This window comes from Schistocerca piceifrons, chromosome 4, assembly GCF_021461385.2.
Source record: "Schistocerca piceifrons isolate TAMUIC-IGC-003096 chromosome 4, iqSchPice1.1, whole genome shotgun sequence".
Classification (NCBI taxonomy): Eukaryota; Metazoa; Arthropoda; class Insecta; order Orthoptera; family Acrididae; genus Schistocerca; species Schistocerca piceifrons.
In genome coordinates, this window is record NC_060141.1 from 734,971,785 (window position 1) to 735,249,106 (window position 277,322).

Below are 277,322 nucleotides of genomic sequence, written 5' to 3' on the forward strand. Positions count from 1 at the left end.
CGAGATATCTTTCATTTGTTGCACATGATGTGAGAAATACTTATGTTTTGTCTGCTACTATAATACGTAAAACCCCACTGATAGTAAGAACGCGTGTATTTTTGTACTATGTACCACTATGAAAATAACTGTCAATACGTTATATACACTTTTTTGATTATTAATAATGTATCCCACTGTTTTACTTTTAAAAAAGGCAAAGAAAAGCATTCCCACTGTCAAAATATTATGATACACCGAAAAAATATAGAATGAAAAAAATGCCTGTAAAAGAATCGAACACGGGCAAGCAGTTTCGGAGGTTATCGCTTTGACAGCTTGACTTCCGATTACGCTCTGCTGGGCGCATTGAATGGCGGATACCCAAGATACAGCATGAAAACGCAAAACCGTTAATAAATCGAACATAATTAACTCTGAGACCCGTATTATATTAATAAAAATATTTGATTATAGACGATGTTTCGATGTATAACATTGAATACAACTTCGACCACGACTTTTTCAAAAACCAGGGAGTGTCTAACAAAAGACCTAAACACCTGTTTCTTCACTTTCGGTACAGAACGTCCTTCCAAAACTTGATAAATATCGGTGAACCACATGCCGTGAGAATTGTGAACGCGAAAAGCGACGATAGCATAGAGGAGAGACAAGGATCAAATAAAGCCCCCAATCTGCAGCTCAGCGACGACACGGTCCGACCTGACGTCCCTCACGACAGCACGACGAATGAATAAGCTCGTAATGAATTTAATCACTCTGACAATCCTAGTATACATCAACGGGACAACGAGTCGTGGAACATCACATCCGTTGAAGATACAGCTGTGAAAAAGGCAAAAGAGAAGACGACATAATATTAAAGGACGGTGAAACCAAACTCAGTGTCACTATCACAGATGACAGGCAATTAGAAGAAAAGGAAGACGAAAGTAAAGAATAGTAGAAAAAAGATGAGGAACTTGGATGTACACTAATAAGGGAAGAAGAAGTACTGGTAGAAATAAATACAATTTTATATGTGTAGTATCCAAACTGCAATGCATGTGGCCAGAGTAATGGAAAAGAATAGCGAAGTTGAAGTAGGAGAGGAGAAGAGTGGAGGAACGTGTCAAGAAAAGAGAAAAAAGTATAGTTGTATAGGGCGAAAGGACAGAAGATAGTGATAATGATGATCATCTTGAATGTGAACGAACAAGGAGCCACAACTGAAAGTGGTCGAAGTGTGTTGCAAGGAACCACGACATAAATGGAGGTTAGGACGAGATCCAAAAGAAGAGACAAATATTCATTACAGATGTCAAATAGGAGAATGAAGGGAATCAAGATGTAAGCAAAGAGAAAGAACCTGCGGAACAAGAATGGAGGTATAAAGATAAAGGAAAGATGAAGATGAGAAGGATGGAAACAAAAGACTCTGCATTGGAGAAACCAGTAAGCAGGGTGTTTGTTTATCGAAACTGCACTCTTGAAGGAACAAGATCTGGTAGAAATGCTATACGATGGAAGGCAGTGTGAACATAGACAACATAGAATGAAAAGCAGAAGAAAATGTAGTCAGTGAGCATGGACATACGAAGAAACAAGGCTTTGTGCAAACGGAGTGTGCTGGGTGGCAGAGCGACGCAAATGAAGTTATAGCGAAGAGACTGATCCCAGTGTAAATATGTAACAAAAATTATTTACAATGAAAGAAAAGACTAGACATCGCTGTTGTAGATTTCGAATAAACCTATGTGTTTTCAAGGATGGAATGTCAGTAGCAAGTACCGGGATTCTTTTGTTATCTAATCTGGAAGAAGTAGGGAAGGAAGGAGCCGTAGACAGTATCCACAGACAAAGCAAATATCATTAGATGTGCTGAAACCAACAATTAAGTGACAACCATATAAACGGGTCGAAATACCAAGCATAAGTTGTCTATTAAGAAGGCCTATTCCTGACGAAAATAAGATTTATTAAAGGAATTTGTCTCAGACGAAGAGTTCTACAACGTTACTTTATCATTACGTTCTGTGTGTGCCGCAGTGAGGCAGTGCAGAAAGATTTCCGCGAGACAGTAAATGAAATCCAGTGAGATTTTTTCGTTACCCATGTGTTCATGAATGGAGGCGACTATCTCCTCTTCACGTTGAAAACTTAGGTGAAGGACAATCGTTGAGCTATTTAATCTCTGTCTGCCCATAAAGACGTGACAGAGGTAGGTCAGCGCAGCGTCTGTAGACGTGGAAACACAGTTCCCAGGTTGTAAAACTGCCTTCACATTGTGCTCCATCTCACTCGTTTCGCCACATTTGCCTGATTAATTTCTCATTCATTTACCGTGGGTGTTTCGCGCTGTGTCAACGTGGACATTGGCGCATCAGACTCCCGCCACTTTAGAGAATAGCGTGCTCTGGCCTCCACTATCTTGAAATCAGACTCACAAAGTCAAGCTTGTCGTTAGCTCCGTCGCCTTAGGAGGATATGCAACGGCAGATATCTGAGTAGAGGCTACAACTTGCAGTCCACCCAAGTGACGACAAAAGGTTTGTAATCACTACGATCTACGTTGCCCCTTGAAATGAATCTCTAGGACTCTCATGGCCAATCAACAACTAATAACTCCCAATCTCTCTCTGTATACTTCTCTTCCGAGTACACTTGAACCGTCTTTTTTTTAATTTCTTGTCCAAGCCTGATAGTTACAGCCACACTGTCATTCCGTTTGGTGCTGGAGTAAGCGAAACTGTCTAGCTCTTTAATCCTTTTTCCAGTTCACATAGTTTCAACTGTGTAAGAGGGGTACTTCCACTAATAATCCTGCAGTGTTTATCAGTGGCTCCTATAATGGAAAGACTGCCCCTACTCTCATTTGTGTGGAACAATATATCTCATTTACGTTAAATTTGCACTGACTGTTTCTTGTATGTAACAGCCCCAACTGTCCCAGCATATTCATACAGCAACATTCCGCAAAAATATGTACAGTACGACTAGAAATCTGACGCTGCCATGGTCAACGTGACGAGAGAATTTCGCTGAAAAAAAAAAAGCTTCACACATCCAGTCCATAACATTACGGAAAAGTTTTAAAGTCGCAGATTGAGTATTAATAAATAATTCGCAAACCTTTACTCACAAGGCAACAAACCCTACATTAATTAAGCGTAACTCTCACCCGATTCTATCAGCCTCGACCTACAGCTTCCGTACAGCTCCCATAGGGACAGGACAGTCGCTATTAGGTGGTGGTAAGTTCTATGGGACCAAATTGCTAAGGTCATCTGTCCCTATGCTTACATACAATATAATATAACTTAAAATAGCTTACGATAACAACACACACATCCGTGCCCGAGGGAGGACAAGAAACTCCTACGGGGGGAGCCGCGTAAACCGTGGCAAGGCGCTAAAGACCGCTCGGCTACCCCACGCGGCCCACTATTAGGTCTTCTGTCTTTTCACACTACACAAGTAAGTACCTTGCATTATATCATTTAACCGATACAATCTACTTTATACCTACACACATCAAACAGGTTGCGCTGAAGTGTCATCCAAAACTTTACTAACAAAATAGTACTTATTACAGTGTGATTATCTAGGCGCTCTCACTTCAAGTGATTTTTGAACCGTGAAAAACCTCACTTAAAATAAACAATAGACTTGCATGCAATATAACATTCGGGCTATTGTTCTATAGTCTTTCTTCTGCTGCGCTCAGAATTTACAGACGTGAAACGTTTGCCCGAAATTAAAATTATTTTAATTAGGAGACAGCAATTACATCCAAAACATGTCAATTTGTAAACATATAACAAAATACTATATTGACGTTACTATAAATTAGTTACTATAAATTAGGTCCTAGAACTATAGATCTCTTCACACAATTCGATTACAGCTGACAAACGTCATTCATTGATGCACAAATTTTTGTTTGGATGATGTTAATTCTGTAGTGCGTTTTCTTACTACACATTTTAAAACAGGAAGGGCTTCTAAAGTGTTCATTAGTTCGATAAAATTTTCTCCGCGTGAAACTACCTTTCCATTGTTCCAGTTGATTTCATCGTTGTTCAATTGGTACTCATCGTAATTATTCGTATAACTTCAGGAAGTTTCCGATTTTCTGCCAGTCTCTGTGTTCAAAATAAACCTCGATCAGTATGCCCATGCCTATTATTCGGCTCAGACATTTTTGTGGTTGACGACGTGGTCACTTTTTTTTACCTGTTCAGTCAAGAACATTTCCTGATTCCTGTAGATCCTATAGTTCCTGTTCGAACGACAAGTGACACGTTTACACACAGAAGTTAGCTTACAAATGATGGCCAGAGCACTTACATGCTCGTCACGAAGTATCATGTCACGACTCATTACAACCCCTATTTAAGCGACTTCCGTCTTTAGATATTTTACAACGGTGGAGGTCGACATCTACTTTTATGCATCATATTTACGGAGTATTTTTCTCACATACTTGTAACCTGTAGCACTGAGTACCATTTGACCTCCATATTTCATTCTCCCCTCTTCTTACCTCCCTTCTGTATCAAAATAAGTATATCTGGCAGTTGTTTCTTTCCTTATAAAAGTCCAAAACAGAACGAGATCAAAAAAAATTTTTAACACCTTGTTATCTACGCTATGTTGATGTCCACGTTATTTTAACGTATTCCTTCTGAGTTTTGAGCAGAACTAGACACAGTCACCGTTCGTTAAAATAGCCTACAGCAACAGTGGAAACAGAATATCGAAAATAATTTTACAGAACCGCTAAATGTAAGGGCTGGACCTCTCACCGTATGAGATAAAATCATGAAAAACCTTTTCTTTATTAAAATAGGGGGGCGAACTTACGAATCTTGTATGCTACCTGTTATGGTAACTCTGCTGATGAATTTAGTGCTAAGAAATTTACGAGCAGCAATCAAGCCTTGCGTTTAAAGTCCCGCCAATTTACGTATTGAATCACGGTTCTGCAGAAGCCAACATTCCTTACTTGTGAATACCGTTCCTCACTTTTCCATGGAGATGAATGAGTACACCCGTAAACGCATTACACCAGGGATCACAATGGAAAAATTTGTATGTGTGTTGTTGTCCAATACGGAAGTTATGTTGTTTCACAGTGAACGTGGAAAACCGAAAATAGTAAAACTAAATATTTCAAAGGTAATGAACAAGGCAGAAGTATTGTTGATGTGTTTCATGTATGCCTATTAAAAATAATTTTAATGCATACAGCAATAAACTTGCAGCCACATTGGTAAATGTGTTAAAGTGAACCTTATGCTGAAAACGTTTTGATAAATCTGTATACTTACTGTGATGAAGTTATAGACAGATATGTGCTCGCTTTTATGTAACTGATGATCGAAATAATATATAACGTTTTAAATCGTTGCCAAGGCACACAACCTTCTGTCAGTGAAAGAAACTCAAGCTGTTGTGTCAGAAGCGTGCACAGAAAGTGCTGTATACAGGCCTCACAACAGTCTCAAATGGTCTCCATTTTTCATTACTATAATTCACGTGGTCGATAACTGTTTTTTCCATTGGTGAACTGACCTCATATCTGATCAAGATCCGCAAACGCTGAGTAATGGAATAACAAATTCACTGTTCCTATCAAATTTCTGTGTGTAAATGTAAAAGTTTTGCGTTCGACCATGGTCGTTTCTTGAAGCTATCTGACATTTCAAACGCCCTTCATGTGTGACAACGCTTTGTGTATATTTAAACAGATATGTCCATATTGATGGTGGTGGAGTCTTGCTGCCATATATGACTGGATGATGTAGGCATTGATGCCACTTGAAATAAGATCATAAGTGTTAACTCTTTGTGTATGCGTATGTTCACTGCATTTATCCAAAATTTCATAGTGGTAAATAACATAGTTCGTAATTCCATTATCTTATTTTGTTCTGAGACGACCTTTGTTTCCTGGTTTCTGTTAAAGTTGTACAGAAACTTGGCTATGTGTTTCCTGTAACCACTTACACTTAAAATCCGCTGTTGCAATATACCAGCTGGTGTAATTGTTTTTGATACGCTATTGATTACGATGGTTTAAAGCACGCAGAATTCCGAGATTCTTTGTCATACATATTGTCAAAACTCTTGACAGATCATTTAATAAGCATACGAGAGAATGACTTATAATCTGTGCAACAACTGGAATTTGCTTTCTGTGCAGATGTGCTAGCCATTACACCAACCTCGCATTGTTACTATCGCAGCTGAACAAAGTACCTAAGCCCATTGCCCCCCATCTATCTTTGTTGTCTTCTCTTAATTAAAGTCATGAATATTAATGTTCTCGTTATTCACATCTTAGAGAAGTAGGTTTTCGGTGTTCTTCCCGCAGTGCGGCGATTACGTGTGCAGTTCAGCTACAGAGCAGCGTGCAGAAGCCTGCATCCAGTAACAGGCGTCTTGATCATAAACCATACTATCCTTCAGCAAGGCGTCCGTATACTTTAGTTCCATACGTGAACACAGAATGCGATTCTACTGGCATACCAAATTATATTTCATGCAAACAATCTTCTTAAAAACAAATATTCACTCGTTTGTAACTTGGAAGTCTTGGTACCTTAATGGGTACCCGCTGATCCAAAGGCCTCAAGTCAACATTCAGTCGTCTAATGACTTTTCTATCATTTACCATTGCTTTCTCCTTTCAATACCATTTTATATGTGAAAAATGCCGCAGATTATCACGATTCTGAGTCTATCATAAATTGTAGGATGAAGATAAGTGTGTACCATCTACGAATGGATCAGATCCAAATTGCACTACTGTTCAAGACAACCTTCAGATTGAAGCCAGCTTTACTTTTAAGTGATCATCAGGTGCTGTGTAACTGTCATTGTTCATAAAACTTGCTTGATGGCAATTTCTGTGGTAATGTTATAAGGATTTTTAGTTGAAATAATGACGTACTTATAAAAACATTCTTGAAAAATTTGATCGGTATGCTACTGCCATGTCTTACACTCCACTTGTGCTGATAGTATAGTTTATTTTGATGAACGACCACAATACTAATTAATGTTTCTTGTTTTACAGATACGTGAGATGACTGTAATGCTATGCCGCTGAAAAGGGGTGTATTAGCACACATGTGTGAAAAAAAAGACAAAAATCTTAAACCTCCAGAATCTAAACCACTAAAAATCCGTGTGAAAACTCAGTCACTTACTGCCAATTTACTCTACCCAAATGAAAACGACCTTTCCCTTGTTCACAAAACATAAAACTGTGTATGAAAACATATGACTCTCTGTGCTAGACTTACGTTTACCTATCAGTTCCAAGGATTTGTTATTTAACAGTACATTTGAAATTGAATTTCTGTTCAATGAAATTCATGTATTTCTTGTTCTTATTTAACACTGCTGTATACAATTTCTCTATGGTTTATGGAATCATAAAACTTCCTAATAACAAATGGGTTACTATTTCTACAAAAACAACTTTGGGAAGAAATTAGGTAACTACATATGGCTGAACACACATGTAGCGTCAAAATTTTATGGTGTCTGAAGTATGGAATGAAAACTGTGTTTTGTAAAATTTTTATATATATCAATATAATTATTAATCGAATTCACACAAATATTGGTGTGACATTGAAAATTTCTTACTTTACTTGCTTCACTTAACTTTACGCGATCACGCTCAGAGGATCGCGCGCTGCTATAAGGTTCCTCCTCGACTGGGTTCTGTTTTGTGCCTCCTGGCTCCAATCATTCTCTATTCCAGTCGGCAGTAAGTCCTCATGGATTCCATCCCTTCATCTCTTCTATGGTCTTCCTACTGGGCGTCTTCCGTAAGGAGTATAATCCATTGCTTTCAGAGGCCATCGGATTTATCCATCCGACTGAAATGTCCTGCCCGTACAAGGCGCTTGGTTCTCATCAACCCTACAGTGTTTCATCTATTGTACTTTTCGTCTAGTTCACAATTATGTCTGATCCTCCATTCTCCAATGATCCCATCTTGTACCGGATCAAAGATCTTCCTTAGGACTTTTCGCTCAAAAACAAGAAGATTGTTAAAGTCTCTTTTGCGGAAACTCCAAGTTTTACGATCATACAGTACTACGGTTTGAATCATTGTTTATACAGCTGGGGTTTGAAATTCCTGGACAGACCACGCGATGCAAGAAGTTGACGGGGACCAAAGTAGCATCGGATGGCGGCTGGGATCCTCGCTTTGATTTCTGCTTCACATGCTGCGTCTTCTGTAAAGATTACCCCCAGATATTTAAATTCACGAACCCTTTTATATCATCGGTTTCCGACTATCCAAGGGGTCTCTTGAATAAGCATGGGTCCTGCTCATCACCAGATGTTCTGTCTTTGGATCATTCACGAGGAGTCCAATTTTGCTAGCTTCGGTCTCCACGCTTTCACTCATCCACATTAGTTCCTCCTTAGATCTGGATAACAGGGCCACATCATCAGCAAATGTGAGATGTGTGATTTTCTCGCCCTCTACCTCTATACCCTCGAAGCTTCTACGAGAGACTTCTCTCACTATCTTTTCGAGTGTCAGGTTGAACAATACTGGTGACAGACCATCTCCTAGTCTCAACCCTGTTAAAGCTCTCCGTCAGTTGGTTCCCGAGTTTCACTTTGGTTTTTGAATCAGTGAGACAAATTCCAACTAGGCTGACGAGTTTCTTAGGTATTCCAAACTCTGTTAGGCAGTTCCTCAGTCTCTCCTGGTGGATGCAGTCATACGTATTCTTAAAATCTATGAAGAAAACATGAAGTTCTTCGCCATACTCCCACAACTTTTGGGTGAGTTATCGCAGCACAAAGATGTTGTCGACAGTTGAATGGCCCTTTCTGAATCCCCCCCTGATATTCATCAATCACTTCTTCTGTAAATGGCTGTATTTTCTCCACTATACAGCTGGACAAGATCCCATAGCAGACATTCAGTAGGGCGATTCCTCTGTAGTTAGTGCAGTTGATTTAGTCACCTTTCTTGTGCATATGGCATATGACAGCTGTCTTTCAGTCTTCTTTCTAAGTCTTTAAATCGAAAGTACTTTTTCGTCAGTTTCCAGACGCAGTTCGCCAGGAATTTCAGTCCTGTGCCGACCTTCTCATGTCAGAGTAGCATCTGCAACCTGTGTCCTCAATTATTTGCTGTATGTATTCCAGTCTCTGTCTTCCTCTACAGTTTTTACCTCTACAGCTCCCTCTGGCACCATGAAAATTATTCTCTGATGTCTGAACGCATTTCCTGTCATCCTATCACTTCCGTTCGTCAATGTTTTCCAAATATTCCTTTCCTTTGCCGATTTCTGCACCGAACTTCCTCATTTCTTACTTTATTAGACCACCTTCTTTTCATCATTCTCCCGCGGCACTGCAAGTAAAATTCTTCGATTCATATCTTTTCCTGCTTTCCCGCAGTCAATTTCTCCATCCGTCTAACGCCTATGTCTGATGTTACAAGATTTTTATTCACCACGAATGACCTTCCTGCCTGTGGTAGTCTACTTTTTTATGTCTTCCTTGCTCCGTTCTACGTGATTTATTTAATTATCCCGTTGCCAGAGTTCCTTAACTCCCCCTACGTCGTCATCCCTAGTTCTGATGTTACGTCTCTTACTGTTCTCATTTCTGCTGCTTCTAATTACTTCCATCTTTTTTGGATCCCCTCTCAGTCCATATTCTGTACTTATTTCACTGTTAATTTCATTCAGAAGGTCCTGTAAGTCTTTTTCACTTTAACTGAGCATCGTCACGAGTGAATCTTTTCGTTTACATCCCTCACCTTGAATTTTAATCTCACGCTTGAATCTTTCTTTTACTTCCGTCATTGCCTTTGCGATGTACAGATTGAACTGTAAGGGTGAGTGATAACGTCCTTGTCTTACACATTTTTTTCCGACGTCTTCGTTCTTGCTCTTCTACTCGTATTGCTCCCAACTTGGTTCATGTGGATACTTTATACTAAGCGTATTTCTCTATAGCTTACCACTATTTCTTCTCGGAATTTCGAATATCTTCCACCATTTTACGTATTCGAACGTTTCTTCCACGTCGACAAATCCTATGAACGTCTGTCGATTTATCTTAAGTTTTGCTTTTGTTATCAACCGCACAGCCAGAACTGTCTCTCTAGTGCCTCTACTTCCCCAAAATCAAACTGGTCGTTATTTAACACATCCTATATTTTCTTTTCCATTTTTGTGTTTATCGTAAATCTTCGAAATTGTATGGATGATGTTTTTCCGATGGGCTGGTGATACATCGCCAGTCTCATACATTCTACACAACGAGGTGAATAATTGTTTTGTTGCCACTTCCTCATGATTTTGGAAATTCTGATGGAATGTTTTATCTATTCTTCCTGCCTTATTTGATCTTAAGTTTCCCAAAGCTCATTTCAATTAATATTCTAATACTGAATCCCCTTTCTCCTCGCCGGCCGGAGTGGCCGAGCGGTTCTAGGCCCTACAGTCTGGAGCCGCGATCGCTACGGTCGCAGGTTCGAATCCTGCCTCGGGCATGGATGTGTGTGATGTCCTTAGGTTAGGTAGGTTTCCGTAGTTCTAAGTTCTAGGGACTGATGACCTCAGAAGTTAAGTCCCATAGTGCTCAGAGCCATTTGAACCATTTTTGAACCCTTTCTCCTCGCTTTCGACTGAAGTTTCTTCTTCTATCACGTCGTCAGATAACTACTCTAAGTCCTTCAATGAACTCTTTCCGCGGTCTCCTTGCATTTAATGGTGGTATTCCGATTCCACTCTTAATGTTACCGCCCTTGCTTTTACTTTCACCGAAAGTTGGTTTGACATTTTTATATGCTGAATCTGTCGTTCCGACAATATATTCGGTTTAGAATTCTTCACAATGTTCATGCATCATTTTCTCCTTAGCTTCTTCACATCTTCAGTTTATTTCTGTCCTAACTAATTTATATTTATGTATACCTGAACTGCATTGAACACATTTGTATTTCCTCCTTCGTCGATCAACTGAAGTACAGTGATCAGCCAGAACATAATGACCACCGACCTACTATCGATATCAATCCGTCCAGCGGTAGCATCGTCACCTGGCGAGGAATTAGTGCCAGACACATGCACAGTGCATGTTAGTATAGCTGAGCGTGCTGGCCATGTATAGAATGGAGAAGGCACGCGATAAATCTGAATTTGACCTAGGGTAGATTGTGATGGGCCACAGACTCGGCACGAGCATTTCGAAAACTGCACTTCTTGACAGGTGTTCGAGGAGTGCTGTGGTGAGCGTCTTACACACGTGGTAAAAGCTGGGTGGAACCACTTCCAGACGTCATGGGGCTGTTGAGCATCGTAGGCTAGGCAGACTGGTGAAACAGGACATCCGTCGAACTGTTGCGGTGCTAATATCGGACTCCAGTGTTGGGCAGAGAACAAGTACGTCTGAATACACAGCGCACCAAATACCCCTAGCGATGGCCCTCCGCAGCCAACGACCCGTGTATATGTCAACGTTAACCGCACGACATCGACAACTACGACTTAAATGGGCACGTGATCCCCGGCACTGTATGTTGGTGCAGTGGCAGATCGTCGCATGGTCTGATGAATCGTGATACCTTCTTCATCAAAGTGATTGGAGCGAGTGAATCTGTCGTCTTCCAGGGGAACAGCTCCTTGTAACCTGTACTGGCGGTGGCTCCGTTATGCTCTGGTAAATACTCACGTGAGCATCCATGGGTCCAGTGGAGCTGTTGCAAGGCACCACGACGGCCAAGGAATATCACACACTGTTTGCAGACCACATAAGTTCCTTCATGACGATCGTGTTTCCGGAGGGTGAAGGCATTTTTCAACAAGATATTGCGCAATGTCACAAGGCCAGCAGTGTGATGCAGTGGTTCGAGGAACATAGTGATGAGTTACAATTGATGCGCTGGCCCCCAACTCCTCAGACCTGAATACATCTGGGATGCAATTGAAGCGTCAGCGCTCATCGTCCCCTTCCCTTGAATTTATTGGCAATTAGGTGACTTGTGAGTGCAGATGTGGTGCAAACTCCCTCCAGCGGTCGGTACTGTTATCCCTGCCGAAGGTGGACATAGTGACCCTCGCGTAGATGGTCGTAATGTTCTGGCCGTTCAGTATACTTCTTCTGTTATCCCAGAGTTCTTCACAATTATCTTCCTTGTATCTACGGTTTTCTTTGTAACTTGCGTGATAGTCCATTTTAAAGACGTGTATTCCTCTTCAACTAAACTGCCTACGTAACTATCCTTTATCGCAGCATCTATAGTCTCAGAATTCTTCAAGCGTGTTTCTTCAAAGCTTACTACTTGCGTATTCCACTTCTTTGATCCTTCCGGAATAGTTTCTTATACTATTTCTTACTCTTCATAATTACGAAATTGTGATAAGAGTCTGTATGTGCTCCTGGGTACGCATTATAATCCAGTATCTGATCTAGGAATCTCCACCTGACTAAAATGTAGTCTAACGAAAATCTTCCAACATCCGCTGGGCTTTTCCGAGTATACCTCGTCCTCTTGTGATTCAGCAGATATAATCACCATTACTAGATGGAATGCATTGCTGAATTCAATTAGCCTTATTCCTGTCTCATTCCTACTTCCAAACCCATATTCGTCCCCTACAACGGCATCAAATCCCTTTACAGTCTGAATTGCACTTCTTCCTGCCATAATATGGTCCAAACAGCGATCTTTCATTATCACAAAACGACACTTTTCCAAACTATGTATTAGTCAGGGCACTTACAACGCACTAAAGACGTCATGTAACTGTAGAACATTTTCTTAGTTGTCTTTAGAAAAGACTATAATGTCATCCTGATGTATCAGCCATTCTTTTTAATTCAAACCATGCAGCATCCTGCTCATTAGTCACTGAAATATCGCCGGCTTCTTTCTCAATCCGAATGTCAATGCTGGTACTGAAGAAATCGTAAACCGTGTTTGGATCATTACTCCCATGCTACCTCAAAATGATGGTATCCACTTTGCCAATTCATGGTCATAATGTGACGGCTTAGTTACCAATTATCTAAGGCCTGTGGGGTGTTAGGCACTGGCTAACATTTATGACTTCATTTGATTTAAACACATGTAGTCACAATGAAATCAAAAGGCGATATTTCATTACGGTCCTTTTTGGTACTGTTACTATCTGTGAGCCAGAAGGGTTGATACTCTCCTCTTCAATCACAGATCGGCTGGTTAAGAAATCTATTCACAACTGGTTGTAGATGAAGCGAAATTCGATACTGTTTTTCTGTACTAGTGGGAGTCCTATACTGCATTAGCTGGCAATGGGGTTCAGGGGCTGAAAAATTCCGCTTATTGTTCTAATAAGCTTTCCAACTCTTACCCGTCACTTGCAAATGGTATACCATTCCCCAAAGTGCAGTTAAATCAGTAGACTGCTCCAGATTTGAATATTCATACCTGAAGTTACTATTCAGGACTTCCTACTTTTAAGTTATCTGTCTGTGCTCCTTTTGATAGGTCTACTTTTTCTGAAATAGAACTACCAGTGCTAACAGGCAATACTTGGTTTCCATAAAACTCTCCTACACAGGATAAACTGTGGTGAATAAAATATTGTGCCTTACCAAGTTTTTCGATTTCCATCAAGGTTTCAGCCACACATAAAGTTTTAACTGGCATATCTGCCCCTAAGTCCACACAGAATACCTTCCCTGTGCGTTTCGGTATTATATCCCATGAGTCGAGTCTAAAATACCTAGACGCAACTTAGTCGGTTTCCCTCACTTCTGCACTGATTCTTCTGTCAATTAGTTTCTGTCAGCAGCGAATTAAGGTGGATTAATGTTACATCCAGCTCCACTATGCGCTGATCCTGCAAAGGCGTGTCTCACGCTGACATTGATTGGGAGAGCTGCAAAGTGACTGCAACTTTCCCTGCTTTGTTTAAAATCGGGTTACGAACTCCATGCTACAACCCTTTGCCGGCATTTCCATTTGGAGTGTCCAGCCTCTTTACACTTTTAACACTGTCACTTTCCACAATATCGTGGGATGTATTCCAGCTGACCACATCTCTAACGCATAATGTCAGTACTAACTACTACTCTGTAGGCTTGGTCACTATGTCGCTTTCAACCAAAGTTGTCGTGACTGTTACAATTGCTTTTAAACGTTCTGAAAACTGTGAAAATACTTTGAGATCTCAGCTGGCAAATCCCACAAAAATGCATCTGACACTCTATGCTCTGCCTGCTGAAAACTGACGATATTGGTGCTATCGTCATGTACTGATGTTTATATGATAATACTTATCTTTGATATGTGTACACAAAGCATTCTACCGATCCTCCTTTCTTTGAGTTATCAAATCGAGGCGTTCCTTTTAGTAACTAGACAGGTTCTTTCTTGTATATCGCTCCAATAACCTTTCCTGCAAGTACTGGAAAGTTTGAACACTTCACAGCTTCTTGTCACGTATTAAAAATGCGCTAGCATCATCTACGAACAATTTCTCGCCATTTCAGTTCTCTAATTTTGCCGATGTATGTTAAATAACCTCCAAAGGCTAACTCGAAAATGGAAAGTTTGTTGAGGTTGGCACCTGTCTAGGACTGACAAGTTGGAGATCGACTGTTACCTTCTTTCTACCATTAGCCATATGCAAACCACATTATCAACCTGTATTTATGCTAGATTATCCAGCAAGTGCTGAATTGCCTCCTGAGTAACAGCTGTGTCACTTATAGCTATTTTGTTCATACCTTACTACTATAAACATACAGCGTATCACAGAAAAGAAATAAAAGACAAACGGTAAAAATGACGCACACATAGAAAAACATCTTAAATTGGACACTTACCTGGACATTTCAGTTGAACACCACTGCTGAACTGCCACAGTCATCGCCAACATTGCAGCCTCCAACAGTTCTTCTGACATCACTTGTAACACTGTAGAAGATATTACGGTCATTTATCGCAAAAACTTTATCAACTTTCTAGTTAGACACTGCCTTAACGCAGCTCTGTCCACACAGGCGAGAGGGTTTGAGTGATTCGAACAAGTAGAGGACTGTAGCGGAGGTAGTGCTGTTGTTTGCAGGATCCCCGATACTGGGCAAGCCTTTTGCAGAGGAGCCAGACAAAGAGTCTCACAATGTTTTATCTTTTCCTTCATCTGATCCCGAGTTTTCCTTTCTTGAGATGTCAACGTCCCTTAGGGGTCTCCCATATAGGAACTTTGTGGAAGGCAACCACAAAGGTTCTTAGCTAGGGCTGTCGTTACTTCCATTTAGCCGGCCGGAGTGGCCGAGCGGTTCTAGGAGCTACAGTCTGGAACCGTGCGACCGTACGGACGCAGGTTCGAATCCTGCCTCGGGCATGGATATGTGTGCTGTCCTTAGGTTAGATAGGTTTAAGTAGTTCTAAGTCCCATAGTGCTGAGAGCCATTTGAACCATTTGCACTTCCATTTACTTGTGTTAGGCTTCTGCTGCATATTCTCCCGTCGGCCTCCCTTGGCTAAGTATAAGGTTTCGTGGTCTCAAGATGCCTTACCTTCCTTTTCTCTACTCTAAAGAGACAGTGAAAGATCGATAGCTCAGTTGAGGCAACTACTCTAGGGACGAAACTTCAATTAAAAGTGTGGAGGCGGAAAGGTGGGATCCCCATCATCAGACTGTGATTACATGCTGCCTGTTACTATATCAAGCAAGGGTTTCTTATTAAGTAAGCTGGTTGAACAACCACTACAAAGAGTAGGCATGAAAAAGAATGAAGACTTTGGAATATGAGACAAACTACTCTTCAGAACATGGAATGTTCGCTGTTTAGATAACGAGGAAACAGAACTTATTAAAGAGTTGGAACAAAGAAAATGTAATATAGGGCTTTCAACAGAAACGAAAAAGAAACCCACAGGATATCAATACTTAGGAGGCTACACCTTAATTTATAGTGAAATATGGATAAATTTAAATGTTAGAGATCACGAAAGTCTTTCTTTATCATAAATAATAAATTTCCAATATAAAAATATTATTAACTGCCAAATTTTGAAAATCGGTGAAATGGGAAATACGTGGCTCATGAACCTAACTAGATTAGTATTTTCATGTGAACCAAGCACTTTTAGAGCTAAATTTTTAATTCTGTAACGATTTTATCTGGATGGTAATTCTGATTTATATATTTAACGAATCAGTAGCACATATTAAACGAATGAGTAGCAAAAGACATTTATTCTCCTGACAATGAAGAACATGAAATGCCACCTAGAAGTTTTAAAAATAACATTTGAAGGTGAGCTATACAAAACACACACACCAATGATTTTTGCAGTTTATGAAGTTTTCTGAAACATATACATACCAATACATAAGACCTATGTAGAAACGAGATTTACTGAGGAGCGTAGTGATGTTTCTAATCGACGTCTATGCTGTATAACAGAACACAATTAACTACTTTAGACATTGTTGGAAAGGAGAATGTGGTGATTTGATGGGGTTTTCGCGAAACAGACACATTATAAATACATGCCGCCCATTTGATCACTCACAGGCTTCTATATATCCACCCCATGGTCAGTAGTAATGTTCTCCAAGTTCCGAAAGCATGGCGCTATATGCTAGCATTACACAGATATGAGATACAGGTGCCCCAACGCCCAAAACTGCGTGTTACTTTAGTGGTACAGACGTATCCCATCAACTAGAAAGGTTTAAACAGCAATGAGGAGGTAATCAGTTGCATTAATTTTATCGATAAGAAGTGAATTAATCCAAACATAAAATTTCCATTGGAAATGGAGTTGGACGGAAAGTTGTTTGTCTTAGATGTATTCGTGGAACGGAAAGCATATCGCAATTCGGCCATTCTATGTATCGAAAACAGATGCATACAGACGTCTGTCTCAACAGACGGGGCTTACTTCACCCACCTAACAACAGTGCTTCACAGAACACCATAACTCACAGAGCCAGGACAATTTTGGACACAGAGCATCTCGGCTCTGAGATGAATCGTCTGAGAATGGTACTCAGAAGCAACGGATATTCGGGCCATGATATTAGGTGAACGCTGTCGAGAAGCCAAGACGCTATTTCCCTTCAACAAAACAATGGGGTCCAACACATAGCGCTGTTTCTATTCTGCGGTGCAACAACTAGTAATATAGGTAGAGCCCAAGACAGGCAAGGAATCAGACCAGTGTTTCACCCACCCACGAAGACTAAGGACACGCAGCAACCTGTTAACGATGTGCCAGATATTCATAATATCCGTTGCAGGTATAGCAGCAGTTACGTGGTACAGTTTACACAGACTGTTGCTGATCGCTGTTTTGATCATCAGTGGCATCTGAAGTACAGGAATTTTGAAAATTCAGCAAAGGCTCAACACGGCCTATTAATGTTGTCTTTGAGCAAGAGAATTCCCGCTCGCACTTTGAGCCACTGCGACTCTGTGATTAGGAAAGCAATGGAAATTAGACTCTGTGACAAAACTCCAATAGAGAAGCCGGTTATGCATTTAACAATGCTTCCAATTGTGCACTTGTTAAAGAGAGAGCATAGAAGAAGACTTCTCGTAGTTTACCGCCCGATACGAGTGACTGCACAATTGACAATAGTGTAGAAAGTGCAAAAACAGTATTAATGAGCAGAGAGGGCACTACCTAAGTATGCGCTATTTCTGTGATGATGTAATCCAACCTACCACATGCTGTATCTTGGATATAAATGTGTCAGACCCGCCAGTTTTGCGAGATCTGAGGTTCAGAATCCCTCATCCTCAACATTGTTGGAGCAAACCGGCTAGGGCACTCCCGAGTGCTACTGTGCATGGGCAGGGAAGGGGGAGAAGTTGTTGGATTCTGCTTAGGCGAAAATATACAGAAGGTTGACTGGTCAGGACCTGCAAGTGGACATCCAGGGCTGCCGTTAAATGACATATCAGGTAAAATCAGATAAAATAAGCTAATATTTTTCATTGTACGGTATACAAGCGGCGTGCCTTGGGTCGGAAGGCAACAGGTTTAGGCCAGTCTAGGAGGTCGAATAACTAATTGAAGTTATCAGACAATGTTAAAAATTTATAATTGAAGTGGGCAACGGAAGGTGATGCAGTACATGTTGACTTATGTCGGTGGCCGATCCTGGAATGCAGAGCCAGAGGCTCTGCCTCCCACGAGGTCTGTTCTGCTCGAGTCTGGATCACAAGAGAGCGAGGCAACTGCGTTCTGCACTGCAGAATCCTCCAGCGCCCACACACGTGACCTGCATCCCACGCACGCTATTGGGTAAAGACGATGACGTGAATTCACTAGCAGTTTCAGCAGGGAACTCGTCTCTTGTCAGCAGCTTTAACAAGACAGAACAGCCTCTGTTCCGAAAGGCAGGCAACTTGTGTGTGTGTTCGGGGAGAAACCTGTAATGATTTGGCTGTGCCTTTTTTAACAAATTTTTTAAACAAATTCCCCAAAATTTTCATTGACTGCCTGACCCTGTACAGTACATTAATAGTCGGTCTTCGCCACCTTCCTGTTTCTTATAGAGTGTTACTAGAACTCACCTATGTAATATATCAGTACCTATCTCTCTCTCGGTCTCTCTCTCTCTTTCTTTCTTTCTATGTCTCTCTCTCTCTCTCTCTCTCTCTCTCTCTCTCTCTCTCTCTCTCTCTCTCTGTAAGTGTGTGTGTGTGTGTGTGTGTGTGTGTGTGTGTGTGTGTGTGTGTGCGTGCGCGCGCACGCGGGTACCTATGCACTCATCATCCTCCTTATGTCGCAGTTTGCATCGTCGTCAATGTCCATCACAGCCCTTCCGTCACCTCCATCTTGACATTGCCGAACTAGTCTCACCACCTCCATCTTCGCTTCCGCCGCTGCAGTCAACTCATTGCCGCCATCTTCATCGCTGTTGTAATCATCTTCTTCTGTCATCGTGATCATATCCCCCTGGATGTCACCAGTAATCACCATTGATTAATCTCGTATTTTAAGCTGTAATGAACGCTTCTGCTACTTCCACCATTTATAACATCACCTCACTCACTCCAGCTAAGTGGGTAACTTCCTCATCACTCTAGATCTGACCTCCACTTCTCACTTTCATGTCCCCATCTGCAGTCACATCTTTTACTTACCTCACCCTTCTCACGACCTGTTCTCCCCCTTCTAGCACTTACTTTGCCTATCCACCATGCCCAACAACGGCCAGTTCTGCAAAACCAACAAAAGCTCTGTGCTACGCCAGAAGACACACCTCTTGAAATCAAATCAAGAAAAAACCGCACAAAATCAGTCCAGAAAGAAGGACCTTCTACAATTCCCCAAATCCCACTCCATCCTATTACTCTGAAGAAACGGCAGAAGCCCCTAATGGAGATCTCACTGCCAGCACTATGACCAGAACACCCAAATTCACCACAGTCCCTCACCTGTACCTTCTTCTACGGCCTTTCACACCTTCATCCTATCCCACACTGACCGCATACACTTAATGCCAAATCTGTCACATTAGATTGCACATTTCTTGCAGCTGAGCAGTGTAGCTACACAGCCTCAGGTGCCTTGCCACAGTTCGGGTGGCTCCCCCCATCGGAGGTTCGAGTCCTCCCTCAGGCATGGGTGTGTGATGTTGTCCTCAGCGTAAGTGAGTTTCAATTAGATTACGTTGTGTGTAAGCCTAGGGACCGATGGCCTCAGAACTCTGGCCCCGTAGGAATTTATCACCACCTACCATCCTTCCTACGCCACAAGAATTTGGTCCTTATTAAATCCACAAATCCCATCTTCTACTCAGATATATTCCTCAAAAACCCATGCATCACCTTTGGCCGCAGAAAGAGTCCTGATACGCAGCTGCCATCATAAAATCAAACCCCCCAAATCCCTCTCCCTCTCAAGTTCTTACTGTTGACAAAGTACCCCCTTTATAGTGACCATCGCACAACCAGTTGTAAAAATCGACCCATCTTTCCTCACTGTATGACCATCCCACATCCTTAAACAATATCGAAGCCTCACCTGCGCTCCAGCTTGCAACACCTGCGATGATATCCTCATGACATACTCTGCCAAATGCAAAGCCATGTCCCCACACGCAAAAACCGAAAATAATTGTAGCCATCCATTATTGGCATTAGTAGACTTAGAGAAAGCTTTTGACAATGTTGACTGGAAAACTCTCTTTCAAATTCTGAAGGTGGCAGGAGTAAAATACAGGGAGCGAAAGGCTATTTACAATTTATACAGAATCCATATGGCAGTTATAAGAGTCGAGGGACATGAAAGGGAAGCAGTGGTTGGGAAGGGAGTGAGACAGGGTTGTAGCCTCTCCCAGATGCTTTTCAATCTGTATATTGAGCAAGCAGTAAAGGAAACAAAAGAAAAGTTCGGAGTAGGTACTAAATCCATGGAGAAAAAATAAAAACTCTGATGTTTGCCGATGACATTGTAATTCTGTCAGAGACAGCAAAGGACTTGCAAGAGCAGTTGAATGGAATGGACAGTGTCTTTAAAGGAGAGTATAAGATGAATATCAACAAAAGCAAAACGAGGATAATGGAATGTAGTCGAATTAAATCAGGTGATGCTGAGGGAATTAAATTAGGAAATGAGACATTTAAAGTAGTATAGGCGTTTTGCTATTTGGGGAGCAAAATAATTGATGATGGTCGAAGTAGAGAGGATATAAAATGTACACTGGCAATGGCAAGGAAAGTGTTTCTGAAGAAGAGAAATTTGTTAACATCGGGTACAGATTTAAGCGCCAGGAAGTCTTTTCTGAAAGTATTTGTATGGAGTGTAGCCATGTATGGAAGTGAAACATGGACGATAAATAGTTTAGAGAAGAAGAGAATAGAAGCTTTCGAAATGTGGTGCTACAGAAGAATGCTGAAGATTAGGTGGGTAGATCACATAACTAATGAGGAGGTATTGAATAGGATTGGGGAGAAGAGAAGTTTGTGGCACAGCTTGACTAGAAGAAGGGATTGGTTGGTACGACATGTGCTGAGGCATCAAGGGATCACAAATTTAGCATTGGAGGGCAGCGTGGAGGGTAAAAATCGTAGAGGGAGACCAAGAGATGAAGACACTAAGCAGATTCAGAAGGATGTAGATTGCAATAAGTACTGGGAGATGAAGAAGCTTGCACAGGATAGATTAGCATGGAGAGCTGCATCAAACCAGTCTCAGGACTGAAGACAACAACAACATGTGCTAAGTGACCTTTCACTGGATCTCAGTGAGGATAATTGAAGAAAAAGATGGCATAAAAAAGTTTTAAAGACTCTAATATATTATCCTGAATAAGGCATTATTTTGCACTTCCGTCGTGCGTCTTGACATAGAATCTATAAAACCACTCCGTCTTCAGGCCACAAGTGGCCCATCGGGATCATCCGACCGCCGTGTCATCCTGAGTTGTGGATGCAGTTAGGAGAGGCGTGTGGTCAGCACGCCGCTCTTCCGGTCGTTACGATGGTTTTCTTTGACCGGAGCCGCTACTATTCGCTCGAGTAACTCCTCAATTGGCGTCACGAGTCTGAGTGCACCCAGAAATATGGCAACAGCACATGGCGGCCTGGATGGTCACCCATCCCAGTGCCGTCCACACCCGACAGCGCTTAACTTCGATGATCTCACGGCTAACCGGTGTATCCACTGCGGCAAGGCCGTTACCCATAGAATTTATAAGCTGTTCGACATAACACACTGAAGCAACAACTTCCTCCCAGGGTTCAAGAAAGCAGCCCCAAAGAGTGTTAACTGTAGCTGGTTGATGTCGTGGACAGTTCTCTGTTAACGCACCCGCGATCTAAGCGCACATATTTTCCACAGGGTACATGTGGCGGCCAGTCTATGACGTTATACCAATGTACTCTTTCTACCTATGCGCTCCCTCCTTTGCACTTAGCAGTGGCATTCCCGTTGCACTAATAATGCTACCACCCTTGCTTTTAATTTCACCGGAGGTTGTTTTCACTTTCCTATAAGCAGAGTCAGTCCTATCGACAATCACTTCATTTCCAATTTCTTCAGACATTTTGTGCAGCTATTCTGTCTTAGACATGCACTTCCTAATTATTTCGTTCCTCAGCGACTTCTATTTCTGTATTCCTGAATTAACCTCAATATTTTTGTTCTTCCTTCTTTCATCAAATAACTGAAATATATCTTACGTTACCCGTGGGATTTCTGTAGTTACCTTCTTTGAAAGTATGTTTTACTTCCAACTTCTGTGTTGACCCTATTTAGAGATGTACATTCCTTTTCAACTGTACTGCTATTTCTTATAGCTGTATCTATAGCCTCAGATAACTTGAAGCATGTCTCGTCATTCCTTACTACTTCCGTATCACACTTCATTACGTATTGATTCTTCCTGACTAGTCTCTTAAACGTCACCCTTCGTTTAATCACTACCATATTGTGACCTGAGTCTATATCTGCTTCTGGGTACGCCTTACAATGCAACATCTGATTTCGGAACCTCTGTCTAACCATCCTGTAACTGAAATCTTACCGTACCTTCCGGTCTTTCAAAATATACCTCCTTCTCTTCTGATTCTTGATTAGAGTATTAGCTGTTGCTAGTTGAAATTTATTACAGAATACACTTAGTCTTTCTCCTCTCTCATTCCTTGTACTAAGCCCATATTCTCCAGTATCCTATTCTTCTCTTCCTTTCCCTATAACTGTATTCCAGTTCCCGATGACTAATTTTCATCTCATTTTACGTACTCGATTAATCTTTCAGTATCCTTACGTACTTTCTCTACCTCTTCATCTTCAGCTTGCGCCCTCGGCATGTAGTACACTTGAACCATCGTTGTCGGTGTTGGTTTGCTATCGATTCTGATAAGAACAACCTTATCACTGAACTGTTCACATTAACACACTCTCTACCCCACATTCTAATTCAAAACATATCCTACTTCCGTTATACCATTTTCTGCTGCTGTTGATATTATCTTATACTCACCAGATCAGAAATTTTTGTCTTATTTCCATTCCGCTTCACCAAACCCTCCTATATCTAGATTGAGTCTTTGCATTTCCATTTTCAGGTTTTCAATCTTGACTACCACGTACAACCTTATGACATTCCACACCCCAATTCCTAGAACGTGCCGGCCGAAGTGGCCGTGCGGTTAAAGGCGCTGCAGTCTGGAACCGCGAGACCGCTACGGTCGCAGGTTCGAATCCTGCCTCGGGCATGGCTGTTTGTGATGTCCTTAGGTTAGTTAGGTTTAACTAGTTCTAAGTTCTAGGGGACTAATGACCTCAGCAGTTGAGTCCCATAGTGCTCAGAGCCATTTGAACCATTCCTAGAACGTTATCTTTTCGCCGAGTATTCTGTATTTTTCTCGTGGTCACCTCCCTCTTGGCAGCCCCTCACGGAGATACGAATGGGGGACTATTCCTGAATCTTTTGTGAATGGAAAGATCATCAAGACACTTTTTCAGTTACAGGCCACATGTCCTGTGGATGCACGTTATGTTTCTCTAATGCAGTAATTTCTATTGCCTTTTCCATCTTCATGCCGTTAATCATTGCTGATTCTTTCGCCTTTGACTTCCGTTCAGCATCATGAGCGTTATAATGAAATATTAATGTATGTTATCCCCTGGAATCATTGAAAGTAGTAGTTTGTTATTTTTTGTAATGACGAAACTCCTTGTTCATTTCACAAGTCCAAGGATATTTCTGAACTTATCACTCCTTAAATGGTGACTTTTGCATCAATATTACGATGCTACGTTAGTTTACAAAATGTTACATACTTGAGTGCAATGACCATAGAGTGAAAACTCTGCAAGATAATGTAAACAGAAGGAAAGCTAGATATAATGGATGCACTCCTTCTTGTGCAAAAGGGACATTTCATGTAGTGATGTGTAGCGTGTGGCAGAACTTTAGTTCTAAGAATACTGGAGTGTATTGTATTTTTAACTTTCCATCCTCCTTTTTAGGCATAAAAGTCGATGGTGCTGCCATCTTTGCCAGAGTTTCAGCTACCTGGTAATATATACGAAACGCTAACTAATTTCTAGCAACAGAGTGTCACGATCACTGTACCTGAGGGCCAGAAGGTGAGGAACAGGGTGCTGTAGGTGGTCACGATGGAGATGAAAGCAGCGACGAGGCTCAGCCGCACGGTGAGCACGCCCAGTATGTTGGCCACAGGACCTGCCGCGCCAGCAGCCGCAACTCACGGTGGGCGGCGCCGCCATCACGCCGCCCTTTCAGCAGCAGCTGCGAGCACAGCCTCTGCGTGTGCCTCGCTTCTGTCTCCACACAGTGGGCAGACACGACAAGTAGAGTTAACTGATCTTGGCTGAGGAACACACTCAATTTCCCTTGCCAACTATTCATATCACTCGAACCGAGGAACGAAAATTTCGTAGCAAGGAAGTAAATCTGAAGTGTTGCAAGCATTGAAATTCCAATGAAGTATAACACTAGAAACGCCTCACGAGCAGATGTGACCAACCGCGACAATTCACAGAGCTTCGCATGCATTCGTGTGGGAGATCGCACACTGGCAGACGTGCGCCAAAGCAGTCTATGGTGTGGCTGTAGACTCCCTCTGTGCAAACAGCGCTTCTCTGCGAGTACTTTGCCATAGCCACTAAATACATCGTTCCTCCAGTCATGAAGACAAACATTTAGAAGTGAAACTCTGTACCTTATTACTACTTGTAAATTAGAAAATCTCAAAAGGGATAGAGAGAGTACAAGAAAGCTGCCCAGACTGAATGCTAGACTCAGCGTGTGGTCTCGCACTGTACTAATCGTAAAAATCGATGCGTACAATGAAAACACATAACAAAATAGTAAAACCAGTTGTAGGTGTACTAACTTCCCCTCACACGTATTCACAGGACCGATACTGGTCAAGAGAACACTGTCACATGAAACTACCAGCTTAAGCATTTTCTCATACTCCTTTGTATTATAGAACACATCTGATGCCATTGAAACGGAGGCCAAAGCTGTTATACTGAACAGGCTGAAAATTGAGATGATGTTTATTACAGAGGATCTTTGCAACACTTTGTAATATAATGCTGCCGAACTGCTTGCAGAAATAAGATGTGTGATGATGGCAAGGGTTACGATAACCAAATCCGAACTTAGCCTCTTCACTGCTCCAGTTTTTGTATCGTAAATGGCATGAGGCCCACTAACTTGCATATGAAGTGAAATGACTTGATGGCAAAGAAAAGTTTTTTGGTGTTTTCTGGTATGAAGGGTGTAGCTTCGTTGGCTGACATCACCTACAAAATGGAAAACTAGTTTAAACTTTCAGTCGTGGTTGGTATCAAAGTGCAAGCTGCACACTTCAGCAACTAATTTATAATTCACTATAATTCGGAATGGAACACATGTAGCAAATATCTTGCTAACACTTTTTCATGGTTACTTTCCCCACCATGAGTAAGGATAAATTCATTTTGAGAAGCAGTCTATACTTCACAACATTATTAATTTATCAAAACAAAACAACTGTTAATATTTTTTTTTTACTTTCACCCCAAAGTGTAAAGATAAATTCTTACGCAGGTGTGTATTCATTGTATAAAATCGAATGTGTACCTGGTTTTTACCAAGGCTTTGTATCAAAATGTTGACAAGTGATCCTGAGGCTAACCACATATCAACATCAGTTAGTATATTTCCTCAAATAGTCAATCAATTGTTCTAGAGTGTATTTAAATTGCATTAGGACTTCCCACCAACCCCCTCAACCCCCGACTGACGCCGTATAATCCTCTGTGGTGTCTGACACTCATAGAAGAGCAAGCTGAATTGTAAGGGAATTTATAGTAAAAATCAACACACAAGGAAGTGACACAATGAAATACCTACGAATGATGACGTATGTTTATGATGTTGTTTGAAACTGTAGGTACTGTGATGCTTATAGGGATAATCGTATAAAGGGAACAGACAAATAATTGTACATGGCACATGAAAGCGATGAAAAAGTGGGTAAGAGAAGAAATACTATTGTTGATCAACGAAAGAAAATTAAAATATTTTATGCAGAGGCATGAATAAATCATTGTTACTCACTTCGATTTGTAAACAATAGGCAAAATTAAATGTCGACGAAGCATAATTAAATGTTGTCTAGTCAAAATGAAATATAATCGAAACTGATGAACTCTCATCACAATAGGTTGCTTTTACAACTGAAATTTCAGAATTGAAAACTGAATACCAGGGCATTCCTGATGCAATAAGAGAACTAAGAAGCAAACAAACATACATAAGAAACTTTTCACAAGCTAATAACAAAAGTAGATCATTTTATTGCTCAACAAGAGCTTAAGATAATGGGGTAGTTTCACATACAGAAGGAAAATTTCTCACAAGATTTTTCTAAGTGGATATCCCACAAGGATTAATTAAAAACTAGATTTAGAAGTACCACTTGCAGTTCCAGGTGTTCATATTGTCTTGTTCATAATTTTTTTCAAGGGAGTGTTACCCAGTTCCTCTTCAGATCAACAAAAGATAAATTTCACAGCAATGTTTAGCTAAAGCTGTCAAACATATGAAAAATTCGAGAAAGAATTCTTTAAGAAGTACTGGTCATATTGTATGTGGGAAAGACTCGGCAAAGATCTCTTTAACCCAGGGAAACTCCACAGTAAGCAAGGCAGTCTTCTAAAATATTTCGGAAAGTATTTTAATAGATATTGGGATGAACTTATTTCGCCCAGAGAGTGCTACGATTACTAATAGTGAAGTTGCATCTCGACATAAGAGAAATGTTACTCCATGTTCTGGAGACAAATTTAGAACAGGTCATGTTCTTACTAGACACTGTTTATTTAATACATGAAGGTTGTAAGGTAAATGATAACAATAATAATAACAGTTGTATGGGTGAGTGCACTCTACTGCAACTTTTTTTTTTTTTTTTTTTTTTTTTTTTTTAGGAAGAAACCGTAACAGGACAACCATATCTTGCAATCCTACGGAACTGGTTATTTACGACAACAATCGAACGCCCCCTGTAGCTGAATGATCAGCGTGACGGAATGTCAGTTCTCTGGTCCTGGGTTCGATTCCCAGCTGGGTCGCGGAATTTTCTCCGTCCAGGGACTGGGTGTTGTGCTGTCCTCATCATCATCCTATCATCCTCATCGACTGCAGGTCACAGAAGTGGCGTCGAATTTAAAGACAGGCACCCGGCGAATGGTCTACCCAACGGGCCGGCCCTAGCCATAGGATTAAATAAATAAAACTCTGACAATTTCATCTATCAGCAACATGGAGTACCACCGCACTGGCACAACAACGTGCGCAGTTTCCTCAGTGCCAACATGCCTCAACGTGGGACTGGACGTACAGGACCGTGAGACCAGGCTTTACACTCTTGGCCTCCTAGGTCCCCTGACTTAACACCATGTGATTTCTTCTTGTGGCGATACGTTGAAAAACGTGTTTGCGTTCCTCCCTTACCTCGTGACATTGATGAACTAAAAACAAGATATCAGTTGCTGTAACTTCTGTGACAGAAGACACCTTACGCTCAGTTTGGGATGAATTCGGCTGTCGGCTAGATGTCGTCCGTGCAGCCAATGGGGGACATATTGAACATTTAAGATGGATTTTTTTTAAACTTGTGCCTTTTCTGCGTAATTTAGTATGCAATTGGTTGGTGTTAAGCACTTCTTCCTAATAAATAATTCTATTTAAAATCAAGTCATTCATTTTGGGACTCCCTGTATATTACATGTATGATATACTAAAAAAATATATTTATTGGAAGAAAAGTATAACTTGTGTCCATCTAAATATATATTGGAGCAGTGGGGAAAAATATGAAGTAAATCGGTCAAGAACTTTTTGAAATTTTTGCTAACAAAATTTCCCATTTCCATATTACGTCTGTAATACAACTGATCAGCCAGAACACTATGACCACATACCTAATAGCCAGTATGTTCACTTTTAGTACGGATAACAGTTACGACGTTTTGTGTCACGAAAGCAATGAAGCGTTGGCAGATCGCTAGAGGGAGTTGACACCACATCTGTGCACACAAACCATCTAATTCCCGTAAATTCTGGGGAGGAGGGCGAAGAGCTCTGACGCCACATTCAACCACATCCCAGATGTGTCAAGTCTGGTTCAAGTTTGGAGATATGAGGGCCCAACACATCAACTGAAACCCGCCACTGCGTTCCTCGAACATTCCATCACATTCCTGGCCTTGTGACGTAGCATATATTGAAAAATGCCACTGAAGTCGGGAAACATGGTCGTCATGAAGAGGTGTATGTAGTCTGCAATCAGTGTACGATACTCCTTGACCGTCACGGTGCGTTGCACAAGCTCCACTGGATCCACATATGTTCACGTGTGTGGTCCCCAACCCGCAATGGATCCGTCGCTAGTTTGTCTCCGAAACGTAGTATTGGTGTTCCCCTGCAAGACGACGGATTCGGCCATCCCATCGGCATAGTGAAGAAGGTATCGGGGTTTATCAGATCTTGCGACGCACTCGCACTGTGTAAACGTCTACTGCTGATGTTCGCTTACCAATTTCTGTCGTAGTTGCCGATGTCGGGTGTTACCATCGTCATATGAATGTGTCGTCGGCTGCGGAAGCCCATCTTTGGGGCTGTTCGGTGGACTGTGCGCTCAGACACACTTGTACTCTGGCCAACACGGAAGGCTGATGCTAGTTTCGCCACAGTTTGCTCCCCACTCTACAACATCCGATATCTGTAGTGAGGGTTGGCTACCCAACACCACGAACAACATGGTTGTGGAGATGAAGCAGCGATTAGTATGATAAATCAGTTATTCAGAAACAGTCTTAATCGCATTTATTATTATTATACAGCCAACCGGTTTCAACCCGATGTAAGGGTCATCTTCTGGACGTTTACACCATTGGGCGATTGCTGGAGGCTGCCGTTATTTAGACAGGAGTGTCACCACCAGCAGTCGACCAATGGTGTAAACGCATAGAAGATGACCCTACGTCGGGATGAAACCGGTTGGCCGTATAATACGATTAAGACTGTTTTTGAATAATTGATCAACACCAAGAACTCTGATATTGGTTTTACCTTGGGTTTGCCACGTGTTGAAACCACTCATCAGAGCACACATCGAACACTCGACGAGTCGTGCAGTTTCCAAAGTGCACGTGCCGAGCCTCTGGGCCGTCACGACCTGCCCTCGGTCGGACTCAGATCGCACCGCTTCTCCATTCTACACGCGGATAGCAGGCAAATAGATACTACACGCACCGTGCGTGTGGTTGACTAACAGTAATTCCTCACAAGGTGACGCTGCTATCGCCCGCACGGGTTATGTTAGGTTAGGTTAGTGGTTTTTGACGTCCCGTCGACAACGAGGTCATTAGGGACAGAGCGCAAGCTCGGGTTAGGGAAGGACGGGGAAGGAAATCGGCCGTGCCCTTTCAAAGGAACGGGTTATGTCGATAGAAGGACGCTGTTCATTATGTTCTCGCTGATGAGTCTGTGTATTCTTTATATACTAAAAAATATGTCCGAACATTTATTATAGTATCGTCAAAGTTTGAAGTAAATCGGTCAAGAACTTTTCGAGATTTTTACTAACAACATTTACCACTATACAGGGTGGTCCAGTGATCGTGACGGGGCCAAATATCTCATGAAATAAGCATCAAACGAAAAAACTACAAAGAACTAAACTTGTCAGCTTAAAAGGGGAATCCAGATGGCGCTATGATTGGACCGCTAGATGGCGTTGCCACAGGTCAAACGGATATCAACTGCGTTTTTCATAAATAGGAACCCCCCATTTTCTATTACATATTCGTGTAGCACGTAAAGAAATGCGATTGCTTTATTTGGACCATTTTTTTCGCTGTGTGATAGATGGCGCTGTAATAGTCACAAACGTATAAGTACGTGGTATCACGCAACATTCCGCCAGTGCGGACGGTATTTGCTTCGTGATACATTACCCGTGTTAAAATGGACCGTTTACCAATTGCGGATAAGGTCAATATCGTGTTGATATATGGCTATTGTGATCAAAACGCCCAACGGGCGTGTGCTATGTATGCTGCTCGGTATCTTGGACGACATCATCCAAGTGTCCGGACCGTTCGCCGGATAGTTACGTTATTTAAGGAAACAGGAAGTGTTCAGCCACATGTGAAACGTCATCCACGACCTGCAACAAGTGATAATGCCCAAGTAGGTGTTTTAGCTGTTGTCGCGGCTAATCCGCACATCAGTAGCAGACAAATTGCGCGAGAGTCGGGAATCTCAAAAACGTCGGTGTTGAGAATGCTACATCAACATCGATTGCACCCGTACTATATTTCTATGCACCAGGAATTGCACGGTGACTACTTTGAACGTCGTGTACAGTTCTGCCACTGGGCACAAGAGAAATTACGGGACGATGACAGATTTTTTGCACGCATTCTATTTAGCGACGAAGCGTCATTCACCAACAGCGGTAACGTAAACCTGAATAATATGCACTACTGGGCAACGGAAAATCGATGGCTGCGACAAGTGGAACATCAGCAACCTTGGCGGGTTAATCTATGGTACGCCATTATGGGAGGAAGGATAATTGACACCCATTTTATCGATGGCAGTCTAAATGGTACCATGTATGCTGATCTCCTATATATTGTTCTACCGTTGTTACTACAAGATGTTTCCCTGCATGACAGAATGGCGATATACTTCCAACATGATGGATGTCCGGTACATAGCTCGCGTGCGGTTGAAGCGGTATTGAATAGCATATTTCATGACAGGTGGATCGATCGTCGAAGCACTATACGATGGCCCGCACGTTCACCGGATGTCACCTCCCTGGATTTCTTTCTGTGGGGTAAGTTGAAGGATATATGCTATCGAGATCCACCGACAACGCCTGACAACATGCGTCAGCGCATTGTCAATGCATGGGCAAACATTACGGAAGGCAGGCTACTCGCTGTTGAGAGGAATGTCGTCACACGTATTGTCAAATGCATTGAGATTGACGGACATCATTTTGAGCATTTACTGCATTAATGTGGTATTTACAGGTAATCACGCTGTATTAGCATGCGTTCTCAGAAATGATAAGTTCACAAACGTGCGTGTATCACATTGGAACAACCGAAATAAATCGACTGTGCGGCTGATCCCGGCGGAGGTTCGAGTCTTCTCTCTGGCATGGGTGTGTGTGTTTGTCCTTAGGATAATTAAGGTTAATTAGTGTGTAAGTTTAGGGACTGATGACCTTAGCAGTTAAGAACCATAAGATTACGCACACATTTGAACAGTTTTTTAAAATAAAACGTTCCAACGTACATACGTTCTGTATTTTAATTTAAAAAACCTACCTGTTACAAACTGTTCGTCTACTATTGTGAGACACATGTTTGTGACTATTACAGCGCCATCTATCACAAAGCGAAAGAAGTGGTCCAACTAAAACATCCTTATTTCTTTGCGTACCACACGAATATATAATAAAAATGGGGGGTTCCTATTAAAAAAAAAAAACGCAGTTGATATCCGTTTGACCTATGGCAGCGCCATGTGTCGGGCCAACCATAGCGACATCTGGTTTCCCCCTTCAGGCTATACAAGTTTCGTTCTTTGTAGTTTTTTCGTTTGACGCTTATTTCGTGAGATATTAGGCCCAGTCACGATCAATGGACCACCCTGTGTATTAAAAAAATATGTCCGAACATTTATTAGAGTATCGTGCAAGTTTGAGGTAAATCGGTCAGTAATTTTTCGAAATTCTTGCTAACAACATTTCCCCCTATATAAGAACTCTTCGAGGTATTTGGTAAAAACATTAAATGACAACCTCATACAGCAGTATAGATAAATTACCGCAAAAGCCATGATTGCATCAGACAGGATTGTTACATCGTAACAGGAGGTCCTCTCTGCTTCCACCTTCAGGCAATGTAAATTTTAGCTTGGCACGTTATAACATAGATCAGTGTTTTTTGAAGTGTCTACATTATAGTGATTTATATGAAGTTGTTGTGTCACGACCCTTTATTTAACCTAATCCACTGACCTTCATAGGGTCCAGTTTATTTCCCAAAAGGATTAAGAGTTTTGGACACAAAGTCAGAGTGACATGCTAAATATTTGCAATAACTGAAAAAAGTTTGAATTTTAGTAGAGCAGAAGTTTTAGATTTAGCAAGTATTCTTATATGTCTACCCTTCCCCGTGATGGTTAAAGATGACAGTTTCAATACATGGTAGAAAATTGTTCAGTTAAACTTTCAAGAAGAATTAAAAAACTATTTCTTAGGATACCACATTACTTAAGAATTTGTAATTACAAAATCAATATTCGGTCATATAGCTTAAAATGCTACAGCGTTTCTACTTGTACGAAAGTTTGTGGTAGTGATTTTGTGTATTTATACCGACGCGTGTTGGTTGCTGTTGTTTTATGTTGAAAGCATTGTTCAAAAGGCAAGTTAAGAAGCAGAATAGTTTTGGATCCACATAAGCTGTAGTCAGTCTATCAGTAAAATAACAGATGAAGTTTACGTAAAGTTCAGTATACATTTCTGAAAAATTTGTACTTTTTACAGTTATTAATTGCAGTAACTTGTTTGAACTGCCAAAATTTCGAACCCTATTTAATACTCATATCTTGTGCATGACAAATAATTATCAGTAAGTAGTGATTAAGTTCTGTGTTCAAGTTACTGTAAATAACAGCTTTATAAGTAATTCAAAATAACTGTTTATCAGCAGTGAAGGTTCAGGTCCATCACATGTCAAATAGTGTTCTTTACAAACTAAAGGAACCAGTCTATATTAGTGTGAAGTATTTTGTTGCCCCAATACTCATACTAAAAGCAACATAGTACAGCCTCTTTAATAGATGTTTCAAACTGAAAGTGAAGTTAAGTCCAGCATTTGGTTTTCTTTATTTGCTATTTATTTGCATGAAATACACTTTGCCTAATTAGGTTGGTGGTGGTATTTATTTTGCATAACCACACCTTCTACTCTCCAGTTACAATATATTTGGTTCGATTCCCATTGGAACAACTTTACTTCCTCTCAATACACAACCTTTGAAATGACGATTTACACAATCGCGATAGTTTAAAATCCAGGGAAAGTGGTAGCACTGCAGGATGGTTTTACTTGTGTAGTAATCCTATAGAATGTTATAAAGTGCTCTCCTTGCGGTTGGCGAAATCTGTTACAGTGCTGATCTCAGCCTTTCGCTCTCTCGTTCTTTCTTTCGCTTACGCCATAGTCACGCAGCGATCGCAGGGTCGGCGTGGTTACAACCGATTTGGCAGTGTTAGTTTTACGGATGGCCGGATGCCCTTTCTGCTACCACCCCGTACCCCCCAAGACGGAATCAGTGGACCCCAACTGTTTGCGTCTAGTGTAAATCGTGAAATAGTGCGGACGTGTTTCAAATGTCTGCGAAGCGTGGAACTGAGGCGGAACGTGGGGACCAGCCCGGTATTCGGTATTCACCTAGAGGGATGTGGAAAACCGGCACACCGGCCCCCATCGTTAGTCCGCCGGGCAGATTCGCAGCAGTCCAGGAAGCAGCGCGTTAGCGCTCTCGGCTAACTTGGCGGGTCTATCGCTCTCTCGTTAGAAAGACAGAAATGATAAGACAGGTTATATTCTGAAATAATTTAGAAAGGCGACTACGCGAAAAGCATATCCTTTGTGATGTGCATTTTAGAAAATTTAGTTTTGCCCTCATTGGCTAAGTTCATCAGATGCTATCGAAGCTTTATTGTTCTGCCCCGTTTGTTTCTTAAACACTGCTTTACGATAATAAGAATAAACACGAACGTAACTGCACGTATTCGCATGTTTACGAATAGGGGCTATGGCTAAAATCAACAGTGCCCTTGTTCTGTAACGGGTGAACGCTCTCGATATGCAGGTCAGCCGCCTCCGGCACAGATCTGCTGTGATAAAATGTGTACAACACAAACAATATGAAAAGTAATGGTCCTGACCAGTCAGTCGTTACTAGGTTCTTTGTGAAATTAATCATGACGGATGGAATAAAGAGATTCACCTATATATCGAAATTGAGGGTAGTTCTACTTTGATTATAGTTTATAATAAAAATATTCCACAGGGAACACGGCACTTAGTTAAAAAATGTAGTGGTTAACTCTCACAGCAAATGGAGATTAGTGGAAGTCGGAATAAAAAATCTGTATAGTTAAAAGAATTGATCAAAACTGAGCTTGCAAAGTCCGTGAAGAAGGGAAGATAATAATTTGCTGACTGGAAAAATAATTCAAATAAATCATGTAAACAGTTACACATGAGGCACGATTACTGCGTCGATCTTACGAGATGTAGGAATATACATGCAAGAAGCGCAGGAATCTGAGTGTCTGCGCTTTTATCTGCTTGGTGGTCATGATTCTCAACTTCGTACGTGACGTCGAACAAGTGATGAAGACTCCGTCATGGCCAGAAATAGTCGCACTTGGTGCACAGCCGTCAATATCCATAGCAAGTATCCTAGGCTGTATCTCAGTGCCGATGCATCGCATTATTGTCCTATCCATTCTTACACTGTCCGTCCTGAGTCCATATGCGAACCATCTGCCTCGCTTGGTCGGACCTGACGATCAGCTCTTTCACGTAATACTAAGGGAAGTCCAGCTTCAGAAGTATAGCTGATGAAGGAAACGGTGCACCCTATTACTCATCAGTTCCTGTTTTTCATTTTCGGGATCCTTCCAAAGAGATAGATTCATGTTCCTTTGAATGGGGGTACTGTTGGTGGGATTGTTACAAAATGCCCCAGTGCCCCAGATGTATTCGTGGCATGTGCTTCCGTCGTTGGAATTCCTTACAGTGGATCACATTGCTGGAAACCTGTCCGTGATACCAGCATCTAATTCTGTCCAGTCTTCACGAACCTCAGAGGACGAAAAATTGGAGCGCAATGGAAATACTTGAGGATAGGTGATTCTAGATGAATTAGGATAACGAGTAACCATTTCTGCCCCATTCGATTATAGCTCCTCTGTTGGATCTTACCTCTCTTCAGAAGTAACGCCATATATGACGACGACTAAGATGTTATTCACACTACTCTGTTATACCAGTGGAGTCCTTAAAAGGGAGGCAGCAGTCTTATCCTTGCGTCAGCTGTTGTGTACTTTTGTGGCCTTATACGCGTGAACCCTCAGTGCCCATCTCACCAGTGGACTCCACAAATCCTTGTTGCGTGAATAGCCAAGCGCCAGTAGCCGCAAGTAGTGGATCTTTACGTTATACACTGAGTTGATGAAAGTGATGGATACCTCCTAATATCGTTTCAGACCTCCTTTTGCCAGGAGTAGTACAGCAACTCGACGTCGTATGAACTCAACAAGTCATCAGACGCCCCTGGCAAAAATTTTGAGCCATGGTGTCTGTACAGCCGTCCATAACTGCGAAAATGTTGAAAATGTTGTCGGTGCAGGCTTGTGTGCACGAACTGACTCCTCGAAAATATAAGATGGGATTCATGTTGGCTGATCTGGGTGGACGAATCGTTCACTCGAATTGTCCAGAATGTTCTTCAAATCAATCGCGAACAACTATGAACTGGCACACTTACATCCATAAAAATTCCGTAGTTTTTTGCGAAAATGAAGTCCGTGAATGGTTGAAAATTATTTCCAAGTAGCCACACATAACGATTTCCAGTCAGTGATTGGTTCACATAGACCGACGAGCCGGTTTATTCCATGTATGCACAGCCCACATCATAATATCGTTGACAACTTGGGTCCATTTCTTCGTGAGGTCTGCATCTCATTCGAACCCTATCATCCGCTGTTACCAACTGAAATCGGGACTCATCAGTTGCGCCTTGCAGCAGTGACAGCAGCAGCTACTACCACCTGATGATGTCGAGAAGTTGCATCGATGAAATATTGTGCGAGTTACACAATACGATCCGGCGCCAAACCCGAGAAGCGTGTTTTCAAGTGTGACTGTTTAGCAATTTCTTTAGCCAATAATTTAAAGACTATTAGAGATTGACTGCAAGCATAAGATATGGTCACCAGTATACTAAATTTTCATGAACTACGTATTATTAACTAAAATTTTTACAAAGGAGCAATTAACTTATCAAGAAATACTTACGGCTCCTGGGCTACTGGGACGTTTAAGAACTTTTTGAAAATATTTTGTTTCTTAGTTGGCATTCTCACGGCGAACCAACTATGCAGCGAAGGGATCCAAACACTTGACGCTTGCACAGCCGTACTTACGACACATCGTCGATAAACGCTTTCTCCTGTCCCTTATTAATTACATCAGTAAGCACTTTATCCATTACTTAATAGAGTTCGGCTCAGAAGATAAGAACCACGGAACATCATGCAGTATGATAAGACGACTACCAATGCATTCTGACGTCCTTGGGAAGGGACAATACGATCGGTCGTGCATTAAGGTAGGGTAGAGGTCAGAACGAGGGTGATGGCTGACCACCTAAGAGACGCGTGGACAGGTAGATGCCTGTCTGACGCACAGAGACGTAATTGAAAGAGTATTACAATATCAAACATTTACTGTCTACAAAATAGAGCAGTTGTTGCTTCGACGATCAGGCAGCATTGTGGATAAGGTTGGCAGTAGTGTACCGTCGTGGAGTGTTTTGGTCAGCACTTGGTCTGCAGTTGGTGGTGTGTCGACTGAGTAGAAGTGAAGTCAACCTCTCTTCCGTTGTACGTGAAGATGTGCAGAGAAATACTGTGGCCTTCCGTCGGAAAGAGAGAGAGAGAGAGAGAGAGAGAATTGCGCCATGGAAGTCTGACACAGGAACAGACGGGAGCGGCAGCAGTGGCATGGCCAAACGATGACGGAATACGATCTGCTCCCAGGCCCTACTGGTTTGGCCTCCAGAAGGCTTTCCAGACGTTGACGGCCACAAATCCCCATCGGTCTCTACTCGGTAGCTGACGTCACAGCTCAAAGTGACGAAGTCCTTCTGGACCAGACTCTCTGCTCCAACTTTCTACTCCACAGAAGACAGAAAGAAATGAGACGAGTTGAGCGTCGACCGTCAGAGGCATCCCTTCTGAAAAAGATTAAATTAGATTAGATTTACTTCCATTCCAATTGATCCGTAGTGAGGAGGTCCTCCAGGATGTAGAACATGTCAGAAAAACACTAATACATGACAAAAATTTACAATGTACCAGTCCACAGGTCCCAAGAGGAATGATTGTAATTTTTTTTAATGAACACTATATGAAAGAATCATTTTACAAACACTAATGCACTGAATTTAAAATAAAGAAAGTTTTTTATTTATAAGGTAAAAAACATGTAATACAACTACTATAATACTTATTTACTGAACACATTGCTGCACTGAAATAGTGCAGAAGTTAGATTGTACTTAGACACACATACACACACACACACACACACACACACACACACACACACTTATTTGCAATGAACACATATCTGCACTGAAATTGTGCAGAAGTTATACAGTTGGTTCCACTGAGAAATTTATCAATGGAGTAGTAGGAATTGGCCACCAATAAATCCTTTAATCTTCTCTTAAACTGAATTTCATTGGTTGTTAAGTTTTTTATGGCTGCTGGAAAGTTATAGAAAATGTGTGTTCCTGAGCAATGCACACCTTTTTATACAAGATTAAGTGACTTTAAATCTTTGTGAAGATTATTCTTACTTCTGGTAGTGATTTCATTAACTGTGTTGTTGGTTTGAAAAAGTCATATATTTTTAATGACAAACGTAATTAAGGAATAAATATACTGGGAAGTAGTAGTTAGTATCCCTAGTTCCCTAAACAGGCTTCTGCAGGATGTTCCTGAGTTTACACAACATATAACTCTTGCTGCACGTTTTTGTGCCCATAAAACTTTAGCTTGGCTTGATGAATTACCCCAACAAATAATCCCGTATGACATTATGGAATGAAAGTAAGCATAGTATGTCAGCTTTTTCATTTTTATATCCCCTATGTCTGACACAATTGGCATTGCAAATAGAGATTGATTAAGATGCTTCAGCAGTCCTATGGTGTGTTCCTCCCAGCTGAATTTATTATCAAGCTGTAACCTCAAGAATTTACCACTGTCCACTTCTTCTATCTGCTTCTCATTGTATGTTAGGCATATTCTCGCGAGACACCCCGTACAAGTTCCGAACTGGATGTAGTGTGATTTTCGAAATTTCAGTGACAAAGAATTGGCTAGGAACCAGTGACTAATGCCAACAAATATTTTACTAGGCGATCTTTCTAAGACTACACTTGATTTGCTATTTATTGCAATGATTGTATCATCGTCATACAAAACGAACTTGGCATCTGGTAATGTTATTGATAAAAAGTCATTGATATACACAAGAAAAAGTAAGGGCCCTAAAATGGAGCCTTGGGGGACCCAACATGTAATTAGTTCCCTGTTGGATGATGCCTGATAGCTTAATACAAGTCTCTCTACTAACAACACCCTTTGTTTCCTGCCAGAGATATTAGATTTGTACCATTTTACAGCATCTCCACCATAATATTTTAATTTACTTAAAAGGGTATTGTGATTTATACAGTCAGATGCTTTTAACAGATCACTAAATATACCAGTTGCCTGCAATTTTTTGTCTAATGAAATAAGCACACTTTCAATGTAAGAGTAAGTAGCCCTCTCAATATCAGAAACCCCTAGAAATACGAACTGCGACTTTGAGATAAGATGGTTATAAAGCCAATTGTAATTTTTGAGAATGCTGGCAAAAGTGAAACTATACGAAACTTAGATGCTATTTCTTTATCTCCCTTCTGAAACAGTGGCTTAACTTGAGTGTATTTCAACCATTCTGGAAATATTCCACTGATAAACGACTGTTTACACAAATAGCTTAATATGTTACTTAACTGAGAATCACATTCTTTAATTAACTTTGTTGATAATTCATCATACCCACAAGATGTTTTTGATTTTAAAGATTTTATGATGGACATTATTTCTGCTGTGGTAGTGAGGGTCAAATTCGTATTATGGAATTTACTTGAAATGTCTTGTTTCAGATATTCCATAGCAACAAACCCATCTTTTCAGTAATGGTTATAAAATGTTTGTTAAAAAGTTCTGCAACACTATACACATCTGTCACCAATGGATCATTTCCTCTTAATGATATTTGTCCCTCTTCACATCTGGTTCTACCAACCTCCTCTTTCACTACATCCCATTGTTGTTGTTATGGTCTTCACTTCTGAGACTGGTTTCATGCAGCTCTCCATGCTACTCCATCCTGTGCAACCTCCTTCATCTCCCAGTACCTACTGCTGCCTCCATCCTTCTGAAACTGCTTAGTTTATTCATCTCTTGGTCTACCTCTACGATTTTTACCCTCCACGCTGCCCTCCAGTACTAAATTGGTGATCCCTTGATGCTTCAGAACACGTCCTATCAACCGTTCCCTTCTTCTGGTCAAGTTGTGCCACAAACTCCTCTTCTCCCCAATTCTGTTCAGTACCTCCTCATTAGTTATGTGATCTACACATCTAATCTTCAGCATTCTTCTGTAGCACCACATTTAGAAAGCTTCTATTCTCTTCCTGTCTAACCTATTTATCGTCCACGTTTCACTTTCATACATGGCTACACTCCATACAAATACTTTCAGAAACAACTTCCTGAGACTTTTCTTTACTGCTTGCTCAGTATACAGATTGAATAGCATCGGGGAGAGGCTACAACCCTGACTCACTCCCTTCCCAACCACTGCTTCCCTTTCATGCCCCTCGACTCTTATAACTCGATGTTAAGAAATTTCTCTTCTTTAGAAACGCTTTCCCTGCCATTGCCAGTCTACATTTCATATCCTCTCTACTTCGACCATCATTAGTTATTTTGATCCCCAAATAGCAAAACTCCTTTACTACTTTAAGCATCTCATTTCCTAATCTAATCCACTCAGCATCACCCAACTTCATTCGACTACATTCCATTATCCTTGTTTTGCTTTTGTTGATGTTCATCTTATATCCTCCTTTAAAGACACTGTCCATTCCGTTCAACTGCTTATCCAAGTCCTTTGCTGTCTCTGACAGATTTGCAATGTCATTGGCGAACCTCAAAATTTTTATTTCTTCTCCATGGATTATAATACCTACTCCGAACTTTTCTTTTGTTTCCTTTACTGATTGCTCAAAATACAAATTGAATAACATCAGGGAGAGGCTACACCCTGTCTCACTCCCTAACCAACGACTGCTTCCCTTTCATGCACCTCGACTCTTATAACTGCAATCTGCTTTCTGTACAAATTGAAAATAGCCTTTCGCTCCTTGTATTTTACCCCTGCCACCTTCAGAATTTGAAAGAGAGTATTCCAGTCAACATCGTCAAAAGCTTTCTCCAAGTCTACAAATGCTAGAAACGTAGGTTTGCTTTTCCTTAATCTTTCTTCTAAAATAAGTCGTAAGGTCAGTGTTGCCTGATGTGTTCCAACATTTCTACGGAATCCAAACTGATCTTCCCCGAGGTTGGCTCCTACCAGTTTATTCATTCCCCTGTAAGGAATTTGCGTTAGTATTGTGCAGCTGTGACTTATTAAACTGATAGTTCGTAATTTTCACATCTGTCACCACCTGCTCTCTTTGGGATTGGAATTATTTTCTTCTTCTAGAAGTCTGAAGGAATTTCGCCTATCTCATACATCTTGCTTACCAGATGTAGAGTTTTGTCTGGACATGCTCTCCCAAGGCTGTCAGTAGTTCTAATGGAACGTCGTCTACTCCCGGGGCCTTGTTTCGACTTAGGTCCTTCAGTGCTCTGTCAAACTCTTCACGCAGTATCATACCTCCCATTTCATCTTCATCTACCTCATTTCCATAATATTGTCCTCATGAACATCGCCCTTGTATAGACGCTCTATATACTGCTTCCACCTTTCTGCTTTCCCATCTTTGCTTAAAACTGGGTTCCATCTGAGCTCTTGATATTCATGCAAGTGGTTCTCTTTTCTCTCCTATTTTTTTATTAAGTATTAAACTGACTCCTGTATTACCCCTATTTGACTTTGTATTTATAACCCTGTATCCACCTGACCAAAAGTTCAAAAATTTTCCTGTAGGCAGTATTTACCTTACCCCTCGTGAGATCAGCCTCTACATCCTTACATTTGCCCTCTAGCCATCCCTGCTTAGCCATTTTGCACTTCCATCCGATCTCATTTTTGAGACGTTTGTACTCCATTTTGCCTGCTTCACTTGCTGCATTTTTGTATTTTCTCCTTTCATCAGTTAAATTCAGTATCTCTTCGGTTACCCAAGGATTTCTACTAGCCCTCGTCTTTTTACCTACTTGATCCTCTGCTGCCTTCACTATTTCATTCCTCAAAGCTACCCATTCGTCTTCTACTGTATTTGTTTCCCCCAATCCTGTCAATTTTTCCCTTATGCTCTACCACAAACTCTGTACAACTTCTGGTTCTTTCAGTATACCAGTTCCCATCTGCTTAAATTCCCACCTTTTTGCAATTTCTTCAGTTTTAACCTACAGTTCATGAACAATAGATTGTGGTCAGAGTCCACATCTGCCTCTGGAAATGTCTTATAATTTAAAATCTGGTTCCTAAATCTCTGTCTTATCATTATATAACCTATCTGAAACCTTCTAGTATCTCAAGTGTTCTTCCACATATACAACCTTCTTTAATGATTCTTGAACCAAGTGTTAGCTATGATTAAGTTACGCTCTGTGCAAAATTCTACCAGGCAGCCTGCTCTTGCATTGCGTACTGTCGAATTCCAGTTATCCATGACTATTAAATTTTCGTCTCCCTTTACTACCTGAATAATTTCTTTTATTTCATCACACATTTCATCAATTTATTCATCATCTGCAGAGCTAGTTGGCATATAATCTTGTACTATTGTAGTAGGTGTGTGCTTCGTGTCTATCTTGGTCTCAATAAAGCGTTCACTATGCTGTTTGTAGTAGCTTACCCACACTCCTATTTTTTTTATTAATTATTAAACTTGCTCCTGTATTACCCCTATTTGATTTTGTATTTATAACCTTGTATCCACCTGACCAAAAGTTCAAAAAATGGTATAAATGTTTCTGAGCACTATGAGAACAGCTGAGATCATTAGTCCCCTAGAACTTAGAACTAGTTAAACCTAACTAACCCAAAGACATCACACACATCCATGCCCGAGGCAGGATTTGACCCTGCGACCATAGCGGCCTCGCGGTTCCAGACTGCAGTGTCTAGAACCGCACGGCCACTTCGGCCGGCTGACCAAAAGTCTTGTTCCTCCTGCCACCGAACTTCACTAGTTCCCACTATATCTAACTTTAACCTACCCATTTCCCTTTTTAAATTTTCTAACCTACCTGCCCGATTAAGGGATCTGACATTCCATGCTCCGATCCGTAGAATGCGTTTTCTTTCTCCTGACAACGACGTCCTCCTGAGTAGTCCCCGCCTGGAGATCCGAATGGGGGACTGTTTTACCTCCGGAATGTTTTACCCAAGATGACGCCATCATCATTTAACCATACAGTAAAGCTGGATGCCCTCGGGAAAAATTATGGCTGTAGTTTCCCCTTGCTTTCAGCTGTTCGCAGTACCAGCACAGCAAGTCCGTTTGGCTACTGTTACAAGGACAGGTCAGTCAATCATCCAGACCGTTGCCCCTGCAACTACTGAAAAGGCTGCTGCCCCTCTTCAGGAAACACACGTTTGTCTTGCCTCTCGACAGATTCCCTTCTGTTGTGGCTGCACCTGCTGTACAGCTATCTGTATTGTTGAGGCACACAAGTCTCCTCAGCAACGGAAAGGTTCATGGTTCATGGGGGAGACTATATCCCATATTGTCTTTGTTTTGCTATCTGACATATCGTTTCCTTGTAATATATTTGCTTTGATGTCCGTATTACAGTCTTTAACATTTTGCAGTATTTCTTTTAATGTGCTACAGCATCAACATCAGAACTGTTTCGGACTGACAGATACAGTTTTCTTTTTGTTTTACGAGCTACCCCTATTCCTTGAGTAATCCATGGATTCTTTGTAGACTTTGCTCTAACCTTGGTTAGCTCTGGGAGAAAACAGTGTTCAAATAAGGTAAACAATTTATTAGCAAAAGTGTTATTTTTTTCATTCTTGCCATGGGGACTGTAAACATCAGTGCATTGACTGTTTCTGAGGAGTGTCCTAAAATAATCAATTTTTGTGTTGTTGAATACTATCTTGGGCTCAGATTTAACAGATTTTATATCCTGTTCAGTATTGACATTTAACAGAAGGAACTGCATGCCATGGGCTGAGAGGCCACTGACTATTGGTTTTGTAATGTAATTTTGTTCATTGGACTTTTGTATAAAGATATTATCAGTGGCTGTTTGTGAGCAATTGGCTAACGTAGTGGGGAAATTTATAGTGAGAATTAAGTTGAATGATAGTGTTACTAACTCAAATAAGTTCTTATTGGGAGAGTCATTAGGAAATCTACATTTAAATCAGCAGCAACCACTATTTCTTTGTTTTTATGGGCTAGTACAGCTTCAAGGAGGTTTATGAATAGATTAGAGTTACTTGCAGATGCTAGATATACGCTTAATATTATGAAGGATTTTTTGCACATGCTTCCATACGCTGTTCTAGGCAAAATTTATGAATGTATATGTTCTTAAATTTATGACAGTTCCTAATGAATGTGGCAACTCCTCCTTTTTCCATTTCTGCTCTACAAAAGTCGGATGCTGACCTAAACCCTGTAACACTTAAAAGTTCTATACCAGTGGTCACATGATGTTCAGAGAGTCAGATTGTGTCAGCTGGGTTTGAAGTCTCTGATTCATTTATGCAGATAATTAATTCATTAATTTTATATCTCAGTCCGCGAATATTTTGATGAAATAAAGATAGCTGATATTTCGCATTGACTGAGTTTAAATTGAGTAGAGTTGAATTATCTGCTGATCGTTGAGATTTCTTAACCAATAGCTCTTTATGCCGATGTAATAAGCTAGAATTGTTTTTTGGTTTCTTTCTCAAACTGAAGGTTTGTCTCAGTCCTAACTTCTCTTAAAATTTGATTTCTTTCTGTCCTCCCTACCCTTAAAAAATGGTCTTTCCCAAATCCCACAACCATTGATATATTATCATTCATGACAGTGTCTCCCCCCTTTAACTTTTCTGATATTTTACCAGCTAGTTCACCCTTCCCTTTCCTGTTGAGGTGAAGGCCATGCCTAGTATAATCACACCCATTGAGAGAATCAACAGGAGCCACACCTATGTGTGACCCTAAACCCGACATAAGCAGCCGTTCCAACTCCAAATTAACTCTCTTGACAGAAGAGTTCAAATGAGGTCGGTCATGGCGCCCAAGAATAGATACAAACTCAACCCTAGTGTGCTTCGATAATGATGCAATCTTTGCCAGGTCACTCTGTATACTGTACCCAGGACCTCTGTCAATACTGTTACCTGCCCCATCCACTATAACCACAGTGTCTTCCTTAGTGAAATCTTTGCGAAGTGATCCTAAATCATCTGTCACCTGCCCCAGACCAGCATTAGGTTTAAAAAAATTGGTGACCTTGTATTCTGATCCTAGTTCATCTTGCAAAAGTTGGACAACACCTCTTCCATGGGAACTACCTAACAACAACACTTTCTTTCTCTTACTGATTTCCCTACATTCTTACTTTCCAGTTTTCTGCTGAAAGTTTGTTGTGCCCTGTCTACACCTGCAACCGCTTGAGGCTGACCAGCTTCTAACCCAAGCAATAGGTCAAATCTATTTTCCACATTCACCACGAAGCTGTCAGACAAACTTCTAGGCCCGTTCCTCCTGTTGCCTGTTGCCACTTCCCATCTCTCTTTACCCTTCACCCTCTTATCTAACTCAGCCTGAAGGGCGGCAATTCCCCCCCCCCCCCCCTTGTTCAAGTATCTTCCTATCTTTACTAGATATCCTACAAAACCACTGTTGAGTCTCATTTACTTAGCCTATTCCCACGCCAGTACAGTCACCGACATGGAAAAACTACAGCACCCCTCACACAATTCTACTGCAAGTGAGGCACTTTTCACTCATGATAAACGTAATAGCATATTAAGAATAAGTCAGTTAAATTACAGATAAACACGAAAATATGGTTCCACCTGCCTACATGCAACTGTGTATAAACAAAAACAACAGTGTAAATCTTCTGAAACAACAACTTAAACTTTAAGCTACTCTCCGGAAATGTGACTTAAATAATGAACAGCTACGCTACAGTTAAATTGCTGGAGAGAGCAAAGAACAACTAAACGAAAGTCTACAGATTTGCTGCGGCAAAACGTAAACAGAAAATACGACTGTACGATCTTTCCGCGTTTTCTGCTATATTACGTAGAGAAAAATTAAACCTTGAATGGTGCGCTTAAAAGGCACACTAATACACCTATTTACCACGTAATCAGTACTAAACTACGTGTTTTTATAATCTAAAATGACTTATCTTTACGAGAACAGCAAAACTTGCGCTAGTCACCTGGCTGCAGGGCGGCCAACTATCGTCCAGGTTTTGTCCATTTGCCAGAGCTTTTGGTCCGTGCAATACGCTTTTTGCGTCATACATAGGTCGCGCAGAAATATTACGTTAGCAGTTTTCATGACTTGTTTTTAATTACGATACTATATTAGCAGAAAGTATAGCATGCTCTCCGTCTGGTTCCCTAATATCAGTGTGATATTGCTGGATTATTACCGAATGTTATTTCACTGTCTTTAAAAATTATGACATTTGAAGGTATATTGTTTATTTTCTCATCTCTTTCTACGTCTTAAATGTAACGCTTCACATTGAGCACTTTTCATACGCTGCGATCTGAGTTCAGACACATTTATTGCTCCAACATGACCGATTTCACCAGCCTTCTGCTGCCATCATCTGATCTAAGGGGCAATCGAAGATAATAAACGGGTATGCGTGGAATAGGGGGGAAGGGGCGGATGGTGAAGCGAGACTACATGCATACGACAGATGTATAAAATGTAAAATATTCCATGTACCTTCTTGTACTTGCTATAAAATTCCGGTGTTACGTTACACGAAATCAAAGCATAAAAATCATTCCACACGTAAATATGTCTCGATAAAAACCCAGTCGATGATTCTCACAAGCTTGCCGCACAACACGACGCTGCCAGCAGAGTGTTTACCGCCAGGCTGAATGGACGAACTGTGTGATTTTTACCATTTGTGCGCGTTTTGCCAACTTTCCGTATTTTTCGCTTGGATTTTTATCGTTACATGTCTACGTGCCGAGTGATTTTTATGCTTTGACTTCATGTATCATAACATTGCAGTTTTATAGCAAGTTAGAGAAGGCGCGTGGTATATTATGTATTCTATATATCCGTCGTATGAACTGTAATCTCCCTCCGCATCCCCCCCCCCCCCCCCCTGCTTTTCCATTAGATCAGATGATGACAGCATAAGAATGTTGAAACCGGTCATCTGGAGCAATAAATGTTTCTGCACCGCGACTGCGATCGCGGCTTATGAAGTGTGTTCATTGTCAACCATACCAACCGCACCGCGTCAAAACTTAGGTACCTTTCAAAATGTGACGCTTCACGTCACTGCAGGTTAGCTGGACCAGCTGCTTGGACAGTGCTGTTCCGTTATATGAGCCGCTACAGCTGTTGCCCCGTATTATCGCTGATTCTATGTGAGGGTAACGCATAGCCAAAACGTATTCGTAGTATAGTATTTACAGAATAAAAATCTGTTTCAGTTGCGAGTAATTTTCTTATTTCACGGCCGGATTTGAAGCGTAAAGCTTCTTCATCTCCAGATGACACCAACTGCGAAAAAGAGGAGGGGCTACTAACCTACAAGCGCTACGGGGCTGACACAGTCAAATGAAAGCCATAGTTGTGGAAAGTGGTGCACTCACATGAGAACATACATGTGTGACGGTCGGGCCAATCACAGAAAACGTATTGGGCCTGGAACAAAAACGGTGACTTTTGGGAGGATTCTGCACAAGAATAAATTCAATAATACCGTAAATAAAGAAGCAACTGGAAGCGTAGGACCGTCACGCACAGCCTCGTCCTGGACACCAAGACGCGAGGTCTACTGGTCCGTCCGCTTACCAAGTGTGGCTCACAAGACCGATACACACTGCAGCTATAAATGTAAGATCAGAAAGTTATACAAACGTTCTACAATTGGCAAAACCATCTAAAAGACAACGTGACAGTATATGAGAATGAAGACATATAAGACAATAACACAACTGAAAAGTAGGTACGGATGACATATGAAAATGCATCTAAAAATCTAGCAATGAGGCAATTATAGGTGAGGTGTGGTAGGAGAATGTTGCTGCTAGGATCCGATCCCATGTATAGACTCTTCCGTACAGAGCAAAACCTTTTAGTATAAAAACTTTAGTTAGACTTAAAGGACAAACGCAACAGGAATAAGAATGAAAACATATTAAGACAGCTTTCTGTACTCACTCTGTATCAGAGGTAATAAAAATAGGCGTGGAATAAAAGGGCTGTACACACGGTCAAGGGAAAGCAAGTAAAGATATTAATCCTATGTGAATTGTATGGCATCTCATTGGTCGTGGTACAATAGGATTAATGCAACGACAGAGCGTTTGAAACGAAATGACTAAACTAACTTAGATGCACGGCAGTGTCACCTTTAAGGCAAAAATGTGATAATATGTAACCATAGGTATACTGTGAAGTGCATGAAAGTCAACGTGATGGAAAGAATGATAATAAAAAGGTAAAATACAGAACATAAAACTGCAACAAAAACAGAGGTTACTCTTGGTATGCATAAAGTGTAACCAAAAATGAGCAATAAGTGGACGACGTCTTAAGAGAGCTCAGAAAAAGATGTTAACCGCTTACATCGGTAATCATGTATGACCTCGTCTAAGAGAGCCATAAAAAAGTATTTATATAAAAACTTTAGTCTCTATGAAATTGATATTAACAGCGGGAAGTTAAGTGTATTCACGCAAAACAGAACAGTACATCACATGGCACTAGCCGTTAGAAAAAAAAAAATAAGATAGAGGCTAAAGGTGCTCTAAATTAGAACTAAGGAAAATAGATAGTATCATGACAGTTACAGGGATTAGCGAGCACAAGGCAGTTGCTGCTAGGCTGAATACTGTAAAGTGTAACACCCTCAACCATCAAAAAGAAACGCAAAGTACATCTATTTAAAAGAGCACGTAAAATTCCTTTTAACGTCTTTTTAAGAGACAGTCTCCACTCCTTTTGTTCTGATCATATAAGCGTAGAATAAATGTGGAATGATTTCAAAGAGATAGTATCGTCGGCAGTTGAGAGATATACACCACATAAATTAATAAGTGATGGTACTGATCACCCATGGTACACAAAACTGGTCAGATCGATGTTGCAGAAGCAACGAAACAACATCCAAATTTAAAAGAACGCAAAACCCCTGAGATTGGCAAAGTTTTGCAGAAGTTCGAAAGATAGCGCGTAGTTCAGTGCGAGATGCTTATAATAATTTCCGCAACAAAACTCTGTCTCCGAATCTGGTACAAAACCCAAAGAGATTCTGGTCATACATAAAGCACACCAGTGGTAAGACGCAATTAATACCTTCACTTCGCGATAACAACTGTGAAGTCACAGATGGCAGTGCTACTGAAGCAGAGTTATTAAACACGATTTTCTGAAACTCCTTCAGCAAGACGAAGTAAATATTCCTGAATTCCAATCAAGAACAGCTGCCAAGATGAGAAACATGGAAGTAGATATCCTTGGTGAAGCAAAGCAGCTTAAATCACTTAATAAAGGCAAGGCCTCCGGTCCAGATTGCATACCAGTCAGGTTCCTCTCAGAGTATGCCGATACAATAGCTCCATAATTAGTAATTTTATACAACCGCTCGCTCGCAGAAAGATCCGTACCTAAAGACTGGAAAATTGCTCAGGTCACACCAATATCCAAAAAGGGAAGTAGGAGCAATCCGTTGAATTTCAGGCCCATATCATTAACGTCGATTTGATGTAGGGTTTTGGAACGTATACTGTGTTCGAACATTATGAAATACCGCGAAGAAAACGATTTATTGATACATAGTCAGCACGGATTCAGAAAACAACATTCTTGTGAAAAACAACTAGCTCTATATACTCATGAAGTAATGAGCGATATCGACAGGGGATGTCAAATTGGTTGCATATTTCTAGATTTTCAGAAGGTTTTCGACACCGTTCCTCACAAGCGTCTTCTAGCCAAACTACTTTCCTATGTAATATCGCCTCAGTTGTGCAAACTCGATTCGTGATTTCCTGTCAGAGAGGTCACAGTTCATAGTAATAGGTGGAAAGTCATCGAGTAAAACAGAAGTAATATCTGGAAGGAAGGATGAGTTATGAGCCCTCTATTGTTCCTGATCTATATTAACGACATATGAGACAATCTGAGTAGCCCTATTAGATTGCTTGCAGATGACGCTGTCGTTTACCGTCTTGTAAAGTCCTCAGATGCCCAAACGAATTGCAAAATGATTTAGATAAAATATCTGTATGGTGCGAAAAGTGGCAATTGACCCTGAATAAAGAGAAGTATGAAGCTATTCACATGAGTACTGAAAGGATTCTGCTAAATTTTTATTACGCGATAAGTCACACAAATATTAAGGCTGTAAATTCAGCTAAATACTCTTGGATTACAATTTCAAATAACCTAAATTGGAACGCTCAAAAATGTTGTGGGTAGAGCAAACCGAAGAACGTGATTCATTGGCAGAACACTTAAACGGTCCACCCTTGTCCGCCCTATTCTGGTGTACTGCTTTGCGGTGTGCGATCCGCGTCAGGTGGGACTGACGGATGATATCGAAAAAGTTCAAAGAAGGGCAGCTCGTCTTGCTTTATCGCGAAATATGGGAGATAGTGCCACAGACATGATACGTGAATAGGAGTGGCAATCATGAGAAGAAAGGCGTTTTATGTTAAGACGGGATTTCTCATGAAATTTGAGTTGGGAGTTTTCTCCTCCGATTGCGGAAACATTCTGTTGGCACCCACCTATATAGGAAGAAATGATCATCACGATAAAATAAGAGCCATCAGGGCTCCCACAGAAAAATTTAAGTGTTCGTTTTTTCGGCGTGCCTTTTGAGAGTAGAACGGTAGAGAGATCACTTGAAGGTGGTTCATTGAATCCTCTGTCAGGCACTTTATTGTGAATAGGCACACGGCAGGTGGTCAACGAAACTAGCTTTACACATCGTTCATAAAACATTAAACTTCAGTTTCAGGAGGCTCAATGTGACAAAAAACTTATTAAAATAAAGTAGCAGATACTATGGTTACATACATGGGAATTTAAAGGATAAAACAATTATCTTTCAATGTCCTTATCCATCGCATGTAGACATAGTTTCTTTACTCGCATACCTTAGTTCTAGTATAAGGCCTCCTTTGCCTCCGCCTTTTTTCTTCTTCTAATGGTTGGTCCCATGTGAGGCAAGGTTGTGTTTTATATATCTGTATTGATCTTCCTGTTGTCTGTATCAGTTTTATCCTCGCTAAGCTATTCACATGACGAGCTAGTTTATGGCTCCTACAGACGAGACCATACAAGATTACCGCTCCCAGTGGTTGTCATCCTTCTCTGGCCGCCCTTCAGCTGTCATCATTTTGGATATACTTTACGTAAAGAATCATTACGCACTGTTTTTGCTGCAGTTTAAGTTTTACATTTTTTTTATTATCATGCGTTCCGTCACGTTGACTTTTAAGCATTTCCCTCTACACTTACGGTCATGTACTACTACGTTTTGTTTCTCAAAAATGATGCTTCTATGAACCTAAGTTAGTATACGTTATTTCATCCAATTATACGGCAACTACTGGGATCCCATCCACTACACGTGGTGTTAATTTGTTTACTCTTTCTCCGTCGTCCTAGTGTAACTTCTTGTAGATTAACTACTCGCTTACTTGTACTAGGTCTGGTACTGAGTGGGTGCAAGGTTTTGCCTTATATGTGAACGTTGTTTTCCGTGTTGCGTCTATCGTTTTAAGCCTAACGAAGCCTTTTGTGCCAAGATGTTGTTGCTGTGTAGGTAGTAGTCTATACTTAGCTTCCGATTCTAACAGTCTCAATCATTGTTTTTTATCTTCTATTTGTTTCATTGTGATGTATTCTGTCATGTTAGTTTGTAAGCATTCTTATGTGTGTGTATGTGTGTGTGTGTGTGTGTGTGTGTGTGTATGTGTGTGTGTGTGTGTGTGTGTGTGTGTGTATGTGAGGGTGTGCCGGCCGCTATGGCTGAGTGGTTCAAGGCGCTTCAGTCTGGAACGGCGGTGCTGCTACGGTCTCAGTTTCGAATCCTGCTTCGGGCATGGATGTGTGTGAAGTCCTTAAGTTAGTTAGGTTTAAGTAGTTCTACGGTCTAGGGGACTGATGACCTCAGAAGTTATATCCCATAGTGCTCAGAGCCATTTGATCCATTTTTGTGTGTGTGTGTTTGTGTGTGTGTGTGTGTGTGTGTGTGTGTGTGTGATCCCCAATGAGTGACTGGCGCGACGGCCACACTTCTATGTTGTCATAATTGTGTGAGTACACCACTTTCCGCAACTGCAGCTTTCAGTTTAGTATGCAGTTTCTCCTCTTGTTCGTAGTTGATGCCTCCTGTACATGAACGTTTAAGCTTCGGAACTGTTCGTGGAATAAATTAAGAAAATTATTGGCATCTGAAGTGGATTTTTACTGTGTGAATTTGTTGGTCAGTTGCGGATGTTCACCTGATCAAATACCTTACTATCGTACTTTGTACTCGAGACAGCTTGGCGTCCACTCCACGTGAATCGAAGCCCAGTAAGATTCTAGAAGGTGCGGAAGGATACAGGTCGTAATGTTTATATTAGGTTTGTTCGTACGTCAAATACAGTATACCTGTATGAGATACTGAAACAGATTTCACAGTTTATTTACAGCTGTTTGGGTGTGTTTAGAAGGTAATGTGTTTCAGAACTATCACAGGTTTCTACAAAGGTAGTCCAGTCCGTTGAGGTTGAGCTCATTACGAAACTTAGATATGCACACCATGTAAGAATTAGCATTTAATCGGTTTCACAACGAATATATAATAAAAGTTCTTCACTTGTTTTTTATTCGACACAGTTGATCTGATGATTTGCTGCAATTTTTCAGTTACCGGGTGGCAGTTATTGAATTATATGAAATAAACTCGTCAAAACTTCTGAACGGTTTGCGTTAGAACGTTAAAACTGCTCGGTTTGCCGACGGGCTTGACTGGAGATAGTAAGCGCAGGTATGGTTTGGTTTAGCGACGAAGCCCACTTTCATTTGTATCGGTTCATCAGTAAGCAAAATTGGAGAATTTTGGGGTATGACAGTCCGAATTTCGCGATTGGCAAGTCTCTTCATCCTAACTGGGTGCGATATGCCTTGACGGCACGGTGACTACCGAAACTAAGGTGGAGGTTTTGGAAGATGATTTCATCCCCATCTTCCAAAATAACCCTTATTTCGAAAAGATATGGTTCACGCAAGACGAAGTGCGACTCCATCGCAGTAGGAGTGTGTTTGATGTCCTGGAGGAGCACTTTTGAGACCGTATCCTGGCTCTGGGGTACCCACTGGCATGGGTTTCGATTGGCCGACATCTTCTGCAGATATGAATACATACGACTCCTTTTTTGGGGCTATATTTAAGACAAGGTGTAGAGCAATAACCTCAAAATCATTGCTGAACTTAGAGGAGCCTTCAGGAGGTCCCGACAACATTGATGTTCCGATACCAGCGGTATTCGTTTGCGCAACATCATAGCCAACGACAAAAGGCATATGGAACAAGTCATAACCTAAATCCTAATATCTGTCGTGACGTTTTTATGTTGAATAAAGTATGTACACTCCGTAGTCTGTAAGAATTTACGTTTTTTTCATATAGTTCAATAATTATCACCATGTAGATGGCATGAGGATGCAAAACAAACAATACTGTTACTATTCTACTAATATTCGGTAGGTACGACTGGATTGCTATTTTGAACAAACTATCGTACTCCACATCATATCACACAATGAAACACCGTCATGCAACAAGTGGAGACGAAACTAATTTATTACACTGGCCGAATCGATATTTTCGCAGTATTCGGGTTAAAACGAGACGTGAAAACGTTTCGATCTGTTAGCTGATACAATCACACTGTCTTAATAGAAAATTAACTAATGAGGACGCTCACTGTCTTCAGCTGTTCTGTACTTAGGTCGTCACTGAACGTCGTTATAACTCTCCATGATGTACGTAAGACTTTCAGTACTATCTGCAGCCGGCATGTTGATGTAGCTGTATATATTTCTTTCGGTGCAACTGAAGGAAAATGTCTATTCCTAACTACAATCGTTAGTACCAGCCACAACTACAGCAAAGTACTTTAGTGGTAAAATAAATGTTGGTCGGATGTAGAGTCGCTAAATTATTTGCGTGACAATAGCACAAAAACAGTTAAGCACTTTATAACTGGCGCATTACGCTTTACACCAAACAGCGATGGTATCTAGCTTTACTTTTAAGGTTTCTTCCTCTCCGTCACAGTAGATACACCAGCGTTAGATTTCCGTAAACCAGTGCGGTAGTTGCCAGCATTATCCAGAGACTACGTCTTACTAAACTAGATGAAGTGATGACACAGCTTAGCGCCAGTCCACTCATACTAATATATTTCACCACTCCCCTTTTAGCTGTTTTCTTTATAGTGCCCAACATATATCCATATCCAGTAATAAACGAACTGATACGCTGCCGACACTGAACGTGAGTATTCTGCGTTCCTTGCTGAAATTTCGTTTTTGAATATTTATTACTAGGTTTGTACACATTTGTGTAACAAGTAATCATTGAAATGAAGTTGCATCATTAACATTTTTAAGTATTTTACTCCACACAGTTTTAAAGTTTCTGTTTATGTACAGAACACGTTTTCTATCTGTTCGCCTTTCATAATTTAATGCGTGCTGTAATACTTTGGTAACGTACACATATTGTACCACTGTAAGCATTGTTGTTGGAACGATCACATAGATAATGTTGTGGGTAGAGCAAACCAAAGACTGTGATTCATTAGCAGAACACATAGAAAGCGCAGCAGATATATTACACTTGTCCGCCCTGTTCTGGAGTATTTCTGTGCGGTGTGGGATCCGTATCAGGCGGGACTGACGGAAGGTATTGAAAATGATGAAAGAAGGGCGGCTCGTTTTATATTATCGCGAGATAGGGGAGATAGTACCACAGATATAATACGTGAATTGCAGTGACAATCATTAAAACAAAGGCGTTTTTCGTTGCGACGGGATCTTCTCATGAAATTTCAATCATCAGTTTTCTCCTCCAGTGCTGCTTCTGTTGCAGCTGTTCTAAGGGCAGCTGTCCCTCCACATCCATGGAAGATTTGCACCACTGGCCAAAATTCACTCACTTTCTAGCAGTGAGTGCACCTGAAATAACAGAATTAAAGTCCCTCTGAATATATGGCAACAGAGGGCCTCAGTGGGTCTTTAGACAGTTGAATCTTCTTCCAACAGGCTGCTACTTATCTATGGGTGGTGGATTTGCTGTTGACAACTCGACATTAAATCGATTCTTTACATTCCATTTTGTACTACCATTTATTACCGCAGCTATGGAAGCAATCCACTTATTCTTTCTACATCAAACAGGGCCTAAGATAAAGACGTGCACAGCAAACAACTACTGTATAAGTAGGTCTGATAATCTAATAACTGTATTGTTTTCCGGAATGAGACATTAATGCTAGTAATGCATTACCATAACATACATACTATGCCTAGGAAGGTTTCTCTTCCTTAAGGCACACTTTGTTCTAAACCTTATAAAAAGCATTAAACTTCTGTATAGCAATCATGTATCACATTCATGAATTTCCTTTCTAATCTACACTCTGCATACACAACAAGATCAAATGTAGCCAGACATCCATTAGCAAACATTAATATGAGGTTCATTTACCAACTGAACTGGCTGTCTCTCTTAAATTTAAAGATGTGCATTTTCTCTGGAGCTTTGGTAGATATATGATGTTTCGATTTTACAATTTGTAACTATAATCAGTACAAACAAATACTGCTCATTGCGTCTTTAATGCGATGCGCATTGGCAATGTACAGCTTTTATTTGTTTCATATTATAAAAGATATTGTGAAGCAGAATATTACGTGGTAACTCAATAGAATGATTCCAAATTAGTTTAGTGTGATATTCATTTAATCAATGTGTATTACTTCAGATATTAAATCGTAGAGAATGAATTGTACTCCAGCAGACTCGATTACATGCAGGAAAATTTGTGGTGTATGTTAAAGAATTAGCTTGATTGTCTTTTTGATGCCAGGTGTCACTCCCAAGAAGATAATACATGCCAAATAGGCAACTGCGTTCTGTGGTAAGGGGAAAGTCTTAACGTGTCTCATTCCAAAGTAAAATATTAACAGAGACATCAGAATGTGAAGAGCGGGCAGCACTACAGAAATCTAGATAGCGACAGCGACACAAGCTTAAATATTAACGCTACACGTGACTTATCCACCCCAGTCAACTAATGAGATCAGATGCATAACGTAGATTTATGTCATTCTGTGAACAGTTTATCCTCATGTCAGTGATGTATCATGTAGGATCTTACGATGGTTAGAATTATGCAGTGCTTAGTATTGTATCTGCATGGCCGGCCTAGGTGGGCGAGCCGTTCTACGCGCTTCAGTCTGAAACCGCGCGACCGCTACGGTCCCGGGTTCGAATCCTGCCTCGTGCATAGATGTGTGTGATGTCCTTAGGTTAGTTAGGTTTAAGTAGTTCTAAGTCCTGGGGGACTGATGATCTCAGATGTTAAGTCCCATAGGGCTCAGAGCCATTTGAACCATTTGAATTATCTTCATGATACCAGATTTCACCTAGGGTGGAGTATGCCTCATTTCTCATAGACACTGCACAAATGCGGACTTGTATCCCATTGCCTGCATGATAATACGCTTCGTGACCTGCATTATGCGTATGTTAGCTGATCAAAATTACGTAGAAACCTTTTAGTGAACGCTAGTATTGTCTGTGTCTTCCAGACGAAATGCAGACCATATTTTAAGAAGAAAACCGTAACTGATAATGTTGGCACACGTGCACAAGGTTTGTGACCATTCAGTTGGTACACACAGGTCGATCCGAAAGATGTTTTGACATCCACACTACAATTCCCATGTCTGGTTCCTCATATCTCTATTATAACTGCTATTATACACTTTTCCTAGCATACTTTGTGATTCTGATCCTGCTGCAGTAGTACCATTCCATCATTTATCCCAAATCCTCGGCCTCGTATCAGTGCTGCCGCTCCTAATCATCTCAGACGGCAACTCGCATGCTTGTGTTGGTAGGTCTATCTAGAATACACATCCATTGTGCAGTTGCTACACCTCAAAACAATGTGGAACGGGAGGGTTACGTATATAACTTAAGTGTAACTGATGACACAGCCATTTCAGAATTCTTGTAGCATGTAATTTGCAGCAAATAAGAGCTAAACAAACCTATACATCGTAGCAGTCTACACCAGGTCGAAGAGAAACAAAAAGAAAGAAAAAAAAACTATCGAATAAGGACTTCGTAACCATCTGGAAGGAATACGGATGTGTTGGAATACGGTTTGATAAGGTTACTTCAAAGGAATATGAGCCTGACTTACACGTTTCCTGTATACTTTTACTGTATGTAGTCATTCCACTTTATGCCGCTGCAGATGCTTAGCCCTAGGCGTTGTATTTGGTTGTTAATCCTTCCACAAATAGTGTAATCAAACAGCACAGGATTCCTTTTCCTCTGTATGTCCAATACGTTACATTTATTTGCTCGCAGTCCCTGTAGCAACAGTCGACCATCTGCAAATCAATACCGTGTTTTGGCACAGTTACCTTCTTATAGAAAACTTCACTCTCCACGAACAGCCTACATCTGCGTCTAAACACGTACTTGATAAGCTACTATACAGTGCCTGGCCGAGGGTACATCATAATCTGCTCAGCCTCCCACTAAAATCCTTAACCTGAGGGGTGATAACTACATAACAATTCCTGCAGCCCTCTCAAGCACACTTTTTAATGAGAATAATTCTTTTGCATTTGTCCCTTCTGGAATAAATTTAATGGAATTTCATATAGTCACCTGTCCTTCATTAGGAAGAATTTACTCTGAACATGTAGTCTGTGAAGGATGTGGTAAGGTGCTACATAGTAAAGAGGCATCAAACAGATAGTTTATAGTGCAAAACTCAGCAGGCGGCAGTCAGCTGGGATGACCACCCCATTGGGACTGAGGAATAAGGACAATAATGTGCTTCTGTGAAGGGCCAAGCTATTTAGCATGTGCCCTGCTGTCGAAGTTACTTTTAGATCTGACGATATCGATACTGGACGAGAGACGGGCTGAGTTCTACTTGTAAATGCCAGGAAGTCCCGATTCAGGAAAAAAAATTGCCCAGTACGCAATAAACTCGTATTATTTCAGCAGTGCATAAGTGTATCAGTTTCCTTATGGAGGTCAAACGATATTGAATCGTACTTGACAGTGTCATTTATTTCCCTCTGTTTACAAGAATGAACACAGTGTGGCTCAAATGCTCAAATGGCTCTGAGCACTATGGGACTTTACATCTGAGGTCAATAGTCCCCTAGAACTTAGAACTACTTAAACCTAACTAACCTAAGGACATCACACACATCCATGCCCGAGGCAGGATTCAAACCTGCGACCGCAGCGGTGGCGCGGTTACAGACTGAGTACACAGTGTGTTGAGTTTAATAATCTCTGCGTTCGGTAGACATACTGATTGTAAAATATGATATCCTAGTTCCCAAGAAGGTCATAAGACGTGGCCATAAGATGTCTTTCAGATATCGACAATAGTATTATATCTGACATATAGGCTCATAATGACATACATATGTCAGACGATCCCGCTTGGAAACTCGAAACATCTGCCCAATTTTCCAATAGTTTGGTACCCCTCGTTGTTCCTGTGACCTCTACTGTTCCTGTTCCTTTGTTCTTCCAGATGGAATAGCCTTTTCCCTTGGTGATGGGTTTTAGATGATTTTTTATTCTGTGATAATGTTTATAATTGTCTACCAATAATCTGTTTTTACTCAGATTGTTACTCATTTGTGCACTAAAATCGGTAACACAGGAATTGTAACTCTGGTTTCGAACATACGAATGATATTTAACTATTTTACAAACACAATTAGTAGTGGTAGAAATTCATATATAAAATAACTAGTGAAATGCTGGTCGTCGAGTGCAACGTTAAATAGAACGTATCACATACAAAACTATAAACTTTTCGCTGTTAGTGCAATGCTTGTTTTATAATGGTCACCTCACAGTGTATAAAATTATTTAAAAATGGTATTTTACTGAACAACAGAGCCCAATTAGCCCAACTGCCTACCATTAGAAACATAAATGAGTAACAATAATGCTGATCCAGGTCAGTACCATCTTCCTACATTAATCTGCTTTGGTTTCAGATGAAGCCAGTAACGGAAGTAACTGAGCAGCTCCTGTTGGCTGGGAAACCGTTCCATTTCGCATGCAAGTTATTTGGCATGATGCCGTTTACGGTTGACGCCCACACTGCAACCCTGAGGAGGTCGCAGTCCGATATTACCTGGGCTAACGTCGCCATTTCACTGCAGTTCCTTTGTGCCTGCGCTTCGTCGTATTTTGCGTTACACGTGAGTTTGACGTCTTCTACAATGGAAGTTCTTAAAATAATAGGAGTTCTTCAGTACTCATTCCTGTTCTTTGGTGTGATAATTGCTGACAGATTCTGCCACACAAGTAAATATGGGAAATTGCTTTCCTTGTTAGTGGAGTGTGATAAATGTCTGGTTCCGAACACAGGACGAGTAACAACATCACCTAAAAGATTTGTGAAGGTGCAGTTATCTATAGCAGTTTTTGTTTGTTGCTTGATTTTTAGTGAACTGTTGATTGCAAATGTTACTCTGGATGAGAAACTGAGTACAGTATTCGGTATGACCAATTTAATAACGGCTGTACTAACACTCGTACGATTCGCAAACCTACAGTTGGTTGTCAAGAACAGACTGTCATCACTTAACGATTGTCTGATGAACTTGACACACAGAGCAGCAGATAAGCAGAAGTACTCAGACATGTGTTCGGTAAGGAACAGGGGCGATCTGCGCACACCATTCTCTGTGCGAACACTTAGTCGGGTGTATGTGGTGCTGTGTGAGATGTCGGTTGTGGTGACGTCCGTTCACCAGACTTTTTTGGTACTTTACCTCGCAGCACTAGCGTCATTAGTTGTGGAAATAATTTACTACATTGGAACACAACCAGTGTTCCTCGGCATGAAAGATATTAACATCTTACAGCAGACGTGGTTCCTCTTGCTTTACAACACAAGCACAATGGCAGTATTCATAGTACCTGCTCAGTTTGTGTCTTCAGAGGCAGACCGCACAGTGAGGCTGTGCTCGCAGCTGCTGCTGGGAAGGAGGGGTGCAGCGGACGACACACAGAGGGAGCTGCGGCTGCTGGCGCTGCAGGTGTCCGCTGCTCGACCCACGACCAGGCTGCTGGGGGTGCTCACTCTCGATCTGAGAGTCGTCTCAGGCTTCATTTCTGTCGTGACGACTTACACCGCTCTGCTTCTCACATTTTTTCCTTCAGGTATGACGACAGTGTGCGTAATTTGTGTCTTGATTTTTTAAATTCCTTTCCACTAAAGTACGAACTCATTATGTTCGCGCGAAATTCGTTGTGGATCTGCGTTTGTCATTCACCTGACAGATTTATTTGCTCTGCTCGAGGCTACAACTATAACAACGTCATGACAGCGTGTAAAATTTGCACCAGAGCAATAAAATTTTTACGTCCGCACCTCGTATACGTCATCCTATTTTTACAGTTCTATATAAGTAATCGACCTGTTGAGACGGCATACAGATTAGATTAGATTAGTAAATGTTCCATAGATCATCAATACGACACTTCGTAATGATGTGGAACGTGTCAGGCTAATAAAAGGTGTATATACAAGATATTACATTACACAAAACATTACATAACACTTAATATTTTTAATTTTAATTTTTTTTGTGGGGGATGGGCAAATTACCCACTTACTATATCCAAAAAATCATCTAATGAGTAGAAGCAGTTGCTATGAAAAATTATTTTAATTTCATTTGAAATGTTATATGGCTATCTGTCAGACTTGTGATGCTATTAGGTAAGTACCAAAGACTTTTGTGGCAGCATAATTTACCCCTATCTGTGCCAAAGTTAGATTTAACCTTGGGTAGTGAAGATCATCCTCTCTCCTAGTGTTGTAGCCATGTATACTGCTATTACTTTTGAATTCGTTAATAACAAATTTCATAAGTGAATACATATACATATATATATATATATATATATATATATATATATTTTGTGAAGCTACAGTGAAGATCTCTAGCTCTTTAAATAAGTGTCTGCAGGATGATCTTGGATGAGCTTGCAAAGAACACTCTTTTACTCAATGATGAGTTCCCCAGAATATGATGCCATACGAAAGCAGAGAATGGAAATAGGCGTGGTATACTAATTTACTGAGATGTTTATCGCCAAAATTTGCAATGACCCCAATAGCATAAGTAGGTGACCTCAAACTTTTCAGCAAATCCTCAGTTTTTTTTTTTTTCTAGTTCAAACCCTCATCAATGCATACACCTAGAAATTTTGAATATTTTACCTTAGCTACTGATTTCTGATCGAAGTCTATATTTATTAATGATGTCATTCAATGTACTGTATGGAACTCTATATACTGTGTTTTCTCCAAGTTAAATAAGAGCCCATTTGCAGAGAACTACTTAATGATTTTCTGAAAAACATCATTACAGTATCACCAGTTAATTCTTGTCTGTTAGGTGTGATAGCTATACTTGTATCATCGGCAAAAAGTACCAGCTTTGCATCTTCGTGAATATAGAATGGCAAGTCATTAATATACATTAAGAACAGCTGAGGACCCAAGACCGAACCTTGCAGCAATCCATTCATGATTGTTCCCCAGTTTGAGAAATCACCAGTTTTTTGCATATTATGTGAACTGCTTATTTCAACTTTCTCTCTCTTCCAGTTAGGTATGATTTAAACCATTTGAGCATTGTCCCATTCATACCACAGTACTTGAGCTTATCTAGAAGTATTTCATGAGTTACACAGTCAAAAGCCTTTGGGAGATCACAAAAAATCGTAACTGGTGACTTCAGGTTACTCAGAGCATTTAATATTTCATTAGTGAAAGTATATATAGCATTTTCCGTTGAAAAACCCTTCTGGAAACCAAACTGACATTTTGTTAAAAGTTTATTTTTACAAAGGTGTGAAGCTACTCTACAATACATTAGTTTTTCAAGAATTTTAGATAAGGCAGTCAGAAGAGAGATTGGGCGGTAGTTGTTGACATGAGACATATCCCCTTTTCTATCCAGTAGTTCAACAGTAGCATACTTCAGTCTATCTGGGATAATACCCTGCCTCAGAGATCTATTACATATGTGGCTAAAAATCCCATTTATTTCTAGGGAACAAGCTTTTATTATCCTGCTGCATATGCCATCAATTCCATGTGAGCTTTTATTCTTGAAAGAGTTTATTATCTTCCTAATTTCAGAAGGAGAGTTGGGTGGAATTACAATTCTATCAAAGGGTGTGAGTAAGGCCTCTTCTATTAACTGCCTTGCTTCTTCTAATGAACATTTAGATCCTATTGTCTCTACAACATTTAAAAATTGATCGCTCAAAATGTTTTCGGCTTCTGGCTTGTTGTGTGTCAATTTCCAATTCGCTTTGATGGTAATGCCATCATCATCCTGTACTCTTGGTTGCCCTGTCTCCCTTGTAATAATATTCCAAATTGTTTTGATTTTGATATCAGAGGTATTAATCTCAGACATGATGCACATGTTTCTGGATTTTTTAATAACCTTTCTTAATGTAGCACAGTAGTTTTTATAATATTTGGCTGTTTGTGGGTCATTATACTTTCTTGTTGGTAGATTCGGTTCCCTTTTGTGGTTACAAGTTAATTTTATTCCTTTAGTAAGTCAAGGTTTTTTACATGGTTTCTTATAATTAGATTTAACTACTTTCTTGAGGAAACAGTTTTCAAATTCTCTTACAAGTGTATCATGAAATAAGTTATATTTTAAATTAGCATCGGGTTACTTGTACACCTTATCCCAGTCTAACTGCTGAAGATTTTCTCTGAAATTTCTAATTTTTGAGTCATTAATTCAATGCACAACTTTGGAGGGTAGTTTTGAATTACTGAATGGAGCTATGTCATATACTGTGACTAGCTGAGCACCATGATCAGAAAGGCCATTCTCAACAAGACAAGAATTTATGTTTTGAAACCTATCTTGGTCTGTGAAAGTGTTATCTATCAATGTGCTGCTGTCCTTTACTACCTGAGTAGGAAAATTAATGACAGATGTCAGATTGAAAGAACCGAGCAAGACTTCCAGGTCATTCTTCCTATTACACTCTTTCAGTGAATCAAAACTGAAGTCCCCACAAATAATAATTTACTTTCCCCTATCTTACAGATAGCACAACAAGTTTGCCAGTAATAAATGAAAGTTCCCTGAAGGGGGCCTATATACTGTTGCAATTATAAAAGAGCTGTCCTTCAGTTTAAGTTGACAGGCACATGCTTCTATATGTTGCTCTAGACAAAACATTTTTGTATCCAAGCTTTTTACACAGTGATAACATTTGACGTATATGGCAACTCCTACTCTCACCTTGTACTCTCTGCTCATATGTGCAGCAAGTTTATAACAGCTGAATTACCTTTTCCATATCACACACAATGTGATGCTCAGACAGGCATAGTATACCTATTACATTATCAGATTCAATGAGTTCCAAACATACCACAAGCTCATCTACATCCTGGAATATTTTGGTGATAAATGGTAACTTTACTTTTTACTTTCTTTTGTGAGAATCTACTTTTTTCTTTAATCCACAAATATTTTTTGTTAAATATGGTACCATTATTATTTACTTTCCTGTTGTGAGAATGTTGTGGGTTAAGGATCTCTTTAGCACCTGCCTGCCTGAACTTCTCATTGGACACTGATATTAGTCCAAAAACGAGTTACATCCATGAGTGTTAGTGTCCCTCCTTACGGATTTCGCTAACAACCCTGCCAGTTTACCCTTCCCTTTCCTATTGAGGAGTAGGCGATGCCTTGTGAAATTCCCCCAGTCAATAGCCTCGACAGGAACCAATCCAATGTCCGACAGAGTGGCCTCCCTATGCAACTGATCCAACACCATATTTACCCTTCTGACAGAGCGTTTCAACTGGTGCTGATCACGCCGCATGAAAGCAGGCACCAGCCCAACATTGGTATGGGTCGTTGCCGAGGTTATTTTCACCAGGTCACACTCAGTACTGTAACCCTGATCCCTATCAATACTGTTTCCCCCTCCACCCACTATAATCACATGATCCTGCTTTGTGAATATCTTGCACAAGGAACCAATATCCTCTATCACCTCGCTAAGTCATGCACTTGGCTTGAAAAGGTTTGTGACTTGGTACCAGTCACCTAATTTTTCCTGCCAAATCTGGCCCATACCTATTCCATGGCTGCTACATAGCAAACAGAACGTTTGTCTTACTTTCTACTTTTTTTTTTAAAGAGTTGGTTTCCTATTGAGATTCTGTTGCATGTTAACTACATCTACTTAACTGTAGTAGCAAGGCAAATCTATTGGTTGTGCCAATTGGGAAATTGTCAGATATTGTCCTCTTTCTGTGGCCCCTGTTCCCAACTACCATCTCCCACCGCTGTTTACCCACCTCCCCCCTTAACCTCTTCAGTTCCTCCCGCGCTCTGTCCAAATCAGCCTGAAGGGCCCTAATTTTCTCCTCCTGTTCACCTATAATCTTATCTCTTGAGCAAATCCTGCAAAAGAATGGAAGAGTCTCGTTTGCTACATCAATACCCACGCCGCTACAGTTTCCCCAGTGAAACCACCTGTCACAACAGCAGCACAGAACTCCTGAACTAACTTTCCTACTGCAGCTCACACACTTAGTATCCATGGTAGTTTGGAAAATAGTTAAGAGATATACTAAGTAATAACGATAATATATTAAATACAGATGCAAAAGGACACTAAATATATTTTCGAAAGTAATATGTGAGTAAACTATTGCCAAATCCACTTAAATTAGTCGTATAACGCTAAATATGTAAGATCAAAAAATAAGCTAAACAGCCGAATGCAACCAAAACGAACTTATTGCGATTAGTGGAAGAATACGTAAATAAAAGAAAAACCTTTAGTGGCAAGCTTGAAGAGCACACTAATGAACTTATTTAATTAGTTAATCTATACGAAATGCACTTAAGATTGCGGTATAACGCTAAGTATGCACACTCGGAAAGTAATGTAAAGCCGCGAAATATAAACAAAACGAACTTTTCACGATTACTGGAACAACACGCAAATAAAAGAAAAACCTTCAATGGTGAGCCTGAAAAGCACCCTAATTAACGTATTTAATCTGGTAAACTACAGCAAATGCACTTACAATTGCGGTATAACGCTAAATATGCACAATCAAAAAATTACTCCTAAGCCGCAATAAGTAAACAAACGAACTTTTCCCGATTACTAGAACACTACGCTAATAAAAGAAAAACGTTTAATGGTGAGCTTGAGAGTACACTAAAGAACGTATTTAATTAGTTAAACGTGTTCAACTACAATTAATTACACCCTAAGTCACTTATCTATCACGAGGGCTCTGTCTCCATACGTGCGGCCTTGTGCAGGGCTACCAACTGCTTCGTCAGTCGACATGCCGCGCCTACTCATACATAGCATCTACAGAGACTTTGAGACGGAGTATAACATAAACGTTGAAGCTGCTAAGCTTATTGACGTTTTGCAAGGTCTAACAGTTTTTCGTGGAGGAAGTTTTGACTTTGTTTTGACCGGTGTTCAAGTTGTCCTAGGACAAGCTTTGTTAACTAATGGTCTTGATTGTGTTGATTGAGCACTACAATCTAGTGCTACACGACAGGTGAGCTTCCTTTCTAGTGATTGCATGATCATCTGTACTACAAGCATGAATCAGCAAACGATCACCATTTCAGCACAATCACACAAAGAGCTAGGAAGACTGCCATGTACATTCTGCCTTTAATGGTGTTTGTGTTCAGAAATCGAATTCGAATTTTAGCTGTTTGTGAGAAGGCCGTGTTGTGGCTCACGTAATTAGGGGTAACAGTTACCGGCACTGTCAGGGACTCAGGATTATTTTTCTGTGATACTGCTGCTCACATTGTTTGAGCATCCCACGAATTCCATTTGAATATGGAATGTAAGGATTGAGCAGGATCGTACTTAATGGCATGTAGGGTATCAGCATCCTTGTACGACTGGCACTTAAGAGGAGAGGTTTGCAAAATAAATAATATAATTCCATGTTGTGGTAATGTAAATGGCAGAAACAACTCTATGGTAACACAAACAATGACATCGTTTGCAGAAAGACTTGATTAGATAAGGAAATCAAGACGCTTTATACCAAGAAATTCATGATTATCAAAATGTAATATCGTGCTCATCTTGAGATATATGCAATTGTTAAGTATCCAAGGATGATGATCAACATTATACAGAAAACAGAATACAGCAAGATCAATCCCATGTACATAGACCAAACAGAAACTAAAAATTAAAACCACAAAGAAAAACACAAAGTATACCACACGTATCATCAGAAATTCCATCCAAAACTAATAAACCCCACAGATAAGAATGAACACAGACAGAAAGACATATATTATAAAAAGACTTCAAACACAACATCGGTACATAGACAGACAACCTATAAACAAAAAATCACATTGTAGTAACACAAATAATGCTAACAGATAGAGAAAACAAGAAAATAACTCTGCAAATGCTGGACTAATATGAGAGCTAGTGAAGAAAGAAACAAACATTGTAATTGCCATATCAAGAATGAGCAAAGTGAGAAATTTCAAACTTAAAACAACAGCACTAAGAAATCAGAAAAACTGCACGCAAATAATATCTTATTCACAATAGCTGACAAAGTGATTGGTACAGTACTGATCGATAGCAAACTTTATACAAAAAAACCAAAGATTTGATCTCCTCTAGCAATATCATAAAACTGAAATCTGATTCAGCAGCACATTTCGAAAATCACATACTAAACAACCTGCAAGACACAAAACATAATCACAAATAGATAAAAACAACACATCACACTGAATATCCTACAAGCACCAGTAATCAAGAGCCAAGCCAAAGTTCACAAACCACTTATTCCAGTGAGGCCTGTAATTAATCTCAAGAATGCACCATTATACCATCTGGAAAAACAGATGAACAAAGTCATAATGCAACACTGTGAAATGAAAAACAGTGACAAAAGGAAAACACATATAAATATCAATTCACACATACACCACACAAGCAAGAGACGAAAGTTTAACTCACTGTTGCAGTTGCCACATTACCCACTCTGAACACACACACACGTTCAAAAGACAGTGAAAAATGCATGTAAGGTGATGTAATGAATGTGTAATAGGTCCTGTAGAGCGTGGTGAACCAATAAACCCATCTCCAGAACCACACAAATGAACACTGAAATCGTAAATAACACCAAATAATAAGTTAACCTCACAAAACGTGTGCTGCAAAAGTAGTTTCTTAGCTACAAGGAAGAGAATAATATAGGAAAAGGTATATATATATATATATATATATATATATATATATATATATATATATATATATATACTGGTATAGGCATTTGTATGCAAAGACAGAGATACGTGTGTAAATAGGCAAAATACTGCGCAACGGTCGGCAACGCCTATAAAAAAAGCATGCCAGACACATTACTTCATGATGAGACATATATTTCCAAAAAAGATACTACCGCTATAGCAGTAATGTACGCATTATTAAGTAACATTTTTTTCCGTTGTATATGGCACGTACCAAATCTGTATGAGCGGGTGAATGCATAAGATACAGTGAAGCACCTAACAAACTGGTGTAGGCGCGGATATTCAAATAAAGATATATGTAAACAGGCAGAGTACGGCGCTGTGGTGGGTAACGCCTAATAAGAAAACAAGTGTCTGGTGGATTTTTTATATTGGTTGCTGCTGCTACAGTGGCAGGTTATCAAGATTTAAGTGAGTTTGACCGTGTTGTTATGATCGGCGCACGAGCGATGGGATACAGCATCTCCGAGGTAGTGACCATTTGAAAGTGTGCCGTGAACATCAGGCATCCGGTAAAACATCAAATCTCCGACATCGCTTCAGGCGGAAGAAGATCCTGCAAGAGCGGGACCAACGACGGCTGAAGAGAATATGTTTAACTGCAGGGTATGGTTGAATACACGAAAAAAAAATAGGAGAGACGGAGACTTCGGCACTTCTGAGAGTTAATTGAATATCACTTGCTGGCGTACCGTGAGCGCACGTGTTTACCTTTCGTCGGCGGCTGCAGTGGCGGCTGTCGGCGCGAGCTGTGAACCTGAGAATCTATTCTAAATTTCTCTCGACTGTTAATCCCCAGGCCTGCGCAGTGGCTCTGACATCTCACTGTGTCAGCTAGATTTCCCGCTCTGTGGGTTTCGGCCTAACATTGAGACTGGCGTTACCATCATAAAATTTTCCTTCCCTCACAACTGCGTCTGAGAGCTGAGGTGTGGGAAATTACTTGTGTGGAATTACTAGTGTGGCTGTTAGTGGTTTATATTCATGAAGTGCTGGCATGTTTATTCACTTTATCTATGAATAATTTGTACATTTTTATGTAACTATGCCATGTGACATATCAATTTAATCAGAATTGTTACAGGAATTCAATGTAATGTGTATTATTTGTTTGACACCTTACACAGTATACAAATCTTACTAAACGTTTCAGAGTTTGCCCTTCAGCATAACGGTGTGCTATTTTCTAACCTACATAACATATCAAAACTTCAAAGTCTCACATTTACCCAAAGCCACTGACGAGAAGGAGGCAGAGCCCATAAATTATAGACAGATACCAGGAAGTGCCATTAGTGCCTGACTCCTATAAGTTTTCCATGTCACTGTCAACTAACACACTACGTTACTGTAAAGTAAAATCCGATTCCAGTGAAGATTAATTATAATGTGACCAGCACAGTTAATTCAACGATATTTATAAACCAACCTGCAGTACCCACATTAAAGTTTACCATAATTGACAACCTGGCATTTCCTCGGCTACAGTTAAGTTCGTCTGTACTAATCCAGTATAAGTACACACTAAAACAAAACTCCATCCGTATCAGCATCGAATACCTCAACTGCATCGACTGACCGCCATATCTTCATTATTGAACTACTGTCATGGGGTGGAAATTTGGAGAGGTGTCGGGTCTTCACACCGCAGTACTGTCCATTGTCAGTTTTATTTTTGTGTATACATCCTCTACTTCGGATGGAGAGTAGGACAATGGCAAATGTGCAAATTAGAGGTGTCATCTTCAGCCATGTGTTTAAATCTTTTTAATCAAATCCCAAAAGCGGTCACATGGTTAGAAGTGTTACCATTAATTACCAGGTGTCAGTTTGTGACCTGGAGCCATTGCTACTCGCTAATGTATCTCCTCAATTGGCATCACGAGGCTGAGTGCACTCTGGCAGACCAACAGTGAATGGAGGCCTGGATGGTCACCCATCCAAGTGCCTATCTTACCCAACGGTGCATAAATTCTATGATCTGACACATGTGTGTCTATGGCGGCATTGCCACTGACATCCACTGACATTAATATAACCTGTTGCACACTAAAATTGCAACTCCAGAAAAATAGCAAACAGCAAAATGTTTCTTACTGTAGATAGACAGTGTGGTATGAAGACTACATGATTACATACTTAGGTGACGTTAGAGTTTACAGGGTACGAAATTTAGTACACTGAGATGACACCACTGGCACAAATAGCGGCCATAACCCATTAGGCATCAAGCTGAACTAAGTTTTGAAGAAAGATATGGAAACTTCCATGCTGCTTCAGCTCTGTACCAGTGTTCATGCATCCAAGTGGCCTTTGAGGGTTTTCCGTGACAGTCGTTCAGCAACCCGTGACCAAGATCTGTTCAACGTGTTTCTGATAAACAGAACTTGCTGGGCAGAGCAACTTCGGAATATTTATTGTTTCAATATAGAACAACTCGAGCATCGTGCAGTCTTGTGTTATCTTATTTGAAGGTTAAGTGACATGTACCTTGAATTTATGTTACTGTTGACGGGCTTAATAAGTCGGAAAGTAATAGCTGCGCTTTCGAAATCTACTGCTGTGCAAACCAGAGTCGATCGTGTGTGTAGCCAATGGCACCCAATAGAATTACGCCGTTTACTGGGCCGGTATGACATTGGTGAATGGTACCTGGCAATGCTCGTCCTCCTCGGTTTTCGTACTCCTCGGTACCTTTACACAAATGTACGTCGATCTTGTGCTGCACTCAGAACCGGGGCACGTCTGAAAAGGCGGCATGGCGCCACTGCTGTTGGTAGGGTGACGTAGGCACACCATTACGTAATATCAAGGAAAAAGGCAAGAACTGTCAGTATGCAGACAGTCTGTGTAGCTCCACTCTTACTCGTACTGTACATGAGGATAATAGCCTGCAATCAAGCCCATTACCTGGCTGAGGATACGTAACGTGGCTGCGCAATCTTACTGAGCATAGTGAAGAGTACGTCAGTCCTCTCGTGCACTAATGATTTGGGGCTGTTGATATCTTCCATGGCGCTGATTATAGCTTTTCTAAACGCATCGATTCCAAATGCACATGAGAGTCATGAGGTACCAACAACTGTGAGCATGTACGTTGCCGAAATATAAACCACAATCTCGACAGGCCACCATCCTGTCATCTGTCAACACGTTGGTAGACCTTCCTCCATCTCGCAAGAGACATGAGACGATTTCCTACACTTCTCTGACTTTTGAATGAGAAACACATACTGTAATAATTCCATGTGCTGGATGTCTCAAACACTCTGGGTCAAATTTAAATACGTGATAGTGGGATAGGGAATCAATCATCGAAACCGGATGTTTATTGTCTTATAGACATACACAACGTCCACCACATTACAACAACGTAGCTCATAGTAATTGTGAAAGTGATGGCCGCCATTCTCAATACATGCATGGCAGCGGGGCATGAACGTCTGCTGCACTCTCTAAAGGATGCCTGGTGTCTGTTGTAGCAGGAGACAGGCAGCTTGGACCCTCGCAAGCAGGTCTTCGTCCGTTCCTTCGGGGGTTCCATGCATCAACGTCTTGACGTAACCCCAGGAGAAAAAGCCCAGAGATGTGAAGAACAGCGATCGGACAGGACCTCCCCTTCCAATCCAACGATGAGAGTATATGTCTATTAAGTGCTCGTGGACATTAACGTCGATGTGGGCTGGGGAATCTTCTTGTTGAAACCACGTCGTTTCGCAGTCAACAAGGGTTACAGTCTCCAAGGAATGTGGCAGCACACCTCGCAGAAACACCAAGTGACAAGGACCACTCGAAAGGGGAGGCAGCAGATAATGTCCTGTTAACTAATGTGGAACAATTCCCGACCATACTGACGTTGCCATCATAAAATTTTCCTTCCCTCTCAACTGCGTCTGAGAGCTGAGGCGTGGGAAATTACTTGTGTGGAATTACTAGTGTGAGTGTTAGTGGTTTATATTCATGAAGTTCTGGCTTGTTTATTCACTTTGTCTGTGAATTGCTGCTGGTGGTCACCAATGTGGGTGGGGCTGGAGATTCCAGACGTAGCCTTGTGGCTGTTAAACACAGCATCACAGGTGAATGAGGCATCCATCAATAATATTAACTGTACGAAGTTCAGCACCCCATCACCGTGGTAGACAATCAACTGACAGAAGGCATGGTTCAACATGCGTTGGCAATAGTGCGCCGGCCGTTCAAGCGGTGCTAGGCGCTACAGTCTGGAACCACGCGACCGCTACGGTCGCAGGTTCGAATCCTGCCTCGGGCATGGATGTGTGTGATGCCCTTAGGTTGGTTAGTTTTAAGTAGTTCTAAGTTCTAGGGGACTGATGACCTCAGAAGTTAAGTCCCATAGTGCTCAGAGCCATTTGAACCATTTGCAACAGTGCTTGCACACGTTCGTAATGGTAGTGGAGAAATACATGTTCTATCACCACTCTCTACACAGTATCCTTCGAAGTGTGCAAATTGATGAGTGCTTGTTGTTGGGCGGACTGCCACACGATCTAACACCATGTCCTCGAAGTCCGGTGTTCGAACACGTTTTTGGTGGGAACCTTATCCGGTTCTCTGTGGCATGAAGTGCTCCTTCTCAGGTAAGATGGTATTCACTAACGTCCAGTTAGGATGACGCACTTTGGGATCACGTGACTTGCGGTTGACGTGACATATGTTCGATGAGCCCAGTACGTCTGTGTTGTGTACAGTATGTCTGTTTGGTGGTCAAGGGTGTACACTGTTTGTCACCCGTCGCCTGTTCCAGTGTGCAACGGACATCCAGTATCTTTGCGAGAGTGGCAGAACTGCATGCGCAGTCGCAAGGCATGCATTGAGATTGGTGGCCGTCGCTTTGAACAATTACTAAGAGCTACATTGTCTGTGCAGTGTACGATATGTATGCCCATAACACAAAAAAATTTCTTTTCCGACGACTGGTCCCCTATCTCAGTTTAATCGGTTGTGGTCCCACTATCACCTATTTCTATATGACCCAAATTGTTTGAGACAATTTGTACGCCGAATGGAGATGACATTATTCATACTTACTTTCCTGGTTTTCCTGATAAGCAAACCTCTTGAATATCCAACCATGCAGTACATTTCTGTCAGTATGTGAGTTACGTGCCACTTTCATGCTGTTATAACTTTAGTGGAAAGCAGCGTGTTGCAGATAATTAACGCAGAAAATAAGTAAGGCCAAAGGGACGAATACTTGGCAGAGGAAATCTGTGAATCTGTAAAGGCACTTAAGCACAAGACACTAATGAAACGCCCACTAATTCGCGAAGAGCTAACAGGTGGCCGCATCTCGTGGTCGTGCGGTAGCGTTCTCGCTTCCCACGCCCGGGTTCCCGGGTTCGATTCCCGGCGGGGTCAGGGATTTTCTCTGCCTCGTGATGGCTGGGTGTTGTGTGCTGTCCTTAGGTTAGTTAGGTTTAATTAGTTCTAAGTTCTAGGCGACTGATGACCTCAGCAGTTGAGTCGCATAGTGCTCAGAGCCAGCTAACAGGTAATTAGGATTGTGGAAAGGGCCAAGGGAGTTGCGTTCGGATTCGTTTCACAACAGTAATTTATTATCATTTAGTTCACCAATACACTTTTCAAAGAATTACATTTGCTTCGCGGCTGAAGGCCTCCAAACAGATGCTTTAGAAGAAGTTCAATTTTGAAAAGACATAACACACAGTTATATTTACGAATAAGATAAATCGTATACATACATGAGAACAGCATGCAGAGCGGCTGAAGACCGCCGGGTTAAATCTTCGGAGTACTGAAGGCAGAAGGGCTCAATGTTTGAAGATGCAAACAGGGCTGATGGCTCACAAGGTGCACAGGAAGGGATAACAAACGCAATAAGATGGTTGAAGGGCGCAAAGTCGAATTCTGCGAATTAAGGAAATATATATTGCAACAATCGGTAAAACAATACATTAAGTTTAAAAATTTCCTTTTTGCAACACCAGCGGTGGAAGGTCCATAATAACTTGTGAAACCTTTCAGAGGAAATTACGATAGCCTTTCAAGACCAGAAGGCGATGATGTTTGGACTCGAAGGAAACTCTGAGAACATGTTTACAGGGCTGAAGGTCCACAGCTAAATTTGCCAAATTAAAAATATAAAATACAGTTAAATTACAACAACATTAAGACTGCCAAAAGGATGACTAAGAGAACGGCGCTCGGGAGTCTCCTGTGGATCGGTCTGCCCTCGTTCACTTAGGCGAGACACGTGGTGAGTCCAACTACACTTAATTCGTGCGAACCCAACCAAGGGACAGTCACGGACCGACCGACCAACCGCTTGCTTGCCACGACAATGAGAACTCAAACACAAAAGGTTACAAACGTGATAATCCGCAACGATGTATGTATTAGCTGTCAAAATTACACACAGCGACAACAGGTGAGGAAAGGACGCTGATTGAAATTACGTTAGTGGCCAGTAACCGGAACCCTAACGGCCACAAGGCAGAAAATTCCGCTGGTACACTTGAATTGTAGTCGACCAATATAGTTATCTGCACCGCATGGCGGCTAAATTTCATTAATAGAAACACTCGGTGTTGCTGACAGGAAAACTTCGCCAACAGCGTACCACCGAAAACGAACCACTACAACATGAATGAACGTGACTTGGATAGTTGAAACCACTACTCAACTTTAACGTCCTGGATCAGTGAACCACGAAGCTCGTAGCGATTGGACAGCTGTACACACGCTCCGACACTGCGCAGGGACCGGCAGACAGAGGACCCAGCCGACTGCACCACGCGGAGATAACTTCCCTGGTGCGCGGAAACCTACCAACCACCCCAGAATGCCGACATCATCTAAAATAGTCGTCAGTGGACATAACGCCAACTATACACACAACCTGACAAACACTGCACGAACATCTGAACGATACTCAACACTAACGAAGCACGCACGGAGACACATCGGGAGTCGACGCACACACACACACACACACACACACACACACACACACAACCGACTCATGAACGATCGGCGAGCCAAAACGGGTCGTCCGGTAGGACAACCGACCAACGTGTCCCGGCTCAAACTGATGTGTGGCGGCAATGGTCGGGCGAGCCATGTCGACCCAGACCTCACTGCTGCTCCAACCCGACTGCACCACTACCGCATTGCAACTCCCCTGCTGGCAGGTCCGGACTGCGCTCCAGACGCCCTTCCACTGACTGGCAGCCCAGAGTCGCGACATGAACTGGCTTACGACAGACCACGACCGGGAAGTAATAGCAGTCGAGCAAAGATACTACGAAAGTAGGTACATCGATACGCGCTGCTAACGCCCCTCACGGTCAGACAAAGCAGCAACTCAGTGAAACTAGTAATTTAAATTAACGTATTGAGGTGGAAGTAAAAAACGGGGTGTAAATACATGATGGCGGGAACACGAGCCACGCACGGCTCAACTAATGTGAACAGCCCTGGACTATTGCCCAATGTTTGGACTCCCAAGCAGACATAGCAGCAGACCTTGAAAGAGTTCAGAGACACGCGGCAAGGCTCGTAACTAACTGTACAGCTCACAGGAAAGTATGAGCGGAAAGCCTATGGAGCTTAGCAAGTCTAAGGTTTACGTTGTCCTTGCGAAATCCTTTTGGGTAAATTTAGAGATCCAGTGTTACTCGAAGTCTGTGTGAAGATTCTGCAGTGAGGAGCAACATAAATGGGTCGTCACTCATGTAATGATATTGAAGCTCTTCCTGTACGGGACATCATTGTATCCCTGTGAAACTGATTTTAAAACTACTGATGCCACTGAACTACAGAATTGTGCTTGCGTTAATAGAATGACTGCGAGGAAAGGCGAGAGATAAAGGTAGTATGGTCATGTTTGCCAAGAATGAAAGGAATTTCAAATCTCTCAGTTCATACGCCATTTTTGAAGTGGAGTGTGGAACACTCTCTGTTCATTTACCTGCCACGCACGAAGCTATGGACCACAGGGCTCATAACCCGCCATCTGATACGTCCCTATATTTTAAAGACTTTAATTCACACAACTTGCCACGGGTCTCTGTCATCACATGCTCCTGAGGTATACAGAAGAGTAGAATAATAATAACTGCTCCTAACTTCCGCATTTCTATAGGTGAGTTCTCCTCTGTTAATCTCGCGAGGTGATTCCCAGCGTCACTGATACTGGTCAGCGAACGTTCTACGACTTGGATACGTTTGGGTCGTTGAACAGTGCCTCAAAGGAAGCAGATGAAACAGGTCCTTATCGAGGTTAAGTGTGCGCAGTAAAGCCAAGTGACTGCTCGTACATCAAAGAGGAAACCATGAGTAGCTTGATATCATTACAAACTTGATTCACCTTTCCACTATTTTCAAGCCTTCAGGACAAGTCAAAGACCGTTTCCTGGAGTGAGTAATGTCATTTTTCAATCAGAGGCAGTCATGTGGCACCTTGCTGGTTCTAATGCCGATCTGTTCCTGAGAACCTCAAAGACACTGGGTAACGAGTACAAAGCGTTGACGAATTAGCGAGGAGATGATTAGCATTAAATTCCTAAACACGATTAACTGTTCCGCAAAGACACGTAAGTATGGAAGGCTTCCACGAAACTTTCTGGGGTAGGTGGACAGTGCATGAGTAGTGTTTTAGTGCGCAGCCAGGGAAGCATAGCGCAGCCACCGTTAGTAGGAACCATAATTAAGTGTTCTGTGAGCCCAGAGATATTCCTGAGAGGAGCAAAGAGGTATTTTGTTTGAGATGAGATGAAACATACAGCTGTTACATATTGATATGCTGTTAGATGAGGTGGGAGGTGGGAGGGGGGTTGTTTGGAGTCTGCGGCTTGTGACAACACCTTATCACAACAAAATGAATAATGGGATCCTACACCTCTTCCCATGCGGAGCTAAGTTAATCTACGTAAACATTTCCAAATACAATGGAGAGATAACTTATGCTAAGTTAACATTGTTGTGTTTCAAAGTATTGTCGAGAAAGTGCATGTTAGTATAACGATGAAAAGTAATATTAGAAATACCTAGTTCCTTAAAGTAGCTCTCGTACTTTTGTAATAATGTAATCTCTAAATTTGCAGATAATGTAGCAGCAGCCAGACAAAGGAATATGACTGAGCTCAACAGTCTTTCACAACTGTGACGCATCGTGTTATGAAATTTCATCTTAAAGATTATCCTGACGTCACACATCGTGATCCACGAGGCCAACATCGCTGGACTGACATGAGAACAACTCGTAGTAGGCTGAGTTATTGTTATGCTTGAATTTGTAATAACTTTGGTCATACATTATGACCTTGTCGAGTTTATACTCATATGATACTGCTTTGTGATAAACAGGCGAAATGTTTCACCCGATGAAAGAAAGAGAGAGAGAGAGAGAAATCAGACATCAATTTTGAGTTATGGAACATACAATCAATATGTGGAGTAGTTGTTGAAATTCTCTTGCAATAAAAGATAACAGTGCAAGGCAGCTAGCCTTGACGTTAACTCGAATAACAGAAAAATAATTATGTCTGCATGTTCTGTTTTCCACAGCCTTGCACCGCCTCTTCTCCCTCGTCCCCTCTCTGTTCCACAGACGCCTTTATCCAGAGCCCGAGCGCTTAGAAAGCCGACTTCCTGCAGACATCAGACATTTCATTTATTGTATCAAGTTCTGAATTCTGTTTGACTTCAGTAGGGGTATGAGAGCACCACAGGCTGCCAGAAACATTAGCGTCTTGTATGGGGGTAATGCCATTGGAGGAAAATGGTTTCTCATTTTAGGGAGGATCTTTTTGACATTAGTGAGTCTCCACTTTTAGGAAGACGTCGGCATATGATGAAATTCGTTTACTTGCGTTAATCCACTGTCATCCACTTCAGTGTGCTCGAGAAGCATATGTGAAGCAACTGTGGTCATTCCAACATCTTGCGACATTTACTTGCAACGGTGAAAGTTCAAATACCGGATGTATTCAGCACTACGTGCTCTAAGTCAAAATCACAAAAATTAACGGGTGACCAAATGTACTATCATGCGCAAAAGTATCCGAACGACTTGAATTGTGATACGCATGATTTGCATGCAACCAGTATAACGTAGCTGTCTAGCGGGTCCTCTAATCGCTTTTCGGTACAGTCGTTCGACTGTACAAAATGGATACCACGAGGGACCACTAGACAACACTGCTGTTTAAGGCAATCAGTGCGATGTAACATCACACCATGATACTACAAAAACTAGAAAAACACGTAATTAGAGATGAGTTAGACCCTGACGCTAGTACAGGTTACAATGATTTTCAAAATCGTTACCATCTCATTAGAGTCTGAAACAACTAACAATGGCACATAAACTATGTAGCAATCCTTAAACAAAGTAAATGTTTGCATGAACAAGATATTCTGAGACAATGTCTGGACTAATAAAGGTCTATGACATTTCAAAGTATTATTCCTCTGTATAAGGTTTTCCCTCACCTGCTAAATGTCCCAGTCACGATTGGTTTTTGCATAAACTGGTCGTTAAAGGAACTAGTCAAAGAAAACGCGATAAACAACGGTAAACGCTCTATAGAAACCGCAATATTAATGGAGTATAATCAGCAATGTCACTGTAGTAATTATTTATGAAAAATTCCTTGCCCACACGTTTGAACCGTAAATGACATGACGAAATCTTTTGTTCTGGATCTGAACAGAAACCGATCAGACGTAGCCACTACTAACTAAAATACACTTTGGCACCTGCTCTGGACGTGATCAAGGCAACGATCATCAATGCAGACTAGCAGTAAAGAGTCATGAAATATAAAGGTTTTCAACAGTATTAGTTGACATATCTGATACTGTCCTCTTCATCCTCAGACCTCTCACTACTCGTTTGTAAATCTTGTCGTTTAACAGACTTTTCCTTTCCCTTTTCCATTTTCTTGTGTTGTTTACATTTCCCTTTTTCTTTATTTTTTCTCACTTTTTCATTGTTGATGCTCACTTTCCTTTTATATCTTTGCTCTTCTGCTATGGTTTGTTTTACTGGAGTATAGGTTAAAATAGCGGTTTTTCTAAAATATCTCTTGTTTGCTCCAATCCTTGGTGGTGCCTTCGGAAAAGGACGCACTGCTTTTGGAGAGAAAAAGTCTTCATCTCCAAGTTGTTGTTCTACGACACCAGAAGATCCAAGCAGATTAGCAACCCCTGATGACCCTGGCAAATCAACGATTTGTAATTTATCTTTACTAATGTTCACAATTTCAGATGCATGAATTGGGGCATGTTGTTCCGAGGTCACAACGCGCCCCCGAAAAACGCAACATGTAGCCCCAATCACACATGTTGAAATAAAAGCAAGATATTGGTTGCGTCACGAAACATATGTAATTCACCCATTGTGTACCAATGCTGTACATAAATCCCTACAGTAAAACACTGAAACATTAAAGGCTACGCGTTAAAATTCGTGAGATACATGAAAAATACCTAATATCAAAATATTTACTTATGTGAAACAGCGGCGCACGCGCTGTCGTCGTTCCAGTGTTCCAGGGACCATTATACTGTTATGATGGCTACCGTCGGTGGGCTGTGGGGTTTCATTTCACGACGTGTTTACTTCATATTCATGCCTCTTTCCCTCGCGGAGTTATTTCAACTGGAACAATTTACCTCGGTAACTTCTATTCCACTCACCCCTACATTTAAACCCGAGTTTTATCCCATTTCTGTTGCTTTTAAGTCAGCTGTATTACAGACTGAGATAGGGCAGTCTTTACATGTGCTCATAGTACCGGTATACAATACTTGGATATGGATTGTAATAACAGACATTATACTACACACATTTGGACATTGCATTTCACTGTAATCTAGAAATAATAGGAAATTCCCATGAAGGACAATGTTTTAATTGACACGTAGTAATGATGAAAAGAATTTCAGAGGTCGCATACATGGTGTCAGCATCACTTAACTAACTACACGATAGGTTACACCAACGACGAATGTAATCGGTATTATTCTTAAAGTATGAGTGTCCTGATAATGTATAGTATATTTAATTTGTTAATATGTATTGCTGCCACGTTCACGCCAATGTTTTTCGACGTTACGAACTCTTCCACGCACAAAGCACACCTGGTTAGCTTCCACTTTCGTTTCGCGCAAGTTGTTCTCAGCTGCTGGCTGTGGATTGACCATCGTTTTGTGCGGTGGATCAATGGCTTCAGTTTCTCAATGCCCACATACCTCCTTGTAGCGGCTTTTGGAATAGAATTGTGGAACAGCGTCTCATTAAACAAGCAACTGGCTACTAGAGAGGTCAATAGGTACCGGAAAACCTTGTTCTCTCCGTTTGCAGTAACACAAGAGGATAAATTTCATGTTTATTTTCGTACTGGGATATCCTCTTTTCAGTATCTGTCGATGACTCTTAAAAATTACTGTACTGAATTGAAACAAATAAAATCAGTAACTTCTGCTATATCGCTGTAGACAAGAAAGTTCCTTGTGTTAACGATTTCTCAAGATACTTTCTTCTTTGTATGCTATTATTCTCCAAAATTTCTCTTCGCTATCTCGACCGGTTTATGCAACCTAGAGTTTACGTGCTACGTACGATCCATTTTCTCATGATCAAAGACAGATAAAGACCTCCGTCCAACTACAAAGAAAAATTTCGTATGCAGCAACAGATGCATCAAACGCAAAATGATTGTGACCCCTAATTTCCATTGCAAACTTTTCCAATTTTACACAGTGTCTTAAGTAACTGTATGTATCGCAATAAATACGACCATTAGTGAGATGGCGGTCACGTCACACGAAGTTACAAGTAACACAAAAATAAATAATTTTACTGAATTGTTCCTGTAAAATAGTTTGAGATAAGTTACAGGGTTTGTGCTTCGAGTCTGTCAGCGCTGCGCGTCGCCAACAGGTGCGGACACAGATGGCTTCCCGCCTCAATATCCGCAGGATCTGCCTGCATGTGAAGGTGAGAGGTGCCGGGGCTAGCAGTGTTTTCAACACTAAATTCGTCTAGAATCTTCGTATGGAAATGATGCTGTAAGCCCCCCCCCCCTTTTCTAACTCCGACTTTTGCTGTTGCACATGGATTAAGAAGAAACGCGAACTGACTGTAATCGACCCTGCAAGTGGAGTAGAAAAGAGTCTGGCACCTGCAATAATTTAATTGGATAAAGGAAAGTTTCATCAACGTGGTGAGAAATGAAAGGAGTGCTGTACCGATCTACGGAATGAAAGTTCTGTCCAAAATAACAATTTGATTTATTGTGGCTAAACTAAAAATGTTAAACAAAACACATGAAACATTTACAATACGTCAAATTGGATACTCAAATAAATGCTCTGAAGGTGAAATTGACCGTAAACTAGTTTGTGACATTTATGACCAAGTGGTATGTGGAGCCAATTCCTTGCAACTCAAATCTTAAGAGAAACACCCACCCAACCCAACATTAATTGCTGTTACGGTAGTGAACTCAGACAATGAACACCCAAGACAGAACCACGTTAGGAAAGACGGGAACAGGCGCACTCTGCTGAGCTCTGATTATCACATAGCAAAATTCCCTAATCTGCCGGTGCTGCGGACACACATTACCAAGTTGTCTTCTTAATTGCAAGCACACGATCTGGTGTACCGGAGGCACACACGATCTGGTGTGCCGGAGGCGATGGCTGGTTGCTTCGACGTCCCGTCGTGATGATGATAATGTCGCGAGTATAGCCCGAAACAAATTATCCTGGTGTGATTGTTCCAGACTAAAGACTTCCTAGCAATACAAACGTGCCTCTGAGGGAGACGTAGAAGGCTAGCCACACAATCACTGACGGTACAGTGATTGATTTTAGCAAGCGAAGTCACACAGTAACTCCGATATAGTAAACTTTAGCCAAAACTGCTCAAGACGGGCAACATAGGCCACTTGTACGCTGAACACTCAAATGCCATCTGTACTCGAAAAGTTAGGTTGAAGTCGAAACTTCAGCATCTTCGTCAAACAGTTACAATTAACATGAAATTATATTACACAGCCAACGAAAGGCAGGCTGTCCAGAGCAGCGAGTCAGTGTTGTAACCTACTCCGACCAAAAGGCGAGAGCCGACTCCCTCAAGAGTGTCCGTACAAGTCGAACACAGAACATTACCGCCCCCACAACAGAGGCCGTGGTTGAACGCGCCAATCAGCAACTCGAAAACCGGCGGAAAATTCCACTCTATTGCCGAAGCACTGCTATTAGACTAGTGGAGGTACTTGGCGACGATTCCTGCGCCGATTTTGCTACGTGACGAAGATATCCCCTGAGCAAGCCAATCACAATTATGGTTATGCAGAAAACGCGGGAATTTGTCCACCAAGACTGTTTGGGAACACAAGTTATTCCCATGCCTCGCTGGTAGTCCGTCAGAAAGTGTTGTCACTAAGCTTCTGCGAAGTAACGGACTCACTAACACCAGAGATTTCGGAATCAAGATTTCAATTGTAACACATTTCCAGGGGCAGATGTGGAATCTGACCACAATCTAGTGGTTATTAATTGTAGACTAAAACTGAAGAAACTGCAAAAAGGTGGGAATTTAAGGAAATGCGACCTGGATAAACTGACTAAACCAGAAGTTGTACAGAGTTACAGAGAGAGCATAAGGGAACAATTGACAGGAATGGGGGAAAGAAATACAGTAGAAGAAGAATGGGTAGCTTTGAGAGATGAAGTAGTGAAGGCAGCAGAGGATCAAGTAGGTAAAAAGACGAGGGCTAGTGGAAATCCTTGGTGTTGTGTTGGCAGAAGAGCCAACACCGTGTTACTAGTGGGGGCCGAAATAAACGCTTTCTAGCTCATGCAGGCTGGCGTGAGGAGGGAAGAACTATACTGACGTGAGGTCTGGAACATGACAAGGAATTATAATTCAGAAACCGGACATAATTAGTTTGATACTTAACTTTAATCCATTAGTGATGAACGTCGCTCTTGACGGTACATGATTCACAATATTATCGGTTCAGAATACATTCTTGAAGAATATGGCGCCTTGCTAGGTCGTAGCAAATGACGTAGCTGAAGGCTATGCTAAACTGTCGTCTCTGCAAATGAGAGCGTATGTAGACAGTGAACCATCGCTAGCAAAGTCGGCTGTCCAACTGGGGCGAGTGCTAGGGAGTCTCTCTAGACTAGACCTGCCATGTGGCGGCGCTCGGTTTGCAATCACTGATAGTGGCGATACGCGGGTCCGATGTATATACTAACGGACCGCGGCCGATTTAAAGGCTACCACCTAGCAAGTGTGGTGTCTGGCGGTGACACCACATTCCTCCCACGCAAATCGGCGGACAGTTGTGGTATAAAGCCTCCGCCCGCCGTGGGGAGGACCCCACGTTGACGTATGCGACGAGGTGGGGAGCCTAACAACAGGCGAGGCTGTGCCACCCGCGCCCTGCCATTCGGACCGCGGGAAGCTAGAGAACGCCTGAAACCTACTCCAGGGTGCACGCCAACATGTGGTGTTTGCGCCGTAGAGAGACAGGAGGGGCCAAAGGGTCGACCTCCATTAGGCCGGGGCACCCGACCGAAGACGACATATGATCCGGAGTGGGCAAAAGTCCCATTTCGGAGGACAGCTGGTCACAGGAAGCGATCGGCGGCGCGTGACCCAGGGAGGCGCCCGACGGCTGTAGCCACACGTCCACTGCGGGCGTCGCTTGCGGGAGAACAGGCGGCGGCGGCGGCGGCGGCGGCTGCGGCGGCGCGTCACCATGGGGCAAAATGGAAGGCAGCGTCGGTAACTCCTGGGGCTGAGGCGAGCCAGTAGATGGGCCCCGGGGCGCTGACCGGACGGCACCGTGCTGAAAGCAGGCGGCGAGCGGCAGATCCCGTGCGACGACAGAGGCGCAGCTGTTGGAGATGCCGGCGCACCTCACCAGAGACCCCAAAACCAGATACATAGCGCGTCCGAGGCAGCAATGAATGCTCCCTTCGAGCCAACGCCGTGAACCTCGACAGTGGCGGTAGTAGACAACGTCGCCTGGGGAAAAGCAGGTATCTGCCGCTGCACAGGAACCTGATGCGGCGGACGTAGCAGAGACATCAAGGTGTGATGATGGCGACCGTGGAGCAACTCAGCCGGCGAGCGACCATCTCGGGGCTGAGAGCGATACGAGGAGAAAAAGAGCAATAACGCGTCCTCCCGAGAATGCGACTCTTTCAACCTCAACATCTGTGACTTGAAAGTCCTGACCAATCGTTCAGCGGCACAGTTTGACTGTGGCGAAAACGGCGCGGACGTCAGATGTTGAGTACCACTGGCCTTGCAGAATGACAAATTCTGCGGACATGAATTGTAGGCCATTGTAGGAAACAATTGTCTCTGGAAGTCGTTCAATGCAAAAGATAGCAGATAACGCTTGGATGGTGGCAGATGATGTCGTGGAAGACATCCGGACAACAAAAGGAAAATTACTGAATGGATCTATCACAACCAAAAATCGAGCATTCCAGAATGGACCAGCAAAATCGATGTGTAAGCGTTGCCAAGGGAAAGTGGCATTTGGCCATGCAAAGAACTTCCGTGTTGGTGCTGACTGTTGTTCGGCACACACCATGCAAGAAGAGCACATATTCGTAATCGTGGCATCGATTCCGAACCAAGTACAGTGCTGACGAGCAAGTTGTTTCGTTCTCACTATACCCCAATGTCCTTGGTGGAGAAGCTTTAAGACAGACGACTGTAACGAACGTCGGAACACGACCCTGGACTGATCATTATCAGAACGCAAAAGCAAAACACAACTCGAACAAAAAGTCTCTCCCTGTGAGCAAAAAATCGGCCAAATAACGCGTCCCCGATCAGTGACTTTGACAAGAGCCATTGCGTAGCAACAAAATGCAGAACGGTAGCAAGGACAGGGTCGGCAGTTGTGGCTGCAGCTAGACGACGAAAATCAGTCGGAAACGATTCGACCACGTCATCAGTTTCCGAATCAATGAACATGCAAGCAAGTTCGGAGGAATCGAATGCCCTATCTTCAGTAACAGGCAAACGGGACAACGCATCGGCGTTTCCGTGCTTAGCAGTGCACCGATACAAGATATCGTAGCGGTGCTGTGAGAGGAAATTAGACCAGCGAATGAATTTCTGCGCTGTACGTGGAGGTACAGGTGATTATAGTAAAGTGACGACCATACAAGAAGTCATGAAATTTTGTAACACCGAATACGAGAGCCAATGCTTCTTTCTCGATCTGTGAATAATTACGTTGCGCAGACGAGAGCAATTTGGACGCAAAGGCAATAGGGCGATCGAGCGAGCCATCTTTGTGCGCAAGCACAGCATCGATCCCGAAATCCGATGCATCCACCATCAACAAAAGGGGCTTCTGGGGATCGAATGGCGCAAGGCAAATATTGGAAAGCAACGCCGATTTCAACTGGCGAAAGGCGCATTCGCATTCCGTCGTCCAGACGAACGGAACACCTTAATAGCGTAAGCGATGAAGCGGAGCTGATATGGAAGAGGCATGCGGCACATATCTGTGATAATAATTGATTTTTCCCAGCACACTCTGTAGCTGCTGCAAATTCTGCGGTGAAGGCAAGTCTCGTTTGGCACGGAGGTGCGTGGGACTGGGATGTATGCCTTGGGCATTGAGTACATGGCCCAGGTATGGCAAGTCACGAGCAAAAAACACACATTTGTCCTTCCGTAAGCGAAGACCATTTTGTCGTAAGACCTCCTTCCAGAGAACACAATATCCACCAGATAGTTTTCTGCAGTAGGGACCGACGCAAAAACAGTTTGTAGATATTGCTAAAACAATGCAGGGGCAGATGCACACCCGAATGGCAGTCGTTTGAATTAATACAAACCAAGATGCGTGTTAACCACAAAAACGCGCTGGGGTTCTTCTTCCACCGGTATTTGCAAGTACGCATCTGCTAGGTCCAACTTCGAAAAATACTTGCCCGGGCACAGTTTGTCAAAAACATCTTCCGGGAGGGGTAAAGGAAAAGTGGCAGTCACTAGTTGTGGATTCACTGATGCCTTGAAGTCCACACAAAGTCCCAATGTTCCTGAAGGTTTTTGCAAAATTACTAAGGGTGATACCCAGAGTGAAGCCTGCACATGTTCAATTACCCCCTGTGATTCCAAACCATGTATTGTTTTTGCAGCCTCATCACACAGTGCGTGGGGAACATTGCGCGCTCTGAAAAATTTTGGTCGTGCGTTTACTTTCAGTTCCAAATGTGCTTTATAGTTCTTAGCGCAACCGAGGTCTGGTGCAAAACTGTCTGCAAATTCTTCACATAGACGATATACACTGTCTGAAGGCACAGTGTGGTTCACTTATAGGACCTGATTTACTATAGACAAGTTAAACAACTGAAATAAATCGAAACCAAACAAGTTCACTGCAGAAGAAGAACGAAGGACGTAAAACGACACAAGTTTTGTTTGTCCTTTGTATGTTCCAAGAAGGCTCCACTGTCCTAACACAGGGATCCCTTGACCTGAATAGCTAGTTAACTTAACATTTGCAGCACACAACGGAGGTGTGCCCAGCAGTTTGTACGTGTCTTGATTTATCAGTAAAACTGGTGCTCCAGTATCGAGCCAGAATGGTATCACTTTGCCATTAATGTCCAAGTCTACAAAAAGTTTATTGACCTGCTGATGACAAGAGCGACTGTCTCGTGCAACGTGAACCGACGAAGGTACAAAATCACTTGCGACTTGATGGGAGTTCCGTCGATGTCGATGCACACTATTTGTGAGACAAACACAGTCACTGTTAGAGAGAGTGTCACTGGGCAGAGCGGAATGAACGACATGAATTTCCATGGGCGAAGTTTCGCGAGCCTGAGTATCCTAGGTTCCATTCTGATTCCGGCGTGAAGCAAAGGGCCTGGAATGGTTTTGGGTTTCCGATCTGAGCTTTTTCTAGCAAACACTCTGAACATGTCGTTTTTTATTACAGTAAAAGCAAATAGCTTGGCATGACAGGGAATTCTCACGCGAATGTTTAGTAGCACACCGCAGGCATGATTTAAGCACTGCATTTGCTTGCTGGCGTGGCACATGTGGCTGCGAGCCTGGTGGCAGCGGCGCGGCCGGGCGCGAGGGTTGTTTATTGCTCCTTGCAGCTCGCCTGGTGGGCTGGTTAGCCCGACACATGGCTGCCGAAGTTTCAAATGATTGCTGAACAAAGTCCAGTGTGTCCAGCAGATCCAATATGTCCATCACTTGTTGAAGGGAGGGACTAACTAGCTTCAGAATCTGTTCCCTTATACGAACATCAGAAACATTCTGTGCAATTGCATCACGAACCATAGTATCTGAACATGGAAGTCCACATTGACACTCAAAAGCACAATCCCTAGTAAGGCCTTGCAAGGTTGCAACCCACTCCCCATTAGTCTGACCTGCCGTACGTTTTGTACAAAAGAAGGTATACCATTTCGCAACTACATTGACATTGTTTGAAATATGCATCTAATGCAGACAAAATTTGCTTGTAGGACAGAGTTGCTACATCGTGTCTGGCAAATAACTTGACTATCACACGGAAGGTTTGCACACTGACGAACGACAAAAGAAAAGGCTGCTGCCTGTTACCTTGAACTCTTTAGGCGGCGAGATGGAATCCAAATTGGCGTGACCACTCAGTCCAGCTTTCCAGTGCAGCATCAAAAGTTCGGAAGGTCGGTGCAACTGCATGTTATGGCTGCATTAGTGGTGGAGCGACGGCTGCCGCATAGTTTTGCATTGCATGTTGACCCTGGACGAACTGTCCAAGGGCATCCAGTAATGCCTGTGTCTGCTGATTCTGTAAGCGATAAAATTCGGACAGTACATCTGAAGACTGTGGCGAAGCCATGACACAATGAAATCAGGGCAGTATAGATAAGAACACCGTTGTTACACTCGTCGCCAACGTTGTGTTGGCAGAAGAGCCAACACTGTGTTACTAGTGGGGGCCGAAATGCACGCGTTTTAGCTCACGAAGGCTGGCGTGAGGAGGGAAGAACTATACTGACGTGAGGTCTGGAACATGACAAGGAATTAGGACTTCAGAAAACGGACGTAATTAGTTTGATACTTAACTTTAATCCATTAGTGATGAACGTTGCTCTTGACGGTACACGATTCACAATATTATCGGTTCAGAATACATTCTTGAAGAATATGGCGCCTTGCTAGGTCGTAGCAAATGACGTAGCTGAAGGCTATGCTAAACTGTCGTCTCGGCAAATGAGAGCGTATGTAGACAGTGAACCATCGCTAGCAAAGTCGGCTGTCCAACTGGGGCGAGTGCTAGGGAGTCTCTCTAGACTAGACCTGCCGTGTGGCAGCGCTCGGTCTGCAATCACTGATAGTGGCGACACGCGAGTCCGACATATACTAACGGACCGCGGCCGATTTAAAGGCTACCACCTAGAAAGTGTGGTGTCTGGCGGTGACACCACACTTGGGTAACGGAGGAAATATTGAATTTAATTGATGAGATGAGGAAATATGGAAATGCAGTAAATGAAGCAGGCAAATAGGAATACAAACGTCTAAAAAATGAGATCGACAGGAAGTGCAAAATGGCTAAGCAGGGATGGCTAGAGGACAAATGTAAGGATGTAGAGGCTTACCTCACTAGGGGTAAGGTAGATGCTGCCTACAGGAAAATTAAAGAGACCTTTGGAGAAAAGAGAACCACTTGTATGAATATCAAGAGCTCAGATGGAAACCTAGTTCTAAGCAAAGAAGGGAAACCAGAAAGGTGGAAGGAAAATATAGAGGGTCTATACAGGGGCGATGTACTTGAAGACAATATTATGGAAATGGAAGAGGATGTAGGTGAAGATGAAATGGGAGATACAATACTGCGTGAAGAGTTTGACAGAGCACTGAAAGACCTGAATCGAAAGAAGGCCCTGGGAATAGACAACATTCCAATAGAACTACTGATGGGAGAGCCAGTCCTGACAAAACTCTACCATCAGGTGAGCAAGATGTATGAAACAGGCGAAATACCCTCAGAATTCAAGAAGAATATAATTATTCCAATTTCAAAGAAAGCGGGTGCTCACAGATGTGAAAATTACCGAACAATCAGTTTAATAAGTCACAGATGCAAAATGCTAACGCGAATTCTTTACAGACGAATGAAAAACCTGGTGGAAGCCGACCTCGGGAAAGATCAGTTTGGATTCTGTAGAAATATTGGAACAAGTGAGGCAATACTGACACTACGACTTATCTTAGAAGCTAGAGTAATGAAAGATAAACGTACATTTCTAACATTTGTAGACTCAGAGAAAGCTTTTGACAATGTTGACTGGAATACTTTCTTTCAAATTCTGAAGGTGGCAGGGGTAAAATACAGGGAGCGAAAGGCTATTTAGAATTTGTACAGAAAGCAGATGACAGTTACAAGAGTCGAGGGACATGAAAGGGAAGCAGTGGTTGGGAAGGGAGTGAGACAGAGTTGTAGCCTCTCCCCGATGCTATTTGTATATTGAGCAAGCAGTGAAGGAAACGAAACACAGATTCGGAGTAGGTATTAAAACCCATGGAGAAGAAATAAAAACTTTGAGGTTAGCCGATGACATTGTAATTCTGTCAGAGACAGCAAAGGACTAGAAAGAGCAGTTGAACGGAATGGACAGTGTCTTGAAAAGAGGATATAAGACGAACATCAGCAAAAGGAAAACAAGGATAATGGAATGTAGTCGAATTAAGTCGGGTGATGGTGAGGGAATTAGATTAGGAAATGAGACACTTAAAGTAGCAAAGGAGTTTTGCTATTTGGGGAGCAAATTAACTGATGATGGTCGAAGTAGAGAGGATATAAAATGTAAACAGGCAATGGCAAGGAAACCTTTTCTGAAGAAGAGAAATTTGTTAACATCGAGTATAGATGTAAGTGTCAGGAAGTCGTTTCTGAAAGTATTTGTATGGAGCGTAGCCATGTATGGAAGTGAAACATGGACGATAACTAGTTTGGACAAGAAGAGAATAGAAGCTTTCGAAATGTGGTGCTACAGAAGAATGCTGAAGATTAGATGGGTAGATCATATAACTAATGAGGAGATATTGAATTGGATTGGGGAGAAGTTTGTGGCACAACTTGACTAGAAGAAGGGATGGGTTGGCAGGACATGTTCTGAGGCATGAAGGGATCACCAATTTAGCATTGGAGGGAAGCGTAGAGGGTAAAAATCGTAGAGGGAGACCAAGAGATGAATACACTAAACAGATTCAGAAGGATGTAGGTTGCAATAGGTACTGGGAGATGAAGAAGCTTGCACAGGATGGAGTAGCATGGAGAGCTGCATCTAACCAGTGTCTGGACTGAAGACCACAGCAACAACAACACCAGCCGCTCCTTCAGGCCCCTGTGGGCGTGTCGACCCCGCTCTTATGACAACGTCAGCGTCTGGACAGCGTCCGCTCGACTCCCTCGCTCCCGTCGGCATAACCCTTTGAAGATCGGCTAAACCCGCCTGTCAGCGTACCACCAGGGGGACGAGAGACGCTGCGTTGGAAGTCCGCTTGTGAAGGAATAGCAACTTTCCGCCTCATGCAATTAGAGAGGAAAATATTCGTATCTTCTGTGTTCTCAATACAAGCCTTGTAATGATCATACTCAGCTATACTTCCCCAAATCGAATTACTCAGAGTAAGATATAAATATGAGAGGGGGCAAGTCACTGTGTGCATTGTAAAGGCATGCCAGTTCTCAAAGGAAAGTGCGCATCGCGCTGCAGAGTCGTGTCTTTTCACACGTGCTATACACGTCTCAGTCAGCGCTTAGCCTAAAGGTCGTTGTCTGAAGTCGAATACACGACTGGCGGAAGATTTAGGAGCGTGGCGCCTTGCTTCTGCATTGCGCGCTCCTCCTGATAGGGCCGACTATAAATACCGTCAACTGTCGCCAACAGCGCCAGAGAAACGTACAGCAGACTGCGATGCGCTGTTCCGGACTGCGCTTCCTGCCGCTGGCGGCGCTGCTGGCATCGGCCGGGGGTGAGTCTCGTGTTGTTACTAGACGCTTAAGTCGTCGGCATACGGACTGTGCATCCGAACGTTGAGCGTTGAGCTACCAAGTTTCTGACGTCATAGGGTGGAATAGCACGTTCGGGAATCTTTCTGAAGGTGCAGAGCAATATCTGGCATGTCAGATATTCTGAGCGTGCGTCTGAGCGTTGACTAATGAGATGGCACAATGCCACCGACGTACAGGCGCGCTGTCTCTCTTCAGTACAGAGTTCTGAGGCGTCATATTGGCATTCATTTCAAGCCTATATGTATGTATGCCGTTTCTGGACACCAGAAAATTGTGAATAACTGTTAGTTGAGTGATTCGTTCCAATAAAATAATGAGAAACATCGTATTCATGGCAAAATAATTATTGTAACTTGCGTATTATGGGAGTAGGCTATTTGAAGGCAGCGACACACTGAAGATCCACCCAAAACGCATTGTTTTTGGTACAATTTGTTATAATTTCAATTAGTAACATAATTATCTATGGTTAACGTTTTTATCAAGGAGTAAAACAATATGATTAAGTATAAGAAGCGTGTTGTTGGTTTAGCGTAATGAGTATTTGCTGGGGCGGTGGTTCGCGTCTCAACACTTCCAATTTTTTTTCCTTAACATTCGCGTTTTTTTTAGGTTCTGACACTTTATTAATAGTTTAATATAAGTATACGCTATAATATTTGATGTTATGTAAATATAAGTTCACCTTTCTTGAGGGGTGACTTTGTTCGATTGGCTTAATCTACAGGACAGCTTGCGCTACTTGTATAAAGATATTTTGCTCCTTTTTCTTTTACGCTTCGTAATTCACATATTGCAAAGATTCTGCTACTGGGTAGAAACAGTGATCAAGTAGGACTGACCGTGGGGTTTTACTAAAATGTGGGAGCCTCGCGGCATCAGCCGAGCGGTCTCAGGCGCTACAATCATGGACTGTGCGGCTGGTCCTGGCTGAGGTTAGAGTCCTCCCTCAGGCATGGGTGTGTGTGTTTGTCCTTAGGATAATTTAGGTTAAGTAGTGTGTAAGCTTGGGGACTGATGACCTTAGTAGTTAAGTTCCATAAGATTTCACACACACTTGAACATTTTTTAAAAATGTGGAAATGATGAAATAATGTTTATCTTATGCAGAGAAGTATTCCAAATCTGTACCGCACTGTTTGTAATGGAACTTTTATAAGCCTATGTCCTTATTGATTGGACATGGTACTTTCCTTTTCGTGGACGATGGAGGAAATGTGCGTTCTAATGGAGCTAATGTGGGAATTTTTCGCGCGTCCGTTGAGTAAACAGTGTGATTTATGAACTAGAAACATACCTCAACTGGCCGCTGGAGTGCGCTGCGATCGTGTACATCACGTTGGGACCCACGTACCGTATACACAAGTTGCATCGTTCCTGAGCGTTCGGCAGCACGTTGAACTTGGCACGCTCAACGTTAACGTTCGACAATACGGTCGGTGTGCCGACGGCTTTACTGGGAGGTGGCGACAGTGTCAGCGTGTGTAGACTAGAAAGGTATGCCATTCTGGAGGTTACGCCCTAATTTGTCACAGACGCGTTACATCACTTGGCAGCCAGCGCTCGCGCAGTCGCGCAAGGCTGATGGGATTCTCACACAGTAAAACAATTTCTTCTCGTCTCTTCATTCGATTTTATGTATCTCATTGGTGGTGTTAAAGGTGGACAAAAAGAATTAGTACTTGGAATATTCGAAAGGATATTTTTAACCTGCAAAAGCAGTCACGACAACATTTTTCAATACCCAAAGTTAATTGCAGATGAATGCCACTAATCCTTCCAGCTTAAGAACTGAATGTTTTACAGTTTTTTAAAAACTACTTTAGTTAAGACATTTCGAGAATATAGAGATGACAAATATTACCATCTGATGTTGATACAGAAAATTTGACTCGGTTGCTGAAGACGACGCAGTCCAGAGAGCATTTCTTTTCGTCAAAACCCTCTTCATTGCATCTCATTTGGCTCTGTTACACAAAAAACTGATGCGGATGAAAGTTCTCGTTCTTAGGTACAAGTCAACGACTTTCTATTCGATCGTGTGAAATACTGATTGTACTAGTGCTGCTAATAATTCTATCATGCGTTTGCAAAGCGAAATATTTGTCCCTTGAAAAGATGCAAAAATAATCTCTAGATCTCATATTGCAGGAAACTATGCGGACGATGGAGGAAGAAGCCTATCTTAGGAAAGGACGCTTATCCAATGTTATTAAGCTGTTAACTTTACACCGACAAGGCATTTTGCTACTTTAATGAAATGTCGGTGCTCTTGTACTTGAATGTGGTGTATCCCTCCAAGTACTTTAAAGCATCTTGGGTAACGTCTTCACTGGAGCTCACTGCAACTCTAAGATCGCAACCTGCAAGTAAATCTTCTTGACCCGAAATATCGTCATGTGACAAGTCAGCTACTTTGTTAACACTCACTAGAAATAAAATTCTTCAATTCCCCCAATGTTCCTTTTGTAGGATTTTAATATTTGTTTTCTGCAGTAGAAACACCAAGGGACAAACGTATACTCGTCGCATTGCCACCAAGTATTAGAATGGGTACTCTTCTATTCACATCGAAGTGCGTGGGATGATTTTAAAATGCACCAAACCAACTAATCCTGGAACAGAAATTTTCAAGGGAATCTTCATTCAGTCTGGCAGTTCTTCCAGCATTCTTTTCACATCCCTGAAAAGTTCAAAACATGAATTTATTGATGTAACAAATCCTTTTTAAAACAGTAGGAGACTTACTTTTCTGTAGTCTCGTATTCGAGCTAATTTCCAAAGGCCTCTTCAGCGAATTTTCTTGGCTTCTGACGTTGAAGCCATAACCACTTCTCAGAGGTGCTTTCTGATCTTCTGTGTACCTACAGTTCAACACATCGAAAACATCGTTTATGAGTTCAATGAAGCTTCCTTCGTGTCTTTATGGAGTACACCTCACAGCTTGGGCAGTGTGACATGAAAATAGGTGTGCAGTCATTCTGACGTTTTGACGTGCGCGTCGTCGGCTCACATTCGTGTGAACTTACAATATGTGCCGGCCGGGGTGGCCGAGCGGTTCTAGGCGCTACAGTCTGGAACCGCGTGACCGCTACGGTCGCAGGTTCAAATCCTGCCTCAGTCATGGATGTGTGTGATGTCCTTAGGTTAGTTAGGTTTAAGTAGTTCTAGGGGACTAATGACCTCAGAAGTTGAGTCCCATAGTTCTCAGAGCCATTTGAACCATTTTTGAACCTTACAATATGTGATACATGATTGAAAGATAACTTGTTTGGTGCCGCAGAAGATCTATTGCAGTCTTAGGAAATACCGTACCATTAGGCAGGCCAACGGCTTTACCGCAGTGGTAACACCAGTTCCCGTCAGTTCACCAAAGTTAAGCGCCATCAGACTTTGCTAGCACTTGGATGGGTGACCGTCCGGTCTGCCGAGCGCTGTTGGCAAGCGAGGTGCATTCAGCCCTTTATAGGCAAACTGAGGCGCTACTTGACTGAGAAGTAGCGGCTGCGGTCTTGTAAATTGACATACGGCCGGGAGAGCGGTGTGCTGACCATATGCTTCTCTGTAACCGCATCCAGAGACGCCTGTGAACTGAAGATCACACGCGGCCGGTTAGTAACGTTGGGCTTTCATGGCCTGATCGGAGGGAGGGTTTTTTTTATGTTGTGAGACTTAACTGCTAAGGTCATCAGTCCCTAAGCTTCCACACTACTTAACCTAAATTATCCTAAGGACAAACACACACACCCATGCCTGAGGGAGGACTCGAACCTCTGTCGGGATCAGCCGCACAGCCCATGGCTGCAGCGCCTTTAGACCGCTCGGCGAATCCCGCGCGGCGGACCGTCCTGTGAAAGGCAGTTATTCAGGCTTCAAACAGGTGGTCACATTATTGTAACTGGACAGTGTATATTCTCTGTTTGTCACTGACCAGTATGTGGTGGAGGTACACCTTACCAACATCAGAGCTTCTGCGTTACTCCATTCATGCACTGTTTCTCTGTTATTTATTTATTTATTTACACGTCAAGTTCCGTAGGATTAAATTAAGGAGCAAACCTCCAAGGTCATGGAACGTGCCAGTACATGAAATTACAACATAAAAGTCATAATAGATAAAAATAAAATGTTTATGAACCCGAAAAATTCGATTCATAAGTTTAAGTAATCGCAATCAACAACAAAAGAAGAACCGGCTTAATTTTTCAAGGAACTCCTCGACGTGAGCCATGAGGAAACTCTTCAGCCTCGTTTTGAAAGCTCGTTGATTACTACTAAGATTTTTGAATTCGAGTGGTCATCATCATCATCATCATCATCATCATCATCATTTAAGACTGATTATTCCTTTCAGCGTTCAGTCTGGAGCATAGCCCCCCTCATAAAATTCCTCCATGATCCCCTATTCAGCGCTAACATTGGTGCCTCTTCTGATGTTAAACCTATTACTTCAAAATCATTCTTAACCGAATCCTGGTACCTTCTCCTTGATCTGCCCCGACACCTCCTACCCTCTACTGCTGGACCCATGAGTCTCTTGGGTAACCTTGTTTCTCCCATGCGTGTAACATGACCCCACAATCTAAGCCTGTTCGCCCTGACTGCTACAGCTATTAGAGTTCATTCCCAGTTTTTCTTTGATTTCATTGTGGACACCCTCCTGCCATTGTTCCCACCTACTGGTACCTGCAATCATCCTAGCTACTTTCATATCCGTAACCTCAACCTTATTGATAAGGTAACCTGAATCCAACCAGCTCTCGCTCCCATACAACAAAGTTGGTCGAAATATTGAATGGTGCACACATAACTTAGTCTTGGTACTGACTTCCTTCTTGCAGAAGAGAGTAGATCGTAGCTGAGCGCTCACTGCATTAGCTTTGCTACACCTCGCTTCCAGTTCTTTCACTATGTTGCCATCCTTTGAGAATATGCATCCTAAGTACTTGAAACCGTCCACCTGTTCTAACTTTGTTCCTCCTATTTGGCACTCAATCCGTTTACATCTCTTTCCCACTGACATTACTTTTGTTTTGGAGATGTTAATCTTCATACCATAGTCCTTACATTTCTGATCTAGCTCTGAAATATTTCTTTGCAAACTTTCAATCGAATCTGCCATCACAACTAAGTCATTCGCATATGCGAGACTGCTTATTTTGTGTTCACGTATCTTAATCTCACCCAGCCAGTCTATTGTTTTCAACATATGATCCATAAATAATATGAACAACAGTGGAAACAGGTTGCAGCCTTGTCTTACCCTGAAACTACTCTGAACCATGAACTAAATTTACCGTCAACTCTAACTGCTGCCTGACTATCTATGTAAAGACCTTTAATTGCTTAAAAAAGCTTGCCTCCTATTCCATAGTCTCGTAGAACAGACAATAACTTCCTCCTAGGAGCCCGGTCATATGCCTCTTCTAGATCTATAAAGCATAGATACAATTCCCTGTTCCACTCATAACACTTCTCCATTATTTACCACAAGCTAAAGATCTGGTCCTGACAACCTCTAAGAGGCCTAAACCCACACTGATTTTCATCCAATTGGTCCTCACCTAATACTCGCTCTTTCCTTTCAACGATACCTGAGAAGATTTTACCCACAACACTGATTAAAGAGATACCTCTGTAGTTGTTACAATCTTTTCTGTCTCCATGTATAAAGATTGGTGTGATTACTGCTTTCGTCCAGTCTGATGGAACCTGTACCGACTCCCACGCCATTTCAGTTATCCTGTGTAGTCATTTAAGACCTGACATTCCACTGTATTTGATGAGTTCCAACTTAATTTCATCCACCCCAGCCGCTTTATTGCACTGCAATCTATTGACCATTTTCTCCACTTCCTCAAATGTGATCCGATTTCCATCATCATTCCTATCCCATTGTATATTGAAATCTGAAACATTACTAATCGTATTTTCACCTACATTGAGCAACTCTTCAAAATATTCCCTCCATCTGCCTAAGGCATCAAAAGGATTCACCAGTAGTTTTCCTGACCTGTCCAAAATACTTGTCATTTCCTTCTTACCTACCTTTTGAAGACTGCTAATTACCCTCCAGAATGATTTTACAGCAGCTTGACCCAAAATCTCCAACCTGTTTCCAAAGTCTTCCCAAGATTTCTTCCTGGATGCTGAAGTTATATGTTTGGCTTTGTTTCTTTCTTCAACATAACCTTCTCTGTCTACCTGAGTTCTAGTATGTAGCCATTTTTGATACGCCTTCTTTTCCCTTTTACAGGCTGCTTTGGCTGTGTCATTCCACCAAGCTGTTTGCTTCATCCTACCTTTACACACTACTGTTCCAAGACATTCTTTAACCCTTCTAGTTCTGTATCCCTGTACCTTGTCCATTCCTTTTCCAATGACTGTAATTGACTACATTTAACTAACTGGTACCTTTCTGAGATCACTGTTATGTACTTGTGCCTGATTTTCTTATCCTGAAGTTTCTCCAGTCTTATCCTCCTACATGTGGACCTGACCTCCTGCACTTTGGGCCTCACAATACCAATTTCACTGCAGATTAAATAGTGATCAGTGTCATCAAAGAATCCCCTGAATACACGTGTCTCCCTCACAGCTTTCCTGAATTCCTGATCTGTTATTATATAGTCAATGACAGATCTGGTTCCCCTGCCTTCCCAAGTACACCGGTGAGTGTTCTTATGTTTAAAAAAGGAGTTTGTGATTACTAAGCCCACACTGGCACAGAAATCCAAGAGTTGTTTCCCGTTCCTGTTGGCCTCCATATCCTCTCCAAATTTACCCATAATCTTTTCATACCCTTCTGTTCGATTTCCAATCCTGGCATTAAAATCACCCATGAGCAGAACACTGTCCTTGTCCTTTACTCTAACAACTACATCACTGAGTGCGTCATAATATCTATCCATCTTATCTTGATCTGTCCCTTCACAATGCGAACATACTGACACATTCCTAATTTTCTTGCTGGACACTGTCAAATCTATCCACATCAGTCGTTCGTTTACATACCTTATTGCAACTACGCTGGGTTCCATTGCTTTCCTGATGTAAAGCCCTACACCCCATTGTGCTATTCCTGCTTTGACTCCTGACAGGTAGACCTTGTATTCTCCCACTTTCTCTTCTTTCTCGCCCCTAAAGGTGGAAGAATCAGCAATGATCAACGACATGAGGATGCAGAAGGCAATGGAAACCACTGCATTAAAGACACATAACGTGTATCCACAGGACATGTGGCCTGTAATTGAAGATGTGTCATGATGATCTCTCCATTGGCAAAAGATTCCGGAATAGTCCCCTATTCGGAACTCCGGGAGGGGACTGCCAAGGGGGAGGTTAACATGAGAAAAAGATTGATTAATCAACGAAAGGATAACGTTCTACAAGTCGGGGCGTGGAATGTCAGAAGTTTGAAAGTGGTAGGGAAACTAGAAAATCTGAAAAGGGAAATGCAAAGGCTCAATCTAGATACAGTAGGGGTCAGTGAAGTGAAGTGGAAGGAAGACAAGGATTTCTGGTCAAATGAGTATCGGGTAATATCAACAGCAACAGAAAATGGTATAACAGATGTAGGATTCGTTATGAATAGGAAGGTAGAGCAGAGGGTGTGTTACTGTGAACAGTTCAGTGACCGGGTTGTTCTACTCAGAATCGACAGTAGACCAACACCGACAACGATAGTTCAGGTATACATGCCGACGTCGCAAGCTGAAGATGAACAGATAGAGAAAGTGTATGAGGATATTGAAAGGGTAATGCGGTATGTAAAGGGGGACGAAAATCTAATAGTCATGGGTGACTGGAATGCAGTTGTAGGGGAAGGAGTAGAAGAAAAGGTTACAGGAGAATATGGACTTGGGACAAGGAATGAAAGAGGAGAAAGGCTAATTGAGTTCTGTAACAAGTTTCAGCTAGTAATAGCGAAAACCCTGATCAAGAATCACAAGAGGAGGAGGTATACTTGGAAAAGGCCGTGAGATACGGGAAGATTTCAATTAGATTACATCATGGTTAGACAGAGATTCCGAAATGAGACACTGGATTGTAAGGCGTACCCAGGAGCAGATATAGACTCAGATCACAATATAGTAGTGATTAAGAGTAGGCTGAAGTTCAAGACATTAGAAGTGGGATACGGAAGTACTAAGGAATGACGAGATACGTTTGAAGTTCTCTAACGCTATGGATACAGCAATAAGGAATAGCGCAGTAGGCAATACAGTTGAAGAGGAATTGACATCTCTAAAAAGGGCCATCACAAAAGTTCGGAAGGAAAACATAGGTACAAAGAAGGTAGCTGCGAAGAAACCATGGGTAACAGAAGAAATACTTCAATTGATTGATGAATGGAGGAAGTACAAACATGTTCCGGGAAAATCAGGAATACAGATATACAAGTCGCTGAGGAATGAAATAAATAGGAAGTGCAGGGAAGCTAAGACGAAATGGCTGCAGGAAAAATTTGAAGACATCGAAAAAGATATGATTGTCGGAAGGACAGACTCAGCATACAGGAAAGTCAAAACAACCTTTGGTGACATTAAAAGCAACGGTGGTAACATTAAGAGTGCAACGGGAATTCCACTGTTAAATGCAGAGGAGAGAGCAGATAGGTGGAAAGAATAAATTGAAAGCCTCTATGAGGGTGAAGATTTGTCTGGTGTGGTAGAAGAAGAAACAGGAGTCGACTTAGAAGAGATAGGGGAACCAGTATTAGAATCGGAATTTAAAAGAGCTTTGGAGGACTTACGGTCAAATAAGGCAGAAGGGATAGATAACATTCCATCAGAATTTCTAAAATCATTGGGGGAAGTGGCAACAAAGCGACTATTCACGTTGGTGTGTAAAATATATGAGTCTGGCGACATACCATCTGCCTTTCGAAGAGCATCATCCACAAAATTCCGAAGACGGCAAGAACTGACAAGTGCGAGAATTGTCGCAACAATCAGCTTAACAGCTCATGCATCGAAGCTGCTTACAGGAATAATATACAGAAGAATGGAAAAGAAAATTGAGAATGCGCTAGGTGACGATCAGTTTGGCTTTAGGAAAAGTAAAGGGACTAGAGAGGCAATTCTGACGTTACGGCTAATAATGAAAGCAAGGCTAAAGAAAAATCAAGACTTTTCATAGGATTTGTCGACCTTGAAAAAGCGTTCGACAATATAAAATGGTGCAAGCTGTTCGAGATTCTGAAAAAAGTAGGGGTAAGATCTAGGGAGAGACGGGTCATATGCAATATGTACAACAACCAAGACGGAATCTTAAGAGTGGACGATCAAGAACAAAGAGCTCGTATTAAGAAGGGTGTGTTAAGCCTTTCGCCCCTACTCTTCAATTTGTACATCGAGGAAGCAATGATGAAAATAAAAGAAAGGTTCAGGAGTGGAATTAAAATTCAAGGAGAAAGGATATCAATGATACGATTCGCTGATGACATTGCTATCCTGAGTGAAAGTGAAGAAGAATTAAATGATCTGCTGAACGGAATGAACAGTCTAATGAGCACACAGTATGGTTTGAGAGTAAATCGGAGAAGGACGAAGGTAATGAGAAGTAGTAGAAATGAGAACAGCAAGAGACTTAACATCAGGATTGATGGTCACGAACTCAATGAAGTTAAGGAATTCTGCTACCTACGCAGTAAAATAACCAATGACGGGCGGAGCAAGGAGGACATCAAAAGCAGACTCGCTATGGCAAAAAAGGCATTTTTGGCCAAGAGAAGTCTACTAATATCAAATACCGGCCTTAATTTGTGGGAGAAATTTCTGAGGATGTACGTCTGGAGTGCAGCATGTGAAACATGGACTGTGGGAAAGCCAGAACAGAAGGGAATCGAAGCATTTGAGATGTGGTGCTATAGACGAATGTTGAAAATTAGGTAGATTGATAAGGTAAGGAATGAGGAAGTTCTACGCAGAATTGGAGAGGAAAGGAATATGAGGAAAACACGGATAAGGAGAAGGAACAGGATGATAGGACATCTGCTAAGACATGAGGGAATGACTTCCATGGTACTAGAGGGAGCTGTAGAGGGCAAAAACTGTAGAGGAAGACAGAGATTGGAATACGTCAAGCAAATAATTGAGGACGTAGGTTGCAAATGCTAGTCTGAGCTGATGACCAAAAAAAAAAAAAAAAAAAAACTAGTAAAATAATCACACGATCAATTCAAATTACAAAATGATGTAGAGAGAATTTCTGTATGGTGCGAAAAGTGGGAACTGCCACTAAACAAAGAAAAGTGCGAGGTCATCCACATGGGTACTAAAAGAAATCCGATAAATTTTGGGTATACGATAAATCGTACAAATCTAGGGGCTGTCAATTCGACTAAATATCTAGGAATTACAGTTACGAGCAACTTAAATTGGAAAGACCACATAGATAATATTGCGGGGAAGGCGAAACAAAGACTGTTTGTTGGCAGAACACTTAGAATATGCGACAAACCCACTAAAGCTACAGGCTACATTCCACTTGTCCGTCCTCCACTGGAACATTGCTCCGCGGTGTGGGATCCTTACCAGGTAGAATTGACGGAGGACATCGGAAAAGTGCAAAGAAGGGCACCTCTTTTCGTGTTATTGCGCAATAGGGTTCAAATGGCTCTGAGCACTATGGGACTCAACTGCTGTGGTCATTAGTCCCCTAGAACTTAGAACTAGTTAAACCTAACTAACCTAAGGACATCACAAACATCCATGCCCGAGGCAGGATTCGAACCTGCGACCGTAGCGGTCTTGCGGGTCCAGACTGCAGCGCCTTTAACCGCACGGCCACTTCGGCCGGCTGCGCAATAGGGGTGAGGGTGTCTCTGATATGATACGCGAGTTGGGGTGGCAGTCACTGAAACAAAGGCGGGCTTCTTTGCGCCGAGATCTATTTAAGAAATTTCAATCGCCAACTTTCTCTTCCGAATGTGAAAATATTTTGTTGACACCCACCTGTGTAGGGAGAAATCAGAGCTCGAACGGAAAGATTTAGGTGTTCCTTTTTCCCACGCGCCATTCGAGAGTGGAATGGTACAGAAATAGTACGAAAATAGCCCGATGAAACCTCTGCCAGGGACTTAAGTGTGAATTGCAGAGTAACCATGTAGATATAGTTGTAGATGTACGGTACTCTACGCATCTCAAACTTTTGTTCCCTGATTCGTAGCAAAGGGATGTGAAAAATCATAACTTGACTATATATCTACCCACGTTTTCATGTGTGGCTTGTGTACTTTCAAGCCTCTAGAAATAACAAATACAATCCAGGAAAGTTAGTGGAACTTCTCAATCTAAACCAGATCTGTGGAAACATTGTGTGTGTTAATTGACCTGTTGCGATAATGACAAAAAAGATGTATGTCGTTTTATTAGTTTCCAACAGCGCGTGATGGATCTAAGAGAAACTAATATTTACTAGTGTTATAGCAAGTCTAAATGTAAAAGAAAATTTTCCTCTCATTCTTATATTCGGTAGATTCATAATTTTTAATCTGTTTGTTATATTCGCTTAGGTTCGTGATGGATTTGGTTTTTAGTATTGTACAGAGTCACAAGCGAGGAGTGCAGACGAAATGGAGACTTGGGCAAGGAGCGAAGAGAAAAGGACCCATGTGTTTGCGGCTGTCATGAAAACAGCTGCTAGTGGGGCATTATGTTGACAGATAGGAACCGGTTACAGCGGCTCGTTTACTTTCACTGCCAACTGAAGAATGAAAGGAAGAACAGTAGGACGCTGGCTCATCTGGTGGATAGTCCCAGTGGTCTGGAGAACGAGAACTACAGAACGGAATGGAGGCTTCACCGTCAACTTGACTGCACAATGACAGTGATGTGTTAATGGCTTCACAGAGAGCTGAAAAGTTTTGAGTTGTGTAATAGCGTGAACAGGTGGCTCCTTGCTGTCCATGGGTTTGGACTGAAGCGAGTAGGCTGATCAGTACTGGCTGCTACAGATGATAGCTTCTGGATGTTCTCCCTAGGAGAGAAAATTATAGTAAAGAAACAGTGGCCGTATATCACAGTACCACCAAGTGGTACGAACTGGCTACGCCGAAAATCTCTCACATGGAGGAGCGGTTATCAGTTCATTTTAATGTAGTCCCTTGTGCGTAAGGTAATCTGTAGGGAAAATGTTTATTTCCTACTGTCCAGAGAGCCAATACGACTGGCAATCTCGTCACTTAGCACATGAGGTTGCCAGTGTAAATGTCAAGATCTGTGGTGTCCTGAGGTATGGCACAACCATGTTTTGACGCTGAAGCCTCCATTCCGTTCTGTAGTTCTCCTTCTCCAGACCACTGGAACTATCCACCAGATGAGCCAGTGACCTACTGTTATTCCTTTCATTCTTCAGTTGGCAGTGAAAGTAAACGAGCCGCTGTAACCGGTTACTGTCTGTCAACCTACTCCCCCACTACCAGCTGTGTTCATGACTGCCGCAAACTGCTGGGCCCTTTTATTCTCGCTCCCTTTCCCAAGTATCCATCTCGTCTGCACTCCGCGCTTGTGACTCTGTACTATACCATAAACCAGATCCATCACGAAACTAAGCCAATATAAGGATTATCAAAACAAATTTTAAAATCTCCACAGTTACTTTCCGTACTTGTACATGTTGATGCACTCCAGCAAGTTTTATAAAGGAAAGAAACATCACCTTGCTCCCTTGCAGAAGTGCTTAAGATGCATTCAGGAAAATTAAGTCACACAGCCTTGATAATGCTACCATTCTCTATAAATTTCTAGTTTCTTTTGTTATGTATATTGGCTGTCCATTACACACATTATGTTAATGCTTAGTATAATGGTTAGTGTGTTATTGTTGGATGATTAGTACTATTCTATTCTCCTCTACTCCTGCTGCCTTGTAGAATCAAAGAAGCATAATTAGTTGCATGCTCGATATATCACGTTTAGTTTCCCCCCCCCCCCCTACCCAAAGCGATTAAAAGTAAAAATTTATAAAATAAGAACACTGTCACGAGTGGTTCATGTCACCGATGTGTGGTTACTGCTCTTTGCACTTTTGGCAGATTATTCTTTCCTTCCTAGTGGGTCTGTGTTTACTTGACTATTGGAAAGTTTTTTTTTTTTTTAATTTCGTTTATGGCATGTATACTTGTCTCTTATTCTTTTGCCACAATGATTTTCCTTTTCAAATGCTTTTCGCATTGTATTCTCCAACTGTCAACAATATCTCACTCAAATGACGAACACAAATTATGCATTAAAATTCAAACTACCTATACGAATCACAGTCGAGGTTCAGCAATAGTACTGGCGATGTTTTCCTATAAATTAGTGTAGTATGTACCTTCTCGTTTAGTGTGCTCGTGTGTTTATTCATGTTCTCTATTTTATTCATGTTAGCCGTGTGTGCGCTATTTTCCTATCTGTGATCACTCTGTGCCAACATGATCTCCCTTCTCTCGTTCATTTTCTATCTGCTGAATTTTAAGGAAATAATTACACAAAACGTATTATATAATGTTCTCCATATCAAGTTCAATATTTTCTTGCTGTCGGCAGTATTGCTGTAGACCGATGTTCGTCACCTTCGGTAAAGCGTAATTAGTATTCTTTTGATTTACTTACGTCCTTTTCGTTCCTCAAAAGCCAATAAATCCTGGAAAAATGATGTCAACTTTGATCCAATAACAGTATATGTCGCCTGGGGATAGTGGTTTCGACGTTGTCCACCAACAGATAGCCTAGTGGCATTGCTACCAGAACGCCATCTGTATCTTCCCTTTAGTAGGGAATGCTCACAGCCAGAAAGCTCTGTGTGATGCAGACGTGTGAAGCAAGTAGGCCATCGTGGAATGGAGACATACTCGTTCTTCCTACAGCCAACTGAGTGGGTTTGGAGGAGGTCGAATTGTTGCCTTCCAAGTGACGAGACGGTCCTTTCGGAGGACCGCCACACGGGTTGGACGTGGGGTGTCAGTTGTGTAATGATGCTGATGTCAGCCGTCACTTGAACATTCTCATAGCCATAGAGGAGGGTCTGGACGTTCATGCAGCACAGACACTTGCCAGGATCTTCGAATTGTAAAGTCTGCAGTGCCAGATTGTACAGCTACCACAGCACAGATAAGAGGGCCTGTGATCCCAGACATGTCACAACAACTGTTGATAATCAGTTATTAGGGGTGGAACTACGGGCCCGCACACCTCTAGCCCACCTTCCACTCACGCCACAGCATCGAGGTGCACTGCTCGACTTGTGCCATCAGAGCATCTCCTGGAAGACAGAATGGCGCGCCGTGGTGTTCGGTGATGAAAGTAGATTCTCTCTGCACGCAAGTGATGGTCGTTTGTGCGTAAGACATAGAACTAGTGATTGCTGTCTCATAGAGTGTAATCTTCCAAGAGACACTGGACACATCCCAGACCTTATGGTTTGGGGTGCAATAAGCTACAAGTCTTCTTCTGGAGGGGTCGGTAGTCAACACTAAGTCTGAACAAAACGTTGTTAGACCCATTCTTTTGCCGTTCTTGAACAGGAAGCTGTTGTGTTGCTCTCCCACACACGGCCCGTGAAACTAAACACGCTCTGTAAGACGAGCAGAGACTTCCCTGGGCAGCACGAGCTCCGTATTGTCTCCAGTCGAGCACATGTGGGATGTGATGGAAAGAGAAGTGATTCGTGCGACTCATCAAACAACAACTGCTGTGGAACTACTTGAACAAGTCGAGCAGGTGGGTAGTAGTCACCATCTGTACGATCGTCTGAATGCCACAGTCAGCTGTTGCATTGCTACCTGTGGAGGCTATACCACGTACTGACTTGGGTGTTTCAGCATGGTTCGATACCTGGTACCTGAGAACCTCTTGTGCTACAGATCTGTAAATGTAATCATTTGATGTACTCCATAGGCACTGTTGCAACAATAAATCTTGAGGGATTTGGAAACTTCTAAGAAGGTGTCCAAATTTTTTTCCTACAGTGTATATATAAGCACCTGCTGAGAGAGTACCTGCCAACTAAGCGCAACCATAACAGTTCTTAAAAATATGGTGACCACATACCCCTGAACCTTTATAAAATCTCTCAGTATCAACACGACACCAGGTACACTGCAAATCGCATAATTCATACCCAACATTACTATATCTGGATTTTCACGTCTCTGTGATACCCTTGTTGCCAGCCGGAGTGACCGAGCGGTTCTAGGTGCTACAGTCGCAGGTTCGAATCCTGCCTCGGGCATGGATGTGTGTGATGTCCTTAGGTTAGTTAGGTTTAAGTAGGTCTAGGTTCTAGGGGACTGATGATCTCAGAAGTTAAGTCCCATAATGCTTAGAGCCATTTCAACCATCTGATACACTTGTATCTTCAATGGACTGTGCAGACGCCAGTGGATCCCAGTAAAGTTACGTATATCTTTTTCAACCAGAAATTACTCCTTATTTTCAAGACTCCAGCACTATCAGAGATGGCATTTTTACTCTGTAATCCTAAACACTATGTCGCTTCTTACACACCAGTAACCTACCATAACTGTACACCATGAAATGGTACTGTGGACTGTAACTGTTTAATCTGTCTTATTACACAACTATATTTTCATCTGAATAAAATATTCGTTTGCCGTAGCTGTTTGTCCTACGTCTGTATCTTGTACGTTACTCCAATAAGTGCTTGATGTGGCTAACGTGGTGCACATTAACCGATTTTCTTGATTTAATCGTTTCCAGCTTGAATGGATTCTCATGAGAAATCCTTCTTATACTCAATGTTCCATTGTATTTGCGACAGACCTCTTTTCCTTGTTCGACAGGAATTTCAGACCAACATGATATTGTAGCAATCTTGTCAGCACCTTTCCTTAGTTTGCAGCCTGTGCATTCTGTGCAACACCTGATCGACCGATTCCTTATGCTGTTGTCGCATCCTTGGTAGAAAATTTACTACTTCTCTCGTTTTATGTGGTGTCTGACGCCTCTTTAAAACAGTCAAAGAGGGCAGGAACGTCCTTTCCATAATAAACAGAATTTCCCGATGACTGCCTGATTTCTGTTTTTCCATTTATTCTTTGACTGCAAGGATGCCAGATCCTTATCCTGTTCTTTTGCAATCTCTCTCATCAGTGTTGTGTAGTTCCTGAAAGTTACCTTTCTTAAGCGAAACAAGCTGAGGCACCGCGCGGGATTAGCCGAGCGGTCTCAGACGCTGCAGTCACGGACTGTGCGGCTGGTCCGGGCGGATGTTCGAGTCCTGCTTCGGGCATGGTTGTGTGCGTTTGTCCTTAGGATGGTTTAGATAAAGTAGTGTGTAAGCTTAGGGACTGATGACCTTAGCAGTTAAGTCCCATAAGATTTCACACACAATTGAACGTTTGAACAAACTGAGGTGATTTTCCTCTTTGTTTTCGTTTATCTCACTCACGAATAGTTATAGAAATTTGGAGATTGCAAATGCAATGATATTTGTTTCCTCTGGTACACAGGTGACTCAGAAATACTATTCCTGTAAGTAAAATACCCATAATGTTAACCTTGTAATCGGTATACATTCTAGTCTTGCATCTGAACAGCACCAGAATTTCTCGAATGCCCGTAGTACTTCCAGTACCTCCAGTTTAGATACAGAGTAATTCTTCTCGCCCTTAGTCAGGACACGGCTACCAAGGGCTATTATTTTGTGCTCCATTTTCCTCGAATTCTTGAAAAATCATTACGCTGAGGCCTGTCTTTGCGCTGTCAGTCGCCACGCAAAAACGTTTCGCTAAATTTGGGTGTGACAGTATCAGTGCCGCCGGCACACGCAAACCTCTCTCTGTTGTTGCATCCCTCACCCGAGGTGTTTTCTTGCCCATACGTTAACACGGCCATGCTGTTGCCAGTGTGTCTGGCTCCATGAAACGCTTATAAAAATGGATGAGAGCTAAGAGTCCTCTCAGTCCTTACCTGGTTCTTGGTGCCTAGAATTGCGTGATGGCCTCGATTTTATCCAGGCTGAACATTCTCTTCCGGAGTAAAGTCAGGCCCCGGCTCGTCGGTCAGCAATGTTAGAGCAGAGAGGGCTGTGAAGAAGACGTCAGCAAATAGTACGCTTAGACACTTGTCTCTAGGACGACACCGAGACAGCAGCGGCCTCTAGGCGAAGGGAACATAAGCGCCGCGCCGCCTGGCCGCGTCCCGTTTGAGTTCTAGCCGTTCTACGAGCTCTACAGCAGCGACTTAGGAACTGGATAATTTCACGGGTATTAGGCATTGTCTACACTGATGAGATATGTTACTTTGTCAGTCACCCATTGCTTGCGATACATCAATGTAAATTCTCAGAGTATTCATTTATCTTACTGTAAAAAGAAATTCATTAATTTGATTTGCTTGAATTGTTATCTATCCATCCTAGAAAGTAGGTTTCCTAGCCACCCCATATTCGACGCAACACATTCTGCCATAATCATGTGACATACGAATCCTATCTAGTTTGTCCTAAAATAGAGTATGTAAACGCCATTTTTTTTGCACTCTTTCCCTCCCACTTCTCCTTCATGAAGATGTAGAACTGTTAAGTTTGCCGAATCTTATAAACACAAGAAAGAATTGAAGTTTTAATTTTTGTGTAAGTGCTACAGATTCTGGGACATATTCATTTTGTCCTGGACCCTTAAATATCTGTTTTTGTGTGTGTGTGTGTGTGTGTGTGTGTGTGTGTGTGTGTGTGTGTGTGTGAGAGAGAGAGAGTGAGTGGGTGTGTGCGTGTCTGTGTTTGTGTGAGTGTCTGTGTGTGGATACGGTTATTTTCAAGACAACTGGGGCAGAGGTAACAAGTTGCTGACAATCAAGTATATCTCTTTGATGTTGATTTTATTTTATTACAGTTGAATCAATATCATCCTTTGCGTCATTGAGAACATATATTTGAGTTACTTCACAACTCAGCAGTTATACCTTTGCCCCCAGCCCCCATGAAGCTTGCCGTTGGTGGGGAGGCTTGTGTGCCTCAGCGACACAGATGGCCGTACCCTAGGTGCAACCACAATGGAGGGGTATCTGTTGAGAGGCCTGACAAACGTGTGGTTCCTGAAGAGGGGCAGCAGCCTTTTCAGTGGTTGCAGGGGCAATAGTCTGGTTGATTGACTGATCTCACCTTGTAACACTAGCAAAAGCGGCATTGCTGTGCTGGTACTGCGAACGGCTGAAAGCAAGGGGAAACTACAGCCGTAATTTTTCCCGAGGCATGCAGCATTACTGTATGGTTAAATGATGATGGCGTCCTCTTGGGTAAAATATTCCCGAGGTAAAATAGTCCCCCATTCTGATCTCCGGGCGGGGACTACTCAAGAGGACGTCGTTGTCGGGAGAAAGAAAACTGGCATTCTACGGATCGGAGCGTGGAACGTCACATCCCTTAATCGGGCAGGTAGGTTAGAAAATTTAAAAAGGGAAATGGAAAGGTTAAAGTTAGATATAGTGGGAATTAGTGAAGTTCGGTGGCAGGAGGAACAGGACTTTTGGTCAGGTGAATGCAGGGTTATAAATACAAAATCAAATAGGGGTAATGCAGGAGTAGGTTTAATAATGAATAAAAACATAGGAGTGCAGGTAAACTACTACTAACAGCATAGTGAACACATTATTCTGGCCAAAATAGACACGAAGTAAACGCCTACCACAGTAGTACAAGTTTATATGCCAACTAACTCTGCAGACGATGAAGAAATTGATGAAATGTATGATGAGATTAAAGAAATTATTCGGGTAGTGAACGGTTGACGAAAATTTAATTGTCATAGGTGACTGGAATTCGAGAGTATAAAAAGGGAGAGAAAGAAACATAGTAGGTGAATGTGGATTGGGGGTGAGAAATGAAAGAGAAAGCCGTCTGGTAGAATTTTGCACAGAGCATAACTTAATCATAGCTAACACTTGGTTCAAGAATCTTAAAAGAAGGTTGTATACATGGAAGAATCCTGGAGATACTAGAAGGTATCAGATAGATTATATAATGGTAAGACATAGATTTAGGAACCAGGTTTTAAATTGTAAGACATTTCCACGGGCGGATGTGGACTCTGACCACAATCTATTGGTTGTGAACTGTAGATTGAAACTGCAAAAAGGTGGGACCTTAAGGAGAAAGGACCTGGATAAACTGACTAAACCAGAGGTAGTACAGAGTTTCAGGGAGAGCATAAGGGAACAATTGACAGGAATGGGGAAAAGAAAGAGAAACTCTGAGGGATGAAGTGGTGAAGGCATCAGAGGATAAAGTAGGTTAAAAGACGAGGGCTAGTAGAAACCCTTGGGTAACAGAAGAAATATTGAATTTAATTGATGAAAGGAGAAAATATATAAATGCAGTAACTAAAGCAGGCAAAACGTTATACAAACGTCTCAAAAATGAGATCGACAGGATGTGCAAACGGCTAAGCAGGGATGGCTAGAGGACAAATGTAAGGATGTAGAGGCTTATCTCACTAGGGGCAACATAGATACTTCCTACAGGAAAATTAAAGAGACCTTTGGGGAAAAGAGAGCCACTTGCATGAATATCAAGAGCTCAGATGGAAACCCAGTTCTAAGCAAAGAAAAGAAGGCAGAAAGGTGAAAGGAGTATATAGAGGGTCTCTGCATGGGCGATGTACTGGAGGACAATATTATGGAAATGGAACAGGATGTAGATGAAGATGAAATGGGAGATACGGTACTGCGTGAAGAGTTTGACAGAGCACTCAAAGACCTGAGTCTCGAAACAAGGCCCTGGGAGTAGACAATATTCCCTTAGAACTACTGACGGACTTGGGAGAGCCAATCTAAGATAACTCTATCATCTGGTGAGCAAGATGTATGAGACAGGCAAAATACCCTCAGACTTCAAGAACAATATAATAATTCCAATCCCAAAGAAATCAGGTGTTGTCAGATGTGAAAATTACCGAACTATAAGTTTAATAAGTCACAGCTGCAAAATACTGACGCGAATTCTTTACAGACGAATGGAAAAACTAGTAGAAGCCGACCTCGTGGAAGATCAGTTTGGATTCTGTAGAAATGTTGGAACACGTGAGGCAATACTGACCTTACGAATTATCTTACAAAATAGATTAAGGAAAGGCAAACCTACGTTTCTAGCATTTGAAGACTTATAGAAGCCTTTTGACAATGTTGACTGGAATACTCTCTTTCAAATTCTAAAGGTGGTAGGGGTAAAATACAGGGAGCGTAAGGCTATTTACAATTTGTACAGAAACCAGATGGCAGTTAAAAGAGTCGAGAGGCGCGAAATGGAAGCAGTGGTTGGGAAGGGAGAGAGAGACAGAGTTGTATCCTCTCACCGATGTTATTCAATCTGTATATTGAGCAAGCAGTGAAGGAAACAAAAGAAAATTTCGGAGTAGTTATTAAAATCCATGGAGCAGAAATAGAAACTTGGAGGTTCGCCGATGACACTGTAATTCTGTCAGAGACAGCAAAGGACTTGGAAGAGCAGTTGAACGGAATGGACAGTGTCTTAACAGGAGGATATAAAATGAACATCAACAAAAGCAGAACGAGGATAATGGAATGTAGTCGAATTAAGTCGCGTGATGCTGAGGGAATTAGATTAGGAAATGAGACACTTAAAGTAGTAAAGGAGTTTTGCTATTTGGGTATCAAAATAACTGATGATGGTCGAAGTAGAGAGGATAAATAATGTAGACTGGCAATGGCCAGGAAAGCGTTTCTGAAGAAGAGAAATTTGTTAACATCGAGTATAGATTTAAGTGTCAGGAAGTCGTTTCCGAAAGTATTTGTATGGAATGTAGCCATGTATGGAAGTGAAACATGGACGATAACTAGTTTGGACAAGAAGAGAACAGAAGCTTTCGAAATGTGGTGCTACAGAAGAATGCTGAAGATTAGATGGGTAGATCACATAACTAATGAGGAGGTATTGAACAGAATTGGGGAGAAGAGGAGTTTGTGGAACAACTTGACAAGAAGAAGGGATCGATTGGTAGGACATGTTCTGAGGCATCAAGGGATCACAAATTTAGCATTGGAGGGCAGCATGGAGGTTAAAAATCATAGAGGGAGACCAAGAGATGAATATGCTAAGCAGATTCAGAAGGATGTAGGTTGCAGTAAGTACTGGGAGATGAAGAAGCTTGCAACGGGTAGAGTAGCATGGTGAGCTGCATCAAACCAGTCTGAGGACTGTAGACCACAACAACACATCCTTAGTGTCACTGAGGATATAAATTTGGGTTACTTCACAACTGAAGGAGTTAATAAAACTAGTGTATGTTTTTTTCAAGAGTAAATAATAACCCAGAAATAATTACTTCATTTGTACTCAATGTAGTGCAACATGAAAGACAAGTATGCGAGATTGTGTGTAGCTCAGTTGACGGACCACTAGTTGCCTCAGTCCAGCCTGATGTCAGCAAAGGGCTGTATTTCTAACCGGCCATGCTTGAAACCAACATCTCCAGGTGGTGGCATTCATTTCCAGGTGACTGTGGAATACTGTTCAACTCGTCGTTAAACTGGTTGTAGTATTTACTGTAAGAGATTCCCTTGCTATCTTGTGCAGCACTTGGTTGTACCGAAAGGTGTGTGAAAGCAAGTAACATTCTGTTACAAACATAAGACTGTTTCAAGAACACAAAACAATGCGAAGAAATGTTTTTCTGATGAAGCCAGTGAATTTACAGTCTGAAGGTAGGAATGATGTCGTTACTAAGCAGATGTGAATGTCCTTCTGTTTGAGAGAATCTATTTATGTCTAAATACTACGAATTGAATGATAAGGATAAAAGTAAAAATGTCTAGGATCACATGTAAGTTGTTAAAATTTACAATTTATTAATCGGGTGACCAGTTTCGATCATGGCACGGTCATCATCATCAAAGTGTATGGAAAGAGTAATACATAGTTTCAGAGGACAATACTTAGGTATAAATGTAAACAATGTAATTAGTGTAAAATCAGATTCAACATCTACCCATGATGATGGCTAGAGAGTGTAGCGAGGTGTCACTGACAGTAAACGTCGCTGAGCAACGCACTTCCACTTGAGGTTAAGTAGTGGAGGTTCCGCCCAAAGTTTCCCACTAGACGTAATTTGCAGCGATTCCTTACAGCGTATGACATAATTCCGTAATAATATTGCAGTAAATTGTGATTATTAGAAAAGGATACAAATACGAGACGATATGTAACTTATGCAATGAAAAGAAAATTGATTAACGGTGGAGAATCTAGTAATATCCCATACCAAAACGTATTTCAGCGTGGCTTGCTCTCAGTAGCAGGTTGCCATAGCTACATATAGTCGAAAGATGTCTGACAGAACGCAAAGCGGTTATCTAGGAGAGGAAAACTGAATCGATACATAGTATAATTTTCTAACCGGACCTGATAGATAACAAGAGATGCCGTTTTTTTTATAGAAATGTAATAAAACATTTGACATGTGTTGAAGAGGAAAATCTAATGCTTTCTGTCAAAACAGCCGTGCAACCAGTGCAAGCTAAGTGAATTGCAGTGGAAGAAATACAGAAATTAACTGAATAACTGAAATTCTGTTGCCTGCAAAATGGAAAAAAAGTGTCAGTACAGTATACTTTAAGAAGGTGCTCACCCACCGGTCGTAAAAAATGTCGTTGTTCACTGAGTAAAAAGCTATTTGTTACTGTTTCAGCTGGCCACGTGTAAAATCGGTGAGTGTTAAGTTTATTTTGAAGAAATTAGGTTAACTGCAAAAGTAACACAAGTCGTTTTATTCATAAAGTCAAAACTTGATTTCAGCTAGAAATAATAGAAAGCGTATATGCTTGCTCCACTTCGAGCATCAGCTCTGCTGTTTGGCCCATGTCGCTCGACTCAGTGCAAGTGCAGTCTAGGTTACCTATGGTCAATGGGATTTTTGTAATTGTTTCATTTATGACACGTGAAGTTCAGAACTCATGTATCAGTCTCCGCAAGCAGTTCTACCAACGATCAAAAATTCAAGAAAAAATCGACTTTGAAGATTCCACAGAAACTTTAATTAAGGAGATATAAGGTCATTTGCATGACGCACCGCACACTTCAAGTTAACTGGCTGAAGGACCGACACCACAAATGTACACGTCATTGAAGGTGATTTCATTGGCACTGAAGCCCTGCTAATGAAGGTAACATTAAGGTGATGGTGTTATGAAGAAGAACTGTCTACTGTTGTTGATGGTTTCAGGATAAACTAGAAAAAACATTTTGTTAGTTGATGACAGATTCCTTCAAATTATTCAATGGTAAAACAGTAAATTACTTCAGTGCTTGATAGTAAATAAAGGTTGACTTAACGTTTACTTATAAGGCTTTAATAGCATTTATTTCACCGGACGTTATCACCTGTAGAAGTAACACAACTTGAAAAAGCAACAAATCTGATAGTGAAATAAAAAAATTAAATTCACCAAAATAAAAAGAAACTCAGTAGCTATCGGAAATAGTAACAAGGTAAGCAGTGGACTGCTGGTTTGAATCCCCTTTATGCCCTTCCTTCCAATGAGCTTTACATTCAATTCAATTACTATAATTTAGATAAAAATTCATCAAATATATGCCAATTAACGCGTATCTAACTATCTTTTGCTATAAAAAATTGATATCTTCTTGTCTCTAATTACATAATAGACACATCGCAAATATTAATTCTTAGTTACCAATGTTTTACAAGAAATCGTTCATCAATTTTGGCTGAATTAAAAATACATTACAAATGAATTAACCATGTTTCATAAAATATCGATAATTAAGATTGTTTATTTGCAATGAAAACTGGAATTTTGTGTGCAGCATGTAATTAGAAACAAGAAGACATGAATTTTTCATGCAAAATTATAAATCATTAACTAGCACGTAATTGATGATTTTTAAATGTAAATGCTGTAAATTGAAGAAAAAGAAAGAACGAAGGCCATAAGAAGACTCGAACCAGAGATCCACTTTCACCAATTACTATTTTTTGACGTTACTGAGTGATCCACATGACGAATTGCAAAAATGGCCTTAAATTTACTAAATTAAACATCTTCAGAAAATTTAAAAATCGATTTTCTTAAAAACCTTTGATAGTTGCACAGAACTAGTTTGGCAGACTGATATTTGAGTTCTGACTTTGACGTACCATAAATATTAAAAATTATAATGCTCAGATTGCAGTGTCGTCTCCTGATAAGACGAGCACAGACTCGCTCCATCAGACTCTGCCCCACTGCATCTCTCAGTTGGCAGTGTGAGAGACAACGCGCGCGACCTGGCGGACGAGTCCGAAGGCTAACGTCACCGGATCACCCCACAAAGAGAAGTGTTTTTCATCACTCGGGGATGTCGAATAATGGAAGGTTGCTGGCTTGGCAGAAATGTACGCAGTAACTGGTCCACAGTTACAGCAGGTGTCCAAACGCCACAGATAACATTGTGGAGGGCTAGATTAACGATGTAACCTTATGATAAGTGGTGCAAAATGGCGTTAAATATGTCAAGGTTTTCTTGATAAACAAATGGTAATAACTTCCGAAAATATCACCATTTTATTCTAACAGTGGAAAATCCAGGATGGAATGTAACAATATTATGAGAAGGAAAGTTGCTACGCACCATATAGTGGAGATGAAGAGTCGCAGATAGGCCTAACAAAAACTCTCACAATTATAGCTTTAGGCCGTTAAGGCCTAAGTCAACAATAGACAGACATACGCCCACACAAACACACACACACACACACACACACACACACACACACACACACGCATGCACGCACGAACGCAGTCTCAGGCAACTGAAACCACCAGTTTCAGTTCAGTTGCCTGAGAGTGCAGTCGTGTGTGTGATTTGCGTGTACGGGTGTGTGTGTGTGTGTGTGTGTGTGTGTGTGTGTGTGTGTGTGTGTGTGTCCCTTGTCATAATATTGTTTCATTGCATCATACTATTCTCATACACAAAGTTGTTTTGCAGACAGTTTGCGTGTGTTGCAAATGCCAGCATTACTTTCCGTTCCAGTGTCCTCCCGAGAGAGCTGAACCACCAGCAGGTGAAGACTGGGACTGCTGTTGGTGGCCAATCACGGATATCATTCACAGAATACCACCGCTACGACGAGGTACCCATCTCTGTTAACCATGTTATGAGAAATGACAAAAAGTGCTAAATAATGCTACCCTTCACGGGAATGCACGCTTTTTCAGAAAATTTCACTGATGAATTCTTCTCTGCTTATCATCTCAGTCCTGGGAACATGTTGTCACAATGCTTCGATTACTTTTCCTACTTATAATCTTGGTGTGAAGTGCTGGGAGCGTGCCCCATCGTTCCTTTACAGCTTATACCCGCTGGACTGCAGACTCTTCACGAACTGAGAGCCTACTAGTATCAATCACGTATCTTAATTTGAGGGAGAAATTTTTCCAGAATGTACATTCAGAGCGAGGTATGATACGAAAACGAAACATGGGCTGTGGAAAGATCTGGAAACAAGACTACCTAATTGTTTGAGACGTTGTGTTACGGAAGGGCTCTGAAGTTTGCTTCCTCCTTCCCCCTCCCCCGCATCCCCCCCCCCCTCCCCGTGTGCAGGATCACCTTGGAACGAAATATTCAGAAAACACTAACTAGAAGGAGTGATGGTCTGATATTTATTTATTTTACTTATTGGACCTATTCAGATTAGGACCTTCAGCCAGTCTCTTAATCGGCACCAGAGTTACATTTAGTTACTTGACAAATCACAATAATTTTAATGTGATAAAATCAATAAAATGCTTTTAACAGAGTTAAAAAGATTTTGAAATAACAATAACGAGAAACAACTACCAGTATTAGTACTAGTGGTACAACTACTAATGTTGCTAGTCCATTAAATTCGAGGCGTGCAGCCGAGGAAATAAAATTTCTTGCACTGATATTTCGGCCGCGTATCTTCTCACTCTGAGGATAGCCGGGCGATACGTGGCTGAAATACCAGTGGAAGAAATTTGATTTGCGCGGCTGCATGCCCGAAATTTAAGGGAGTATTCATTACGCCGCAGAAAGTTGAAAATGTACGTTACTAATGTTGCTGTTACTACTGCTAGTAATAATAACGATAATAGTAATAAAAACAATACCATATTAATAATAGTAACTGATACAAAATGTATTTATAGATGTACAGAAGTTATATTCACTGAAACAGCAAATTCTGAGGGAGAGAAATTTAGGAAGACTGTATCTCCTAAGAGCATTATAAAATGAGCAAAATTTTATTGGAAAAAACGATACTTTCAAGGAAACATTCCCAGATGTAAAAAAACGATTTTGATGAAACTTATCTTATCTGTAGAGGTGTGAAAATAATACAATACAATTTTTTGTTTTTACCAATTAAGGGGCAAAACGTGCCCCAAAATGTAATTTGGAGTATCATGTTTCAGGAGAATGTCTTCTAAATCATGATGTCTTTCACATAAAAGCTAAATGTAATTAACATTATTGAAAACTGTATAAATAACTTTTCTAATAATTCGTAATTTTTCAAAATTCCCAATCACTATGAATTTTGAAAAAATCACATACATCCATATGCAATAAAGTTGGTTTCTGAAATCTCATTTTTGGGAAAAAAGCTTTACGCCCTAAACAGTGTGCTGAAAGAGAATTTTCCAAATGCATAATTCAATTGTCTAAAAATTCGATATTATTCTGATGGTTTATTTTTGGTTTCATCTTTGAAATTGTTGTTTTATGTTTTACATCCCGTTGATTTTGATTTTCACACATGTGTACATTGTTAGCTGAAAATAACAGTAAATCATTACTATGGTAGAAAATAATGGCAGCAGTAATAATCTGGAAAGAAAAGTTTGAAACATAACTTTTTAACACCATGCAAATATAAATAAAGCGCAATTTCTTCACATGAAAAGCATGATGGACAACACTATATAAAACTAGATTCAGTAGGATTCTTAAATTTCAGTTGGTGATCCCCTAAAAATCATGATTTTTACGAGACATTTTTCAGTACAGTGGAAAAACTTGGTGAAGGGAATTACTTATGTACTAGTGACTTTAAAGTGCAGTTAACATCATAATCATTCAGTAGAACAGGATCAGAAAATCTTCTCAACAACATTGAATGTCCTATAGATACCATTGTTGTATGCATGTCATCCAGACTTCTGGGATCTGCAGATGAACAGTTTCCTTCACCACGGGTGTGATCTTTGGTTATAGATAAAATAAAGGTAGTTGCACGCCACACACATCCACGCACAATAAAGTTGGTTTCTGAAACATAGTTGTAAAAGAAATTGATGAAGAGTTTTACTGAGAATCCAAAAGTCTCTTTTTGAAGCCCAAAATGTTTTTGCTATGTAAGCAAAATGTGGTAACCTAACGTCTGTACACGTGAAACGATATTTCAGAGACGTTTTCTTACCCAGTCTGTATTAGCGATAGATTCTTGGGATCTGTATTAAAGAAAGCACAATGTTAAAACTTATTTTCCCAAAATTTTGTTTGAGAAACCAACTTTATTGCCCATGGATGTATGTGGCGTGCAGCCGCTCTTATTTTATCTATAACGAAAGATAATTTTTATTTATCATGATTTAAGCGGTATTCCCTCTGAACATAACATTCAAAATTCCATTTTGGAGTACGTTTTATCCCTTAAAAGTGAAACTGGAAAAAAATGATACAACATGTATTGCATTATTTTGGCCCTTCTACACACATACTAGATTTTCTTAAGATTGTTGATTTATATCTGGGATTGTTCCTTTGTCAGTTGTAATTTGGTAATGAGTGAGTACAGGAATAGAAGTACACGCTACTGTTGCTTTAGCATATGTGTCATGAACCATCTTTGGAATCTGCAGTTGTCTGATATAATGAGAGAAATCATTCCTCAGTCGGGATCCTGCTACTCAGAAGGAGTGGTAGGATATGTCTTATTGCGGAAAAGCTCCCACAGACTGAAATACACTGAGGTGATAAATGTTGTGGGATGAACGTATAAAGGAATATCACGTACACAGGGTATAAAATGGCAGAGATGTCGTTTGTACTCACATTATTTATGTGAAAGAGCTTCTGAGGTGATTAAGGCTGCACAACAGGAATTAACAGCCTTTGAATGCGGAAATCGTCAGAGTATTCAATATGCCGATATCCACAGGGTCAAGAATGTGCCGTGAATACCAAAGTTCAGGTGTTACATTTCACCGTAGACAACACAGTGGCTGACGGCCTTCAATTAACGACCGAGAGAGTGGCGTTGCACATCTATTCACCCATACACATCTCCACAGCCATCATTCACCTCTGTCATCTATGGCCCTTGCCTCAGCGTCGGTTCTGAATAGTGTCATTTTGCCACGCATTGTGTAGTTTAACCATGGTGACAAGTGAACAGTTTCCAAACTTAGTCGTTTCGGAAATGCTTCCGTCTTTGACCCGAAACCCAATAGCCATACCCCTCTGGACCTCAAATATTCCCAAATTACAACAACTGGACTGTTTTCTGTGGCCCCCAACACGTGTTATATACCCTCCACTCCTGGTGCTGCCACCTGCCGTCTGTGAGTAGATATGGAACATTGACTTTGATTATAGGCAATGGTCACATTAATGCGACTTCACCATGTACAAGCGGTTGCAAAGTTTTAGTTTGAAATAAATGTTATTTATGAATTAATTGCCATACTCTTTACCATTTGCAAGTCCTATAAGACACACGATCCATGAAAGCTGTATGGGTGCAATGAAACGAGTTTGTTGTTGTTGTGGTCTTCAGTCCTGAGACTGGTTTGATGCAGCTCACCATGCTACTCTATCCTGTGCAAGCTGCTTCATCTCCCAGTACTTACTGCAACCTACATCCTTCTGAATCTGCTTAGTGTATTGATCTCTTGGTCTCCCTCTACGATTTTTACCCTCCACGCTGCCCTCCAATGCTAAATTTGTGATCCCTTGATGCCTCAAAACATGTCCTACCAACCGATCCCTTCTTCTAGTCAAGTTGTGCCACAAACTTCTCTTCTCCCCAATCCTATTCAATACCTCCTCATTAGTTACGTGGTCTACCCAACTTATCTTCAGCATTTATCTGTAGCACCACATTTCGAAAGCTTCTATTCTCTTCTTGTCCAAACTGGTTATCGTCCATGTTTCTCTTCCACACATGGCTACACTCCATACAAATACTTTCGGAATGAAACGAGTAGTGTTTGTTTATTATTTGGTGTTGTTTGTTTATTGTTTAATTTTTCACTTGCAGCTCAGACGAAAAAATATTTATGAAACACACATTGCTTCAAACTCCAATGTGAATGATATTAGTGTGACCACCATAAAATTAGTTGAAACTTATCGTGTTTGGCAACTGCACATTGACACTAATGGTGACGTCATCATGCCTGCACTGTGCATTACTGCTGTACTGGCAAGTTACACTGAGTGAGACCAGCCCATCTCACAATAAATTCATGCTTGTTGGCTTGTTATCTATCCAATGACGCAAGCCGTGCTCGTCAATCTCCAGTGACTAATGCAATGGCCGACTGCACCTTCTCCGAAACTATACTCCTAATCTGGCAGTGGCGCTACATGGAGAAGGCCCGGCCTTTCCAATCTTCCTTAAGCTTGGTTTCCCACGGTGTGTTGTATATGCAACACAAGTTCAAGTTACAAAACACCTGGTGGTACAATTTTCGCTGTTCAGAGTCCGCATTTGACTTCAACCCTAACATGTTAATGCCTCCTTATGCTGTTTAGTTGTCTCTGCCCAACTTAACAGACCATTTGTTGCTCTTGAAATTTCATCACTTTGTGTTTCTTTCTTAAATTCTGTCATAAGATATGTGCTTTGTAGTTTGCAAACATTTGCTACCTACTCCATGGCTTTATATCCTCTAAAATCAGATACTATAGCTTTACACCACATTCACGGTCATGTCCTAGGAATCCAGTCTACCAGAGTCTGTATTACAGATGGATCGGTCGCTGGGTGGCCCCCCATCTCTAATAGATTAAGGCTGTGCAAAGCACAGATTGAGTCACTTCGGCGCTAGTTATTGCAACACTCAAGATCACGGTTACTCGTCGTCACCCTTCCTGATATTGTTTAACGTGCTGCATTTGTTATTCCACAGATTCGCCCCCATTTGCGGCTATTAAATGGTTCAGGGAATGCATGAGTTCTGTTTTCCATGTACGTTTATGAAAAGTTAGGTTCTGCTTAGGGAGTATCTTCAGTGGCTTATCCAGCCAGTAAATCCGCAACAGTGTTATCTTCAATTGATCATCCCAGCTCATTGTGCCTGTTAGATGGAAATGGCCCTGTTACGTCGCATTCTGTCTCGTTTATCAACAATCCACTATCTTTCACTTCCAGTTGTCTTACCCCATGAGCCTTCCTTGCTCATAGCAACTCACTACTGCTATCACAGTATCATACACAGAATAAATCCAATGCAGACCTCCTTTCTGGAAATACGATCTACGATCCGTGATTTTCCTCAGACAACGTGACCCCCTGTTCTGCCCATGAATAATTGCACTGTGCGTGAATTCACGCTCATCTGAGTCACATGAGCTATACGTATTGTAAATTGTTGCAGCTCTTCCTTTGTTGTCACTGCGTGTCTCTCTTCCCCTTCAAATATCAGCATTACACCACCTGTCCTGACCTGCATAACTTTTCCTATGGTTTCAAGTTTCATCAGATAGGAGTGTGTGATGTACCGCTTAAAATGCGCATGTCTGCCTGGCACTAGGACCATAACTGGCAGCCTGCATCTTTCAAAACATGAGACTGAATAACATTCTAATAGAAAATTCATACATTCACTATTAACATACTACTTTCAGTACCACACACATAATATCCTAAACCATCATGAAAAACAAAATAAAAATTCCCTTTCTACGTCCTTGATCTCAAAGCATTTGGTGGTCCCTGCACAGGTTCATGTACACTTCCCCATGTACTGCCTCAATTTTTCCTTTTTACTTTCTCCTTTGGTTCCACTCTTACTATCATTGGGATCGACACTGGGTCACCTCTAAACCGTTGCAGATGTTTAACAAGCACCGCTGTCGACGTTGTTGGTAAATGTAGGATAACACTAACTGGCAACATGGTTTCTATTACGTGGTACCTCACCACAGATTTATTTGTCTTGCTTTTTGGTGTATATGGACTACACAACATCAACACTGATACCCTCTGTAGTGCAGTAAGCTTCCCACACATTTGACAGCTTCCTCATGTATCTCAAATACCTTGATGTTCATCTTATATTCACTTCTACACCATTCACACAGTTCTCGTGAACTCATGGACTGACGCCCCATCCTTGCCTCTTTTTGTCTTAATCATATCAAATGGTAATGGCATTTTTGTCCCATGCACTAGGTCATATATTAACAACCCTGTACTGATGTGGACCTTTCAACTGTATGCACACAATAAGAAAGGAAAGATATGTGCCCTAATCATTGTAGTGATAGTACACATAGTAACTCACCATTCTCCTGATCATCCATTGCACCTATTCTGTCCTTCCATTCGACTGAGGGCCAAGAGAATTAGTTATAATTTCTTTATGTGTAACAAACAACATAAGTAATTTATCAAGTCTGACGTGAAGTTTTTCCCCTTATCTGTAGTCATCGTTTCTGGTACTACATACTTCAGTATTTACCTATCAATCATCACCTGTGTGACTTAACTGCGTGCTGGCTTATCACAGATATCATCTCGATACAGCAAGAGAAATGATCATTCACTGTCAACAGAAAACAGTTCTTTGTTAGTGTCCAGTTAAATGGTCCTAACACATCCACCCCATTAATCGCAAACAGTCTTGAAAGTTCTAGCAATCTTTGTAATGGAACATGCTTACGACTCAATTCCACAGTCTGCACTCACTGCCCATAATTCTTGACTTCCTGAATCACATCTTCTTTTCTTCCGTTCCACTGTTATTCTTCTACTATCCTACAGTTTGTTGCTCTGCATCCTCCACATCCAGACAACACATAATCATTTACATCGATTAGAACTTCTTCTTTCCTCTTTGCTGTTGCCACTGCTTGAGCCGTGCATGGCTCGTGTTTGTGCCATATCTGTTTCTACTGTACTACCACCTTGTTATATTAATTTCAATTACTCGTGTCACCAAGTTGCTGCCTTGCCTGCCTGTGAGTGACAGCACAAGAACTGCAAGAATTGCAGCAGTGTAGATTTGCATAATGAAGTATTGCACCACTTCACCAAGCAAAAATATTGATAGTGAAGATAAACTGGAGCAAATATTTTACTGTTTATTTGTACACAAATATTTTGCAGCTGCAATCCATGTGGAATAATTGCAATATAAAACCATGTATTGTGCAACAGATTGCAGCATTTTTATTATTGATTTCTCAGTATATATCTAGCTCTGTGGTGATGAATTTCACATAAGGCATGAACCAGTTGAAAGATTACGGGTGGTAATGAACATGTACAGACTGTACCAATGACATCCTTTACAACTTTGTCACAGATTTAATGGCCAACTAAATTTCATTTCAGTGCATTCAATTTTTTTTCTAGTAGTGAAAATGGAAAGAACACAACTGTAAGTATGCAATGGTTCAAAGCTACATATCGTATATCAAGCAATCGAGCAACTGAATGTAGGCTTCTTGCTGGATGGATGCACATTTAGTACTCTGGAGACTACACATCACAAAGGCAACTACATATGAAAGTATCAAACACAATTTATGATCCAACAACAACTATTCCATGCAGAAAAGAACATGAAAAAGTCAAAAACTGTAGCTAGTTTAAAACACGGACAGTATAGGAAAAATATCACTCTACCAGTGAGTGAAAAACCAGAACTGTCAAAATATTCTACAATGAATAATTCTCCCAAGTAGATAATCAAAGAACTAGGATTCATGTTTTTGTATTATTTAATGTGATTGCTTGTTCAACTTACTACAGAGCACAGTCAAGAAACTTTCCAGACTGCTTTCTACCAACAATTAAAAAACTCAATTTCTGTAGGTACTACTAGTAAAATATGTGTACTTCAGTCTTACTATGGCCATGGTAGTGTACATTTGTGTGTGCTTATCGATATAAGCCCTGATGTATTATCTTTGCTGGCTGCTATTACTTCCGGTTGTCATGTGTTCGGAGTGTGTTTGGATCTGCCAGTGAGTTGGGAGGTGCTAGCAGTGTAGTTCGGACCTGGCAGAAGTTCAGTCAGGGCACAGCTGCAGTGAGGTCTGGAGAGTCATGACTTGCCCGATGGTAGCCGATACATATCACTGAAGTGCGGACCACCTCGGTCAGTCGTCGGTCAGTCGGTCATCTTGTCAGACAACGTGTATGTTGGCCGGGATTTGCTTATGGATTGCTTGCATGTGCTGACTCGTATTTCATTCTTGTCACTGCACAGTCGCTGCTGTTAGCAAGCGTTTGTGAAACTGTGTGTAGCTTCTGATGTCGACTGCTCAGTTATTTTAATGCTGCATCCGTGCTGATGTGTGGCAGTTCGTCAGTTGGTGTGGATCAGCCAGGAAATCTCTACATGGCACAGTGGGTCAGGCCCGCTGGCGGTCTCTACACAAAGTCGGAGTGTGTGCGAGCTGTTCTGATTGCTATGGGGTTCGTGACTCACTGACCCAGGACAAAAAGTTGGGTGGTGATTTAATTACTGAAGCCAGACTGTTCACACCATACCGTTGGTTTTCATGGTTGGCTGATGGGAGTATTCCCGTGAGCAACAGCGAGTGTTCAAGTTGGTGAAAGTTTGGCTACCATCCGGTGGAGCTTAACTGTATTTTGGTTATTTGAAGTCCAAGTGCACTAGTGGAATTTTCTGCCTTGTGGCCGTTAGCGTTCCGGTTACCTGCCCTGGCCGCTGACGTAAAATTCGGGAAGTGTCCTTTCCTCACCGTGTTGTTGCTGTCCAGCATGTGTGTGTAGTTTTGACAGCTTATGCATACTTGGTTGTGGATGGCTACTCCTTTTACGTTTTAACTTTGGAGTTCCTTGTGTACTGCTCAGGTGGAAAGCAGGTCGTCTTGTTGGTGGATCTGTTGACTGTGTCTTGGTTGGGTTGCCGGTGGATCGGATATAGTTGGGCTGACTACCTGTCTCCCCTAAGGGAACGTTAATATTTCAAGTGCAGACCGACCCCCACAAACTTCTGAGGGCCGCTGGCTGTACTGCCTTTTCTCATTAGTGTTTGATTGTGTATTTTAATGGCTTATAGCCGATGATTTTAATTTGTATGCTTTTAGTTTGGTTTTAAATAAGAAGCCTTCAGCTGCTTATAAATTGAAAGTTCCTTACATGTATAGTCTTGCATTGTTTGGGCCTTCAGCCTCTTTTAAAATATTTTTTGGATAAAACTTTTGGCCTTCTGCCTTTTGAAAATTTATTGTAGTTGTGTTCTTCAATAATGGGCCTTCAATCGGTTTAAAATTTAAATTCTTTTCTTGTTAAAATTAAGGTTGTTTGGGCCTTCAGCCTGTGTAAAATATTGTTTAAAGATAAAGTTTTGGGCCTTCTGCCTTCTAAAAATCATTTTAGTTGTTTTAAGTCCTCGGGCTTCAGCTGCTTTTAGTTTAAAGTTCTTGTCTTCCAAGTATAAGATTGCATGGGACCTTCAGCCTAATTGGAGATAAAGCCTTCTGCCTTATGTTTTTTTATTTAATTTTACCTGCAGTCTTAAATCATGGGCATTCAGCCGTCTTTAAACTAAACTAGTTTCCTTTTCTAGTGTTAGATTTATTGGGCTTTCAGCCAAGCTATTGAACTTACTTACGTGAGACCTATTGCCTTCTAACTATTCTGAGTTTGAATTTTTAATTAATGGCTTTCAGCCGTTTTTAAATTTAAGTGCTTGTGCCCTTAAAACATAAGATAGTGTGGCCTATTCAGGCAATAACTAACCTCAAAAATATTTGCTGTATTGTTTGGACAAGTAGATAAATTTAAATGTGTTTCAGTGTAACTGACAGCCCCCTTTTTGCCCCTTTCCACAATTCCAACTACCTGTTCTGTTCTGCAGACTTTTACCTAGCACAACACTGTCACACATGCTCAATTGTGGTTGCATCCAGTATTGTTTGCATTCGTTGTCAGCATTCTGCACCACCTGCCATCCAGCAAGGCTCTGACCCAGTACTTGCACTACCGTTACTTTACTGTTTAATGTATCTGAATGTCCATGTTTATTTCTTCGCTTGTGAACTACTTCATAGTGAAACCCACTGAATCTTAGAATCCATCTTCTTAGTTTGATGGATGGGTCCTTTAACCCAAAAAATCATTTCGGAGCAGCTTCCTTCTGTAAAGGTAGCCCCAAAAATACATCACTACATATGTGAAGTGAAACATTCTCTCTGCATGTTCGAATAATTTCTCGGGTCATATGAATATTATCTTGTCTTGATGCAAAAGCAACTGCGTGTTCCTCACTGATGATCTTATGACTCAGAACACACGCCAGAGCATGACTTTGGCATCACAGGACATTTCTCTGAAAATTTTGGGACACCAACACTGGACTCAATTTCGAAACTCTCTGCAGCTCCTAAAAACATCCTTTCATTGCACCATCTGCACAAATGTCACACCTTTTATAACAGCTGAAAGAGTGACTGCACTATATCAGTGAAGCCATTTACAAATTTTCTCTAATAAAACTGACAGTAGCTCTTTACTTGTCTTTGGCACTGGTAAATTTTGCACTGCCTGTATCAGTCTTGCATCCATTCTCGCCCCATCTCTACTAATCACATGGGTTAAGTAACTTGCATCCTCTTGCATAATGACACTTCTCTGTACCAATTGTCAGATATGCAGCCTGCAACCTCTTACATGCTTCTCTCAGAGGTTGTGTTCTTGCATGTCCCTTGAGAACGCAGTTATATTGACAAGATAATGCTGACGCTGGTGGAGCTTCAACCCAAACAGATGGTCAATAAACTCATCCAGAGTCTGCTGAAAATGGCCAGGTATTTTGTAGCGTCCTGTCTGAATTCTGTATAGTGTAACAGGCGTTGCAGGCAATGGGTTATGAGGAAAAAAGAAACCCTCAAATTCCAGCTATGGCCCCTCTATTAGTGTTCTCTGCACCTCCTTTGTATGCTCCACCTTCACATGTAACGCAGTCTAAGTGGCATTCTGTAGTGGTTTATGGCTTACACCTTCTGTGCATTAGTTCCCCTCACCAAAATGTCCAGATTTGCTGTCAACATCTCCTTCTGTCGACTTTGCTTCTTTGGCCCCATAACTGTGAATATCGATAGTATTTCCACTCTCCTTCTCCCATATACATACAATACTCCATTTAACCAAACAATTCACTGAATCTAATACATTATCTCATCGACCGGTCTCTTATGCACAACTTATCGAGTGGCAAGTGTGGCTACACGCTTACCCAAAGTGACGTTCCTGTTATTACATGTGAATCAAGCTTTAATAGATTTGTATGTGGTTTCATCACATTGCCCAGTACCATGGATGCACCTCAAGACAGATCTACATTGCCAACGGCTTACCATAGGTGGAATGTCTTCCCACTAAGTTTCACCACATATCACTGAATGTCACTTATGGAATGATGTTGATGCAAATAGCGTGATCTCCGGATCACGCTGTAACCCTTGCTTACATGAGGCACTACTTCCATCCATTGCTTAAGCCTGACTGCTTCAACCCTATGGTCTTATACCATTATCCCCCACACATAGCATGGTTGGTTCCATCACCTCCGACCCACAGGGCCCTACTGGTGGCTGACACTTGCACCCATGTGTCTAATAATAACTTTTATTTCGCTCCCTTCACCACATCCACTATTGCACATTCCATATTTGCATAAGTACGTGTTGCATCTAATTCTAATGGGAAAACCTTAAGAAGGACAACTGATTCCCACTTGCATTTATCAGCTGTTTGCTTCCCTCCTGTCGACCCCTACTATCATTACCATAATGCGGTTGATAAACCATATCACCCCTTTTCCAGCATCATTGATGGCATTGCTGAACATGCCCACATTTGCAAGACCTCAAATTTGCAGAGAATACACCACACTTACCCTTAATACCTATCGACACCATTCTCCTCACACTCCATTGCTGATCTCACAGCCGAATGAAGATCCTTAGGCGCCCCTTTGTGCAAGCCCTCGACATATCTGGTAATAAGTCCCACATGAAAGGATCAATGCGTCCTCTGCTCGGCCTCCTACAGTAAAACTTTATTCACTTCATCACTCTGAGTCAGTTCATATATTTGTACATTCACTTTACTCATTCTGTCAGCAAAACCTTCGATAAGTTCCTCTTGCATTTTTGTAATAGCGCTCATCTGTTCCCAAAAACGTCGCTATTCTGCTTCTTACACCTCTGCAGAAGTCCCTTTCTGAATTTCTCAACCGTCTCTTCATTGTTCAACTCTTCTGTGCATCTCCTATTAAAAGAAACTTTGGTACCTGCAATAAATGGTTATCGGACCAACCCCTAATACTCGCTGATGTTAGCAGATCCTCCATGAACACCACATCCTCAGACGACCGTATTTTCACTCTCCATTTCGCTACCTCATTAACCAATGTGTGAACTGCCTCCAGCCCATGAACACCCTGCGTCTCTGACTCTGCATTGCAACAACTGTATCCTTTATTTATACACAATACAAATACAAATAACTACCAACTGAAAAACGAAACCACTTACACCTTGTGCCTTATCATCAACATCAAGAATCTCTACACTGCTTCACAACATGTCCAAAACGATGACACATGAAACAAGCTACAGGTAAAGACTGTGTGGAATGCCCAAGCAGACTGCACTGTGAACACCCCACAGGTTTTTAATACTGCTCTTAGCCATTGCCACGAAATTCAGGCACTTCAGCCTGTTCGTCTGGTCTAAGCAAAATAACCCCCAAGTCTTGATGGTACTCCTTCTTAGATCCCATGCCTGCCACACATATAGAAAGTAACAGCTGCTTCACTCACTCTGCCACGCCATGCTGATACTACAGATCGTGGTCCAGGATGTGTGGAGGCCCAGTGAAGGCGACATCAGTACATCTGACACCACTATATCCGAGCCTGGGACTTGCATGGGGAGGCTATGTTGTGAGAGGGCTGGCTGACTGAGGAGTGAGACTGGATGGCAGTCCAGTGAGACCCAGGAAAAAGCGGCCGTGTTCATTAACACTTTATTTCCAGCTTTTACATTGGTTCTGTGGTGTGGTGGGGAGGCGTTCACGCTCCTGCCCTGCCCCCCCCCCTCCCCGAAAGGGGTGGTGGTCAGTCAGCAAGTGGCTAGCGTCCATCCAGCTGGCAGCAAGACATGTTGGCACCCTGGTTTACTGACGTCTGCATTTGATAACAGGCCCACGGCTATGCTGCATGTGCCACAGTACCGATATCACCAGTGCCTACGAGAATCTTGCAGACGTTGTCTTCTTCGATGAATTATTGTACCCAAGTGGCCAAGGAGAGTGGCAAGAGATGTGCTCTCCGAATTGTCAGAAGGTGGCTGCTGTATCCGGGATGTGACCCACTTGATCACAAGGGCGGCTGCTCTGTTGGCCACAAGTGCAGTGTGCAGGAAGCTGCTACCCTGGTGGAAACTCGAACCTGCGACTGTAGCTGGTGGCTCTGTGTCGCCTCTTCAGCTGGCGTGGCTCCTGAGTCCTGGACTGTGATACAAAATCAAGATTTATTTACCTTATCAGATCACAGTGCACTCGTTGTCTCAGTGCGCCGATCCTGATCATGTAGTCAGCAAAACCACTGGAAACCTGTAATGTAGGTATCACCTGGCCTTCAGTGTGCATTAGCACTACACTGTTAAGTTATACCATTAAAGACTAGCCTGCCTCACAATACTTGCGCATGATCATTGTCTTCACCCAAATGTTGACATATCGCACTCAGTCTAGGCGCTACAGTCTGGAACCGCGCCACCGCTACGGTCGCTGGTTCGAATCCTGCCTCGGGCATGGATGTGTGTGATGTCCTTAGGTTAGTTAAGTTTGAGTAGTTCTAAGTTCTAGGGGACTGATGACCTTAGAAGTTAAGTCCCATAGTGGTCAGAGCCATTTTGAGCCATTGCACCCACTGGCCACTGGCTGCTAAAGCAATGTTCCATCGCACTTTCCCATAAATTCTGATCTAACAAACCTAAATTTACTATAAAATGGTACCTGATGTAGGGCGTACATTAATGCAGTCGGATTTTGTCAAAGGAGTATGCTTTGAAAGTTACCGACGTACTTGTGTTCACATCTTTATTAATTAATATTGAGTAAGGCATTGTAACAAATTGTAAAGATGCTGAGTCACAGATAAGTACAACAAAAAGACTAAGACTCTCATAAATAACGCTTTCAGCCACTAAGGCCTTTTTCAACAATAGACGTAGACACACGCACACACACACACACACACACACACACACTCAAACGCAACTGCAGTACCAGGCAACTGAAACCACACTGCCGTATTGTTACGTTCCATCCTGAATTTTCCATTGTTTGATTTGAGTAAAGTGTTGTATTTTATGTGCTACTAGTTGACTGAATCGACGTAATTTGAGCTTCTGTTTCGACTGTGATAACTCAACTGCTAAAAATCCGTTTTTTTTAAGTGTCAAAAACAGTGGAGCAGGCTTGGAGAAATTTCCTCATAGAGGATGATACCAACCTCCCTTCTGCCCTCCTCTCCACGAAAGCAATAATCTCACCACGAGTGAAAGCCGTTTCTGATTTTCTACAAAATTTAGTACGCCCCTGACGCTACACGTAACTTCTCAAAATGAAACAAACAGCAATAATTTGGGTCACTTGGTGACAAATACAAGCAAAAATATTGATATGAGAAGTGACGAACAGTTTCAAGTAATTTGATGTCTTGGACGTAACTGTCTGTAAAATTATGTCAGAATTACGTTTTACTGTGTGAAAATTTTGGGTATCATGGTCAAATGGCTTTCAGTCTGAAACACAGGATTCCATGTCAATCGATTTCTTAAGTCGATCTTTGGTCGATGTAAAATGAATGGTGACTCAAAGGCAATTATATTGCCCCCCCCTAAATGCCCCAGTGTGCTCTTACAGATCCGGCGGTACCTCTCAGACCTGGCATCGAACTATCCCAACTTGGTGACGGTGCAGTCCATAGGCCAGACGTACGAGGGTCGGCCCATCGATGTGATCCAGGTGTCGTCTGGAACTGGCGCCAACGGCACTGCACCAGTGATCCTGGTGGACGCAGGCATCCATGCCCGTGAGTGGATCGCACCTGCAGCAGCTCTCTACGTCATCCACCAGCTGGTCGAGAACGCGACGCAGAGCGCCATCACAGACAGCATCGACTGGCACATCATACCGGTGCTCAACCCTGATGGATACGAGTACACCTTCACAACGGTAATGTACCGCTAGGGCTGGTGTAGCTCTCTGCTTAACAGTCGTCATGAAAATAGACTGCCTGACAGAAATTTATTGTGAACTACACAGAACGGGAAGACGAGGTGGAAAGGAACTTTTTTTAAAATTGATCTAAACTTGTAAATACTTGGACACGCCCTATATTCTTGTAAAAAGAGATCTACGGATGATTAAGCTACTACTACTACTACTACTACTACTACTTGAGTGCCTTGCAAAATTCTTGAAAAGTTGGAGGATCAGCCATCCATTGTTGTGGAAGGTGCTGGGGGACATTTTTGAGAAAATCTCCAGCGGCTGTAGAAGGGCGGTTTAACAGTGAGCTGAAGTGCTCTTTCCAACGATTTAAGATGTCCTGACTTCAGTAAGAATGGTGGAGTTGTCAGCAGCTTTTAGTGTTCCTGATGAGGAGCGGATAGGTCCATACAGTTCTTTTATACCAGCGTAGAAGCCACGCAGGTTCCTTGCATCGGCAAGATTTTGGAGTTCTGTGGCTTTCTGTTGCCACCATTTGTTCTTGATTGCTCGTATTTCACTTTGAGTCCGCAGCTCGTGGTCATGCGGTAGCGTTCTCGCTTCCCACGCCCGGGTTCCCGAGTTCGATTCCCGGCGGGGTCAGGGATTTTCTCTGCCTCGTGATGACTGGGTGTTGTGTGCTGTCCTTAGGTTAGTTAGGTTTAAGTAGTTCTAAGTTCTAGGGGACTGATGACCTTAGAAGTTAAGTCCCATAGCGCTCAGAGCCATTTCACTTTGACATTTCTGCTTGAGTTCTTGAAAGAGTGCTTTCTTTTCTGCGCAGGACGGATCTTGAGCAAGGGATAGGTAAGCATCCCGCTTTGCATTGATGATGGCTTGGATTTCTCCTTGGTTGTCATCAAACCAGTCACTTCTTTTCCGTGCAGTAAAACCAACGACATTCTCAGCAGTTTCTTTTATGATGTTCTTTAATGTGGCCCATTCCTGTTCGACATCATCTATGGTTGCTGGAGCTTTGTTAAGTTGTTCAGACAGTATGTCTTGGAAGTGTGAGCGAACGTTTTTGTTGTTCAGGCTGCTTATGTTGAATTTTCTGCGTGGTGGGTTTGAAACCTGGGATGGCTCCTGGACCTGACAGCATCCTGATGAAGCTTATTGAGGGTGGCGGCTTGCCTCTAAAAACTAGACTCTTCTCACTCGTTCTATTAATGTGGGAAACCCGCAAGGTACCAGCTGACTTGAAGAACTCCACAATTGTCGCCATCAAGCGTGTCTTCCTGAATAAAGACCTAACACTGTACACCAAACTGATGGTGTACAAAGCTGTAGTCATTTCCACCCTGCTATATGGTTGCGAAACTTGGATGTTATATTGCTGTGATCTGAAGAAACTACAACGCTTCAACCAACATTAGCTAAGATGTATCATGAACCTGAAATGGGATGACTTCATATCCAACACGGCTGTTCTTGAGAAAGCAAAAATGTATAGCATGGAAGCTCTTATCATTGGGCATCAACTCAGATGGGTCGGACATGTCCAGCGGATGAAAAATGACAGACTTCCACGCCAAAATCTGTACAGCGAAGTGAGTACAGGTAAAAGGCCACGAGGTGCCCCTCTCAAACGTTATAAGGATCAGTACAAGAAAAATCTGAAAAACTTGAACATCGATCCGAGTAACTGGTCCACAACAGCAGAAGATCGAAGTCGCTGGCGCTCAGTTACTTCAAATGCTCTTCAAAACTTTGAGCTGAAACGTCGAAGAATGGGGAATGACAAACGCCGGAGACGTAAACACCTCCAGGCTCAGCCACGTCCTCCTCCTTCCATCAGCTGTAATGTCTGTGGCCGCCTGTTCTACGCTAGGATTGGATATTTTTTTTTTTTCACTTGCCGCCCTGATTTTACGACCCACCACCTAAGTGCTTAAGGTGGGTCTATTTTGACCACTTGGCCGCTACGACCGGTGTGCGGACACTGATGTAGTTGATGAAACTCACACCAGTTCCCGCATCCGGTCGCACCGTTGCCCGTGTCCCACCACGTGGAGGCGGGTCTGTGCTTTTTTTTCTTTTTTTTTATCTTATTTCTTTCTTTACTTTGGCAGCTTTCCCAAAACCGATTTAACAAAATTTTTACAAAAATTAATTTTGAATTGGAAGAAGGAAATACAAGGAATAGTTTAGTCTGAAGAGGAGAAAAGACGATAGGAAAGGAAGAGATGATGGTCCCACCACCGTAGGGGACTGAGGATGAGCGCCTTGGGATTTATCTTCAAGCCTCTGATCCTCAGTCCCCTAACCTTAGCCTAGGAAGTTCTATTCTATTCTATTTATGGCGTTTGATATCTCTATTTATGTTCTATCTGGTTACTTGTATACAGGTTTAGAGTGCCGTGGTAGCTGATGGCAATTGCGACGGTGCGCCGACACTGTTTATGTCTAATTTTATACATTAATCTATTGTCAGTTTTAGGTCTACTTATGTAAGTCTATTGCATGTCAGTTGTTTTATATTGAGACTTAGTTTAGTTCTTCCACACTATGGTGTCTGTCTGGGTGCTGCATATAGGTTTATTGTCTGTGTGGTCTTCTGTTCCTGTACTCTTTGTGGCATTCGTCAGAAATTTTGTCTGTTAGTGCGTTCAGTATGTCCCAAAGTTCAGGTGTTCTGATCGCATCGTATATGTGTTCCTCTGTCTGTAGGTGTTGTATCCCAGGTGTGTTCCTGTGCTGTCTGTATTTCCCGCAGAATAGGATTGTGTGTTCGGGGGTTCCCATACCTCCACATGTACACGTTGATGTGTCTCTAAGACTCACGCGATTTAAGTGCGTGGGATAAGGTCCGTGGCCAGTCAAGAAATGCACCATGCCGCGGCTAGGATCGGCATGTTTCATTCTTAATCTTTCCGTTATGTTCGGAAAAAAATGTATAGACTCTCCGTCCCTTATCACTTGTGCCCCATTCCTGTTGCCATGTGTCGATTTTCCATTTTTTGAGGTCCCGCTTATTGTTCAGCGGGGAACCAGTCAATATGTTGACCTGGTCTAGTCTACCCATCTTTAACCAGTACAGAGCGGCCCGATATTTGATTGTGATATCTATCGGGAAGATTCCTAGCACGACACACAGTGCTTCAACTGATGTAGTGCCGAAGGCTCCCGATAGTCGCAGAAGGACGCTTCTCTGCCCTCGCCTAACCGCTGTTCTGTTTGTGGCGAGGTTGAGTCTGTGCGCCCATGTATTGGCCGCAAAGCTTAGCACTTATTCGAAGAGTGCGCAGTGGTAAGTTCGTGTGACTGACAGAGGAAGTCTGTATTGTCCTGAATTAATCCTTGCCAGTTTATGTAGTAATTTTTCTGCCTTGTTTGTTGTTATTCTGATATGTTCATGGAAGTTCAGCTTCTCATCTATGTATACGCCCAAGTAGCGGGTTACCGTCATTCTCTTTATGTTGTTGTTCTGTATTTTAATAGATGGATTGCGTCTGAGTTGCCCTTTGAGCAGTGTGTATGTTGTTTTGTTGCCCGCTATCTTGAGCTTGTTTGTGTTGCACCATTGTGTTATTGTTTGCAGTGTGCCACTCGCCTTCTCCTCTAGCTGGGCTCTTGTATTTGCTGAGATAACCACCAGTAGGTCATCTGCATAGGCGACAGCACCGTCTGTCCTCATATCCTCCTCCAGCAGTTGCAGGAGAGGTTCAAAAATTATTTCCCAGAAGATGGGTCCACAGATCGATCCCTGCGGACATCCCTTGGTAATTTTCCTTATTACCTTCCGGTTGCCCACGCGCCATTCCACTATTCTGTCTCTGCAGTAGTCTAAAAGACTGTTGTATAGGGCTGCGGGTACTTCCATCTGGCGTAACCTCAAAAACAGTGCTGGCCACCACAGGTTGTCAAATGCTCCTGCGATGTCTATCATGATTGCCAAAGAGTATGTTTTATCTGTGTTTTGTGTAATTTCTAAAGCTCTGTTTATTGCATCATCGATGCTTTTCCCTTTCCGAAATCCAAACTGGTGGGGATTCATTCCAAGTAGGGTTCTGTGAGCCTGCAAGCGGTCACACAGTAGCCTCTCTTGGATTTTTGCCATGGTGTTTATGAGGCATATTGGTCTGTAGGATTTCGGATCTGATTGGTCTCTGTCTGATGATTTTCGTATGATGACTGCATTTGAGGTTTTCCAGACTGTCGGTACACGGCCTAGCCTTAAGGCGTCGTTTAGTAGTTCTGTTAAGTATGGGGTGATCTGTGGTGCTAGCCTCTTAAGCACTTCTGCATGGATCCTGTCGGGTCCAGGTGCTTTTTTATTCTTTAGCTCTCTTATCGCTACCGCAACTTCCTCGTGCGCAAAGGGACAGGTGACGGCGTCGGTGTTATACTGTTCATGAAGTTCTTGTCTGAGTGTGATCTGTTCCTGTGTGTCTGAGTCTGTGGCATCTTCCGGGAGGAGTTTGTTCAGCAGATATTGTGCTGTGTTTCTCCATCCCACTGTCATTGTGCCGTCATCCTGCCGTAGCGTGCTTAATGCCAATGGGGTCTTTATTTTTTCTGTCAGGATCTTGTATTGTTCCCCCCAGATATTCTGTTGTGTGTGTGTGGTCAAGTAGCTCTCCCAATGTTGTTTCCTGGTCTGAAATAATGTCTTTTTGAAGAGTTCTTTGGCTTCCCTATATGCAGCTAGTCTTAGTAGTTTGTCTCTTTGTATCCATGTCCTCTGGTATAGTTTTCGTTTCCTTGTCATGTCACGTTTGAGTCTGGTTAATTCGTCTGACCATGGTGATTCCCGTTGTTTGCTGTGTGTGTGCGTAGGTATTGCTGTTTCTTGTGCTGTTTGGATGATTTGTGTCAGTTTGTGTGCTCTGTAGTCCACGCTTCCCTGTATGTTGTGTATACTCTCATTTTGAACAATTTGTTGTAGTCTGTCCCAATTCGCTCTTTTAAAGTTGAAGTGTGTTGTATTGTGTGTGGTGCGATAATTGTTTGTTGTGAGACTTATTTCTATTATGTTGTGATCACTTGTGGTCAGAGAGTCGTGTATGGTCCATCTTTGCAGTCGTCCTAATGTTCTGTCATTCGCCAGAGTAATATCGATTTTGGTGGCAGATCCGCCTGCACCTCTGTATGTAGGTGTAGGTCCGTCTTCATTTATGATATGTAGTTGTGTCTCCTGTATGACGTCGTTGCTAAGCCATCAACGACACTTCCACGCCTGAACCGTGACAAAGCGAATCTCAGGAGAGAAATGAAAACTCGGATACGAGTATCAGCCGACTACTACTACTACTACTACTACTACGTATTTAGATGGACTGTGGTATTACTTCAGTGATTATGAAATCGAGTCAGATTTGCAAAGAAGTTTGGTAGTATGAACCCACTTATCAGTGGAGAGGGAGGCCGTTGCTTACGGCCTGGATGCGTGCCCGATTCGGTTGGGAAGGACGTCATGAAGCGGTATTTGCCCTTCTGTCCCACAAGTGTTGTAAGTGGTCATTGGTATTCTGGTTGCTGGTACTGGGACTGAGCTAGTGCCACACATGCTCTACCGAGGATTTCACTGACCACTAGTGTGCCCCAACATCACACAGCCATACTGTGGGGCCACGAAAAAATGGTTGAAATGGCTCTGAGCACTATGGGACTTAACATCTGTCGTCATCAGTCCCCTAGAACTTGGAACTAATTAAACCTAAGTAACCTAAGGACATCACACACATCAATGCCCGAGGCAGGATTCGAACCTGCGACCAGAGCGGTCACGTGGTTCCAGACTGAAGCGCCTAGAACTGCACGGCCACATTGGCAGCGTCGTGTATGAATGAACATTGTTCAGCTGCGAAATGGTATCACGATAATGTCGCGTGAGACAAAGCACATGAAGATGAGACGAGGTGTCACAATTATTTTTGTTTCTATTAATCTTTTCTATTGCTTCTTATTGTTGTTTGACTGTCGCTTAATCTCATTATGACACATCGAAACCCACCTCTTAGTATATCTAAGGTGCACCACCTTATATACACTCCTGGAAATTGAAATAAGAACACCGTGAATTCATTGTCCCAGGAAGGGGAAACTTTATTGACACATTCCTGGGGTCAGATACATCACATGATCACACTGACAGAACCACAGGCACATAGACACAGGCAACAGAGCATGCACAATGTCGGCACTAGTACAGTGTATATCCACCTTTCGCAGCAATGCAAGCTGCTATTCTCCCATGGAGACGATCGTAGAGATGCTGGATGTAGTCCTGTGGAACGGCTTGCCATGCCATTTCCACCTGGCGCCTCAGTTGGACCAGCGTTCGTGCTGGACGTGCAGACCGCGTGAGACGACGCTTCATCCAGTCCCAAACATGCTCAATGGGGGACAGATCCGGAGATCTTGCTGGCCAGGGTAGTTGACTTACACCTTCTAGAGCACGTTGGGTGGCACGGGATACATGCGGACGTGCATTGTCCTGTTGGAACAGCAAGTTCCCTTGCCGGTCTAGGAATGGTAGAACGATGGGTTCGATGACGGTTTGGATGTACCGTGCACTATTCAGTGTCCCCTCGACGATCACCAGTGGTGTACGGCCAGTGTAGGAGATCGCTCCCCACACCATGATGCCGGGTGTTGGCCCTGTGTGCCTCGGTCGTATGCAGTCCTGATTGTGGCGCTCACCTGCACGGCGCCAAACACGCATACGACCATCATTGGCACCAAGACAGAAGCGACTCTCATCGCTGAAGACGACACGTCTCCATTCGTCCCTCCATTCACGCCTGTCGCGACACCACTGGAGGCGGGCTGCACGATGTTGGGGCGTGAGCGGAAGACGGCCTAACGGTGTGCGGGACCGTAGCCCAGCTTCATGGAGACGGTTGCGAATGGTTCTCGCCGATACCCCAGGAGCAACAGTGTCCCTAATTTGCTGGGAAGTGGCGGTGCGGTCCCCTGCGGCACTGCGTAGGATCCTACGGTCTTGGCGTGCATCCGTGCGTCGCTGCGGTCCGGTCCCAGGTCGACGGGCACGTGCACCTTCCGCCGACCACTGGCGACAACATCGATGTACTGTGGAGACCTCACGCCCCACGTGTTGAGCAATTCGGCGGTACGTCCACCCGGCCTCCCGCATGCCCACTATACGCCCTCGCTCAAAGTCCGTCAACTGCACATACGGTTCACGTCCACGCTGTCGCGGCATGCTACCAGTGTTAAAGACTGCGATGGAGCTCCGTATGCCACGGCAAACTGGCTGACACTGACGGCGGCGGTGCACAAATGCTGCGCAGCTAGCGCCATTCGACGGCCAACACCGCGGTTCCTGGTGTGCCGTGCGTGTGATCATTGCTTGTACAGCCCTCTCGCAGTGTCCGGAGCAAGTATGGTGGGTCTGACACACCGGTGTCAATGTGTTCTTTTTTCCATTTCCAGGAGTGTATGTGATGTTTACAAGTGCGAGGTGGGACCTATCACTTATACATTGGTGGAAAAGAAATTCAACACCAAGAGGGAGCTATGAGACATAAACCATAGTTGGCACGTGTGTCTCTATATGGGAAAGATTATGTCTATTTACATTTGGCACCAGTCGCATAAGGGTGGCGCTAGCAGTGCGACTAAGAAGATGCAAATCAGGTTGGTTAAGAAAGAAACTCAGTAACGGTAGTAAACATTAATTACCTTTGAGAGTGGATGCTGTGAGTTGAAGTTAGTCAAGAATGCCTTCGGTGTTGTTTGTTGTGGCTTGGCAAGACAGCCAAGCCAGTATGAGGAAGCCGAAAGGCACGCGTTTAAGCTCACGCAGGCTTGCGTGAGGTCTGGAACAGGACAAGGACTTTATAGTAGCAAAGAACGTACGTAGCTGCTGGAATACTTAACATTAATCCACAATTGGTGGACATCGCTCTTGACGGAACATGTTTTACAGCATCAATAGTGACTGGTAATGGCGCCTTGCTAGGTCGTAGCAAATGACGTAGCTGAAGGCTATGCTAACTATCGTCTCGGCAGATGAGAGCGTAATTTGTCAGTGAACCATCGCTAGCAAAGTCGGCTGTACAACTGGGGCGAGTGCTAGGAAGTCTCTCTAGACCTGCCGTGTGGCGGCGCTCGGTCTGCAATCACTGATAGTGGCGACACGCGGGTCCGACGTATACTAACGAACCGCGGCCGATTTAAAGGCTACCACCTAGCAAGTGTGGTGTCTGGCGGTGACACCACATTGTTGTTGTTGTGGTCTTCAGTCCTGAGACTGGTTTGATGTAGCTCTCCATGCTACTCTATCCTGTGCAAGCTTCTTCATCTCCCAGTACCTACTGCAGCCCACATCCTTCTGAATCTGCTTAGTGTATTCATTTCTTGGTCACCCTCTACGATTTTTACCCTCCACGCTGCCCTACAGTACAAAATTGGTGATCCCTTGATGCCTCAGAACATGTCCTACCAACCGATCTCTTCTTCCAGTCAAGTTGTGCCACAAACTCATCTTCTCCCCAATTCCATTCAATACCTACTCATTAGTTACGTGATCTAACCATCTAATCTTCAGCATTCTTCTGTAGCACCACATTTCGAAAGCTCCTATTCTCTTCTGGTCTCAACTATTTATCGTCCAGGTTTCACTTCCATACATGGCTACACTCCATACAAATACTTTCAGAAACGACTTCCTGACGCTTAAATCAATACTCGATATTAACAAATTTCTCTTCTTCAGAAACGCTTTCCTTGCCATTGCCAGTCTACATTTTATATCCTCTCTACTTCGACCATTATCGGTTATTTTGCTCCCTAAATAGCAAAACTCCTTTACTACTTTAAGTGTCTCATTTCCTAATCTAATTCCCTCAGCATCACCCGACTTAATGCCTTTATGGCGACAAAAACGCATTCATCGACACCTCACTGACCTTGAACGAGGTCGTATGATAGGGATACAAAAAGGTGGATATTGCTTCCTCAAACTGCAGAAAGACTTGATAGGAATATGGTCACTGAACATGATTGTTTGCAGTGATGCTCAAGAGAATGTACCGTCGAAAGAAGAACGGGCTCCGGACAGCCGTGTGGCACTACTGAGAAGGAAGTCCGTCGTGTTCAGCGTATGACTCTGGCGCATCGTACTGCAACTGCAGCAATTATTTTTGCAGTAGCTGGTACCACAGTGACATAACGAACTGTTACAAATCAGTTACTGCAGGGACAGCTCTGAGCTGACACCCTTTAGCCTGCATTCCACTGACCACAAACAACCGCCATTTTCGACCTCAGTAGTGTCAAGGGAGAGCCCAGTGGAGGGCATAGTCGGGGGTGTGTTGTGTTTTCTGACGAAAACTGGTTTTGCATCGGTGTTGGTTACAAGGAGACCAGTTGAGGGCCTACAGTCTACCTGATTGCTTGATACACACACTGGACCTACACCCGAACTTATGGCCTGGGGTGCGATTTCCTACAACAGCAGGAGCACTCTCGTGGTTACACCACGCACTCTGGCTGCAAATGTGTATGTCAATCTCGTGATTCGCCCTGTTGAGCTACCGTTCATGAACAGCTTGCGTGTTACACCTCCACTACACAATCTCGAAGAGTTGCGACACCGCATTACTGCAGGTGTCCTTACCGTCCCTCCTGATGTGCAACGTCCTGCATGGGCAGAATTGGACCATCGATTAGGTATGCGCCGTGTGACAAAGATTGGACACGTAGACCATTTATAAACATTGTTCAAAAACTTTGAGAGTTTGTCTTTAATATATTGTAACATTTGTTAAGTTGTTCTGTGCCATTACCTGTACCGATTTGCCGGCCGGGGTGGCTTAGCGGTTCTAGGCGCTACAGTCTGGAACCGCGCGACCGCTACGGTCGCAGGTTCGAATCCTGCCTCGAGCATGGATGTGTGTGATGTCCTTAGGTTAGTTAGGTTTAAGTAGTTCTACGTTCTAGGGGACTGATGACCTCAGAAGTCCCATAGATCTCGGAGCTATTTGAACCATTTGAATAGCTTTCCAGGGAGTGTTTTCCAGCAGAATACCGCTCGTCCACATACCGCTGGTGCAACCCAACATGCTCTACAGAGAGTCGATGTATTGCCTTGGCCTGCTCGATCACCGGCTCTTCTCAAGTCCTGCGCATATGGGACATCACTGGACGACAACCACACCCAGCATCATCCACAACCAGCATCAACCGTCCCTGCATTGACCGACCAAGTGTAACAAGCATGTAACTCCATCCCACAAACTGACATCCGGCACCTGTACAACACAATGCAACACGTTTGCATGCTTGCATTCAACATTCTGGTGGCCACACCAGCCATTAATAGACGAGCATTACGCGTTTCAATGGCTTATCTCGCGTTTATATTCATCTGCTATCTTGCAATGTTAAACACTTCAATATGTTACCTAGACAAATCTACTCCGCAATTTCATTACTCTACATTAATTAGTTTTTGGCGTTGCGTTTTTTTTTTTTCGCCAGTGTATATGAGGTCCAGCCATTGTTGCGTATCTTTCACGAAACAGAAATAAAAGTGTATCACAGTTGAACATCTGTCCTCAGTAATTATGAGACCAAATTTTATGGTGATCGTGGAACGATTAATGCTAAGATAATCTTCAGTGAAGGCTTCGTGCGGTGAGGCACTGAAGGAATGATTGTCCACATCCGTCTTATAGCAGGCACACAGCATGTTCTACTTACGCCACATTGATGATGGCAGTCATACAGTGAAAATATGACGTCAATGAATACTTGGTTCTGGACGCACCTATTACTTATTTGAACACCATGAACTTCAGTCTTTCTAAGACCAGCACTTAGCGGGAAATAGTTATCTCTCTCATTAACCCCTAATAAACAAGCTGGTCTCTTACGAACATTAATTTCTCTCGACTCTCACATATGCAACATTAGTTTCAGAAACAAAAATTGAAAGCGACTGCTTCCGCCAGTGAGGTCACGATCACCTTGTTCTGGGACTGTGATTGTGTGATTCTCGTCGAAGAGATGCCAAGAAGCGGTACAGTTAATTCAGAAGCATATGTCAACACACTAACAAAACTCAAGACGCGCTTCTGGCACCACAGCAACCCAGGAAATGTTTTGCTGCAATGCGATAACGCTCGGGCCCACACAAGTCTGAGGACTGCTGAACACATCGCAAAACAGTGTTGGACAGTTTTACCCCATCCACCCTACAGCCCTGATCTAGCCACCTCGGACTTCCACTTGTTTGGGCCATTGAAGGATGCCATTCGTGGAAGACATTTTGAGGACGATGAGGAGGTGATTCACACAGTCTTGCACTGACTCCGCCATCAGGACAAGGATTTGTACCGACAGGGCATTCAGGCCATTTGTCGTGTCCTAACATAGGTGGGAGAGGGAAAAAGGGGTTGCTGGTCAGTCTGCGCTCCCGAGCGATACAGAGCAGGAGGCAGAAGGACAATTCACAGTGAAGGCATTTGATTGTTTTCTTCTATCTAAGCCATCACTGGTACAGGCATTTACTAGAAATGCAGGTGGTGACACTCGGTAGGGAACACGTTGTGGAGACTCTTGGACGAACAGGATTTTGAAATAGTTGTTTATTGCAGATAGGACTAACTGATACAATGGATGCTACTTCTAGAGTTAGAAAAAGCATGAACACTGTTACAATTGAAGCCAGTGGAAGTCCCAGGAGTGAATGCGAACCACAGTAGCAAACACTAGCAGCAGCTTAAGGCAACAACTTAGTAGCAAAACAAAACATAATGAACTCCAAGAGAGAGAGACAGTAGACTTACGCGGAGCTGGACCGAGGCTGGAGTCGACGGACGCGGAATCGGCGCCCGGATCGTCTGACTGAGAACTCTGCCAAAATGCGGAATCTAGGGGTTTTAAAGAGTCGCATGGGGGCACTGTTTTTCCCACTCAAAGCCACCCAGCCAATCCCGTAGGTCTCTTACAGGTGCCTGCCAAACATGGTTTAGTTAGTTCCCCTCTGCTGCTCCTAAGGCGGGGATGTTAATGCAGTTGCACTAACTAAGTCCGTATTTGGTATCAACATTGTTCAGCTGAAAGCTACGCGTAACTGCTTTGGCAACTCCCCAGAGTAGGGACTGCTAGGTCAACAGTTTTTGGCGTTTTCGCTTTCTTTCTAACCCTTGTGGGTCTACTTACGTTTCTGTTCTAAAGCTGGCTTTATACACTAGTACGTGACTGTTGGTTACAAAGCTCTACGGTGACAACCTACTAGAGCGTCTAGACGATATATGAAGTTACATGTTAATTCCCTGAATAGTAACTAACGCCCTGGGACCGCGTCTGAAGGCGTCTGCATTTTCGCAAGGCTCTCCCCTTACTGTTTATTTCATGTAACAATATCTCTCCTAGTTTCGTCTAACCTCACCATCGTCTATGCTTCCGCGCCTAGGAACGCCTGTCCTTATTTCTCACAGCTTCAAGATAACACTACAGTAGCGAGGAATAATCAATATATTACATCTTGTTTCGCGCTGGTGGAAGGCTGTACAACGGGATAGTGTGTGTACATTAAACACCATTCTTTCGTGTGTGTAATTCTCATTACGTTCAATAAAGATTGTTGAAGAAAACAAATGCGGTGCATTAGTTTCTGGGCAAACCTCGTAAAATATTTCCCCTCCAAAATAAGATCTACAAGAAATGGAGACAAGTCACAGGCTAGATATAATAACACAATCCCTCACGCGTTAACCTGAACCGAAATCGGATCAAACACGTTTTCTCCTTATTGTCTTTCTAGTCTGCGACCATGAGGATCGCTGGCGACAGTGGTTGATCAATGTATTTACACATTGCCTGCTTGTCTGTACAAAAGAATTCAAAAGCTTGTAATATCAGTTGTACACGTCACACACATGTATTCTCAACTTAACCTAGTACATGTGGGAATGTCTCAAGTTAAGGCACCACAAGCACAAATCTAACGCAGAAGACAAAGGGCCATGGTGTAATCAAGTGATCTACCCAATTTCATTAACTAAATCAACGGAAAATAGGACTCCTTCTAGTCTGAAACAACAGATATTACCTGGCAAGGAATGGGAAGTGCGTACTTCAAGCTAAGTATTTCGCGTACAGTACCCTTGTGGTGGTTGTAATTTAAGGAGAACATACAGAAGTGAACCATCAGCTTACGAGAGCTTAACATGGTGATACCAAAGAGCAAATCTCTCTTAGTGGAAGCTCCCCATGCCTACTTTGCTACCCAGGAAAGAAAAATTATGTTGGCAGCAGCTTGAGATTGAACATGCAGTATCTACACTCATGCTCATAAATTAAGGATCATTGCAGAATGTGGTGCCACACAACGCGGCACTACACAAAACAGGCGGTAATAGCATAGGGACATAGGGAACACACACGACACATATCTGTAAGTCAACGGTATTGGTGATAAGTTGAGAAAACCGTCCTGACACACATGTGCTTCAAAACGCCACTGTTTACTGTGCATGTGCCCCGACATCAATATGGGATATGATAACCATGCACACGTACACAGGCCGCACAACGGGTTGGCATACTCTGGATCAGGTGGTCGAGCAGCTGCTGTGGTAAAGCCTCCCACTCTCGCATCAGAGCTCCTGAAGTGTTCTAGGTGTTTGAAGACGTGCAGCGATGTGTCGACCGAGAGCATCCCAGACGTGCTGGATAGGGTTTAGGTCTGGATAACAGGCAGGCAACTCCATTCGCCTGATATGTTCTGTTTCAAGGTACTCCTCCACGATGGCAGCTCCGTGGGGCCGTGGGTCCGTGCGTTATCCTCCATCAGGAGGAAGGTGGGCCCACTGCACCCCTGAAAAGGCAGACATACTGGTGCAAAATGATGTCCCAATACACTTTACCTGTAACAGTTCCTGTGTCAGAGACATGCAGAGGTGTACGTGCACTAATCATAATCCCAACCTACACCATCAAACCACGACCTCCATACAGGTCCCTTTCAAGGATATTAAGGGGTTGGTATCTGGTTCCTGGTTCACGCCAGATGGAAACCCGTCGAGAATCACTGTTCAGACTATACCTCGACTCATCCATGAACATAACCTAGGACCACAGTTCCAATGACCATGGCGTTTACAAATGCGACACTATAAATGTGATGTGTTACGACAGCAAAAGGAACCTGTGACCACTGGAGGCAGAGCCACAAGTTCCTCCAAAAAATCGTAACACAACACACACACACAAATGTCATACTAACTAATATAAATCCACCCGATGATGGAGGTTTAAACCTTTGAGACGCGTCGTAGAAATAAATAAAACGGTGACTGGTAACAGTAAACTTGTTGTTTCATTTAATGTTGCTATATCATGGGATGCTAACAGGGGTTGGAGGCTGCTTAGGAACTGATGAGCCGGCCATTGTGGCTGAGAGGTTCTAGGCGCTTCAGTCCAGAACTGCACTGCTGCTATGGTCACAGGTTCGAATCCTGCCTCAGGTATGGATGGCTATGATGTCCTTAGGGTAGTTAGGTTTAAGTAGTTCTAAGTGTAGGAGCCTGATGACTTCAGTTGTTAAGTCCCATAGTGCTTACAGCCATTTGGAGCTAATGACCAAGTACCCACAGATTACTTGGAATTACATTTATGTGATATATATTCCGAGGACATTATGGAAGTATATGGTCCGGATCTTCTCTTTTTTCACACACTTAGGTTGAGCCGATAGAAGTATTTTTAGAACTTCCAGTGATGCAATTTCACATATGCTATAATCGTCGTGAAGCTCCTTGATACTTGTGCCTTATTATGCCGTGGTGCTCTTGGGGGGATGGATGAGTGTGTAATACTGCTTTTCATTTTAAAAGTTCTCTACCATTCTTCTTGCCAGTCCGATGCCAACCAACTTCTAAGCACGGGTGTCATATCTGTGAGATGGAGTTTATCATATTTAATAGCTACATGCAGAGCTGCTTGCTTTGCTAGGACATCTACTTGTTCATTTCCAGGTATCTGAGAGTGGCCTTTCAACAAACAATCGTGATGTTGCGACAGTTCCTCTGCACCTGACACAACATCAATAATTACTGCATCTACGGATTTGGTACAATTATTACAATGGTTTCTAAACAGTTGTAGAGCTGACATACAACAGAGATTTTGGCTATTGTGTATGCTGTGGTCGTCTGTGCGAACAGCAGGACTCCCAAATTGACAGTCAACTGAGCTGTCTTAAGAGTGGAGTTTGGACCCAACTTTTATAGGCTTCGTCGTTGGTTTCAGTGCACACAAGAGGCACTACCTGCACCGTCACTAGACTTGGACCCATATGTATACACGTCGCAAGCATCGTGATAACGAAACAGGAATTCCATTGCGAAATTTAAAATTTTCCCCGCGAATTAAATGTCGGGACTGCAGCCGGTAGTCGTAAGCTTCACTCTACGATTTTTCAAATGGATACCTGCCAGTCATCTTCAGGCGAGCCATCGAAGACTGACGAAGACGATTCTTTGTTTCCTTTTTCCTTTACTGTACTTCAGTTCCCCATCTGGGGCGGGCTGGCTGCAGCATATGCGCTGCTCTTCGCCAAAAGACAATAATGACACAACAGAAGACGTTTAAAGTTACAAAGGAAAAAATATGGCCAACATAAATATAAAAAAAGGGGAAACATAATGGAAGAGTACAGACAAAAAGGGGGCGCCTGTAAAATGGAGATAAAAACCCTAAAAAAGTATAGTGCAGAAGAAACCTCACTCTGGGACGATTAAAAGATCAGAAGGCGAAGTATGGCTGCAGCACGAAAGCACCAATGGACGGCGTAGCACATAACGATCACTGACAGTACAAGTACAGTACAGTACAAGTCCAGCACACAATTAAAATCACAGCTCTTGACGCACAGGAGAACAGTACCAAACACAACACTGACGTAGCACACTGATGACGATGAGCAAAACACAGGATCTGCCAGGGGCATGGAGATGAGGGAGAAGGGTAGTAGGGAGTGAGAGGGGGTAGAGGGGGAGAGATGGGCGGGGGCGCCTCGAAGAGGGCTGGGGAGGGAAGGACGTGGGAGGGACACAGTTGAGGAGGGGGTGCTGGGACTCAGGAAGGGAAAAGAGGAAAATCCGTTCTGCGAGGAGGAGGGGAGAGGAAAAAGGGGCTCTGGGGAGGGGAGGGAACAAGGCCAGGTTACAGTTGGAAGGAAGGGTAGATGTCACAGCGAAGTACAACATCCGGGAGGGGGAGACGAAGACGTTCTCTGTTCTGCCTTAAGTAGTGCGCTGAGAGTACTGCCGCGATTGCGTCAGTCACGGTGACACGAGGACCACACCGCCCGGCGGCAGCGCCCTCGCTGATGGCACTCCAGAGATCAGCCGTCTTCGGCGTTGCCGCTCGCCGCAGTCATAGGAGTATTCTGGCGTTTCCGCCTGGAGAAAATCTCGGATATGACTAGATTCCGTCCATTATCCAGCTGGTAGCCTCTGTCACGGTTCATTAGATTTTCCGCGATGCGTATTACAACGGATTGTTTTATAAAGGAGTCCCAAGAAGATGTTGTCATACTCCATTGAATGTCCGTTGGAGATACAATATTCCGCAACTGCAGACTTTCTGGATTGCAGAAGGCGAGAGCAACGTTTATGTCCTCTGCGGCGTTCTTCCACTGTGCATGCTCTTCGTCCTATATAGGTCATGAGACACTTGCAAGGTATTTTGTACATTCCCGCCTCCCGCAATAGCAAGCTATCCCGCACTGATCCCAGCACGTCCAAAATCTTAGATGGTGGGGGGAAAATCACCTTCACCTGAATGTTAATAAGGACTCTTGCCATTTTAATATAAATATTTTCAACGAAGGGAAGAAAAGCAAGGTACTTTTTGACGCACTGTCTTCTTTATCCACTACCCAGTTCTTGGATTTAGCTAAGAATGGCCTGTTATTTTTCCGGTCCGAGTGACCATTGCCTCTGAACAGCGTCCTTAAATGATCAAGCGTTTCAAGTAAACTACCTGCACACGATGGGACCTGTGTATAACGGTTTTAAGTACACTCACAGTTTGGGATGGGTAATGGCAACTTAAAGAGTGTAAGTACAAATCAGTGTGAGTAAACTTACGATAAACAGAATGTCTCAGAGAGCCACAACTCTCCCATCTAACCAAAACATCCAGGAATGATACAAATTGTAATTTTAATATTTCTAACAAAACACAGCTCCACCTTCTAACGCAAGGTTGAAAAAATTATAAAGTTAAATGGGTTCAAATCTCTTTTGACTGTAGCTATATTTCCCTTTCTACAACATTGTATTTAAATTTTAAACCAAACTTATCTGAAACGAAACCAGAATTCCGTTAGTACAACAAAGCGTCCCATATCTCTCAATTCAATCACAAATTTTACTAAAGTACCCTTCATTTAAATTAAAATTCTTCAATTACTTTAAGTGATGGAGAACATTCGTAAAATTACACTGAAGAGCCAACGAAACTGGTGTACCTGCCTAATGTCAAGTAGGGCTCCTGCGAGCACTTAGAAATGCCGCAAAACGACGTGGCATGGGCTGCACTAATGTCTGAAATAGTGCTGGAGGGAATTGACACAATGAATTCTACAGGGATATTCATAACTCCGTAAGAGTACGAGAGGGCGGAGATCTCTTCTGGAAAGCACGTTGCAAGGCATCCCGGATATGCTCAATAATATTCGTATCTGGGGAGACTGATGGCCAGATGAAGTGTTTAAATTCAGAAGACTGTCCCTGGAGCCACTCAATATCAATTCTGGACGTGTGGGGTATCGCATTCTCAGCTGGAATTGCCCAAGTTCGTCTTAACGCACAATGGGCATAAATTGATGCAGGTGATCAGACAGGATGCTTACATACGTGTGACCTATCAGAGGCGTATCTAGACGTACCAGGGGTCTCATATCACTCCAACCGTACACGCCCCACGCCACTGCAGAGCCTCCACCAGCTTGAACAGTTCCCTGGTGACATGCAGGGTCTCTGGATTCATGACGTTGTCTCCATACCCGTAAACGTCCATCTCCTCCATACAATTTGAAACGAGACTCGTCCGACAGGGCAACATGCTTCCAGTGATCAACCGTCCAGTGTCGGTGTTGACGGGCCCAGGCGAGGCGTAAAGCTTTGTATAGTGTAGTCACCAAGTGTACACGAGTGGGCCATCGGTTCCGAAAGCCCATATCGCTGATTTTTCGTTGAATGTTTCCATGCTGACACTTTTTGATGGCCCAGCATTGAAATCTGCAGCAATCTGCGGAAGGATTGTACTTCTGTCACAATGGACGATTGTCTTCAGTCGTCGTTCGTCCTATTCTTGCAGGATCTTTTGCCGTCCACGGCGACGTCAGAGATTTGATGTTTTACCGCATTCCTGATACCACGGTGCACTCGTGAAATGGTCGTACGGGAAAATGCCAAGTTCATCGCTACCTCGGATATGTTCTGTCCCATCGCTCGTGCGCCGGCTATAACCCCACATTCAAACTCTGTTAAATCTTGACAACCTGCCATTGTAGCAGCAGTAACCGATCTAATAACTGTGTCAGACACATGTGGTCTTCAGAATGAAATTTTCACTCTGCAGCGAAGTGTGCGCTGATATGAAACTTCCTGGCAGATTACAACTGTGTGCCGGACCGAGATTCGAAATCGGGACCTTTGCTTTTCGCGGGCAAGTGCTCTTTCGACTCAGCTACCAAGCACACCTCACGACCCATCCTCACTGCCTTAATTCCGAAGCACTTACCCGCGAAAGGCAAAGGTGCCGAGTTCGAGCCTCGTCCGGCACACAGTTTTAACCTGTCAGGAAGTTTCGTTTTTTGTCTTATATAGGCTCTGCCGACCGCAGCGCCATATTCTGCCTGTTTACAGATCTCCGTATTTTAATACGTATGCCTATACCAGTTTCTTTGGCGTTTCAGTGTATTTGCTTACTCTATCCATGTCATACAAAATGAGAGTATTGTTTGGAGATTAGACAGGTCTATCAACTAAACAACCATTCTTTTACATGAAAGACAAACTTCTTAGATATTAGTTACTCACAGAAATGTTTGCCGTGATTGAAATTTGTCACTGATTTTCTTGAATAACATTAAATTTGTGTATATATACCTGTAAGTACCATAGAACTATATTTGATATCCATAGTACAAGTCTTCGTTTTTCTTCTCTTTCCATGACATTAAAGACAGAAGTAAAGTAGGGCTGGGCGACAGCCGATAATACTATCGAAATATCGATAGTTTAAATTTATCTAAGGCCTTGTTGACTGGTGATGGTGCATATCCCTTGATCATCGAATGACTGAAAATGAATTTTTTTTCAGTTTCTTTATACGGCAGTTAGGTTGTGTGTAACTCCATTTATTTTGTGGGGGAGGGGCGCGGGTGTCCAAACCCCACTGATATCCCCCTTTAACTACTCGTATGTACGTGTCTCCTCGAATCCTGTGTAGCTTGGATCCCATAAAGCACAGTAATACTCTAGCAGAGGACAAACAAGAGTTGTGTAGGCAGGCTTTTTAGTAGATCTGTCGCATCTCCCAAGCGTTCTACTGATAAAAGGCATTCTTTGGTTTGCCTTCGTCACAACGTTATCAATGTGATTTTTCCAGTTTAAGTTGTTCGTAACACTAGGTATTTAGTCGAACTGACAGTCTTACATTTGTGTGAATTATCCTGTAAGAGAAATTCATCGGATTTCCATTTTACTCAAGTAGATGACCTCACACTTTTATTGAGAGTCCACTACCATGTTTTGTACTATACAAATGTCGTGTCTAAGTCATTTTGCAAAATTGTTTTGATCATCAGGTGACTCTACTAGACAGTGAATGATGCGTAATCTGCAAACAAGTTCAGAAGGCTGCTCGGGTTGTCTCCTAAGCAGTCTATGTACATTAAGAACAGCAGAGGGCCTATAGCAATTCCTTGGGAATCGCCTGAAATCACTTCTGCTTCACTCGATATTTTTCCGTCTATTATTACGTACTGCGGCCTTTCTGACAGAAAATGTCCAATCCAATTGAACAACTGGACGGTACTCCATAGGCATGCAAAATGATTAGAAGTCCCTTGTGAGAAACGTCAAAGCCTTCTGGAAATCTAAAAATATGGAATCAATTTTGGGCACTGTCGATAACACCTTCGAAGTAATTCATAATGTTCGAACACATTACATGTTTCAAAATCCTACTCCTAATCGAAGTTAGTAATAGGAGTCTGTAATTCACCGGATTACTCCTATTTCATTTCTTGAGTATTGGTGAGACTTGTACAACTTTCCAGTCTTTTGATACGGATCGTTCGTCGAGCGAGCGGTTTCATATGACTACTAAGTATGGGGATATTCCATTATCATACTCCGAAAGGAATCTTTTTGGTATGTTATCTGGACCGGAAAACATCTTTATTTAGTGATTTTAGCCTTCTTCGATACGATGAGAATACCTGCTTTTAAGCTACTCGTGTTGGCAGTTGTTCCCGGTTCGAAATCTGAAATATTTTCTTCGTCTTCTTTGGTGAAAGAATTTCGGAAAAATGTGTTTATTGACTCCACTTTAGTGATGCTGTCATCGATAATATACCATTCCTCTACTTTACATACTCTCGAATCTCTCTCGCTTTTCTGTCAGATTTCGAGGCAGAGTTACGTTGTGGAAGCTGTTCAAAGCATCTCGCATTACAGTCCATGCTAAAACATCGCCAGTCTTGAAGATTTTGTGTTGTTTTAAATTTGACAAATGTTGTTTTCGTTTCTTATGCAACAGTCTACTGACCAGTTTTGGGCAACATAGGGGATAATCAGAGAACAACGAAAAATATTGTAATGATGGCAGAGTATTTTGAAGACGTGCTCATTATCAATTCAGACCACGTATCAAGAGATTTACAAGCACAGGAGGAGGTTATAGACGCAAGAGAAGAGTAAAGGAAAGAAGCAAGGAGACCAGAAATGCAAGAGGGGCAGTTGCCTGTTAATGCAAAATACTGTTTTTTCATACGACCCAAGCATGTTTCAGCACCTCTATACCATCATCAGTGGCTTTTCTTCATTCTGATTTGTGAAATGTGAAAATAATTTTATTTCTATTTCTCTTTACTATAATTTTACATTATATGATGATATGGAGTTATTTGAACTTCATTATGTACTGACAGCTTGTCACCTGAAACCAAATTATGTTCGTGTCAATTTTGTTGGTGTCAAGATATTTCGATCACATATTTGCTGTTAACCATAACATATCGAAAGAAAAAGGATCTGCCAAAACAAAACGTAACTAACAAGAAATATTTTCTTGCGAAATAGCCTGGCATAAGAAAATTACACTTAAACATAAGGTGATGTGTTGACTTGCTAACCGAATGCACATTATCGTCATTTGTTGGCTGGTGACAAGCTACCAGTACATGATAATGTACAAATGGTCCTGCATAATTAATTAAGGTAATGACAAAAAATTAACAAAAACTGCTCGATGCTTAATTTTTGTACAATAGTTATCATTTTAAAAATATGTTCACATTTCACAGGTCTGAATAAATAAACCCATTGAAACATGTTTGGATCACGTGAAAAAACAGTTTTCGTAACAGTGGGACTTTGCATGCAATAATTTTAACAGAGGACACGGAAAATGCGAGGAAATCAAATCCAAATGAATATAAACTGAAAAAGAAGCTTCATTTGGTGACGGTGAGATAGTGTCACAAATTATAAAATTTGGCGCTCAACCTCTAATTAGTGAAATACATGACATATGGATAAATGAAAGCATGCTAAGGGACTAGAAAAACTGGAATAATATGCCCATTCTGGAAATAGCATTATATCTTCCTAAAGCGTAAGTATTCAGCACTGAGATACATGTAAATGATTTTGAAGACTGTGAATCTAGAGAGAAAATTTATCACCCCGACACGAAGATTGCACTGATACAAATCGCAGTTTTGTTTTCGTTCATTGGTATAGGTGCCGCAATAATATAACTAAAGTGTCCAATCGCTCGGGGAAACATTTTTGTTTGTAAGTTCGTTCTTATGAGTGGGTGCAAAACTGTGCCACGATAAAATTCTTTGCTAAATTTTCAACGATAATTCTCCCAAATCTGGGAATGGTTTATCAGGAGACTGAACATCCATTTTCAGCTGTTGAGAAGTGGTGTGCTGTGTTCAAGTGTAATTTTTCTTTTTGTGAACAGGGTCAAGGTGTCAACAATGTGACTGTGCATGAAAATTCAGTATCTGCAGTAGACACAGATACAGGGTTATTACAAATGATTGAAGCGATTTAACAGCTCTACAATAACTTTATTATTTGAGATATTTTCACAATGCTTTGGACACACATACAAAAACTCAAAAAGTTTTTTTTAGACATTCACAAATGTTCGATATGTGCCCCTTTAGTGATTCGGCAGACATCAAGCCGATAATCAAGTTCCTCCCACACTCGGCGCAGCATGTCCCCATCAATGAGTTCGAAAGCATCGTTGATGCGAGCTCGCAGTTCTGGCACGTTTCTTGGTAGAGGAGGTTTAAACACTGAATCTTTCACATAACCCCGCAGAAAGAAACCGCATGGGGTTAAGTCGGGAGAGCGTGGAGGCCATGACATGAATTGCTGATCATGATCTCCACCACGACCGATCCATCGGTTTTCCAATCTCCTGTTTAAGAAATGCCGAACATCATGATGGAAGTGCGGTGGAGCACCATCCTGTTGAAAGATGAAGTCGGCGCTGTCGGTCTCCAGTTGTGGCATGAGCCAATTTTCTAGCATGTCCAGATACACGTGTCCTGTAATGTTTTCTTCGCAGAAGAAAAAGGGGCCGTAAACTTTAAACCGTGAGACTGCACAAAACACGTTAACTTTTGGTGAATTGCGAATTTGCTGCACGAATGCGTGAGGATTCTCTACCGCCCAGATTCGCACATTGTGTCTGTTCACTTTACAATTAAGAAAAAATGTTGCTTCATCACTGAAAACAAGTTTCGCACTGAACGCATCCTCTTCCATGAGCTGTTGCAACCGCTCCGAAAATTCAAAGCGTTTGACTTTGTCATCGGGTGTCAGGGCTTGTAGCAATTGTAAACGGTAAGGCTTCTGCTTTACCCTTTTCCGTAAGATTTTCCAAACCGTCGGCTGTGGTACGTTTAGCTCCCTGCTTACTTTATTCGTCGACTTCCGCGGGCTACGCGTGAAACTTGCCCGCAAGTGTTCAACCGTTTCTTCGCTCACTGCAGGCCGACCCGTTGATTTCCCCTTACCGAGGCATCCAGAAGCTTTAAACTGCGCATACCATCGCCGAATGGAGTCAGCAGTTGGTGGATCTTTGTTGAACTTCGTCCTGAAATGTCGTTGCACTGTTATGACTGACTGATGTGAGAGCATTTCAAGCACGACATACGTTTTCTCGGCTCCTGTCGTCATTTTGGCTCACTGCGCTCTCGAGCGCTCTGGCGGCAGAAACCTGAAGTGCGGCTTCAGCCGAACTAAACTTTATGAGTTTTTTTACGTATCTGTAGTGTGTCGTGACCATATGTCAATGAATGGAGCTACAGTGAATTTATGAAATCGCTTCAATCACTTGTAATAGCCCTGTATATACATCTCCCCATTTTAGGTATCCAGAAAGCCAAGACAAACAATGAGTACTATACAGGGTGCTAGGGTATACACACAGATATTTTCCTTTGCGGTACCTTATTATGTACACACATCAGTGTGCTTGTTGCTTTTTTCTCTGCATCGAGTACTCTTCCCACAAACACGCCTCAAACTTTTTGACCTGATGGTTTTCGCACGGTTACAGCTGAACCACAAAATGAATTACGCCCTTCAGTATTGACTATCCGTTTTGCGTCCATACGTCAACCCTTCAACACTTGACATGCTGCCCATGGGAGAATAAGTATTAATGGTTTGATCTAGCCACATGTACTTGAAGATACTAACCAACCTAAAAACATACGATTTGCAGTTGCAACAATCACTAGTCTGCAAATGACATAAATTGAGATATAATGTTGTTCAGTACACTGTCCTCAGTCACCGATAGAATTATCTACACTTATGTCTGTTACATCCTGTGTGCACACAATCTAATGATCCCAGTTCCACATATGTTGTGAAGCACTGTCTAAATGTAGTCCAGAATGCAAGCACACAACAGTCGTAAACAGTCTCACACAACAATCATAAACAGTCAGTCTGCCCAATATAGGGTCTACAGTCACTGTCTGTACTGTAAAAGCAGAATCAAGTTTTAAAAGAAATTCTTTCGGAAACCAACCTCCTCTAGCATGTATTGGGTGGAGAAAAATTGTGCCACGAAATTTTATGTCTGTAGCCAGTAGGAACCAAAATTACTAATGTTGTGTAGGTCGACAACGCACAATTTATAAACCACGGAAACTTGGCGCCACGCGCTCCAATTGGCCGCAGAATTGCCCCATTGCCGGATGCTCTGGACAACGCATGATTGCGAATGCTTTGCCTGCCGGAGATCGCGATTAATCCAAGGCGGCCCGCACGCTCGGTGGTAGCGCACCAGCCTCCCACTCTGGGGGCCTGGGGGCGAATCCGCCAGGGTCCCGACACATCAATTGTAGTTTCATGATAAGGTATGCCTCGAACAAACCCATCAACAGCTGTTAGTTCGCATACAGAAAGTCTTTTACAAATTGTGTCAGCCCTGTAACGGGCATTTTTTATAGTTAGGACATTGTTTACTTAAAGCAGGTGCTCGAAACGGCGACCAACTGACGCGACACAAGCTTGGTAACGCCGAACGGTGTTTCGCCGAGATTCCTGGCGTTGCCCTGATGTGATTCGCAGCTGGTTGAGTGCGATCCGTTAATTTCTCTTTGTGTGAATGCCTCTGACGTGAGGTGGAGATAAATAGCAACACCTGTTCGACACTATGCGTATCAAGTTGAGGCAGTGATGGGGCGAAGGATGTTTTTATGTGTGAACCGACAACTGTAGTGCTGCCCGTCAACCGACAAGTGGCAACAGGGCAATCCCATGGCCAATCGGAGCCCGTGGCGCCAAGTTCCCGTGTTTTAAAAATGATGTATTGTCGACCTACACAACATCAGTAATTTTGATTCCGACTGGCATCAGCTCCCCAGGGTTAAAATTTCGTGACACAATTTTTCTCCACCCTGTGTATCTACACCAACATCCTGAGTTGTTTCTTAGATATTTTCCATCCTATGTCTTCCCCCAACGTTTTCTACGTCCTCGGCTACCTATAGTGACATGGAAATTATTCCCTTATGTCTTAATAAACGTCATATGATGCTGTTCCCGCTTCTAGTCATTGTTTGCAGATAGTTCTTTCCCCGACGATTGTGTGGAGGGATTTCTTATTTCTCATCTTATCAATTCACTTAACTTTCAGTGTCCTTCTGTAACATCACATCTCTGATAATTGGTTTATTATGTTTATGGATTTTGCTACAGTCAATGATACACTTCCAGAGAATGATGTCTTGTAAACGAACATTCTAAGAAAGTTCTTCCTCAAAATAAGGCCTTTGTTTGATAGTAGCTGACTTCTTTTGGTGATGAATGCCCTCTCTACCTGTACTAGTCCACTTCTTATATTATCATCTTTCCTTCGTCCTTCTGGTGTTACTCGGCTTCCAAGGTAGGGGCAGTCCTTCACTTCCTCTACCACTTGATACTCAGTACTGAAGTAAAATTTATCACTTATCTAATATTTGGTATCTCCCATTACAGTTTTCTAGCTTTCATTTACTCTTGTTTTGCATTGTGTGCACAGTACATTATTCATTGTATTTAAACGTTCGCATAATACTTCTTCAGTTTCAATGAGAAAAAGGCAGCATCAGGAAATCGTATCACTGACATATTTCACCCTGAATTTTGACCTCACACTTGAACCTCTCTTTTATTTCCGTCATTGCCTCTTTGACATACAAACTGAGCAGGAGGGGTCTTTCCACCATACGCACTTATTATTCCGAGGACTTCTCTCCTCATTTTCCATTTATGTTGTGCCCTCACGGTTAGAATTTCATACATCTAGCAGCACTTTATACTTTACACTTGTTCTACATCGACAAACTATATGAAATTGTCTTTTTTCTGAACTCTTGCCTCCATTGGTCAGCGAAACGTCAAAAATGTCTCACTGGTGCCTTAATCTTTCCCAGAGTGAAACAACTCCCTTCTGATAACCATTTCGTTTTTGATTGTTTCACATTTTTTCTGCTACCATTTCTCTTTATGTTCCCCACATTTAGTATTAATTTCGTTCCTAAGTTACGTACGCTGCTGTAATCAGTCATTTTCCTAAATTTGTTTGCATTGCCTTGATTCGTCGATCAATTGAAGTATATCATCTATTAATCCTAGTTGTATCTATATTTGTCCATTCCTCTCTGACTGCTCTTTTTATCTACAACCTCAGAGAATTTCAGACCCACATCATCGTAACACAGTACCTCACTAACCATCTTCATCACACAATGAACCTTCGCGAAGACTGTCTTAAACTTCAGCCTACTCTTCATGATCTACATCTACATTTATACTCCGCAAGCCACCCAACGGTGTGTGGCGGAGGGCACTTTACGTGCCACTGTCATTACCTCCCTTTCCTGTTCCAGTCGCGTATGGTTCGCGGGAAGAATGACTCCCGGAAAGCCTCCGTGCGCGCTCGAGTCTCTCTAATTTTACATTCGTTATCTCCTCGGGAGATATATGTAGGAGGAAGCAATATATTCGATACCTCATCCAGAAACGCACCCTCTCGAAACCTGGACAGCAAGCTACACCGCGATGCACAGCGCCCCTCTTGCAGAGTCTACCACGCTTACCGAATAACCATGTGACGAAACACGCCGCTCTTCTTTGGATCTTCTCTATCTCCTCCGTCAACCCGATCTGGTACGGATCCCACACAGACGAGCAATACTCAAATATAGGTCGAACGAGTGGTTTGTAAGCCACCTCCTTTGTTGATGGACTACATTTTCTAAGGACTCTCCCAATGAATCTCATCCTGGTACCCGTCTTACCAACTATTAATTTTATATGATCATTCCACTTCAGATCGTTCCGCACGCATACTCCCAGATATTTTACAGAAGTAACTGCTACCAGTATTTGTTCCGCTATCATATAATCATACAATAAAGGATCCTTCTTTCTATGTATTCGCAATACATTACATTTGTCTATGTTAAGGGTCAGTTGCCACTCCCTGCACCAAATGCCTATCCGCTGCAGATCTTCCTGCATTTCGCTACAATTTTCTAATGCTGCAGCTAGGCATCTATCCGCTAGGTCATTTACATATGTTGTGAAAAGCAATGGTCCCATTACACTCCCCTGTGGCACGCCAAAGGTTGCTTTAATGTCTGTAGACGTCTCTCCATTGAGAACAACATGCTGTGTTTCTGTTTGCTAAAAACTCCTCAATCCAGCCACACAGCTGGTTTGATATTCCGTAGACACTTACTTTATTTATCAGGCGACAGTGCGGAACTGTATCGAACGCTTTCCGAAAGTCAAGGAAAATAGCATCTACCTGGGAGCTTGTATCTAATATTTTCTGGGTCTCAGGAACAAATAAAGCGAGTTGGGTCTCACACGATCGCTATTCCCGGAATCCATGTTGATTCCTACAGAGTAGATTCTTGGTTTCCAGAAACGACATGATACGCGAGCAAAAAACATGTTCTAAAATTCTACAACAGATCGACGTCAGAGATATATATATCTATAGTTTTGCGCATCTGCTCGACGACCCTTCTTGAAGACTGGGATTACCTGTGCTCTTTTCCAATCATTTGGAACCTTCCGTTCTTCTAGAGACTTGCGGTAAAGGGCTGTTAGAAAGGGGGCAAGCTCTTTCAGGTACCCTGCGTAGAATCGAACTGGTATCCCGTCAGGTCCAGTGTACTTTCCTCTGTTGAGTGATTCCAGTTGCTTATCTATTCCTTCGACACTTATTTCGATGCCAGCTATTTTTTCGTTTGTGCGAGGATTTAGAGAAGGAACTGCAGTGCGGTCTTCCTCTGTGAAACAGCTTTGGAAAAGGTGTTTAGTATTTCAGCTTTACACGTGTCATCCTCTGTTTCAGTGCCATTATCATCCTGGAGTGTCTGGATATGCTGTTTCGATCCACTTACTGATTTAACGAAAGACCAGAGCTTCCTAGGATTTTCTGTCAAGTCGGTACATAGAATGTTACTTTCGAATTCACTGAACGCTTCACGCATAGCCCTCCTTACGCTAACTTTGACATGCTTTAGCTTCTGTTTGTCTGAGAGGCTTTGGCTGCGTTTAAACTTGCAGTGAAGCTCTCTTTGCTTTCGCAGTAGTTACCTAACTTTGTTGTTGAACCACGGTGGGTTTTTTTCCGTCCCTCACAGTTTTACTCGGCACGTACCTCTCTAAAACGCATTTTACGATTTCCTTGAACTTTTTCAAAAAAAATGGCTCTGAGCACTATGGGACTTAACATCTGTGGTCATCAGTCCCCTAGAACTTAGAACTACTTAAACGTAACTAACCTAAGGACATCACAAACATCCATGCCCGAGGCAGGATTCGAACCTGCGACCGTAGCAGTCGCGCGGTTCCGGACTGAGCGCCTAGAACCGCTAGACCACCGCGGCCGGCAAACTTTTTCCATAAACACTCAACATTGTCAGAGTCGGAACAGAAATTTTCGTTTTGATCTGTTAGGTAGTCTGAAATCTGCCTTCTATTACTCTTGCTAAACAGATAAACCTTCCTCCCTTTTTTTATATTCCTATTTACTTCCATATTAAGGGATGCTGCAACGGCCTCATGATCACTGATTCCCCGTTCTGCACTTACCGAGTCGAAAAGTTCGGGTCTGTTTGTTACCAGTAGGTCCAAGATGTTATCTCCACGAGTCGGTTTTCTATTTAACTGCTCGAGGTAATTTTGGGATAGTGCACTCAGTATAATGTCACTCGATGCTCTGTCCCTACCACCCATCCTAAACATCTCAGTGTCCCAGTCTACATCTGGTAAATTGAAATCTCCACCTAAGACTATAACATGCTGAGAAAATTTATGTGAAATGTATTCCAGATTTTCTCTCAGCTGTTCTGCCACTAATGCTGCTGAGTCGGGAGGTCGGTAAAAGGAGCCAATTATTAATCTAGCTCGGTTGTTGAATGTGACCTCCACCCATAATAATTCACGGGAACTATCCACTTCTACTTCACTACAAGATAAACTACTACTAACAGCGACAAACACGCCACCACCGGTTGCATGCAATCTATCCTTTCTAAACACCGTCTGTGCCTTTGTAAAAATTTCGGCAGAATTTATCTCTGGTTTCAGCCAGCTTTCCGTACCTATAACGATTTCAGCTTCGCTGCTTTCTATCAGCGCTTGAAGTTCCGGTAATTTACCAATGCAGCTTCGACAGTTTACAATTACAATATCGATTGCTGCTTGGTCCCCGCATGTCCTGTCTTTGCCCCGCACCCTTTGAGGCTGTTGCCCTATCTGTACTTGCCCGCGGCCATCTAACCTAAAATACCGCCCATTCCACGCCACACAACCCCTGCTACCCGTGTAGCTGCCTGCTGCGTGTGGTGGACTCCTGACCTATCCAGCGGAAACCGAAACCCCACCACCCTATGGCGCAAGTCGAGGAATCTGCAGCCCACACGGTCGCAGAACCGTCTCAGCCTCTAATTCGAACCCTCCACTCGGCTCTATACCAAAGGTCCGCAGACAGTCCTGTCGACGAAGCTGCAGGTGGTGAGCTCTGATTTCATCCCTCTAGCGAGACTGGCAGTCTTCACCAAATCAGATAGCCACCGGAAGCCAGAGAGGATTTCCTTCGATCCATAGCGACACACATCATTGGTGCCGACATTAGCGACCACCTGCAGATGGGTGCACGCTTAACACTTCATGGCATCTGGAAGGACCCTTTCCACATGTGTAATGACTCCCCCTGGTATGCACACGGCGTGCACATTGGTTTTCTTCCCCTCTCTTGCTACCATATCCCTAAGGGGCCCCATTACGCGCCTGACGTTGGAGCTCCCAACTATCAGTAAGCCCACCCTCTGCGACCGCCCGCATCTTGCAGACTGAGGGGCAACCTCTGGAACAGGACAAGCAGCCATGTCCAGCCGAAGATCAGTATCAGCCAGAGACAGAGCCTGAAACCGGTTCGTCAGACAAACTGGAGAGCCTTCCGTTCAGCCCTCTGGAATGTCTTTGGCCCCCTGCCACACCTCGAGACGACCTCCCACTCTACCACGGGTGAGGGGTCAGCCTCAATGTGGTCAGTGTCCCGGGCAGCCACAGCCATATTCCGATCGGAGGATGCGTGGGACGAGGTGGCCATCCCCGACAAACCCCCATCTGGACCCCCACAGTAATGCCCATTGGCAACAGCCTCAAGCTGTGTGACCGAAGCCAACACTGCCTGAAGCTGGGAGCGAAGGGATGCCAATTCAGCCTGCGTCCAAACACAGCAGTTGCAGTCCCACTAGGTAATAAATCTGTTGTCGACATTGCATCATAGCTTTGGGTGATGCACTACATAGTCACCCGTTCGCTAAGACAGGCAATACCAAAATGCTTGTTGTCAGCATGTTAAAAACAGAACACAATACTGAAGCTGCTCATTGCTGATGGACCTACACAATTGACCAAAAGTATTGGGTCCCTTGGTAGCTTTGAGAGTTGTCAAAAATAAGAGTATTAAGTAGATAGAAACAATTTATTACAGTTTTTAATGTTTATTAGTAACACTAAATCAATATTTCTGGGGCCACCTGTAGCCCTTATTACAGCAGAAACTATTTTTGGTAGAGACAACTCTAGCCTTTCACAATCTTCGTCACTTATGGCGCTACACTCAAGGCGCAGGCAGTCTTTTAGTTCTTCTTAATTGTGTGCCGCCTGCCTTGGCACTTCAGTATACTCTGTAAATTCTCTTTTTGGTTTAGGTAAGGTGATTGGGCAGACCAGTCCAGAAGCTCGATGATATTTTCCCGAAACAGATTTACACATGACCTTTTGTCCCACTTCTGCAGTGCTCCTGCAGCTTCAGATCACAACGTCCTTGCCCATCCGGCAATAGTCATAGGTCACACAAAAATCTGAAATGTGAATAAATATTGTAGACAATTCTTTCATGGGTTTTGAAATTAATACATTTTGTTTGTTCTGGGCCTATTAACATGTTATTCGGTCATGGCGAATTGCTCAGTAGTATATTGTACGAATCGGTAGGAACACTTCATAGTTCTCGAAATCTCCACCTGCGATTTCCCTTGCTCTTGCAAAAGCTTTATCTGCACTCGTTTTTCTAAACTAAATTCGTTTCCTTTCGGCACAGCGCAACAGTACCATTGATGTCACACACCAAATCAGGAAAAGAGCACTCGATTAGTGATACGTGTCCACAAGAAGCGAATGTAACAAACTGAATAGTACACAGAGAAACATCCAAATGACAAAGTTTATTATACCAGATGTTTTATTGATGACTCTGAGGTGGATCATTGTTTTCGGCCTTTTTTATGCTGGAAAACAACATTTTAACCAATGGTTTTCCTTACTGTAACTTATATTGCACACGTGCAAAATTTCTTGGGATCTCAACAGTGGCCGTGCGGTTCTAGGCGCTACAGTCTGGAACCGCGGGACCGCTACGGTCGCAGGTTCGAATCCTGCCTCGGGCATGTATGTGTGTGGTGTCCGTAGGTTAGTTAAGTTTAAGCAGTTCTAAGTTGTAGGGGACTGATGACCTCAGATGTTGAGTCCCATAGTGCTCAGAGCCATTTGAACCATTTTTTGGATCTCAATAATTTCGGCCAAGGGTATAGAAATCAAATGAAATAACAGAGCCTGTTGGGGTCACAGACTGATACAAATACTGCAGTTTACAGCATTTGGATCGCTGCATCCTCATTTTGACTATGTCATACGTGATCACCTCCGTATTCTCACCAATTATCGTCCTTCAAAATGTTACAGGAGCGACTGTGGAGAAAGACGCGATCTCCAACATCTGCTGAATGCGTAGGAGTGGATGCGAACAGGAACTTTGACTTCCATTGGATGGGTAAGTATTCACAAATATTCATTACATCTAGTGTTGATTTACTTTAACGTTTCTCTATCTGACTGACATTTCGTAATTAGCGCATCCGAAGGCGTTCCAGAAATTAATTTCTTATTGTGCTGTTTCTAATAAATCTTTAATAATACTTTGAAAATATTGTTTCTTAGATGTTATGAATGCTTTGTCACGTATATAACCCCAAACACAGAAGAAGAAGACAGCTAGAAACATCAAAGTTATGTTAGTAATGTGCAATGAAAATGCAGTTGGGAATAACAGGCATGCAAGGTTTTCCTCAGGAAAAGTGCCGGTGTGTGGAACTGGTGATGAATACCTGCATTCCATGTGTCTGCGGCGTTCTAATCTTATTTTTCCATCTTACGAGTAGCTATCTCGACTAAGTGCAGACAGGCGCAGAATTTCCACATACTCTGCGTCCTCTACTGACTCATGAAAGTACACTTCCCCTCATATCTCTCCTCGATCTTAAGGTTCCTAACTGAAAAACACAGCAGAAATATTAGTTCTTATCAGAACAAAATCGTTTCTGTCCCGTTCCATCATTCATTCAGTTTCTCCAACACCTTCTTGTAATATGATACCGACTGTGAAATCGTCTCGCTTATTGTGTCAGGGAACTGAATAACAGCTTAAGCTTCAAAAGTGTCTACCTTTGTCGCTGTACGCACTCGTTACTCCAATGGGCTCTTCACTGTTTCAAAGAGCTCTTAATTTCTTAAGTGCTGTAGTACACTGAGGTGACAAAAGTCATGGGACAGCGAGATGCACACATACACCTGGCGGTAGTGTCGCGTACATAAGGTATAAAAAAGGGCAGTGCATTGTCGAAGCCGTCATCTGTACTCAGGTGGTTGGTGTGAAAAGGTTTCCGGCATGTTTATGACCACACAACGGAAATTAATAGACTTTGAGCGCGGAATGATAGTTGGACCTAGGCGCATGAGACATTCCATTTCCGAAATCGTTGGGGAATTCAGTATTCAGAGATCAACAGCATCAAGTTTGTACCCAGAATACAAAATTTCAGGCATTACTTATCGGTACCGATGACCACAGCAGTTTGTTCCCTTAGGAATTCACACACACACACACACACACACACACACACACACACACACACACAAAAGCGCGCGCGCGCGCGCGCGCGCGCGCACGCACGCACGCATTACTTATCACCAAGAACAACGCAGTGGCCGACGACCTTCAATTAATGACCAACAGCAGTGGCGTTCGCATAGAGTTTACAGTGCTAGCAGACAAGCAACACCGCGTGAAATAATTGCAGAATTCAATGTGGAACGTACGACGAACGTATCGGTTACGACAGTGGTGCGACGCGTGATGTTAATGGACTATGGCAGCAGATCACCAACATAAGTACCTTTGGTAATAACAGCAATCACCTGCTGCATCTCCCCTGGGCTCGTGACCATATCGATTGGATCCTAGACTATCGGGAAACCTTCACCTGGTCAGATGAGTCCCGATTTCAGTTGGTTGGAGCTGAGGGTACGATTCGTGTGTAGCGCAGAGCCTACGAAACAATGGACCCAAGTTGTCAACATGGCACTGTGGAAGCCAGCGGTGTCTCTATAAAGGTATGGACTGTGTTTACATGGAATGGACTGGGTTCTCTCGACCAACTGAACTGATCATTGACTGGAAATGGCTATGTTCGGCTTTTATCTGCCGTCATTCATGAACTTAATGTTCCGAAACAACGATGGAATTTTTATGGATAACAGTTGCCATGTCACCGGGCTCCAATAGTTCTGTACAAATCGAGCGAATGATCTGGCCACCCATATCGCCCGACATGAATCGCATCCAACGTTTATGAACATAATATAGAGCTCAATTCGTGAGGAAAATCCTGCACTGGGAACGATTTCGCAGCTAAGAAGGGCTATAAGGGGACGTCTAGTGACTTGTTGAGTACATGCCACGTGTAGCTGCTGCACTACACCGGGAAAAAGGAGATTACACACAATATTAGGAGGTATCCCATGACTTCTGCTACCTCATTGTGTATGTAAGCATCTATGGCTCAGAAAACTATGCCAGAAAATACTACTTTTGTAAACCTATAAACACTTTTCGTGTCTGCCACTATCAGTATTATTGCCCACCTGGTTAGTCGTGTGGTCTAATGCACGGCTTTCTGGATAGGGAAGGAGCACCTGGTCCCCGGCACGAATCTGCCCGGCGGACTTGTGTTGAGGTCCGGTGAGCCGGCCAGTCTGTAGGTGGATTTTAGGTGGTTTTCCATCTGCCTCGGCGAATGCGGGCTGACGCCCCTTATTCCACCTCAGCTACACTATGTCGGCGATTGCTGCGCAGACAAGTTCTCCTCATACGCGTACACCACCATTACTCTACCACGCAAACATACACTCGTCTGGTGTGAGACGTTCCCTGGGGTGAGGGAGGGGGGGGGGGGCGGCGTGTCCACTGGGGACCGAACGCACAATAACCCTGAAATAGAGGTTCGGTGTGGGGCGGCGGAGGGGTAAAGTGTACTGTGGTAGTCGTCGTGGGGTTGTGGACCACTGCGGTTGCGGCGGGGACGTCATTCCTAAGCCCCCGGTCAACACACAATACAATACAATACAATCCGTATTATTAGTAGTAGTAGTGGCAGTGTAACTAGCAGCGTCCTCAGTAGTAGTACCAATGTTATTCTTAACGTTATTAGCCATTAGTCAGCACTATTTATTCACACTGTCTTTACATCCATTCAAATCTTTTCTTCAGTTTATCGATATTATTTTATTACTATTTATCACATTAAAACTGTGTACTCTACAGAACATGAGTTATTTCCCAACTTTTGTTGCAGATTGTAACTTTGATAGTGAGCTCCAGCAACCTAGTTTGGCTCGGTAGATGTTGGCAGAAGTCTGTATACTTCATGCCCATAAATTTAAGTAAAACAGGATCCTATTGTTGCTCAGTGATTCTTCGCCGTATGTGACGAAGGCAAGCAATTAAAATGTTTTTATCGTAATCCAATGCATGTCGAAAGCGGGCATTGTGATTGAAACTACAGGAAGCGCTGTAGATTTACACCATTTTGATAAAACACGTTTGATTGGCTCTGAGCACTATGGGACTTAACAGCTATGATCATCAGTCCCCTAGAACTTAGAACTACTTAAACCTAACTAACCTAAGGACATCACACAACACTCAGTCATCACGATCGTTTGATTATTCTATGAAAATCGAAAATAGTTCATTATTTATATAGTTAATTAAATTGGACTGGGCAATTGCTGTTGGAAATTACGATTACAGGTATGAAGAGCCGAAGCAAATAAATTTCTTAATTCAAAGGAAAGCTGAGGAACAACGCATTGGTGCAGAGCTGACTGAAATTTTACTTTTCTTATGATGGTACGGTAATTCAGCTATCACTTTGAACTAAAGGAATAAATTCTTTTAGCGACTTTTTAAACCAGTCATGCTGTCTGTCCTTCGTTCAATTACCTGCCTTGAATGGTTCAAATGGTTCTGAGCACTATGGGACTTAACATCTGACGTCATCAGTCCCCGAGAATTTGAACTACTTAAACATAAGGACATCACAAACATCCATGCCCTAGGCAGGATTCGAACCTGCGGCCGTAGCGGTCGCGCGGTTCCAGACTGAAGCGCCTAGAACCGCTCGGTCACTCTGGCCCGCCCTGCCTTGAATATCACACCTTTACCTAATTCTTTGTTCTGAGTGGCAAACTGAATATGGAAATTCACCCATTGCTTATTTATTTACTACAGTCAGAAGAATACACAGAGGATTCTATAAATTTACAATTTCAGGTAATAAAATGAAATAAATTTATAAACTGAAAAGATAAAGATATTGGTATACCTGCCTAATATCGTGTAGGGCCTCGCGAGCACGCAGAGGTGCAGCAACAGGACGTGATAGGGAATCGACCAATGTTTGAAGTAGTGCTGGAGGGAATTGAGACCATGAATTCTGCTGGGCTGTCCGTAAATCAGTAAGAGTACGAGGGGATTTAAATCTCTTTTGAACAGCACGCTGCAAATCATCCCAGATGTGCTCAATAATGTCCATGCCTGGGGAGTTTTGTGGCCAGTGTAAGTGTTTAAACTTAGAAGAGTATTCCTGGAGCCACTCTCTAGCAATTCTGGTCGTGTGGTGTGTCGCATGGTCCTACTTAAATTGGCCAAGTTCTTCTGAATGCACAATGGACATCAATGGATGCAGGTGACCAGACAGGATGCTTTCGTACGTGTCACCTGTCAGAGTTGTGTCTAGACGTATCAGGGGTTCCATATCACTACAATTGCACACGCCCCACATCATTACAGAGCCGCCACCAGCTTGAACAGCCCCCTGCTGACAGCAGGGTACATGGGTTCATGAGGTTATCTCCCTATCCGTACACGTCTATCCGCTCGATACAATTTGAAACGAGACTCGTCCAACCACGCAACATTTTTTCAGTCATCAACAGTCCAATGTCGGTGTCGACGGGCCCAGGTGAGGCGTAAAGCTTTGAGTTGTGCAGTCATCAAAGGAGCACGAGTGGGCCTTCGGCTCCGAAAGCCCATATCGATGATGTTTCGTTCAATGGTTCGCACGCTGACACTTGTTGATGGCCCAGCATTAAAATCTACAGCAATTTTCGGAAGGATTTGTGGGGCGGCGAGTAAGTTACTTCACTTGTTTAAAGTTTTCATGCCGTCTTTAATCACGTGAGCCCGGCAACTAATTTGGTGGTCAGCCAGAAAGCGAAGGGAAACATATTGATCTCAGTTTCCAGTCTGCACGACCACATTCCGGTCCAGCCCACTGAAAGAAAAGTGTCTGTTTCCCATTTCTTTGCGAAATCAGAACTATGACTTCAGTAAAAGTTTAAAGTTCCAATCAAGACTTAATTTAATTAAAATTTCTCACAAACAACACTTAAAATTGCGTCACGTTCAATTGAAAACAAGTCTTTCTAATCTAACAGGACCTGTAGCAGTTCAGGGGCGACCTCTACGGTAACTTCCTACCTGATTGATTTTCGCCCTGACTAACATCACTCAATGGAAAGTTCGCAGTATATGTTCAAAAATTAATGCTCGCCATAAAAGTGGAAATAAATTCACCACTTGCCACGCGGAATTGAATTCCACCCGGAAGGCACACTAACAGTTATTTTACCGAATACTAAACGATCCAGGACGGTGTACAGTCCTCGCGATTCACTATCTGTTTTCACTGCCAAATACGCGCTTGTCACGCGTCATCCGAGCCAGAGGGCGACCAGACGTTTAACTGGCGTGGACCTCACAGTGTCTGAGAGCTAAGTGAACCTTCCTACTGCTTCAGGGGCTGTATTTATAAGGTGCCGGTGCGGACTGCCCAGAAAACATCTGTTGTCTGTCTATTTGCATACGGCGGCAGTCTACAGACGACCGCTATCTCGGCCACTTAATCTTTAATAACATAGTTACCAATTACTTTAGAAACTTCTTAATTTTTACTGGTATGCAGATAAGCAGTTTGAAAGCACGTAGAAAGTTTCGGCTCGCTAGAATGAAAACTTTGCTTAATAGAATTTATTTAGTGGAACTAACGGTAGATTGTTACCTCTGAACCATACCTTTGCCAGGACTTATATTAGTTGCTATTTATGTTACAAGTCTTAAACTTGGTTTAGCTCTATTATTTGATCATCTGGTTTAACCAAAATCCTCTATCATTAAAATTTCAAGTACTTAATCTACAACACTTAGGTACATTTTCGTTACAAAATTAGTATTTATTTAATTACTCAATAACTATAAGAGGTAGATTAACGTGGACTCTCTGTTATTATTTTTGAAGTGTACTGAAGCATAAAACAAATTTTCAAGTTTCTAAGTCCATTATTTAGCGCCTCTGATTTTTCCGAAAAACGTGGATTCTGGCGTTAACTTTTGTTCTATGGTTTTGGAGACAGCATCACTTATTTATAATTCTAATTGCACCTTCTGAGCAAATTTTGGCTTCCTATCGTCATTATTTAGTGCCTTTGATTTTTCTCTTAAAACGGCATTTTTCCGTAAACTATTAAGTCTAGAACATCAAGACCTGGTATTTGGAACATTATTACACTAAACTATAATTTAACAAAGTTTTAAACATAAATTTTGATTTTTAATTCATACTAAATTGTGGTGCAATACTTGTGCGCTACATGCAGACGCGTTAAGGTGACGTGGCGCTACTAGCAGTGAACTGGGGTAAGTCCGGGCGGACTCGCTCGCCTCTCTGTATCTCACACATGATACAGCGCTTGGTTTGCTTCAGGTTGCAGTTTTGTGACACTGAACGATTCTCTTCGGTCGTCGTCGGTCCCGTTCTTGCAGGATCTTTTTCCAGGCACAGCGACGTCGGAGATTTGACGTTTTACCGGATTCCTGATATCACGGTGCACTCGTAAAGTGGTCCTACGGGAAAATCCCCACTTCATCAGTAACTTGGATGTGCTGGAATACGAATGCATATACCAGGTTTTTGGAGCTTTAGTGTAGATATTCATACATATAAAACTGAAATAACACAACCCTTGCCCAGAAACGAGAGGCAGCCACATCATTTTTTTCTATCTTGAACATCTCCTCTTCGTTGCAAGAAGCAGGGCAACATAAACATTGCGCAGATGTTCCATTGTCTGTTTACTCAAGATTCACATAGTGTTGTAAGTATACTAGTTTCATTAGGTTGTCCTTAGATTTTCCAACGCGCGTCCGTAGCTTCTTCAGTGATCTCCATGTAACCCAGTTCAAGTTGTGTGTGGCTTAAACCCTGCTTGGGTATGACTTACTTTAGCTGCCCGTATCTTTTCTCTGACTTTCTTGGCTGATGTATTCTGAGCAAATGTTGACTGCAGAAAGCTCATCTTAGATTTCAAGCTAGGTCTCGTTGGAGTATGTCCATGCTGTGGGTGTAACTCATTTGCTTCCTTTCGGAATTTGTGGGGGGAGGATTAGTGCCTGCCGCATCATACAGTTTATCAACAGGAGTTGGTTTCGGGCCTCCAGTAACTGACATTGCAGTGTCATTGAGGACTACGTCTATTTTTCTCGGGTGAGCGGATTTATACCACACTGGGCAGGCATGTTCACCAGTTGAGAGAGCGCCACAGCAGAAGTACTGGCCACCTGGGGTTGTCTCCCCAAGTTACTACCAACAAGTTTCCGGATTAGGTTTGGTTTCCACGCCGTGCCGTTAGTAAGTGATTGATCTGCATAAGGTAACTCAAAGGCATTTGGATGTAAAACAGTGCTGTACATTCTACGCTCCTGAGCCCCTTTAAAAATTTCCCCAAACATAGCGCACATTTTTCTTAACGTGCAACTCGCCTCTCACTTCTACAAGCTTCCCTAACAGTAACTAGCTCACATCCACTAGTCCATCACTGTAAGTCGCTCACACTCATCCGTTCCCACTTATGCTTTCTCACTCTCATTCGGCCCAACTCATTGTCATTTGTGTCTCTGTCACTATCCATTGTTTCACAGCCACAGTCCCCTATGTTCTGTCCTACAAATGCTGTCTCCTTTCACTGCCAGTGTCTCCCTCTGGCTTTCTCTTAGTGCTGCTGTCCATTCCTTCCCACTGCTGCTCTCTCTTCTCACTGTCAGTCTCTCTCTCTCCTCCTCGGTGTCATTCTCATAGACTCTGTCTCTCACTATCACTGGCTCTCACCCACTTGCACTTTCTTCTTCTCTTCATTCCTCTACCACCGCCGCTGTCGCCTTCACTCTTTTCCTAGTACTGCTCAGCCACTGTCAAATATGTTCTACCGGCACTGTCCCCCTTTCTCTCTCACGCATTTTCTCCATCGCTCTTTCTATACCTCAGTCACAGTCTGATGTCTTCCAGTATTTATTACTTTTCCTTCTGTTACAGCCTGCCAATGTCTCCTGCTCTCCCAACGTGAGAATCGCGAATACGTTCACATGCCAAACTTTTTGGGGACATTTTTAAAGACCATGAGGTACGTAAAATGACGCACCTGCTACACCACGTTTCAGTCAGCACCTTTCAGAACAGGAGTATATTAGCCTTTTTGTTAGCCGATAGGAGTATCTTTCCACTAGTTCTCTTCTTTTCCCTGCTACTGTAGGGTATATGGAAAGAACTTTATCAGTCAGTAAAATTTTGATACTTGTTTTGTATATAAAACTGCCTTTTCCTGTTGCTAGTTACTTTATTTATCCCACACGCGTTTCGCCTTCTCCTGTTATAAGGCATCATTAGTGGGATCTAAGCCTTAAAACAGGAGAAGGCGAAACGCGTGTGGGATAAATAAAGTAACTAGCAACAGGAAAAGGCAGTTTTATTTACAAAACAAGTATTTATATGCTTGCTGCTGAGGATGGCCACACAAACAAACTTGTTAAAATTTTGATAGTTCACTTACAAGAAACTGAAATAATGCAGAACTATTTTTACGTCTCAGACCGGATTTTACGTGCACAAAAATATTTCAAGTCCTTCAGTACTACAACATGGCGTTCCCGGAAGCTTTCTGATGCTAACAGATAACACTTCACAGCTTATTCTCTGTGTTACGTCACTCTATAAACTACATTTTCGCCCTAGACCACATTTTAGTGAGCTTTTTATGTGTACATGTAAGGTACCTCTGAATCTCTGTACCTCGGAAATGGATTAATATAACAAAAAATGTTCAAGGTTGGGGCCCGCTTTGTGGCTGAGCGGTTCTAGGCGCTTCAGTCCGGAACCGCGCTGCTACTACGGTCGCAGGTTTGGATCCTGCCTCGGGCATGGATGTGTGTGATGCCCTTACGTTAGTTAGGTTTAAGTAGTTCTAAGTCTAGGGGACTGATGACCTCAGTCCCATAGTGTTTAGAGCCATTTGAACCATTTGTTCAAGGTTGATATTAAAAATATATCGTCTAAATTCCAGCCATTTCCTGTGAATAGGCGGCCTGGAATCTGCGGCTCTGTATTGGTATCATAAAACCATGTTTTTCGAGTTTTATCAACAACCGGCCTTGAACTAAATGTATCTCCGCAAGCCCGTCAAGGTACACCAGAGACTACATACAATGCAAACAGAAGCAACTGATTTGCTCCATTTGCCCGAGATGGAAGTAATGTGTACTATTCAAACTTTATACCTGTACTGTAGGACAGTTACAGCAAGGTAATCCTTCTGTTCGGTACACAAGTGATCTCTATCCCAAGCGTTATCGGAAACATTTGCCCATGCATTTCTGTTACCAATAGAACCCGAGGGTTTGTGCCCCAGAAAATGCAGTTTTAATGCGCGGCGATTTAGACAGCGCATAATGCCACATGCTTAATATGTTTTTCGCTTTACATTTTCAAACACCCCGTGGTTAAGGTCGAAAAAATCGCTTTTCGGTTTTCATCATATTTCAATAGATTAAGGTTTTATTTAACTACTCCGAAAAGGATTTTGCTGAAAAAATTTTTTTCTAGCATTTAAAGAGCATTTTCCTACCACGTGTGTTTATGTGCCACGCCCACTTTTCTGTCATCCACTTTTCTGCATATATTTTAGATCTTTATATCCCCTACATTGCACGTTAGGGATATTTTTTTTCTCGAGTGTGTTGGCTATCCTTGGAATGCAAAGGTTGGTGTTATTTTGTTTCTGCTGTTTGTAAACAACACGCTTTCAAACATGCGGTTAATTTTGTTCAAGTGTGATTGCGAGTAGTTGTTATACTTACGTTTGCAGTGCTTGTTTACGTGTGTTATGTTGTATTTATTGAAAATGATGAAACGTAAAGGCATTTTCAAGAAACGACAATTTAGAGGAAACAAGTTTAGAAGGCTTTCTGTGCAATAGGTTATGACGCCTGGCAACGATGTTTCTAATTGTAATTCTTCAACAAGTGCATCATCAAAGAAGCTCTTAGCATTTCAAGAGAGTTACAGCGAATTTACTGTAAGTGACAAGGGGTGCAGTAACATTATTATAAATTTGAGAATATTATCAGATGTAATTTCTAAATTTGTACAATGTAGACAGTGTGGTGAGTCACAGAGTGTGAAAATTTGTGAGAGTGCAAATGGGGGAAAAGGCCTATCAATTGCTTTGGATTTAATTTGCACTAAACGCTCAGCTGTGATTTCATTTATGAGATCTTCAAAAGCAGATGCAAGTGGCCCTTATGAAATCAATACTTGATTAGTTTATCCCTTACGATCCATTGGCAAGGGCATGGCTGCAGGGAGAACATTTTGTTCAGTGATGAACTTACATCAACCACAAAATAAATTAGAAAAACTTATTGCAATATTAGAGAAAGCTGTATGTGAGGAAATGATGGATGTTCGGATATTTCAGTTGACCTTGATGAAAGTTGGTAGAAAAGAGGACATACTTCTCTGAATGGAGTAGTGACTGCCACGAGTGTAGACATCGGTAAAGCGTTAGGTGTGGAGATAAGTTTAAATATTGCAAAAGTTATAAACTCAGTGAAAATAAAGAACACAACTGTGTGGCTAATTTTAGAGGAACAAATGGTGGCATGTAAGTTCATGGAGTACAACAAATATTTCATCACTCCGTAGAAACAAGAGGCATAGGGTACACCAAATATTTGGGTGATGGTGACAGTAAGGCATACAACAATGTGGTGAACTCTAAGCCATATGGAGGTGCCATTATTAGCAAAACAGAATGTGTAGCCCATGTTCAAAAACGTTTGGGAACAAGGCTGAGAAAAGTAACTGTTGAGAGAGGAAAAAAATTAGAAGGTGGAAAATTGTTGACCGGACAAGGTTAGTTAACTAAAACTGAAATAGAAAACTTGCAGGTATACTATGTGCAGGTAATTAAGAGAAATAAAGAAAATCTTGAGGCAATGAAGAGAGATGTTTCGGCCATATTCTTCCATAAGTCCTCTACTGATGATAATCCATGTCATGGATTGTGTCCATCAGGAGAAAATTCGTGGTGCAAATAAAATAGGTCTCAGGCAACTGGAGAATCTTATTCTCACCAGCATTCTCTTCCTGCTGATGTTATTACAGCAATTAAACCAATTTCCAGAGACATGGCTCACCCTGACTTTCTAAGGAAATGTCTGCATGGGCAAACACAGAACCCAAATGAATGTTTCAACTGCATAATTTGGAACCACCTTCCTAGACTGTATTTGTACACTTGCGTGCAATGAAACTAGGAGTTCATGATGCTGTTATTACATTCAGTTGTGGTAATATTGGAAAGTGTTGGGTACTGAAAAAGCTGGGAATTAATGCTGCTGAAAATATGATCAGTGTGCTGCAAAATTGCGATAAAATGAGGATAGCCGATGCAGACATAGTCTGCATGTAATATGGCCAAGAAAGCAAGAAAAACATCCAGGAAGGTGAAAAAGAAGCTGAAAGATCTGCTAGAGGCCAAAGAAGGGCAATCATATACAGCAGGGAAGTTTTAATGAACTGTAAGTAACAAATTCAAAAAAAAAAATTTCTTTAAAGTCAGTTCCCCACAAACTAAAATTTTCAGTACATATGCCCCATTATACCAGAAACCATCATAAATAACTGAATGAAATTTTCAGAGACTCTGAATAACATAAAAGCCACCTCTGGTACTACATTCATTAATATTCCCCCATTAGGAAGTCCACAAAAAAGTATTTTCTGCAGAAAAACCTTAATACTTTTTGTTAATAAATTTTTAAAAAATTTCTTAAAAACTATAAAATGGATAAGTATATTTTAGTACAGTTGACTCTATTAGCATCATGTAACATACAGTAAAAATATTAAGGTCCTGCATCAAATAGTTTTTTAATAAATGGGTCAAATACTTGCCTAAATTAACATTGGTAGATAGGCAGGGTGTGGTCCGCTTAAACAAAGCCGCCGATCTTTACATGTCTTTGAAATCTTATCAGTCTGTGATAAGATGTTTGTGCAAATTTTTTTGGAACAGCATTTTATTATAGTCAACTGCATCATCTGCGATGTGACTGAGGTAACTAACAATATTGTTTTCTATATCACTAATAAACACGTGAACAGCAGTGCTGCCAACAAACCCCCTGATGTTACGTCCACATCCATCCACTCCTCTCCATCTAACAAGGAGGCGACACAAAAATAGCATTTTTGTAATTTTTTTATATTTACGTTAAAGTTCAGCACTCAAATATAAATCTACCTCAGCAATTGAAGACAGCCCTAAAAAATTCTCCAAATAATCGACTTTGAATTTTTCTGAATACTTTTACCTCTCTCAGACATAGCTTAAGTTTCCAGTGTGCTGCCTGTCTTTGTAGCAGAATTCTTGCTTGCCATGTGTGTGCCCTGGATTATGTTCCCCGTTGCTGTCGCGTTTTTCGCCAAAGGTGCATGTTCTGTGAGCGTTTCTGTGAGGCGTACAATGCACAAACATGAAAAAAGTCTGTAGCGCTCGGTAACGGCAATCATTGGGTCCCTGGTTCAAGTCTCTTTTTGGGCATTAGGTTTTTTGTTTTTTTTCCCTGTTCAGTTAGCACACTTAAATCATTTAAATACAAAATTCATAAAGTATATGCTTAGTAACACGTATCTATCGTTTTTATTAAGAACGCTACGCAATTAGAAATTAGAGAAGACAAGCACTTTTATTTAAAAGTGTTTTTCTTCTAATTGTTATTTCATATTGTATACAAAATTCCAGTTTTCATTGCAAATATAAAAGATTAATTAAAGATATGTTACAAAAAACTGTTAATAAAGACTTATAAATTTAATAAATATAATGAAAAGCTAGTTGCTACTTACCATATAGCGGATGTGCTGAGTTCCAGAATGGCACAACACAACGTCTCTCAGAGACTTTGTTTTCAGCCAACAAGGCCATTGTCAAAGACAGAATAAATACACACATGCACATACGCAAACACACACATGACTATAGTCTCTGACAGCTGAAGCCATAGTATGGCTCATGACTGTAGGTAGCTGGATAACTGTGGTTGGGCAGATGCATCACACTTGTAGTTGATGAGAGCTGGGGTTTGAGTGTGGCGCAGACCTCACAAAGCCACTGACCAAAGTTGTCGAGCGGGCAACTGGGTCCTCTGGGTCCTCTGGTCCAGTTGAACTGATCATTGACTGGAAACGTCTACATTCGACTACCTGTTGAGTATTTGCAGCTATCCATAGTCTTCATGTTGCCAAACAATAATTGAAGTGTTATAGATGTAGTGCCTGTAGTAGGGTGATGTTCATTTTATGCCAATTTGTTAGTGTGTGTAGCATGCATTCAGGAGGAAACTTGATTGATTTATGAACCCTCCCCCTCACCTTAACCTATGATTCTGCTTAGTGGTTTGTGACCCCTGAGGGTTCATTTATGAATTTCCATGGATAATCTGTCCTTCTATGAAACCATCACCCCTTTCGCTTCCTCCCCACCACATCCCTCAGAAAAATACCCAACCCTCTCCACTCCCCATTGCCCATACAAGCACAGTTATGATATCAAATTAATTGACTAATTAATTAAATCGATCAATTAATGGATCCATCCTCCTCTGTAAATCCCTCAGACCTCATCTCCCATTCCCCACTTTACCTCCCCCCTCTCATCAAATTTGTGGTGAAAGGCCTGACTATGTGCTGGTGTGAATGAATTTCATGATACGAAATTGAAGTCAATGTCAATTACATAGCAGAGGATATACTGTGTATTTGAAAAACTAAATAATCAACGGTTGAATCTCTTTATTTGGCGGAAAAAGATCATATTCAACAACTACATGTCCTAATTACATAATTACAGTACTGCAGATTCGAAGTCTTGACCTGTTGTAAAATTTTCATGGTGTGTGTTCACATTGACAGGCAGGGATAGACTGAGATAGTGCACAGTGCCACCACCAGAGGATGCTCCCACTCCACCCCTCTCCCTCACCGCCCCTCTCAGAAAATGTTGGTTGATGAAGACTCACTCTGAGCTGGAGTGGTAGGATCTCAAACCAATGTCAAAAATACAGGGCTATTACAAATGATTGAAGCGTTTTCATAAATTCACTGTAGCTCCATTCATTGACATATGGTCACGACACACTACAGATACGTAGAAAAACTCATAAAGTTTTGTTCGGCTGAAGCCCCACTTCAGGTTTCTGCCGCCAGAACGCTCGAGAGCGCAGTGAGACAAAATGGCGGCAGGAATCGAGAAAGGGTATCTCGTGCTTGAAATGCACTCGCATCAGTCAGTCATAACAGTGCAACGACACTTCAGGACGAAGTTCAACAAAGATCCACCAACTGCTAACTCCATTCGGCGATGGTATGCGCAGTTTAAAGCTTCTGGATGCCTCTGTAAGGGGAAATCAACGGGTCGACCTGCAGTGAGCGAAGAAACAGTTGAACGCGTGCGGGCAAGTTTCACACGTAGCCCGCGAAAGTCGACGAGTAAAGCAAGCAGGGAGCTAAACATACCACAGCCGACGGTTTGGAAAATCTTACGGAAAAGGCTAAAGCAGAAGCCTTACCGTTTACAATTGCTACAAGATCTGACACCCGATGACAAAGTCAAACGCTTTGAATTTTCGGCGCGGTTGTAACAGCTGATGGAAGAGGATGCGTTCAGTGCGAAACTTGTTTTCAGTGATGAAGCAACATTTTTTCTTAATGGTGAAGTGAACAGACACAATGCGCGAATCTGGGCGGCAGAGAATCCTCACACATTCGTGCAGCAAATTCGCAATTCACCAAAAGTTAACGTGTTTTGTGCAATATCACGGTTTAAAGTTTACGGCCCCTTTTTCTTCTGCGAAAAAAACGTTACAGGACACGTGTATCTGGACATGCTGGAAAACTGGCTCATGCCACAACTGGAGACCGACAGCGCCGACTTCATCTTTCAACAGGATGGTGCTCCACCGCACTTCCATCATGATGTTCGGCATTTCTTAAACAGGAGATTGGAAAACCGATGGATCGGTCGTGGTGGAGATCATGATCAGCAATTCATGTCATGGCCTCCACGCTCTCCCGACTTGACCCCATGCGATTTCTTGCTGTGGGGTTATTTGAAAGATTCAGTGTTTAAACCTCCTCTACCAAGAAACGTGCCAGAACTGCGAGCTCGCATCAACGATGTTTTCGAACTCATTGACGGGGACATGCTGCGCCGAGTGTGGGAGGAACTTGATTATCGGCTTGATGTCTGCCGAATCACTAAAGGGGCACATATCGAACATTTGTGAATGCCTAAAAAAACTTTTTGAGTTTTTGTATGTGTGTGCAAAGCATTGTGAAAATATCTCAAATAATAAAGTTATTGTAGAGTTGTGAAATCGCTTCAATCATTTGTAATAACCCTGTATATTGGTGCATATAATCTATTTAATCAGTTAGCAGAAGACAGGGCTCCCTCACTTAGATACAGCTCAATCTGCCTCCCCAGCCCACTTCCTATGACGTTATAACTGTAAGCACCGAGGAATGGAATGAAGTGCAGTATAGCAGCCACTGTTTGGGATGTCCCACGCATGTGTCTGCTGTCCAGGTGCAACCATGGAGGTCAAAATCCACGCAAAGTCCTAATTACAGAACACAGTACTAAAAGCCACGGAAAACGGACCACATATCGGCCTCCTTTGATCTTGGAATCCCAAACACTGCATTGGGTGGTGGCACCTCTTTTATACTGATACCTGAGAAATTGCTATCAAAACAAGTGCTCTCTCTCTCTGTCTCTCTCTCTCTCTCTCTCTCTCTCTCTTTCTCTCTCAAGCTCTCAAATGACCGCTTCCCGCCCAGTGAGCATTGTCATGTGCCACACTAACTCCTCTTGTCATAAACATAGCAGTGTATACCTGCTAAATCACCAGCGATGGATCTTTTGGAAGTATTCTTTCATTCTATCACATTGATTAATTAATTAAATTGATACCCTCTGTGAGGGGCAGTTTTTCCTTGCATCCGATTGGTGGATAGTAGGAGTGTTATTTTTGGCAGCATTCGAATCCACAAGCGCCTGGTTTCCAAAACCTTCTAGATTTTTGTTCCCTTGCCTCCTACTGGTATTACTAGCAGAGTTTGGTAGGAAGTACCAAAGCATTTCAAATTTCAGCTTAATCTCATGATATGTCCTTGGACTATCCACAGAGTGGTGGGACTGGTGTGTTTTCTGGCAGTACGACTATTGGAAACAATAAATTGACCTATCGTGAATTTTATATCTCGATGGAAGTGGTGGAGTATAAAATCATAGTTGGAATTTCAAATTTCGGCGTAAGTTTATAATCGTCATGATTATGGAATTACTGACCACTACAGGTCTGCTAAGTGTATTTCATAAAGCACTGTAGAATTCCTAAGTTTGTTCACTCACACCAGGGCTAAGAGGGAGGAAAGGCCCTACCACGTGGTAGGATTAGTAACAACAACAAATACCACTACGCGACAAAGTGCACTGCTATATACTGAGTAGCACTTTACCGTGATCCTAGTAGTTGTCTTGACTAGACGGCAGACACTCATACATACAGCCCAATCATCTTGCAGATGTCTGTACACAGCGTACCTGCCCCTTCTACGTCGCAGTTTTAGAATACGTGGCGAGAAGTGCCATAAAAACGATAAAATTACGAAAATTGATAGAAAATACGTATAAATTGAGAGAAACTGCGCCAAAATTCGGAGGAAATTGAGAGGAATGAGGGAGTACTTGCATGTCTCCTTCTGCGTGCAGGAAAATTCTTGTAAATGGGAACGAGTATGGGACAGCAAGAGGAATATGAGTTATACACTACTGACCATTAAAATTGCTACACCAAGAAGAAATGCAGAAGATAAACGAGTATTCATTAGACAAATATATTATACTAGAACTGACATTTGATTACATTTCACGCAATTTGGATGCACAGATCCTGAGAAATCAGTACCCAGAACAACCACCTCTGGCCGTAATAACGGCCTTGATACGCTTGTGCATTGAGTCAAACAGAGCTTGGATGGCGTGTACATGTACAGCTGCCCATCCAGCTTCAACACCATACCACAGTTCATCAAAAGTAGTGACTGGCGTATTGTGACGAGCCAGTTGCTCGGCCACCATTGACCAGACGTTTTCAATTGGTGAGAGGTCTGGAGAATGTGCTGGCCAGGGCAGCAGTCGAACATTTTCTGTATCCAGAAAGGCCCGTACAGGACCTGCAACATGCGGTCGTGCGTTATCCTTCTCAAATGTAGGGTTTCGCAGGGATCGAATGAAAGGTAGAGCCACGGGTCTTAACACATCTGAAATGTAACGTCCACTGTTCAAAGTGCCGTCAATGCGAACAAGAGGTGACCGAGACGTCTAACAAATGGCACCCCATACCATCACGCCGGGTGATACGCCAGTATGGCGATGATGAATACACGCTTATAATGTGCGTTCACCGCGATGTCGCCACACACGGGTGCGACCGTCATGATGCAGTATACAGAACCTGGATTCATCCGAAAAAATGATGTTTTGGCATTCGTGCACCCAGGTTTGTCGTTGAGTATACCATCGCAGGCGCTCCTGACTGCGATGTAGCGTCAAGGGTAACGCAGCCATGGTCTCCGAGCTGATAGTTCATGCTGCTGCAAACGTAGTCGAACTGTTCGTGCAGATGGTTGTTGTCTTGCGAACGTCCCCATCTGTTGACTCAGGGTTCGAGACGTGGTTGCACGATCCGTTACAGCCATGCAGATAAGATGCCTGTCATCTCGACTGCTAAGGATACGAGGCCGTCGGCGTTCCGTATTACCCTCCTGAACCCACCGATTCCATATTCTGCTAACAGTCACTGGATCTCGACCAAAGCGAGCAACAATGTCGCGATACGATAAACCGCAATCGCGATAGGCTACAATCCGACCTTTGTCATAGTCGGAAACGTGATGGTACGCATTTCTCCTCGTTACACAAAGCATCACAACATCGTTTCACCAGGCAAGCCGGTCAACTGTTGTTTGAGTATGAGAAATCGGTTGGAAACTTTCCTCGTGTTGAGGAATCGGTTGGAAATTTTCTTCATGTCAGCAAGTTGTAGGTGTCGCCACCGGTGCCAATCGTGTGTGAATGCTCTGAAAAGCTAATCATTTGCATATCACAGCATTTTCTTCCCGTCGGTTAAATTTCGCGTCTGTAGCACGTCGTCTTCGAGGTGCAGCAGTTTTAAAGACCAGTAGTGTAGTTGAGATGGGAGCACTGGCAACCAGGAAAACAGACATATTCGCGGAAAGCGATAAGGTGGCTGGAATAGAATGTTTAATATGGATGACCGCCAAATGTAGATTAATAAATTTATATACACCCGACCACATGCCCATATATGACCCCAAAGTTATCAGTAAACACCTTATAGATTTATATAAAGTTTCTATAGCTAAAGAGCGTTGTTTTTCCAGCTGGGGGCTACAATATACAACTGCTGAATGAATGCTGTGTTTTACACTGTGCAAGACTGTTTAGGGATTTTCAATCCTAACAAACCGTATTTACAATGTTCTTCTTCATTCTCTCTACCAGTCACTGCCATGTAGTGTCACCTAACAAATACCATAAAGAACAGTTGCTGCATGCTTTTTAGTAACATTCTGATATATGTCTATTGAGGTATTTGGAATACAGTCTCGTCGACTGCTGACTTTGATACATTCCTGGAAAAGAGAACCATCTGTCTCTAAATTGGTGTGGATCTGCGTCAAAGGATGATAGAAAGTAGATGGATTGATCACTTGAGAGGGGTTGTAACGAGGTGTGATTTAATGGTAGACTGATGCATTCTAGACATAGGGGGATGCCGCTGCAGATCATTTACCACACATTTAACTATGTTTTCCGTTGTTCTTTCAGCGTGTACAAGTTGTGATTGAGTCATGTACAATTTAGTGTAGTTTGGTTGACTTAAAGCCGTCATTAACAACATTAACAAGAAACCTCCTCACGTGAGTGTCAGCAAAGGACTTCAAATGCACGTGTGATGAATCATGTACGTAGATAGAAAATCCATTTCAACACCCTCCTCTAGATGAACGAAGATGTATGTGAAGTACTCCTTTTTTGTACCATATCTTGAACATAAACCACGTCCTCAGTTTCATAACTGCAGCGATCCTAAGTCAGTGATAGGTTTTCATGATGTACATACGCTTGGGAGATGCTGCGTGTGTGGAAGAGAGTCTGTTCTGCTCACGAAATTAGTGCAGAAAGGCGTTCACATACAAACACCACTGCTATGTGTTTGTCCTTATGTTCTATGATCATTTCTCTCTTCCCAGACACGGCAACAATTCTACAGAACTGACAGCACAAGTGATTTACGTAGAATGTCTAAAACTCCTTCCATCTACAGCTCCATAAAAATGTTTCTTCTTCTTCTTGATCGTCTGTTATATTACAACTCTCTCAAACGTATCAGGCTCGTACCTACTACACACCAATAAGAAGTGGTAAACTACTCGGCATGCAAGCATCCAGAGAGATCGTGTGTAATCGGACGGTTGATGTGAGGTTGGTATGAAACAGTCTTCACAGAAAGGCAGTAACAGTATTGGAATGAGAAACAGGTCTACATCGCTAGCGTCGGTCAGTACAAGTCAGGTGCTCTGCTCTTTGCAAAAGCAAAAATACGAAGTTTCTTGATTACATGGAACTAAACTCGTTCCGTTCCTCCAGGAGACGTCGGATGTAGTGGGTACAATAACCTTCTACCTCTGATCAGTTTCAAATTATGTCGGAGGCAGTGTTACAGGAAGAATTTGTAACAGACAGAGGAAGAGTTATGACGTGCGTAGAGACAGGCCATATAGAGTTTTGCTCAGGGTCTTTAGCCTACAGGTTCAACGAAGAGGTACCTTTTTATGATAAACAGGACTGTGTGCTATAGTTCTGAATTTCGTACTTTATCTTACGACTGCGAGAATACTTTGCGAGTCCATTCAAGGAGGGGGAGAATTTATAAAGTATTTCAGCTAAGGAACGTAGTTTTTGCACCTCCTTCCTGCTGATGGCTGTTTCCTACACTAAGAAAACAGTATTTTTATCATGTGATATGGGCTGTGTAACAGAGTTCATGGTACATCCACATGTATATGACCCCCATGAAGTAATGGAGGCGTTGGTTTAGCAATGAAACAGAAATTGAGGGCCATTCTGCAATGTCATCCTCTGTTAGCATCATGAGATCGACGCAGTGAGAGGTTTTGTTGACGTAATAACTCGTCGAGAGTGGTAGTTTGGACCTCAAGTAACTGACTAAAATGCGCTCAAATCACGGAAAACCCGAAAAAATTATGAACATTGATAGAAAATACGTAAAAATGATGAAAATTCGAAAAAAGTGGAGTGATGAAGGTAGTTACATTTCGCCTGAGTGTTCGAAAATCGTTCCATCCCTCCACTAATGGGACTGACAACTGATGGCACATACCATCTTTACTCTGTGGCTCCTGCAGAATACCCATTGTTCTACATGTAGTTATGCACTGTATATTATTAAAATGAAAGGCGCAGTCTCCAAAGGTTTGCCGGTCAGGATAAATATCACCTAGGACACTGAAACAGCGCTCACATATCTGGGCGCAATATGAACCACCAATGTGAGGAATCAATGCTCAGGTTCTCTCTGAAAAACAAAACACCCAGAGATCTGCTACCCCATCACTGTGGAAGATGAGATTAAATGTGGAGATCACCACCTTTGGACAGCTGTTGGAAATGCTCCACAATGCCGCAAACTCTTGCAGTTTTCATATCTTGCGGTGTCCTCCAGTTTCTGTCAACTCTGTCTCTGTCTCTGTCTCTGCCTTTTATTTCAATCTTCCTGTGTGTTGTGGGAGCAGAAGAGTTTACACCATGTGATTTCCAGCTTTCTGTAAGAGTGAATGGCTCAACAAGTGTTAATGTCAGCGTAACACAGACCTTGAGGTCATGGTGGAAAAACAAAATGTATGGCAGTGTACAAAGCTGTTGTCATACACTGCTTGGATGTGTTACATCTGAAGAACAATGTATTAAACTGCTTATGAAAGAACAACTCAGTGACTCTCTCTTGTGATTGTAGGATGTGGTCCTCCTGCAGTGCAGGTGATGAAGCTTTACACTGGTCTTGTAAGTGACTTCGATCACCGGCCATCTGCTCCAATGGATTAATACCTATATATTTAATAGTATCGCCATGTAGGGTCGATGTTAGGACGCATATGGTATTTGTTTCTGATATATCAGAAGAGATGGCCACAGTAATGTCATATTGAGTTCTCTGCTGGGTGATGTGAGGAAAGTTTTTATAATTCGTAGTTTTGTCTGTTAGATGGTACAAAAAATGATTAGGGAGAGAATGTTTTGGTGATAGTCATGAATGCATCCTGAGAGATGCAAATCTCCTTTGGACTGTAGTACCTGTATGTAGTTTGGAAATGCACCACCATTCAGTAGCAAAATCCTCATCCTTCTTCCAGTTCCTGTATGATGTGGAGTCTTCCTAATTTTCCTGATAAGAAACACCACCATAACTGCTCCTATTGTCTTTTCTGCTACCTGATGTTGCAGAAGAAAGCTTCATTTGGCGCTGGACTTACACACTGTACATGGTTGGCTGAGTTACGATAACATTTTCCTATTTGCACCGAGAGGTTAAGAAATGGTCCTTTCGCATTAACTCAGCTCAACCTGTTTCTCCACAGAATGCAGAAAGTGGTAGACATAACAGACCTCAGATCAGTTCAGATTGAAATAGGAACAATATCATGGATAAAGCTGCAGGGAGAGTGAGGTAGAGACTGAGGAACAGTTACAAGATGCAGAGAGACTCTCTACAACCATGCTAGAGTTCAGCTGTGCGGGGTTCTTAGCAGATAGGTTCAAAAAAGGTGACTCATTTCGGGGTATGACAGTGCCATGAATGTGATCCACCAGTGGATGTAATCATTAAAAGTCATAGCCATAGGACCCAGCGGAAGTGTGTGGTTGAATAGAAAGACTTGATTCCAAATCTCAGACAGAATTTCTGTCAGAAAGCGTAACACTATGGATCTGAAAAGCCAGTTTATTGGTTATAGGATTGTATACATTTCTTATGACTTCAATCTAGTGTTGCATTCTGAAGTGATTCCTCATGTAGCACACAATCTACTATATGTAGTCATTCCAAATCAGCCATCATCCTCCCTCATCTATAACCCTGTGGATGTATCACAGAATCTTTGTTATACTGTCTACATGGCATCAACTAGAACTTTTTACAAATACTGTTTGTTAGTGTGGGAAATATCTAGCAGCAGCACGACGGAGTTTCGAATATTGACTTAAGGTTTTAAACATGGCTGAAACGGCAACTGCTGAAAATCTTCACGGTAAATGATAACAGCAAAACAGTTGCAGGATAAAGATTTATTAAAATCCTTGACCACGGTTTCGGTATATCTAAATATACCTTCATCAGAAGCAAAATACACCTGAGCAAGAAGACACCTTCAGTAACAAAAACTTAGCACCGTAACTGAGAAATAAAAAACACGTGTAGCTTAAGTTACCGTAGAATTACCGAAGTATTACAAGCACAAAAGCTTTTAGTTACTTATTAAAATCACATCCTGCAGTAGAGATACATAAAACAATCGTGCCAAAGCCGTCGTCAGTAGTTAAAACATCATCTCCATTTATACAACATAATTATGAAGAGAAGTTAGATGCGAACACGGCATAGCATCAGAACTTCACCTGTGGACTAGCGTGAAGAGGGTGTGAAAGCCCTAGGGCAGACAGTTTCTCGGAGAGAGGGCACTTGTGGTATGCGTGAGACATTCGCGTGCATTAAAACCCATGGATACATGCTTATGGACATCAAAATTATTGAACGTTTTTCTAATTCATACCTTCTGTCTTAATAAATAAAACATATGAGAACCATTTAAAAAAACCTACGTACATTAGAAAGTATGAAACCAATTTACCTGCGTCCTAGTGCCAAGCAGATGAAGCTTGCGCTAGGTAACACATCAAACGAGAGAGGGCAACAATCTTGCGTAACTTAAAGACTAGAATACATACTAGCGAAAACAACAAAAATGTTATAGTAAAACAAAACCGTCTGTCGTCATGAATAAAACATAACAGAATTATTTAACCACACATACACATTGAAAGTCATGAACAGCAACCATCAAAAATACGTAAAATCTCAACAAGACAGGAAAGGCGCATCTCACCAACATCAACAGGCAAGAAAACTAACTTCTAGTCAGCCAGACTATATTAAATTAGAGCAAAGAGGGGTTTGAAACTATCCAAAAAATTTTGTTTCTAACCTGCACCTGTTCATTAAGAATAAAACCATCTTTTTGAAACAGATGCTTGAAAATCTCTAATTCCTCGAGCAGATCCAGTTTTTAACTCTTACTCACTTCGTGTAGCAATTCTACGTCATCCAGTTTACGTGGCGTATGCTGTAAGAGCCATAGATGTTCAGCAAACGTGGAATTATATACATTTTCCCCATTTGTACCTAGCATGTGTTCTTTATATCTTACTTTAACGGGTCTACCTGTCTGTCCAATGTAATAGTTTGGGCAGTCGTTAAAAGAAATTTTGTAAACTCCGGATTTAGTGCCAAGTTCTTCCCGTGCCCCAGTAGTATGAATCACTCTTTGCTTCAAGCTATTATTTACGGAAAAGGTAACTCTGTAACCGTATTGCTTCTGTAGAAGTCTCCTTATCTTATATGATACGTTCCCCAAAAATGGAATAGAAATAAAGTTATTACCCTCACTATTTTTCGCCCTGTTTTCTCCTAAGGTAGAAACATTTTACAGCTGTTTTTTTCCTAAAAATTTGGTCACATAACTTAGGGTCGTATCCATTGTTAGTAGCTATTGATTTTACTAAAGATATTTCTTTTTCTAAATATTCTTGTTCTAAAGGTGTGCTCAGAGCACGATGAACTGCAGAATGAAAGAAGGCAACTTTGTGAGCTTGAGGATGACAAGAATCTGCTGGGGTTGTATTATCAGAAAAAGTATTTTTACGAAAATCGTCGAAGCTAATCGCGTTGTCAAATAACTTAAGTTTAAAATCAAGAAATTGAGTTGTCTCTCATAGTTTTGCATCTCTTTTGTGAAATTCATTTTCTAGTGAAAACTGTTAAAAACATGTAACATTAGGTGCAGATCTTGGTCACTTCCTTGAATTGAGTATGCCATCAACATAATGAGCATAGAAAGTAATCAGATTTCCCAACACAGGATTATTTTTGAATATATTTTCTTCTAAAGCATTCACAATGATGCCGGCTAATATACTAGCTAATGGGCAACCCATGGATAAGCCGAATGGTTGCTCATACATTTTGCCATTAAACTGAAAGTAATTATAATCAAATACAGCCTGCAATAGTGACATAAGTTCTGACAATTGTAACTCACTTAAAGTTTTATGTACTCGAATGTTTATTTTCAATAATTTTAAGAGTGACATCCACCGGAACATTAGTGCATAAACTTACAACGTCGAAAGAAACCAAACGAGAGGAGGAAATGAAATCTACCGCTTTTAGCTTGTTTATTACCTCAGCATTATTTTTAACAGAATACTTATTTTCAAACACGAAGATTTCTTTAATTTTAGTGTGTAAGACTCTCCCTAATTTATGATGTGGACTCTCTATTCCACTAACCATCGGATGAATTGGGTGTCGACTTTTGTGTACCTTAAATTGACTTCTAAGGGTAGGTGCTCTGGGGTTCATATTAATCAAAGTTTTCTTTTTTAACTCTTTCATAAGATATGAACCCCAGAGCACCTAGGAAAAACACGAATACCCAAGTAATCCCTCGTCTACATGCCGGTGCTTATACTGTCGCATCCAAGTTGCGATACGTTAGATATACGCCGCAGCAACGTCCTTAAATAAAAATTTGTTGATCGCTCCTTATATAAAAGAGCAGCAATGAGTCTTTCTGCACATTAGTAAGCAATACTTTGCACTTATTAACGTTGACACTCAACTCCAGTTGTAACAAGCATCAACCTTCTCTTGGTCTGCTTGACAATGCAACTCCTTTAGAAAGGGTGGGCCAGAAGTCTAGAAGGTGTTACGATTGAGAATAACTAGGAAACCCTATAATGGCAGACACCCAACTGAGATTACGTTCCACACAATAGCTGTAAGGTACACTATGTGATCAGAAGTATCCGGACACTCCGAAAACTTAGGTGCATTGTGCTGCCACCTACTGCCAGGTACTCCACATCACTGACCTCAGTTGTCATTAGACATCGTGAGAGAGCAGAATGGGGCGCTCCGCAGAACTCACGGACTTCTAACGTGGTCAGGTGGTCGGATGTCACTTGTGTCATACGTCTGTATGGGAGATTTCCACACTCCTAAGCACCCCAAAGTCAACTGTGAAGCGAAGTGAAGTGGAAACGTGAAGGGACACGTACAACACAAAAGCGTACAGGCCGACCTCGTCTGTTGACTGACAGAGACCGCCGACACTTAAAGAGCGTCCATCACACAGGAATTCCATACTTCTTCAGGGTTCACTGCAAGTACTATGACAGTTAGGTAGAAGGTGAGAAAACTTAGATTTCATGGTCGAGCGGCTGCTCATAAGCCACACACCACGCCGGTAAATGCTAAACTATGCCTCGCTTGGTGTAAGGAGCGTAAACATTGGACGACTGAACAGTGGTAAAACGTTGTGTGGAGTGACGAATCACGGTACATGTTTTGATTGGCAGGAGAGCCAACACCGTGTTACTAGAAGGAGGCCGAAAGGCACGCGTTTTAGCTCACGCAGGTTGGCGTGAGGTCTGGAACAGGACAAGGAAATTAGAATTTAGAAAAACGGACGTAGCTGGTGGAATACTTAACTTTAATCCGTTAATGAAGAACGTCGGTCTTGCCGGTACATGATTCACACTATCAATGGTAACTGATAACGGCGCCTTGCTAGGTCGTAGCAAATGACATAGCTGAAGGCTATGTTAAACTATCGTCTCGGCAAATGAGAGCGTATTTTGTCAGTGAACTATCGCTAGCAAAGTCGGTTGTACAACTGGGGAGAGTGCTAGGAAGTCTCTCTAGACCTGCCGTGTGGCGGCGCTCGGTCTGCAATCACTGATAGTGGCGACACGCGGGTCCGACGTACACTAACGGACCGCGGCCGATTTAAAGGCTACCACCTAGCAAGCGTGGTGTCTGGCGGTGACACAACATTCCTCCCCCCCAAATCGGCGTACGGTTGTGGCATAAGGCTTCCGCCCGCCGTGGGGAGGACCCCATGTTGACGTATGCGACGAGGTGGGGAGCCTAACAGCAGGCGAGGCTGTGCCACCCGCACCCTGCCATTCGGACCGCGGGGAGCTAAGAAACGCCTGAAAACCTACTCCAGGGTCCACGTCAACATGCGGTGTATTCGCCCACAGAGAGACAGGAGGGGCCGAAGGGTGACCGCCATCGGGCCGGGGCACCCGACGGGCGAAGACGACATATGGTCCGTAGCGGGCAAGAGTTCCATGTCGGAGGACATCCAGTCACGGAAAGCGATCGGCAGCACGTGACCCAGGAGGCGCCCTGCGGTTGCAGCGACGCGTCCACTGCGGGCGTCGCCGGCGGGAGAGCAGGCGGCGGCGGCGGCGCGTCGCCATGGGGCAAAATGGAAGGCAGCGTCGGTAACACCTGGGACTGAGGCGAGCCAGTAGATGGGTCCCCACGGCGCTGACCGGACGGCACCGTCGCTGAAAGCAGACGGCGAGCGGCAGATCCCATGCTCGTCGCCAATGTTTTGGTTGGCAGGAGAGCCAACACCGTGTTACTAGAAGGAGGCCGAAAGGCACGCGTTTTAGCTCACGCAGGCTGGCGTGAGGTCTGGAACAGGACAAGGAAATTAGAATTTAGAAAAACGGACGTAGCTGGTGGAATACTTAACTTTAATCCGTTAATGAAGAACGTCGGTCTTGCCGGTACATGATTCACACTATCAATGGTAACTGATAACGGCGCCTTGCTACGTCGTAGCAAATGACGTAGCTGAAGGCTATGTTAAACTATCGTCTCGGCAAATGAGAGCGTATTTTGTCAGTGAACTATCGCTAGCAAAGTCGGTTGTACAACTGGGGCGAGTGCTAGGAAGTCTCTCTAGACCTGCCGTGTGGCGGCGCTCGGTCTGCAATCACTGATAGTGGCGACACGCGGGTCCGACGTATACTAACGGACCGCGGCCGATTTAAAGGCTACCACCTAGCAAATGTGGTGTCTGGCGGTGACACCACAGTACACAATGTGGTGATCCGATGGCAGGGCGTGGGTATGGCGAATGCCCGGTGAACGTCGTCTGCCAGCGTGTGTTGTGCCACCAGTAAAATTCGGAGGCGATGGTGCTATGGTGTGTTTGTGTTTTTCATGCAGGTATTGTCCCTCTAAGAAAGACGCACTGAAGTCTGTCTGCTAGGAAGTCTAGAATCTAGTCACAATGTTACTCCAGTATCCTACAGGCTTCTATTCTGGTTCTGATTTACAGGGTGGAACGGAGTCTAATGCCTTCCACAAGCCACAGAATGCGGCTTCGCCGTGGGCGCCATCATCTACAGTCGTCTGGATGTGATGGAGGACGAGTTGGAGCTGATTTTCACAAGATATCTGCTTCTAGAAGCCACGTGCATTATAGGGGAGATATTCATGCACAAAAAAAAATAAAAACATAATAATACGTTAGCATAAAAGCGTTCCTCAACGCTGCAGCGGTCTGACATGAGCCATATAAGCCCATAATAAATGCAGTAGTCGACGACATTTCTTAACAAGTACTTTGATCAATGCGACTGTCCGCAGCGACTGTTTCACGCACATTATGCTGTCTGTTACTGCCATTTTGTAGTGTTACCCATATTTTCATGTTATCTCCCCACAACATCACCATTATCTAGTGTACAGGGTAATTACATATCCAGTCATATGTGGCTCTCGCCTATGTTCAATAACCACCCATACACGACATGTGGCAGTACTAGCAGTGGAGGCTACATAAAGCGTGTCAGGGAGTGGAAAACGAGGGGGGGGGAGGATGACGTGGAAAACAGTGCAGTTGTTATCGTAATACTAAAAGGGTATGGTCATTGGCTTTAGGATGGAAACATTTTCGAAAAACTAAGTTTGTAAACTGGGTGGCGTAGTGGTTAAAGTTTCCCGTGATCGGTAAAGCAGCACTGTCCAAAAACGGTGCCGAGGCAAGTCGATGCGACATAGGTCATAGACTTCAAGGATGAACGACAGGTGTGGAGATGTGTGCGAGCGCATTGACGTACATCTATTGAACTGCTGACTTCCAAATAAATCAAAGAGCTACTAATACAGTGTCTCCTCAATGACAGTTCAGTGAACGTTGCTGTGTATTGGTCTCTGCAGAGACCAAAGCTGGAATTCGCCCGTCAGTACTGTATCTGGACTACTACTGAGTGGCGCCAGATGGCTTTTCAGATAACGCTCGTTTTATTCTCCAGGTGACACATGGCCGTTGGCCTGTACGACGTGAAAAGCACGAAAGCAAAGGGTCAAGGGCTTAGAATGGTATGTTATGGGCTGGGGAATGTTTTCGTGGAATTTCCTGGATGACCTTGTCGTTCTGGAAGGCACAATGGATCAACACAAGTATGCACCTGTCCTTGGCGTCCACGGCCATTCCTACATGCGGTTTGTTTTTCTCGGCACGATGGCATCTAGCAGCAGGACAATGGAATGTGTCACACAGCTTACAACGTACGTACGTCGTTTGAAGAGCACCGGAATCGGTTTATCGTACTGCCTAGCCACCAAAGCCCCAACCTCGAATCTGTGGAACCACTTCCATCGGGCTATTCGCTCGATGGTCCTCAACCGAGAAATCTAGCGCAGCGGTCCGTACGGCAAAAGGCAACTGGTGTGTGGTCACACTGATGTGACTGGACATTGTATGAAGTCCATGAAGCACAACAAAAAAATCGATACAGGTAATAGCAGAGAACAACTTAATGAATGTTACAGTATGTTAAAGACAAACTCTCAAAGTTTTTGTACAATGTTTATAAATGTTCTATGGGTCCAGTCTTTCTCACATGGCGCATACCTAATCGATGGTCCAATTCTGCCCATTCAGGACGTAGCACATCAGGAGTGACGGTAAGGACACCTGCTGTAAAGCGGTGTCGCAACTCTTCGAGTTTCTGTAGTGGAGGTGTAACATGAACGCTGTTTAGGAAATCGGGTGCGAATGTGGGCTGGTGTTATTAGGTGAGACTGGGCGTCCAATAAGCACAAGGTTAACTGAACACGAGAGATGTATCCGCCTCAAACAATACAAGAAATCAGCAGTGGCAGAACATCAGGAACAGTGCAGAATGAGGATCGAATTTCGAGAGGCCCGCGTAGTGGCGAAACAGCCGTTTAGTTTGAGGAGGAAGGCACCAGCCTCGGTGGCCGTGCGGTTCTAGGCACTTCAGTCCGGAACCCTGCGACCGCTACGGTCGCAGGTTCGAATCCAGCCTCGGGTATGGATGTGTGTGGTGTCCTTAGGTTAGTTAGGTTTAAGTAGTTCTAAGTTGTAGGGGACTGATGACCTCAGATGTTAAATCCCATAGTGCTCAGAGCCATTTGAACAATTTGATGAGGAAGTTTAGAGAGGCTATAGAAATAGCCAAGCGACCCAACAATATGAATAGAGAAGACGGGTACCGACTTCCAGCGTCCTGTCTGCCAGCAGTGACAGCTTTGCAGAACCACAGCTCTCGCAAAGCAACAGGATCGCGGTGGGCCACAGCGACGGGGGGTACAAAGAGCGCTGACGCGGCCTAGCCGATTCTAGGCTGTTAGTAAACAACGCTACGCTACAGTCGCCACTCAGTTTTCTATTCGCCGATTTCCACCAATGTCAAGCAATAAAGGAAACTCCAATGGAAAACACCTATTTCCGCCAATGATAACACCTAACGCAAAGGCAAAAAGTGAACTCCTAATACCCTTCCTCCTCACCGTCATATCCAATGACAGCACTTCTCCATAATATGTGAGTAACCAAACTAGAGCTCATTCAGCAGTTAGCAATACACCCTGAGGAAGGTGCCTTGCAACAGTCGCCGAAACGTCGGAATTTTATAGTTGAAAATGCGGCCTCAAGCCCAGAATAATTTTATTCGCTTGTTCTTTCTGTTTTCACTACAAGCTTTAAAAGATATCAGGAGTTGTATCTACAAGGGTTTTAATGCAACTTCTAAATGAATAGTTGACAGCCGGCCGAAGTGGCCGTGCGGTTAAAGGCGCTGCAGTCTGGAACCGCAAGACCGCTACGGTCGCAGGTTCGAATCCTGCCTCGGGCATGGATGTTTGTGATGTCCTTAGGTTAGTTAGGTTTAACTAGTTCTAAGTTCTAGGGGACTAATGACCTCAGCAGTTGAGTCCCATAGTGCTCAGAGCCATTTGAACCATTTTTTGAATAGTTGACAAATTATTCCACTTTTCATCGGAGGAACTAGGAAATAAATACAGCATATGTCATCTAATTTCATATGAACGTGTTAAACAAAACATGATTTAGCTGTGTAAGTTGTATGTTACATGTGAAGAAACCTCCCCGGTACTTTGTAACATGTAACGTGCTGAAGTAGTTTTTCGTTGTTGCGGTAGGCCTTCCGTGAAATTTGAGGCCCATCAGATGGGTACTTAAGCGAACTCTTAAACCTGGTGCCCCTAGCGACCGTCGTCTCTTCGGCCATAAATGGCCCTTCTCGTCTCCCACACGGTCCATTGTCTGATCAGACACGGCCTGTCGGCACGAAAGTTTTCCATCGCAAAGACAGCAATCCTTCCTAAATTTCTTGTACGACTTCTCTATGCTGTTGTAAACTTTCTGTTGATGAACTGGTAATCTCTTTGCACACTCGCTAGCGACTGGCAAGCACGTAAAATGCTTTGTCTGCCTGGTTCGCCGCCATCTTCAGCAACTACGGCCAGTGCGACCCTATCGGCGGTTATCCAAACTAACTTCCCTGTACCGTGTTTAAAGAAAAGCTTTGAGATATTATCTGTTACAGATCTATCATTTGATACGTTACAGCCGGCCGATGTGGTCGAGCGGTTCTAGGCGCTTCAGTTCGGAAACACGCGGCTGCTACGGTCGCAGGTTCGAATCCTGCCTCGGGCATGGATGTGTGTGATGTCCTTAGTTAGGTTTAAGTAGTTCTAAGTCTAGACGACTGATGAACTCGGATGTTAAGTCCCATTGTGCTTAGAGTCATTTGAACCATTTTTGATACGTTATTTGTAGCCACTTACCTATTTTCATGGGTCTCAAGAATCCCGTAGCTTACGAACGTTAGTTGTTGTTGTTGGGGGTTGTTTTGTGGGAAGAGACCAAACTGCGAGGTCATAGGTCTCGTCGGATCAGGGAAGAAAGTCGGCCGTGCCCTTTCAAAAGAACCATCCCCGCATTTGCCTGGAGCGATTTAGGGAAATCACGGAAAACCTAAATCAGGATGTCCGGACGCGGGATTGAACCGCCGTCCTCCCGAATGCAATACGAACGTTAGTGAATGTGACCTTTGTAGACGAATGTGAACATGATTTTATTGGGTGTTTTCAAGCAAGTATTTCGAAACTAAAGCTTTGTGTTTACGTCTGTCTCTGTTCCAGAGGTAGGTGCTAGTGACGACCCGTGTGCGACTACTTACGCAGGCGCTGAAGTTTTTTCCGAGCCTGAAACGAGGGCTCTGAGGGACTACATTCTGGCGAACGCCGATCGCATCAAGCTTTATCTGACATTCCACAGTTATGGACCTGTAAGTACTGACTCGGCACATGCTTGTGCCTCTCCTCGTACATTTCTTGCTCACTCTTTAACACTTCAGTAAGGAAGAAGATCAACTTATACAAATAAGATTGGTTTGCCAATAATCTCTCGCTCATTCTGATTAAGTATACCTGTGCTTTCCTTAATTCATTTTATTCGAAATCCTTCCACAGAACGACCCTCGACTCGATCCAAAATAGTTACTCAACTGAGCTGTCGTGAAGTCGTTAATAACGGTGGTGTCGTCGTCGACACGATGTTACGTAGTGAAACTCCTACTTTCCTTATTCCTGTGCATGTCAGGATGGTAGCAAGTGAGCATCCGGGGTGTTTTTCCTACACGTAAAATGACAAATGCCAGGATTCAGAGAAAAAATGGGTTTTATTCCCAAGAACTACCACTAAGGGACACAATGTTCATGAAAACTAGCTACGGCCGCGGCCTGAACCGCACATGCTGCGGAAAGAGCCTTTTGCCATCAGTGGGAAGGACTGGTGGACACGTCCAGGGGTAAGGAAGCTGGCAGGCAAGAGAGCGACCCGCTGTTGCAGCCGCTACGTCGCCGACTCTCCTGCGTATCTAACGTGACGGCTCCCTGTCCTCCCATTGGCGGATTTGAGGCAGAAAGTTGGCTTCTGTCACTCAGAAACACCGTTTTGGAGTCCCTAGTTCAGCGTAATAGGGTGGCAGCCGACTACACATACTGCGTAGTGGTTTAGCTAACTGCTCGTGCCACTGCCTGAAGCTAAGTTAAAACGATGGAAGTAGAATACAATAAAATGTTTTAGCATTATTACCCGTCACCATGTACACACATTCTCTCTGAAAGAGTCGATAGAAAGGTCAAAAATATGAACATAATAGCAATGGAAGAGAAAACTAATCCAATTTTGAAGAATCATTTACTGACATTGTTCTGTGGCCTTCAACCCGAAGACCGCTTTGTTGCAGTTGTCTAGGCTGTTCTATCCTGCGCCAACATTCTCAGCTCTTTATAACCACTGACACTTAATTCATCTGAATCTCCTTACTGTATTCATTCCTTGTTCTCCCTCTGTAATTTTTATCCATCACACACTCCTCCTTTACCAATCTGACAATTCTTTCATCCCTCAGAATGTGCCATATCAGTTGGTCTGTTTTTAGTCAAGTTGTGCCATAAATTCCTTTCTTGTCCAAACCATTTATCGTCCTTGTTTCATTTCTGTGGTGTCACTGCCAGACACCACACTTGCTAGGTGGTAGCCTTTAAATCGGCACCGGTCCGTTAGTATACGTCGGACCCGCGTGTCGCCACTATCAGTGATAGCAGACCGAGCGCCGCCACACGGCAGATCTAGTCTAGAGAGACCCCCTAGCACTCGCCTCAGTTGTACAGCCGACTTTGCTAGCGATGGTTCACTGACTACATACGCTCTCATTTGCAGAGACGACAGTTTAGCATAGCCTTCAGCTACGTCGTTTGCTACGACCTAACAAGGCGCCATATTCAGTTACTACGAATGTATCCTGACAGATAATATTGAGAATCATGTACCGTCAAGAGCGACGTTCATCATTAATGGATTAAAGGTAAGTATCAAACTAGCTACGTCTGCTTTCTCAATTCTAATTCCTTGTCATGTTCCAGACCTCACGTCAGTATAGTTCTTCCCTCCTCACGCCAGCCTGCTTGAGCTAAAACGCGTGCATTTCGGCCTCCTCCCGTAACACGGTGTTGGCTCTTCTGCCAACCCAACAACTTCCATACATGGCTACATTCCAGATAATCACCTTCAGCAAAGGCATCCTAACAAATCTATATTCGATGTCAGCAAATATCTCTTCTTGAGAAAGTCCTTTCTCGCCATTGCCAATTTACATTTTATATGCTCTCTACCTCGGTCATCATCAATTATTCTTTTGCCCAAATAGCACAACTCATCCACTACTTTTAGTGTCTCGTTTCCTAGTCTAATTCCGTCCCCATCACCTGATTTATTTAGACTACATTTCGTTATCCCTGCTTTGTTTTTGTTGGTGCTTCATCATATATCCACCCTTCAAGGCGCTGTTCATTCCGTTCAACTGCTACTCCAAGTCCTGTGCTGTCTCTGACAGAATTATAATGTCGTCGAGAAACCTTAAACTTTTTATTTTTTCTCCATGAAGTTCCTGCTCTAAATTTTCCTTTGATTTCCTTTACAGCTTGCTCAATGTACGATTTGAATAAAATCATCTCACTCCCTTCTCAAGCACTGCTTCCCTTTCATGCCCTTCTACTCTTATAACTCTTGTATGGTACCTGTATAAGTTGTAAATACCCTTTTGATCCTTGTATTTTACTCTGTCCACCTTCAGAATTTCAAAGAGGGTATTCCAGTTAACGTTGTCAAAAGCTTTCTGTAAGTCCACATACGCCATAAAGGTACGTTGGTGTTTCCTTAAGCTATCTTGCAAGTTGCAGGGTCAGTATTGCCTCGCATGTATCTACATTTCCCTAGAACCCAAACTGATCTTGGACCAGGTGAGGTGCTACCGGTTTTCCCATTCTTCTAAGAAAATTCGTATTATTATTTTGCAAACATGCCTAATTTAATTGATAGTTCTCTAATATTTAGATCTGCAGCACTTGCCTTCTTTGGAATTGGGATTATTACATCCTTCCTGCATTCAGAGGGTATTTCGCCTGCGTCATATATCTTACACACCTAGTAGGACAGTTTTGCCATGGCTGGGTTTCCGAAGGAGCTCAAAAATTCTGAGCGAATGTTGTCTATTCCAGGGCCTTTGTTTCGTCTTACGTCTTTCAGTACTGTCAAATTCCTCTCACAGGTATCATACCTTCCAACACATTTTCAACTACTTGCTCTTCTTCTATAATACAGTCTTCAAGCTGTAAAGCCTTTGTAAATATTCCTTCCACCTTTCTGACTTCCCTGCTTTGGTTAGTACTGGTTTGCCATCTGGCCTCTTTATATTCATACAGCTGTTCCTATTCTCTCCGAGGTTCTTTTAATTTTCTTTTAGGAGGTCTCTATCTTTCCGTTAGTTGTGAATTCTTTTACATACCTACGATTATCATCTAGCAATCCCTGCAATGCCATTTTGCACTACCTGCCAATCTTAGTTTTTGGTGTCTGTAATTCCTTTCGCCTACTTCATTAGCTGCATGTTTATACTTTCTCCTTTCATAGCATAGCAAGATTTACGTTTTTAATTGCTATTGATCTGATGCAATTAAATTTTCCTGAAGACACATTGTCTCAGAAGCTTAAGTAATGGATTAACATTTTTACTAAGGTTTGGACTTGGACGTGGACCTCCTGCTAGCTAGGCAGATGTGCTACTCCATCCAGCTGTGTGTGTTGTACTGGACAGTAGATGTGCGTAGTAAGCAGGAGACTCGGGTTGAACACCGGGCCTTGACACAAATTTTGCTTCATTGCTTCAGCTTCTATCCTTATCGAAAATAAAGTTGAGACACAATATGTCTCCACAAAAATGTAATTATATCAGATCAATAGACCACCTGCACCTAGGGTAAAGGCAAAATTTCCCCATTACGTAAAAACCTGGGGTGCTATTCCAGTATCGAACAGCCCCGCCAATACTGAAGATTTATTCCGTCTACTCACACGAGACAACTGGACAGGAAATGCGGGGAGGTACAGTCTGTCTGTCTGTAAACTGAAAAGCCAATGGCGCTCGTAGTGGGGAAGACGCCTTTCCCAGACAAACGCCGCATCTGCCGTACAGGATAACTAAGAATCAATTTGCCCCTCTAGCAGTTTAGAACAGTTTACAGAAATATACACAGATTCTGACCATATGCTCTTCTTAGGTTCATGTTGCATACCATGTAGCGTTGACGCATTTTGTGTAAAATAAATGTACCTTGGGCATGTCCCCGCACTGCATTGTCAGTGATTCGTAAGAGTACTGTGGTGGGTCGGCATAACATTGAGACACCCTGTAGTTGTTTTTTGTGACGTAGTGGGTTAGGGAGAGTGAGAAATCACCTGCTTGACTTTCAATTTGTAGAGCTATGGAGCAAGGAAGTGCGTGAACATAATTCAGCAGTATTCATTCCCACGCGCTTCTTACCCCACACATTCCCCCCCCCCCCCCCCCCCCACCCATTCGTTCTGTTAAAACCCTGCAACGCAGTTTATCTCTTAATATGGCTCTACTGCACTTAGACATCGTACACACATTTAATATTTGTTTTAACCCATTCAATTTAAACACAAACATTTATTTTGTACCGTTCAAACAATATTTAGAATAATCTGCTATTTTTCCATCCTCTGCCATGTGGAAAATTTGAGTCCTAGAAAAAAAATTAACTGTCTCTTTTCCGTAGGAAATTTAATGTAGTTTGATTTTGTACTGGGAAACATTTTCGCTAATAGCCGCGGCTTTCTAGTTATTCGGGAAAACATAAAAAAAGGTGACGTTTAAACGCCACCCTCTCGCAACGCTCACAGCCTAGAGGTCAGGATTTTCAGTATCTTGTTCATGATGCCCCCACCCCCACCCTCCCCTGCCGCCTCTACCACTGTACAAAATATGTGATTACGCGATCTTTTCCCCCTAACCGACCCGTTCTGGTTTTGGTTGACTGGGCTATTAATGAAAGGTAAATTATGTGCATGAGGTGTTCTGACAAGTACGACAGGGCCAATTGATATGAAGAACAACAGCGCTAAATTACTGAAAAAGATACATATATGCACCATATTCAGGATGAGAGCAATAAATTTCACCAGCACACCGAGCTTCAACTAGAAAACTTGGAAAAGTAATGAATTTGTTCTTTTGAGTCTAATAAATATTTAAACACTAGATGTAATTCTTCGTTAGAAATAAGTACCAAACTTTTCTCTTTCATACAGGTAGTAACATCCATACTCTAGGGAGTGGAATTCTGAGCTTTTCTTTTTAATGGTTCCGACTGATTTGAAGAAGATTGTCACATTATATTCTGAACTGGCAATGTCATCTCAGAGAGACACCTCAAGCAATTTTCATAGTTATTTGTTCAGTATGCCGTAATAATACACCTACAATGGTCTGTTAATGACTGAAACGTCTTGTTTCTGTGGCTGTGAGCAACCATATTTCAGCGATGTATCTCTTCCTTTACTTATTTTTACCCATACATTCGTCTCCCCGCCTTATTATGCAGAGAAACTCCTCATGCCTTATACCATCTTTCTACTTAACTGTCACTAGTATTTTGTGGCACCACATACTGAACACTTAAATTCTCTTCTTTTGAGGTGGTAACATAGGCCTTGATTCACTTCCGTGTTATGATGTACTACATATTCCCAGATGTTTCGTCCTCAAATTAAGTGCTATGTTTGATACAAATAGGCTTCTTTCGGCCAGGAACGCCCTCTTCGCCTGTGCCTATTATCCAACTTGCTTCATCCATCACGCGTTATTTGCTTTCAAGGTAGCAGAATTCCTTCACTACTGCCGGCCGGAGTGGCCGAGCAGTTTTAGGCGCTACAGTCTGGAGCCACGTGACCGCTACGGTCGCAGGTTCGAATCCTGCCTCGGGCATGGATGTGTGTGATGTCCTTAGGTTAGTTAAGTTTAAGTAGCTCTAAGTTCTAGGGGACTGATGACCTCAGCATTTAAGTCCCATAGTGCTCAGCCATTTGAACCATTTTTTTTCCTTCACTACCACATGTTTTTCACTTTTGATATTGATTTTGCTGCTAATTTGATTACTACTCATCCTCACTACTTTCTTCTTTGCTTGATTTACTCCCAGTCGATATTCTGTGCTCATTAGACTGTTTATTCCATTCGGTTTCACTGTGGGCAGCAATAATGAACCCTATCATTCAGTCCTTTCACAATGAGCTTTCATCACACTTCTGAATATTTCTTTTAATTCCATCATTCCTTCTTTGATAAAAAGATTTAACAGTAGTGGAGAACGACTGGATTCTTGCCTTACGTACTTCCTAATCCTATCATTCTTAGTCTACCGCATCATTCTTTTTGTGTATTCTTAGTTCTGGTCCGTTTCAACATTACCCGTCTTTCCCTACATGTTTTACCTAAATTTTAGGTCATCAAACATGATGCACCTGTTTGTTATCAAATGCGTTTTCGAGTTCGACATATTCAATGAGATTAATTTGACTCCTCTTAAAATTTGCCTCCATTGTCAAGGGAACATCACAACGGCCTCTGTGGCACCTTTACCTTCCCTGAAGCCAGATTGAACGTCATCTAAGATATGTGGGGTCTTTTTCTATTCTCCTGTGTATTATTTGTATCAGAAACTTGGAGTCATGAGCATCAAGCTGACTGTGCAATAATTATTTCTTCCTTCACCCCTTAATATCAGCTGAATTGTTTGGATGATTTTGTTCCGAAAGTCGGAGGGCGTAGTTTGAATGTCACAGACTCTACATTCTAACTGGAGTAATCGTTTAGCTTCCACTTTCAGGAATGATTTTACAATGTCAGAAAGTATATTATTAATTCTGTCTGCGTTTTTTTATCTAAAGTTTTTCAAAGCAATGTAAATTTCTGGTTATAATACTCGATTACCATATTTTTCCAAATCGGACTCATTTCTTCTTGTATTACCCGGTCAGAAAATTCATCAGCTTCGTAGAGGCCTTCAATGTACTTGTTCCCTCTATTGACCTCTGCTCTGAATTTAAAAGTGGAATTAATTTTGCTCTTAAGGTTTACGCCTTTTCGTTTAAATTTTCCGAAAGCTATTTGCGCTTTTCCTTATGCTGATCCTGTACTTCCGTCGACGATGGTTCTATTGCAGATCATATGACCTCCCGTTGCTCAGACCTTTGACAATACTTAATCCTATTCAGTTGTAGGGGGACTTATAGTTTAAAACAGGCTCCGAAGCCCGGTGCAACTTGGCTTTGTTCACACACACGAAGCATCGACAGATGCAAGAACAAAGAAAAGGAATTGTATGACCCATTGATGATGCCGCCTCAGGTTTATTGAGTTGTAATCGTACAGTTACCCGCTCACCCATCGAGTCTTGTACATCTGCATCTACAGAAAAAACGTAAAGTGCAGGGCAGAGGGTTCCTTTGGTATTAGTAGTAGGTTATCTTATGGCTAATTAATGGAGGGAAGCATAGAAGTTTAATACTGTACAGAGGAATTGTCTTTGTACTAAAGAGTACAACTAGTATTCACTGACGAATCATTTGAGTCTTCATAGTCTCCTGGTGAACGATGTGTATCTACTTGAAGGATACTCATTATTTTCACGATGACAGTCTATTTTTGGAGTTATTTAAGTAGGTTATTGAAATATATTAGATATATTTCCTCGATGCGTTTATCAGCATTACCGTTTGATTCTTTCACAAAAGGTAACATGTTCACGCCATTCTCACTGATCTTAAGGCATATTCTGAATATCACGAGCTAATCAGACCTGAAATTGCCCCTACATGATGAACACGGTTGCATTATAGACCGCACAAATGTTTTTGATGCTATCTCTTTCGTGGTGAGGCTGCAGTTTCCTACAATTTCTCGTTACACTGCAAACAAAACGAAGCTTTAATTTTAATTTGCCTGTAACAGTGATTATGTCGCAGTTCTACTTCAGATCCACGCACATTGCGGCTCGCAGGTATTTCTAAGATCTGACGAAGTCTGATTTTGAGCCATTCATCATGCTGCCCAAAGCTGCTTCATGTTTCACGGAATGCACAGCTCTACATCTGACTTCATTAGGAGCTGGTTGTCCGCTTGTAACTTAGATTGATATTTACTGAACACCTGCCTGAAAATTACTACCATTCTTTGGAAGCACTCCATCCTCTTCTTTCCTTTCCTTTCCTTTCGACAGTAATTATTTCAAAGGTTCTGAGCTTATTTTAACTTTTTGCACAATATGCCAGTTTCTTGTATGTGGAAAAATAAAGACTGTGTAATTTCTATTTCAGATGATACTTTACCCGTGGGGATACACCACAGAGCCGCCTGAAGACTGGCAAACACTGGTAAGCTGCTTTCTGGCCCCTCTTAATATGAAGCGGGTGATTATAAGTACTCGCAAAGTGCAGCTACTCATGGAAGTCTAGTGTGGGCTATATTTATCGTATGGCAGCGAAACTTGACACGTATGTAAATGCGTTAATTTGGAATCGATTTACGCTGGGAAAAAAATTGTTCCAAGGTTGGCCATTAGATGCACATCTGGCGCTGTACAGAATCTCGTCGACGTCTTTGGTGCTCTTATTGAACAAACTTTGTAAATGGCGATAATACACTACTGGCCATTAAAATTGCTACACCACGAAGATGACGTGCTACAGACACGAAATTTAACCGACAGGAAGAAGATGCTGTGATATGAAAATGATTAGCTTTCAGAGAATTCACACAAGGTGGGCGCCGGTGGCAACACCTACAACGTGCTGACATGAAGTAAGTTTTCAACCGATTTCTCATACACAAACAGCAGTTGACCGGCGTTGCCTGGTGAAACGTTGGGTGATGCCTCGTGTAAGGAGGAGAAATGCGTACCATCACGTTTTCGACTTTGATAAAGGTCGGATTGTAGCCTATCGCGATTGCGGTTTATCGTATCGCGACATTGCTGCTCGCGTTGGTCGATATCCAGTGACTGTTAGCAGAATATGGAATCGGTGGGTTCAGGAGGGCAATACGGAACGCCGTGCTGGTTCCCAACGGCCTCGTATCATTAGCAGTCGAGGTGACAGGCACCTTATCCGCATGGCTGTAACGGATCGTGCAGCCATGTCTCTATCCCTGAGTCAACAGATGGAGATGTTTGCAAGACAACAACCATCTGCACGAAGAGTTCGACGACTTTTGCAGCAGCATGGACTATCAGCTCAGTGACAATGGCTGCGGTTACCTTTGACGCTGCATCACAGACAGGAGAGCCTGCGATGGTGTACTCAACGACGAATCTGGGTGCACGAACGACAAAACGTCATTTTTTCGGATGAATCCACGTTCTGTTTACAACATCCGTGTTTGGCGACAACGCGGTGAACGTACGTTGGAAGTGTGTATTCGTAATCGCCATACTGGCGTATCACCCGGCGTGATGGTATGGGGTGCGATTGGTTACACGTCTCCGTCATCTCTTGTTCGCACTGACGGAACTTTGAACAGTGGACGTTACATTTCAGATGTCTTAAGACCCGTGGCTCTACCCTTCATTCGATCCCTGCGAAACACTACATTTCAGCAGGATAATGCACGACCGCATGTTGCAGGTCCTGTACGGGCCTTTCTGGATACAGAAAATATTCGTCTGCTGCCCTGGCCAGCACGTTCTCCAGATCTCTCACCAATTGAAAACGCTGGTCAATGGTGGCCGAGCAACTGGCACGTCACAATACGCCAGTCACTACTCTTGATGAACTGTGGTATCGTGTTGATGCTGCATGGCCAGCTGTACCTGTACACGCCATCCATGCTCAGATTTATTCAATGCCTAGGCGTATCAAGGGCGTTATTACGGCCAGAGGTGGTTGTTCTGGGCACTGATTTCTCAATATCTATGCACCAAAATTGCGTGAAAATGTAATCACATGTCAGTTAAAGTGTAATATATTTGTCCAATGAATACCCGTTTATCATCTGTATTTCTTCTTGGTGTAGCAGTTTTAATGGCCAGTAGTGTAATAAAATAAACATTATGCTTTTCTGAATCTCTAAAATTCCCTGTCCACACCCCGTTCGTAATCCATTTCTAATTGAATAATTACTATATGTTTCTTGCATTCACAGCACCAGACTTGTACCTGGTGGCCAAGAATGGAACTAATGTTTTCTCTGCGTAAATCGGTTCCGAATTAACATATTAGCGTATTTATCAAGTTTTGCTGTCTTACGATAATTACGACCCACACCGCATCTCTGAGTGTACCTGCACTTTAATTGTAGCCACATAGTATCATGCAGCAGATATTCACTAGCTTAAATTTCCCTCTAGACAACGCCTTATGCTGTCGTCATTATCATCACCATTATCAGTGTTCTGCTCTAGGTCAGGTCTTCCCATGTAATTCTCCATACAGTCCTGTCATTTGCTACCCTCTTTTTTTTCTCATAATCGTTTCCTATCATGATACTATCCACCACTTGGCATCTTCTGCGTCCTCTTCTCCTTCCGTTCACCATTCCTTCGCTAGCATCCATCAGTAAACAATCTATCAGCTAGCGCCCAAGCCAAGTGTATTTCCTCTTCCAGATTAAAACAACCTGTTCTCATCCAGTAACCAAGGCAACGGTTCTCTGTTCTCCCACTCTTCCCAACAGCTTCTCGTTTCTCACCTTGTCCGCCCATTTCATGCCTTCCAACCTCCTCCAAATCCACATCTCCAATGTTTCTATTCTTCTCTCTTCCTCTTTCCTCAGCGTCCACATCTTAGCTCGGTGTAATGCCACGCTCCATATGAAGTACTTCCCCAATATCTTCCTCAGGACACTGTCCATGCTTCCACACAGACCCTCCTCTTCTTGTTAAATGCTTCTGTGTCAACTGTAATACATGTCAACTGTAATACGTGTTTTCACATCGTTATTAAATCTCACGTCGTCCTTATGCCACAACGATTTTAATGCCGCAGGACGCACTGGGGAGACTCGCCAACGCCGCGCAGGTAGCAGCCGGAGCTCCCAACTACACCGTGGGGACTTTCGCGGGCGCCATGTGTACGTACCGGTATATCATATGTGTTTTTGTGTCGGGACAAGCTCCCGCAGCTATAAGTTTCTTTACGTGTACAGTAACCTAAATGTGTGCTTACCATTACGGTTTACAAGCTCACGAGAAAAATTAGTAGCCATCACGCTAACACGTTAAGCCTGCCGTCAGTCTCGTGGGACTGATAGTGTACTTTTCGATTGGACGAAGGCAGTCGTCGAGAATCAGAGTTCTTTTCGTGCGGACGACGTCAGTGCATGGGAAAGCCAGTGTCAGCGTTCGAAAACAAAAAGTGTGAGAGAAGTGAAATGGAAATCGAGCACTAGACACAACGGGTTCATGCAACGGTTCCATGCACATAGTAATCGCCACATGCTTTATAGGGGGTAGGACGCCAAACGGGTCGACTTGGAGCAGGAGAGGAGCCAAAGGACATTTTAATTTCCACTGTCTATAGTTTTACATATAAATTCATAAAATTCTGTCAGCATGACCTGGAAGGATTCGGAATTCGCATTCATAGCAATGGAAGTTCAGAAACGTAGCAAAATAAAAATTTCTACACGTGAAATTTCATCATTTTCCACTAACTATTGGCTGCATTTGTTGCTATAGATACAATTTTCTTAGATATATTTTCCACAGCGTACTAACCATACTTACAGGAGTATGAAACCAGAATTTTCTAAATCTGTTAAAAATTGTAGTAAAAATTGAGCCAATTATCCATAAAATTTCAGTCTTTTTTCTAAATATGAAGTTCAAAATATAACAGCACATTCATTTTTTCATAAATTAAATAAATTCTAGAGTTTCGTTCACCTGTAGGTATGGTTTGTATGCTGTGCCAAATTCATCGAAGAATCTCTCTTACCTATAAAGAAAAGTGTACCTATAGCAACAAATGCTGCCAATAGTGAGTGAAAAAACGTCACATAAAAAAGTTTGTTTTAGAACTTCCATTGTTGAGCGTGTGAATCCTGAATCCTTCCTAGTCATGCTGACAAAGTTTTATGAATGTATTTGTAAAAGTATAGACAGTGTCCTGTGGTGCCTCCCCTGCTCAGTCGGCCTGTTTGACGTCCTACCGCCTTAAGACATTTGTCCCACTTCGAGACGAGACAGTCAGTTCATATTCTGTAAAACGCGGTCGCCTGCTGACAGATCCACATCCGCACCAGCTCTTGCACTTCCTCTTCCGACTGAATCCGACGTCCACGCATGTCTTTCGCCTCGCCAAAGACTCTAAAATCCCATCGTGAAAGATCCAGGCCGTACGGAGGATGTTGCGGCGTTTCGCGATCAAACCGCTGAAGCGTAGCCTTCGTCCGATTCGCAGTGCAGGGACGGGCGCTACGGTGTGCAACTCTACTCGTCGAGTCCCTCGAATGCAGAATCACAACCAATGTGCGGCGCTACGAAGACACTATGCAGAAACCGTGACGCGTCGTAAAGTCAAAATGTCCAGGAAAGCTGTAGGACGAAGTCTCCCTGTTGCGCGATAAGGGCCGCCCCCCACACTGCTAACCGGACGGAGGCTACACTTCGGCGGTTTGGGTCGGGAACATCTCCTTACGGCCTTGATCTTTCACCGTATGATTTTCACGTCTTTGGTGGCCTGAAAAAAGGCACACGAGGGTGTCTGTTTCAGTAGGACGGGCAAGTGCAAGAGTGTGTGCTGATGCCCGCGTTTTGCAAAATAGAAATTGGTCGTTTCATCACACAGTGGTATAAATGTATTAACATGTGTGGCGATTGTCTTCGTGTGGAATCATTCTATGGGCCCGTTGTGGCGGGAGTTACGTTTTCATTTGACTGTCCCTTAAAACTGTAATGAAGTTAATTAAAATATTTAGTACAGAGATGGGGTTTAGACTTCCACAATTTACAATAGGTAAGTACTGCCCGTTTAGATAACTTTCTAGCTGCTGTGCACCCGAATGGTTTTAGCTACTTGTTTCAATACTGACTGGAATTCCGTCTTCTGAATCTCGTGTCAGCGCATCTATCAACTGTGTCCGAAATATTGTGAGCTACATTTTCCATCCCCTCGCATCTTGGAATACATATAACACATTCGCCACATCCTAAAACAGATAGAATGCTGATTTTCGATACAATTTTACTGTCTCCCTCGATGGAGCACAATATGTACTGATCTGATCAGTAAGATCAACAGGAAGAAAGAAAGATTGGGTTAATGTCCCGTAGGCATCGAGGTGATTAGAGACGGAGCACAAGCTCGGATTGTGTCAAAAGTATATGGAAGGAAATCGACCGTGCCCTTTCAAAGGAATCCTACCGTTCTTCACCTGGAGTGATTTAGGAAAATCATAGAAAACCTAAATCTGAATGGCCAGACACGGGTTTGAACCGTCGTCAGTAAGGTAAACAGCTTTTCTCATATTATGTTCAGTAACAATTTTTGGATTTCCAAAATCCGTAGCCGGCCGCGGTGGCCGTGCGGTTCTAGGCGCTGCAGTCTGGAACCGCGGTACTGCTACGGTCGCAGGTTCGAATCCTGCCTCGGGCATGGATGTGTGTGATGTCCTTAGGTTAGTTAGGTTTAAGTAGTTCTATGTTCTATGGGACTGATTACCTAAGAAGTTAAGTACCATAGTGCTCAGAGCCATTTGAACCAAAATCCGTCTTCTGGATGTCACTTTTCCCATTTAACTCGAATACCTGGTCGAAAGAACCAACGCTTCTTTTCTCTTTCATTTCAAGACCACAATTCCCAGGACAGTTCTCGTTCGCAATCACTTCTGGCTATTTCAGTTTGTTCACTACAATTTCTATGTGAATTCCATTGCAATTTAGACGAAGAGTACCAACCACATGCGTATTCTTTGTCATGAGTTTGCCTGTCAAATCTCTACTGGTATACCGCTTATCGGTTTAAAGGGTACCTGGTGGTGAGGTGAAACTAATCTCCACCAGCCGTTGTGGCCGAGTGGTTCTAGGCGCATCAGTCCGAAACCGCGCCGATGCTACGGTCGCAAGTTCGAATCCTGCCTCGGGCATCGATGTGTGTGATGTTCTCAGTTAGGTGTAAGTCTGGGGGACTGATGACCTCAGTAGTTAAGTCCCATTGTGATTAGAACCATTTGAAACTATTTTGCTCAGCGATGCGAAAGCATCCGTCTAGCCCTGTTTTTAATGGGTTGATCCTTTACATTATCTACAAGTTCCTGATTAATCTCCCGTTCAAACTTCAGATTAAATGCATGATATTCTAGTGATGTTCTATAATGACATATTATAGCGAGGTTTGGGGTCACAATGAGATATATTAATTTAAGGAACAAAAAAAAAAAATCCAATAGTCACATATTACGACAGTACATAGCAAGTAGTAATTAGTTGAAAAAGTTGAAGTGGGGACCTTTTCAAACCGTTGTAGCTTCCTTTTCTCTATTGTGAGTGGGCTGATTATCAGAACAGATTGCTAACTCGCTATCTTGGGGAACAGTGGTCGCCGGCCGCGGTGGCCGTGCGGTTCTGGCGCTGCAGTCCGGAACCGCGGGACTGCTACGGTCGCAGGTTCGAATCCTGCCTCGGGCATGGATGTGTGTGATGTCCTTAGGTTAGTTAGGTTTAAGTAGTTCTAAGTTCTAGGGGACTGATGACCTAAGAAGTTAAGTACCATAGTGCTCAGAGCCATTTGAACCAAAATCCGTCTTCTGGATGTCACTTTTCCCATTTAACTCGAATACCTGGTCGAAAGAACCAACGCTTCTTTTCTCTTTCATTTCAAGACCACAATTCCCAGGACAGTTCTCGTTCGCAATCACTTCTGGCTATTTCAGTTTGTTCACTACAATTTCTATGTGAATTCCATTGCAATTTAGACGAAGAGTACCAACCACATGCGTATTCTTTGTCATGAGTTTGCCTGTCAAATCTCTACTGGTATACCGCTTATCGGTTTAAAGGGTACCTGGTGGTGAGGTGAAACTAATCTCCACCAGCCGTTGTGGCCGAGTGGTTCTAGGCGCATCAGTCCGAAACCGCGCCGATGCTACGGTCGCAAGTTCGAATCCTGCCTCGGGCATCGATGTGTGTGATGTTCTCAGTTAGGTGTAAGTCTGGGGGACTGATGACCTCAGTAGTTAAGTCCCATTGTGATTAGAACCATTTGAAACTATTTTGCTCAGCGATGCGAAAGCATCCGTCTAGCCCTGTTTTTAATGGGTTGATCCTTTACATTATCTACAAGTTCCTGATTAATCTCCCGTTCAAACTTCAGATTAAATGCATGATATTCTAGTGATGTTCTATAATGACATATTATAGCGAGGTTTGGGGTCACAATGAGATATATTAATTTAAGGAACAAAAAAAAAAAATCCAATAGTCACATATTACGACAGTACATAGCAAGTAGTAATTAGTTGAAAAAGTTGAAGTGGGGACCTTTTCAAACCGTTGTAGCTTCCTTTTCTCTATTGTGAGTGGGCTGATTATCAGAACAGATTGCTAACTCGCTATCTTGGGGAACAGTGGTCGCCGGCCGCGGTGGCCGTGCGGTTCTGGCGCTGCAGTCCGGAACCGCGGGACTGCTACGGTCGCAGGTTCGAATCCTGCCTCGGGCATGGATGTGTGTGATGTCCTTAGGTTAGTTAGGTTTAAGTAGTTCTAAGTTCTAGGGGACTGATGACCTAAGATGTTAAGTCCCATAGTACTCAGAGCCATTTGAACCATTTTTGAACAGTAATCGGGGTGGGGTGGGCGGTAGCAGAACTCATCTAAGAATCCCATTTGTACGTCAGATCCACCCTGGGCACAGTGCGTGGAGGTACGGTGATTGCGTCGTCATAAAATTTTTCAGAAGGTGATTTATTCTAGAATAGTATCTCACCTTGGCGACAATAACATCGTCAAGAAATCACAGTTTGGGTTTCAGAAGGGTTGCTCTACTGGGTTTGCCATTTACATGTTACACCAGATATTACAAACATTACGTAACAAAATACCATCGATAGGTATTTTCTGTGACCTATCCAAGGCATTTGCTTGTGTGAATCATAGTATACTCCTAGATAAGTTGAAGTTTTATGGGACTGATGGTATAGCCAACCAACGGATCACGTCATATCTAACCAAAATAACGCTGAAAGTTGTACTTAACAGTAATTCAACCAATAGAGAACAGGCAAATAATTCTGACTGGGGCGAAATCACGTGTGGGGGTTCCACAAGGCTCAATCTTTGGTACGCTACAGTTTCTCGTATCTAAATGATCTACCGTCTAATGTACAACAACCAGAATTTTGCAGATGACACCAGTATTGTAATGGTCTCACCCTGAATTTCACAAAAGCTCATCATACTCAGCTGTGCACCTCTAGGGGTACTGCACCAGTGATAAGTATGACACATGGTGATGAAATAATACACATGGTGGAAACTTCAAAATTCTTACACTTCCATATTGACCAGAAATTAAATTGGAAAAAAACACATTTTGGAACTCCCAAAACAACTTAGTTCAGCCACATTTGGACCTAGAATCATAGCAAATTTTTGGGAGAGAGAGATATCACTAAGTTGACATGTTTTGCTTATTTTGATTCAGTAATGTCACATGGAATAACGTTCTGGGGTAACGCATAGTTAAGAAAGGTCTCCATTGCCCAAAAACGTGCTGTAAGAATTATATGTGGTGCTCACCCTCGACCATCTTGTAGACATCTGTTTAAGGTGTTGGGCGTTCTGACAACTGCTTCACAGTATATTTATTGCCTCAAGAAGTTTTTTGTAAATAATCCACTACAGTTCAAAAGGAACAGTGAGTTAAATAATTAGAAACTAGATGAAAAAATGACATTCGTTACTCAATATTAAGGTTGTCTTTAGTACAGAACAGGGTGCACAACGTTGCAACAAAACTTTTTGACCACTTACCCATTGATATAAAATGTCTAACAAGCAGCGAGGTAAAATTTTAAAACAAATTGAGAAACTTTCACCTATACAACTCCTATTCCGTAGAAGAGTTTCTATGTTTGTAATGTGTAAAAGGTGGTTGGCAGGAACTGCTAACTCTATCTGTATACTTGTTTTCACTTCGGAGGGAAAAGTAATTATGTGGTGATGTTTAGAGTACAAACAGATGTACAAATTAATTTGCAATTTTTGACTCGTTTCGCATCATGACTGTTTATAGCGCAAAATGATTCATGGAAGATGAAAGTCCGTAGTTTCCAGCAGCTGCAGAATACTTTAGCAAACGTTTGTCTCAGTTCGTCCTAACTCAGTTATCGGTAATGGGCATCATTGCAGGCTGCAGTCAGGATCGTTAGCCTGCCCGACGAGCTGCAGCCGTGGAGATGTTCCGATAAGTTGCGACATGGAAAGCGAGCTATACGGACCGGCACAACGAATCAGCACCTACAAAACTCCGTCCGGGCTCCCGAGACAGTGACAATTCTCATCTCGACCAGATGTCCAATCTCTAAGTCTTCTCTCACAGCTGGTCCGGTATAGAATCCCCCCGAGAAAATTCTGTCTCTGCATAAACTCTGAAAAATTAAGATGCGCCGACCCCACCGAGCCGGATGACTGCCGATAGCGGCCAGTCGAGGATACAAACTAACGCGCAACAAGCCCTGCAGATCACCATGAAAAATCGTACTTCAATTGAGAGGCTTGCCGCCCACCCCCAAAGTCGTGGCGCCTTCCTTTGTTGGCAAGTGTAGCCAGCTGTCAGCCAGTCAGCTTGCTCTTCGAAAGCGCGCGCGGCAAGACCGCAGCGTGGGAAGAGTAACCGACAAAGCACAACACCATTCCCACGGGAGGCCCTGCTGCCAACAAGTCGAGATTCTCAGACTACGTCGATACAATGCCCAACAGCCCTAGCACCTAGCACAGGGAGCACAGCGTCGCGCTGGGAGAATCCACGCTCGATCGTGCACCCCCCACTTGTTGTAAATCTATTATCATCTACATCTATATCTGCATCATACTCTGCAAGCCTCCTAATGGTGTGTGGCGGAGGGTATTTTCGCTACCACTATCTGATTCCTCCAACCTTGTTCCACTCCCGAATAAAAAAAATGGTTCAAATGGCTCTGAGCACTATGGGACCTAACATCTATGGCCATCAGTCCCCTAGAACTTAGAACTACTTAAACCTAACTAACCTAAGGACAGCACACAATACCCGGTCATCACGAGGCAGAGAAAATCCCTGACCCCGCCGGGAATCGAACCCGGGAACCCGGGTGCGGGAAGCGAGAACGCTACTGCACGACCACGAACTGCAGATACTCCCGAATAGTGTGTGGGAATAATGATTGTCGATATTGACACTAATTTCTCGAATTTTCTCCTCGTGATCAATATGCGAGATGTATGTGGGCGGACTCCTTCTGAAAAGTCCTGTCCCAAAATTTAAGTAGTAAATCTCTCCGTGACGTCTGTACTGTAACCGTCTGCCAGTGGAGTTTGGTTAGTATCTCCGTAACGCTGTCTCGCCAGCTAAACGATTCCGTGATTAAACACGCCGGTCTTCTTTGGATCTTCTCTATCTCCTCTGTGAGTCCTACCTGATAGTGATCCCAGATAGATAAACAATACTCAAGAATCGGGCGAACGAGAGCCTTATAAGCCACTTTTCCTTAAGATTCTTCTGATGAATCTGAGTCTGGTATCTGCTTTTCCCACTATCTGTTTCATGTGGTTATTCCACTTAAGGTCGTTCTGGATAGTTACTCCTAGTTATTTGACCGCAGACGCTGTCTCCAGCTGTTCGTCATCAACAGAGTAGATGTACAGTAGTGGATTTCTTTTCCCAGGTATGCGCAATTTGTAGCATTTATTTACGTTCAGGGTCAACTGCCAGAGCCTGCACCATTCATCATTTCTCTCTAGGTCGTTCTGAAAATTCTTGCTTTCCTCTGGCGTTGCTACTGTAGACAACTGCATCATCTGCAAATAGCCTTAAAGGGCATCAGACGCTTTCTACTACATCATTTATATATACTATAAACAGCCACGGTGCTATCACACTTCCCTGTGGTACTCCGGATATTACCTTTACATCTGTCGATACAGTTCCGTTACGATCGACGTAGCCGAGCAGTCTAAGACGCTGCAGTCATGGACTGTGAGGCTGATCCCGGCGGAGGTACTAGTTCTCCCTCGGGCATGGGTGTGTGTGTGTGTGTGTGTGTGTGTGTGTGTGTGTGTGTGTGTGTGTGTGTGTTTGTCCTTCGGATAATTTAGGTTAAGTAGTGTGTAAGCTTAGGGACTGGTGACCTTAGCAGTTAAGTCCCATAAGATTTCACACACATTTGAACATTTTTTTAAGAACGACGTGTTGAGTTCTATCTGCAAGAAAGTCTGCAGGCCGACTTGAGCGCCGTTGTCCACTGCGTTGTGGATCCCATGGAGGAACAGAGCGAGCTGAGTTTCGCAGGATCTGTGTTTGTGAAACACATGTTGATTTTTATCGAGGAGATGTTCATTTTTCAAACAAGTCATAATTTTTTAGCATAAGACATGTTCCATAATTCTGCAACAGATTGATGTCAACGATATAAGTCTATAATTATGTGCATGTGTCTTACGGCCTTTCTTATAAACGGGAATGATCTGTTCTTTTCTCCAGTCGTTAAGCACGTTTCATTGTTCCAGTGATCTACGATAAATTACTGCTACAAGAGGAGCAAGTTCTTTCGCGTAATCTTTATAGAATCTTATACGTATCTCATTTGGTCCTGACGCCTTTCCACTACTAAGTGATTGCAGTCACTTTTCAGTTCCACGATAGGTTATCTCAATATCTGCCATTTAGACGTTCGTACGACGTTTGAAATGAGGGACAGTGTTACGATCTTCCGTGGAGAAACAGCAGCGGAAGACCGAATTCAGTATATCGGCCATCCCTCTATTATTTTACGTTTGGGTGCCGGTGTGGTCGCTGAGGGAATGAATAGATGATTTTGACCTACTTACTGATTTTACGTACGTCCAAAATCTCTTAAGAGTTTTTACTCAGGTCGGCTGACAACGTTTTACTTTCAAAGTCATTGAACGCTTCTCTCATTGCTCTCCTTACGCTCATTTTCGCTTTGTTCAGCTTTTGCTCGTCAGCTAGGTTCTTACTTATCTTGAATCTGAGATGAAGTGCTCTTAGTTTACCTAGCGAGCTTTACCATTTCTTAAAACCTTACTCGGTACATACTTGTCTGGGGCATATTGAACGATGCCTTTGAATTTTTTCCATTTGTTCGCCACATCTTCATCCTCAACACCGAATATTTGATGCTGACTGCTGAGATATTCTGAAATTTGTATCCTGTCATCCTTGCTAAGCAAATATATCTTCCTACCATAGATGCTGTCACAGCCTTATGATCACTGATACATTCCTCTACGTTAACTGATTCAATAAGTTCTGGTCTGTTTGTTGCCAGGAGGTCTAAAACGCTACCCTCACGAATTGCTTCTTTATCTGTCTTCTCAAGGTAACTTTCGGACAAGGCATCCAGAACAATGCCACATGAATCCCAGTCTCTGGCACCAATTTTGATGGCATAACACTCCCAGTCTATACCTGGCAAGTTGAAGTCACTCCCTATTACCACGGCATGGTCAGGAAAATTACTAATGATATTCTGCAAGTTCTGTCCGGAGCGCTCCTGACCCAGGGGGACTATAAAAGCATCCGATCACCATTTTTGACCGTTCTTTGATACTAATTTTCACTCAGATTGATTCGCATTCGGAATACGTGATAACCTCCCTAGTTTTTATCGCTTTTTTTACTGCAATAAACACACAGCCACCATTATTGGCGACAAACCTATCCTTACGATAAACATTCCAATCTGAACATAGGATTTCGTTGTCATTGTCGTCTAGTTTCAACCAGCTTTCTGTTCTCAATAGTATCCGTGCATTATAACCTTCAGTAAGCGATACTAATTCTGGGACTTTTCCTTGGATGCTCCTGCAGTTTACTAAAATCATATTAACCTTTTCTACCTCTGATCTGCGAGGACTAAGATTCTGAGGTCATTGTGGCTGATCTAACAGGCAAATCGCCTTTGATCCCAAGGTAGGGGTTTTCTAACCTAAAAAGTCCCCTGTGCACGCCGCAAGTACTCCCCTACCCTAGCAGCCGCTTCCTGCGTGTAGTGCACGCCTTCTTGGCTCCTTCAGCGGTCTACACGAATCTCATTGCCTTTCATCAGACCGAGGGAAGGCCTGGGTTACCCTGTTACCGAGGACGCCTTCGAAAGAGACAGCGCCCGACCACCGCCATAGTCACCTAGGCTCAACCATCCTGGAACTTGGTGGAGGCAGTCGCACACAGCTGCTTCGGCCTGCGTTTCTCTCCCACACAGACCTTCGAAAATATAGTAAAATAAGTGACTCACCACCCGAATCAATCCGAGCAAAGAGTAGTTAAATACCTTTGACACCCGACCAACTTCTGTCGACACTACTGTCTGGCGCAGTTGTTATATTGGTTACTGCTGCGTGACGCCTCACCGGCACGTCAGCGCATGCAGAGAAAAGAATTCAGCTTATGGCAAGTGACATCGGGCCTTGCAAGAGTGTGTGTATCACTAACACTTACCTGTGTCGTTTCTTTGGTTCGAGCTCGCGAAATATATACACTTATTACGCTGTCGCAGGACGGCGAGCAGGAAACCCTCAAGTGCATCGTCGAGATGGAGGGTGCACTAAGCACAGTACTTAGCTATTACATTTAATTGTGGTAGTTAGATAGTTGGTGACAAGTAAAGCTTCCTAAAATTTTCAGTAATTAGTCTGAATGCCAGTACAAGTCCTTTTTGAGACTATATCAACTTTTCTTTTAGAATGTGCAATCATGTTGTTTATTTTCTTCTTTCAGCTTGGTGGGGATACTTATGAAACTGTAACTTCATAAGACTGCATACATATGTGTCGTAGTCCAGAAGGACCGATCAGCAGTTGTACAACGTAGTTTGCAAGATTATAAATAGTTGTCTGCCCTTTGGCTCATATATTAAGAAATCTAGACACAGTACATGATTGAGAAGGTGGAATCTCATTTTTTTGTTGTTTTATGCAGATTAGTGGGAGTTATGAAGTATGCCTTCGTAATAATTTTTTATGTTGTTGAACAAATGTTATGTCAATCGGAGCGTTGGGAATGACTACCGACACGGTTCGCATTAGTAATGTATAGGTGGTGGATTGAAGAGCGCAGTCGAATGTCCGGGAATCAGTTTAGGAAGTCGCCTGCAGCATGCGACGCTGTCGAGTCAGCGGTCAAGGACGAGCAGCGGCCCAGCCTAGCGTGTGCAGGGCCACCCTACACTCCGGCGATGGTAGTAAACAAGCGGGGCGGACTCCTCTGCTTACCTGTCCGCGTTACCGTGGCAGCTGGAGGAGCGGGGGGTGGGGGTGGGGGGAATTTCAGCTGGAGTAAAAGCAAGCATGGGGCAGATTGAGTGGTGCCTGTGTGGATGCTCAACCTAGTGACACCCCACCACGGTGAGGGACAATCACGGGCGCAGGAGATTCTTGCTGGTTATCATATTCTGCAGCGACTCCACCTCTAGTGTCACACGAAGATCTCTGCATGAGTAAATACCATTTCATTTAATGTACTCGGGCAACAGGCTGCACTGCCAGCACAACGCTGCCCTGTGCTGAGCATTTGTGAACCCTTACGTTTTTAGTTTTTCTCCTCACCTACAAAGACCACACCTGTGCTATCGACAATGAATATGCATCGATGAGCTGCTTTGACTCTGCAGGCAATAACTGCTGAGATTAGAGTTGAACAGGTCTACACTGCCGATAAGTACATATTACAGTATAACAACTTCAGTCATTTGAACATGGTTACAACATGGGCCTGCGGGAGGCTGGACGGACAGGTTGTTGCATTTGTTCGGCGTAATGTATCAGTGCTTCTTTCAACAGTCGCCTGTGGAACATTCCCACTCCCGTAGACCAAGTTATGGACGTCCACGTAGTACACACACACATTAAAATCAACGCATTGTGAGAGCAGCAGTGGTCGACCTATTATCATTCGGGGAAGAATTCTGAGCGCAAGGTTGAACCTAATGTGTCACCATTGGCCACTGGCAACCGTTTGCTTTCAGCGGGACTGAGATCACGTGTGCGTCTGGCCAGGCTACCGTGACACTGACATCGCGACTCTGCCAAGCTTGACTACACTGGCGCTGTGAAAGAATCGACTGGAGGGCGAAATGGCGCTCTGCTGTGTTCAGTGGGTTCACGGTACGCAGGTCCTATCCTAGGCTTCACAGTGTGAGAGTCCATCAGGTAAAACTCGCGATCACATTCGGTGTTTCTGAAGGCAGGACAGAGCACCAGCACACTGCATTTCATGACATACGTTCATGGCTTGTAGAAAATATACTAACGCTAAATCACAGTAAGATTCAGTTTTTACAGTTTCTAACACACAAATCAACAAAACCCCAAGTTTTAATTTCACAGAATGGGTATATGATTAGTGAAACTGAATCGTTCAAATTTATGGGTATTCAGATAGACAGTAAGCTATCGTGGAAAGCCCATCGTGGAAAGCCCACGTTCAGGATCTTGTTCAAAGACTTAATATTGCCATTTTTACTATTCGAACGGTATCTGAAGTAAGTGAGCTTTCGATACTTATATTAGTCCACTTTGCTTATTTCCATTCGCTTGTGTCGTAAGGTATTATATTTTGGGGTAGCTCCTCCCATTCTAAAAGGATAGTTTTCGCTTGTGTTCTTCAGTAAGGTCATTTTGTATGGGTACATATGGAGGTCACTTTTAAGAATGCGTTGAACGGAGCGTCTGGATATTCCCAATTGCACTGCTGCCTTTCACCACGATTTCCCGGGTCTTCTCTGTACAGCAAACTCGTACCGCTTCAATATTCTCCGGCGAACAACCCGGCTTAGGCCGAGGTCGCTTCGCTTCCAATACTGTTCCTTCCTGTACCAATTTATCGTACAACCTGTCGATGGTCTTCTTGCAAGGGACCCATCGTGCGTTAAACTGTTGCCGGAAACGCCTCTGAGTCACAACAAGGCTTTTCGTTTCATGAAAACGTAACACAATTGCCGATCGTTGCTGTGTCGTCAGTCTTCCATTGTGAGCCATTGCCGCTTACTAGTCTCCTAGAGGCAGTATCGTGAATTACACGTCATTTCGTAATTCATTTGTTTTTCCAAGATCTGCTGGTACTGCTGTAGAGATCCCTGCGGGATATCTGATGTGCGTCGTAAATTGTGAAAGAAACAATTGGTAACACATTTCGTGCACCACCCTGTAGTTGATGGATCGGAATAAAAGTGGTACAGCGGCTAGACAATTAAGTTAGCTTCGTCGGAAACAAAGAATCATGCCAATAGGTTCAGTAGATTTGAAGTTACCGTACCGCGTGATAAGAAAGACATTTCGAGAAAAACGCGTTTGAAGTTTTGACTACATATAAATGCAATATTGTGCAACTTATGTTCAATCTTCTGTTCCGGGTCCATAAACTAGTCCTTCCTCTTCCTCATATAGGGCGTTCTGCTCGATATGGGCCATCCTGCGCTGCTCCAGAGCCACTCGTACGGCCGGTGACAAGAGGTTTTCGACCGCTTGAATCCGGTGGTCGTCCGAATGCTTGTGAACGGCGTCGAATAGAGTTCCAGGGTGACGTACATCGTTGTCACGGTCTTCAGGATTTCTGAATTGCTGAATACCCTTCGTTGAAGCTGCTCGCTGCCAGGAAAGTCGCAATCTCCACAGCCTTCGCGCCAGAATGCAAATACTTGGGGGCTAACTTCCAAACACACGCGTTCAAACTTTCATTTGAATTTTGCGTGTTTCCTCCCAAGCACCGCTACAATAACCCGTCCTCCGAAAGAAAAAGAATGATGCATGAAAAAGACAGATTTCACGCAGGTGCATTCTTTGTTCAACCGCGAATAACAAACATTTCCGTTCCGTATTCGGAAAAACCGTTTCAATGGTGGATTCTAAACACTTTTATTGATCCAAAAATGCAACTAAAAAATCGATTTTTTGAACCAAAAGATAGTAATCCTCCCCGTAAGCAATCAGTTTTACATACAATATAACACTTATAGAGTAGATCATTTTTACCAAAAGTACAACGTACTGAGCTTCATTGACGTCATGTTTTTGTAAGGTCCATTCACAAAAATGTGACTACCGCCAACATTCTACGTCAACGTGCAATAACCACTCACAGACGGCAGTTCCCAATACTAGCAGTGGAGGGTATAAGAAGCATGTCGGGGAGGACGCAGTAAACGGTGCAGTTGTCGTCGTAATGTGGAGTCCAAGTCCAAAACGGCACGAACATTGTCATTCGGTCCAAGGGTGGAAGCATTTCCGAAAAGGGTAGATTTGTCAATTATTTGTGTGCCGTCGTGGTTAAAGTAAACTGAAGCACCAAAGAAACTGGTATAGGCATGCGTATTCAAATACAGAGATATGTAAACAGGCAGAATATGGCAGTGCGGTCGGCAACACCTATATAAGACATCAAGGGTTTGGCGCAGTTGTTATATCGCCTACTTCTGCTACAAAAGAAATGGTTCAAATGACTCTGAGCACTATGCGACTTAACTTCTGAGGTCATCAGTCACCTAGAACTTAGAACTAATTAAACCTAACTAACCTAAGGACATCACACACATCCATACCCGAGGCAGGATACTAACCTGCGACTGTAGCGGTCGCCCGGCTCCAGACTGTAGCACCTAGAACCGCACGGCCACTTAGGCCGGCACTGCTGCTACAGTGGCAGGTTATAAAGATGTAAGTGAGTTTGAACGTGGTGTTATAGTCGGGCACGAGTGATAGGACACATCATCTCCGAGGTAGCTATGAAGTGGGGATTTTCCCGTACGATCATTTTACATCGCTGCGACCAAAAACGGTCCTGCAAGAACGGGAGGAATGACGACTAAAGACGTTCAGCGTGACAGAAGTGCAAACCTTCCGCAAATTGCTGCAGATTTCAATGCTGGGCCACCAACAAGTGTCAGCGTGGGAACCATTCAACGAAACATCGATATGGGCTTTCGGAGCCGAAGGCCCCCTCGTGTTCCCTTGATGAATGCATAACAGAAAGCTTTCGCCTCGCCTGAGCTCATCAACACCGACATTGGACTGTTGATGACTGCGTGGTTGGACGAGTCTCGTTATAAATTGTATCGATCGGATAGACGTGTACGGGTATGGAGACAACCTCATGAGACCATGTACTCTGCCTGTCAGCAGGGGACTGTTGAAGCTGGTGGCAGCTCTGTAATGATGTGGGGCGTGTGCAGCTGTAGTGATATGGGATCCCTGATTAGACATGACTCTGACAGGTGAAACGTACGTCAGCATCCTACCTGATCACCTGCACCAATTTATGTCCATTGCGCATTCAGACGGGCAATTCCATTAGGACAATGCGACACCCCACACCTCCAGAATTTCTACAGAGTGGCTGCAGGAACACTTTTCTGAGCTTAAACACTTCCGCTGGCCATCAGACTCCCCAGACATGAACATTATTCAGCATATCGGGGATGCCTTGCAACGTGCTGTTCTCCAACGCCTGGTATTCTTACGGATTTATGGACAGCCCTGCAGGATTCACGGTGTTAGTTACTTCCAACATTACTTCAGACAATAGTCGAGTCCATGTCACGTCGTTTTGTGGCACTTCTGCCTGCTCGTGGGGCCCTATACGACATTAGGCAGTTGTACCAGTTTCTTTAGCTCTTCAGTGCATATCGTGCATGCCAAAATGGCGCTATCCAAACCTGGCGCTGAGGCCAATGTTGTGCATCACTGGTTGTAGATGACAGGGGTGGAACAGCCTTTAGCAATTGTCCTCCCAGAGGAACCCAGGGGCTAGCAAATGTGTCTCTACAATGACCGTTCAGCGAACATTGCTGTATATTGGTCTCAACGGCCGTGGAAGAATTATGGGCAAATTTTAAACACATTGTAAATCACGCAGTGGAGAAGTATGTGCCGAAAAAGTGGGTTACGGACGGAAGAGACCCACCGTGGTTTAACAGCGCAGTTCGGAGAACGCTCAGGAAGCAGAGACAGTTGCACTCGCGGTACAAGAAAGATCGGGAGAATGAGGACAGGGAAAAGTTAGAGATTCGTGCTGCAGTAAAAAGAGCGATGCGCGAAGCATACAACCACTACCACCGTCATACCTTAGCAAAAGATCTTGCTGAAAACCCAGGGAAATTCTGGTCTTACGTAAAATCGGTAGGCGGGTCGAAGGCTTCCATCCAGTCACTCACTAATCAGTCTGGCCTGGCAGACAGCAAAACGAAAGCTGAAATTTTAAATTTAGTATTTGAGAAATCTTTCACGCAGGAGGATCGTACAACATACCGCCGTTTGAGTCTCGTACAGATTCCCGTATGGAGGACATAGTGATAGACATCCCTGAAGTTGTGAAGCAGCTGAATAGGTTGAAAATAAATAGATCGCCAGGTCCTGATGGGATTCCAATTCGGTTACTACTGCATTGGCTCCTTACTTAGCTTGCATTTATCGCGATTGTCTTGCCCAACGTAAAGTCCCGAGCGACTGGGAAAAAGCGCAGGTGACGCCTATATATAAGAAGGGTAGAAGGACGGATCCTCAAAATTAGAGACCAATATTATCCTTAACATCAGTTTGCTTCAGGCTTCTCGGACATATTCACAGTTCGAATATAATGAGTTTTCTTGAGACAGAGAAGTTTCTGTCCACGCATCAGCACGGCTTTTGAAAGCATCGCTCCTGCGAAACGCAACTCGCACTTTTTTCACACGATATCTTCCGAACCATGGATGAAGGGTATCAGACGGATGCCATATTCCTTGACTTCCGGAAAGCGTTTGACTCGGTGCCCCACTGCAGATCTCTAACTAAGGTACGAGCGTATGGGATTGGTTGGAAAGTATGTGAGTGGCTCGAAGACTTCTTAAGTAATAGAACCCAGTACGTTGTCCTCGATGGTGAATGTTCATCGGAGGTGAGGGTATCATCTGGAGTGCAGCAGGGAAGTGTGGTAGGTCCGCTGTTGTTTTCTATCTACATAAACGATCTTTTGGATAGGGTGGATAGCAATGTGCGGCTGTTTGCTGATGATGATGTGGTACACGGGAAGGTGTCGTCGTTGAATGACTGTAGGAGGATACAAGATGACTTGGACAGGATTTGTGATTGGTGTAAAGAGTGGCAGCTAACTCTGAATATAGACAAATGTAAATTAATGCAGATGAATAGGAAAAAGAATCCTGTAATGTTTGACTACTCCATTAGTAGTGTAGCGCTTGACACAGTCACATCGATTAAATATTTTGGCGTAACATTGCAGAGCGATATGAAGTGGGACAAGCATGTAATGTGGGGAAGGCGGATAGTCGTCTTGGGTTCATTGGTAGAATTTTGGGAAGATGTGGTTCATCTGTAAAGGAGACCGCTTATAAAAGTGTAATACAACCTATTCTTAAGTACTGCTCGAGCGTTTGGGATCCCTATCAGGTCGGATTGATGGAGGACATAGAAGCAATTCAGAGGCGGGCTGCTAGATTTGTTGCTGGTAGGTTTGATCATCACGCGAGTGTTACGGAAATGCTTCAGGAACTCGGGTGGGAGTCTCTAGAGGAAAGGAGGCGTTCTTTTCGCGAATCGCTACTGAGGAAATTTAGAGAACCAGCATCTGAGGCTGACTGCAGAACAATTTTACTGCCGCCAACTTATATTTAGCGAAAAGACCACAAAGATAAGGTAAGAGAGATTAGGGCTCGTACAGAGGCATAAAGGCAGTCATTTTTCCCTCGTTCTGTTTGGGAGTGGAACAGGGAGAGAAGATGCTAGTTGTGGTACGAGGTACCCTCCGACACGCACCGTATGGTGGATTGCGGAGTATGTATGTAGATGTAGAGCAGCAGGCCCCTGGTCGATGCACCCACGCTGACTGCTGTTCATCGATGACCTCAATTGCATGTCCACTGAGCGAAGACGTGTGGCCTTTTCAGCTGAATCACGCACTATGCTCCATCGGCGTGAAACGTCGGAAACCTAACACCCTGTAACAATCATCAGAGGAATCCAGGCTGTCCGAGGGAGGGTTGTGGGGGAATGTTTTCATGGCAACCTCTAGATGATTTCGTCATTCTGGAAGACGCAATGGATCAACGCAAGTGTGCACCTATCCTCCCATGCCTTTCCTTTCCCACAGCACAGTGTCGCACAGCTCACGGCGTACGTGCTTGAGCACCAGGACGAGTCGACCGTACTCTCTTGGCAGCTAAACTTGTCGGATTTCATCCCAGTCGAGAATCTGTGGGACCACCTGCATCAGGCTGTTCGCGCCACGGATCCTGATTCGAGAAAGCCAGCGCAGTTAGGCACGGCACTGAACTCGGCGTGGCTGCACATCCCTGTTGGTATCTTCCAGAAGCTCACAGACTCTCTTCCTGCATGTCTGCGCTCCAAAAGTTAGTTAATCCGACGTTTGAAACAGATGGTCACAGTGATGTGTCTGGACTGTGTAATACAGCTAGTGATTTTAATGTCAGAGCATTCCTGTAACTGTTTTGTTCCATTTCTGTACTGGTTGGGACGTAGGTCTCACTGTGAAACAGTAATTTCGTGATTAATGTGCACTGATTACTTAAATCAGTAATTTATATACATGAAAAGCTCATTTCTTAACGGATGCAATGCATGCATTAACACTTCTTGTACACGAATGCGGTGCATTCTGTAGATCTTGATAAGGTGAAGACTTTCTTTCATTATTTTTATTTTATTTTTTTTAATTTTTTTCCAGACGCAGCCGCCGGCACCAGCGCTGACTGGGCGAAAGCCGTGGGGGGTGTGGCACTGTCGTACACACTGGAGCTTCCAGGGGGCGGCGACGCCGGCTTCGACCCCCCCACATCCGACATCATTGGCATCGTGACGCCCTTCTTCGAAGCGGTCCGAGCTTTTGGTCAGTACGTCGCTGACAACTTCGGAAGGAGCAGGCTGAGTGGTTGACTGAACAGCTCCGTGTGGTGCAGGTGTTCTCCCCAACAAGTTGCACAAAAATTTGCCAATGAATATAATAAATATGTGTGATATTAAAAAAACGAGCAGCCTACATGCATTTTCATTGAATGCCCTTTGATTCTCCTACTCCTGTGTACCAAAAAGTTGCTGTGACTAAAATAGCTTAATAAAAGTATTAATTTGGAAGCTGAAACCTTGCACAGTCGCAAACATTACACACACGTCGGTGACGAAACAAAAACATTATTGTACTGTGGTTTGCGGATTGGACGTAATTTTCAGCCAACTCCTTCACGATGTCCGCAAACCTGCAGTTATATATGGCTCTGAGCACTATGGGACTTAACTTCTGAGGTCATCGGTCCCCTAGAACTTAGAACTACTTAAAAGTAACTAACCTAAGGACATCACACACATCCATGCCCGAGGCAGGATTTGAACCTGCGACCGTTGAGGTCGCCCGGTTCTAGACTGGAGCGCCTAGAACCGCACGGCCACTCCGGCCGGCTGCAGTTATAAAAATATCGTTAGTAAGAATATACCACTTTATCTGTGTGGTACATGAACAAATGAAATAACACATTCTCAAGCAAAACTGTTACAACAAAAATAATTTTATCTTTCATTTATTTTATTTTATTTTTCTTTGAGTTCAAAATTAGTAGATTTCTCCTTTAGTAAACAAAAACCCCTCTCTGTGCAATCACGTACTGGACCACAATGCGCTCATTAATATTTTTAATAATGGAATAGAAGGCAATAAAAAGTGCACAGTGTCAGTTATAACATTTAGTTCAATGAAAACTGAAACGAAAAACTGTTTCTGAGCAAGCCGGGACTCTCCAAAAACCCACATTTAGAAATATATCCTCCATATATAAATTCACAAAAGTTCTGATTCTTCTGAACTTAGAATATTCATCATTTCACAGTACAGTTTTACTGATATCCATTAAGCAGAACCTTACAAGCAAACATTCAATATATGTTCTCACACACACTGCCATGTTTTTACCCCTATCCAGCCTTAAATCAATAAGTGTTGAGCCAGTTACATTTCATTGCTGCATTCCCAAAAAATGTTGTCCACTTGATACCATTTTAATGATATTTACAACACATACACTTCAATTCATTTAATATATTTTTCAACACATTTTCCTTTCTCAATAAAACGAACATTAACTCAGATACATTATTTACTCATATAGTCTGGACGGAACTACTGAAATCAGCTGTTGGCCACACACCGAATTGTGTAGGACCGTGGCGTAAGTACACATCGTATCCCGTCTCCATTATCAGCTTTCAGAGTGCGCTTCTCTCCCATGTGTGGTCCCATGTCAACAAACATGAAACAAAAATGAATTTCAGTACAATGTGGTCTTACATGCTAATCTGTACTTAAAGAAAGACGCAGCAAAGGAAATAAAAATGAGTAGAATGTTTAGCTCGACTGTTATATTTATCGTATAATTTATCTGTCCGTAGCGCCTGTTTCACAGGTTACTTTGAAACCTTAAATATAGGTGACACTTTTGCTCAAGTACGGAACTTGGTAATTACACCATGTAATACACAATTGGCAAATGGTCCTTGCCGAAAAATACTATACCGCTCAACCTGAAACAATATTTTTGAAATTCGAAATTCCATAAAACTTAGCCAGATAAAGTTTAACTGTGCAGGTGTCGAATAGTGTAATAACAGTAACCTATTCACGGTGCAGAGTGAAATAGCCAATGCGAGTTCTGAAGGCGCTTTGCCACTTGTATGCAGTGGCGGCCACAGAAATGCTTCAAGGAGGGGGCGCTAAAGATATCTTGAGCTGCCTTTGCTTTTACTGTAATAAAAAATAGTCACATGCAAAGTTTAAAAAGGTTTTATTTAAACTGATTATACAATATATACAAGACAATGCCCTCTCATGACTCAAAAAAAAGTTACATTGTCGTTCTCTTCCTTAAATGATGAATTCTATGCGCCTATTGTTCTGGCAATTTGGTTAATTACATCGTCAATAGGACAATCAGTGTCAGGGTGAGTGTTCAACAGAGCTAAGCTAGTAAGTCGATCCTCCTCCATTGTCGACCTCAGTCGTGTCTTTGTACGCCGCAATGTTGAAAAACTTCTTTCTGCTGTAGCAATAGATGCAGGTAGACAAGCAAATATTTTGTACAGCGTGTGCAAAGTAGGATAGTCAGATCTGTGACAAACAGACAGCACTTGCGTAACAGAATCACGATCATTAAGGACGCCTATACTCGTTTGCTTGTATTGAAGAATCTCTCCCATTAGCCTCTTTCTAATCACAAAACAGTGGAATATTCGCGACTTTCCTCGAACGAATGCCAGACAGAATAACGTATCGAGATCACTAGAATCGCAGCGACTTTTCTCGTACTTATGTGTTAGCTACCTATGTGCCAGAAACGTATAAAATATGATGACGCGGACACGCGTGATACAGAGGAAAGTACAACTACTCTATTCGGTCGAGTCGACTGACGAAAGAAACGAACGAATAGCGTGCGGGCTGACTGGCGGGGGACTGCGCGTGTGACAATGCGTGTGGCCTCACAAGGGTGTTACACTTAAAGTCCGCCAATGAAAAGCCGGCAGCGAAGTCAAAGTGACAAGAGATCTGCCAGTGTGTCTCATTAACGTCAAACAGAACGTGACTGGTTTGTCGATGGACAGCATGATCAGTATTCTTAAACTTACACTACTGGCCATTAAAATTGTTACACCAAGAAGAAATGCGGATGATTAACGGGTATTCATTGGACAAATATATTTTACTAGAACTGACATGTGATTATATTTTGACGACATTTGGGTGCATAGATGCTGAGAAATCAATACCCAGAACAACCACCTCTGGCCATAATAACGGCCATGATACGCCTGGGCATTGAGTCAAACAGAGCTTGGATCGCGTTTACAGGTACAGCTGCACATGCAGCTTCAACACGATACCACAGTTCGAGTAGTGACTGGCGTATTGTGACGAGCCAGTTGCTCAACCACTATTGACCAGACGTTTTCAATTGGTGAGAGATCTGGAGAATGTGCTGAGCAGGGCAGCAGTCGAACATTTTCTCTATCCAGAAAGGCCCGTACAGGACCTGCAACATGCAGTCGTGCATTATCCTGCTGAAATGTAGGGTTTCGCAGGGATCGAATGAAGGGTACAGCCACGGGTCGTAACACATCTGAAATGTAACGTCCACTGTTCACAGTGCCGTCAATGCGAACAAGAGGTGGCCGAGACGTGTAACCAATGGCACCCCATACCATCACGCCGGGTGATACGCCAGTATGGCGATGACGAATACACGCTTCCAGTGTGCGTTCACCGCGTTGTCGCCAAACAAGGATGCGACCATCATGATGATGCTGTAAAGAGACCCTGGATTCATCCGAAAAATGACGTTTTGCCATTCGTCCACCCAAGTTCGTCGTTGAGTACACATTCGCAGGCGCTCCTGACTGTGATGCAGCGTCAAGGGTAACCGGAGCCATATTCTCCGAGCTGATAGTCCATCCTGCTGCAAACGTCGTCGAACTGTTCGTGCAGATGGTTGTTATCTTGCAAACGTCCCCATTTGTTGACTCAGGGATCGAGACGTGGCTGCACGATCCGTTGCAGCCATGCGGATAAGATGCGTCATCTCGACTGCTAGTAATACGAGGCCGTTGGGATCCAGCACGGCGTTCCGTATTACCCTCCTGAAACCACCGATTCCACATTCTGCTAACAGTCATTGGATCTCGATCAACGCGTGCAGCAATGTTGCGATACGATAAACCGCAATCGCGATAGGCTATAATCCGACATTTATCAAAGTCGTGATGGTACGCATTTCTCCTACCTACATGAGACATCACAACAACGTTTCACCAGGCAACGCCGGTCAACTGCTGTTTGTGTATGAGAAATCGGTTGGAATCTTTCCTCATGTCAGGTGTCGCCACCTGCGCCAACCTTGACTGAATGCTCTGAAAAGCTAATCATTTGCATATCACAGCATCTTCTTCCTGTCGGTTAAATTTCGCGTCTGTGACACGTCATTTTCTTGGTGTAGCAGTTTTAATCGACAGTAGTGTATTATTCGCTGACACACCGAAGGGCAAAGTACAATTTTTAATATGAAACAGACCCGCTACACATAGAGCTACAGAGAGGATAGAATATGTACTAGGCCAGTAGGTTCAACTTGAGACAATTGTACCCGGGCGATTAAGTGATATTGGGTTGAGAGGGGAGGGGGCGGAGAAAAAGGTTTCGATTGTATTTAGTCTTGAATCAAAAATATCTTAAGAGAATAACTTGTGTTATAACTATTTCGTAATACTTCCACATTTATGAGATCATCACCATAGTCCGATATTTGACATACACTGTTGAATAAAAGTCTCATCTCGACTTTCCTATTCGGTGCTGTCTTCAGCTTTACCTGACCGTGTCACTGATGATTTTTTTTTTTTTTTAACGTCAGGCACCTTCCACCAACTATGCTCAATCTTCCGCTATCACTTGCATGTAATAAAGAGTTTTATTAGTCTAACCACCATCCACTCGCCTACCAATTCCACGCCATTTTCGTTGCAGTCATGATTATGTATTTCAGTCCACTTTATCCCGTGGAGAATTTCTTTGTTTCCTGTCTCTCCCAATAATTCCTAACATTGTATCTCTTGAAAAATGGTTCAAATGGCTCTGAGCACTATGAGACTTAACGTGGAAGGTCATCAGGCCCCTAGAACTTAGAACTACTTAAACATAACTAACCTAAGGACATCACGCACATCCATGCCCGAGGCAGGATTCGAACCTCCGACCGTAGCAGTCGCGCGGTTCCGGACTGAAGCGTCTAGAACCGCTCGGCCACTGCCTCCGGCATTTTATCTCTCCATTGATGGTTGAAGACCTCATTTTTCGAATGGCTAACTCATTCGTGAAGTAAAACTGGTAATACTTTCCTTTTATTTCTGACTCATCGGAAACTTGATTTCAAAATCCTATACGGAAGTACCGCAGGGCATTTTCATGTATCAAGATTTTCATTTTCTAATAGCTGTGCACGCTATTTAGATAGTTAGCTCTCGTCATGTGCAATAAATTCTGATTTCCGGTTTGGAAGATCGATAAGCAAATGCTTGCAGTCAATGAGCACTCTCTTGGCCTCTATGAAGAGAACACGCTGAAAACAAGTTCTCGTTAAATAAAGACTTGGGAACATTTTTGCATATTCTGAATAACTTACATTCGTTACAATCTGCTGACGTGAAAGGAACGATGAAGAAACGAGCGAGGATCTGTGAGTCTAGTGAAGGACTTCTGGATGCACATTCGTTGACGTAAACGGAGAGAAAAAAATATAGATATCGGCACTTTCGACAGTCTCAAAGACAACTGCTTGGTTTAATAAATACGCTTAATTCCGGTTAGTATTATTTGCTTGACTCTTGAGTGAATTTTATTTATCCTTCATCTCCTTAAAATGGGAAGTTTACTTCTTTATTAACCCAAAATTTGATGTTGAACTATGCTGGGGATATCTCAGTCAGAGTAAATTACCTCAGAAACCATAGAAGACACTATGTTTCACACTCCCGCCATGACTGCAAGTCAGCCAAACCGTATTGTCGAGAAGCCATTGGGAGCTAATGCCTAGACTGATAGTTCGCTTTGCCGTTGGATACAACACTGCAACGCGAGTGACAACTACTGAGAGAATATAAACTGTGAGTGGTATATCAAGAGAGTACACTACTGGCCATTAAAATTGCTACACCACGAAGATGACGTGCTACAGACGCGAAATTAAACCGACAGGAAAATTATTAGCTTTTCAGAGCATTAACACAAAGTTGGCACCGGTGGCGACATCTACAACGTGCTGACATGAGGAAAAGTTTCCAACCGATTTCTCATACACAAACAGCAGTTGACCGGCGTTGTCTGGTGAAACGTTGTTGTGATGCCTCGTGTAAGGGGGAGAAATGCGTACCATCACGTTTCCGACTTTGATAAAGGTCGAGTTGTAGCCTATCGCGATTGCGGTTTATCGTATCGCGACATTGCTGCTCGCGTTGGTAGAGATCCGATGAATGTTAGCAGAATATGGAATCGGTGGTTTCAGGAGGGTAATACGGAACGCCGTGCTGGATCCCAACGGCCTCGTATTACTAGCAGTCGAGATGACAGGCATCTTATCCGCATGGCTGTAACGGTTCGTGCAGCCACGTGTCGATCCCTGAGTCAACAGATGGGGATGTTTACAAGACAGTTCGACGAAGTTTGCAGCAGCATGGACTATCAGCTCGGAGAACATGGCTGTGGTTACCCTTGACGCTGCATCACAGACAGGAGCGCCTGCGATGGTATACTCATCGACGAACCTGGGTTCACGAATGGCAAAACGTCATTTTTCGGATGAATCCAGGTTCTGTTTACCGCATCGTGAAGGTCGCATCCGTGTTTGGTGACATTGCGGTGAACGCACATTGGAAGCGTGTATTCGTATTGCCATACTGGAGTATCACCCGACGTGATGGTATGGGGTGCCATTGGTTACACGTCTCGGTCACCTCTTGTTCGCATTGACGGCACTTTGAACAATCGACATTACATTTCAGATGTGTTACGACCCGTGGCTCTACCCTCCATTCGAACCCTGCGAAACCCTACATTTCAGCAGGATAATGCACGACCGCATGTTGCAGGTCCTGTGCGGGCCATTCTGGATACAGAAAATGTTCGACTGCTGCCCTGGTCAGCACATTCTCCAGATCTCTCACCAATTGAAAACGTCTGGTCAATAGTGGTTGAGCAACTGGCTCGTCACAATACGCCAGTCACTACTCTTGATGAACTGTGGTATAGTGTTGAAGCTACATGTGCAGCTGTACCTGTACACGCGATCCAAGCTCTGTTTGACTCAATGCCCAGGCGTATCAAGGCCGTTCTTACGGCCAGAGGTGGTTGTTCTGGGTACTGATTTCTCAGGATGTATGCACCCTAATTGCGTGAAAATGTAATCACATGTCAGTTCCAGTATAATATATTTGTCCAATGAATACCCGTTTGTCATCTGCATTTCTTCTTGGTGTAGCAATTTTAATGGCCAGTAGTATATTTAAAGAGGCAGGAAGAGTTTCTGCGACATGCTGGTGTCATTAGTTGTTGACTCCACGAAATTAGGCAGCTTCAGGACGCAGTACACTAATACGGGCCAATGCCGTCCAGCCTTCTTCGTGGCCTCAGTTCGACAACGAAGAGAGTCCAAACGTTTCTTCAGGTGTACTGCACGGCCTGTAAAAAAAGTGAAGACCCAGAAGAAATGGTCATTAAGTCAATACAACTTTGTACACGTACACTTTGCCTACGGGCATGCAAACTATTATAGATGCAATTCTCTGTGGCAAATAGATTGACAACAGAGTACATTAGTGCTGTTCGTGTGTAGTTTCGTTTCCAGTCTTGTCAGAACATATACGTGGTGTCAAAAGTGACACATTTTCAGTGGTCACTGTGAAGGATACGTAGATGCAGTGTACTCATCTGAGTCAACGTTATCACCGCGTGTCAGACGTTGGAAATGGGCTTACACCAGCTGGTCTAATCTTGTAATATCAAGATTTGTGAAACATTAGGATGTGACAGTGATCCAATCTCGGACTACACGGGAATGCGAGTGCAAGCGTACATGTTGTCGAGGATCTGGACGACCACACCTGACCACCGCAAGGGAGGACGTCGTACTGTGCACCCAGCACATCATTCTGAGTTCACATCTGTACCTGCCGTCTGAGAACAAGTAATGGACTGCCTGCCATCTCATGCCATTGGTCAGAGACGAGCGGCAGTCATATCGAAAAATATCCAACCTGTGCGTAGGCTGCCATTAACACCACAACACAAACGGCTTCATTGGTAGTGGTGCCGTGAGAAGGAAGCGTAGATTAGTAATGAATGCGTGGCATGGTGTTCAGCCGTTAATCGCAATTCTGCACTACCCTGTGAAAACATCATTTACGAATATGATGCTCCAGTGTTTGGAGGAGACACACCAGCGTCTTCCTGGTGTAATGGTGTGAGGATCCATTATAAATGACTTCACGTCATGTCTAATACTGACTGAGAGAACTCTGATAGCGCGGTGCTATGTCATGTACATCCTGCATACATACGTTTTTGCCTTTGATGGAATTTTTCAGTGTGATAATAATCATCATCATCGTCGTTGTCATTATCATCTCAGCCTCTTCCTACGTCATGTGGGGTCGGCGTTGCTTTGCTGGATCCTTCTTTTCCATAAATACCTATCCAGTGGTTCTTCTCTGAGCCATCCTTTCTCCCATAGGTCCTCTGCTATCTTGTATTTCCATCTCAGTTTCAGTCTTCCTCTTCTCCTTGATCCTTCAATCTCTAGGTCTTCGACTCTTCTCCCCATGTAGTACTCCTTTCTTGTGCATGTGCAGACATGTCCATACCATCTTAGCCTACTTTCTTGGATCTTCTTCCCTATGGGCCCCACTTTCACTGTTCGCTGATGTACTCATTCCTTAGTCTATCCTTTCGTGCCACCCCAGTCATCCACCTTTACATTCTCATTTCTGTCACTCCCATCTTTTTCTCTTGGGCTTTGGAAATTGGCAAAGATTCTGCACTATACAGCATTGGAGGCCTCACCTCATACTTGTAAGGCTTTCTTTTTATTCTGCAGCTAACCTTCTTATCACACAGTCCTCCTCTCAGTTTCCCCCAGTTCATCCATCCACTATTTGTCCTGTGATGTGTTTCGGCCTCTAGTCTTCCATCACTTGCATGTAAGAGCCTAGGTATTTAATTTCTTGACCAGTGTCAGTTGTTCTCCTTGCAGGTTAATATATAGATCTCTGGCATCTTTTGTACACATAAACTCTGTTTTCACCCTGCTAATTCCCATTCCCCTATCCTCTAGAGCATTTCTCCACTGTTAAATCTTGTCTTGAACTGCTTCCTGGGTGGGTTCACAGATTACAGCATCATTGGCAAACATCATGCTCCAAGGTGCCTCTTTTTTATTACATCTTTGACTAGTACATCCATGTCAAGGTCAAAGAGATATGGGCTGAGAGCAGATCCCTGATGTAGTCCTACTCTCACTGGAAATGCCTTTGTTGCACCTGCACTCCTCCTAGCTCTTGTCATTGCACCTTCATACATGTCTTCCACTACCCTGATATATTTTTTCTGGCAGGCACTTACTTCTGAGACATCTCCATACCTCTTGTGTCGGCACTCTGTCATATGCCTTCTCGAGATCGATATAAGCCATATGGAGTTCAGCTTGTACTTCTCTGTGCCTCTCCATCAGTTGCCTTAGTGCAAATATTGTGTCAGTTGTTCCTCTTCCCGACGTAAACCCAAACTGTTCTTTACTTACTTCAATTTCTAGACACAATCTCTTCGCAATTATCCTTTCCCAGATTTTCATTGTGTGGGACATCAGTTTTACCCTCTATAATTGCCACAGTTTTGGATATCCCCTTTCCCCATACATTTGGGAACCAGTATACTGCTTCTCCACGCATGCAGCATTCTTTCTCCTTTCCAGATCTTCTGCATTAGATCCCAGGGAATGTCAATACCCTGTTCTCCCAGACTTTTCTATGTTTCTATTGGGATCTGGTCTGCCCCTAGAGACTTCCTATTTTTCATTTTCTTCATCGTGTGTTCGATTTCTTCCCTACTTTAGGCCATTCCTTCATTTATATCTCCATCCTCATACTTCTCTCGTACATTTTCCTCATTCAATAGCCTTTCAAAGTACTCCCACCTATTCAGGATGTTCTCAAGGTCGTGTAATACTACACCTGATTCATCTTTTTTCCAGCTCATTGATGTTATGTCTTTGGTCGCCTTATCTCTTACTTCAGCACTCCGTAGGAGTTGCCTGCCGTTTTGTCTTCTTTCCAGCTCTTCATACACCTCTTCCATTGCCTCAGCCTTTGCTTTTGCCACTGCTCTTTTTGCCATCTTTTTCGCAGTCTTGTAGGCTTCCCTATCCTCCTGCCTTCCTGTTAAGTCCCATTTTTTTCATCTTTCTTCACTTTTATAGCTTTCAAAATGATAATACTCTTCTAAAAATAGCTCGCCTCTGTATGAACTGTCTGCGTGCTGTATTCCTGAGCGCAGAGAGATCTCTAGATCTGACCCCAATGGAACATGTGTGCTATGACAGTTCGTTTCAAATAACTAAATCCACGTTATTTAAAGAGCCAGGAAAAGGTGTTCGGAATCCCATTGCAGGAAAGACACGTCACTCGGTGTTAATTCAACAGAAATAGTTTGTATAGCACCTCATCAAAAAATGTCTGGACACCTACCAGTGGACACTGTATGGAGTGTGTCCACAACTGGCCTGTACGATGGCTTGAACTCTGCTGGAGACGCTTCCTCCATGGAGGAATGGTAGCGCATTCTACCTTAAGAGTCGAACTAGAGTAGGTAATAATGTTGAACGCTGGGATCTGGAGAGAAGTAACGATTATAGCTCATCCAAAGCTATCCCATTTGCTTTAGGTTGTGAATTTTGGCAGACCAGTCCATTTCAGGAATGTTATTGCCCACAAAATGTTGCCACACAAACGCTGCCTTGTGATAGGATGCACTACCATGGTGACAGAAACAATCATCATCTTGAAACAGTTCATCCACTGCATGCAGCACAGAATGCGTAGAATTTGTTCACATCCCTCGGCACTTAACTTTTCTAAAGCGGAATAATGGGACCATACACTATCCACGAAATCCACATCTGTACCCAACACAAGCTCCTCTGTACTTCAGTGTTCGCACTAGACATGATGGTGGGTAAGGTTCTCGAGGCGGTCGCCAAACCCAAACCCTCCCCTCGGATCACCTCAGGGTATGGCCTGATTCATCACTCCAAAGCATTCGTTTCAAGTCATTCAGTCATTCTCTGCCCAGTGGCGTCGCTCTTTACCACACATCAGGTGTCGCTTAGCACTTTTAGCACTTACTGTAGAAACATTGGCTTATGAGCAACTGCAGGACCATTATGGATCATCCTTTTTAAGTCTCTACTCGCAGGAGGTAGCTGGCCTGCAAGTAGCAGTTTGAAACTCATGAGTGATTCACGACAGTCGACTTGGGCAGCTTTAAAACGGTTGTCATGTCCCTGATGAATTTATTACTCACGCGAGAAAGAAATACTACTCCACGTTCAAAGTCACTGAGCCTTCCTGACAGGCCCTATCTGCTGTTTCTACTTCTCTACTGACAACACAATTCCTCCTTCCGCATTTTATACTGGCGAGTTCGCCTCTCGTGACACCTAGAAGTCAATTCCACATTACGAAGGAGTGTCCGTATCATATAGTGTATGTAAGCACGCAAAAGCAATCACCCTCAACACATGACGCAAATACTTGGTAGCGCCGCTTAGAGACTTGTCAGTGTCATCAGTTCACTGAAGAAGAGAGTCCACAAGTTACGCCGGCCGTGGTGGTCTAGCGGTTTTAGGCGATCAGTCCGGAACCGCGCGATTGCTACGGTCGCAGGTTCGAATCCTGCCTCGGGCATGGATGTGTGTGATGTCCTTAGGTTAGTTAGGTTTAAGTAGTTCTAAGTTCTAGAGGACTGATGACCACAGATGTTAAGTCCCATAGTGCTCAGAGCCATTTGAACCAATCCACAAGTTACTCCAGTTACACTATATCCAGCTGACGTCCAAACTGATGACTGGATCCTGAAGAGCTACTACTCAATGCCATTTTGTATGGGGCTAAGGCCGAGTGCTATAGCAGGCCATTCGAGGTGTGATAGTGTGCCGACTGTTCGTCATAGCAGGAACGTATGTGTGCCGCCCATGAACACGGCTGTTGTCATCTCAGAAAATGAGACAGGCCACAAGATACCAAATGTAGGAGAAAGAGTAACATCCTAGTTCCCCTTCATGCTCACTTGAATAAGTTGACTCGAATCACAATATCAAAACAAGCCCAAAATATCATAGCCACACCTCTTGCCCGAACTATTACTTCTAGATACAGTGAGTTACATGCCTAATTGGGCTGTCGGTGAACTCGATGCCATGGATAACTTCAAAAGAGCCAAAATCAGAAATCGTGTGCCCAGACAAACCTCCAGTAAACTACCGTCCAGTTTCTGTGTCATGTGGTCTATTGAAGACTTTCGTGCCACTATGAGCAGTGCCCTTGCGTGAGGTACATGGCTCCAAATGTCCATTGCCCACAGTTTCTTTAGATACCTTTGCTCGAAAACTGGTTAACATGGACTTGTATTCACTACCAGTAGCAGTTTGTGCTGGATCTGAAAATCATTGTCGTTGACAAGGTATTTACGATCTTTTCACGATCACTCTATTTACGCCATATTACATGGCTGTGAATGCTACATCATTCCTTGTAGACACATCGGCAGTCCGTGTTGATAGATCAGCAATTTGGGTATCTTTATTCCCTGTATGGTCACGGGCATGTCCAGATGTAACAACTGCTCGCTGTTATTCTGTCACGTCTTCACGTCTACCGACTTTGCTCCACTGATTCCACACAACCGACAGGCACGTACACAGTACTTCCGCGTGCTGATGTACGATTTACGTCTGTGGTGGTGGGTCGTGTGACCACCTGGTACGAGTTCTATATCGCTTACGGCCATTAAAGGTGATCACTGTGATTTTCTAATGGAGTGGCTAATACCATGTTCAGCGAGATTATCATCGAGACAGGTGTCACAGGCTATACAGCTGAACTTGATACATACTTTGCTGTCACAGCCTGTAGTCCAGAAGAGAAAGAGGATAAGCTCGGCAACAGCTAACTGTGTTACCTTTGTTATTACTGTAAATCGATTTTACAGAAGGGAAACGATTAAAGTCAATATCTTTCGTGTTGCCTAATTTTAAATTTATTGTTCCATTATTCTGTTGTGTGAACTTAGACAGGTGACTGTAACTCTGCGGATGATCTGTTGACAAATGAACGCTACAGCAGTCGATAAGTACAGGGTGGTCCATTGATAGTGACCGGGCCAAATGTCTCACGAAATAAGCATCAAACGAAAAAACTACAAGGAACGAAACTCGTGTAGCTTGAAGGGGGAAAACCAGATGACGCTATGGCTGGCCAGCTAGATGGCGCAGCCATAGGTCAAACGGATATCAACTGCGTTTTGTTTAAATAGGAACCCCCATTTTTATTACATATTCGTGTAGTATGTAAAGAAATATGAATGTTTTAGTTGGACCACTTTTTTCGCTTTGTGGTAGATGGCGCTGTTATAGTCATAAACGTATAAGTACGTGGTATCACGTAACATTCCGCCAGTGCGGACGGTATTTGCTTCGTGATACATTACCCGTGTTAAGTGGACCTTTTAGCAATTGCGGAAAAGGTCGATAACGTGTTGCTGTATGGCTATTGTGATCAAAATGCCCAGCGGGTGTGTGCTATGTACGCTGCTCGGTATCATGGACGACATCATCCAAGTGTCCGGACCGTTCGCCCGATAGTTACGTTATTTAAAGAAACGTGAAGAACTCAGCCACATGTGAAACGTCAACCACGAGCTGCAACAAATGATGATGCCCAAGTAGGTGTTTTAGCTGCTGTCGTGGCTAATCCGCACATCAGTAGCAGACAAATTTTGTGAGAATCGGGAATCTCAAAAACATCGGTGTTGTGAATGCTACATCAACATCGATTGCACCCGTACCATATTTCTATGCACCAGGAACTGCATGGCGACTGCTTTGAACGTCGTGTACAGTTCTACCACTGGGAACAAGAGAAATTACAGGACGATGACAGATTTTTTGCATGCGTTCGATTTGGCGACGAAGTGTCATTCACCAACTGCGATAACGTAAACTGGCATAATATGCACTATTGGGCAACGGAAAATCCACGATGACTGCGACAAGTGGAACATCAGCGACCTTGGCTGGTTAATGTATGGTGTGGCATTATGGGAGGAAGGATAATTGGCCCCCATTTTATCGATGGCAATCTAAATGGTGCAATGAATGCTGATTTCGTACGTAATGTTCTACCGATGTTACTACAAGATGTTTCACTGCATGACAGAATGGCGATGTACTTCCAGCATGATGGATGTCCGGCACATAGCTCGCGTGCGGTTGAAGCGGTATTGAATAGCCATATTTCATAACAGGTGGATTGGTCATCGAATCACCATACCATGGCCTGCACGTTCACCGGATCTGACGTCCCCGGATTTCTTTCTGTGGGGAACGTTGAAGGATATTTGCTATTGTGATCCACCGAGAACTGACAACATGCGTCAGCGCATTGTCAATGCATGTACGAACATTACCAAAGGTGAACTAGTTGCTGTAGAGGGGAATGTCATTACATGTATTGCCAAATGCATTGAGATTGACGGACATCATTTTGAGCATTTATTGCATTAATGTGGCATTTACAGGTAATCACGCTGTAACAGCATGCGTTCTCAGAGATAAGTTCACAAAGGTACATGTATCACATTGGAACAAACGAAATAATATGTTCAAACGTACCTACATTCTGTATTTTAAATTAAATAAACTACCTGTCAACAACTGTTCGTCTAAAATTGTGAGCCATATGTTTGTGACTATTACAGCGCCATCTATCACAAAGCGAAAAAAGTGGTCCAACTAAAACATTCATATTTCTTTACGTACTACACGAATATGTAATAAAATATGGGGGTTCCTATTTAAAAAAACGCAGTTGATATCCGTTTGACCTATGGCAGCGCCATCTTGCGCGCCAACCATAGCGCCATTTTGTTTCCCCCTTCAAGCTAGACGAGTTTCGTTCTTTGTAGTTTTTTCGTTTGACGCTTATTTCGTGAGATATTTGGCCCGATCACGACCAATGGACCATCCTGCATATTAAAGAGTCTTAAAGGGACGTTACAGTCACCCTCTTTCTTCAGGCAAAGTCTTAACATGGCATGTTTCTGTACCTGTCACAATAAGGACATTACTATGGCAACACCAGAACACTTTGCTTACCTTTGTGACATCACTTAAAAAAGGTCACTGACCTACCGGTGACGTCGTAACTCAGGCTTTCATTATCAGTCAAGTCATTACTTTTATTAGTGATGTAACATCTTTATCAAGATATTCACCATTCAGCCTGCCCTACCCCTTCCCAGCGAATTACAGACTACCATTAAAACGAAACAGCCAACCAAAATCCCAGATTGCAGAACTAGCTCACCTGTGCACTGCACCCCTCCACGAATTCTTCAGCTGCTCAGAATCCCAGATGGCGGAATTAGATCAATAATTGTGCTTTGTACCTCACAACTCCTTGCCGTCTCTAGGAAATCATAGTACCAAAATAAGGTGTACTAATGGTGCCATGACACATTATTGCTGTGACATTTATGTAAACATACACATCTCTATATCTGATCAGTATAATATTAAAGTGAGACACATATATAACCCTGCACTTAATCGGCGGCATATTAAAATGTTGGCAAAAAGTGAAGCAAAGTTCAAAGACATGAATTTTTTTTCAGTCAAAAATATTTACATACACTTTCATACCTCTGCATTTAATCAGTGTAACACTAAAACCATACTTACTTGTGACAGCTAATGATGATCAATAGTCTGTTGGTGAATCATGATCAATGGAGAATTATGGTCAGTGGAGGATTATGATAGTGGAGAACTGCGATCAGTGGAGAGAATTAGGTTCAGTGGAGAGAATAATGGTCACTGGAGGATTATGGTCAGTGGAGAGAATTATGGTCAGTCAAGCATTGTGGTCAATGGGGAATGATGGTCAAGGAAGAATTATGGTCAACAGAGAATGATGGTCATAGAGAAAATGATGCTCAGCGAAGAATTAGGGTTAGTGGAATATGATGGTCAGGGAAGAATAAAGATCAGTGGAGAATGATGGTCCATGGATAAGTATGGGCAGTGGAATATGATGGTAAGGCAAATTGTAACAGATCCTCCAAAACTCTAAAGATTGGCAGAATTTGCAAAATAATAGCCAAAAAATTTTAATGATTATTTTTGTACTGCATCTTCTGTTATTCAGTCCTTCTTAAAATGAAAAAGCCAGTCAACATCCAAGATGGCAGAACTAGCTCAGTCATTCTTCCCTCCCCTCCCAGTTTTCTCCTCCCCCTTACCTTGATAGGATTACAATTAATTATCTATCATTCAAACCTGTCAGTGACTCAGTACATATTTCCTGGCAGACTTAAGTATTCTCTAGTAACATTCATCTAGAAAACATTAGATAAACTACATCACACTTTCCAGTCTTTGCGATAGTCTTTGAGGAAGTGACCAAAGATGAGTACTGACTCATTTAACTGAGCAGAATGTATTAATTGCCTCTTAGTTTGGCATTCATAAAGGATTGTCTATATAGAGAGCAATACAAGACCTCACATTAGCCTGTCGGTATATTGTGAGACCATACAAAAGCCTTTGGGTGGCTCATAGAGGATGTACAAAAATGTATTGTGAGTTCCACAATTCTGGGAATTTAACTAATACTATAATGGAAAACTGTTTATGTTGGAATAAACTTAACAGTTATAATAAAAATTAATGCATCTCATGTTATATGGTTTCAAAAGTGGTTCAAATAATAACAGTAAAATCGGAAAAAACATTGTAATCAGTTTAATTGTATAACAACCTCATCTTATCATGATTACACCCATATTTTTACAGTTAAACTGTTGTTGATGTGGAAAATGAGCGGCAAATAGAATTATGTGCTATAAATGCAAAGTAACATATCAATATAGTTGTGTAAACACTGTACAAAAATAGAAAATAAGGGTATTTACATTTAGATCAAATACTCATGCAGAAATGTGACATAAATGAGAACATCACTTTGTTAATAGATGAATTCATTTATTTGAGGCATAATAATGCTCACTTTAAGAGTGCACTTATAACATGGTGTGGCAACAATTTAGAGCAATTCATCAGTGAACATATTATGAACACCAAACCCACAGAAAGCATGCGCATTATATGTATAAAATCGATTTTATTTGAGTATTTTGAGATAAGAAACCAACATCTGGGAAAGACTATGACAGAAATATTCCAGTAAGGATGAGTAACGAGCTTGCTTACAAAAAGTGTATTATTTACCGGACACTGAATGACCTGCGGCTCAAATTTGCTGTATATTAACAGAGCACTAGCCCATTTCCCACTAACAAAGAATTCGTTTATTGCCAAACTGATATAAACACTGTGCATGCTGCAAAATAGTTTTCAGAAAAAATTTATTTAGAGTATGTATTATGCTCACCAGACAGCAATGATATTGTCTCCACATCTGCCAGTGCAACAGTGGTCCCACAACAAAGCGGATGTTGAAGCAAGAAGATGGATAAACTTATTGAAGTTCCAAGGGAACAAGATAATCAACTCAATATGGGGCAAGGTTTGCATTGTTGTGCATAATACAGACAATACCATCAGAGCACTATGCAACTTTCGATTCACCTTCAAACCATCATATGTCAAGTATTTGCAGTGGTGAAGTACCTTGTGAACTAATCAGTGGTAAACCATCATCTCTAAACCCATATTTCATTAATAAAAACAACTGTTTTATGGATAATTACATCACTACTTTCAATATACATATGGAAGGTAGCACAGGAAATGTTGGAAGATTGCATCTAGTGACAATTGGCAAGCTTGTTGTTTGCTTGTTAGGTTGGATGCTTAAAGGGACTATCTACCAGGTCATCAGTCCCTTCATCCTCAAACAGACAAGTTTATATGGCTCTAGATCAGAGACCGCTTACTGCACAGAACCCAGGGGAAGAAAACCCCAAGGTCTACCACTGTCAGCGAAGCTGAGGCAAGAAGAAAAGAAGAAAGGGAGACAGAAGAGGAAAGGCAAGCAAGGTGATCTAGGGAGAAGCCAGTAGCCCCTGAAAGCAGAGTGCAATGAAGGGACATACATCCTCCAGCCTCTGCCACTCGCCAGAAGTACTCTACTCTGAGATTGCCTCAGAAAGACTGGCAGCATATACAGTTCTAGAGAAGCACAGAGAGATCAAAGATGAACAAGTCTAACAAACAACACAAGAGAGGGGGTGGGGGGGGGGGGGGGGCGGAAGAAGAGTACAACAAGTAAATAGAGCAGGTAGAGCAAGGATCGGGATGGACCACCAAGCCCAATCAGCTGTAGTCCGGTCTGGGCAGAGGAGGCAACAGAGTGTTCTGCCATCTCCTCAGTGGGCCAATAAGGTTAAGTGTCCCCCTCCCCCCTTAGAGAGAATGGTAAGGGCCTGCTTCATGAATAAAAAGTAAAACTAAGTCAGCCACTGGGGCATTTTCACTTAATACCTGGGGTAGCAAGTTAGATTATGAGTCCGCTGCCGGCTGGCTACATTATGACAGTCCAGTAAAATGTGGATCACTGTTAAACAGCCTTGACAACACTGTGATGGCTTCTTCCTATGGAGGAGAATACTATGAGTCAATGAAGTATGGCCAAAGTGGATCAGCAAAGAATGGTAGAGTCCTTGTGAGAGGCCAGCATGGAGGATCTCCACAGATTCATAATCTACTTCATCACCTGTAGGTTGTTTGGTAAAGACAGAATAAGCCATTCCATATTCCATGCACTATTCCAGGCACCTAAAACTTCACAGTATAATATTGACTGGATGTCTGTTTCTAGAATATTGACCCAAGAGTCGGTTTTCTAGAGCCTGTTTGGCCAGGCTATCAGTGAGCTCATTCCCCAGGATCCCAACATGGCCAAGGGTCCAGATCAAGGTCATTGAGTATCCATACTGTTCAAGGAGGTACAGAGAATCCTGGATAGCAGTGACTAACAGATGGCAAGGGTAGCACTGGTTGATGGCTTGCAAACTGCTCAATACTCACTGCAGATGAGAAAGGAACCCTCCCCCCCCCCCCCCCCCCCCACCAGTGTAGGAAAGGATATGCTCAAGAGGTGGCCACCACCTCAGCAGTGGAGACACTGCAATTATCCAGCAAGTAGATCAGTTCAGTAGTATAAGATAAGCCTACACGACCAGCAACTGTCAGAATAGACAACTTCGGAACCGTGGATGTGCCAAGGATGGAAAAAAATTGGCGGCACAGGGCTTCAAGATGAACTGAATCTTTTGGACTTTGTGCCAGATCAAAGTGAAGATGTGGCCGATGGATGCACCATGGAGGTGTACAGGGGTAGATCCAGAGGAGAGGAGTTCAGAGAAGATAGACCAGATGCAGATTTTGATCATAATCCCTGATTGGGACCGCCATTGTGAGAAATGGATTACTGTGTTATGAAAGAGGAGACAGAACTTTGGGTGGTTAAGTGAGCTACAAACGTGGGTAGCATAACTGACAAGTTGTTGTTGGCACTTGAACTACAATAGAGGGATACCAGCCTCCCTAAGTAAGCTGTTCACAGGGCTAGGTCGAAAGTCTCCTGTCACAATTCAAACCCAGCAGTGATGTATCAGATCTAGTATTTGCAATGCTGAGTCTGATGCCAAACCATATGCTAGACTTCCACAATCAAGGTTGGGTTGTACCAGGGCTGCTGCAGAAGGGTAGTGTAGTCTGCAACACAGCTGGTGTTACTCGAGCAGTGAAAAGTATTAAGGTGCAGCCAGTACTTCCGTGAAGCAGACAAAGATGGGAATCTATGTCAACTGAGAATAGAAGACTAGTGATGAACTCTTTCTCGTGTGGTCAGCTGAGTGGTTGTGTTATCTTGTCACAGCATTTCGATGACTTTGTACTCTTCATCTTCAAGCATGGTGTCGGGATGCTGTGCAGCACATATCTATATAGTCACATGACAATTCTGAAGGTGGCGGCATCCACAGACAGAATGGACAGTGAACGGGACTCAACACCCATACCAGACCTGCCCCGTGATCCCCCACCACCATCTGCACTGCTCAGCACCTCCTGTTTCCAGAGGTGCATGATTTGCCCATATTCAGAAGAAGATAGCATCCCAACACCTTGCTTGAGAGTGATGGTAAAAAACACATCAGAACATTGTGACAAGATGACGACATTACTCGGCTGGCCACAAGAGAAGAGTTCATCACTGGAATACAATGAGATAGCCTGCAACTACAGTGGAAGATAAGTCCCAAATAACTTGTCACTGAGGTAAAGTTCTGGTTGTGAGTGAATGGTAAGACATTGACAGAAGTGCATGACATGAGTCTTGGTGATGGAAAATCGAAAGTCATGAGCAAGGGCCCAAGCCGGTGCCTTTCGTATGGTGTCTTGCAGCTGAATTTCACCGACACCCACACCAAAAGAGCAATAGTAGAGGTAACAGTTGTCAGCATACAGGGAGGGTGATACCGAGGAACCCACTACTACTGCTAGAACATAGATGGCTATTAGAAAGAGAATGGCACTCAGTACAGAGCCCTGGGGCCACATTCTCTTGCATGTAGCGGGTACTGCGGCAAGGACCAACTTGAACCCAGAACATACACTGCAACAGGAGATTCTCGATGAAAATGGGGAGCAGATCGCGCAAACCTCACTCTGGTAAGGTAGCGAGGATATGATATCACCATGCAGTGTCATAAGTCTTTTGCAGACTGAAAAAGACAGCTATAAGCTATTGACATTGGGCAAAAGCTGTTCAGGTAGCAGACTCCAGGTAAACCAGATAATGAGCAGAGGAACAATCTTGGTGAGAACCACCTGGGGAGATAGCCAGAAGACGCCAAGACTCATGAAGCCAAAACAGCTGCCAACTCACCATGCATTCAAGTGACTTACAAGTAACATGGGTGAGACTTATTGGGTGATAACTGTCCATCACTGGAGAGTGCTTACCGGGTTTCAATACTGGGACAATGATACTTTCTTGCCGCTGCAATGGGAACTCACCCTCAATCCAGATGCTTTTAAAGATGGCAAGGATATAATGCTGACGATCCACTACTAGGTGCTTCATCATTTGGTTGTGGATACAGTCTTGGCATGAGACTCTATCAGGATAGTGGGAGAGGACACTAACAAACGCCCGCTCATTGAATGGAGCATTATATTTCTCTATAAGGTGTGTGGTAAAACGTAATGCATTCACTCCAATATGTGATTTGGATATGAAAGGCAGGTTAATAATGCTCAGATGTTGTAGCTTGAGCATAGAGCAGAGAAAATGTTTGGCAATGACATCTGTGTCAGTGTAGACAGTGCCATCCAAAGAAATACCTGGTGCACCTGCAGCAGTCTGGTATCCAAAGAGATGCCTGATCCTGGGCCAAAATCTCCAAAGGAGAGGTACGTCATCTGATGGTTGAAAGGGAAACAGGGCAACCAAGAGCACAGGAAGACTTTAGTGCCATAAAACTGAATGAAAAGTGTACTAACAAACAATCAGAAATTGAAAATATTTTCAACAATCATTTTTTAAATGTTGTGGAGAAAATAGGATCTAGATCTTCACTAGAAGAGGCAAGGCTACTAATAGCAGAGGCCATACCTGTGCAGTTTGAAACAACTGTAATTCCACCAACCTCTCCCTCTGAAATCAGTAAAATAATAAAGTCACTGAAAAATAAAAGCTCTTACGGAATTGATGGCATTTCCACAGATAAGTAGGATTCTCAGCCACATGTGTAATAGCTCTTTGGAGCAGGGTGTTTTCCCCGATAGACTGAAATATGCCATTGTAAAACCATTACATTGAAAGGGGGATACGTTGGATGCCAACAACTACCTCCCAGTCTCTCTTCTGACAGCTCTATCAAAAATTTTTGAGGAAGTAATGTATTCAAGAGTAGCCTCCCATATTTGTAAAAATAAAGTACTAACAAACAGTCAGTTTGGTTTTCAGAAAGGCTTTTCAATGGAAAATGCTATATACGCTTTCACTGATCAAATATTAAAAGCTCTGAATAACCGGACATCACCCATTGGTATTTTTTGTGATCTCTCAAAGGCCTTTGATTGTGTAAATCATGGAATTCTTTTAGATAAGCTAAATCATTATGGTTTGAGTGGGGCAGTGCACAAATGGTTTAATTCATACTTAACTGGAAGAATGCAGAAAGTTGAAATAAGTGTTCATGTAATGTTAAAACAACAGCTGATTCCTCAAACTGGGGGGGGCTATCAAGTATGGGGTCCCACAGGGTTCGGTCTTAGTTCCTTTACTGTTCTTGATATACATTAATGACTTACCATTCCACATTGATGAAGATGCAGAGTTAGTTCTTTTTGCTGATGATACAAGTATAGTAATAACATCTAAAAACCAAGAACTAAGTGATGTAATTGTAAATGATGTTTTTCACAAAATTATTAAGTGGTTCTGAGCAAATGGACTCTCTTTAAATTTTGATAAAACACAGTATATACAGTTCTGTACAGTAAATGGCACAACTCCAGTAATAAATGTAGACTTTGAACAGAGGTCTGTAGCTAAGATAGAATTTTCAAAATTTTTAGGTGTGTCCATTGATGAGAGGTTAAACTGGAAGCAACAAATTGATGGTCTGCTGAAATGTCTGAGTTCAGCTACGTATGCTATTAGGGTTATTGCAAATTTTGGTGATAAGAATCTCAGTAAATTAGATTAGTATGCCTACTTTCATTCACTGCTTTCATATGGCATCGTATTCTAGGGTAATTCATCGTTGAGCAGAAAAGTATTCATTGCTCAAAAACGTGTAATCAGAATAATTGCTGGAGCCCACCCATGGTCATCCTGCAGACATCTATTTAAGGATCTAGGGATCCTCACAATAATCTCACAGTATATATATTCACTTATGAAATTTGTAGTTAATAATCCAGCCCAGTTCAAAATCAATAAGCAGTGTGCATAGTTATAACGCGAGGAGAAAGGATGATCTTCACTATGCAGGGTTAAATCTAACTTTGGCACAGAAAGGGGTAAATTATGCTGCCACAAAAGTCTTTGGTCACCTACCAAACAGCATCAAAAGCCTGTCAGATAGCCAACTAACATTTAAAAATAACTCCTTCTACTTATTGGCTGAATTTTTAGATATAAATTAAGGGGAAAAAAAAACGAACGACAACAACTTAAACATTAGCGTCATGCAATATTTTGTGTAATGTAATGTCTTCTACAGACATGTTTTATTTACCTGACACATTCCACATAATTACGAAGTGTCATATTCATGATCTATGGAACAAGTATTAATCTAATCTAATCTAATCTAATCCAGCCTTTGATTGTATGATTGACATTCATGGAAGCTTGAGTTGGATCTGATTTACTGAAAAGTCTGCATTTTATTTTACAGGTTTGTATTGGTAGGAAATAACTTACATGTGCTAAATATCTTGTTGTTGACTATAAAGTAGTAAGACCCTGTGAATTAATTTCCATGTTAATTTTGATCATGATATTTATGGTAAAAAAAGACTCTGGAAGCTGAAAAATGACCATTAGAGTAGCACATTTTGCTGCCAAGAGTTATTGGTCACCCATGAAACTAGTTTTGGAAATATGTATGGAAGATAGTACACCATTTCTCACAAAATAACTGCAATTTCTTGTACTGTATGCAATTTGCTTGTGTTTACTATGTAAGATATTTTTTGTGTTTAATATTATTTTGTGTATGTTTTGGACTTTCATATTGCCCCACTGAATCAGTGTACTTTATGTAGACGTGAAAGAAAAATTGTAAATATAGCAGTGACAAATTGTGAATGAACAGTGCTTAAAGCAGTTTTCAGTGTTTTTGATACATTTGCCATAATTATGGCTAATATTTTCTGCAAAAGAAACAAAATAATTCAGTTTTCAAGAAAACATGTAAGAATGAGCTACTTATCTCGTCCTGCGACATAATTCGGAAGACTTCAAAAGTAATTTGTCATATGTTATTGCATACCAAAATCTATTATGTCACATGAAAATTAATGAATGTGAAATGTTTTTAACAATCAAAACCGAAGGACTAAATGAGTGATAAAACAGACAATTTAGTAGAAAAATATAGGTAGGGGCTCACCGTATGACAAATGGTGTCTTCCCTAGCTTGGTGTATCCATTCTTAATTTCTGATGCACTCTGTTCTAAATCTTTCCTATTTGGGTTCTGTTCCCACTGTGCTCTTCAATTTTGTTTTTACTCATTCCTGTCTGGGGTCTATCCTATTTATGTTACCACAATTTCTGTGATGATCCTATATAACAAAAATTATTTCTTGCTCTATTTTGCAGGATATTTTTTGTTATAGCATATTTTTATTTACCATACTGATGGTTCAATGATAGATAAATTTAGAAGCAAAACATTATAAAATGTTGTCACAAAGACAATTCATTCATGTTATGAGGAAAATGACAAGTTCTTAACTAAGTACGTTGATTTTGGCCTGTAATCTAAACTATTTTGCTACATTTTCTTTGTAAACACTTCACATAAAGACAGATTTATAAATATTGATGTGCAGACATTGTCATAAAATACAAGTTCTGCTGTCATGCTACAACAATAAAATCACTGTTATCTATACCTTGTTTTTGCTTATCCCATATATGTTATATGATATTTAGTAATAATTTGAGAGTGACAGAATAGGTGAAAGGTCACATTTTGAAAACATTTTTTGAAAATTTGTGAGAAAAGAACTCAGCAAGATGAAACTCTGTCCTTGATTTAATTTGAATGAAGAGGTAATGCTTCTTTGGCCAAGTGCCCTACCAACTGAACTACCAAAGCATTACTCAGGATTCACCCATACACCTTTTAATTCTGCCATTAACTTGTCTCCAACCTGGGATTGCAGGAGAGCACCTGTGAAGTTTTGAAGGTAGGAGACAAGGTACTGGCAGAATTAAAGGTGTGAGGATGGTTCATGAGTTGTGCTTGGTATCTCAGTCAGTAAAGCACTTGCTCGCAAAAGGAAAAGGTGCTGAGTTCAAGTCTCGGTGTGACACACAGTTTTAATCTGCCAAAAAGTTTAATTTTAATGCGCAATCCACTGCGGAGTGAAAGTTTCATTCTGGAAACATTCCCCAGGCTGTGGCTAAGCCATGTGTCTGCAGTATCACATCTTTCAGGAGTACTAGTACTGCAATGTTCACAGGAGAGCTTCTATGAAATTTGACAGTACCATCCTTACACGTATATGAAAGCATATGTTTCTTAAAACAACACGAGGAATTTTCTACATTAAACAGAGAATTTCACAACTATGAAATGAGGAATAGGAATGATTTCCACAGAGAAATTCATAAAACAGCTATGTATCACAAAAGTGTACTATACCAACCCAAAATCCTCTACAGTGCTCTCCCCAAATAACTAAAAATAATACCAAAACTGCACATATTTAAAAGAGAATTAAAAAATGTGTTATTGAGCAAAGTTTTTACAGTATTGAAGAGTTTATGAATCATTGACAATAAAAGTGCAGTTAATATTTCCCTGACATAATAAATATGTGTAACTGCTCACATTTAAATACTTGCTGTTTCTATGAAAGTGTGAAACCATGTTAATGTAAGATGGAAATAATCTTTGATGTGATAATCACTAGCTTTTTTTTGTATGTTGTTACCATACTTGTATATTTTTATGTTAATGTTCTTTAAGTTCTATTAAAATTGTAATGTCTAAGTGACAAGTAAATTCAATTATAAATTTTCATGTACTTGTATTTTAGATTGTAATGTTTATTGACAAGTCCTATGTCATTTTGATGATGTACTACAAGGACGCTAATAAACTGAATTGAAATGAATTGAGGAAGGTAGGAGACAAACCACTGGCAGAATTAAAGGAGTGAGGATGGTTCATGAGTCATGCTTGGGTAGCTCAGTTGATAGAGCACTTGCCCGATAAAGGCAGAGTTCCTGAGTTCAAGTCTCAGTCTGGCACACAGTTTTAATCTGCCATGAAGTTCCTATGTGAAAATGTTTAGTTGCCAATGTTTGTAAATACTTAATGTAATTACAATGATGATTATAGATTTCTCAAAAAAGATAGACAATTAATTGTATTTTATTTATGAAATGTATGTCCCAAAGATTATTTGGCATAAATAGATCAACATATGATAACAATTTTTTGATGCATGCTGTTGGAGGAAAATCTTTATTCTTATGAGTAGTTGGTTGTACAAGTCTGAAATTCAAGGATGGAAAATGAGCTACACGTTTTTTATTGATTTGTAATGTTAAATGAAATTACTGAAAATATATGCATAATTCTGCAGAAAATCCACCACATTTTACATTGTTATTGAAGTAGTATCATGATCAACCTGTAGACAACTGTAGAAAGATGAACCACATACAACATACAACAAACAAGAGCAACAAAAAAAATGAGGGTTTTTATTATTAACAGAACTGGTTATAAAAATTCAGCTGTCCCTGTCACTCACTGCAGTGTGTCAGTATCTCAGTGTAGACAGTGCTGTGAAAATGTGACCAGCCACCCAAATTACTAACTTACTACAAACATCACTAAGTTCACCATTGGGCAACAAGAGGGTGGGAACATCAGATGGTCTCCTTCTGCCACTGATTGAGGTACTGTGGCATCAACACACATAGGTGCCAGATTCTGTTGTGTGGTGTGAACCAGGTCCTCAGGGGCTACTGGAATCTCCACCTTGGCCAAGGAGTGGGACAGGCAGGATCTGGTTGCTTGGGGCCCACCGGAATATTCTTCTTCTCAGATGACTTTTTCTTGTCTTTCCAGTTCTTAGAGTATTCTGATGATTGTGAGGGCTTCTCTAGATCAGTATCAGGTAAAGAGGTTGATCATAAAGCCCTGCAACCAGAAGCCTGTGGCTCCTTGAACCACTGGCTGGTGTACAGTTGTAAACTGGCAGTACCCTTAGTGAAAGTGTCCCTAGGGACGGACCCCTTCCTGGCAAAAGAAGACGTATAATGGTGGTTTGTCTATGGCTGAGAGATGGGGACCAATGTCCCTGGCAGGTGGGATGGCATTTTCCCAAACTAGGCATGGGGGAAGCAGCAAGAGGGAAAGAGGTGAGCCCCCAACCATCATGGGGTCAGGTGTGTTTTAGTGGCCCTGAGGGCCCACTGTAGGAGGTGTAACAGGCGGGAGTACTGTGAACAAAGGGGGTGATGTCATCACAGCTGTAGCACATGACATTAGTTGACGTGCTGGGTACAGCCACTCGTACTTCTTTTTGGCCTCTTGATAAGGTTGAGAATGATGCTTTCCACAGCTGATGCAGTTAAGCAGAGATGCACAGGGAGTATTCCCATGCAGTGCTTGTCCATATCACTACAGATGGGGCTAACATTGGAATGTAAGAACATGTGCTCAGATTTCAAGCACTTGAAGTAGCGCATAGGGGGAGGAACATATGGTTTGACATTGCTTCGGTGTACCATCACCTATACCTTTTCAATCATTGGATCACCCTCAAAGGCCATGACAGAGGCACTGGTAGCAACTTTATTGTCCTTTATGTGTATGATAGACAGAATGTACACCTTGCCACCCCAACTTGGCGCATAGCTCATCATCAGATTCTAATAGCAGGGCTCTGTGGAAAATGATGCCCTGAACTAAAGTTAGACTGTTATGGGGAGTAACAGTCACCGGTATGTCACCCAGCTTCTTACAAGCAAGTAGTGCCTGTGGCTGAGCAGGGGATGCCATTTTCATCAGAACTGACCAGTTGCTCATTTTAGAGATGGTTGCCACTTCCCCAAACTTTTCTTCTAAGTTCTCCACAAAGAACAAGGGCTTTGTGGCCAAGAAGGAATCATCATCAGTCCTTCTACAAACCAAGTATTGTAGGGAGCATTTCTCTGCTTGGCACTTAGCCCACTGTTCCACCCATGGCATAGCAAGGGAAGGGAAAATTTTAGAGTCACACCTCTCTGCATTGAAAGAGAGAGGGTGTCCTTTCATAGAGACTCCTGGGGCCATATGGCCACCATGGAACTACCTGACCAGTAATCCATTTCTAAGAGTCCCCATGCCCCAATCACAATGAGCACATACTCCTTGGCATGCACGGGGAGTTTTCAGCTCAGGTCCCAACAGTCCAATCCCTGCGTCGTCACGAGGCTACCCCATGCGTTTATCTGATGACCCCATTCCCACCCCCAACCCCCCCTCCCACATTTGGATGGCTACCTAGCTGGGTTGTTGGTGTATTACTGTATTAAAGGGAAGTGTGCACAGATGGAAAAGCACAAGGGTGGAGCCCACACTGCAGCATTGGATGACCTCCCCTGTATGATCAAAACTTCTGGGAAATTTTGAAAACTGGTGGCCCATCAAACACAAAAATGTGGACCATGTGCTTATTTAATGAAAAGTTGTAGATTAAGCTGGAAGGTACATGAAAGAAAATTACTGCTGTTTATTCAGACATACCAAAGAAGAACTAGAAAAGTATGTTTACAGAAATTTATGTCATAAAGCAGCTTACAATTTTTTTTGAAGTCAGAATTTATATTATTGAAGACTGGGAATACTTTTATTTTTTATTTTCTCTCAGAGTTATAGAAAACATTTTTCTTAATTATTTCTAGCCTGTTTACTATCTATGTTTTGTGCAATTTGTTTCACAGTCTTAAATTATTTGTGATCCTTATAAATTAAGTGTGAAAGTTAAATTAGTTTATAATTATTTTTGTAATAAATAATAAAGTATATGGACTTTACCTGCTTTAGCACTGAGTATTGTGCTTTACGTAAGGCCATTATGATATATTTAAAATATAAATAAACTCAACCCTCCCTTGTGGTGAAAGGTGAATGCTACGTAAGTAACATTTCTATTCTGTATTCTTACATCTCTCAGCAGCACTGCTATTGATGTGCACTGCAATAGCACACAATGTACGCAGCATGTTCTCTCATTACTACATAAATTTGGTGAATAATGATGAAATGGAATCTGAGGTTCAATGTGAAATCCATATTCTCTTTAATTACCACCTGACTTTCACAAATCATAAATCTATTATGTTAGTTTTACATTAGAGATAAGCTAGCCTAAAAAACTGAGTCAGCATCCCTCAATAATGAGTGAGATGTTGAGCTCAGAAAGAGGTTAAGGTATTGGTGTTGTACCCTACTTTACCTTGAGTATAAGGTTGTCCAGGAGAGGAAAAGAAGAAGATGCAAAATAATATAAAGTGTGAAACTGTTGTGTGAAATCATAGACATTTTATGAATATTATAGTTACTTTTTACTTGTGCTACATTTTTTACAAAGCTCTTACTCAGTGTTACCCAAGTAATCCTTCGCTGTGTACAATGTATTGCATAACAAGTACTTTTTAACTGCCTTTTTAACACTTACACAAGTACATTTTTCTAACAACACAGTGAAATTACTTTTTTGGTTTCATGTTACAGTTGTGGTCAACTGTTATATTTATTTCTGATTATTTTATTTTTGTGATTTATGACTAAACTCTGTGGTGCTCTGTATGTCTCCCGTCACCTTTTTGTGAGCTGTACATGAAAAAATAAAAAACAGTATTTTGTGTTCTTTTTTATTTAACTACTTATCATGCAATAAAGGAATGAGCTGATACAGGTCACAATAATATTTGTACTCTGGAAATGAAGCAATGTGTTCTGACTTTACAAGTGACAACAGTAGAGACCTCATGACAAATTGATTGTTGTGGCACCTAGAACAGTATCACACACAGCCAGCAACGGTAAGATATATTCCTTCGAAAGTTTTAAAATGACTGAGTAGTAATATAACAAAGAAAACAGTCAATTATTGCCAAAATTATTTAACTGGATAGATAAAAAATCTACTCGCCAAACAGCAGCAGAACACACACATGAAAGACTGTTGTAATTGGCAAGCTTTAGGAGCCAGTGGCTCCCTCTTCAGGCAGAAGAATTGGTGGGGAAGGAACAAGACTGAAGGAAATGAACTGGAGAGGTCTAGAAAATGGGGTAGATTTTGGGAAAGTCACCCAGAATCACAGGTCTTGGGAGACTTACCATATAGGGTGAGAAGGAAAGACTTTTTCCTTCTCATCCCTATGGTAGATTTGCTATGGGAAAAAAATTCATCTCAATAGTATGACACTAACCCACACTGACTACAGTGAGAAATTTATTTACTGGGAAATTCAGGGTATGATTTTTTCAGTCTATGTAAAATTTATTGAGAACAGCACGAAATCAAAATTAAATATCATGCTTGCTTTTTAGGATATGTTTAACAGAGCCACTGCACTGAAGTCACGAGTTGACGTGAACACTTATGACAAAAAATAGAGACATTTCTTAATGCATTTTTATTTTCAGTGGGTAGTTTGTGATCTCAGTTGAAACATTTTATATAATAAATTGCTCTTGCCATCCATCTTGCTTGATGAATTGCTCCAGGAGAGTATATTATCAGTTGTTTTCAAAGTCTCCTCCCAAAAAATATTACACAGAGCTGTTTGTGTTCACAGTATCACATCTAACTATTGATTTATGTAATTTGCTTTCATAAAAGCAAAATGTCTCCTTAATTTTTGAGTCATTAAAGAACAAAACCACAATCTTTCTGCCAGTATGAAAATTTCTGACTCATTAAAAGACAAACAACAGTCTTTTCCCTGTGTGAAAACAACTGACACTGATACTTTTTTTAATTTTCTCTTGATTGTTAAAAAACTGGTAGGTCAGGAATATTTATTACACCATGTTACTTTACATTTAAATACACTTTTTAAAGTAAGGTTATATATGTGATAACAACATGAGAAATACAACTCACTGTATTTTTTGTGTTCTTGTAAGATGGATGCCTCCTTAAGACAAACAGTTTTTGAGGCAGTACTGTGTTGCAGAGAATTTGTGTATTGTGGTTGCTACTCCAGTATTGTAATGCATCCAAAAAGCATTCACTTGTTCTTTACAATAATGATTCAGTAATTTTGGAATTCCAATGACCTTTTCACTATGCCCAAATGTAATGTTGACTGTATGGCTTTCTTATTTTGGGAGCCTGACAATCTGTGCTGAAAACAGCTTACCACACCAATGAACACTAAGAACTGCAGGGATATTGTTCTTCAAGACTGATTTTATTCTTTCAAATTGTGCTCCTCTGATTTTATGAAGAGATGATCCATTAACACACAGTATTGCGACCAGGTGCCACTGACATAGTGTGAAGAACGTACATACAGAATCTCCTACAGTCAGCTGTTTTCTATCTAAGGCAACTACTAATTTTTCAGTAATAAAGTCTTTGGTTCCGTAGCATTCTACAAAGAACTACTCTCAAAAGTACGTACAAAAAATTCATGATCTCCAATGTCAACTTCTTCTCAACTTCAGTACTTCTTATCTGACTCTTCACATGATGCAGAAGGAAGCAGGCTGAAAGATGTAGAGGTAGATGTTGTGCACTTCAGTTTACCCAGTAATTACTCTTCTTCCAGTTTTCTCTGCCTTGTTCTTTCTTCTTTATCTGCAAGTATTTAGTCTACTCCTGCAAGGTAAGCTTTGTGCCATGACCCTTTCTCTCAAAGTAAAAAGATCCTGTCTTCTTCCAACTTGATTATTTGTAGAGCACTGGCAAGTGTGATACCAAATAAATTGTCCAGATTGTTTCCAAATGAATCTTCTTAAACACATATTTACCCTTTTTGGTGTTTTTTTATTTTGTTTTTTTTTTCCTACCCTCAAAATTCAAGTTAATAAGTTCTTATGTACAGTACTGAATAGCTCTTGCTTTCTCCCAAAATATAATACACTCCTGAACTACAAGATTGGCCCTTTCATTAATGGTTAATTTTATTTCTGATATAAAACTTTTGGCACTTCTCTATTTGATGTTAATTTGTGTCCAGATATGTGGTGTTTTATATCTCCTACTAGAAACACATGCTCCTTGGCATTGCATTCATTAAATTCTCAAATCTATTTGGCCCTCAGACCAGCAGCATTGCCCATATCTCTCATCACATGGTGAATTGGAAAAAAGACAAATACTCATAGTGAGGCAGTTTTAGACTTCCATATGGTAAAAAGTTGTTGTTCAGCCTTTGCCCTTTCTAGTTGGGGATGATGGCAATAGTGAGAATTTATTTTGGTTAGCCACAATCAACATTTCAATGTTCTTTATTTCTGTCAAAGTGCATCTGGTATTAGATCAAGTTCCATACCATCAACTGGAGGTACTTTGCTTGGAATATTCCTCACAGTTTTCAGAAGGTTTAGGGTGGGCTACTGGTTTCATAGCTCACATCACAATGAAACTGATGGTGCATTCCTGCTTTTTTTTCTTTTTTTTTTTTTTTTTTCATGCCTACCTACTTCCTGTAGCTTTACAGGAGCAAATCAAATTGGACATAGATCACCTTATATCTTTGGGTGCTATCACACCTGTCTCCAACTGTCTCCACTAGGGAATGGTCTACTCCACTGATAATTGTCAAAATGCCTGGTGGCGAGTTTTCACTCTGTGGTGATTTTAAAATGCCTGTAAATTCATGGTCTATTGTTGATCCCTATTCGTTATCCTGTTCAGATGAACTCTTAGCATGGTTTTACAGGGCTCAATGTTTTTCCAAAGTATACTTGTAAGAAACCCACCTACAACTGACTCTGGATGGTTATTGCAAATGTGTCCTCGTGGTGAATACCCCCATTGGGTTGGTTAATACCAGTGCATGCCATTTGGCATGTCTAGTGCCTCTGCCATTTTACAATGATTTCTGAAACTACTCTAGGCCTCTGTGCTGGGGTGCATTGACTACATGGATAATGTTGTGGTCTCAGGTTCCTCAACAGATGAACATTTATGGAACCTTCATGGCATGTTCATAGTAGTACATGATGCCAGTTTCAAATGTAACTTGAACAATAATGATTTTTCAACTATCTATCAGCTATCTCAGTTTTGAAGTCCCATATGCTGGCATCAAGCCTTTACACCAGCACATCAATGCCATTAAAGTGTAACTTCATCCCATGAATATAAAAGGATTTGCATGCCTTTCTCATAAAGATTGCAAACTGTCATACATTTCTTGCAGTTACAGACACATTGGCCCAGCCACTTCATGCTCTCTTAAGTAAAGATGTCCCTTTTCACTGGTTGCCCAACTCTGAGTTTGACTTACCCTACTAGTCCAAATTACACTTGGCACCTTACTTGGCTACCTTCCAACCAGGCCAACATTTTGTTTTGGCTACATATACCTGCCAGTGTGGCCTTGGGTACATTCTTGTGGACAAATATGACGATTGTTCCAAATGCCCTATTGCATACACTTCCAAAACTCTGAATGAGGTGCAGTAGTGCTATTGTAAATAGAAAAAGAAGCCCTTGCTATTTTGTACTCTCAAAAATATTTCATATTTTCCTGTATGGTTTTGTGTTTCATTTGATTACAGATCATATACATGTATTTCCTCTTTTCAACCCTTGGCATCTTTACCAGACAAAGCAGCCCATTTCCTGCAATGGTAGACTATGTTTTCATCACACTATAAGTATGAGATTAATTTCTAAGTCACAGAACAACTTGCTAAAGCTGATGCTCTTTCTCAATTGCTGGTTGGCCCCAATCCGGCATTTGATCAGGATGAACTGTTGTGTTTTCATTCAGATTTTAAAGCTCAAAATACTGAGGAATGGTTTTTCCATTACCAGTTTTCAGATTTTGGTAGCTCTCACTCTTGATCCAGTCTCACATCAGGTTGTTCACTTTGTCCAACATGGCTGGCCAGATAAACCACCAGGCCAAGTGTCAGATCCCACACATAATTATTAAGCTCTTCACCACTGCCTCTCAGTTCTTGATCATAAGTCACTGTTGGCTACTAAAGCATTGGCAGCCAGAGTTGTGATCCAGTCTGCTTTGGGGTGATATGTCATGTACCTTCTCCACCTGGGTGGTTGGGACATTTCGATATTGACAATGAGATAACATCCATTATTACAGGCTGCCTATAAGTATGTAGATAGTGTGGGGTATGGAAGTTCGGGTTGGTCCAGTGAGTGTGGTTAAATCTTCCATTTGTGATAAGGGGGAAGCATGGATTTGAATTCCAGTCAGGTACAAATTTTCATATATCACTGTTGGGTAGGAGATGTGTGCCAAAGACCTCTGAAGTTCAGAAATTTGCAATTAGCAACTTTATTTCAAAATATTTATTACAGCTATGGATCATCAACAGTGCCTGTTATTTGAGATATGTGTGCAAGTATAACAAGTGTACACAGTCACAGCACAGTAACAACATTGATCTTGATTGCTCATTGGCTCACTTTCCCTGTTATGGTGATGAGTTTTAGGTTATGAATGTAGTGGGCAACAATGTAAGGATGTAGTCAGTGTTACAGGGAATGTGCACATATAGCCAAGTGGTTTAAGCTTCAGCTTGTGATAAGGGGGATATCTGGATTTGAATCTCAGTCTTGCACAAATTTTCATACATTACTGCTGGGTAGCAGATCCATACCTAATAAAGCTGAACCAGTGGCAGACTAAGTTCTTTTGAGGACCAGGGTGATAAAACTGAATGAGGCCCCTGACTGTTAAGAAAGTAATGTATTTGTAATTTACACTTTCTAAAATATTCTAGATACTGTAAAGACTGACTTATAAAATCAAGTATTTATAATGTTTGTACTCTAATATCTAGTAAATGTGAAACACATACTAGAAGATACAAGCAAGAAAAATACAAATTCAATCAGCATTTATCAGAGTAACCATTATGTAGCATGCCAAGAACAATAAAGAATAGAATAAGAAAATTATAAGCAATGATTAGAAAGTTTCCCTTCAAGGGCTGTACGGTCATGCATAGGTATGCCAATCAGGCAAAATTTCCATGACCATTGAGTCAGTCATATTACCAGAACACCATTCCACGAAGATGGGCCACACAGAGTGGCCACATGGTTTGAGGCATCAAGTCATGGACTGCACTGCCCCTCCCACTGGAGATTTGAGTCCTCCATCAGGCATGGGTGTGTGTGTTGTTCTTAGCATAAGTTAGTTTAAGTAGTGTGTAAGTCTAGGGACCAATGACCTAAGCAGTTTGTTGCCTTAGGAATTCACACACATTAGAACACACACACACACACACACACACACACACACACACACACACACACACACACAAAATCTCAAAGATAGTTTTCAAAAGACCTGCTGGCCCATACACATTCTTCATTCTTCTATAGTATTTTTTCAGCCAAGAAAAGGATAACAGCATGCTGGTCCTGTTTGGATGCATTTGTAATAACTTTGCCATGGTACACAATCCAGCATTCACCACATGCACATCAGAAAGACATGAATGCCGCACTAACCCTTTGCCTTTATATCATCACTATATACACACAATAGAGTCATACTATGCTGCATAAATGATGCAGCAATGTCCTATATGGAAACTTTTTGATTGCTCCTTATACTCCTTATTTTGTATGTCTGGAAACAAAGCTTGCACAATTAAATATAAGTTAACTTCATAACCTTCATATGAGATAGTGGTTACTATTGATATTATCACAGTATATATTTTCATCCTCCCCATGAATCATGGACATTACCTTTGGTAGGGTGACTTGCATGGCTTAGCAATACAGATAGCTGTTCTTTAGGTGCTACAACATTACATGGTCTTCTGTTAAAAGGCTAGAGAAATGTATGGTTCCCAGAGGGAAAGCAGCCTTTTCAGTAGTTGCAGAGGCAACAGTTTGGGTGACTGACTGATCTGGCCTTGTAACATCAATCAAAACACACTTGTTGTGCTTGTCCTGTGAATTTTTCCTGAGGGCATGCAACTCTTCTGTATGGTTAAACAATGATGGCATCCTCTTGAGTAAAATATTCCAGAGTTAAGATACTCCACCACTCAGATCTCTGCAAGGAGACTATTCAGGAGGAAAAGCAAACCCGGCATTCTAAGTATCAGAGCCTGTCATAGTATGGAATGTTAAATTCCTTAATTTGACAGGTAGGTTTTAAAATGTAAAAAGGGAAATGGATGGCTTAAAGTTAGATATAGTTGGTATTGGTAACAGCAGGATATCTGATCAGGTGAACACAGGGTTATAACTACAAAATCATATAGGGGTAATCTACGAGTAGCTTTAATAATGATAAGGAAATAGGTATGTGGGTAAGCTACTATGAACAGCATAGTGAACATATAACCATAGCCAAGATAGACATGATGTCCACATCCACCACAGTAGTAGTAGTTTACATGCCAACTAGCCCTACAGATGATGGAAAGACTGAAAAAATTTATCATGAGGTAAAAGCAGTTCTTCAGATAGTTATAGGGGATGAAAATTTAATTGTTTTAGAGGACTGGAATTTGATAACAGGAAAAGTGAGGGAAGAAAAAATTGCAGGTGATTGTCAATTGCGGCAAATGAATGAAAGAGTATGCAGCCTGTTAGAATGTTACAGAGCGTAGTTTTATCATTGCTAACACTCTATTTAAGAATTGTGAAAGAAGACTGTATATGTTGAAGAGACCTGGAGACACCATAAGAATTCAGATTGATTGTATATAATGGTAAGACTAAGATTTAGGAACCAAATTTTGAAGTGTAAGATATTTCCATGGGCAAATGTAGACTCTGATCACAATTTACTGATTGTGAACTGTAGATTAAAACTAAAGAAATTGCAAAAAGATAGGAAATTAAAAAGATGTTGTTGAAAGACAGAGGAAAAAGATTGGGCAATGACTGAGTACAACTGGACAAATTATTACAACAGAAGAGGAATGGGTAGCTTTGAGAGACAAAATAGTAAAGGAAACGGTGGCTCAAATAGGTAAAAAGACAAAGTGTAGTAAGAACCCTTGAATAACACAACAGATATTGAATTTAACTGATGTTGTTGTTGTTGTTGTGGTCTTCAGTGCTGAAATTGGTTTAATGCAGCTGTCCATACTACTCTATCCTGTGCAAGCTTCTTCATCTCCCAGTACCTATTGCAACCTACATCCATCTGAATCTGCTTAGTGTATTAATCTCTTGGTCTCCCTCTACGATTTTTACCCTCTGCGCTGCCCTCCAATGCTAAACTTGTGATCCCATGATGCTTCAGAACATGTCCTACCAACTGGTCCCTTCTTCTTGTCACGTTGGGCCACAAACTCCTCTCCTCCCCAATTCTATTCAATACCTCCTCATTAGTTATGTGATCTACCCATCTAATCTTCAGCATTCTTCTGTGGCACCACATTTCGAAAGCTTTTATTCTCCCCTTATCTAAACTATTTATCGTCCACGTTTTACTTCCATACATGCTTACACTCCATACAAATACTTTCAGAAATGACTTCCTGACACTTAAATCTATACTCGATGTTAACAAATTTCTGTTGTTCAGAAATGCTTTCCTTGCCATCCCCAGTCTACATTTTACATCCTCTCTACTACGACCATCATCAGTTATTTTGCTCCCCAATTAGCAAAACTCCTTTGCTACGTTAAGTGTCTAATTCCCTCAGCATCACCCTACTTAATTTGACTACATTCCATTATCTTCATTTTGCTTTTGTTGATGTTCATCTTATATCCTCCTTTCAAGACACTGTCCATTCTGTTCAACTGCTCTTCCAAGTCCTTTGCTGTCTCTGACAGAATTACAATGTCATTGGCAAACCCCAAAGTTTTTATTTCTTCTCCATGGATTTTAATACCTACTCCAAATTTTTCTTTTGTTTTCTTTACTGCTTGCTCAATATACAGATTGAATAACATTGGGGAGAGGCTACAACCCTGTCTCACTCCCTTCCCAACCACTGCTTCCCTTTCTTGCCCCTCGACTCTTATAACTGCTCTCTGGTTTCTGTATAAATTGTAAATAGCCTTTCGCTCACTGTATTTCACCCCTGCCACCTTTAGAATTTGAAAGAGAGTATTCCAGTCAACACTGTCAAAAGCTTTCTCTAAGTCTACAAATGCTAGAAATGTAGGTTTGCCTTTCCTTAATCTTACTTCTAAGATAAGTCATAAGGTCAGTATTGCCTCACGTGTTCCAACATTTCCACAGAATCCAAACTGATCTTCTACATCTACATCTACATTTGCATTTATACTCCACAAGCCACCCAACGGTGTGTGGCAGAGGGCACTTTACATGCCACTGTCATTACCTCCCTTTTCTGTTCCAGTCGCGTATGGTTCACGGGAAGAACGACTGTCTGAAAGCCTTCATGCATGCTCGAATCTCTCTAATTTTACATTCGTGATCTCCTCAGGAGGTATAAGTAGGGGGAAGCAATATATTCGATACTTCATCCAGAAACGCACCCTCTCGAAACCTGGCGAGCAAGCTACACCATGATGCAGAGCGCCTCTCTTGCAGAGTCTGCCACTTGAGGTTGCTAAACATCTCCGTAACGCTATCACGGTTACCAAATAACCCTGTGACGAAATGCGCCGCTCTTCTTTGGATCTTCTCAATCTCCTCTGTCAACCCGATCTGGTACGGATCCCACACTGATGAGCAACACTCAAGTATAGGTCAAACGAGTGTTTTGTAAGCCACCTCCTTTGTTGATGGACTACATTTTCTAAGGACTCTCCCAATGAATCTCAACCTAGTACCCGCCTTACCAACAATTAATTTTATATGATCATTCCACTTCAAATCATTCCGCACGCATACTCCCAGATATTTTACAGTAGTAACTGCTACCAGTGTTTGTTCCGCTATCATATAATAATACGATAAAGGATCCTTCTTTCTATGCATTCGCAATACATTACATTTGTCTATGTTAAGGGTCAGTTGCCACTCCCTGCACCAAGTGCCTATTCGCTGCAGATCTTCCTGCATTTCACTACAATTTTCTAATGCTGCAACTTCTCTGTATACTACAGAATCATCTGCAAAAAGCTGCATGGAACTTCTGACACTATCTACTAGAACATTTATACATATTGTCAAAAGCAATGGTCCCATAACACTCCCCTGTGGCACGCCAGAGGTTACTTTAACATCTGTAGACGTCTCTCCATTGATAACAACATGCTGTGTTCTGTTTGCTAAAGACTCTTCAATCCAGCCACACAGCTGGTCTCATATTCCATAGGCTCTTACTTTGTTTATCATGCGACAGTGTGGAACTGTATCGAACGCCTTCTGGAAGTCAAGGAAAATAGCATCTACCTGGGAGCCTGTATCTAATATTTTCTGGGTCTCATGAACAAATAAAGCAAGTTGGGTCTCATACGATCGCTGTTTCCAGAATCCATGTTGATTCCTAAAGAGTAGATTCTGGGTTTCCAAAAACAACATGATACTCGAGCAAAAAACATGTTCTAAAATTCTACAGCAGATCGACGTCAGAGATATAGGTCTACAGTTTTGCGCATCTGCTCGATGACCCTTCTTGAAGACTGGGACTACCTGTGGTCTTTTCCAATCATTTGGAACCTTCTGTTCCTCTAGAGACTTGCAGTACATGGCTGTTAGAAGGGGGGCAAGTTCTTTCGCGTACTCTGTGTAGAAACGAATTGGTATCCCATCAGGTCCAGTGGACTTTCCTCTCTTGAGTGATTCCAGTTGCTTTTCTATTCCTTGGACACTTATTTTGATGTCAGCCATTTTTTTGTTTGTGCAAGGATTTAGAGAAGGAACTGAAGTGGGTTTTCTTCTGTGACACATCTTTGGAAAAAGGTGTTTAGTATTTCAGCTTTATGCGTGTCATCCTCTGTTTCAATGCCATCATCATCCTGGAGTATCTGGATAAGCTGTTCGAGCCACTTACTGATTTAATGTAAGACCAGAACTTCCTAAGATTTTCTGTCTATGCGGTACATAGAATTTTACTTTCGAATTCACTGAACGCTTCACGCATAGCCCTCCTTACGCTAACTTTGACATTGTTTAGCTTCTGTTTGTCTGAGAGGTTTTGGCTGCGTTTAACCTTGGAGTGAAGCTCTCTTTGCTTTCGCAGTAGTTTCCTAACTTTGTTGTTGAACCACAGTGGGTTTTTCCCTTCCCTCAGATTTTTACTTGGCACGTAACTATCTAAAACGCATTTTACGATTGCCTTGAACTTTTTCCATAAACACTCAACATTGTCCGTGTCGGAACATAAATTTTCATTTTGATCTGTTTGGTAGTCTGAAATCTGCCTTCTATTACTCTTGCTAAACAGGTAAACCTTCCTCCCTTTTTTTATATTCCTACTAACTTCCATATTCAGGGGTGCTGCAATGGCCTTATGATCATTGATTCCCTGTTCTGCACTTACAGAGTCGAAAAGTTTGGGTCTGTTGGTTATCAGTAGGTCCAAGATGTTATCTCCACGAGTCGGTTCTCTGTTTAATTGCTTGAGGTAATTTTCGGATAGTGCACTCAGTATAATGTCACTCGATGCTCTGTCCCTACCACCCGTCCTAAGCATCTGAGTGTCCCAGTCTATATCTGGTAAATTGAAATCTCCACCTAAGACTATAACATGCTGAGAAAATTTATGTGAAGTATATTCCAAATTTTCTCTCAGTTGTTCTGCCACTAATGCTGCTGAGTCGGGAGGTCAGTAAAAGGAGCCAATTATTAACCTAGCTCGGTTGTTGAGTGTAGCCTCCACCCATAATAATTCACTGGAACTATCCACTTCTACTTCACTACAGAAGAAACTACTACTAACAGTGACAAACATGCCACCACTGGTTGCATGTAATCTATCCTTTCTAAACACCATCTGTGCCTTTGTAAAAATTTTGGCAGAATTTATCTCTGGCTTCAGCCAGCTTTCTGTACCTGTAACACTTTCAGCTTCGGTGTTTTCTATCAGCGCTTGGAGTTCCGGTTCTTTACCAATGCAGATTTGACAGTTTACAATTACAATACCGATTGCTGCTTGGTCCCTGCATTTCCTGACTTTGCCCCGCACCATTGAGGCTGTTGCCCTTTCTGTACTTGCCTGAGGCCATCATCCCCGAGGTTGGCTTCTACCAGTTTTTCCATTCATCTGTAAAGAATTTGCATTAGTATTTTGCAGCTGTGAGTTATTAAACTGATAGTTGGATAATTTTCACATCTGTCAACATCTGCTTTCTTTTGGAATGGAATTATTGTATTCTTCTTGAAGTCTGATGGTATTTCGCCTGTCTCATACATTTTGCTCACCAGATGGTAGAGTTTAGGACTGGCTCTCCCAAGGCTGTCAGTAGTTCTAATGGGATGTTGTTTACTCCCGGGGCCTTATTTCTACCCAGGTCTTTCAGTGCTCTGTCAAACTCTTCACGCAGTATTGTATCCCCCATTTCATCTTCATTTACATCCTCTTCCATTTCCATAATATTGTCCTCAAGAACATCGCCCCTGTATAGACCCTCTATATACTCCTTCCACCTTTCCATTTTCCCTTCATTGCTTAGTACTGGGTTTCCATCTGAGCTTTTGATACTCATACAAGTGGCTCTCTTTTCTCCAAAGGTCTCATTAATTTTCCTGTAGGCAGTATCTATTTTGCCCCTAGTGAGATAAGCCTCTATATTCTTGCATTTGTCCTCTAGCCATCCCTGCTTAGCCTTTTTGCACTTACTGTCAATCTCATTTTTGAGACGTTTGTATTCTGTTTTGCCTGCTTCATTTACTGCATTTTTATATTTTCTCCTTTCATCAATTAAATTCAATATTTCTTCTGTTACCCAAGGATTTCTACTAGCCCTCGTCTTTTTACCTACTTGATCCTCCGCTGCCTTCACTACTTCATCCCTCAGCGCTACCCGTTCTTTTTCTGCTGCATTTCTTTCCCCCATTCCTGTCAATTCTTCCCCTATGCTCTCCCTGAAACTCTGTAAAACCTCTGGTTTAGTCAGTTTATCCAGGTCCCATCTCCTTACGTTCCCACCTCTTTGCAGTTTCTTCAGTTTTAATCTGCAGTTCATAACCAATAGATTGTGGTCAGAGTCCACATCTGCTCCTGGAAATGTCTTACAATTTAAAACCTGGTTCGTAAATCTCTGTCTGCCATTATATAATCTATCTGATACCTTTTAGTATTTCCAGGATTCTTCCATGTATACAACCTTCTTTTATGCTTCTTGAACTAAGTGTTAGCTATGATTAAGTTATGCTCTGTGCAGAATTCTACCAGATGGCTTCCTCTTTCATTTCTTACCCCCAGCCCATATTCACCTACTGTTTCCTTCTCTCCCATTTCCTACTCTCGCATTCCAGTCACCCATGACTATTAAATTTTCCTCTCCCTTCACTACCTGAATAATTTCTTTTATCTCATCATATCTTTCATCAATTTCTTCATTAACTGCAGAGCTAGTTGGCTTATAAACTTGTACTACTATTGTAGGCATGGGCTTCATGTCTATCTTGGCCCCAATAATGTGTTCACTATGCTGTTTGTAGTAGCTTACCCGCACTCCTATTTTTTATTCATTATTAAACCTACTCCTGCAATGCCTCTATTTGATTTTGTATTTATAACCCTGTATTCACCTGACCAAAAGTCTTGTTCCTCCTGCCACCGAACTTCACTAATTCCCACTATATCTAACTTTAATCTATCAATTTCCCTTTTTAAATTTTCTAACGTACCTGCCCGATTAAGGGAACTGACATTCCACACTCCGATCCGTAGAATGCCAGTTTTCTTTCTCCTGATAACGTCATCCTCTTGAGTAGTCCTGGCACGGAGATCCAAATGGGGGACTATTTTAACTCCAGAATATTTTACCCAAGAGGACACCATCATCATTTAACCATACAGTAAAGCTGCATGCGCCCAGGAAAAATTACGGCTGTAGTTTCCCCTTGCTTTCAGCCATTTGTAGTACCAGCACAGCAAGGCCGTTTTGAATAGTGTTACAAGGCCAGATCAGTCAATCATCCAGACTGTTGCCCCTGCAACTACGGAAAAGCTGCTGCCCCTCTTCAGGAACCACACGTTTGTCTGGCCTCTCAACAAATACCCCTCCGTTGTGGCTGCACCTACAGTACGGCCATCTGTATTTCTGAGGCACGCAAGCTGCCCCACCAATGGCAAGGTCCATGGTTCATGGGCAGGGGGGGGGGGGGGGCGGGGGATTTAACTGATAAAAGGGGAAAATACAAAAGTGCAGCAAATGAAGGATGTGCAACGGAATAACGTCTAAAAAATGAGACTGACAAAAAGTGCAAAATAGCTAAGCAGGAATGGATGGTGGACAAGCATAATTATTTTGAAACATATACCACTAGAGGAAAGATAGTTGCTGCCTATAGGAAAGAGAAGCAGCTACATGAATATTAAGTCACATGGAAAACGAGAGTTAAGCAAATAAGGGAAAGCAGAAAGGTGACAGGAGTATATAGAGGGTCTATATAACGGAGATCAGCTTTCAGGCAATATTACAGAAATTGAAAAGGAATAGGAGGAATGATACTTGTAGAAGAATGTGACAGCACATTGAAAGACCTAAGTCTGACCAAGACCCTGGAAGTAGACTACATTCCAACAGACCAACTGACAGCCTTGGGAGAGCCAGCCATGACTAAAGTCCTCCATCTGATGTGCAAGAAGTATGAGATAGGCAAAATAACCCACATTTCAAGAAGAACATAATAATTCCCAATTCCAAAGAAAGGTGTGAATATTACTGAACTATCAGTTTAGTAAGTCCTGGCTGTAAAATACCAACACAAATTATTGTGATAAGAATGGAAAAAATGATAAAAGTCAGCCAAGGTGAAGATCAGTTTGGATTCCAGAGCAATGTGGGCACACACAAGGCAGTACTGACTCTATGACCTATCTTAGACCTATCTTACAAGACAAAGTCAAACCTTTGTAGCATTTATAGACTTAGAAAAAGCTTTTGACAATGTTGACTAGACTACTCATTTAGAAATTCTGAAAGTAGGCAGGTAAAATGCTGGGACCGAAAAGATATTTACAGCTTGTACAGAAACCATATGCAGTTATAAGAGTTGATGGGCATGAAAATGAAGCACTGACTGAGAAGGGAATAAGGCAGTGTTGTAACCTGTTCCCAATGTTATTCAGTCTGTACATTGAGCAAGCAGCAAAGGGAACCAAAGAACAATTTGGAGAAGGAATTAAAGTTCAGGGAGAAGAAATAAAGCCTTGAGGTTTGCCAATGACATTGTAATTCTGTTAGAGAGAGCAAAGGTTTCAGAGGAACAGCTGAACAGACTGGACACTGTCTTGAACACAGGATATAATATAAACATCAACAAAAGCCTAACAAGGTTAATGGAGTGTGTTGAATTAAATCAGGTGATGTTGAGGGAGTTAGATTAGGAAATGAGACACTTACAGTAGTAGATATGCTTTTTTTATTTGGGCAGTAAAGTATATGATAGTGGATGAAGTAGAGGCGACATACAATTTAGACTGGCAATGACAAGAAAAGTGTTTCTGAAGAAGATAAATTTGTTAAGGTCAAATGGAGATTCATGTGTTAGGAAGTCTTTTCTTGGAGTGTTGTTGTTGTTGTTGTGGTCTTCAGTCCTGAGACTGGTCTGATGCACCTCTCCATGCTACTCTATCCTGTGCAAGCTTCTTCATCTCCCATTACCTATTGTAACCTACATCCTTCTGAATCTGCTTAGTGTATTCATCTCTTGGTCTCCCTCTGCGATTTTTACCCTCCACGCTGCCCTCCAATACTAAATTGGTGAGCCCTTGATGCCTCAGAACATGTCCTTCTTCTGGTCAAGTTGTGCCACAAACTTCTCTTCTCCCCAATCCTCTTCAATACTTCCTCATTAGTTATGTGATCTACTAATCTAATCTTCAGCATTCTTCTGTAGCACCACATTTTGAAAGCTTCTATTCTCTTCTTGTCCAAACTATTTATCGTCCATGTTTCACTTGCATACATGGCTGCACTCCATACAAATACTTTCAGAAATGACTTCCTGACACTTAAATCTATACTCAATGTTAACAAATTTCTCTTCTTCAGAAACGCTTTCCTTGCCATTGCCAGTCTACATTTTATATCCTCTCTACTTAGACCATCATCAGTTATTTTTCTCCCCAAATAGCAAAACTCCTTTACTACTTTAAGTGTCTCATTTCCTAATCTAATTCCCTCAGCATCACCTGACTTTATTCGACTACATTCCATTATCCTCATTTTGCTTTTGTTGATGTTCATCATATATCCTCCTTTCAAGACACTATCCATTCCATTCAACTGCTCTTCCAAGTCATTTGCTGTCTCTGACAGAATTGCAATGTCATCGGTGAACCTCAAAGTTTTTATTTCTTCTCCATGGATTTTAATACCTACTCCGAATTTTTCTTTCGTTTCCTTCACTGCTTGCTCAATATACAGATCGAATAACATCAGGGAGAGGCTACAACTCTGTCTTACTCCCTTCCCAACCACTGTTTCCCTTTCATGTCCCTCGATCCTTATAACTGCCATCTGGTTTCTGTACAAATTGTAAATAGCCTTTCGCTCCCTGTATTTTACCCCTGCCACCTTTAGAATTTGAAAGAGAGTATTCCAGTCAACATTGTAAAAAGCTTTCTCTAAGTGTACGAATGCTAGATATGTAGGTTTGCCTTTCCTTAATCTGTCTTCTAAGATAAGTCGTAGGGTCAGTATTGCCTCACATGTTCCAGTATTTCTACGGAATCCAAACTGATCTTCCCTGAGGTCGGCTTCTACTAGTTTTTCCATTCGTCTGTAAAGAATTCATTCGTGTTAGCATTTTGCAGCTGTGGCTTATTAAACTAATTGTTCGGTAATTTTCACATCTGTCAACACGTGCTTTCTTTTGGATTGGAATTATTATATTCTTCTTGAAGTCTGAGGGTACTTCGCCTGTTTCATACATCTTGCTCACCAGATGGTAGAGTTTTGTCAGGACTGGCTCTCCCAAGGCCGTCAGTAGTTCCAATGGAATGTTGTCTACTCCCAGGGCCTTGTTTCGACTCAGGTATTTCAGTGCTCTGTCAAACTCTTCATGCAGTGTTGTATCTCCCATTTCATCTTCATCTACATCCTCTTCCATTTCCATAATATTGTCCTCAAGTACATCACCCTTGTATATACCCTCTATATACTCCTTCCACCTTTCTGCTTTCCCTTCTTTGCTTAGAACTGGGTTTCCATCTGAGCTCTTGATGTTCATACAAGTGGTTCTCTTATCTCCTAAGGTCTCTTTAATTTTTCTGTAGGCAGTATCTATCTTACGCCTAGTGAGATAAGCCTCTACATCCTTACATTAGTCCTCTAACCATCCCTGCTTAGCCATTTTGCACTTCCTGTCGATCTCATTTTTCAGACGTTTGTATTCCTTATTGACTGCTTCATTTACTGCATTTTTATATTTTCTCCTTTCATCAATTAAATTCAATATTTCTTCTGTTACCCAAGGATTTCTACTAGCCCTCATCTTTTTACCTACTTGATCCTCTGCTGCCTTCACTACTTCATCCCTCAAAGTTACCCATTCTTCTTGTACTGTATTTCTTTCCCCCATTCCTGTCAATTGTTCCCTTATGCTCTCCCTGAAACTCTGTACAACCTCTGGTTTAGTCAGTTTATCCAGGTCCCATCTCCTTACGTTCCCACCTTTTTGCAGTTTCATCAGTTTTAATCTGCAGTTCATAACCAATAGATTGTGGTCAGAGTCCACATCTGCTCCTGGAAATGTCTTACAATTTAAAACCTGGTTCCTAAATCTCTGTCTTATCATTATATAATCTATCTGATACCTTTTAGTATCTCCAGGGTTCTTCAATGTATACAACCTTCTTTCATGATTCTTAAACCAAGTGTTAGCTATGATTAAGTTGTGCTCTGTGCAAAATTCTACCATGCGGCTTCCTCTTTCATTTCTTAGCCCCAATCCGTATTCACCTACTATGTTTCATTCACTCCCTCTTACTACTACCGAATTCCAGTCACCCATGACTATTAAATTTTTGTCACCCTTCACTATCTGAATAATTTCTTTTATTTCATCATACATTTCTTCAATTTCTTCGCCATCTGCAGAGCTAGTTGGCATATAAACTTGTACTACTGTAGAAGGTGTGGGCTTTGTATCTATCTTGGTAACAATAATGCATTCACTATGCTGTTTGTAGTAGCTTACCCACATTCCTATTTTCCTATTCATTAATAAACCTACTCCTGCATTACCCCTATTGGATTTTGTTTTTATAACCCTGTAGTCACCTGACCAGAAGTCTTGTTCCTCCTGCCACCGAACTTCACTAATTCACACTAGATCTAACTTTAACCTATCCATTTCCCTTTTTAAATTTTCTAACCTCCCTGCCCGATTAAGTGATCTGACATTCCACGCTCCGATCCGTAGAACGCCAGTTTCCTTTCTCCTGATAACGACATCCTCTTGACTAGTCCCCGCCCGGAGATCCGAATGGGGGACTATTTTACCTCCAGAATATTTTAGCCAAGAGGACGCCATCATCATTTAATCATACAGTAAAGCTGCATGCCCTCGGGAAAAATTATGGCCATAGTTTCCCATTGCTTTCAGCCGTTTGCAGTACCAGCACAGCAAAGCCTTTTGGTTATTGTTACAAGGCCACATCAGTCAATCATCCAGACTGTTGCCCTTGCAACTACTGAAAAGGCTGCTGCCCCTCTTCAGGAACCACATGTTTGTCTGGCCTCTCAACAGATACCCCTCCGTTGTGGTTGCACCTATGGTACGGCTATCTGTATCGCTGAGGCACTCAAGCCTCCCCACCAATGGCAAGGTCCATGGTTCATGGGGGCAGTTTCTGGGAGTATTTTATGGAATGTAGCCATGTAAAGAAGTGAATCATGGAAGATAAACCGCTTACACAATAAGAGAATGAAAGCTTTCAAAATGTGGTGTTACAGAAGAATGTTGGAGAATATATAGATAGATCATCTAATTAATGAGCAGGTACTAAACAAAATTGGGGAGAAAATAAATTTGCACCACAATCTGACTAGATGAACTGATAAGTTGGTAGAACACAGGCTGAGATATCAAGAGCTCACCTGTTTAGTATTTATCAGAAATGTGGGCAGTTTCAATCATAGATGGAGACCAAGAAATGAATACAGCAAGGAGACTTGGAAGATTGTAAGTTGTAGTAGTTATTTGGATATGAAGCAGCTTGCTCAGGATAGAGTAGCAAGGAGGGCTGCATCAAACCATTCTCCACACTGAAGACCACAGCAACAAGACATGTTTTCATGTCTTTATTTTACTGAAATTCTAAATAATGTCACTGAAATACATTTGATACTTCTCTTTCGATTGATGAAATGGGCAGATTGCGTAGTCTTTCTTGATCCATCATAGGGCAAAGGTAATTTTTTATTGCTTTCAATTGATAAAAACTTCTCTCACATTATATGACTGAAACACAAATGTGTAAGAAGTATTGGATTATACGTTACGTACAAGGTAATGAATCACTTAAGTCCATTTTCATAATTAATTGAGGGATTTTTTGGACTGTCCATTTAACAGCAACAACCAAATTCATACTTCTTCCATGTATGCCTATTATACCTTTTTGTTTCTTGTAGCAATTGCTCCTTATCAATCTCATTGTAAAGTTCTACCACATTCTCCAGTGCTATAGCCAGAGTGTCATATGAAGTTTCAAGCATAAATTTCGTTCAACAACTTGAAAATTTTTAGTAATTTCCTACACTCCATGTATCATTCTGACAGTTTTCATATCAATCAGTCTATCAATTCAAACATTGATACATGAACTAATTCTTGAATTCATAATCGAGCATCAAGAGCTAATTCATCCAGCATTGATTTATTTACACTCCTCCTTCCTTGTCAGTCAATGTTAATGTCTATAACACTGTATTTTCTTAGTGCCAGAGGTGCTTTGTCTATAATTGTAGTTTTTTCAGTCACTAAAATCTCGTTTATGTGTTTGCATTTGGTGAGTCCTTTTTGCAAAATCATATTTGGAGACTTTAGATATTGTTGGACTTAATTTACTTCCTACAGTATCATGCATCAAATGCTGATGTAAAAATGGGGTTACTCTCCCACTTAAGGGGTATCTTTGCACCAGTTATGAGAAAAGATTCAAACCTCCCTAATGCTAAAGACAATAAATATTTTTGTAGAATTTTGTTTCCACAAAATCTTTCTACAAAAGCAGAATATCCATAAAATTTGAAATGGAAAGACTGTCTCATGATAAATTCACACATCACAGTTTCCTATTTGAACAGTCAGGGGAAGCAGCAAGTATACAATAGACTGGCTTTGTTAATTAAAATTAACAATTGTACAAACCAAATGCATTTATCTCTGAACTGACCAGTCTACCTGAAGACATCAGTGTTTCATCAAAATAAATACAATGCGAAAACCAGTGCAATAGAAGTACCTAAAATTAAACAAATGCTACATGACAAGCGGATTACCATTAGAAGCACCACAGCACACGAAAGGCAGGGCCCAGAATCCAGGGAACCAGCTAGCTAGAACACACCACCGATACCTCAAAACAAGGAGGATTTTTTACGGCTAACAATACTAGATGTAAAAAAGAGGTAAGTGGTCAAGCAAGACGCAATATAGTCCCTGCTTCATACTTTAAACTGTTCAATCAGAATGTGCAGTCACTTTCCAATAAGCTGAATGAAATACAAATCCTGTTAAATGATATGAGTAGTATTTCTGTTTTATGCTTTACTGAGCACTGGCTAAATAAAGACATGATGGAACTAGCACACCTACCTCAGTTTAAATTAGCTGACACATTTTGTAGAGAAGTACTCAAGCATGGTGGTAGCTGCATATATGTTTGAGAAGATATAGACTTCACTAACATAACCAAATTTGGCAGTTTATCTAAAAAAAGAGACATAGAACTCTCAATAGTAGAACTGCCAACTACAAATTCTGTAATAATCTTTGTATATAGGTCAGCAGTTGGTGATAAAGAGTTTTTTTATAATCTTATGAAAGAGCTGTTAGAGAATTTCAACACCCTCAAAAAAAAAAAAAAAAAAAAATATTGTCATATGTGGAGATTTCAATGTTGATTTCTCCAAATCCAGTAAATTTAAAGATGAAATCATAGATTGACTGGAGTCCTTTAACCTAAAACCAAGTATAACTAAAACACCTCATATAATCGCTACTTCTGCAACAACCATAGATCAGCTATTTGTAAATACAGATAAATATACCTGCAACACACAGACTGCAAACACTGGTTTTAGTGATCACAATTCCCAAATACTAACAATTGCTATTCCAGGAAACACAAAAGCCCAGAAAACTGGGGCTATTGTCAGGAAGTTTAATAGTGAAAACATAGATTACTTTTGTTCTCTCTTGAGAAGAGAAATCTGGACTGATGTTTACAGCTCTAAGAACACAAATGACAAGTCTCATAAAATAATGGCCATGTAAAAACACTTTTTTGAAATAGCCTTTCCTAAACAGACATCACTTATAAATTCTGTACACAAACCAAATAAATGAATCACAACAGAAATAAGAATATCATGCCAGAATAAAACTAACTTATATGAATACTCAAAGCTAACCACAAATCCTGTATTTATCAACTACTTTAAACAATATGGGCAATTGCCTTACCGCAGTGGATACACCAGTTCCTGTCAGATCACCGAAGTTAAGTCGGGTGTCGCCGGCACTTGGGTGAGTAACCATCGGTGCCACCAAGCACTGTTGCCATTTTTCAGGGTGCACTCAGCCTCGTGATGCCAATTGGGGAGCTACTCAACCGAATAGTAGCGGCTCCGGTCACAGGAAACCATCATAAAGACCGGGTGAGCGGTATGCTGACCACATGCCTCTCCTATCTGCATCCTCCACCGAGGATGACACAGTGGTTGGATGGTCCCGATGGGCCAAGAAGAATAATAACAAGTATAAAACGCTAAGAACAGAAAATATACATTACCATAAGAGGAGAAGAATGATAAGAAGTATAAAAAGGAAAAGAATGATAACAAGAATAAAAGCCTAAGAATAGAAAATACCCACTCACCATCCCCAGAGATCGTAACCCCTGCAACACACAGTTATAATAAAACCTAATAGCATAAAATGATTTTCGGGCAACACGGGCTTAGTAAATCTAGAGCCCGTGTTGTTGCCCGGTCCCTTTTTTAAGCTATAATCAACTAAAGAACACCCACCCACCTCCCCAGGGGTCGTAACCCCTGCAACCCACAGAAAAGACAGATGCTTCAGTAGCTGAATTAGCAGCATAACGCTAAGTCACACAGCCATGAAATAAAACCCACCCACCTCCCCAGGGGTCGTAACCCCTGCAACCCACAGAAGAGAAAGATGCTTCAGTAGCTGAATTAGTGTTTTTATTTAAAAAAAAAAAAAAAATTTCACGGGACTTAGCGTTATGCTGCTGTGTAGGTCACGTGACCGCCTGGCGCGTGACCTTGAGTGTGCGAGTGAGAGCGCTGTGGAGTGTGTGAGAGAGAGCGCAACATGCCTCTCCTATCTGCATCCTCCACCGAGGATGACACAGTGGTTGGATGGTCCCGATGGGCCAATTGTGGCCTGAAGACAGAGTGCTTTTTTTTAACAATATGAACAAATACTTACACAAGTTATAACAGAAGCAAAGAAAATGTAAAATGTCAAACAAATAAAAAAACTCCAAGAATAAGACTAAAGCAACCTGGAGTATCATTAGCCCACAAAATTATAGAACTTCATGAAAACAGCAATAAAATAATCAACCCCACAGCAGTGGCTAATAAATTTAACAACTACTTTTCTAACGTAGCACACCAGCTGATTAGGAAACATTACAACTCACAACCAGACAGCAATACACTCCAGTTCGATACACAAATTCTTACGAGAACCCTATTTATGTCTCCTACAACACCTGAGGAATTATCTGTCATTATAAAAAGGTTACCCAATAAGTATTCAGCAGGTATTGGTAAAATACCAGATATTATCATCAAAGCAAGTGCAACATCTATCATAGAACTATTAACAGATATTTTCAATTCATCATTCATTAGTGCTATATTCCTGAAAAATCTGACAATGGCAAAAGTGACACCACTGTACAAGGAAGGGGACAAACATGAAGCTGCAAACTATAGACCTGTATCTGTATTGTCAGGCTTTGGCAAAATTCTTGAAAAATTATTTCTTAGAAGGCTGACAGCCTTTCTAAATAAAGAAAACATAGTAAATGATGCACAACAAGAGATTCAGAACTGGTAGATCAACACAGTCAGCTATTCATACCTTCTTAAATGAAATTCTAACTGCAGTAGATAATAAGCAACATGTGTCTGGCATATTTCTTGACGTTACTAAAGCCTATGATGTAATTGATCATAATACTCTTTAACAGAAGCTAGGTAATTATGGAATACAAGGCCTGCTAAACAAATGGATACATTCCTACCTTCATGACCAACAGATCACACAAATAAAATACAAAGACATAAAAACACAAAAAAATTGTAATTTTTACAGTAATGCACGAAACAATTCTTTATATTAATGATTTGTCAGAAAAAATAACTAAACGGACAACAGTAATTTTTGCAGATAACATAAATATCCTAATCAAATCATGTGATGAGGAAAGCCTACAAAAAACAGCTACAGGTATAATATAAAATTTAACACAGTGGTTCAGAACAAACAAGCTAATAATAAATAATGAAAAAACAGTAACAGTCAATGTCTACAATTCACAGAAACTACATTCTGCAAGACTGATTTTTAAAATTGATGGAAAAACTGTCTCATCTGTGAGAGACACAAAATTTTTAGGTATACATATTCAGAAAAACCTAAAATAGGAGACATGTCTTATTCATGTAAATAAAAAGTTAAACACACTTACATATGCAGTAAGAATCCTCTCACAAAATACAAGCCGTGTGTCAGTGATCACAATGTACCATGGCAGCATTCAGTCACTGCTGATGTACGGCATTATCTTTTGGGGGAACCCCATAGGTACAAACAAAACATTTAGGCCACTGAAAAAGATTATTAGAATAATAAACCACGGTAAATGCAGAGACTCCAGTAGACCAAT

At 42.2% G+C, this 277,322-nt stretch overlaps 1 protein-coding gene across 1 annotated transcript; it reads left to right on the forward strand.

Moving 5' to 3' along the window:
* Positions 1-59,576: 59,576 nt before the first annotated feature.
* LOC124796140 (carboxypeptidase B-like) lies at positions 59,577-224,240 on the forward strand. Its single transcript, XM_047260232.1, has 7 exons — positions 59,577-59,795; positions 130,227-130,538; positions 162,590-162,677; positions 194,364-194,509; positions 202,465-202,521; positions 205,129-205,213; positions 224,032-224,240. The coding sequence occupies exons 1-7, from the start codon at positions 59,577-59,579 to the stop codon at positions 224,238-224,240; spliced, it is 1,116 nt and encodes a 371-aa protein (XP_047116188.1).
* The last annotated feature ends 53,082 nt before the right edge of the window (positions 224,241-277,322 follow it).

What these genes read in the sequence shown, in the direction of transcription:
- LOC124796140 (XM_047260232.1), top strand. Translation starts at nt 59,577, where the DNA reads ATGGCAGTATTCATAGTACCTGCTCAGTTTGTGTCTTCAGAGGCAGAC. An exon ending in ACGAGTACACCTTCACAACG is followed by an intron (nt 130,539 to 162,589) that starts GTAATGTACCGC and finishes AAAATGTTACAG; the next exon opens with GAGCGACTGTGGAGAAAGAC. An exon ending in CATTCCACAGTTATGGACCT is followed by an intron (nt 194,510 to 202,464) that starts GTAAGTACTGAC and finishes TTTCTATTTCAG; the next exon opens with ATGATACTTTACCCGTGGGG.